Source organism: Scomber japonicus, chromosome 12 (genome assembly GCF_027409825.1).
Source record: "Scomber japonicus isolate fScoJap1 chromosome 12, fScoJap1.pri, whole genome shotgun sequence".
NCBI lineage: Eukaryota > Metazoa > Chordata > Actinopteri > Scombriformes > Scombridae > Scomber > Scomber japonicus.
In genome coordinates this window covers 4,275,035-4,563,392 of record NC_070589.1, presented here as the reverse complement: position 1 = coordinate 4,563,392, position 288,358 = coordinate 4,275,035, and the positions used below count along the sequence as shown (strand labels likewise).

At 38.4% G+C, this 288,358-nt stretch overlaps 1 protein-coding gene across 1 annotated transcript; it reads left to right on the top strand.

The window, feature by feature from the left end:
* The first annotated feature begins 67,008 nt into the window (after positions 1–67,008).
* LOC128369195 (cadherin-18-like) lies at positions 67,009–274,903 on the top strand. The gene is made up of 11 exons (XM_053330195.1): positions 67,009–67,941; positions 126,264–126,558; positions 139,077–139,196; positions 177,995–178,162; positions 184,117–184,304; positions 193,202–193,455; positions 199,707–199,843; positions 226,054–226,178; positions 246,140–246,254; positions 270,843–271,112; positions 274,248–274,903. Exons 1-11 carry the CDS (start codon positions 67,009–67,011, stop codon positions 274,901–274,903), a joined length of 3,261 nt encoding a protein of 1,086 aa, XP_053186170.1.
* The last annotated feature ends 13,455 nt before the right edge of the window (positions 274,904–288,358 follow it).

Here is a 288,358-nt window from a genome sequence, read left to right as displayed (position 1 = left end):
TCCTCCTAACTGAATACTTCTTTCTGTAGGCCAAGCCTATTTGTGCCTTCCAAAAGATTTAGATATGACGGATTATTAGGATTAAAGGGTAAGTTCACAATGTTTTTAAAGTGTGTCTTAAATCAACAGTCCATATGAATAGTAAAGAGTTTTTCCTCTCTGTAATCATTCCTCCTGTTCATACTGACTATTAAAATATTTCCTTCAAATGTGCTTTCAGTGGAAGTGATGGAGGACAAAATCCACAGTGTGTCCACACAGTCATTTAAAAGTAGATGATCAGCTTCTATTGAGCTTCATCAGTGTGAGTTAGTCATAACATGATCATAAAACTTGCATCTGGGCCTGTCTTTACTGGTTACTAGTTCATTTTAGAATTGTTTTGAGCACTTCAGAAATTACATTTCTGAAGTGCTCACCCGTTATGAACCAAATCACAATCACACCAAATCTGAGATCCTCTGGTTAAGACCTTCTTGATGTTCCCAGGTCAAGGTTGGAAACTAAGGGGAGTCTTTGCTGTTCAGGCCTTTGCCAGAGGAACTTTGGAGCATCATCTCAGTTTTAATATTCAATTTCCTACTTAAAATACATTTGAGCTTTTCCTGCCATTGAGTTATAGTCTGCAGTTGTTTATCCTTTTTATAACTTTGTACTTAGGACTGTGAAGGTGCTGTACAAGTAATGTTATCATTATTATTATATCAAGTGCATATCTGCCACATTTACATGAATTACATGCATCTTCTGATGGTCTGTATGAACAAGTAAGAATGATTCTGGCAATATTGGGATGACATCTCTCAACACATCATCATCTTTTGTGATCAAAGAACTAAATCTGGCAGATGTGTTCATCAGTATATTAGGAACAAAACTGGATATTGGGCCAGGCCATCACAAACTTGCACACTAATGACTGTGAAAGCTATTTTTCAAACTGGCCACCAGAGGTTTGTCAAATTTAGCTATCACATTGGACCTATATATGCAATAATGGACATAATCTAGATATTTGTAACCTAGAGAAGACAGAGAAGTTACCAAGACTTCGCCAACAAGAATATGCATTTTAAATGGTTTAATTGAGAATAATGAAAGAGTTGAGATGTTGAATGATGATGTGATGGAAAGGATTAAGGATGGAGGGATGAAGGGATGAGGCATGAGGTTCAAGGCACATGGGATGGAGGGTTGAGGGGATGGTGGTCAAGGGATGGGGATGGGGATATGAATGGATAAAGGGAGAGGGCATGATTGATGATGGATGTATGGTAGTCAACAGGAGGTAATGGCTGATGATAGGAAGGTAGGAAGGAATCTATCCATCTATCTATCTATCTATCTATCTATCTATCCATCTATCTATCTATCCATCCATCCATCCAACCATCCATCCAACCAAGCCATCCATCCAACCAACCCATCACCTCCAATTATGGAAATTCGTCACCTAATATTGATATCATCTGAACTGTGCCTCTTCTCCCAGAGTCATAATTAGTGCGGGTTGATGTCGTCTATCATTTTGCTGGCTGAATTTTCAACCTTTTTTTAAACATAATCTTGTCTTATTAATTAAAAGTTATTGTTTAACCTATTTGTAACGTTTGACTTTTCATTAACCGCAATGTGTGTTTGTTGTTCGGCTTTTCCTCATTAAATGTACATATTTATTGTTTATTTTAGAAGTTGGATTTTACATTTGTTTGCTGTGAATGTTCATTAATTGATGATGAACACTTTCATTCATCATTAATTGTAGTCATTTGATATTTGAAGAGTTTTAATCACTATTTGTGATGATCCATTGCTGTAATCTGACATCAAACAGCTTCCATAATGAAGACTCTCTTGATATATTTACCACAAATATGAAGAACATCTGCCACACAGCTTACATAAAGGATTCTCAGTATCACATGACTTGTGTTAAATGTAATATGTAACCCTTTTGGTGTGACCCAGTGATGGTAATATATGTAGGAGACCATCCTCCCATTAAAAGAGAAGGTCACAGGTCAAGGAGGACAGCTGGGTCAACAAAACATGTGACACAGATACAGCAGACACTGTCAATACCTTGTTTCCTGGTAACAGTCAATGTTGGTTTGTTACCTTCTGACCTTTTGTTCCAAGAGTTCCAAGAGTAAAGATAAGTGAAGCTGATCTTACTATTCTGCCTTAATGTGTTCATCTGTTTTTATTCATTTTTTTAACATCAGCATTGCCTCCAAAACTGTAGGCTATACATGTTTACTTTTATCCAATCCAAGTTCAAATCAAGGGTGCCAGTGCCTGCCCGCCAAGGGGTCCAAGTATGGTGCCAGGTTTCAGGAGTAAGTTAAATTGTGAGGGCCCTACTTTATGTAAAATGGTTAAAAAGGTTTTGCCATCCTTAACAGAATACAATTCTCTGAAAATACAATGAATACATATTGTGGTCATATTTCAACCATTCATATATTGAATATCAATCAGCAACTTCTGTGCAAAATAAGCTGTAAAGACCTAATATTGTTGAAATTGCACTCACTTTTCATAAGACATTTCAGGCTGTTATCTGTTTTGTAAATAGACGGTTTACTATAGTACAGTTATAATATATATACTATAAATATATATTATTTGTAGGTTATAATGCTATGATTTTACTTCTCTGGCCCACTTGAGATCTAATTGGACTGTATGTGGCCCCTGAAATAAAATGAGTTTCTCACCCCTGGTTTAAATGCTTGTACAGCACTTTATCAAATATGAAGTGTGTTAATATTTTAATCATGCTTATCAACCCTTTTCACAGAAGGGTGGAATTAATAATATTAACAATGGTAGCATTCTATTTTGGAGAGCCAATTCCACTTCTGGTTCTGTGCATGCTCACACATTGACATGGCATCTTGGGACACTTTATGCAGTGGAACCAGTGTTAACATAATTATTTTCTGTTTTGTCCAGTCAAACTGTCTATGGGGGCATATTGTACAAACTGGCCCTGATTATTTTACACTGTTGCTTTCTTTGCAAAGACTTTGATCAATCTTGCACTGGTGATCACCTCTCTGTGGGACAAGTTTCTGGTTATGATCCAGCTTCAGCTTAACTGGTGCTGTCAATAAGATGAGGTCACTTTAGACATCTGCCCTCCCTGTCTGCAGATCTGCTGATGGATGCTAGGTCAGTGCCCCAGTTCTTTCATGATTTTACCTCCTTAGGGTCGCTTCACCCAAATAACAAACCCAGAGACCTAAAACATTTTTGCTTGGCTGTAGCTACTGCTAACAGTAAGTAAAGGAAATATTTGTGAGCTGGATGAACTGAGACAGAAGAGGAAGAGGTTACATATTACAACCTTAGTTATCTATACTTGTCAATTGACTGTTCCTCATATCACTGACTGACTTAGAGTACTATTGCTATTTTTACGGCTTATACAAGGAAAAGTGTGTGGGCCCGTCCTGACTGGTTGAACCTTTACATGCAAATTTGAGTGTGGGCATGTTTATTGAGCTCATGAGGCTGCCCATTTTCATTCCCTGTTTTGTTTCACAATGTGTAGTCGCTATCGCTGTCTATCGTAAAGTAAAAAGTTGCAGTACTGAGCGTTTCACACTGCCTATATATAGTTCTCACAGTTGGGACCACGTGTCCACATATTCTAGGAGGTCGTATGGCCTGATATCACCACATACACCACATATATCTGATTTAAAAGAGTAGTTACATTCCTCTAGTTTACAGCTAGTTCAACTGGAGATTATTTAACCTCCAGCACCCCTGCGTCCTTATATGGGAGCGTTACATTTTGGGTTTGCTGTACCTTATACTTCATTCTGCTTAACTTTGACCTGTTGTGTCTCATTCGTACACACTTTTTTTGTGCCACCTAGTGGCAGCAAAAGCAAAATACAGTATGAAAATCAGTGCAAAAAGTCAATCATCAGCACAGGTACAAAACCTTACCAAATGTTATGGTTTATTTACACTAAAATAATGTTTGTAGTTTGATATTTGATACACAAATATGACTACTTTTAGCAATAGCAGAAAGTTACAACACTGCTAATCAGGAAGGAGTCCTTTGAGGACATTGGGACTCTAACTCCCTATATGAGGATATTATTATTTTTTTTAAATACCTCTTGTCCAAATGTGATGCTTAGTTTTTGTATTTATCAGGTCCTACTAATCCTAAATATCTAGGAGAAATTAAACATGCAAACAAAACAAAAGCTCTGGTCTCAGGAGGTTAATGTTGCTGAAGCTGTTTTTATGATGAAAACTTTCAGGAGCAGTGAGGCTAAAGTATCAGTGTGATTATATAGTTTAATAAGACTGCATTATTTTCACTCTTCACAAATAATCACTAAACAAAATGTTTTTCTTTCCTTTTTTAGTCCATAATTTGAGCCTGAATTGAAACACATTTTTTTCTCCCAACTAATGATAAGTCACATTTTTACTCTGAAGTTCTGAGTTCCCAGTTGGAAATGTCAACTGGAACATCAATTTCAGACTCATAAGGTCTGATGAACTTCACCAGCCCTGACCTCAAAATCCAAGATGGCTGCCCTGCGCATTAACAGTGTGAAAGTTGTAGTAATATCCTGTTTGTTAGTTGTTTTGTCTGAGTTGTGTCTCATTCAATCAGTCACACACACAGCACTGTCCAACTCCTATCATTGCTATGCAGTTTGTATGCACAAAATACAGCAAAATGTATTTATTAGCTGGTGTTGCTATCAGTAGCTAACGTGGCTAGAACTGGTTTTCTGTCTTTTTGAACTGGAACACTTGAAACTTGAGTGTGACATCATTCCCAGCTCCAAACGCAGCATATATAACAAGTATTATATAAGTTGGAGTAATTAGTAAGTGGCATAATAAAAAGCCCAGGAAAACTGAAGAGTGTGAAATCGTGTAACAAAGCTATAAGCTAAATATTAGCACATGCTATAACAGCCACAAACTTCTGTTATGATGTCACATTGTTACAAACACAACAAAACACAAATACTGACACTTTTTGAACTGAACCATTATCATGACTATTTCAACAGTAACATGAGCAGCTGATTACAGCACTGCCAGTGAGAGAGTTCTGCTGTGGACTTTAATTTAATTGAATTAGTGCTGCTGTGGAAAAAGCGGTCAATGTTGCTGCAGCATATACTCTCATAGAATAAAGTCCCACATATTATTTCAGCTCTTTCAATCCTTCTCTCTGCATGTTACATTATAAAAGTGGTCAGAGATTACAACACATCCCCATTTCCAGTATAGATAATATATAATATATAATGCATAATATATAGCTAAAAGTCAAAATGACAATGTTGGAGTGGCTCAAATGTATACAATGAATAGAGGCACTAGGAGAGCGCCACCTGTGACCGCAGGTGGAGGGTTACAGTGTGTAACTTCTATTACATGTCTGCTGGGTACCTCTCTTCACAGCAGCCGACCCCTTTATGCTATTTTCAAGGTAAACTGCATTTTTTTCATGCTTCCTAACAATAGTAAGAACCACTCATGCTTTTAGCACTCAGACCAACAATACATGACACTTCAAATTTCAGCAAAACTGCACTTGGTCCCCTCATCATACAGCGGCACCTGGAGCCATGTCCAGCACTTAGCCAAACAAGAGTGAAAGGGCTCCCAAACCGATACATTACTAGTATGATCTCTATTTCAATGCAGCAATATTATCATCACAAAATAAACTATATTCATGAGTTGTAGTGCCTTCATTACTTACATGTTGCATTATAACTGCATTTTGTACTAAACAAATAAAGATAAAAAACTACAATCTTTAGAGAATACCTGCAAATATAATTGTATTCATTCATCTACATTCACTTCTCTTGAGAGCAGTTGTAATTCTAAAATAAATGTTATTGATGCTGTTACGATGAGCAAAACACACTTTGTGGTAAAACTTCAAGAAACGTTGATGAGCAAAGCCGGAAAGGAGAAAAATTCCAGATTCACTATGAAATTAACAGATCAATAGATATTTTTTCATCGTATACATTTTACAACCTACAACAGGAAATTATAACACATATTTTTCCTCACATTATTGATCCTTACATACTGTTCATAGTCTACACCATCACAGTATGTCCTGGGTTAAGTTTGACCTGGTCTATGAATCCCCTCATAAAAAGTGTCTATACCAAATATTGAACCACAGATGTGTTTAGAAAGCATCAATAATCGATCTGACTGATCAATAAATGTGATTAAACCTTGATTCATGTTTCAGAGAGCAGAGAGAGTGTATTTTTTAGGAGAAAAAACATCTCCTATCACACAATATCATGTCCTATTTGACCTAAGACATGAAAATATAACATAGCAATAATGATGGAAATGTATTTAATGTAAAGGTAAAATGAGCAGAACTTTATGGAAGTGTGGGGTTTATTGTAGAACCATTAGAGCCATCAGTCTTCACTGCTACATCATAAAAAGAAATCCTCATAGTTTCATTTCTGTGCATTTTGGACCACTTCAGGAAAAGTCATCAAATTTCAGAGTAAAATACATTTGAGGTGTTTTTATAGCTGTCAAATGTCAAAATGGGTCAAACACTTAGTAAGTTTTAAATTTAAATTAATTTAAAATGTCAGAGTAGATTTGACTGGATTGATGTTTGGATATTATCTTGAACTCTGAGTGCACATAGCTGTATCATCCAATGAGTGTTGTCATAGATATACTGCTAGTCTGCCTCTGTTTGAATCCTCCATCACTGAAGACTAAAACAAATCAGAAATGTTGAAGTTATCAAGGTTTGAGACAAAGTCACCCTATTACCTAAAAGTTAATCTTTCAATCAGCATATGTGCTTGCTATGGTCCTTTTGGTTGACATGCTTAAACAATACACAGAGTCCATAATTCCTTAATGTTGTCATATATTCATTCAGACACCACTGTCACATTTTTTAAAATTTCCACAAACTAAATAAATGTTCTTAGCAGTTGAAGAGGAGCACACACATCGAATTAGAAGGACATAAAAATGAACTCAACTCAAAACAAGAAATAATGGGAGGTGACATAAGAACTTAAAGCAAGGAAATCATTTATTTTAACTAACCCAAAACCAACATACCAAAGAATATTATGAGGTGTGGTAGTCAGTAAGTAAGTAATCTTAGTGTGTATGCATGCTTGTCAAAATAATGAGGGGTCTGTTGTAAGGTGGAAACAGAAGCAAATACTAGTGAGGTGAGCTCTTGTAGTGCTGGGAACAACGACCCAACGCCTCCTGCTGGGAATCTGCAATACAAAAAAAAGAGAGAGACAACCAGCCCAACAGCCACAAGAGGCATGGCCGTCACAAAGGTACCAAATGTCAGTGGTCAAAAAAACGTGTGGCTACAAAACTAAAAGAGTGACTGTTACTTTCAGCTCCTCACATTTACTGTATATACCAGCTGATACTACCTGACCTGCAATTAGTTAGCACCACAATTGAGCCTGATGCTTCCTCTGACAATCAGCTGATTGTTAAAGTGTGTGACAGATGGGGAGTGTCTACCCTACACATCACTATATCATTTAACTCAAATACAATGACTAGGAATCCTCTGATTTATTTATTTATTTGTTAAACATAATTCATCAAATGATCAAATTATAATTTTGGCTCCAACATCCCGGCTCCTAATTATTATTATTATTCAATCAAATGTTGACATAATTAAGAAAGTCTGATAGATAGATTGTTTATTTTTTATTTCAATTATGTTTTTTTCTTATGAATTAAGCCACTTATTAAGAATCTAGTGGTAACACTTTTAATGTTGCACATTAGATCTGAATTAGATCTGAAGAAGATCTGAATTTCAAACCTTAGCTATAGTCCTGCCAAGTTCACAGTTTTGGCATGAAGGCTGAATTCAGACTAATTTAATACTGTATTATATTACTGACTCTTTTACCTTCTCCACTATCTTATTTTCAAGCTTACCAAAGTGTAACATTCACTTATAAGTGGTTAGATCATTTGCAGGATGTGTTTGTTTAGACCATGATATCTGTAGATGTAGTACTGACAGTGGAGTTAAATTAAAATTTTAATCATGCATTTCATTTGTTACTGTCAGTCTTATCACATATCTGTTATTTCATGCAGCCTCGCAATATCCTATCATTGTCATTGATGTGTTGTTATCATTTCATAAGCGTTTCACACAGCTCATAAATATGACCTGTTAACCAGCAGTCTTTACCCAACTGTTGCTACAGATAAAATCATTATCATACGATCATTACATCGTCTGACAAAATAAAGCAAAATCCACGTTAATAACAGCAGCTGTGCAGTGAGGTCATCTGTGCTGACATATAAAATAAGTGATCACACAGTAAGTCAGAAGCAACAAAAGATTGTCATATTCAAATATAGCCACACAGCATCTGTTACCATCTAAACAAGCCTCCAAATGAGTGTTAAATATGCTGTAAAACAAGACAAATGTGGACAAAACAGCTCTGAACCATACTGGAAATGTGTCTGCTGAAGAACAGACGCTCAGCTTCTGAAACGTTTCCAGAGGACATTAAATCAGCGACGGAGCCACGAGTGAGCTGTGGGCTCAGCCGGATTCTGGACATAAGGAGTAACTGGCACGTTCCCCAGAAGCGCACGGGTTACAGAATGATTACGAGGTCAGGGACTTCTACTGTATATGTCAATGTAAAATTAATTTACACTGACCCTGCTTTGTCCAGAGCATGTTGATGACTCCAGCCCTTCTTCCACGAGCCAACCCTTCATCCAAATCACTGTGTTATTACTCAGTACAATTCTACAGAGTCAAATGGATTCCCCTGAGCACACACTCTATGCAGGGATCTTGGCAGTCAGTCGGTCTGAGTGCATGCAGTGGCTATCTATGCTGTGCACACTGAATAACACAAAACATTTCAAATAATGCCAGGATGTGTCAGCAGACCATGACATCATTTTATATGTGTTGGCCTACACATCTTTTTTAAAGGCCTCATGTCTCAGGATTTATTAAGCACTCTGCAGTGTGAAAGTGTTAGAAAATACAACAAAGAGCAAGTTGTGAATGTTTTGCTTTGCACTGAGCTGTGACTTTAGCTGCCAGAAAATGTGAGAATATGCATTTAAGGGCCTGACCCATACTGGATTTTTGGGGCTGATAATGATATTACATACTGTTCAGGGTCATATTTGACCCATTTCTATGCATTTGAGAGCTGTAAAAAAACACTGTAAAACATTTCTTTAAGCCAGACTTTTCCTAATGCAACCCACAGTATACAAAACATTGCGCAGTTGATACACATTTGTATATGCAAATGTACAAATTTGAATTGAGTTGATGAAAAAAAAAAAAAATCAGCATTCAAACATGTTGTATTCATCAAATTCAATAAAATGCTCTACCATAAAACCATAACATAGTGATTGCCAATGTCTTTTTTCCATAAGATGAGTCAAATAGAAGGATGGATCAAACATGTATTAATGACTAATGGGGAATTTATGAATGTGAATTGGTGTAGAGACTAATTATGAGTCAGAATGAACAGTATGTAAAGGGTTAAATCTGATATTGATACATTGGCGGATAATACTATATACACAAAATATATATAAACAAGTGTGTTGCAATGATCCCTCAAATGTGGTTATCAAACAATTGTGACAAAGACTGTAATGGAGGTATGATATTTAACAATAATTTATTTTACAAAATGACATCAGTGCTCGGAGTCAGTGAACTTCATTGGGAATTTAATTATTATAATTAGCTATGAATACAAAAATAATGTATATTGGCACATATCAGACAACATATTCACTGATAATGATATATCTGTTATCGGCCGATAATATCAACAGACCGATGGGCTGTAGTGTATATTATATAGCCTTTCTCTTCTTAGCATTTTTTTTGTTTTGCACTTATGTTTTGTTTTTGACTTAGTCCATGTGGGTCCCATAAGAGTTAAATTTGGACTGCAATATGGGTCCCAAGTGGGTTTGTCCACAGTTTCCATGGTGACCCCACATGATCTTCAGATGTGGGGCCCATGTTACTGAAACCATGTGGGACCCACAAAATTTGACTAGTTCAAGCCCATGCCCACTCAGTACCCACATAGCCACATTTAACCCATGTGGGGTTGTCTGTACAATGACATACAGTGCATAGCACTTTAGCACCAATGACAGTGTTCTGTTAGACTTGAATGAAAGGTCTATGTGAGGCTTAGAAACAGATGTGAGCTCATAATGTTAATATGCTGATGTTGTACAGGTAACTGGATGAGCACAACAACGGTTTGTCATGATGATGCTGATAGATCAACAAAGTGAATTGATCCTGAGGGGAATATGAATATCAGTGTCATATTTCAACCAAAAATATCAACAGGTTTATAGCAATGAAGGAAAAGTCAACAAAGTCCATATAGTCTTTATTTTCTAAGAACCATGAAAATAAAAACTACACTTCATGGCAATTCATCCAATAGTTGTCACATTATTTCAGTCTAGATTAAAGTGGTGGACAGACTTACCAACCGACTGGCATTCAAACTGCAGTGACAGTCACAGTCTCCGGTGTGCAGATGTATACGCAGTGTGGTTATGTCAACCAGAAAAATAGATCTGTAGAGTTATCCACTTCCAGAAGGCTCATTTCTGTGTTTACTCTCACTTTGACTCAGAGAGAGAGATTGTGCTCACAATAGCTAAATTTAAAGTCTGTGTTAAGTGAATTCAGAAATTTTCTTTTAAACACATTAAATAGGTCATAAATGTATTTCTAAAAAATGTGTAAAAAGCATTTCAACCATTTAGATTTGAATTGTGGAGCTAGGCTTCACAAACTGTGTTTCAACATTTCTGTGTTCAGGATTTAGTGGGTGGGTCTGAAAATCACTGTTGCGTTAGCATAAACCTGCCCCTGCTGCTGTAGAGGTATAAATACATTCAGCACACACTACTACTACTACAGTCTACAGTTAGCCAGTTAACTGAGTTAGCCGCCGAGTTAGCTGCTGAGTTAGCCGCCGAGCTAGCAGCAGAGTTAGCAGCAGAAAACTCAACCTAGCGTTCATGTTTCTGGTAGAGGTGGTGACTTTGATTGACAGGTGACACTTGGTAGGGGGCGGGGTTTCAGCGGACAACTTTGAAGCCTAATTTCATATATTTGGCGAAATTTGGCAGGGTGGTTAACAACAAACTTTTCTGTGGTATGTCAAACTGAGAACACATATTTATTCTTACTTTACACAGACTTTAAGGGAAATACTGTGTAAGTATGTAATCTTCTTTTTTGTGAAGAAAAACAAATCTGTCATCACCTGGAAAACTAAAACAGCACAAGCTCTGAATCAGAGGAAATGAAATAAAATATTAAAAGGACTAAAACGGTGTGCTTTGGGTAACTTCTTAGTTGGAGCAGTCTTGTGTGTTTAATGCATTAAAATAAAGCGGTGTATATCCTGCAGTCATTTGTGAAGAACTGCTCTGGCAGGTTTTTATGCTTTTAAAAGCAGCCATGATAGTGGAAAATGCTAAATAGGTCAATGTAGTAGATATAATTTACCAGGCGACCTCTTAAATTTGCATTGTTATATAACAACCTTGGACACTCAGACAAGTGTGACAAACACACACATACACACACACACAGGCACACACAGGCACACACACTTATGCACAAGCACATACACTTATATTTCTAGCAGGTCCATTCAAAATAGCCATATAAATAACTGTTGAGATAAAGATAAATTACCCTGCATCCTTGAGTTGTGTGTGTGTGTGTGTGTGTGTGTGTGTGTATGTGTGTGTATGTGTAAGTGTAAGTGTGTCTGTGTGTGTGTGTGTGTGTGTGTGTGTATGTGTGTGTATGTGTATGTGTGTGTGTGTGTTACAGTTCTTGTATCCTTGTGAGAAGCAGGGTATTTTAGCCGCCTCAGAGCGAGGGTTTATTTCTAAAATAAACAACCTCATGCTCACTTTCTGTGAAGATCAAGTCTCAATTTTGGTGTCTCCTGATGGTTCAGTGTGGGGCCAGAATGAACAAAAATAATACAGATGATGGAGCTGACGGAGCCCTGATACTCTCCACTGAGCCACATTTGATTCATTCTTAATTCCTGGTGTACACTAGAGGATTTATTAATCTTAACTGACTTTAAAAATATGGGGAAACACAGACATAATGACAAATTTAATCTATTTTAATATTTTAATCATAAGAACACACACACACACACTAAATGATTAAGTCAAGATGCAGAACCACACACTTGGTGTTTCTTCTAAATTATTTGAGATCCAGTGACTTGGGATCTCATAGACATGATTTTGCACCCAAAAAAGCTGTAAATGAAGTAATGGCTGATAAGATGGAATCAGCATGGCAGATATATGTATGAGTGTGAGTCTACTGTGAAGACTCGCCAGCCAGATGTTGCATACAGTTGTTCTTTCCCACTCACTTCCAGCTCACACTTCAATACAGTATATATAAAACATGTTTGATATTCAGGGTTTGAAATCAGAGAGTCTGATCCAGTTGGTAACATAATGTCTGCACACCGCTCACACTACACCATCATTTGAAGAGACTTCTGTTCAGACCAGCCTTGAATCAGGAACGCCCTCGCAATTATCAGGAGAGGCCAATCATTCCCAAAATATGCCCAATTATCCTCCAGTGTAGGGTCAGCAGAAAAGACACTGAATTGATTTAAGAAAAGTCATCAGTTTTCTCATACTTAATTTTCTCTGAGGTAGGAAAGGAATTTATGATTGGTCCAGACCTGTCATATAAGACATGAGCAGAGAGTCTCTGCCTTTCTCCACCAGGGAAAAACATGTGTTTGACACAGAATGTGCTCATCTGAATGAAATGGAGTTTATATATTATACACAAATCAACTGAAATGAAACAGACTTAATGAATACCGGTACTCTGTTCTCCATATTATCATTCTATGATTTTAATGGTATATTTTGGAACCATCTATTGCATGAATTATAACTTGGACATGATAAAAATGTTTTAATGTGCTTTTATTTCTTAAAATTGCCTAAATAATACAAATATTAGATTTTTTAAATTTATTTTATTTTTAGGGAGGTAGTTGGTAAATTGTTGCTATATGGCAACAATGTGCAATTGTGGAAAGCACCAAAAAATCACATTTGTCTCTAAAACATTATTTTATTAAAAACAAGACTAAACAAATCCAACTTATACTTAGTGGCATCTATCATACAATACTTATATAGTTAAATGAATGAAATTGCAACTGTTATTTGGAATGTATGGTAATAATAACATTGTAACATTGTTATACACATGTAATAAGACACAGAGACATACTTTTCTTTATCCAAAAATATATTTTAATTTCATTGAATTATTCTTCAATTCATTCAATATATTAATTTAATGTAATTACCATCAACATGTTTTTTAAAATAAATTCACATTACATGCTCTATTGTGACCCAGTTATACAAGCAGGCAGGTCTGTCCTGTCTGGGATGAAGCAGAGGAACAGGAACATCATCTAGGTTCAGACAGAATGGTTCTCCTCATCAGTGCTCACTAGCTCATCCTCTCTCCTCTGGTATAAACCTTAACTCTGTCCTGACCTGCATGTTCTATGGATGAAGGCAGCATATGTAAACTGGCTAGAGAGTCTAAATAGAGACCTACCTTTACACAACAAATGATGCTGATGCTGCATCAAGTGTTTATGTTTTATAACAAATGTTTTGCAGTATGTCATAATCAGGTTTAGTTTGGCATGGGTTGGATATAGTACATTTTGAGCTACAGTATGTGAGCTGTTAGCAGTATCAGTTAGCTTTAAATCCCAGCATTACAGCACTGTTCTGTCTTCTTCTCTTACAGTCAGAGTGTCAATTACATGAATGTGAGTATGAAGGGCTGGAAGTAACAAAAATGAATGGATATGATGAAATATGATGAAAACAGAGCCAAGTTTCATCATTTCCCTTCTTCTTACTTTCATCATTCATCATTCACATTTATCATTTAAGAAAAGTGGCCTCAAAGATGGGAGTAACAAAACAATAATAATACTCTTTTTTTTTTTTAAATGTAAGTATTGAAAATGCTTATGAATGAATAATGGGAGTGATGGAATGTATATGAAGTGAATAATAGAGTGATGAATGTTGAATTGATTTGATAAACTGGATTGACATTTTATTTGAAACAGTGTTGCTCTGATAATCATCTGGGCCGTGTTACTGTCTACTGTCTGCTATTCATCATTCACTACAGCCAGCTGACATTTACCGTTTACAGCGAGCGATTGTTACTTCCGCCCAAAATGTCAACTTGTCTCAACTTGCAGGCTCGCTCTGCTGCTGAGCTTAGATAAATAAACTGGCTGATTTTCAGTATTCTGTAACAGTTGCATTTTTTTTCGTCTTTTCTGTGTTTTTGGGAAAGCAGAAAATGCACATTTGCATCTAATGACGTTAATGATGGTGGATCCCATTTACATCTCCCAAATGTATTCATTCACACACATAGAAAACTAGTTTATACAGTCAGAAGGTGCACATTTATCATTTTCACTGTTATAAGACATCCAAACATAGTTTAAATTTGAACCAAAATCTCCAGAAAATTCTCTTCCCAAACAGACACACTGTCAGAATATGCAAAATATAACGCGGTTATCTCAACTGGTTCAAATTTACAGGTTCTCTGCCCTGCATCGCTCTCCTCATCCTACTCTCCTCAAAGGCACCACTCACCACTGGGGCATCAGACTGAGTTGAATGACCTCTGCAGGTTGTCAAATGGGGAACCCCCCCCCCCCCCCCCCCCCCCCCCCCCAATGGTAGAATTAGCGTACCCCCAACATCCAGTACATGGGTATTAGGAGTTATTATTTGTATTAGTATTAGGAGCTAAGTGTCACACCGTGGTGAGGTTTGTCTTGTCCTGGGGTTTTGTCTCGTGACTTCCTGTTTTATTTTGAAAATTAACTCTCCTCTCGTTTCAGGTCACTTGCCCTTCCTCATGTGTCACTTGTCTTCCCTGATTCCTGATTGTGTCCACCTTCCCCATTACCCTCATGTGTTTTATAGTCTGCGTCTTCCCTTGTCTTGTGCCAGAGTGTCTCGTTCTGTCGTGCACCCCAGCCAGTCTCCACAGTCCATGATATTCCTCAGCCTTGTTATTTCTCACGTCAAGTAAGCCTGTATTCTTTGCCTCCTTACGAGTGATTTTTTTCTTTTGTGAACGGAGTTTGGTTCCTCCAGTGTTTTGTTTTCATAGTTGTGGCCTTTCTGTTTACCTCCTAGTGGAGTGATTTTCTGTTGTTTTAGGCCTTGTTTCCCTCCTCGTTAGGAGTGGTTTTGTTTTATCAGAAGATATTCTCCCTGTTTATTTTCTCCCTAGATTTCCTGTCTTGATAGAGTAAAGTTTTTCCTAGCCTGTTATTTTGTCACTCTGTCAAGGAGGCTGGAACCAATAAAAGTCCGCCTTATTCCTACCTCTGCATCTGAGTCCTCATTTACGTCCAGAGGCCTGTACTACGAAGCTGGATTAACCTATCCAGGATATCTCTCCCTTACCTGGGTTGACTTATCCAGACATTCGCAGTCTAGGATAAGCGGTACTACGAAGCTGGATATCAACTCGGTAAATCAACCCAGGGTTTTCCAATCTGGATCACTGCGCGCTCACATAAAGGGGAGGTGTTTGCAGCGTCTGACCAATCACAAACATGGAGAAACCCTGCAGAGCAGACTACTTTACCATGGAGGAGCAGACAATTATTCTTCATAAATATGAAGAATTCAAACATCATCCAGGCCAAAAGCTACGGAGCCCCAGATATGTCATGGGGGGAAAAATAATATGTTGTGGCCACGAAAAAGCAATTCATTCCCACAAAGTACTAATTTGTGGCCACGAAATATTAACTCGTTCCCACGAAATAGGTAATTTGTGGCCACGAAATATAGCTGTGCACAGCTGACAGGGATAGTATGGTAGAGTGTTATTTTAGGCTGGGAATGAAATACAAAGACATTTTGAAAAGCCTGGCATTGGAGGGATTCATTTTTAGCGAGAGGCATCTCCACAGACTATTAAGAGGCAGGTCGCTGCACCGGCATAGGTGCAACTTGGATTTGCTCATCCAGCTGTGCACAGCTATATTTCGTGGCCACAAATTACTATTTCGTGGGAACGAATTACTATTTCGTGGGAACGAGTTAATATTTCGTGGCCACAAATTAGTACTTTGTGGGAACGAATTGCTATTTCGTGGCCACAACTTATTATTTTCCCCCCCCATGACATATCTGGGGCTCTGTAAAAAGCAACCCTGTTGCTGCAGCAAAAGCCAGGAAGGAATGCTGGCAGAAAATTCCCGACTCTAATGTGTAAATTCATGAGATCATACAATATTAATTTATCAGACAATATAAACGGACAGCACTCTGATCACACAATGCCACTTTATTACGGCACAGACGTTTGGGGCAGAGCGCTTCCTCAGTGCCCTTCCTTTCATAGAGACATTAAGTTAGTTTAATATTCAACATTCAAAATACAAACCTATTATGCGCTTCAACCATTTGAGTGAATGATGTCAAACCAACTGTATAACATACAGACTAATATTCCTCATGTGCCTCAAGGCTTATTTTACAAATATATATTTTCGTCAATTTTTTACAATTACAATAAATAAATACAGTTATTATGCTCCCTGACACTTTGATCTCAGGATGTCAAACCTACAGAATAATATCCCCCACGTGCCTCAATGATTATTTTTTAAATATATATTTTGGTCAATTAAAAAATTGCATCTATACCTAAAAACTCATTCTCTCCTAAGCGCTCCTCTCACGATCCACGCACAGGATCTTTTAAGAATGGGCAGGTCATTTTCTAAGAGAGCTGATTGGTCAGGAGGTGGTGCTTTTGTACTCATTGATCTCTTATCCAGAACATAACCTGCTCCGGAGCAGGTTAGCCGTTCAGCAAAAGTTACCATGGTGATTTACCCCGGTAAGAAGTGATCCAGCTTCGTAGTACGGAAAACCCAGAGTTAACCCTGAAGTTACCTCGATAAGAGAAAATCCAGCTTCGTAGTACAGGCCTCTGGTCTGACACTAAGAACGAGATGATGAGCTCAAACAATAGAAAAATGATAATATGAAGTTTCTGTTTGTTTCTTGTATTTTATTGTGAAAGGTTAGAGTCTCCTCCTCCATAGATCTGATCCTTTCATCTTCAGTTACATTTAACATTATTATTACACCAATTTTTCCACCTCAGCCAAGCATATTTCCAGCTTTTTGACTTATTTAAAAAAAAAAAGAAAGATCAATAGAAGGAAACACACTCAATGTGATACATTATCCTCACAGCATAAAAACCATTTCCCTCTCAGGTAGATGACTCTAGAGCAGCAGGCACACACAGCTTCCACTGCGTAACCATCACCATTTGATGGAGTAGTATCACCCCTGACAGGAAATCACACTGGACTCTGCTGGATACTGCTCCAAGAAGCTGTCAACTTCACTTCTTATTATCAACTGTCAAAAAGAAAAACACAGTGGAACACTGAGCTGACACTCACATAAATGATATACTGTTTAACTACAGCATGCAGTATATAAATGCACTTATAAAATATATTTGGGTGAAACGCCAGCTGTTCTCAAGGACTTTCTGCTGACAGCCGCTCAATAATCACTTTAAAGAAATGTGAGCTCACAGTGTCAGTGTTCACTTCATCAGATCTCACCAACCTCTCTCTATTCAGGTTAACACATTCATCCATTTAGATCTACCACAGCAAGACCTTGATTTCACATTTGATCATATTTCTAGCAAACTTAACTGTAGATGCATAAACATAGAGCTAAACTGGCCTAAAGCAGCCAAACTAAGAAATAAATTAACCTTGATGAATTCATGAATTAATACATGATGTGGTTCATCATGAAACAGTCGTTTTCTTTGATTTCCATGGCCTAACAGTTGCATTTGGGTTCTGGCTCGTCTCAGGAGGAAACTTCCGCCCACATCTCAAATGCAATCTTGAAGACAAACTAAACACTCAGTGTCTTCATTGCTGCGGAAGTCTGTCTGTATTTTATAGGTTAGTTGTTGGTGAAAATTACTGATGCCAATCTCTTGTTTTTGTTGAGCTTTAAAAACTTCAGTGACAATCTGTCGCTTTAAGCATTTACCTAGTCTTTCAGGCGGGTCGCTGCTTTTTTTAACTTTGCACAGTGATTTATTTGAGCTCTTACATATATTGTTACAGTTACTGAGAAAAAAAAGTGTAGTTAAATGTTACTGATGAAAATGTTGATGATTACAAAGGAGGTTACATCTGAAGTTACACCTTTAAGATTTTACTCAGGAGGGTTTTTTCCTCATTTTTTAATATTCAACATGTTACTGAATACATATATTGCTGTTTTTATTTCTTTGAAAATAAATAAATCATGACGTGGGCTTATATTCCAAAAACTACATAAAGTAATGAATACATTTTCACATGAGAGATAAATGTTATAAGAAGCTTTATAAGAAATGATCATGTCAGTATCCATGAAAAACAGCTGAACTTAGATTTTGGTACTTCATTGGAACATTTACCCTAACAGCTGGAAACATTGGTTAGAACATTAGAAAAGTCATCAAATATAATAAGTTACATTAGTTTGATGAAGTCATTGAAATAATTACATTACTTATTACATTTTAAATAGAGTAATATGTAACCTTGTATTTGCAAAGTAACCTTTCCAAACCCTGATAATGGCAGGTTAAGGACAATTGGTATATTGTTATATGCCTTCCATAGCACAACAGTTAAATACAGAGCTGCATTGGTTTGTGGCAAATGTTAATATTGTAATGTGTGCACTTTCAAAGGAAAATAATATTGTGGCATTTAATTATATTATACATTATTCATATTATGTGTGTATTATTTTCCATGGCTTCTCTATTGTTGCCATTCTACCAACTCTGGGAGCCATAACAGTAACAAAAGGAAGTGTCAGTCTACCTACAGGAAGTCAATCAGTGACAGAAAGTACAAGGAAAAAATATGTGACATCTGTCACAGCTTACACTGTTTGATTGACAGGTGCTCTGTGGGAACATCAGCACAAATAAACACAGTGAGAAAAAAGGGAGGATGCTGATGGTTGGAATTGGAGGAAATTAAGGACAGTTAGATTGCCAGACAGAAGGGCAAAAATGCTATAAATAATCTGAAGCTATGGGTAACACATGGCAAAAAAACCCAACATTTAGCCCACACTTAGATTTTCAGTTATGTTCTTTGTTTCTTGGACTGCAGAGCAGCACTGTTGGATTGTCTCTGCTAAAAGGCTGAGAGCAAATTGCAATGACCATTAATATGACTGAATACGAAATCAATTGATAGTATAATAAAAATGATGGGACACATAATTAAATAAGTGGATTTTATGTTAACAAAACACTCCACAGTGCTGAGGGTCAGTGAAATTATTTGAGAGTACATGTAACTGCCAGTGGGTTCACAATGATGAAGAACCTTTTTCCAAGCTTGCCTTAACCCAAGCAAAGGTGGCAAATGTGCTTTCAATGGAAGTGATGGAGGACTAAATCCACAGTGTGTCCACACAGTCATTTAAAAGTAGATGATCAGCTTCTATTGAGCTTCATCAGTGTGAGTTATTCATATCAAGTGATATCTGACACATTTACAGTCTTTTTAGCATCAGATTCCCTCTTAGTGTTTCTTGTTGAGCTGAAGTATAGTAACATGAAGAAGGACTTTGGCACTAAAAAAATGATGTATCTACTTAATATGACTCATCTGGAGCTTCGTGTTATTCAAATAAACGTTTTATTACTACATTAAAGCAGTGGTATTCATTTACATATGTCAATTGGGTCAATATTATAGCCTGTAACCTCCTTCTTAGCTTTTGGTGATGACAACACAAATAAATAAACACAAATAAAAAAATTGCAATTTTTCCATATTTGAAAAAAAAGTCACATATCCAACACAGGCACATCAGCACAGAGACAGAATAATACATACATAGCACATGCACAGAATTATAACAATCATGAGACAATAACAGTAACCAGTGAATCACTCTCTAGCACTATGTCCATGTATGTCCACTCAATGACATGCTCAGATTGTTATTTTAAGTGTCTGACAATATTATGAATGAATGAATGAGTTATGAATTATTTAAGACTTCTCCTTGAGCGTGACTTGGTCAGACACAATAACAAAGAGACCAGATCAAGCGGAAGCTGAACGAACGGAAGAAAAACGTTTTATTTTTCTATATGGTCCTTTCCATAATGGAAAGAGCCCGCTTGTATATGCATGACTCACAGCTGTGGTTGACTCAGATTCTCTAGTGACAGTAGAATATGTTTCTCATGCTGGTTTTGCTTCCTGTCTGCTTAAACCCACGACTACAGTGTTATAATTATTTAAGCAACACAATAACATTGCTATTAAGAATGAATAGGTTTCTGGGCCAGATGTGGACTGTGGTGCACCAAAGACTGGCTATGAGGTAGGCACCAGTGTTGGAGAGGTGCTGACCATGATAAAAGTAAAGGTGTGAAGATGCAAACAATATATTTTAATAATCAATAATCAACTTTTCGACTTGACGGTCTTCTTCAGGCTATTGAGGGACATAACAGCTCAACAGATATATAGGAGATATATAGGAGATAGGGCATAGGTGTATTCTATCTATGGGGAGGGGTGTCCTCAATCACATGTACATACTATGGGAGGAGCATGTACCTGTGTTGCAGCACAGGAACATCACCTTCAGGACATAACCCACAAGAGGCAGCAGAACTATGTCACATGTGCAAAACCAGAACCAGGTCTAAACAGCTTTAAATACATTGAGTCTTCATCTGACTGTTGTCAGGAGTTTACTAAACAGAACAAAAAGACTGGACCCACAATGCAGATCTGAAACCGATGAAGGTTTATTCAGGCAACTAAAACAGAAGCAAAAATGCAGCAGGAGATGACAGGGCTGGGCGAGGCGAGGCTGAGGGCAGGCAAATGGCTGGAAGAGAGGAGAAACACAAAAACAGGTAAGTCAAAAGCAAGGTAAATCCAAAAACATCCAAAACGGGGTCAAGGTTTACAAAATACTAGATCAAAGAGCCGTGAGCGTTACCACTGTGGGTGAAACAACTAACTGGCGATGAGTGGAGGAAGAGACCGGCTTATAAATGCTGTAGAGCAGGAAACGAGGTTGATGAAACTCAGAGGAGTGGTGTGCAGAAGAGGGTGGCTGCAGAAGTTCCCAGAAGGCCCCGCCCAGCCCTGGAGGAAAGAAAACATGGACAGAAAAAAGGAGCAGCGGCGAACTGGATCCTGACAACTGTATCACCAACAACAGAGATATTAGCAAGGACTTGCATAACCTATCCAAATGTAGAACAAGAATGCACTCAAAATGATTGCGTCCATCAGCACGTTATTCCTAGAGGACTGAAATGGCAAACCATAACCCTTCATTAGGCAATAGCATGGTGCTATTATTACTTTGCTCCACCATCCCTTTCAAACACTGATATTTCGTCATAACCTGGCTCCTGGGCCATGACAGAATTGGCCAGGCAGGGTCCATCAGAGCACCTAACCCCCTCCCAAAGTTGCAGCCAAAAGAAGTAACCCACCCGTTGTGGAAGAAGAAGGCAGCTGGCACCAACAGGGAACCAGCAACATGCTCCCACAGCAGGAAACAACAGAACTGAACATATTGGACCTCCCAAGTAACGTCCTTACACCCAATCATTTCAGCTTGTGGAGTAAAAGACTCCTTGTTCCAACTAACCAATCCAAAGACTTGGATGTTAAAGTTGGTTTTGATTTTTTAGGAACGACCCTCTGAAGCTGCTCGTTACAAAGAAGGCCAAACATGATAGAGAGTCATGACTGGCAAAAATGCAACCAATTCATTAACAAGGAACCAACAATTTCTAACCAAAGCTGAGCAGGCCAGCCAAATTGAACAAAACAAAGGTAAGATACCCAAACTAGCCCACACAGGACTGTAGGATCTGGGCTCTTCCCTCTAATCTAAATTCACATAATAAACTAAACTTAACCAAAATAAAGCAACAAAAATAGGATAACTGGACGAACCAAACAAACAGAAAACTAACAAAGACAAAAACTCAATCAGCTGCCACCAAGGCTGGGAAATGGAAGAAAGAATGAGCCATGTTTCTCCCTCTTCATAGGCTCTATCACAATCAGTCTGAATCAAGGCCATCTGGGAAGAAACACATTATAAATGGAATGCCATGCTATACAAATCCTTAGTGGAGGAGGGACGGTGTGGTGTATGTAACACATTGAATCCTTCCCTGAGACAACTATTAATAAAGGCTTAGGTCAAGAGCAAATAAGTTCTAGGTCAACCTTTCAAGGAAAATCAAGTGTAGCCCTTCTATAGAAATGTTTTGTAGACTATGTTGAGAATATGCTGCACACTAAACATAACTATCAAACCTTTGACAATCTCCAAGCTGACTCTTCTCTCATAATTCACATACCAGATAAAGGTAGGGCTTTGGTTATTCTCAATAAAAATAACTATGTAGCTCATTCTTATATTAATTTACCAGGTGACCTCAACCTTCAGTTCAAAGTCATTATCCCAGGGGTTCTAAAAGGTTTTTTGAAATCAGGGGAAATGACCAAGATGGAGACTGACCTTTTAACGGTACAGCACTCTAGGATTCCTGTTTTTTTTTTCTCAAAAGTTCATAAAAACCTTTCCCACCACCTGGATGGATCCTATTATTGGGTACTGACTTTCTTACCCTCACCATTTCCACTTCTGTTGTTTATTTTATAAGACCTCTGGCCAAGTAGCATCCTTCTTTTGTTAAAAACACAAGGTTTCTACCTTGGAGTTCCTAGAACCCCTCCCTCTAGACTGCATATCAGTCACAATGATGTAGAAGCATTGTACACAAATGTTCCCCATTAAGGAGGCATTCAAGCTCTTGAATATGTTTTACGATCACGTCTATGGACTTGAGTCCTTCAAATCATTGCATTACTGCCCTTGCTTAGATGGTCCTTACACAAGAAATATGCATGTAATGAAAGATTTATTTCAAGAATGTGGCTGCAAAGAACATTAAGTGGACATAGCTGTTGAGAGAATAAATAAGATATATAGAGTTGACCTTGTCAAAGTCATCCAGAAAAGTAGGAAAGAAGTTCCTTTATTCATCACCAGGTATCCGGAAATGATTACACCTATTTGTATTAGACACTAGTACATTTTACAATCTGACCCTCACTTATGTAATGTTTTAAGGGGAGACACACTACCTCCTCCAGTAATCCAGCCACAGTGCATGCCTGCCCTTATCCCAGATGACAATTACAGATGTGGTGCTTGTGCGCAATGCAACAATACTTTTAAATGTACTGTATTTAAACACACCATTAAGGTCAGAAAGTCTCTGTTAGTCCCCTGGGGCGGCTGTGGCTCAGGAGGTAGAGCGGTCATCCACCAATTGGAAAATTGGCGATTCCATTCCAGTCCACATGTCGATGTGTCCTTGGGCAAGATACTTAACCCCAAATTGCTCCTGATGGCTGCACCAACAGTGTATGAATGTGTGTGTAGTTTCCTCCTGATGAGCAGGTTGGCACCCTGCATGGTAGCTCCTGCCATCAGTGTATGCATTTGTGTGTGAATAAGACATGTAGTGTAAAAGCGCTTTGAGTGTTCATAACTACTAGAAAAGCTCTATATAAGTACAGCCCATTTATCATTTACCATTTATTTATTGCACCACAAAATATTTTATTTATATTATCTCATGTCTATGTGGTAAGAACCATTTAAACAAAAGTAAGCATGCTCTTAATAATATAGTAGTAGTAGTAGTAGAAACTTTATTGTCACTACACAGTACAGCGAAATTACAACAACAATCACCCCATCAGTACATTTACAACATACAATACATACAATAAGACAGACAGATGATATAGTGGAACATTGCTACTCCATTTCTCCATTTCCAATTTCTGCCTTTTGGTACCTGTGCATAGAGAAAGACAAAGGGGGCGACTTTGATAGGTTGTTTACACTATGTAAATGTGATTGATGACACTCATCCCCTTGATAAAGTACACCTGTGTCTTATATCTCCTTTATAATGTCTGTTGAGCTGTGACTTCCCTCAATACCCTGAAGAAGTGAATGTTTGTAAATCATTAAAATATATTGTTTGCATCATGGTTACAATCAATCTCAATCAATCAATCAATCTATATTTATTTATATAGCACCAAATTACAACAAAAGTCAACTCAAGGTACTACACATAGAGCAGATCTAGACTGTACTCTTTCATTTAATTTAAAGAAACCCAACGTTCTCACATGAGCAGCACTTGGCAACAGCAGCAAGGGAAGCAGGGAAAAACTCCCCTACAAGTGTGTGACTACCTTCCTTCAAACCTTCAAATAACTGAAATGTCTCTTTTAGAGAATCCACATTATAGCCACAAAGAGAATCTGCCTTTGAGCCACCTTTGCTGTTTTACACTGAATCACACAAAGCCTCCATGAAGCCATCTCAGTGTGTGCTTTTACATGGCATGAAGTCACTCAAGATTCAGAGGCGTGAAGGCCCCCTGACCTTATGTCTGACCCTTTTATACAGAGCAGCAACGCGGATTAAAGGCACAGTATTGTCACCTTGAACAGGCTGACCTAATGTTTTTCTCATCCCTTCTTTATTTCTGTTTATTTTTTAATCTGTGATTTAAATGTCATAATCAATTTGAAACTTCCAAATGTTTACATGTACAAATTAGACAGGAAGTGGCATATTAATAGTACAATTCAGTACTTGTACAGTTTAGTTTTATTTTATTTTGTTATGTTCTAATATAATTTTCAAGTTAAGGCTTCTGATTATTTGCGTTTTACAGTACTGAGTGTTGTGCACCTCTCAGGCCACTATAATGCAGGACACTCTAACCAGATGTGTCAAGCGGTAGTAAATACATTCATGCCTCATTATCCACCCATGATATCAGGCTGTTTGCTACATTAAGCTAGTAATGTATTAAATCAATTTCAAACAGCCACAGCTTGAAAGTCCCACCCAACATGAAATTTAAAAAACGGTATGCTGTGAAATGTAGAGAGATTTATCTGGAGGTGAGGTGGGGCTTGAATGTAACTGACATTCATTTTATATGTAAAGGTTTGGCACTGCAGATTTAAGAGAAGAACATGTGTCATCCGTACACAGAGACATGGTATCTTTTATTTGCATTGTCATTAAATTACTTTAGACACTGACACATACGATACTACTAATATAATATAATAATACAAAACTACATACAATGTAGAGCATCCAGTATTTGAGACCAATGTTCAGATATACAGTGCAATCATATATAAACATATAATAGTTGGGTTCTAGAGCAACCAGGTAAGAGTTAAAGTAGTTCCCTGTCTAGGACAAGCTCAGTCCCTCTCCACCTCACACTTTTCAGCAACATGTGGACGGACACCTTCTGTTCTAAGGATTAATATCTGCCAAACAGCATATTTCCCTGCCTCAATTTGTGGAAGTAGCTGAAAACTAATGACACGTTGCAAAACAGTCAGTGATTGTTGATTGAAATGTTTGTAGTATGTTGATCACCTTGACCTATTGATAGCCATCAGACCTCCATTGTTCTTCTAGGAAAACAGGTGGTACTTAGAGAAAATGATGCTGGTACAACATCAGACACAAAACTACCTCATCGCACAACAAATCTTCCTAAATACACAACTGCATTCCCTGTCAACAGTGGTCCAGCTATTCCCCATTCCTGTTGTAAATGTTTCATCTGTTTGTACAGCCAAATGCAGCACATGACTGCAGCGTTTTTCCAAGTCGTCTACTCTCTGTCTCTTGGGTGTTGATTGCTCCCATAAAGCGACCATGCCGACACATGTCAAATTGTGAATATGGTATATGTTTTTATATCTATGGAGTGGACAGACTGTCTACAGGATAACAAGCTCACAAACAGTGTCTGGCTCTGGTACATGAATGAATAGAAGATTTGTTGAGGGCAGTGAGTCTGTATGAGAGCTGCTATCAGTATCAGCATCTGACTTGTATACAGGTTTTTAGTACTGAGCAGTCTCAGCTCAGCAGTGAGGTGAGACCGTCATACCCGAGGGAAAAACATGTCAGTCAGTCACCACTTGCACTGCTTAAGGCAGCTAAATGTTGTCACACAGTACTCACATTTAATAAAGTTTGAAGTTGTAATTCTTCCATTTTTTATCGCAGGCAGCCCATCTCGTAAGCAGAGCATGCAGGAGAAAGCCAGGGATTTTGTTACTTTAGAGTGTGAGTATATGGCTACTTCCTGAGGCAATACACAACAGTACAGACCCAACAGGTATTAAACCACCAACATACCCAAGCACTTTGGAATAGCTTGTTCATTTGAGGCCAGCACCAAGTATGAACAAAGAACGTAAAACATATTTATATATATTTATCAGTCATAAATAATTTTGTGCATTAATGTTTCAGAGAGCAGAGAGTTTTCTTTAGGTTGGACACTATATGTTTACAGAGAAAATACATTCACAATCAAAATACATATGTTATGATCTCATGCTATCTAAAACACTGATAAGTATTTAGATACATTGTATTGAAAGTGAAGGGTGTAATAACATTTTTGAATGGTAAGTTTCATTATAACCCATAGAATCGTCAATCAACAGTACCCATAAATCACATGCCCTCCTTTTCTGTACAGAATCAAAACTGCATTGAGTCTATTAGTCATAAACTAACACAGCAGACTGGCAGAAGTTCCATCTTAGTCCCATTGTGGCAACTGATCTAGACTAATGAGCTGCTGTGGCTGGTGTGTGGAGAAGGTGGCAACATCTTTGCATAAGAGAAGTCTCAAGGACCTTTCCTCCATTTTCTCTATATTGTCCTCTTCTTCTATCACTTTCTGTTCCACTCACCACCTTCTTTTTCATCTTGAATGAACAGATCCACCAAATCGTGTCCTTCCAGGCCACCAAATCAGTTGGTTGCCTTGGAATTGATGTTAGATGCAGATACCTACCTGTGTGGGACCCTGGCAAATATAGCTATATGATGGGAACATGGGCAGAACAAGGACATGTGACCAATTATTTTTTATTTTCATAGTTTTAGCCATCTTTCTTCAGTACTGGTATTACTCATTTTACAAAACAGTAACTTCATAGTCAGTCAGATTAGATTAAAGCAACCCTGCTCATGTGAATTCCTACCATTGACCGGACAGAAAAGATGAAAGTCTGATCCCCCATCCGTGGTAGAATTCCATCAGTCTGTCAATAGCAGGAGATATGCAAGAAGGGTAGAGTACGCTTTTCTATTATACTTTGGAGATGGCTCTTACATGGAAGCTTTCAAAATGTCATACTCTATGTTAATAAAACCGGTTAAAACAAGAAGAAAATCTTGCAGGATCCTTCTACATGAGTCTTGTTTTTGCTCGTTTGTACATTTACATGCACTCTCAGTTTTGTGTTTTATCATGGCTTTGACATACATGACATGACATTTACATGGAACATGCATTTGCATTTGTGTTACTCTCAACCTTTTTTCAAGTTTTATGGCGTTTTCACACCTGCCTTGTTCAATTCTGTTGAATCAAACCCTGGAGCATTTACCCCCTTGGTGTGGTTGGTTTGGGCAGGTCTTAACACTGCAATCACACTTGGGTGCAGACCAAAATAATTGGACTGAGACCTTATTGAAGAGGTTGTATCTGTCCAGTTGTATCTGTCTGGTATGGTTCGTTTTTGGTAATAACGGGAGCCAACCCAACTGCAGGAAGCATTGTGCATTCTTTGGATTAAACCAGCAATCTGTTCTCTAGACATTACCATGAAGTTCAAATGTGCCATTCTGCTTTGGAATATTTTTCACCTTGGGTGAGTGCCCGGGGTACCAACCAATTTGCTCTGCTGGAATGGTGGATACATCATTTATAAATCACTTGATTTAGCATTTATTTATCATTATTGTCTATCAGCACCATAGAGGTGTGAAGACACACACACACACACACAGAGAGAGAGAGAGAGAGAGAGAGAGAGAGAGAGAGAGAGAGAGAGAGAGAGAGAGAGAATAGTATAGTATATAAGAGTATAGTACACTTTATTGCTGATAAAATTTATGTTCAGAGACCATTTTACTAATCTTCCCGCCTGTGTGGAACAGGCACCTTCGTGTCGCTGAATGCTACGGTTCATACATTAGTTTTATCTTCTGTTTTATCAAGGAGAGAAGGGATATCACGTCCTTTATAGTGTTGTACCCTATCTGCTGTTTCTGAAAAACAAACTTTCCTACCAACCCCACGAGATTTCTGACCATTGAACAGAGTGACAGCTCCCATATGGCTTTTAAAAAAAATGCATTTTGGTTTATTTGAAATTTTGCCATGTGAAAGCAATCCAAACCAAAATGAATATGCAACTCATCCACTAATTTGGACCATAGCAAATAAAATATAGGTGTAGGAACAGCCTTAGTGGTGCATGTCTCCAGCATGGATGTATAAAGAGAAATGGATGCAGTATTGGAGGGGGGGGGGGGGGGTCTGATCAGTCCTATTCAAGTTGCTCAGTGGTGCAGAAAGCCAAAAAAGCTACTTCACACTGTTAATAAATTACCCTGATGTTGCTCACGGTTCCTGATTGTTAGGCCCATACATAAAAACGTGCTCCTCTTCTCGACTTTCCAAAAGTTATTGGACTGAAAGGATCAAATTCAGACAGTGAAATAAGCCAATCTGCAGGGTTTGTGACACTCAAAATCTATCCACCGTTTTACAGCTGGTCATTTGTCCATGATTGTCTGCCAACATGTTCTCATTCACAGCTCATCATACATGGCAGCTTTGTCAGTGGCCCCTCGCTTCATACTATGATGCTCTAGGTGCCCTCAGGCATCAGTATTGCAGGTGCAGAAATGTTATAATAAATATCAGTGATGTAGTCTCCCAGTTAAAGAAATGAAGCCTGGACTGATGGTTTATTGCCATTTGTTCTGTTTCCTTGCAGTTCATAGACCGACAGAAGAGCTCTTTGCCACTGTTGACCGGACCTTAACTCCTGTTATCGCCTGCTTTCATCCTTATCACTTACTCCTGTTTTTACTGTCGATCTCTGCTTATTGCATGCATACAGTGTCTATTCACTGATTCAAAAATAAACTTCTGTGTTCACAGATAGCTCATATACATCTCGAATCACTGTCTCTCTGTTGTGTAGTGATTTAAGTTGTTATTTATGTTATATATAAAAGTGACAAATGCAGGAATTCATAAGGGGATGTGAAATGTAAAGTGTAGATTGATAACATAATAATAATAATAATAATAATAATAATATAATCACACTTTTCAAAACTGCTACTACTAGCAAGAGCCAATTAAATAGCAGGAAAACAATCACATACAAAAAGAAACAAGTAAAATAATTCAGCAAAAGATAAAATATCTTAGATTTAAAAGAGTGGATTTTCTAATCTAAGTGTCCCAGGTAAACTATCCCAGAGGGGTTTGAGCCCTAACAATAAAAGCTCTGTCACCGTTGGTCTTCAGCCTTATCAGAGCATCTGAAGCTACGTGTTGGTTAGTAGTAATTAAAAGCTTAGCCATTTAGTTTGGTCCCATACCACTTAGTGTCTAAAAGGTCAAGATTGTATAATCTTAAAAAGGTTGTGAAGGGAAGCCAAAATGGAAGAGATATGATCATACTTTTGTGATTTGTGATTTTCTACATGCCTTGGCCAAACCAAGGCATGTAGATGGGCAATAATACAGTAGTGATAAAAGCATGAATCATTCTTTCAGGATCACTAAAAGAAATAAAATATCTAATTTGATAATGGGACCCAAATAAAGAGAAAATAAAATTGGTCTTACAATGGAGCCCTTTGGCATGCCATATATTGATGCTTGAAAATCTGCTGGAAAATCCATCAACAAACACAACAAATCATCTGTTAGAAAAGTATGAGGAGAACCACTGGAGGGCAGTTTGTGAGACACCAACCCATGTTCTCAACCTTATGGTCCACTATCTAAGATCAAGCAGAACCAGGACGGAGCATTCGCCTGTATCAGCCTTCATCAGCCTTCATCAAGACATCGTTGATGCATTGATCATTCTCTGAGCTGTGTTGCTGATGTAACTTGGATTGGAATTTCTCAAAACTCTTGCATTGCACAAAACTTCCAACAATTGATTGGAGAGAATTTTCTGAAGATATTTTGATATAAATTGCAGCTTAGAAATTGGTCTATAAATGCTATGGATGGTCAGAGGGATCAGAACCAGGTTTTTTGAGAATTGGTTGGACACTTGCAGTCTGAAAATAATCAAACACATTTTGAAGATAAAGAACTGTTTATAATTGAAAGCAGTCATGGGCCTACAGTACACAGAAGGTCTAATAAGAATTTGGTTGGTATTATATCCAGTGGGTTTGATGATGCTACATTATACCTTAGTAGTGTCAGTAAATTATTGGATAGTAATATCCTTAAAAAAAACAAAGTATCCCACTGAGGACAAGCTAAGTCAAACACAGAAGTGGCATGGTGAACCTTCAAACAAATGCCTTCAATCTTATCAATGAAAGAGTTAAAGAACCGTCCACAATCTGCATTTAAAGTAGGGACACCAGGAGAACCAGGGTTGCCTAATTGTGCTGGTTGGAGGTGATGAACTCTGGATAATATTTGCCCTTGCATCTTTAACCTCACTGTTGTAAGATTGTAGTAAAAAATTCATATGCTCATAGTGTACTCAGAGCTCAGAGCACTGCCTTTTCATGCCATGGATTCTTTCAGTAATCCAACATATACAGTTTATGAATTGGATTCAGGTGATGTTTAAGGGGGGCAACATTATCCAGAATAGACGTGCACATATCATTGAAGTAGTTTAATAAGTCATTAGTGTTCAAATGCAAATCTTGGGATTTACCAGACTCCACAAATAATGAGTAAAATCTTGAAGCACTCATGTCATTAAAGATGTGTAAGAAAAGTTTCCCAATCATGAGGATTTCTGTTCAACACAGTTGTTCAACACAGTTAAAGTGAAGACATAGATGTTAAGAGATAAAAATGTCCCTTTAAACCAAAGATGATGAATCCAGACCCAAAGTAAAAATGAAGTACAAAGTATGGCCACATTCATGTGTAGGGCCTGACTATGAGGGTGGAAGTAACAAAAAGTAATCCATAAAAATGGAGGCAATGAAAATACATGTGAATGACAACAAGTGATACATTATCAAATGATTTGATTAATTTGATTCATTTTGATATAATGAAAATAGAGCCATGTTTAATCATTTTCTCCATCTTACATTCATCATTTATCATTCACAACACAAAATTGACATTTATCATTTAAGAAAAGTAGCCTCAAGGGTGGAAGTAACAACAAATAATGTTAAAAATGGAAGTGAATAAAATGCTTATGAATTAGTAATAGTTATTAAATGTATGTGAATTGAAAAATAGAGTGATAAATTGTCAATTGATTTGATAAACTTCATTCTACTATTTATCATGTTTACAGCAAGCAATTCTTGTTACTTCCGGCCAAACGACAAATCAAAAACCACGCCCACTGATCGAGTTTTTGGCTCTCAACTCGTGAGTTTAGATATAGAAACGTATTTATTCTTTAGTAAACGATAATAATCCAATAAATTATTTGTCAAAATCACTGACTCTCTCTTCACTACCCCTAGCTGTCCTTTCTAAAAGCGCGCTTCAAAATGTCCGGTTTCAATACACAGCCTGACTCTGAGTGTCAGCAGGTAACTCTCCAGCCAATCAGAGACAGTGAGCTTGCATGCACGTTCACGGTCAGACAGAGGGAGAGGAGTTGACACGTCAGAGAGAGAAACGGTGAATATGTTACGGGCATTGTGGAGAAGAGGTGACCGAGAAACATCCAGAGAAAGGGTTAGAACGGGGGTCAGCAACCATGCGGCTCCGGAGCCTTCTTGTGGTGGCTCTTTGGCCTTGACAAAAAAAAAAAAAAACACCCATGAAAATTAAATTTTTTTATTTCTTAATTTAAATTTTTATTATATATCGGTGACAGATAGTTGCTGTACAGACGTGACTTTTATTTCTTCTTACAAATGAATGAATGCGCTCTTCGCAACTCTCACCGGAACCGGCTTCATAACATCCCGTCTTTATTGACATCCGACGTGAAACTGAAGGCGGAAACTTAGTTCCGGCCCGTTGACTGTCAACATGACACAGCATTTATGGTGCGCGAGAGCTGTTCAACGGCGCCACACACAGACTGAACAGCGCCACACACAGACTGAACACCGCCACACACAGACTACTAGCCCCCTCCTTTGCCTACAGACAGCTTATTGAGTGTGCGACCCTTGTGGGTGAGTTAACCATGAGTTTATCTAAAAAAAGAAAAATCTCAGAAGAAAATAGAGAATTTAATCCTGCTTGGACAGATTCATTTGCCTTCACTGCCAACAACGCTGGCTTACCTGTGTGCTTGATATGTGGTGAGAACTTATCAAACAACAAAAAAAGTAACATTGAAAGACATTTTCAAAGCAAGCACTCAGCATTTGGACAAAAGTATCAAACTGAAGATGAGCGAAAGAGAGCAATTTCAGAACTGCTACGGAAAGTTGAGCTGAGCAAACACACTTTCAAGAAGTGGATGACCGCTCCAAATTCAACCACAGCTGCTAGTTTTGTGGCAGCTCAGGAGATTGTAAGGAGGGGGAAACCGTTCACAGACGGAGAATACATGAAAGAGTCATTCATAAAAATATCAGAGCATCTATTCTCCGACTTCAAAAACAAAGAAGATATTGTTCAGAAAATTAGAGATATGCCTCTCTCTGCAAAGACCGTCAAGGACCGGACCATTAAAATGGCAACAAACATCACCAGTAAGCAAATTGATGACATAAATTCAGCTCAAGCATATTCAATTGCCTGTGATGAGTCAAGTGATGTCAACGATATTGAGCAGACAGCGCTGTTATGCAGATATGTGAACTCTGATGGGCCGCAGGAAGAACTGATTGAACTCATACCACTAAAGGGCCAAACACGGGGACAGGACATTTGTGAGGCTGTTGTGAATTGTCTCAAAGCCAAAGAAATAGACACCACTCACCTGGTGTCCGTGTCTACTGATGGGGCACCAAGTATGAGAGGAGCACAGAAGGGCTTTGTGAATTTACTTCAAAAGTCACTGGATCGAGAGCTGATGACGTTTCACTGCATCTTGCACCAAGAAGCACTGTGTGCTCAAACATTCCCCCCCGAGTGTGTGGAAGTGATGAACCTCGTTATTAAAATAGTGAACAAAATAACGGCAAACGGGTTAAACCACCGAGAGTTTCGTTCATTATTAGAGGAAGTCGACAGCGCATATTCAGACCTCCTGCTGCACAACAGAGTCCGGTGGCTGTCAAGGGGAGACGTGCTGAAACGCTTCGCTGCTTGTCTGGGACATGTTAAAACCTTCTTGGGCAACAAAGGCCTCAGCTATCCCGAACTGGGAGACCTCGATTGGCTGGGAAAATTTTACTTCATGGTGGATATGACAAGTCACTTAAACAGGCTGAATAAGAATCTCCAGGGAAAGGGAAGCACAGCCCTGCAGATGCTGGAGGATGTTTTGGCGTTTGAGCGCAAAATGACAGTGTTTGCCAGAGATGTAGAGAGAGGTACACTCTCTCACTTCCCCACCCTGAGAGAGTTCAAAGAAGAGAGCAATCACATAAATTATGATTATTTACATCGTGCAATTATTTCAATGCAAGCTGCATTTGGAGAAAGATTCAGCGAGTTCAGAAAGGAAAAAAACACGCTCTCTTTCCCTGTCACACCCCTGGACATCGACCCATCCCTACTGAACATGTCCGCATTCACTGGAGTAAGTCAGCCCGATCTTGAAATTGAACTGGCTGACATAGCGGATAAAGATTTATGGGTGTCCAAGTTCAAAAGCCTGAGAGTGGATCTTGAAGAAGTCGCCCGTCAGAAGGCCACTCTCGCTCAAGAACACAAATGGAGTGACATAGAAAACCTCCCCAAATCCGACAAGCTTGTTTTTGAAACATGGAGTGCCATTCCCGACACCTATATGAACATGAAAAAGTATGCCTTTGGAGTCCTGTCCATCTTTGGCTCAATATACTTATGCGAGCAAGTTTTCTCGAGCATGAACTTCATAAAGTCCAAATATCGCTCCCGCCTCACAAATGAGAGCCTACAGTCCTGTGTGAAGATCAAAGTCACATCTTACAGTCCTGACATACGGAAGATCTGCAGCGAGCTTCAGAAACAGAAGTCACATTAAACAGGTAAGAACAATAGCATTAAATAGGTTTTTGTTTTGTTTTTTCTGAAAAAAAAAATTCGGACCCGCAGCTGATGTATTTTTTTTTTTGTATGTTCAGGTGCTTGCCGGCTGAGAAAGAAAACTGAAGAGGATGAAAGCGCACTGAAATGGACTTGTCACAAACGTTCAAAAATGTTATGCTTACTTTGTTAAAGCTGCTAACCTGTTGCTAAATGTTGTATTTATATAGTTTTTATTTTACTCTCATTAAGAATATTATTAATATATTATTATATTATGTATGATATGCCTGTTTCCCATTTTCCCCTCTAGGTGTGTTTGTGTGTACACAACTATGTTTGTCTGTGCATTCTTGACATGTGCACACATACACACTCACTCACTGTGTGTGCCAGCATGATTTGTGCACATAAACCACACAAACTTAAAAGGTAAAAAGTGAAAGAGGCATGTAAATAAAGAAGTAACAGATGTTGAAGGAAAGTGATATTAAACTTGTGATTACAGACAATATGTCAAATAAAACAAAAAAACAGGGAGTATAGAAGAGGTTAAGAAAGAAACAGAAAGGAAAAGAAAGGGTGTAAATGAGGGAATAATCTGTAAATACAATCAGTGGGTAAAGAAGAGGAAGAGGGGAGCATGAGGTTATTATAGGAAGACAGTCCGGAGAAGCCAAAAACTGATCACACACTCTCTTGCAAGAGCATGGAATATTTCTTATGAAATAGTTGTTTTGATGTAATTTAACTTTAATATTATATTGTTATAGTACATAGATGTGTTTTGAAATTAAAGTTTATTAGATTGTTTTATTAGAAATTACTCTGTTTCTCTTAAATTCCACACAAAAAATTGAAAACAAACCTTGACAAATAAATGTCATACATTTTTCTTTTGTTAGTTTCCCATGCCATTAACCAAAAAGTGGCCCAATTTAGCTTATATCACCCTGTTGTTCTGTTGTTGTAAGAGATAAAATTTAAAAAAGATTAAAAGTTTTAAAGTTTATAAGCTGTGTTGTGTTTTGCGGCTCCAGACTATTTTTCTTTGGTGGGAGAGGGGGCAAAATGGCTCTTTTGATAACAAAGGTTGCAGACCCCTGGGTTAGAAGAACAAAAAATATTAAAGGACTTTGACCAGACAACGACCTGTGTAACCCCACATGCTGCTCTGCTGGACAGGTGAGTAACATCAGCGCTGCTTCACATAAACTGTAAGGTTACCTGCTGACATTCAGCTCACTGTCTAGTTAGTCAGGATATGTTGTTGTTGTGATGTTAGCTGTAAAGTAGCAGAGTTGTTACTACAGCTGTTTGACGCTCTGCATGTTACCTTTGCAGCTAACGTTAGCAGTGCGCTAACGTTACCTACAACGTAGCTGCTGTGTAGTTGCTCGCTGTGTATCTGGTATTTGTTCACTGCTTTCAAAGTGTTTACAGTCATGAAGACATATAAACACAGGTTTGCTATCACATAAAGATTATTTGGAGTGATACGCAGGCCAACATGCTATGTTATCATTAGCTTCAACTCTTGTCACTGTAGTTGTATAAAATCAACCTGAACAGCTAACTCCTGCTAGTTTTTACACTGTTGTACAACAGATTGATACACAGATAAATAGATTTACTTTACTGATCCCAAAATATGAAAATCTTGATCCCAGAGGCATCCCAGATACAGACATGATGTCAGCTCCAGAAACCTCCCAGCCTCTCATCCTGTAGCCCTGATCCTCAGACCTGGACCCTGCTCCTCAGACCTGGACCCTGCTCTGCCCAGCACTCCCCTGGATTGTTCTCCAGGTAATGCTGTACTGGTGTAATCTTATTTCACAGGATAGGGGTATTTATGTTGAAAATGTATGAAATAATAGAAGCAAGCAAAGCAACATACTTACTCAGCTGTGAGCCTGCAGCATCTGCTCACCTATAGTTCACCAGGCTCATTGAACTGGTTGAACTCTGACCTCTGCCTCTTCCTAATGGCACATAAATAAAATCAGACATATTCCCTGTAAGCTTGGTATAAATATGATATTTATTACAAGAGACATATATCACGTTATTTCCTTCTAAATAACACTCCGCTGTGTGAAGTTACTCCTCCTGTCTATCTGCTCTTTTCTCTTCTTACATCATAACTGATATTAATAATCTAAATAATGTCAGAGTAGGCTGCTGTATGAAGCTTTCTTCCCATATCTTTTAATATTGTCAATAAACCGTATAACTAACGTATCACTCATGTTAAAATAGAGGTTAGTACTGTGAAGCTAGTAGTGTTAGCAATGATGCTAACGTCATTTATACATAGGCTGAGCTACTCATATTTGGTGTCAACACCTTGTTAAATACTGCCAGGCTTTTTATCACATTAACTACTAAAACACATGCTACTGTACTATCAGAAAAATAAATGCTGCTTTCAAACTGAAGCGAACTTACCATCCCACAGCAAATGCTTCAGACTCTGCCGTGTTAGTCAGCTTGCGTAGTGGTTACGTCCGTTGCCATGACAATGCGCGTCCATGAACTTCCCTCCAAAAGGAGCAGGAAGGGAGAGTGGGTTTTTTTGGTTTTCACTCAAATATCAACAACCTTTCTACTCGTTTCTCCCACATCGCTAACTACATGTTTAAAATAAGTGTTTTTCAATAAACTCTTTTGCTAAGGAGCGTTACCACACTGGGTTTCCAGCCCTTGTCTCCCAGACTAAAGACGGCTGATCACTCAGTCAAAGTTCAACTCTGTTAGACAATGAGACCTGAATCTATTTATAAAATCAAGACTGGGAGACAGACAACTGTTCTTATGTGACATGGGTTTTTTTCTTCACAATTATTAAAAAAATATATTAAAAGAATAAACACATTTCTATATCTAAGCTCACAAGCAGACCAGGCCTGCAAGTTGAGAGCCAAAAACTTGATCAGCTAGTCAGTGGGTGTGGTTTTTGATTTGTCATTCAGGAGGAAATAACAAGAATTGCTTGCTGTAAACGATTGTTACTTCCATCCTTGAGACTACTTTTCTTAATTTTGTGTTGTGAATGATGAATGATGAACGTAAGACGGAGAAAATGATGAAACATGGCTCTGTTTTCATTATATCACGACTGTTTGAATGAAATCGACTTACAATTAATGAAATCATTTGATAATTTATCGCTCTATTTTTCAATTCACATGCATTTTCATCACCTCCATTTTTATCAATTCATTTTTGTTTCTTCCACCCCTCATACCTGACACATGAAGAGTGAAATTAAAGGACTGCATACAATTAAAACAATCTATAGCAAAGGCTGTCAGAAATATTATCAATGTGGATGTTAAAGTCACCAGCAATTAAAACTTTGTTATGACAGAGAATAACTGAGGAGAAAAAATGTGACAGTTCAGGCAAGAGGAGGGTATAGTTGGATTTAGGAGGATGATGGATAAGAAAGAGGACAGGGTCTATGCAGTGAGATTTTAGGACAAGGGCCTCAAAGCTAGAGAGATCAGAAGAGGCAGACCATATTTAAAATATATTTTAACACCTAGCTCCCCACCCTAACCCTGTTTTCATCCAGTTTATATGGCTATGGTACAATATGTGATGCGCACACACACACGCACACACACATACACAGATACACACACACACACACACACACACGCTCTCTCTTACACCCTGAGTGGCCTGAGATAAGATATCTTCCAGACTCCTGTCAACGCTGAAGTGCTTTATTGGATTAATTGAGGAAGACTATGTTAAGAAAGACCACATATTCTTGGATTCATTGTTAAATAATTAGCAACTTCACATTTTATAATCACAAGCTAAAAAAATGCATTTTGGCATTTGGCTTCAGGTTGCAGTGGACAAATGGAATGAAGCCCACTGATGGCAGACAGTTCAATGTGCCATATGCCCACCACACAATGCTCATCCGTAGTCATCAAAAACTGGCAAAAAAAGCACCTTTATTTCTCAAAGGAGAAACCTGTTGTGTTGTTGAGCTATCAAGAACCCTTTCATAGTTTTGTGTTGAGAAATGAAAACATGGTGAGGAAAATAGCATGTCATGTCATCTGGTCCGTCCACTGGGCCCATGCAGATCACTGACTGGAGACTATTGATACAAATGCAAAAATATTGTGATTAAATGTTGTATAGTAGCAGTTATAGTAAAATCTAAAAAAAACCCTAACAAATGAGAAAAAAAACAAAAAAGTAAAATTCCTGTAAATGTACATGAATCTACAGATTACATTTAAACTGGGTTGATACAACAAATACAGACAAATGAAGGAGACAAACCATAACCTGAAAATATTTTCTACTTATTGACTGACAGACACATTTTCACTATTCTAAGAAACAGAGTATCAAAGGACATTTAAGTAGCTTAAGCACATTTCTTTGTTGGTTTCCTAGGTCAGGGAAATTATAAACAAGTCTGAGACAATTAAAAAAAAAAGCTAAGAGTGTAATGGCATGATAATAGAACAAAGCAGACAATAGCTGCCTGGTTGAAAGAGTAGAAAATGCAACTCCTACTTTGTGAATTCTGTTAAGATGACAGTACACATCAATCAAACTGGACCTCTGGCCTTATCACCAGTAGATTTCTATCAAGCAGTCCTCTCTCTGCTGGAGGTCTCTGAACCTAAAGTCAGTACATTTCTGAACACTCTTAAAAACTCTAAATCAAAAGACATGTCTGGACTTCTCTCCCTCTCTCTAAATGGCATATTGTACAGATTCTTTACTGTTTATACCTCACTTAAAGAAGGGAAGTTTCCTAAGGACTAGAAGTCAGCCATCATTGTGTCAGTTTATAAATCGTGAACAAATTGCCTATCAGCACTTTACCCAACATCTCCAAGATTTCAATTAAATATATTGCTGACGATTCATAAGTAATCTTTACACACTGCACCTAATTCTATTCGGTTTTACGAACCAACATAATGTCTTTCTTAAACTAAAAAAGGGACAAAGGAGGTGTTTTTGGGACCAAACTTTTAGACTTAAAGAAGGTGTTAAATACTGTTAACCAGCCAGTACTATGTACAAACCAGCAGTGTGTATATAATTGTGTATATCAGGGTTGGTAGGGAAACATCATCTTTCCTGAGTCAATGAAATGGGTCTGCTCCAAGGATCCATCCTGGGACCTCTGCTGTTCATCTTATATATAAATGATTTACCATCAGCCTGCATAGAGTGTGAAGTTCAAATGTATGCAGATGATAACATCATTTATTTTTACACTAAAACCAAAAAACAAGCAGCTTCTAAAGTCAGTGCAATGATGATAAATGTAGACAAATGACTTGATTCAGAACAGTTTCTTAATGTTAAGACTTTTTTTTGTTTTTTACAAAGACACGCTCTGCATCTGGCTGGCATCCCAAAGTCTATGGGCCTGATTTACTAAAGATTTGCGTGTGCATCTGCAAAAAATATGCAAGTTTGACCCTGAGGCTTACGTCTTTCAAATGTACAAGATAATACTCACTGTCTATATAGTACGTTTGCCATAATGAATATGTAATATAAGGCTTTTTAACCCCAGTTTGTAGAATACAGGGAGGAGAAAATGCAAATATGTTATTTAGCACATGCATTGTGATTTACCAAACCTGAAGGTAATTTTGGTGACAGTAATTGGCTACAATTGGCAAATACTCTCCCATACAGTGTTTAATATTTTTTTGCTGTAACTCAATATATTTGCTAACCTCTTCCACTAGAACCTCTAATTCCATGTGATCACATTTCATTTTGTGCTTCTAGGCTTTCTGCTCATCCATTAAAACTGTAGTATGTAGTTGTGAGAAAAAAGTGCACTTAGCCAGAAAATTTGAGTAGTAGAGTACAACTTGTAGGTCCCTCCTTCCTCCTCTCTGCTGCCTGCAGACCTGCCTTCAAGTAGTCTCTCTAGTTAAATATACTAGAACAATGCTGCAGCATGTTTACCTGCCAAAAAACACACGCTCATAGATTAAAGCAGTGAGAAGAATCACAGTAAGTATGTGTCCCAAACACACTTGTGCCCTGGCAACCCCCCTCCCTCCCCCCAACTGATGAGGCACAGAGATAAAGTGAAGGATAGAAATGTATGTGACTACATATAAGGTAAAAGGTAAAAACGAAACCAAAAGAGAGAACTTGACATACAAAGGTTTGGGGATTGTTGACAGAAGATATGTACATCTTTTATATAGAATTTATATAATACATGCAATTATATGTCTCCCAAGGGAACATAACAGCAGTGCAGGAAATGCAGACTAAATCCACGTGAGGTGTATCAAATGGATCTACATGTGTGACTTGGTGTGGAGCTGTCCATGCTCTTCTGAAGTGTTGATTCCTCTTTCTGGTTTTATCTGTTGTTTTCCACTGCTGAGCTGCCGTTCATCGTTGACCTTAAAAGTCAGAATGTTGTCTGAAAGTAGATATACATAACCAGGAGACACATGTTGGTTATGGGCAAATGTCTTAAAGGGTTAATTGGAAAGTATGAGTACCTGTAGCTGCAGGTGTCTCCAATGATCTCATTTGCTGTTGTCGGTCCTCACAGCACTCAGCATAAAAGTGGATATGTAAATTGTGTTTTCTATGCAGTTGAGTACATTATAATGCATGATTGTAGTTGAGTCAGATAGTTGTTTGATCATGCAGTACCGGAGTCAATATATATTGATAATAGGATTTCTGAAAAATGTTTATATAGGCTATGACACACAGACTAAATTGTAATATAGTGGACACAATGCATGGAAAGGTTAGACTTTACATGCATAATAACATTGTGAAGTATGATCTAGTTGCTGATGAAAACAGTCATATGTTAAAAACAAAAATCTAAGTTATAATTTCTGAATCTTGGTAAGGATGGGTAATGATAGGGAGAAATGTGAATACTCATTACCTCAGAAAAATTGAATATTTTATGCAAGTACTGTCTGAAAAAACACATTTTCTCTTGTTTTAACCGGTGTTACACCAAAATCTGTGACCGTCAGAAATGGTGACCTGTGTTGCTGGCTCTCTGTTGAAGAAGTTGTTTATAAACCTGAATACCTATACCAGAAGTGTGTGTGTGTGTGTGTGTGTGAGAGAGAGAGTGTGAGACATGATCCCAGACCCTCATTCATTAATCAAAGTTTTTGTTAGGCAAGTTATTATTTACATGGTTGGAAGGCTGTATGGGTGAGCAGCCAGCAAACTATAGCTACTGTGTGGATTGGGTAACTAACAAACTGTAGCATTAGCATTAGCTACTGTGTGGATTGAGTAGCTAACAAACTGTAGCATTAGCATTAGCTACTGTGTGGATTGAGTAGCTAACAAACTGTAGCATTAGCATTAGCTACTGTGTGGATTGTGTTTTGTTGTTTCTTATCTGACTTCTCTGGAATTTCGCCACCTTGTGTTAATGCCATGCGGCGTTTGGTGGCATCGCAAGTATTTTCAACAGTGATTTGGTCTTGTTAGGCAGGTTGAAAATGTCCGTGACCGTGGATAAATGTCTCCTCTCGTTGTCTCTTTTCATCCAGTCGTTCACGCCTCTACGCATTACGTCACAGGCTGAAACAAGAGTCCCAGGTTGTTGTGGCACCCTAACCCAAATAAAAAGTATAACTGCAGACTATCTGTTCAACATTGAAATAGAAATTGAAGTTGACATGAAATGAAATGCCAAAAAAGTGCCATCCCTGAACCTTGGAGGGGATGGAGGGAGTTGGAGAAAGGTGAATGCACAGACGGAAAAACAAACATCCTGCTGTCCAATTATATTAGATGGATTGGATGTGTATTATCCTCAACTCCACTTTGTCTTTCAAACAAGTAAAGAAAGTAATGAAAATAACTAAATACAACTTGGCTTATTTTAGATAAATGATAAACTGTACAAAAAACAAAGCAACTGTTACAACTACTGCAGCTAAACTATAAATGAATGTAGCAACTGCCCCCACTTAACATACTGCATGACAAGCTGGACTCAAGCAAAAGGTACAACACTATACAATTTCATTGTACTTCTGCAATGACAATAAAGATTGTGTTGTACTGAAGCCCATTCTCTCTGTACAAGCACGCTCTCAAACACAATACTTACTTCATTTCATTATCGTTCAGCCCTAAAAATGAGTAAGACTTGATTCATTCAAGCATTCATGCACATTCATTTCTTTTTGTTTAGTTTTTCATGAGATATAGATACAATCTTATAATCATAACCACTTTCTTATTATAACAAGTATTTATTCTCATTTTAATGTGAAAATGATTTTTGTCTAAATGAGAATAGACATCTTGTTATAATGAGAACAAGGATTTCATTTTAATGATGAAATGCTTTCATTATGAAGAAAAAAACCAACCTTTTAATGTAATGTAATGAAATAACTTTCTATCTTGAGAAATTAAGCAATTTTAATTTTTTGGCATGGTGTAGAAATGAGTGTGTGGAGCCGATCAACATATCACCTTTTTTTGTTTGTGTGCGTAGCCAGTAGTGTGCAATGGGTGTGTGCAAAGTGAGACCACAATTGGCTACTGCACAGAGGCAAAACCATGCAAACAGACCATACTGTATATATATATATGTGTGTATATATATATATATATATATATATATATATATATATGTGTGTGTGTGTGTGTACAGATATATGGAGAGAGATCAAACTAATGAGATGAATGGAAATGAGAGACAGAGGAAGTGTGAGAGGGATTAAGAAAGCAAACAGAAAGAGAAGGAGGAGAGAGAGTGAAAGAGAGAGAGGTGGGGACAGACTAAACAGAGGCAGAATGAAGGCGGTCTTTTATTCTCCTCAGTGCCACAGATAGAGAGAGAGAGAGAGAGAGAGAGAGCCAGGGGGAGAGAGCAAAGAGAGAGAGAGAGATAGACTTGCTTGTCCACAGTGGCGGGCAGATGTAGAGCAAGCGAGCGTGATCGGGAGAGAGGGAAACAGACAGAGAGCATGAGCAGGGGGAGTCCGAACACATCCTCTCATCCATCTGCGCAAGGTAAAGACTATCACTCCATTTATTTAAACCTCTCTTTTTCCTGTTTCCCCTTTTCTTTCTCCCTCTCATCTTTAAAAATGTTTTTTTTTTATTTCACTCCTGCTCCACTGCTGAGGAATAGCCATTTAGCTTCTGCAGCTGTTTCTGCTGTGTGTGAGAGAGTGTGTGAGTGTGTGTGTGTGTGTGATAGAAAAAGTGTCTGCAATTGGTACAGTATGTCATCTACTTTTGTGTGTTTGTGTGTGTGTGAAAGACGGAAATAATATGTCAGTTGTGTGCGTGTGTATTATTATTATTATTATTATTATTATAGAGTATGTGTGTGTGTATAGATGGATACAAATTATGTCAAGTGCAGCTTCACACTCCCTATGTGAAGCTTTTGGTCTGAGCTGGGGAGAATATTCTTTATATGACTGCACATATGGTTGGCATAGAACACACACACGTACACACACCCACACCCACACACCCGCACACACACACATACACACACACGCACACACTCCTATATCCCTATCAGAAAGTGTATTGGTAATGTTTGACTCCAGGCAGAGCAGAGCTTAATGGAAATCATTTGCACAGTGGACTGTGATCAATTCTCTGCAGCCTTGCATGCAGACCAGGTGGCTGGATGAATGCAGATTTTTTTTAGAATATCAAACCTGAACTCCACATTTTCATAAGCTTAAAGGAATCTGATCTTTTTTTAAAGCTTTTTGTTTGCTTGTTTTTTGACAGAGATGTGACTTGTGTGTCCTCGGTTTGGCTTCTCAGGTGTAAATGCAGCTCATTTACAGCAACTAGAAAGTTTGATAGAGCTGAGCAGCAATATTCTGGTTAATGTGACGATCTCCATTTCATTTCAGTTTTCCCTCCATCTTTGGCTCATGTCTGATATGTTTTTTAGATTTGCAGTTGGGGAAAGTTTGAGTTTCTCTAGGTGGCACTGTTCTCTTTGTTTGCTCAGCCATTAAAGTTCTTGTTGGTCCTGGTAACTACTGGTAACTAACAATTATGTGTCTGTGTATTCCATCCATCCAATGTCTATACCTACTTATTATGAATTCTCAAACAGTGTTCAAGACCTTCTTTTATCTCAATGGTGCAAATAATAAGGCCTTTATTTGAGACAGGCACACATTAGACAGGCATTTATGCTTGCATTCCCCTGTGTCTATACTACATATATACCTTATTAATATTGTCACAAGCCTTTATGTTTTCTAATCTCCCTTTTTTTTCTTTGCTGTACATGTAAAGCAAACACCTCCTCCTGCTGTGTAGATGAATTCATTATGAATTATGAATTCATTACTTCTCGGTGATCAGCTTTATTTTGTATTTATTCATATAAATGTATTTATTTTATGATTTAAAAAACCCTTACTCACATGTACTATATACCCTACAGCACATATACTCAGGTACACATGAATTTAAGCCTTACACACTGTTTGGGTCAAATTTGACCCGTTTGGACAAGTGACACGCCAAATGTCTTTTACTCTGAAATTTGATGACTTTTCTTAAAGCGGCCCAAAAAACACAAAAAATAAAATATTTTTAAATGTTAAATGATGTCTTTTTGTTAAATGAATAGTTAATAGTTTTAATGAGGATTTCTTTTTATGTTCCAGATTCTATAAAGTTCTTGTCATTTTCACTCTCAGTAAATTACATTTCCATCATTATTGCTATGTTATATTTTCATGTCTTAGGTCAAATAGGACATGATATTTTGTGATAGTAGATGTTTTTTCTCCTAAAAATACACTCTCTGCTCTCTGAAACATGAATCAAGGTTTAATCACATGTATTGATCAGTCAGATCCACTATTGATGCTTTCTAAACACATCTGTGGGTCAACATTTTAGACATGTTGTATGATGTGATTCTTAGCCCAGGGTAAAGTCTACATCCACTGAATTGTTTTCTTCATTTCAGTCGGGTATTGTTCTCTTCTCTGTCTGTGCACAATGATGTATGTGAACAGTTTGTATTCACATCCATCTGCTGAAAGTGGGAAGTTTTTCTGTGCTCATTGAAAATCAGATTGTAAGGGGCGGGGCCTACAAGCATGGTTTATGACATCACAACTAGTTTCATGGTCCCGCATTCAACTTACCAAGTGTGAATCTTGAAACCTTCATAGGAAAAACTGAGAATGAACTTAACAGTGAAGCAGGAGACATCTGGTGTCTAGCAGGAAAACTTTGAAAATGAACAATATTCACATATTCATAGATTCTTGAATTTGTAATGAGGGAGAAGGAGTAGATGACATTTGGTAATTATACTTTTTTTGTGGGGGAGAAAAACACATATCAGACACACATTCTTGTTCCAAGCAAAAGGCCTTAATACATGTCTGGAGACCATCATTAAAGTGAACAAATGCTTGTACAGAAAAGGTAGGCGGCTAAAAGTGAAAAGCTTTAAAGAACAACCAACTGGATTTAATTAGTGAGCTCTTGTAGTAGGTTACAGGTGGCCTTAAGGCTTATTGGTTTATTGGTTTAGTTGCACATTTGTAAAATAAAATTCAGTTTAATAATAAAATAAAAATAAAACAACATGCGGGTCAGGTACAAACCCACTCTGGTATTCTCTTAAACTCTCACCTATAAGAGATAAAACACAATAACAATACAAAGTAAAATATCAAAAATAAACATAAATATAATGTACCTAAATGATATTACATACAAACATTGTGAAACATAATAAAGCAAAACAGCAAGTTAAATACAAAAACAAGATAAATAAATACATTCACAAAACATTAAAAAAATGTGGATGATGTTTTAGAATCTTTAGTCATCAGAGCAGTGTTGGTTTTATTTTGTATCTGGACAAAGACAGAGAATCGTTAAGTAAGTGCTCATTTATATTCTATAATTGGGCTCCATGGTATCTTATTGAATACTGTCCTCAAGCTGTATGGTACATTGCTTGGTAGAGATTATTGATTTGTCTACTTGAAGTACCTGTACCACCAAGTCTACTTGGTGTACCTGATACTTACAAATATAACATTTACTGAAACTTTTGGGTAAATCTGTACTCATGTGTTTTCAACTAAAAAATAAAAGTACTTTTGTACTGGAAAAATATGAATATCAAAAGGAGATAGTACATTTACACTCAAAAAACACTTCAAAAAAGGTTTGTAATATAATGCACTTAAATATGTTGTGGTTATTTTACAGTTGTTCCTGTAATTATTGTATGGGACAGTGGGTGTCATGTGACCTGCAATTCCAACTTTGGCCACTGCTGCAAAAATGCCTCACATGCTAGTACTGTTCCTGGAGACATGGAGAAGCTAGCTACATCCAGTTCAGCTGTTTGTCATCCAATCATTACTTCAAACTGAAACATTGCCAGTGTTTAGTTGCATTGAATGACATACTTGCAACATTATCATTTCCAATAATAATCCATTAAGACTCAGAAAAAACTAAAGGTCAAGTGATACTGAAATGCAGTGTGGAGATGACAGCAAAACAAATAATCATATTTATGATCTGCTGTGTTTTTCTTTTTTATTTAATGTAGAAATGTGAAAAGGTTCAAGCTCAATAAATGTAGGTTCTCTACTATATGGGTGTAGAGCAATGGAAGTCAGATAAAGCTGCTTTTGAATTTAATTAATACATTTTGTTTAAAAGTGAGCGGTTATGTTCTGGCATTTCCTACAGCTTTGGGGGACATTAGGCAGAGACCACCTTTGGGGGCCCTCAGCGGCTCTGCTGTTGACTCAAAGTGAAGTGGACAGGGTTCTGCAGGACATGCCCTGTCCTGTGGCTAACAACATAAAATAAATGTGTGGTGGTATCATGCCATTAAAGCTTATCCTTGGTTAGATCAGCTAGTTTAAGTCTGCAGCTACACTCACATGGTATAGTCTTGTCACTGTAACAATATCAACTTATCATGGTGGTCTACTTGTTATCATCACTCCCCACTCCCTGTCTAATGTCTAAAGTCTAGATGCCAAATATTAACTCTATATATTCTAGGGCTGAAACGATTACTTGAATAATTCGAAATGATCGAGTTTTTCTTGTATCGAAGTTTCGTTTAATTCCTTTCACTAGCATTATACTGTATGACATGCTTTGCTTGTGTTTTACATAAATGGTTATTACTAATGCACGACGCATCAAACAATATTCCATGTTAGTTAACTGATGGAATAGTACCTGGTACCTGCTACTTTTTTTTGGTATCTGCTCTGGCGAGGTTCCAAGCGAGCTGAGCCGATACTAAAATGTGACGCCAAAAGACGCTCATGTTGAAGAGGTACTATGAAGTAATGGAACATGATGTGCCTGGTACCAATATCGAGTACAGTCGAGTCAAGCAGAGTCGAGTAGTGCTAGAACTGTATAATGGAAAAGCCACATAAGTCTATGTCTAAATTACATCAACTAAATTCTAAAATGCCACTTTTGAGCAAAAACAAACATTCCTGCATGGAGCACCCTGGTGGTTGAGTGGTTAGAGCGCATGCCACATAATTGCAGTGTCCCTGGTCCGAATCCGGCCAGGGACCTGTGCTGCAGGTCTTTCCCCGCTCTCTCTCTCTCTCTCTCTCTCTCTCTCTCTCTCTCTCTCTCTCTCTCTCTCTCTCTCTCTCTCTCTCTCTCTCTCCTCTCTCTGTTTCCTTTTTGCCTCTCTGCTAGTTACTCTATAAATAAAAAGGCAAAAATGCCCAATAAAAAACCCAACAAACAAACATGCATCCATTGCAGGAGTTTCAGCTTGATTTTATAAATACCTCCATCCACGTTCAAATGCCAAAATGGGTCATTCTCCTCCTAATAGGGATGTGTGTGGGACAGATGAGCAAGTCAGCCACAGAAAATCAGCAAAGAAGAAACGGTATACTAGTATTTCGGTATTTCAGCAGCTTGCTGACATTTAGTTTATCGTGAGCAGATTCCAACAGTTTGAGTAGAGAAAGGTGGTAGATATCTACATTTAAGTCTAAACTGTTAAGCTGTTAAAGTAGACAAAGACAACAACACTCGCATGAAGCTGACTGACACAGTGTTGTTGTTGTGTTCATGGATGTACTATAAGAGCTGGATACCTGACCAAAAAAGGGCGCCCATTCATTTTCCCTGCTCTCCCCATTGGTAACTTCCCATTCGGCCCATAGACTTTACATTATAATGACATCACATGGTGTTCTATGAAGAAATTGTTTTTTTGGGCCACAGGGGGATTTTTTGCTGCAATACCACAAGTGACCACTGTGAAAAATTGGCTGCAAGGTTGAGCTGACCTGTCGTTTCAGGCTCTTCTCATACATCTATGGTTGTGTTTCTCCTTCCTCCTCCATTGAAACACTGCCACCATCTGTTCTGTCACCAATATGACAGTGTTTCTAAGCTCTGTTTTCACTGTACACACTACAACTGCTCTTTAAGATTTTCACACTCTGGAGGCACTTTTGAAAAAGGTCAGTTTTTGAGGTAGAAAAATGCTGCTTTAGTCTGGAGATGCGTAAAATGTTGATGTTAGTATGCTGATATGCTCATACTGACAATAAATGCTAATTTATAGCATCTTTACAATGTTCACCATCTGAGTTTACTGTGTCACCATGCCAACATTTGCTAATGACTGATAGGAATACCATAAGCTCAGCAGGTATTTGGTCATACAGCACCTGAGGATGGTACTAGATGAGAAGTTGGGGAATCACCAATGTTATTAGAATACATTTAGCAAATATAGATAGGTATAGATGTATGTGGCAAATTTGTGTCGATTTATCGATTTTTTTTAAGAAATGTGGATGTAGTTTACTGGACTAGTGAACACTTTCACCTCCTACATCACCGTGAAAAGTCAGAGGCTAAACATTAGGACTCATTCTCTGAGGATTATGAAAATTTGTTAGAGCATTTAATGTCTAACTGTCCAACTGACCAACATTGCCCTCCCTAAAGCCAGGCCCCTAGTGTGACTTAAAGACAATAGCAATTACTTGGGACATGCACTGTTTATTAGGTTTATTAAGCTGGACTCCAGAGGTTTACAGTATGAAATAATTAGACCGTAAACTGTAACAACACTCTGTGCTGAGATTCTATCAAGGTGTTGAGAAGACTAATAATCCACTGCTGCTTTTTTCAGGAGTAAAACAGAATGCATGAAACTCAATACCAAACATTTCTAAGAACAGACTTAGACCTCATGGATGGACTTGTCTGTTTACATCAGCTGACTTACACATGTAAATATGACAGTGTCATCCAGCTCACACTGCATGCCCAGTGGACACAATAGCACTGACTAAACTTTATGTGTCAGCTCTGACACATAAAGTCACACAAGGTTTCTTTGTTTAATGTATGTTGTATTTATATGGATGTACTAACTGACTGATTGTTAAAAGATGGCCAGAGCATTTTTTAAAACCTATTTCTGTATTTCATTTCGTGTAATATAAAATATCTTTCTCTTTCAAATAAAACACACGTTCTGTTAAAAACTTTCACCTTTCACAAGTTCACATGTACTAAAAAGAAATCATTACTGTTAAATGTAGAATTGATATGTTCCCCTATTTAACTCATAGTGCAACAGCAAATGACTACTAACTAAATGACTCATTATGAATACATGAGCATGGCACGCTTATAATGTTCAGCAGTTTATACATCAAACTTTAACACCAATGATACCAAGAAAAACAGTATTTAATGTAAATAGATGTAATAATTACCCTTACAAAAATCTATCTAATATTTAATTTACTTGTTAAGCAGCATGTGCCTGTAGTTATACACATTTTAAAACTCCACAAACATTTAAAAACAGGGGGAAAAATAAGCAAAACCAGAGTCCACTCACAGTCTATGGGAGAAACACCACACTGCCTCCTACTGGCAACACTGAAATGCTCAAGCTGTATTTATACATAACCTTGTATTTCTACCAAGAGGCAATAACTGGCCATAATGGCTCATATTAGAATATTCTTCTCACATAAATACAATTCCCAAAATGAAGAAAATTGCATAAATGTGTGTCACACTTGCACTTTACCATATTTGTATGGTACAGCTGAAATTGCATGAGGCTCAACAACATAATGTGCTGTTGAAATCAAACGATTTAAACCCAACATCCTTTATGCTGTACAACTGCTTCATTGACTTACTGGAACATAAATTAATTTTGGCTTACAAGCCAGTCACATTGGGTTGTATTCATCAATAATTCATCAGGAATAGCAAGGTCTGCATTTCCACAAATTATCATTAATTTTACCTTTTTGGTGAAGTAGTAGCCACTGTGGCCATTTAAAAACTTAAAATGTAATGGAACAGTGGTAAAAATAATTACCAAGTCAATGGAAATGACCTAACCACTGGCCATGACAGAAAACCCCCTTGGGATTGATTTACTAAAGGTCTGCGTGTGTAAAAACGCGTGCAAACTTGACATCACCCACAAAAACATGTGTAAGCTGATCTACTAACACAGCACAGTAAGGCTTGCTTCTTTCAACTATGCAAGATAATACTGTGCTCACAGTTCATTTAGTACGTTTGCCATAATAAATATGTAATATGAGGCGTTTTAACCCCAGTGTGTAAAATACAGGGAGGAGAAAATGCAAATAAATTAGCACATGCATTGTGATTTACCAAACCTGAAGGTAATTTTGGTGCTGGTAACTGTGTCTATAAATAATACCTTTTGAAGGGAAGGTATTAAGGTCCTTCTTTGTGAAATTTGCATGTTCTGGCATCCTGTCCAGGGTTGCCTCTCATCCAGTGTCAGCTGAGATTGGCTCCAGCCCCTCTGTGACCCACTATAGCAGGTGTGTCAAACGAACGGCCCATGGGCCAGAACCAGCCCACGAGCCAGAACCGGCCCACCAAGGGGTCAAACTGGCCCACTGGGTAACTTTACAAAGTAGGAAAATTTCAGGAACTTAATTCCAGTTTTTCAATAAGATACACCATTATTTTCATTTATTTTCACTCACCATTCACAGTCAAGGCTTCTTATCTTCCTGTAGACATCCAGCTTGAGATAACTGACTTGCAGTGTGATTCAGATTTGAAGGACACATTTTACCTCAGTGAGTTTGGACACATTTGTCAGTAAAGATAAAATATGTACTTTATATATTATATATTATTTGTAGTTTATTATGCAGTGGTCTGGCCCACTTCAGATCAAATAGGCCTGTATGTGGCCCTTGAACTAAGATGAGTTTGATCCCCCTGCTCTAAAGGATCAATGATATAGAAAATGAATGTATGTGTAAGTAGTATAAGCAGGAGTGATGCTGCTGTTCTGCCTCTTCTCTACACTTTCAGCATGGCTGCAACAAATGTAATCAATATCTTAAATTAGGTGTGGCAGATTGCAAGCGCTGTGTTAAATAATAGTTTATTCTGTTTATATTTCAGAATTTTCAACACTATAGCGCACCTAACTTTAAGAAGATTGAATGTAGCATTATAATCACACACAGCTGTGGAATCATGTCACACATCACTGACTCAACTGGGAACCAAATCATCTGTGCACAAAATAAAGAGCAGTTAAAGGTGCGCCCTGTATCTCGCTGGCTTTTATTTGATTACATTTTTTGATGAATCCACTTTATTATCTGTGATTGTTTTGTCAACACTGACGGTAAAAGTGAATATTAAGGACAGAACAAGATGGAGGGTGAGTGGGATGAGCTGGATTTAGAATAATGATGTCTCAACGTATCAGAAAATTGAATATGTGTGTGTGTGTGTGTGTGTGTGTTGTGTGAATAAGCATAGACGCAATTCTTATTATACGATGTCGTTGGCTACATGTAAAAGTATCCTATGGGATTTCTGACCACTAGTGGTGAGGTACACTGTTTGGATGACCGGGCATGGTCCTTTTATTTACACAATGATGCACATGCTCACCACAAATATGACTTGATATGATACATATTTATGTGCACTGCATGATGCAAACAATAGGTTTCACAGCAGTGAAAAAGGCTTTGCAAAAACTTAAGGATGCAGGTATTTAGTCCTTAAAGCCACTCTATGTAACATTTAACATGTCTTTGCAGTGATGAAGATGAACTGACTGAAAGGAACATACAGAATACACCAGTCATAATAATCTTATCTCATTTTTCACATGCTGGCTTCAAGAACAAACTCACACAATGCATTTTAGTGAAAAATACTGAATAATAATAATGATAAACAAATAAATGAATGAATAAATAATTAAACAGCTACTATGGCAACTGTTGAGTGATGACAAGTATGAACCCTGGAGTAAACAGCACACACCCAATACCTCCATCTTCCATCATTTGTGTTTATTCGCCCCAAACAACCAGCAAGTAACAGCTGGCACCGACTAGCCCCCAACCAGCACAGTGATGTTACTGAAGCTCAGCCTGAATTAACCAAAAAAAACTTAAAAGTCTGATTTCATACTTTGTCAGGTCTGACACCAAAGCGACAAGGAAATAACTTTAAAAAGCTTGTTTTCTGAATGGAGTTCAGATTGATTGGAGCTATGCTGACATTGTAGCTGCTACATTCATGCTCAAAATAACAATATAAAGGCATAAAGGCAACAACGTTTCACACAGTTCTCTACATACTGTGTAACTTTAACATTATATATTAACTCACTGGCATTAAAGAAGTGTATTATTGATGATAGCAGCTGATGTAACTTTGTATTATTCTCATTTTTTTCACTCTTAGTTTAGTTATCTTAGCTTAGCTTAGTTTAGCTTAGTTTAGCTTAGCTTAGGTTAGCTGGGTCCTAGCCAGCGATTGCAGAGAAAAACCTGGCAAATATCAGAACGTTTAGTGGGTGGAGAAGTTAGAAGCATAGGTAGAAGCATGGATGGGGAGGCAGTATAATTACAATAGACACCCAAGTGATGTAAGAAGGGGCATCAAATCTGAATTCATGTGTTAAATGTGTGGTCTTATCTTACAGTCTGTGTTGTACTAGACACATCAGAGACCCAAGTACATATGAGTTTTTCATAATATGGTCCCTTTTAAGAATTTACTTAAAAAAATGCATTTTAAAGTTATGTGTGGGTCAAAACAATGACTAATTAAATATGATGTAGCCTTCTTGAATTATTTTGGTCTGGGGTTGTTTTTCATAGTCTGGCCAAGGACCCTTAGTTCCAATGAAAGGGAACCTCATTACTACAGCATATTATAGTTTATACAATAGTGTTCTGCCAACATGACAATGTCTCCAGCTCCACAAAGAAATGATCATCGCAGTTTGATGTGACATCATTCCCATTCAACTCCTTGCGATAAATCAGAACAAGTGACAAATTATTGCATGTTAATGTGGTGTAATGTCCAGGTTTCTGGTCATGTAGTTTAAATCACCATCCACAAATCACACAATATGGTATAAAACTGTAATTATAATGTATGTCTATATGAAAGGGGCCATATTTACTGAAGACAGATGGACAACATATTACATTAACATACAGGGTGACAAATAAATCTGAACTTAATGTCCACTTACAAGCTTTTTCCAGTCTCACAGTCTTCATCAGCAAATTAAGTAAGTCTGGTGATGCAGCAGTGAATGTATGTAGTGGTATTATGTGTAAAGGTGTAGCTCAGAGGAAGTGACTTGACAACTGAACTCCATTGGCTGATGAAGACCATGAGATGTTTTGTTTTGGTCAAGCTGCTACTATTCCAAGTCTTTCACATTCAAAGAGTAAACTTACAAAGTATATACATCACTCACATTCCAACATCCATCTTTCCACTCAAATAACTTTTAAACCATTTTTTTGGTAACCTTTCCCAGCATGCATTGGGTGATGTACATAGTATACTCGGGTCATCTTAACAGCCAATGTTGAGATGTTGAAATTGCTCACTTAGTGTGAAAGTGTGTGCTTGTTCTAACAGCAGAGGTAGTGCATTAGTGGCCCCTGTAGGTTTAAGTCTCTGAAGTGTAGACTGCAGCAGCTTTTTTTACTTAAATGAGTGAGATTATGACTGAAAGCTCACCAAACTGAGTAAGCAAACCCACCGGCACCGTGTGTCCTTAAACTGTAATGACTACTCGTGATGTGCCCTCGAGCAAGGCATCAGAGCACGTGCAGCCCGTCTCTGCACGCACTCACCCTGAGTGTTGGCTGTGATGAATGTTTTCGTATACTCATCTTGTAGCGACGAGCACACATTTGATCCTGTTGAGTAAATTAGTGCTGGTTGGGTGTTTACAGCTTTCCAGTGGTTGTTTTGGTGCAGCGGGTAGCATTGGAATTTTAAATGTGCCGCATGACCTATATGTCCTATTAAACCCACCATCTGTTATTTTTCTCTGCTTAGAAAATTATCTAATGAAATAAAAGTGCCAGAGAAAGATTGAGGAGGGGGGAGTATTGGGATCTGAAGGCTCTACTGGGCAGCACAACAAAATTAGGGAGCATTCAAACTATTTCTCTACAATTTTACCATTCAGCACCAGCACTACACAAAATCCATGGTTTGGTATGTTCTTCAGTTTTGCAGTTACAGCAGTGACGTGCGGTGAGGTTCATGTCTGGTGAGGCACTGACTTCATCACAATCAGATTTACAAACATATGAACCCTACAGAGTTATTCACCATTTGATTGGCAGCAGTTAACAGGTTATGTTTAAAATCTCATATCAGCTTTCTTTACACATACAAACTGTAGCACACACAAAAACACATTTAATATAAAAAACGTTATTATGGTCTAACCTTTACTTATAAATGACTTGCTGACTTGCTCACTGTAGTTGTAGCTAACTGTCACTTATTCTGCAGCTAATGAGTCGTAATAAGAATCACTGGGATCAGGAGCGCCCCCTGCCATGAGGCCGGAGAACTGCGTGCCTCACTTAGTGACTTTTTGCAGCCGTGCTGCTCAGCACACGAAACACGCTACAAACACTGTACATTATATCATCAGCTAAACTATGGAAATTTAGTTCATATAGTAAAAGTGTTTGAACATGTTAATAGCGACATACAGAGAGACAGCTGTACAGCTGTGCTGTCTCACTGCATAGCATGCCAGCGCCGTAAGCCGAGTCATTGCGCAATCCATGGTGAGGCTTGTCTCGCTGCTGCCTCACTGCGTGTCTCTTTTCAGTGTTTGATCAGTACATGTGAAAATTCAGCGATTTTGAATTAAAAATAATCCGAAACTGGTAAAGTTAGATAGAAAATAACGTTATAGTGCAAATCACTGGACAAATATAACCATTTATTAATTTTTTCGTTTTTAAGTCTTTTTCCATGATAACAGGTGAGGCCTCCCCTGACTGCACGTCACTGAGTTACAGTGTGGTACATTATCAGTACAACAAAATAATTACAGTTTAGTAGCTGTAGTGGAAACTATTACTGACACAGTTTAGTAGCTGTAGTGGAAACTATTACTGACACAGTTTAGTAGCTGTAGTGGTAACTATTACTGACACAGTTTAGTAGCTGCAGTGGAAACTATTACTGACACAGTTTAGTAGCTGTAGTGGAAACTATTACTGACACAGTTTAGTAGCTACAGTGGAAACTATTACTGATACAGTTTAGTAGCTGCAGTGGAAACTATTACTGACACAGTTTAGTAGCTACAGTGGAAACTATTACTGACACAGTTTAGTAGCTGTAGTGGTAACTATTACTGACACAGTTTAGTAGCTACAGTGGAAACTATTACTGACACAGTTTAGTAGCTACAGTGGAAACTATTACTGACATACTGTACTTTAGTTGTGTTGCAGTTTAAAAGGAAAACAACCGTTCTGTTTCTTAAAGGGAGTCAGGACACCTGCTGACAGCTGTATTATTTTGATGTATGGTCACACAGAACTGGTTCTTACGACATGCTGTCTGACCACACTGGAAATCAAAAGTGTTTATAGTCATTCTGAATGGCTTCACTCAAAGTGTGTGTGGGAGTGAGAGTGACACAGAGAGGGGAGGGGGAGACTTGATATAATTTAAACACAGGGATAGCGGTGTATATTTTAGGACAGCCTCTCCTGAAGGCAGTCATAGTGCTAAACACAGGTCTGATTTTCTAGCATACATCTACTGTATGAGCATGCTACAGTTAAGTAGTGCACTGGGTAGAATATTAAACTATTTGACAGTTATGATTGTTTGGGTCACAAAGCATATCAGTCACTTACCGAACTGTGCTGAACACTTCAGCATATACCCTTAAACCCCTAAGCAGCACCGAATTGTAAAATGAACAATACAGTGCCACCCTTTATATAAACTGTGTAACTAACAGCACAGAGTCAGTTTGCTGACATTATTACTCCTCACTACCTGTGTTCTTGTCTTAGTACACTTTTAGGCACTTTATAGAGTAAAACAGGTTTGTTGTGTTCTGTCTGTCCATTCCACTCACTCAGGTTACCTACTTATGATGTCCTTAAAGCTGACAAAATGGAAAATGTTTCATGATCATTTAACCCCCATCTCAGTTCAAAGGTGGTCCTTGGTGTTAGATTTTTTTCTATTACTGGCCTTTGGCATAGAATACCATCATCATAATGTACAAAAGATATGTGAAAATGTGATAGAAAAGTTACCCTGCACTACATGTCTCATTAACTTGCCCTGATAAGCAGCTTTAACCATAGCCTCTAGCAGGGAGCAGGGATCTTGTAGAATACAGACTGCATTTCCTCCAGAAGATGGTCGAGGTATCTCCAAAATGAGACAACCAATTTCCACCACCACATAGTTCAAAGACACTAGCTAATTGTCATAGAAAGCTATATAGATGAAAGTCTCTTTCTAATGTAGCCCTACTGTTGGAATGAGATACAATCTTTCCAGCAAATGAACATTTGCTACATTTTCGCTGTCAAAATGTGTCACTTAAAATGATATAAATGTCTCGGTTCTGCTTGGCTATCTTTTTCTTTTTTCTGAGGCCTGTTTTCAGTGACTCACCCTGATCCACACTGTTTCATGTGAGAAAAGATGAGCAAAGCCCTTATATTTCAATAAGGTTGAAAAGCAATGAAGTGGCAGGAGTGCTAGTAGAAGAACATTTTGTATTTTGTAGTCTTACTTCTAAAGAGAGAAATTCAGCCCAAGAACACTGGAAAACTTTGAAAGTGGAATTCAAATTAAATACTCCCCTACACTTTTCTTGTCTAGTAAACAGCTTGAATTATCTTTTGTTCCCCCTTTTGGTTCATTATTCACTCTGACACCATGTCCATGTTTTCTGTTCCTGTTTAAGTAACTGTCGTATCAGCCCTGTTGCAGGTTGCTATGAGCAGTTTGTCATGATGATCAAAGAAGCCTGTCTATTGAAGAGTTATTGTAGAGTTGGTACAAGTTGACTCTCACCAAACTGCATAGGTTTGATCTCATACATCCTACACTTGTCAGCCTTTTTGTCTGGAATGCAGTCTCACACAAGAAGATGACTTTTCTTCACCCTCTCTACAAACTCCTCCATTGGCTTGGTTGAGTTTCAAGAGTATTCACCTAGGCAACCACCTTTCTTGACTTCTTGAGCAACACACTGTTGGGTTGGAGGCTTCATTAAGGGTTTTATTATCACCAGGTCCATCAGATGAAGAGTCATTATGACAATGATGATAGATCATGGTTTATTTTAAACATCATGAGCTTTTTCAGCTTTAGAATTCTAGTTTTCATTCCTGTGGTTTGAAATTAGGGATTGGTATTGGCTGATTTAAACAAAGCTGGTATTGATACTGATACTGATTGATACTGACTGCTTATCAATATGTGTAACTAGGAAACATGTGTTCAATGTGCCTATTCATTTATACAAATTGCAAAGTGATCATGGACCGCTGTTAATTGTTGTTGATTGGAAAGGAGCGAGAATTAAATGTGGATTTAGGGTTATTGATTTCTTTACTGTGTGTGAGATCTAGAATGGTGACTGGCAATCAATCTTATATGTTCCTACAGAAAAAAACACATGTGACTCAATACTGCACACAGGTAAATTAGATGCTGTGAAATGGATAACATGTTAGATGTAAGGAAGAGTCTGAAAATGACTAAGAGTTGTAAAATGTTGGCAGTAGGAAGAGCATGGGATCATCATAGCTGGTCACACTAAAGCTAGTTCTTAGTGTTTAAACTGTAGCTGAGAGTGTAACTTTTTTTTGTGGAGTTGGTACCTTGATTTAAGGGTTGACTGGTTTCATTAATTTTGACATTAGTTAGGTTAGTGTTTTGTCTCTTTGTGTTTAGGTTGCTTAGCTTTAGTTCTCTGTCGTTTGTTATTCTGCTGTTAGTCCACCCTGTAGCTAAGGGTTTTAAATGAAACCCCTAAAAAAACAGCTAGTGGTTCTTGTAAGCTAGAAAGAGGGGAGCCTCTTTAATTCATGCTGTGCCAGGGTTCCACTAGGCCTGCGTCGTCACAGAGTCACTCAGCAACTCCAGTTGGGGTAAAACACTGCAAAGTCATGGCTTGTTATTCTGTTAGTTTGCCAGCTTCTCCTCCATTGGGACCTTTCCACGATAACCAAAGTCCAGAGAATTTAAACACAACACGTTACAGGACTACAGAACGTCAGAATTAGTAGTTGCTTCCATGTTTTGGTGTACCTCTTACCTCTAACCATGGTGTTGCCAGAGCTTTCATAAATGTACCCCCCACCCTGTCACGTTATACAATATGAAATAACAGCTGATGCCAGAATCACAATACACCACAATTGCTGCAGCATGAGGGATTGTCAATCAGCCACAGAAAAAAAGGACAACTTACAGACTAAAAGCTGCACCTTTAAAAATACACTTCTAGACAGTAGAGACACCCAGGGGAAGCTGAAAACCTACCAGGGCTGTGAAAATAGTGGCAGTTTAATGTTTGAACACTAAGTGAAGGTTTGAAATTGCAGTGCTATTAAGCACCAGCAGCTGATTCTAGTATTTAAAGTTCATGAGAAGAAAGCTTAGAACTTTAGACATGTGTTTAAACATGAAACATGCTTGCCAGTCAGCATACTGGATCATTCAATTCTACCAAACATATAAACCACTGAAATCAATATTCCTCACTATAACAATCCCAAAATCAGTCAAAACAATGCTGCTTGGGATGTAGAGAGGTAACCCATCTGATGCTCTTCAGTTTGGGGATCCTGCTAGTTCAATGTTGACACAAGAAGGTAAAACATTTAAAAAGCCTTTAATACTTAATGGCTGCAAAATGTTGGCAAATAAGGTAGGTAGCATGACAGACACACCTGTCTACATTAATCATGTGACTACTACTTGTCCATAATGATCATGTGACTACTTCCCAGCATATTTATGAAACATATTTGTGTCTTCATCTTTTGAGGGTAATTACAAATGTTTAGATATCTAAGTTGCTATCAGACAGTAAGCAGTAGCTGTCATAGCTGCTGCCTGGCAACATCAATGTTCAGTGTCTTTCCTCATTAACTCAGGCCATGATCAGATAGTCTTTCTGGGGCCAACACAGAAAATAGCACAAATAGTACAATTTACAAACCACAATTATATAATGCATCCTCTTCTTGATTCTTGATTAAATCAGGAGCATTAAAAATGAAAATACATCATTAAATGAATCCAAAAAAAAAAGAATAAATCAAAAGGAAGAAAGAAGATCCGATCAGATTAGTAAGCAAGGTTATTCATCCCCTGCCAATGCTTATAATTAATTGTACTTACTACTTTTTAATAGTTTTCTTAAAAGTGGCTCTGGTGTTTACTTATCATAATCATAATATGATTAGGTGAATGATTCCATCCTTTAATGGCTCTAAGAATTAAAGTAGATTTGAGATCATTTGTCCTGGGTCTAGGTGGTAAGATGGACCCTGAACTGGCCTCATTACTGGCACACACTGATCATAAAATCTAGTCCTACCAGCCTGTTAGTCTGCTGCTATCCACCTACTGCAATCTCATCACATTACTAAATAGAGCAGATTGTCACCTAAAATTGACAGAATGGTGAGTAATACACAGTACGTTTTGCTAACTAGTATCCTAAATGTTTATTCTTATTGTTATTATTGTTACAGACCTGCCTGTTTGGTGAAGAGGTGTATCAAAACCTCCTGAATCATTTCCATCACTGTACATACTGTAAGTGCCATGGTCACATGGTCTAATTAGTTTACTGTCAAAACCTGAAAAAATGAATAATTACTATGGAGATTTTCCTTCAGCCTTATGCTGATATGCAAAATATTACCATCCACTGGCACTAATATTACTACCATCAATAACTAACTATGCACTTCATTATATGTACCTTTACTGTGAGTCATTTATCCTCACCACAAGGTAAAAGAATGAAATAGATAGATAGATAGATAGATAGATAGATAGATAGATAGATAGATAGATAGATAGATGTACCAACATACAAACAGAATATTGCAAATGGAAGTCAGAAACCTCGTCAGTATTCAAGTCATAGCCTCAGACTCCCTTCAGAGGTCTGCTGTGTTCCCTATGTTCCCCTCCAATTAGCATCATAATTAGCAACATTGGATGCTAATCCATGGCTAATTGGTTTTGATAGATCTCCAGAAACCAAAAGAAATTGTAGTGCAGCCTCTGCCCTTGGACTGCAGCCGAAGGGCAGTGAGTTGTACTTTTCGATGTGGCTGTTTAAACAGGAACCCATCCCTTCAAACACAGTACAGTACACGGCAAAAGGTCACAGCTGATTAAATGGTTTCAAATGGTCTGTCTGAATGATTTCAACCATTTGTGAATTTGTTTTCAGGCGTTTCATCATTGCATTAAAGAACATCACAGTTTGTTAAAAAGGTTTAAAAGGTCACTGAAATGTACAACTGTACAAATACATTTTCAGTCATTTCATGCTGATGTGAACATGACATAACTACATATGTACCTGTGAGAAACCTTTGTTATCTCACTTTGTAACGCTCAGCATGAAGACACACACACTCACACAGATTGCCCTTACATGCCCTGCAGCTCCATTTTTGGGATGAGACATTTCCAGGCGCTTTGGCTGTGATAATTGCTTCCGGTCCAGAAGGCTGTAGAAAAGACAGATCCAGTGGAAGGTGAAACAATGGCTATTTCTGAGAGTTGGGATAGAGAAAGAGTTTTCTGAATCTCCTGTGCCTGGAAACTTCTGTGCCTGAAAGTTTAAATTTTTCAGGGAAATATATTGTCAATCAAGCACAGACCCTATCTGTGTTTGATTGACAGCTGCTGGCAGACTGAGCTCCATCCAGCAGCAGAACAAGAAAACATACTTGTGCTGTGGCAACATACCGTGAAATGGAGAGAGTACTGCAGAGTAAGAATCACACCAGCATCTAACCAGATTAAAAAGGCATTCACAGGTACATTTACATGCTGCAACTGAGCAGCTAATTGGCTACTAACTATCTACTAAGTGATGTTAGGGGTGCGCTTCACATTCAACAAGCAAACTGCAGGACAAGACATGTGTTCATGTTTGTAAGTTAGATAAGAAGAAGACATTTGCAGGAAAGTGAATGCAGGTTTTAGTTTAGGGTTTATGACTCTTGTGTTGCGTAGCAGACTCAGTGTGACTTATATGTTGCTGTATTGGACAAAAATGTTCTTGAATTTCAATTACATTTTAATTTAAAAGAGAGGGAAGCCTGAACTGTAACTTTATGTTCACATTCATCATTTATGTACATCACCTACTAACAACACCTAATTGTTCAACTATTTGTGCCATCCCTAGTGTTCACACATTTACTCTACAAAGAAACATAAGCCTAACAGACATTGTGTTTTCTGGAACTGCTACACAATAAAAGGCACCACACATTTTCCCATTTGAATGCTTTTCATGTGAAACATTTGCAGTAGCTTAATGTAACTCTTATATGATAGTAGTAAAATGAACTGTAAGCAATGTGGTTGATATGAAGAGATACAATTACAAACAGTAATACTGAATAACTTCTATGAATCCCTGCTGTGTATCCCTCCTGTTGTCCTCAGGTCAATTTTGACCCAGGAAGAAAACAGACATCTACTCAAAAAAGAGGTATAGTTTCATTTAAATGAGGCCTATTGACCGTAATTTCCCAAAATAATCTGTATAAAACCTGTGGTAATAAATTGGAATGAAGTTGGTTTAAAAGGATTAACATAAAATTAGGTGATAATCTATACCTTATGCTTTATAAACAGTCAAACTACTATGGCTATGACTATAGCTGAACATTTCCAACCAATTATAATTTAAAAATAGTGATTCCATGACATTTTTAAGGATTATATCTTGTATAAAGTGTGATTATGGTTCAGCTTGGTCATAGGATGGGCTATATTATGGTTATGGTTGATTAATGGGAGATCTGTGATTACACGTAAGGTCTCCTGCATGACAGTGAGACATGCTACACGCCCATCCACACCTCAACTCTTAATTATCCAACATGTATGCAATCCTATATAGAAACTTTTAAGGTGCCTTTACAGAGCTCTATGTGTGCTCATAGCACTAGGGTTACTCATTTTTCATATAACCCATTTTTGTGTTAAATTAATAATAATCCATGGACACTAAGTATACATGGCTTATTCTCTTATTACTCCTCATTAGACCCTCGAAGCGTCACATGGAACCTCATGTACAGATAAGGCAGTTTGGCCCCTGAACTGTCAAATTCATTCACGTAATTGCAGTAATATAGCAGTTCACAAGGGGAGCATGTATAATGAGATCAGACAGAATGGCAGCCATTAAAGGTAAAATAACATGTTAAAGGCTGTATTATAGCAGTAAAACACACATTTTAAGATTTCTAATTTATTTATATAATTACATTTAGAGTCAATGAACATGTTTATTGTATATGGTGTTTTACTATCACTGATAATGCTTAGAAAATTCACAATTAGTATTGAAGGATGTGTGATTTCTACAAGGACATTGGTGTTCTAAGCCTTGGGGTATGATTATTGAATGAATGGCATAATGGTCAAAATATTAAGCAGATATAATGTGAAATCCACAGACCAATAGCCATTTCACTATGTAAGTGTACATGTAATTTTGTGTATTAATATGGAAGAGAACAAGTAAACAACTTGTCATTTCAAGAATAATTCCCTCAAGTACAAGGAGACACTCTTAATCTCATATATTACACTTCCACATTAACTTGGTGCCTGGCCTAAATTAGCCTCTCAGTATTAACTTAATGTATGCTCACTCATTTCTTCCTCTTAATCAATCACTCTGTTCCCACAAAGCAGAGACAGAGAGAGAGAAAAAAAAAGAAGAATCATTTCAGCAGACTCTCTCAAAATGGTTCTACCATAGATGAAACATTTATCACTTGCCATATTGTTTCTGCTTTGGTCTGCTGTAGATGAGGGTGTTGCAGCTGGCAGGTGGAGTGATCTAGACTAAAGGTAATACAAAGAAATGTTGTAGATTTCATGTGCACTACATCCAGTCAACAAGGGCTGAAAAGACAAAAACAAGTCAAACAAAAGGCTTACTGGCTAGAATGTTAGCAGCAGTTTACAGTTGTCAAACCAACAGATCCTTTGACAGGAGAATTTTTCAAGCCTTTGTTACTAGATGTTGTTGTCATGTTGTCTTTTTCCATTTGAAGTATGCAAATGTACCGGGTGTGCCTGGTCTACAGCAGTCTTCTATCTGACTGGAGGCACATCCATTACCTTCTGTATGATCTGTGTTGCATTCTGTCCATTAGTCCTGTCTCTACACAAGTCAATAAATACACTGTATCTTCCACACACATGGGTCACCAACCCCCTCTAGCACAGCGCAGACCGATATGTAGATTTACACCTTGCATATCATACATGACTAATATTGCTCCTAATTCTAACACCAATGAGTTTTTAACATGGTAAATACAACCGATACATACATGCATAAAAAAAATGATCATTCCTGATAGTTTTAAAGGTGCCATTGTCCACCCTTCGCTTGAAAAATCCAATTTAGAACCTCTGTCATTAAGGAACTACAAACCAATAGTGTTTTTAACTACTTTCAGTCTGACTTCAGAGCACTTCACAGTACAGAGACAGCTCCTGTTAAGGTAACTAATGACCTACTTTTAGCTGCAGACAGAGGTGGATTTTTAGTCCTTTTAGATTTAAGTGCTGCTTTTGACACTATCGACCAGAGTATCCTCCTAAATCGCCTAGAGACTTTGGTTGGCATCAAGGGTCCAAATCTCAGTCTGTTACGAACATACCACCTCCATAGAACTTTTTCTGTTGCTCTGGTTGAGTCCAACTTATTTAGAATTATGCGGGCTGTATATTTTTTATGCTGATGACACACTGATATACTTACCATTAAAACCCTCAGATCCCAGCCTAGTCAAACATACATCTTAAGTCTGAGGTCATTCTCTTCGGTTAACTCAACGCAGAATTCAAAAACAGACAGATAGGGCCCTTGACTGTCTTGACTGTCTGTGTTTGTGTTTTATTATTCTCCCTAGTGTCAAACAAGTGTAATACATCTTAAAGTGTTGCCTCTTGCGTAGATAAAACTTTATTAGTCTATATATTGCATGCCTGGAGAGAAGCATACAGCGATGCGATATGACATTGTTGATCTTGATTTGAGTGATGATTTTGAAACTGAATTCATCATAACTAATTTAAGCACTAATTTTAGCACTATCTGCTTTTTTGGCTATTTCTTCCAGCTGGTAAAGTGAGTAGGTCTTGTAATGATGTTGTGTTGTCAAGATTGAGATGGATGAGGATACCAGCAGCCAGTTTTTCAGTGAATTTATTGACAAGCCACAGCTGTATCAGTATAAAATCATAATTTAGGCCAGATTAAACCTGTTATGCCAACAACACAGAAAGTCTGATGTGGCATCTATAGTGTATGGCACTCCAACATTTCAAGCTGTATCCATCAACATTTTAATTATTAACCCTTGAATTTACATCCTGGCAGTATGGTCAATTGACCAGGTCTAAGAATCTCCTCATTAAAAGTGTTTATACCAAATGTTGAACCACAGATGTGTTTAGAAAGTATCAATAGTCGATCTGACTGATCAATAAATGTGATTAAACCTTGATTCATGTTTCAGAGAGCAGAGAGAGTGTATTTTTTAGGAGAAAAAACATCTACTATCACACAATATCATGTCCTATTTGACCTAAGACATGAAAATATAACATAGCAATAATGATGGAAATGTATTTTATTCAAGCTTACCTTTATGGAAGTGTGGGGTTTATTGTATAACCATTAGAGCCAAATTCAATAGTATATTAAACAAAGTACACTAATGCATTGTTATTACAATTTCAGTGAATTCATGATCACAATATGTGTAAATTGCACTTACAGGCACATATCCTGTTCTTTTTGTTTGAGGAGATCAATATTAGTTATAAAAATGACATACACGTGGAACAAAGACATAACATACATGGAATACACACTCCAAGTCTGTCATTTTAAATAGTGATTATAGAGATCTGTCATTACAAACTGGCAATTAGCTTTGTGTTCAAAGTTAGTGGGCTTAAGATAAATTGACAAAATTGCCTTTAATCAGAGCTTTGGTTTTGTTCTGCTTTGAAACACTTCTCCAATCTGAAAGAAATCATTTTGAGGAGATTGTTTATTCAAATAAACATTCTTGAAATTAGCCTTATATACATAATTACTCTGTCAGAAAGGTTTCGTAAGAGAATGCCACTATAAATTAGTCTTCTATATTGTGGGTTTGTTCTTATCAGAGTTTATTTTTACTTTAACAAGTAAAAAAATACTTATTTAGGATTTCATCTTCTCTGTTACAGGAAGAGCGGCCCCTCGGATGAGTCTCCAAGCAAACAATCGACTATTCGCTGTCAAGAAGACAAAGGAATTCAGCTTTTGACCATTGTGGATATAATGTTTACTGTGTTGAAGCACAAGTTTGCAATGAACTTCACTGGAAGTGTCTGAACTTGTTATATCTACTTGGATGTTCATGTTAGATAAAGTGGTGTTTTCTGAAATGACTTTTGAATTACTCATCATAATTCAAATGTTTCTCACCTGTGGGAACAATGTTCGGAGAAAGAAAACTACCACATATTGAGGAACATCTCACATCTACACAGAGTTAAACGGATTATGGAGTTCTTTTTGATTTTTCTGAGGGAATTATACGAAATGGTTCTTTGGACTGCACTGTGTGGACCCTCCTCGCAACCCTGCACTGTGGAAAGGACTGCACACCTGTGTGTTTGACTGTATTTGTGGGTGTGTACGAGTGTTTGTGTATGCCCACAGTGGTATGACACAGTGGAGGTGAGAGGGGAAGACATTTCCAGACCATTCTTTCTTTACAATGAGAGTTCCAGCCGGTGTGGCTGCAGTTTCCCGTCTTTGTCCTCTGGTGGTCTTCCTATGTGTTGTCTCCCAGAGTTGTTATGGGACCCGGCCCGATCTGAGCCCTCACGCCAACCCTAACCCCAGCCTGTACCCCAACCCAAGGCTCAAGTCACTGCCTGAACCAACCCTGCTTCCAAGCTCCAGTCCTGACATGCCTATGTCTCAGCTCAAGCCCAGCCAGCTCTTGAGCTCTGGTCAGAACCCCTGGAGCAAGCCTCAGTTAAAGCCTAGGCTTGACACCATGTCCCATCTTACTGACAACCACAGGTCCAACACAAACGTCCCATCAGCAATCTCCCAGGCCACATCAAGCTCAAACACCGGTCTCAGCCTACAGCCTTTAACCAAACAAGGCTCTAATCCAAGGCAAGGGTTGGCATTTAAATCAAATTCTAATCAGCTGGCGAGAAGTAACAATCCTAAGCAATCTTCAAAAATCAACCCCAAAACCAATCCAAAACCAAGGTTTGGATCATTGTCACGACCAAAGACCAAGGCACTCCCCAACTCCAAGACAGCAAATGGGCCAAAAACAGATTCCGAGGCTGTTTCCCTGTCCAACACTAGATTGTCTCCAATATTCAGTTCTGACTTATGGTCCAACTCATCTGGCTCTGTAAACATCTACTCCAGTGGCAGCCCTGCTTCCCTATCCAATCCTAAATCTTATCCCAGACCCCAACCTTCTTCACAAACAAATCTAAATGCCAGATCTGATTCGAAGATCTCTGACTCAAACTCCAAAACACCCATCAGAGCACAGAGGAACCAAACCAAGTTGCTGGACACAGACAAGGATTTCCACCAGCGGCCCAAAAGAGGCTGGATCTGGAACCAATTCTTTGTTCTTGAAGAACACATTGGACCTGAACCTCAGTATGTCGGAAAGGTAAGAGACTTATTTATTGTTTTTTCATACAGCCACACTTTCCCTATCCCCCTTTTTTGTTATTTCTGATCATATGTTGAGCAGAGAGCATGCACTTATTGGTGTTGGTTTAATGTCATTTTATGGAGTAATGACTTGATCAGTGACATTTCTTAAGCTTATTTGTGCCTGTAGTTTACTGTATACAGCTCATGGTATATGCCCAAGTTTTCTTTAATGGAAAAAGCTGAAAGTGAGACATCTTGAAATGTAATTACACAGTGTGCATTTGCCATATTGTGTTGCCAGTAGATAGGAAAGTAAGTGTAATAGACAAGCCGACCCAGAGGACAATCAGCTCTCACAATAAGGTTACAGATATTGAAAGTCTGTTTATACACAAAACGTAGAGGCTCTAAAATAATCTTAATTCGATCTCATCCAAATTTTGATGTATTGTTAAAAAAAAAAAAAATCCAAGGCAGTGTATTGATTACAACATAAAACTGTTTCGCTCTGGTTTTGTTCATTTCTCTTTCAGACATCTTCACTTGTTTTTTTTAATCTAATATTTTCTAACATAGGCTTGCTTTCAAAATCACTACTTTGTTGTGTATAAAATGTATCTGACCTGCAGAATCAATATATTCTATGAAACCGGCTGACAGGGAAGATCAATCTTTTCTGTTGGTTCTCTGTACACACATATGACTGTCCTGGTGTGATCAATGAAGTTGATTTTAGAGCAGTCGTAGTTGTGACTGCAGCCACTTCTGGAAATCCAGTAAGAATGATGGTAAAAAGTGAATGAACAAATCTTTTGTGCAAATCTTTTTGAGTTTGGCTGGGTCAGTGCTGCCTCCACGAAGAAACCATATGCTCCCTGCTCATTCCCTGTACATGTTTAACTGTCACTTGCATGCCCAAAAGTATCAAAGACAGATGGCTTTGTGGTTTGCTGAATCTGTTCATGTGTGAGAGACCGACCGTAGATTCAGTGCTTGTTAGCCCCTGCTGCCAGTACAGTCTGCTAAGCTCACTGCTGCAGTTTGGTTAATAGTTAAATCACTTGTAGGGGTTTGGCATATTGAATTAACTAATATTACTACTTTTATCACCTGTGGCTGAATTCTCATTTTAGATGTTTGTTTATTTACTGTTTTAGAAACACATATGTAACATCAACATCATGAGTTATTGTCCTCATGCAGCCTACAAGCTAATATTTTTGAGATCTTTAGTTGCAATTGGCACCCAGCCAGCATGTCCACTAGGGCCCCATAAGGGTTACATTTGGGCTGAAATATGGGTCCCACATGGGTTTGTCTGCAGTTTTCATGGTGGCCCCACCTGTGTTTGCCCATATGGGCTTCAAGTGGGTTCTGACTGGGTTTCAGGTGGGGCCCAACTTGGTGAGTTACACATGTGGGCCCCATGTTTCTGAAACCCCTACAATTTTCGCTGTTTATGCCCATGCCCGCTTAGCCCACTTCCATCCCTTATGGGGCTCATACAGTCAGCTCACATGGGCTTCACATATGGGGCCCATGTTACTGAAACAATGTGGGACCTGCAAAATGTGCCCAGTTCAAGCCCATGCCCACTCAGTACCCATGTAGCCCACATTTAAGCCATGTAGTGCCCACATTGACATGCTGGCTGGGCACCCACACATCTTTTTTGTGTGGCCTGAGAGTTTCAACAATCACAAAGGAGTGGAATATGTGATATATTTAAACCAGACACAGATTAACTTTTAGTAAGTTGCTCCTGAACAATCAGCTATCTGGCTCTTGAATGAACGGGTGGATTTCTGGCAGGTCAGAAATGTTGGTCAGCTGTCTACAGTTTGAGGAGATCCACAGTCTGGTAGCTGCTGACAAAATATCAGTTCTAAACTGTAATGAGCTTTGTTCTAATATTAATATTATTATTATATTTGACATATTGCAGTTAAAGCTGTACTGTAGTCTGATGGGGACAGCTGTCATATAAAACTGAACATCAGAACAGACACATCACATCATTTGCATATTCCACACATCTGTTGCTCCAAATGTTTCTTTTTTCTTCTTACTTTCTGTTCATGCTGGAACTGCATGCAATTATGTTTTCTCTTTTCTTTTTTTAAAAAATTAGAATAATTAAATTTGTTTGAACAAACTTAATTGAAATGGTCTGTACAAACCGATGTAAATGTCGCAGATTCTATTTGCGCAAAGAGGCCAATTAAAATGTGAAGTCTGAACAAACCTTTGAAATCTTATGAAAACACAATGTCTGCCCATCTAAGTGTAACGAGACAACACTTGAACTTCTAAGCACTATTCAGTAAGTCAGTTACCAGTTGAACATTAATTCTCTCTTTTCTATAAGTGATATTAACCCTTACATACTGTTCATATTCTACATCCTTGCACTATGGGATTGATTTACTAAAGGTCTGCGTGTGTAAAAACGTGTGCAAACTTGACATCACCTGCAAAAACATGTGTAAGCTGATCTACTAACACAGCACAGTAAGGCTTGCTTCTTTCAACTATGCAAGATAATACTGTACTCACAGTTCATTTAGTACGTTTCCTATGATGAATATGCAATGTGTGATTAAACCTTGATTCATGTTTCAGAGAGCAGAGAGAGTGTATTTTTTAGGAGAAAAAACATCTACTATCACACAATATCATGTCCTATTTGACCTAAGACATGAAAATATAACATAGCAATAATGATGGAAATGTATTTAATGTAAAGTGAAAATGAGCAGAACTTTATGGAAGTGTGGGGTTTATTGTATAACCATTAGAGCCATCAGTCTTCACTGCTACATCATAAAAAGAATTATTAAAACTATGAACTATTCATTTAACCAAATTAATAGCCACATTTAACCCGCACAAAAATTAGTAGCACCTATACAAAAGTCTAACATTTCCTTTAGAGCATTATGGGCCACTTTAGAAAAAGTCATCACATGTCAGAAGAAAAGTTTGGGGTGTTTGTACAACTGTCAGTGTCTAAACGGGTCAAATTTGACCAGCACAGTACATGAGGGTTAATTGTGTTTCAATAATGACACCAATGTCAGAATCAAGTTTGCAGCCATTGTCATTGGAAGTATAAAAATCATGAAATATCACACAAACTGGTTATAACCCTTAGGTACTTTTATTTATGTTTTTACGTTATCAATTCTATCAAGCAGTTTATTTCAGCCTATTTCTTGTAAAGGTCACTACACCTTTTCTCCTTAAGTATGCAAATAAGTGCAGAGCTGCAGATTGTGCTGGAAAATGTGGGAAGAAAACAGTTAACGAACAAGCTCACAGGCACAATCAAGACAGATATGCCTAAGCCTATTACTCAGTACAACCGACTCAGGGAGGTCTCTCTCTGTGTGGATATGAGCGAGGGATTCAGCCCTCCTTTCTGCAGTATGGTAATGTGAGCACTGTGAATATGAATATGAAAGCCATTGAGCATGTGTGGTGCTCAGATAGAACGGCTTATCCCAGCAAATGTCAGTCTTTTCACAGCAAATATGGAGTTTTGTAAAAGTCCATGACGCCGAATGTCTTGAATGTGCCAACGTGCTGTTTTTTCACTCGCTTACTATTTGTATGTTCAGTTCTAAATATAATAGCTATATGCTCTTGAGTAGCACAGGATGTTAAAAAGGGTTTATAATCCATTTAGTGTAAAAAGCTACATATAACCCATCTTTGATCACACATTTAAAAGCAGAAATATGGGCATTTGTCTTCATATGCGTGGATTTGTATTCTAAGAAAGAGTGCTGCATGCTTTTCACTTTCACTCTGCACTGTGAATGGTTGGCAGTGCAAACTTCAAACACAGAAGATTCCTCTCAATGTTGATGTGGCCCATCTTTGGTGATAAGGTGACAGCTGATTTCAGATTTCAGTTTTAAGGACTTATAATCAATCTGATACAGCTTGCCTGCTGTCCACCCACAGCTGTTCAGTGGGCAGCAGAAATGAACACACTAGAAATGAATGTGTACATATATGTACAGCATTGAAAGATGGATGTTTACTGTATGCTATGTGATACCTCTACTGGGACTGTTCTTCCTATCTAACAGGATACTTCAGTGATTATAAAATATCACTAACAGCTTCAACTATGAAGGAATAGATATGTTTTTGCTAGAAGGTAGCAAAAACATCATTTTAGCATCTGGTTTAATGTTATTTAAGCCTTGCATACTGTTCACGGTCAAATTTGACCCGTTTTGACATTTGACAGCTGTAAAAAAAATAAAATAAATCTTTGCACCATAGTAGCCTACTGGTTAAACCTTTATGTGACGTCTAGACCTTTGTTGTATGTCATTCCCTATTTCACTCTCAACTTGTCTCAACTATTGCTGGACTAAAAACGTTAATGTTTACACTTTTGGTTATGTAATTATTGTGGATTGCAGCTAAATTAGATTAAACATTTACATTTTAATGATTAAATGTGATTTTGCATATTTGTGTTAAGTGAAGATACATATGAAAATTATTTTTTAAATCCACATTATTACCCTAATATAGCCTAACTGTAATGAGCATTGGTTCTGCTGTGCACATACCTTGAAAAAACAATGTTTCATAGTCATTTCTGTATTTTTCATCTTCAGTTGTTCAAACTTACATTACTGCAAAGGGAAGCAAAGTTACTGCTTCATTACTTTTCTACATAGCCTATTGGGTTTTAAAAAGGTCAGATAGAAATGAAAACAATGTAAAACATTGGTCATTTCATAATTATCATTAATCATTCATATCTTTGTACATACTGCAGTAGGGCCTGTGTAACTATGAACAATGCTAATATCACTATCAACTAAATGCATAGCTTAACTAAATACTGCCATGTTAATGTAGATTATATTTTCAGTATGTCTCAGAAACATAGTTCCATTGTTCTAGCTCATGAGATGCATAACATGACATAGACACAGAAGAACAGACCAGACCTGATAAATCTTTTCATATTTTAGTTTAATATTCCCTCTACTTTAAGCTCCACAATAACTTTAAAAATCTTTAATAATCTTTAATTAAATATTGAAGTCATTGCACATAGTGAGCACCAGTACAATGAAATAAGATTTAGACTCCAACTGGAGTATGCAAGTCAGCACTAAACCAACATGGAGTATGTATAGTGTGACTGAACTGTAGTTATTAATCAGTCAATCAATCAATCAATCAAACTTTATTTATACAGTGCCATATCACAACAGAAGTTATCTCAAGGCACTTTACACATAGATAAAAGTATGACATGTTTTTTTATGTACACAGTAAAAACAAGACAATGTGTTCAATTAATTACTTCTAATACAGAATTCAGATCAGGGTATTGATGAGAAAGAATCATGCAGTAAACCAAACAATGATTTAAGAGGCTAAACATCTCAGCAGACATGAAGGGAACTGCAAAGTTAGGGGCAGAAATGTTGGGGATGTTCACCTCCACATTCAGTGTTCAACCTGCAGACTGGAACTTTTACATATAAATGAATGTTCAAGCCTTTGACATACAAGGTCACTCAATGCTGATTGTGCTTTATATATGTATATGTATTGAGGTTTGATGGCAGCTGTAGTCTGTCAGCAACATCATAAAGATGTATGGAAAAGATATGTTTCATAACTCAGAGGTACCCAGTTTTAAAAAAAAGTATAGTTATACAAGTTTTGACCATTGCAGTCTTGTATTTTTGGAGCCAGAAGTGACCATATTTGGATGAGACAGTGGAGCTGACCTTAACACTCACTGCCTTCTGTTAGCTTGGTTAGCATGTTGCATTTAATAGTTAACTGGGATTATACTAATGGTATTTGTTGATAGTGAAAAACTGACCCTTTATATCCTTCAAGGGTCTGTTAGATCAACCAAACACTGAAAGAGTTACCTAACCAATGTTGTCACCATGGTAATGACTTCCCTCTGTTACTCAAAGCAGCCACACCCCTAACTATGCCTCAGTCAAAAGGTGAGTTACATAAAAATCCAGCACCCGTCCTGTCGTCATAAACTAAGACATTAATGATGATAAATTAGACATTTTAACAGAGGGGGAGTCTATGGGGATTGACTTGCTTTTGGAGTCATACATTCGCTGCAGTTTTTAACACTTGTGTGCAGGCTTCATTTTATTTTTTTCAGCCCTTGAGGTTGCCGCTGGGTAAATAATAATGGTTTGATAGGGAGAGGATAAAACTAAAGTCACTAAGGTCACAAAACCTGTGTGTACTGACAGTCAGCTCTTTACTACCAGCTGGTTGTATGTGTGTGTGTGTAGCGTTTTTATTCAACACCTGTTTTATAACATACAGTGTGTGACAAGGCTGCTCAATTAATCGAAATTTGATCACGATTACGATTTAGGGGCCAAACGATCTCAAAACTAATAAAATCTAGGGGAAATGATTTTTAATAATAATGAGATAGCGCTCAACAACAAAGGTTTTATTTTGAAAAGCTTAGACAGGAAGCCGTCACAGCTCCGTTAGTTTGACAGAAGCTGAAACACACTGAAATGTTTTAACTGTAAATAAAGTGCAGAGTTTCCAGCCTGCGTCAGACGATGCTGAGTTTACTGACTAATTATTAAAAACCAGGATGTGATGTGTGAACTATCGTCATGGTAACTCACTCAGCACTAATATAACATGTTCTGCTGTGTGTTGCGTTAAGTGGCAGATAAAAGGCTGCTGCTTGGAGAGAAAATTAATTAAGCTGAATGGACAAGAAATGTCCAATAAATGCAGCATGTTTCTAAAGTTTAAAAAAATCATTTTAATAATCATGATTTCAATTTTGACCCAAATAATCGTGATTATGATTTTTTCCATAATCGAGCAGCCCTAGTGTGTGAGATGTATAGTACGACTTACACTTATATTCTACTCAAGAAATCCATCTTTGTGTTTTAATCCATACAGCACATACAAGTCATGTATTGACTCACATCTCACATGCTCTATGCAAGTAGAAGCACTACTCAAATAATAGTCTTCTTTTCATTTGATGGGCTGAACTACAGTGATTGTGTGCTCTGTGAGAATGCAGGTGACCTACTCTCATATGCCTCAGTGTAGACACACAGATGGAGCTCTGCTGCTACTGCTACTGCTGCTGCTAACACATTGCTTTCACTCTGCAGACATTGTGTCAGACCTCACATGAACGAACTGATGCAATAGTCCAATAACAGGAATCCAAATAGACTTATCTGGGATAAAGTCAACACCAATTACATATACATATATGCAGCAGATGTATTTCCAGCTGGAGCCTCTGACTCTTCCATCACAAGTAATGCATCATTTTCTTAAAACAGACCTCTGAAACATGTCATGTGTGTAAAATGATGTTTATATGCAATTCACATAGAATGAGGAAAGTTCTGGAGTATCAAGCAGATGAAACAGTGTCAGATGTGTGTTTGAGTTTAAAGAGAGCCTCTAGCGACTGCATTTTAATTCAGCACCTGTTCCTAACATACAGCGAGCAACAAACTGCAACAAACAAAAGATACATTGATGTTGCATTCAGAGGAACTTGAACACACACAGCTCTCTAAAACGGAGTAGGTGGCCTAGTTACAGCCTCTATGTGTTTCATAGTCTTTTCCTACCATGTGAGTGCATAGTAACCACAGTGCACTTTCAGCTCCTGCTTCCTGAGAAGAGAGAGGTGTTTACTTGCTTATTGGAGGTTAAAGGTTTGAAGGCTTCAAAGGCTTCAAAATTTGTTGACTTTTCCTAAAGTGGCCAAAAATGCATAACAATGAAAATATTTTAAAATATTATACTTTTGTATAGATGCTACAAGTTATTGTCCGTTGATTCTGTTCTGAGCCAGATTATCTCTGATGTGTTTTAGTGAAATGAATAGTTAATAGTTTTAATAATTCTTTTTATGATGTAGCAGTGAAGACTGATGGCTCTAATGGTTCTACAATAAACCCCACACTTCCATAAAGTTCTGCTCATTTTACCTTTACATTAAATACATTTCCATCATTATTGCTATGTTATATTTTCATGTCTTAGGTCAAATAGGACATGATATTGTGTGATAGTAGATGTTTTTTCTCCTAAAAAATACACTCTCTCTGCTCTCTGAAACATGAATCAAGGTTTAATCACATTTATTGATCAGTCAGATCGATTATTGATGCTTTCTTAACACATCTGTGCTTCAACATTTGGTATAGACACTTTTTATGAGGAGATTCTTAGACCGGTTCAAAACTGTTTATGTATTTAAGCTGTATTTGTCAGGGACAGTACACATAAATCAACATTTTAGTTCACACTGCAAATATAAATGTGTCAGAGTTATCCAAGAGGCAGGTTTTCTTCTGTAGTCCCCGTGCAGGTCAACAACTAAGCCAAGCACAATAAAAGAAAAGAAAAGAGAAAGAGAGAAGAAAAATCTTATGAAAGCAGCAGCTAGCCTTAGGCTAGCCTCCGTGACTTCACACAACACTCCACAAGTCCTGACCTCAGCTGCACGATTCACACACCCTCCAACTCTGAACCGAAGTAGCATCAGCTGACTCATGAATGTAGGTGTACTCATGGCTAATGTTAGTGTGACAGCTAAGAAAAAAAAACACGTGAATGAGACAATTTGAGATGACCATGAGTCACATTTCAGATGAACATAGACACCACACTGATATCAACACAAGGCTGTGGAGTCAATTTGACAAATTTAGCCAAACTGTGTAATTGAAACTTTTTTTTTCTTGTACAACATGAGCAGAATTTTGTTTCTTATAAAACGGGGAATACCTTTTTTGGAGCCTCACAACTCCTGAAATGATTCATTTTATTATCAAACTGTGATTTATTTAGTCCAATAACATTTGGAAAGTCTAGAAGAGCTGCACGGTTAAATGATTTAGTCCCCATTTAAGAGAATGTGGCGTCTCTGCTGAGCTTCCTCTATGGGCCCAAAAATACAGAAGCATGAGCAACGTCCAGCTCATCTCTATACAGCTGCATGATATTTTCTTTTTGGCTTCATGCACCACTGAGTAAGTTTCACAGAGATGAATGGAGCACCACCTTTGAACTTTATAATCCAGTTCTCCTTAATACATCCATGTAGCAACCCTCCATTAATCCTGGTAAGACAGAGGCAGCAACCCCCCATGTGTAAAACTACTGGAGCATTACTGCCATTAATGATTATTGTAATTACTGAATTTGACATTACTGCGTGTTACTGCACACATCTTAACCTTTGACTGTATTGTGGTGAGACTATATAGCGTATTTGAACTATGCACTGAGATACAGTAATTGTAATGTATGATACTTTTGTAAAACAAGGTTTAAACATGAAATGAAGCCCAGTCTTCACTGAGACATTTGGACATCTCTTGACCTAAAAAGACTGTCTGTCTCTTTGAGGCTTGTACAGCCATGCATGCTGGGACTGTAATGATACTGTCCTATCCAGTCTTATAGTTAATACAGTACTTTGCAAACTGTCTGCATGTGATGAGGAGTGATATCAAAGAGAAGGAAAAAAATGTACAGTTAAAATGGGACATACTGTACATAGAACTGTATATAGAGAAACATCTGAATCCAGCTGTTCTGTCTAAACTGGGATATATTCCAAAATCTACATGAACTAATGAATACATTTTACAATGAGCGATAAATGTTGCTTTATAAGAAATGATCTCTCTTATAAATCATGTCAGTATCCATGAAAAACAGCTGGAAACATTGGTTAGAACATTAGAAAAGTCATCAAATGTAATAAGTTACATTACTTTGAATAAGTAACTGAAATAGTTACATTACTTATTACATTTTAAATAGAGTAACTAGTAATCTGTAACATATTACATTTCCAAAGTAACCTTCATAATCCTGACTGTAATGAATACAATGTCAGTGCTAACATATACAGCATCATTCACACCCAATGATAAATTAGGCTGCAACTCATGATAATGTACATTGTAAATGGACTGTATTATATATTTTATAGCACTTTTCTAATCTTTTGATGCACTTTTAAACTACAAGTCACATTCACACATAAACACACTATTAGCAAAACCATCAGAAGCAAACTGGGGTTCAGTATCTTGATCCACAGCTGCTGCATTATTCTAACCTTTTTAAACATGTCAATCTTTCTACACTATGTTGTAGTACTGCCAGGGTAATATTGTGAATTTACTGAAGGACCTTCAAACCTTTACTTTCTACTTTACATAAAGCACACACTACTTTCCTGCATTGAATGTTTGAACTGGATATAAATCATATAGTGCAGAATTGTCCAATATGCTTATGAAAGTTTAATATAAGATAGTGCAATATCCTGTGCCTGTTTTACTGTCAGAGACAATGTCAGGGTGTGACTTCACTGCTCATTCATATCATCTGTTCTGTCTTTGTCTCAAGTCCTCGCTTTAATATCTGCTGTTAAAAACAAAAAGATGATCCATGTTGTAAAAATGAAAATCATTAAATCACAGACAGACAGGAGGACAGATAGATGTCAGTAATCAGTCCACTGGCTGCTGTTGCTGCTACTTAGATTCCTACCACAGGTGTGTCAGACATGACAGTTCAACAAGGACTGAAAGAAACCAGGCTTTTGTGAACCTGAGGGTGTGAAGGTCCTGCACCTCAGTACACGAAGAAGATAATCCATCCCTCACAGGCACACATTTAGACCGTGTCTAGACAGGAGATCAGGCCAGGAGCAGCTCCAGCTAACACTCCTGAACCCTGTGTGTGTGTGTGTGTGTGTGTGTGTGTGTGTGTGTGTGCATATATTATGCTGAGCAGCCAGTGGTGGACCTGTCCAGTGGCCAGTTGGGATGCACGAATGCAACCAAGCTGATCTAATCTGCTCCGACACTGACATTGCGTGACATTGACACTGCGCTCTTTATGAGGGTGAGGACTTAGGCTGGGACTGAGACCCTAGGGAGTTTCACTGTGTGTGTTTGTGTGTGTGTGTGTGTGTGTGTGTGTGTGTGTGTGTGTGTGTGTGTGTGTGAGAGGGAGTTATGTTATGTGGCTGGCTCTCTGAAGGTAGAAACAGATGTGCTTAAGGTGCAAAGAAGCACACATAAAGACAAGAGCGGGGCATACACACACACACACACACACACACACACACACACACACACACACACACACACACACACACACACACATACACACACTAGGAGCTCCCCAGGGCCCACTGACTCATTGTTTTGTAGGGTGCTGTGACAGCTGAGCTACGCTTTTTTCTCACTCAGATGACGCCTCGCTTTCTATTGATTGCTCTGAGCATAACAACAGGGACGCCGGAGTGCAGACCAGGCACCCACTTTGAAAACACACACGCACACACACACACACACACAGAGCCGTGCAGAAACTCATATAGTGCGTATCGACGTTGAGTGATGGAGAGAGCTATTCTGCTCGGAGGAAGGCGCTACAAAAGCACAGGTGAGGCGAGGTGAATAAAGAATAGTATAGAGGAGGAGAGTGGAGCTCTGATGCAGGAACGGGGAAAGTGAGATCAAAAATAAAGGTTAGGAGAAGAAAGGGAGAGGAGGACATAGGATGAAAATGACATGCATCCACAGTATAGTTTCAGATCTCAATCCACACTGAAACCCAGAGCTATAGAAGAACAGCTAGAACTGTACTTCACTATCAACATCTGGCAGGCTAGTTACACCTCTGTGCTGCCCCCTCCTGTGTTCCATCCTCCCTTATACACCTGTTTGTATTTACACTTTGTAGTCAGAGCGCTGCAGCAGCTCATGAATATCAGAGAACAGGCCACAATGTTTCAAATCTGTCTGAATACAATAGTAAAGTGTCCATATGAACGTGGGACAGATGTTTTCTTCACTGTCAGGTCTGGATTGAGCTTCAGGACAGGCGGGTCAATTAATGCTGGAACTACTTGATTCATCTGCTGATTGGCCAGTGTCAAAACCAACCAGTGTTGGGATCATTACGCAAAAAAATTACTAAAAATAATTGATTATTCCCTGTGGAAAGTAATTACACTACTAGTTACATTACTTTTGGGTTGCTCCTTAGCAACGCTGGTGATGTGTAAAATAATATATGAACAGATAAACTAATATGAGTCTTGACCATCATAACACCATGTTGTACAAATAATAACTGCCTCAAAATATTCTATAGACAATGTGTTTCTCCTCAGAGTCACAACAACACTCTCCATGTTTCCATCCTGATATAACACCAGTACACATAGCTCACCAAAGTCTTCCTGTCTAATGATGCTAATCACCAATCCCTTCACTGTGATATATTATTATATATGATATATCATATAGTCTGTTCACTATTATAAATTATATTATATTATATTCTATCATATAGTCTGTTCACTATGATATATTCTATCATATAGTCTCTTCGCTATTATATGTTATATTATATTATATTCTATCATATAGTCTGTTCACTATGATATATTATATTATATTATATTATATTATATCATATAGTCTGTTCACTATGATATATTATATTATATAGTCTGTTCATTGTTATGTTAATTATATAATCTGTTCACTATTATGTTATATTATATAGTCTGTTCACTATTATATATTATATTATATAGTCTGTTCACTATTATGTTATATTATATAGTCTGTTCACTATTATGTTATATTATATAGTCTGTTCACTATTATGTTATATTATATAGTCTGTTCACTATTATGTTATATTATATAGTCTGTTTACTATTATATATTATATTATATAGTCTGTTCACTATTATGTTATATTATATAGTCTGTTCACTATTATGTTATATTATATAGTCTGTTCACTATTATCGGTACTTCACAGTACAAAGGAGCAACACAAGCTTTGTCTCTTGGTTGGTGTGTACATACACTCAGCTAGAGCATCAGTGTGGGTCAGTGAGTGTTTCACTACTAGCTTTGTGTTAGCATGAGAGGTCAGACAGTAACATCTTTGTTTAGTAACTGTAATGTGATTACTGACTGTAGACACTGTAACATGTTATATTACTGTGTTACAGATCAATGTAATGTGATTACTGACTGTAGACACTGTAACATGTTATATTACTGTGTTACAGATCAATGTAATGTGATTACTGACTGTAGACACTGTAACATGTTATATTACTGTGTTACAGATCAATGTAATGTGATTACTGACTGTAGACACTGTAACATGTTACATTACTGTTATTAACAGTGTTGCTAATGGTAACTTTAACTAACAAACCAGAATAGAGTTCACCTAGTCATAGTTATTCATATCAAGTGATATCTGACACATTTACAGTCTGTTTACCATCAAATTCCCTCTTAGTGTTTCCTGTTGAGCAGTGGTGGAAGTATAGTAACAAAAAGACTTTGCTACTAAAAACACTGTAACGTTGAAACATAGAAGATGAAGATTTGACTCATTTGGACGCTGAAGCTTCATATGTCTCTATGTTCCTTTATCAAAGGCCCTCTGACTTTTCTCCTCATTCTTTGAGACTGCACTGAAAGGAAGAAGGCTTATTTGAGTTGTGTCTTTAAAAGATAGTGGCATTATAATTCTTTTAGTTGCCTTTGTTAGTAAGCCCCATCTCTGTGTCTTCTTGCTGTTTTTCCTCTCAGTCTGTCTCTGTATGTGTGATGTGAGCATGTCTGTTCTTCATCTCTGTCTCTCTCTCTTCCCTGCTGCCAGTGTTCCCCTCAGACTAACAGCTCCTTGTCCGTTCTCACTTTAGTCACCTGTTCAATATTCTCTCATTAGTTCAGTTTGATTTTAGACCTGGACTGTGGATTTAGTCCTCCATCACTTCCATTATAAGTGTATTATGAAGAGATCTTCTAATGGTCAGTATGAACAGGAGGAATCATTACAGCAAGGAAAACATGTTTAATGTTCATTTGGGCTCCTGACTGTTGTGACAGGTGTGTTGATGATGTAGACACATATCTAAAGGAAGAACGGACACCTGCATAGACTCTTTAATATATACTCAACATCTTTGACTGAAATGTTGCATATATTAAGTAGGGTTGTAAGAAAATATCGATACACTGAAATATCACAATATTTCATTTTGGGATAATGTATCGATACTCAAAAGCACATTATCGATTTTTTATTAACAATTTACATGCAAATATTCACAGCGCTGGTTCCTTTTTGTGTTGCATTTAAACCTCCCACTGTTAGATGGCAGCAGTCTATTCGGCCATTGACTCTTCCGCTCCAAAAGAAGTCAAGCTCAAGCTCCAGCATGGCGGAAGATGAAGGGATGTTACAGACGCATTTTGGATTTTCAACTAAGGAAGGCGGTAAAGACTTTGAGAGTCATGCGGTCTGTAAACTCTGCAATGCCAGAGTCAAATACTCTGCTAATGAGACACGACGAGGAGTGGATGTAGGACAACGGACTATGGAAGAGGTACACAGTACACTTCTTAAAACTTCCAGCGACCTCAACTCGTGCTACTAAAATAACGCAGTCAGTACTTTGTTTCATTTGTAAAGACATGCGCCCTCTGAGTGTTGTGGAGAATAAGGGGGTTCCTAATATGATTACTGCCACTTTTATTTTTGACATAGAGAGTTACAAGTTAATTTGTTTGAGACAGTTTTCCTAAAATTAAAATGTTTAAAAAAAAATCATAATATATCGTTGCTTGTAGTATCGCAATATATCGTATCGTTGCCCCTGTATCGCAATACGTATCGTATCGCCAGATTCTCACCAATACACACCCCTAGTATTAAGATGTGTCCATACTTGAAATGTAACAGTAAAAGTGATTCACTTCTACTTATACACTTTAAGAATAAATATTATTTAGCACACTTCTTTTGACTCAGAGCTGCAGAGATGTGCTCACTGGATGACTGCTGTATACAAACTCTTCTCTATCTGTTTAAGGATGATTCATTAATGTCATTAATGTTACTGAAGCAACATCAGAATATTCAGAACAGAAGATGTAGATTGATATATTTGTATTTGCATTGATCTGGCATTGATTTTTTTTTAATCACCTCCCAATCATCTTCCAGTGCACTCCATCTACTAACAGCACAATGTCTCACAGGTATAATTAAGCTTCAGACAATTTCCACTTGTTTCATCCCTATTTATATATTCATACATCATAACTATATTAGATTGTTGTTCATTTCACACAAATAAATGTACAATGTACAATACATGCAGAAGTTCCTGAGATGATATACACGTGTGCAATGTTCCTGAGTTCAACATAGTAAAGAGAGCATCAGTCAGTTATAAATAAAACATATTTGCATTATTGTGAAGGAGATATTTGGACTTTTTGTGGGAAAATCACAGCACACACAAGTGATTATACAAAGCAGAGTGTTTGTGTAGATTTAAAACGTGTCTGGAGGGAATCTTTAGTCATGAAGAAATGATTGCTCCTGATCAACAGAATGAACGATTCTTTGGTTTCTCACAAGTCTGGAGTCTTTGATCCAACACAGCAGTCAATACCAGTGTTAACATTGTTGTAATTGTTACATTTGGCTTGAAAAGCCTTCTCACTCATATTTGCTTCACTGCTACCTGAAGCAACGCAACCTCCCCTTTTATATATTTATTTATTATATATATATATATATTTATATATATATATATATATATATATATATAAGTGCTGTTTTTGCTTATTACAGACAGTAGACTGTGAGAGGCCAAATAAAAAGGGATGAAAGGTGAGAAATAGTCGGGGGGAGAAGAGAAGCGGAGACAAGGAAGGCAGAGGAGTGTTGGCAGATGATGAGAGGCCAGGTGATAAGGCAGAAGGGATAAAAGGAAAGGAGGGAAGATGAAAGGCGACGCGAGGAGAGGAGAGGAGAGCGAAGGTGGAGTGAGGTAGAAATGGGGGAGAAAGGAAGATAAAAGGAGAGAGAGAGGGTAAAGTGAGGCAATAGGTGGAAGGAGAGGAGGAAAAGATGAAAATGAAAAAAAAAACTTGCAGTAAAGTCTTGTCTAAAGATTCCTTCAGGGCAGTAAGTGTGAGACAGTTTGCGTCTGAATCCTGACACTCTGCGATGTGCTTCACACCTCTCTGAAGTACAGCCTCATCGCTCTTCCCTCCTCCGCTTTCATTCTCCGTCTCCTGCTCTTCCCTCTTTTAGCGTAGCTTCCTCTCCCCCCGCCTCTGTTCCTGGCAGCGCACCAGCAGGCCCAACGACGAGCAAAAAACACATAAAGAGAAATTTACCGGGTTGCTTTGAACCCATCTCGTCTTGTTATTCTCTTTATAAACCTCCGTGTTCCCCAATCTTTTTTTTTTTTTTTTTTGGGGGGGGGGGGGGGGGGGGGGGGTCTTCAGAGTGACACCAGCTGCTTGGATTACTTCACTGCTTCACTGACAATGATCCCCTCCCTCTCTCTTTTTCCTTTATTCACTGACTTTGCCTTGATTTCATTATTGCCTCTGCACCATCTGACGTCAGGTCAACATTTTTTTGGGGTACCTTTGAGGAACAATAAGAGGCAATAAGATAGAGGCTAGAGTCCCTCTGTGTGATTGTCTTACTAAATCCTCCTCCACAGACAGAAGATGCTGCAGGCAGGCGGCTGTAGATTCAAACAGGCTGATAAATGTTGACCTTTAGATTGAAAAGCCCCAGGATGTTAGCTGGATTCATACATAATAATAACAACTCCTCTCTGTCTCATATGGTGATGAAATTGTCGGAAAAAAAGAGTGTGAGTTTCACTTAAGTTACTGTTAAATGATTAGATTAGAATACAGACACATATGAAGCGAGAAGTCACAGGTACAATATGAAAATAACAATACACTAAATAGCAAAAGGCTTAAAGGGCACATTCACAGTTTTTCAAGTCTGTCGTAACCCTTACATGTTCATGTTTTACACCCTTGCAGTATGTTCTGGGTCACTTTTGACCCGGTCTAAGAATCTCCTCATAAAAAGTGTCTATATCAAATTTTGAACCACAGATGTTTAGAAAGCATCAATAGTCGATCTGACTGATCAATAAATGTGATTAAACCTTGATTCATGTTTCAGAGAGCAGAGAGAGTGTATTTTTTAGCTTTTACAATATCAAACAGCTCCTCTCACACAATATCATGTCCTATTTGACCTAAGACATGAAAATATAACATAGCAATAATGATGGAAATGTATTTAATGTAAAGGTAAAATGAGCAGAACTTTATGGAAGTGTGGGGTTTATTGTAGAACCATTAGAGCCATCAGTCTTCACTGCTACATCATAAAAAGAATTATTAAAACTATTAACTATTCATTTCACTAAAACACATGGCAATAGATACAGAGATCATTTGACCCAGAACAGAATAAATGGACACAAATGTGTAGCACCTATACAAAAATATAAGATTTAAAAATATTTTCATTTTTGTGCATTTTGGGCCACTTTTGGAAATGTCATCAAATTTCAGAGTAAAAGACATTTGGAGTTTTTACAGCTGTCAAATGTCCAATCCAGTCAAATTTGACCCAAACAGTATTTACTGTAAGGGGTAAAACCAAACTCAGGAGCTCAAATGAACATTGAAACCTGTTTTTTTCCTCCTTTCTGTAATGATTCCTCCTGTTCATACTGACCATTAGAAGATCTCTTCATAATGCAAACAGATGACATTAAACACATAATGATGATTCATCTGTATTTAAATGATGAGGTGATTTTTTTCTCCCCCAATTGACAGTGTGGATTCCATCACTGCAGCTCAGAATAACATTAAACAACTGTGTGATGATAACTGGAAATAAATCCAAAGATTGTCTTTTATTAGAAAACATAATGCATGGACTGTTAATTGGCTCCCATCATTATAAATGCACCATTTGACTCAGACAGACCTGATCAGTCATTAACTACGTTTCCTTTGCTGCAGGAACAGAAACAATCTGGCATCACTATTAAGTTTATATATGTGACATATTCAAAATAGTTTCATCACTATCTAACTAAAACCTCACTCTGTACTTGAGTCATATATAATGTACCTACATGTGTTTGAAGCCTTAGTCTATTTTTAACATGTGGAAATAACATATTGGTCATTTACATTTTGCTTTGTTAAATGTGACTAACACAGGTGCTTGGTATCACTGTGTCATCTCATCATATTAAGTATTTAATTAATGTCTCCAATGATGTCGTTCACAATGAACAACCCTGCCTCTTTCACATGACCGCACATGTAGCTGGACAGGCAAGCCTAACCCTAGATGACTGAGCTAGTTGATATGCAGCTTTACAGAGCTGCATATCTGAACCACCAATGTTATGTTATTAGTGAAGCCAGATGATACACACAGAGAAAAGAGCAACTCTGTATGAAGCCATTTGTGCTTTATTCTTCACTGCTGCAGCTTTATCCATGCAATTCTTCTGATGCCTATTTATTTACTTTATTTTATCTTTTTTTAGATTTTAGTTGTGACCTCTGACTCCACCCTGAGGCTGTCATATACAGCTCAGTGGTATTTTCTTAGCATTTTGTTGGGGCGATGGGGACAGGTGGAGCTTGTCTAAAGTGTTGAATGACAGAAAAAGTTTGAGAACCACTGCCTTAGATTATGCAAACTGAATTTCATACTAATCCATGCAGCTCATTATGAGATGTATGAAACTTTTGGGATGTATGACGACCCTGAGCTCAGCAAAGCTCGCACCGAGCATTTAAACACATTATTTTCTGATTACTTCATGCTGGTTAGATTCTAAATTGTGCTTTCTTCCAAATAACGAACATTTACATCATATTATAAATACAGGCCTATACACAGTTTTATTTTTCTGGGTTGTGTGAAGTTGATCAAATCATACCTGAGGTCAACCATGTCCCAGGAGCATTGGCATCATTAGTATCAATCATGAAATAGAGGAGCAGATTTCATATGATGACATCATATATGATTTTGCATGAAGCAAGGCCAGAAGAGTCAGGTTTTAGTTGGCTGTTGTATCATTTAAACAGTGTGTTTGCTGTTCTAAGTGCAATAGTGTAATAATTAATTAATTCTCTTCACTGTGTTTTCCCATTTGTGTGAGAAGGATTTGTGCTATTAAGAATATTTATTCTCTATTTTATTTGTATTATATTACTATTGTTGCTTTCTGCTCTTCTTACATTGCTGATTGTATATACGTTTGGCATTTATATGTATATAGTGTATATTTACGGATATGCTTGTGGTTCTCTATGCAACCCTGCAGAGCTTCATCCTGCCTGCTGTGGCCTCTCTGCTCTGTGTGTATGCAGCTAAGCCCCGCCCTCGGCCAAGCAGCCACACAGACCTGCTGCTCTTTATACGTCCATGACACAGAGACAGAGAGCACAGCGGAGCAGAGGAGAGAGACAAACACAGCCATGTCACCTGAGCACAACAAATAAAAAAATACAGAGTTCAATTGTGTCATACATTAAGATTGACATGTATGTATGAGGGAGTACATACATTGTTTTTCCTGCGTGCTATACCTTTAAATAACTCTATAAAGAAAGACTCAGGTCTGCTTGCGATGTCAGTGATGACTGTCCGACCTTTTCATATAAGTCACAGTGGTGAGTGTGATAGCTGTCTGCCGTAATGAATCACATGGCTCAGTAGTAGATAGCATCCTGGAGGTTTAAGGAATGGTGCTGTAGCTTATAATGTGTTCTCTGCTTCCAAAAGAGAAACAAGCTCTGCTCCGGTACAAGAATCCAATCTGAAGTTGTAGTTTTTGAGCGATATGTTCAGTTGATAGGTGAGGGGAACATCAACAGTGTGTGCTCCTGTGAAATGGAGTCTTTTTTTGAGTTTAGAACATTTTAAATTGGAGGTTATCCTGGAGAAGATGTGAGTTTAGAACATTTTAAATTGGAGGTTATCCTGGAGAAGATGTGAGGTACTTGGACTTGGCTGGTCAGAGCTTAATTTTTTTAAAGTTTGGCTGTTTGTTGCTCTATCCATACCCTGTCTGGATTTCATTGTTTTGGTCATTACCCAAAGCTCGTGACCACAGGTGTAATTGCTTGTCATATAAATCTGTATAAATGTGACAGGTGGCTATACAACCACCGACCAATCTATGACCACCAACGATGGTCAGCACTGATAACCATTAGTAAAAACAAAGTCTTATCCCTTTTCTTACATGAAAATATGTGATTTTGTAAAATTGGTCAGATATTTGCTAAATGCAGGTGTAATATGTTCACAAGCAGCAAAAGACAACCAACATACAATGATGAGACATGGCCCCACCTACCACAGACAGGAAGTAAAAAAAAAAAATCAACTTACTGTCAAATATAATATTGATAAAGTGTTGGAATGTCTCATCACTGTTGAACAATTCTGCATTTCAAAGGTAAGTTATTTTGAGGAAGGGGGGCATATCATGCACATTTCCAAGTCTTTAATCTGGGTCTCTAGTAGAATATCTTTGCATAATTTACAGTTAAAAACACTCCTTATTTATCTTATGCTGGCCTTTTTGCAGCTCAGTTCAGCCCCTGTCTGCCTGTTTAAGCTGCAACAGCTCCATAGCTCTCAACAAACAATGAAACACACTATACTAGTAGGACTTCACTTCTTTTTCTTATCTTTTACTTGAAATGTTTCAAATGCATCCATACATGTTTGAGCTGAAATCTGAGAGTGCACAATGCTAACAGCATGTGGAAAAACCAGGCGGGGAGTTCTGGTCCTCTGAAATTAAGCCAACGCGGAAGTAATTTAGAATTCACCAACTTCTCACTTGATTTCTAACCTCAGTAAACGTTTTCAAAATGTGTTTATGGTCTCAATCGCTAGTTTAAAGTTGAAGTATGTAACTCTGACACCAAGTGTTTAGAAATGGTACTGTGGCCCACGTTCAAAACACTGGAGAGCACTGTTACTCCTCGCCCCCTCCCTGCCAGAGTCTACTTTACGCGGGTTGCCAGTTGTTGGACGTGATCCTGCACGCGCGCGAGACGAGTGCAACATACACAATGCGAAGTGACCCACAATCAGACATCCCAACCTGTTTCAAAGGCATCTCCTATACATACCCTTTTTTTGTTTCTCAAATTGTCATGATGTATTTGAGAGTCATAACGAGGTTTTTTTGGTTTTGTAACATCAGACATTATCTGCAGTGTTCTTAGCTGCAGCTCAGTGGCAACTGGCAACCTGGCTACTGAAACACTACTGACTTTGTGATTGGTAGATAGGTGGTGAGTGGCACATCAGGCCAAAACACAGAATGACAACATAAACATTACTTGAGGGCTGCAACTGAGCTTTTCAAATGTGAATATTCTGGCTGGACTACTACTGTCAGTGATATCAGTGTTTGAAATGAACATGATTCCTTAATGTCTCCTTACATTTTAGGGCCATTTTATGATTATTTGGAATATATTTGTTACATACAGCTACTTTAAAGCCTTCTTCAATGCAGTATGATGTTCATTTGGGACATTTTGGCCTCCCTGATTTTATATGTGACGATAAAGCAGGGTATGCATTAGGGCGTGGCTACGTCCTGATTGACAGGTTGATTGCACAATGTCCTCGAGATCCAGCCTTCGCAACCATAGCAACCTCCCCTGCTCTGCCCATGGCTCCGCCTCATGCCCATATAAGTAGAATCCGTGGTTTTTATTTTTCCCAGCATGCACCTGAAATTTTCAAGATGGCGCTGCCTAAATTAGAAACTATTGGCTTCCAAGCAGCAGTCCACTAACCAATGGGTGACGTCACGGATGTTACGTCCATTTCTTCTATACACTCTATGAGAAGAACCTTAGCAAACCACCTTAGCAACCAAGGCTACAGAATGGACAACCAATTATGAGCGTGCATGATGAGTCGACGTCAGCTGATTAGTAAGGTAGAAAAAAAACCTGTTGCAAACTGAGAGTTCGGAGCAGGTTGGAACTTTGATTTTAGATAATTTCTACATCAGTGAACCTCCAGTTTTGGAAGTTGGACCATGTTTGCCGTAGATATCTGACATCATAATGCCAAAATGCCAAAAAGCATAATATGTTGCCTTTTAGGTTGTGCACCTAAAGATTCAATTACACATCAAATTGTCGCTCATGACCCTTCAAAAAAGGCTATATAGAGTTACATTTACACATTTTAATATTGTGAATGATGCTCCCATTTCAACCAGCCACATATAATTGAAAACAACCATTGAACAGTGTTTTTGTTTGTTTGTTTTATAGGAATTTCCTCTTGCTTGTGTCTTGAGCTTAAAATTGGTTTGGTAATACAGACATATGAAGCTAAAGTCATGGAATTGCCTCCAAATAGCTTTTTCTTTCACCTCAGGGCATCAACCCCATCATCAAACCGCATGTGATGTCAACCCTTTAATTAGTGATAGAGCAGGTTAATGCTGAGGCTTCTCTCTCTCTCTCTGCCTCGCCCTGCAGTGGAAGATTAGCACTTTGCCCTCTTTGTCATGATAGTATGGGAGCCTCCAGTCAACCCTGCAGCCTCTCTGCTGCAGTGAGTGGTGCCTTCTTAACATGGTTAGACTCTATAATCTGGTCTAGGGGTTTGACACATGTACACATCAGAACTGGTGAAGAAAAACATGTGTAAGCTCATCCATATTTTATGAGAGTCCTGGTTAAGATTTCAGCCTTTCTTTAATGTTAAACACACATATATACATACACTAATCCATCCTCTCACTGCCTAAGTGGGAGCGATCTTGTCACTGCTGTAGAATTGACCTTTCCATCAAGCAGTGTGCTGTAATTTAGGGTTAGTGCAGCCAAAAGAAGTTTGTTCTAATCAAGAGCTGCAGTTCAGAGGAAGCCACATTGTACAAGCACTATTACCAGACATTTTATTGGAGAAACTGTACACAGTAGATGTAGTAGTAGTAGTTTATTTACTCCAATGTGGAATGTTTGAGCGTTCGGACACCCAAATAAAATGGTGGGGGGTAAATGTAGGGCATTATATAGTAAATAGGGAGTGATTTTGGACACAGCCACAGTATAAAAAAATGTTGACATTCAAAGTCTTAATCCCTATGGGTGAAATCTGACCTGTTTTGACATTTGACAGCTGTAAAAACACCCCAAATGTATTTTACTCTGTGGCCCAATATCATATCATATATATCATATATCATATATATACAGTCAAGCCCGAAATTATTCATACCCCCGGCAAATTCTGACTTAAAGTTACTTTTATTCAACCACCAAGTTGTTTTTTGACCGGAAGTGACACAGGCGTCTCCAAGAAGATAAAAAGACGATGTACAAAAGGCATCATTGTGGTAAAAAAAATATTTCAGTCAGCTTTAATTTACAATTGAACAAAAAGTGGCATGTCCAAAAGGGGTATGAATAATTTCGGGCTTGACTGTATATACACATTTTTGTCCATTGATGCCCACAAACAACCAACCACTCCAAGTGTGGGAGAAAACCCAGCCAAGTCACGGTCAATTAACCCTTACATACTGTTCAGGTCAAATTTGACCCATTTAGACACTGCCATCTGTAAAAACACCCCAAAAATGATGTTTGTTTACCCTGAAATTTGATGATATGATATTGTGTGATAGTAGCAGTTTTTCTCCGAAAAAGAGTGATGTAAAAGCTAAAAAATACACTCTCTCTGCTCTCTGAAACATGAATCAAGGTTTAATCACATTTATTGATCAGTCAGATCCACTATTGATACACATCTGTGCTTCAACATTTGGTATAGACACTTTTTATGAGGAGATTCTTAGAACAGTATGAACAGTATGTAAGGGTTAAATAAATATATCAGCTGATCCGATGGACTGCACTATCACACCAGCTATGTGAAAGCTGGCGAGAGCCATTTGACATTGTGGCACATACTGGACTGATATTGAAATATAATATAAATAAATGAGGTCTGTACTGGATGACTGTGCTGTAAAATGTAACAAAATAATGAAAAAAATGCTGTGTGGCAGGAAAAAAACTGTTACCATTAGTGAGTTCTATGACATTTTACAACTTCCACCTACTCTAAGGGCATGTGTGGAACTATTTGGAGTTGTGTTGTAACTTATCTCTGAGGTGAAACTGCTTTCTGATCTGTGCAGCTCTTTTGAAATTCACCGCTGGCTCTAATGTCTCTCTAGCACTTTGATATCTTGACAACACCATAGCACAGATTCACTGTGAATAGCTTTACACTATATTCAGTGAGTGATAATGATGGTGGGGGGGTTTCTGATATTCTTATACATTAAACCTCTAATGTCAAAGTGAAACAGATCTCTACAAAGTGATCTAAAATACAATAAGATATGAAATACATTATGTATGAGCCATGAGCAGTAGTACAAGTCCTTCAAAATTGTACTTCAGTACAGCATTTAAGAAAATGTAATTTGTTACATTCTAACATTACATATGTAATAACAAACTATGGTTAGGGTCCATTTATGTGCTGAAGTTACATGTATTACACACCCAAACCACCACCCTGACCCTTCACACCCTTCCCTTCTGCCTTGCTACATAAAGGGTGCACCTTACTTCCTGCAATGACACTGAATGTTGACACAAGGTTTAAATTATGCATTGCAGATTTGTCTAATGTGAGAGAGGTGATAAATCTCCTAAATACCACACAGCCAGCTCAGAATACTGTATTACACTAGACTAAGCTACTGTACTGTACTGTTTGACCCCGTCTAAAAATTCTATATCAAATGTTGAAGCACAGATGTGTTTAGAAAGCATCAATAGTCAATCTGACTGATCAATAAATGTGATTAAACCTTGATTCATGTTTCAGAGAGCAGAGAGAGTGTATTTTTTAGCTTTTACAATATCAAACAGCTCCTATCACACAATATCATGCCTATACCTATTTGACCTAAGACATGAAAATATAACATAGCAATAATGATGGAAATGTATTTAATGTAAAGGTAAAATGAGCAGAACTTTATGGAAGTGTGGGGTTTATTGTAGAACCATTAGAGCCATCAGTCTTCACTGCTACATCATAAAAAGAAATCCTCATAACATAACCTGACCCGAACATTATATAAGGGTTAAAACGATCAGGCTTCATAAAGAAAGGTGTTTGGAAAAAAAGTTAGGAGCAATGTTGGTTAGTTTTTAAGTTTCTGCTGTCGTTGTTTAAAAGTAAGAGTGCACTACATTCATCTGTAAGAAACACCAAAGAAGGCAGCAGTTTAAAATGAATATTTCTGCATCAACTACTATCTATCTATAATTTTACATGGTATCCTGAAAAATGCTTCATTCTTCATTGAGTCATTCATTAAGAAACAAACCAAGGCCGTGGCAAACCTCTTCTTTAGCACTAATGGCGGTTGAGGACTTGGCAGACTGAACTAGCGCTAACACACTAGTAAACACTGCTGTGACAGTTTGCACTCTAGAAAGAAGAAGACCCCACTGGGATACTTATGTTGCTCTTTTTTCTGCTAGGTCTAATTAACACAAAGAAAGTGTGAGCCAGAAAGTGATCTAGCATGTATGTCAAAGCTTTGTTTCCTCCTACCTAGTAGCTGTCAAAACCCACTTTATGAACTCATATAACTGTGCCATGAAATGATTGGGAGGTATCACCAAGATCTTTGTATCATTAATTACTCATTCAGACAGACAGACAATATTATTATACATTATCTGTCTGTCTGTTCTTCACCTCACTATCACTGCAGTGTGATCTGAAGGGTAATTAAATGCGTACTTTGTAAATTAGAAACAGAAATTTGCTGTCACTCTCTCAGTTGTGGTAGTTCCATGTAGCATGACGTGTGGTAGGCTTAATTTGTTGTTAAAGACAGTGTAAAGTGAATTCAGACATTTTCTTCTAATGGAAAAAGCATTTCAACCATTTAGATTTGAATTGTGGAGCTAGGCTTCACAAACTGTGTTTCAAGATTTCTGTGTTCAGGATTTAGTGGGCGGGTCTGAAAATCACCGCTGCATTAGCATAAACCCGCCCCTGCTGCTGTAGAGGTATAAATACATTCAGCACACACTACTACTACTACAGTCTACAGTTAGCCGATTAGCTAGCCGTCGAGCTAGCCGCCGAGTTCACCGCCAAGCTACCCGCCGAACTCGCTGCCAAGCTAGCAGCTGAGTTAGCAGCAGAAAGCTCTCAGACGTAGCGTCCATGTTTCTGGTAGAGGTGGTGACTTTGATTGACAGGTGACACTGTAGGGGCGAAGGGTTCAGCGTTTGGGAGCAGAGAAAGAGGCTGAGTTTTACACAACTTTGAAGCCTAATTTCATATATTTGGTGATTTTTTTAATCATTCAAATTTGGCATGGTGGTTAACAACACACTTTTCTGTGGTATGTCAAACTCAGAACACATATATATTCTTACTTTACACAGACTTTAACTAACCACAAAAACAGTGTATTATGATAAGTAGTGTGTATCATTTAATACACAGAAGTAGATGCTGTATGTGCGTTTGCATCATTTTATCTGGATATTCCTGTCGCTTAAGTACTTACTGTCCTCCTCTTAGATAAACAAGCATATCATTGACTAGTAAGTGGGAGGAAGGGACTGACCCTCCCCAGAGACCGGATTGAAGTAGAAAGAGAGGAGAGACAGGGCAGACTTCATTATGATTCACAATGTAAATGTGCTGCTATAAAGTGTATTCATCGATGTAAAGAACAATGGAAAATATATTCATTATGTCGTTTTTAGGAAAAGCTATATGCTGGAAGCTTTAGAAATGGCAGGGCTACTGAAAAGTGACTGGAGATTGATTTAGAAACTACTATACTGTATGAATCTAGAAACTGCTAACTCAAAGTGTATAAAACAACTACCTCCTTTAGTGTTGTGATGATTTACCACAATGGGAACATTTTCAGCTTCACTGTCTAGTAGAGTATGGCTGAATGTGAGGGCCATGATTCAGCACTGACTGAAATCTAAATGTCAGTGAAGTGTTGGAGAATTAATGCAGCAAAAAATTGCAAGCAGAGGTGTACAATCTAACCTTATTTTCAAAATGAAGGGTTAGTTTGTGCCTGGAAGGAAGACAGGGGTCCTCCCAGTGGGGGGCATCTTCTGGGACACCCCTCTTAGACTGTGTAAGCCACAAGTACATCACAGAACCCCATAGCTGAGTAGTATCCATGGTGACTGCAGTTTCCTTCCCTTTGCAAAGCGTGTCCCACAGTTTTCCTGTTTATTTATACCCTCGATCTTAGCACTGAGAGCCCTCCACAGCTACGAGTGGGACTCCATGGAGAGTGACCCTCATGCACAGTGAAGTGCTATGGAGAGGGATCGATTTGGGAAATGGCCTTTGCTTGAAGCATTTGTTTACAGCTCATTCCACATATCCCGCAAAGATTTTGAGTAAAAATGTGCACAGAGGAAGCCAGAGGAAGCCCAGCAGCTCAGGAAGGTGTCATAAAGCAGACTGAGAAAAGGTGAAATGATTTAAAAAAAAAGACCTAACAGGAGTAAATCTGACAAACTGAGCCCGGATGAAGCTGTTCCACAACTCAGAGCTATAGGCATCAGTATAATTAAAACTTGGTTTAAGAACTGCTCATTCATAACATTGAAGGGTTGGAGGACACTATGCTGTGAGGACTACAAATGAAATTCAGCTCATTTTCATTGTATTGGTATAGAGGTAGAATTTATTTTGTGTGTTTTATTTATCTTGATATAATTGAGCAGACAGCATCATCACAATCTTGTCATTATAAATCACAGGCCCATGTTGAATGCACAAATTATAACCACATAACTTATCTAAGAGAAAGAGAGAGAAAAATAGTGAAGAAATAAATGAAAATAAATAAATGAATGAAATACATAATATGTACATATGTATACATACACACATTCATGCACATTTACACACATGCACATTTACATACATACATAGACATGCAAATATATGCATACTGTATATGTATTCATAAATTCATCATCGACTCTTCATACATTACAATTTCTAGTAACATCTGTCCATTTTTTTAATGTAATACCTTGAATACATTTAGCTAAATGATCTGGTAGGTATAATATGAGGTAAGGTAAGGTTTGATAAATAATTATTGTACTTCTTGATCATTTAAATTAGGCAGTAACTGAAGCATATGATACATTTAACCTGCACTATAGTGTGACTCAAGCATTTGTTTGCAGTATCAAACTGAGGCAAACAACATGTGTCTGTCTCATGTCTGTTGCTTAGCTTAATTAGCTTAGCTTCATATAAAAGATTGGACATGGGGAGAAATGGAAACGTATGTCTCCAAAGCTTAAAAATACACCTATCAGCATCTCTAAAGTTCACTGACTAAGAATAGTCATCTTCATAAATAGTCAGCTACCTTCATTAGCTCCATCCATGAACAGAACAGCCACAAAGAAATGGCGTCATATTGTTGTAAATGGACTTAGCATCTCATAAATCTACATATTTCTTCGTCTACCAGCAAAAAAAAAAGTTAACTACAGCTTCTGTGTAGACTAAAAGTAACATTAGCCGTTGTGCTTCTCTGTTTGTATTTTTTATAAGCTTCTATGCACTGAACCCTGCCAGCCACCATAGAAAACAGATTTTAAAAAGCCTTGTTTCAAATAGATGTCATTTCATAGATTAAGTACACATGTACCTGTATGGTTATGTTATTTTAACCCGCCTACATCTCTGATGAGTTTCCTATCATCCATCCATCCATCCATCCATCCATCCATCTATCCATCTATCCATCCCTGCTTCCATTCAATGATTTATATCTTCATTCATTATCAACGCTCTATCTTTATGTCGGGCAAACAAACCGGGCTCGCCGTCTTTCACTTCCTTTCATTGGTTTAATAATGGTTATGTGTGTGTGTGTGTGTGTGTGTGTGTGTGTGTGTTACCCTGTGGCAAGCATCAGTCAGGAGCTATCCTTGGCCATTAGGCTGTCAAAGAATCAAAAGAGCCACATCCAGGGCTGAATGCATCACATCTCTCTCCCTCTTTTCTCTCTCTCTCTCTCTCTCTCCCTCTCTCTCTCTCTCTCTCTCTCTCTCTCTCTCTCTCTCTCTCTCTCTCTCTCTCTCTCTCTCTCTCTCTCTCTCTCTCCCCGCAGTACTCTGACTCACTTTAAGAGTGGCAGTATGGATTTGTGATGCCATTTATTAATATGTCTCCCTGTTGGTGTATTTTCTGTTGACTGTTAATGCTCACATTTAGTTGCAAAGATGACTGACATTTAAGAATATTTTTTGAAAAGGAAATAATTTGACCACTAGCGATGTCCTGCTGATGTTAAACACGGATGAATCATCCTCTGCACACACACATGCATAAGATTCTCAACTCATTTTATGTTAAAAACTACCATTCTGAATCTGCATCTGGACCTGCATCCATACACAAAGGCACTGTAATATTGAAGCTCTGTATATGTAATAAATGTTAAGGATAGCTGTAGGTGAAAAGAGATGACACGAAACGTAAGAAGTAAAAGTGAAGCCTGCACAGATGAGCAGTAACTAACCTGTATAATAGTAAATCAAACTGGAATATTACTGCAATAACTAAGGTATCATATCATATCCTGAATTGATGAATACAATCAGAATAAGAAATAGCACCTAAAGGTCATGACATTTTAGATTAAAGAATTGTGGATGTTGACCTTCCAGAATGGATAAAGGTGGTCAAATTAATAGATTACCTCAATAGTCTATCATCTTGGGATTTTGAATGAAATGCAGTATTAGACATGTTGGACAGATTGTAACAGAATCATGTTAATTTTATTTATTTTTTAACACTGGATGTGAATCATGTGGCTACCCTTCATACAGTTTATCTCATACTTGTCGTGTTATTCCATAACATCTTAACAGACGAGACTTTTTATCTTCTTTTATTGAACAGCTCTCAAACACTCACATCTTATCTTCAGTCCGAAGTCAAGCTAACCTCCCAGTAACATCCTGTTCCTAACCAAGACAGACCTTCAAAATAAGAGCATACATCTTAAATTCCACCACAATACTGTTTAGATTAAATAAATGTGTTGGTATTGGAAAGGAATACATGGTTTATTGTTTTCTATGTGAAATGCACAGATCCCCTTCTGTGCAGCCATATGTCCACTTGGGAAATGGAATGAGCATGGACAACAAAAGCATATAACCCAGCACCATATAATGTCTGCAATCTGGACCATTTGAATGACCTAAAATATACATGAATGCTTTACATGCAGTTCCATCTGTTTTCCAATGTATGGATGCCTCAACAGCAAATTGTTGCTTTTCAAGGATGACCACTGTACCTGTGTTTCTGGTACTATGGGTCTGTACCTCCTAACCACTACTACAACTGTGTTTCATCTTCTGTTCAGTAGCCTATATACTGAAGATCTTGTACCTTCTCCTCTCTTTATGAAGTCTCACAGTCTGGTTTCTTACTTATTCAGGGAGTTCCTCACCATTGAATTAGATGCAACTTGGGTCAAAACTGAGACAGTTGTGGTGCTCACTGGTTATTTTACAACTGTATTCGGGCAATTAGTTTCCTTGCATTATATTTTAAAGCCTGTATTTTCAATTAAGTTTTTAATCATAAATAAGATCAAATACCCTAGAGTCCACCGTAAAAATATTACAATTATTATTGTAAGATGCTGCAATGTTGAATAATTCAACATATTAATGATATTGCACAGGGGTGTACTCAGTTTTAATGTATGTTGTTTGGAGCATTACATACCCCATTAACCCCTGTAATATGCTATGTAGTGCAGCAAACATTTGTAAGACCTGTGACTTTCCCAGAATGCAAAAATGCCGTATGATGTTGCCACTTTCCCTCATCATTTCTAGTTACATATTCAAACTTCATTCTCAAATGTATTTTCATAAGGCTGATTCTCCTTACCTTCCTTTACAAAGAAAAAAAAGAAAAAGGAAAAGATATGGAACGTTTTATAACGTTTGACATGATAGTCAAAAAGTTGTAAATGATTCCAAAAGGAATTTCTAATGAGAAGTTCTACTTGATTTTGGAAACAATCCTTTAGCATTGTATTGTTGTGGTAGTCCTTCAAATCTTTAATTCTTATACTGAAATTGTGGGTTTGAAGGAATCTTGATGTATTTTATTGGAACCAGTAGAGAAAAAACTGATTTCCAAAAGGATTGTACAAATCCCATAACGAAACAAAACCTCATCCTATAGAATTCTTATAGGATCTTTGGAAATGTATGGGAGTGATATAGGATCCTATTGGAAAATGTAAAAATCGTGTTGGACCGTGGAAATCCCAAAAGAAACTAAATATTTTAGATTTATTTTTGGCATTTTTGCCTTTATTTGACAGTAGCTGGCATAGAGGTCGACAGGGGAATGAGCAACAGGGACGCTGCCATGTGGCATGTGTGTCAACCACTCAGATACCAAGGTGCTCCAGAAACAAAACTTTTTCCTATAGAATTCCTATAGGATTCTTAGAAATGTTTAGGAATCCAATAGGATTCTATTAGAAAATATGAAAATCCTATAGGACGTTCTTGCTGTGTTTCTCTTACTTTCATTTATTTCATTTCTATTTATAGAAAGCTTTCATGTTGCCAATTAATGTTTGGTAAGTTCTTCATTTGGATAAAGGCTTCCTCTATTATTTCTTGACATCTCCTGTCTCATCTGTTATGTTTTACAAATGCAAACATAAAATCATTACATTAATCTTTTTGATATGAGGACAAATAAAGAAGGAGGTGCAGAACTGGACGTACAGAACACATTTGACTTTATAAAGAATTAGGATGAGCTTGCACTCATTTACAGAACAGTGGTTTGTTGGACAGCTGGGTTGTTGGGCTGGCACACTGCCACCACACATGGCCCTGAACATATTGCATGCTTAACATTTTGAACTGTACTTCAGCCCAGCCATCAGTAGCAATGCATACACATACACCTGTCTCATCAAATCACACCAATCGCAGCTCTGTTATTTGGAAGAACTGCTGTCCTCACATGAATTCATTCATATATTTATGTGCATTAGTGTGTTTATGTACACTATATAGTATATCCATCACTTATTTCCTTTTATTCCTTCATTTCTTTACTCAACTCATCCTTCTTTAGGTAGCAAGAAGATGATAGATTGCACAAAAAAATATAGAAGAGAAAAAAGATTAACTGTCATAAAAGATTGCCTGGCAGAAAGCCAAAGTTATCAGATGTGGACACAGTGCTTGCAGAACAACAATGCATCTCTGATTGGAAGGTGATGGAGAAAAAAAAGCCAATGAAAACCTACAGAGAGCAGTCGTTGATGGATGAGACCACCGTGACAGGCACTAGTACACTTTAGTAACTTATTGCAGGTTATTGGTTAGGTTGGTCTGCTGTCCATCATTATTACTGATGATAATGAAGTCTTAAAAAGGATCAAAGTCTTCAACTTTTACATGAAAGTGTGTAATTCTGGTCTTATTTTTATAGTTTATTAGATATTAGAAAGAATGATATTGTAATCACCTAGTTGGTTTGGGAGGTCTGTGAACATGGTACGAAAATCAACATGATGGTCTGACAGGTTATAAAAAAACGAGTTAGACTTGTTTGAAAGAGCAAAGAGAGGAAATATGAAATCATTCATGGAGCGAATGATTTAATTTTAGGGATTGTGTGCAATGGCTCAGCAAAAGCTGGTTTGACCCAGAAGTACATACAGTAACTCAGACCAGGCAAGTAAAATAGAAAGGTTTGCTCAAAGTCAGCAACAATCCAGACAAGCAGGAGAGATCAAGCAAACTTGCCCAAAAGGGGATCAGGTTGGAGAGCAGGAGTTCAAAGGCAGGCAGGGGGTCTGTAGCGTATGTTTTTCAAACCCTGTTGATCAGGATGTTGGCAAGCTGTTCTGTGAGGTTTGGAGGACCAGCGATGAGCACTAAAGTCCAGGAATCAGCAGGAGCTCTGCCTTTTTGTCAGTTTCAGTATATATATATGTATAGCACAATTGCTATGAACACAAAAAGAATACACTAACACAGAGAGGGATCTTCCAGCACACAGATAAAAGAAGTGAACAATAGCTTTAAATATTGCATGGTCATACCACCTAGTATCTAGAGCTAAATTAAACAGACAATTAAAACTATTAAAATGATGATACATGAACTTGGCCACTGATGATTAAAAATGAACAACAGCTCTACAATATTCCAAGCCTGGTAGGAAAACCAAATATAAAACATAACCCTCCCACAGTCCCACATCCATATTGCCAACACCTGGTGGAGAAAGAGGCATTCATGTGCACATGTTCATGAGAGCACCGTCCTCCAGTAGGAAGAACCTTGACTAAAACAATAAAACAAACACTTAGATAAAAACATGCTAAATAAAGCAAATGTATTGAAATAACTAAAGGGAGTTTCCATGAACACCTTTTACATTTAAACTGAGCTGAATGAATAAAAATTGGTGAGGGAGTGAGTGAAAATCCCTCATAGGATCATAACAAGCAGACTGCATGCAGGCAGAGAAAGAGGCTGGAACTCCAAGGAATAAGCACAATAGACAATCTGGCAGGGAATGCATGGAAATGGGCCTGTTTATACAGTATTCTGTTGGAAGTAGGAACATGTGTGCAGGTGAATGTGGAGGTCAAGTGATGGAGAATGGGTGGAACACAGGGGTTACGCTTCGCTCACATCACGTCCAACTTACAAACATTGACTCCATGTGTCACTTTCACTTCTACTGTATCCAGTCCCATTGACAAATCCAGGCTTGTGGTCTTGTACTGGTACGATGTCCAGGCGTCGATGGCAGACTACAAACTGTAGCATTGTTCTCATACAATCTATACAGTTTGTGATTGCTCTGATCAGTATCTATAAATAACATAATTAATATACCTATGTGACTGTACCTTTACAGCAAAGCAGGTGAGAGTGGCAGATTCTCAAATGTTAAGTTTACCTTGGTCGGCTATTGGGACATCTTCCGAAAATACAATCTCAAATACATCTTGACTTTGTACTGTGTTGAACACTGTAGAGAACGTGAGCACGAAATGAAGAGGTTGTGATATGTGTCATAACAAGAAAAAAACAACATGCTCAGCGGTGTCTGCCTTACAGTACATGGAACTACTCTGTGGAGACTGAAATGGGGATCCTACCCAAAGTCTTCATGGTCATGTCACCCAATCTAATAGTGTGGCTTGTTTTTACTAGTTTTTGGACAACAATAGAGGTCTATGGCTTTTGATACACATACAATACACATGAGTATGATGAGTTTATTGTTAATTTGGCTCTGCATTGGAGATTTGTTGACAATAAGAAAACATAGAAAATCAGCATCCTTATCTTTGAATGTTAGGAGACCTTTGTAATCATGGTTATAATACCAACCACATTTAAAGGTCTGGTGACGTCACAGTGGTTCATGGTTTAAAAAAGACAATTTTGGAAACAGGAAGTGAACAGTACAAATGTTTTTTGTTGAATCGACCATCCATTGACCCAACCTCCTTCGTACATGGACTCTGCTCTACAATAATGTCACCTGACTTCCCTTCATAATTACTGAAGCTGCCAAAATCTTTCACATATATATATGGTTGTTGTCATTTGTGTTATTGACTGATCCTATCATTTTTCTTGGGAGGACAGTGACAAATGTCCTTCAAATTCTCAAAAAGTATGAAATAGTTATGGTAATATCAGACTCAGACTCAGGTCAGTACATGTGACATTCTAGTCACACACCAACATCCAAATGGCTTTTTCTGTGAGCATTTCCAGCATTTAAATGGAGCCCAGCCTGCTGAATAGCAGTAATATGTATTCAAAATGAATTTCATTTCAGTGGTAAATTTGTATGGGTCACTCACATCACTTTTCCACAACCTTTTAAGATAAGTCGCATATTGAAAGACAACTTAGAGCTCTAGCTTACATGCCTTTTTTCTCTCTGTAAAATTACTAAGTGACACACTTTGCATCCACAGCCATTAGTCTGTCTCATCTTTCAAGTCTGAATTACGACTCACTGGCAGCTCTCATCACTGTCAAACACTGAAACGCCAAACCGCCTAACTAACTCAGCAGAGTGGCTGATCACAGAGCATGACAAATTGTTGCAGTTCTCATTAAAACCATATAAACCCACAGTAACAGAGTGGATTGTCTTACTTATTTTTGTATTTATTTTTTTATTTTTGGCAAAAGTGTCCACCTCGTTAGTAATCTCCAGGGCTCTGAGCAGATCTGATTTAATGTCTGTGGCACAATTGAGGAGCTGGAGTCATTTTGAGTCATTCTGTTATTAGCTTGGTCTTAATATGTCACAGCTTGGAAGATGAGTGCTGTCCCTCACAGCTTGAAACTGGCCACAGTCAACTTTTAGACTTAATGGATTTAAAGAAACACTGGGGTATTGGATAAGACTGAAATTGGGCCATATTCAAAAGCCAAACTATCTGTCTTGTTGGTTCATGAGACCATAGTGCATGTAGAAAGCTCATGGAGTCAATAAGTGAAAGGGTTCATCCTTTCACCCATCACAAAAGTAGCCTGAAACTATTCATTGTGCAAAATGGTAGCAGTCAAGGTATTATATATATATATATGTGTGTGTGTGTGTATATACATGTATATTATCATACATTTATAGTCATTTTAATCAGTGCTGTCAAGGTAAATCTCATTTGAACAACTTAACATGTAAAAGTTTAATCTGAAAGGTAACTATAGCTGTTTAATGAATGTAGTGGAGTGAAGAGTACAATGTTTCAGAAATGTAGTGGAGTAGAAGTATTAAAGGACAGGTTCACAATTTTTTCAAATGTGTCTTAAAAACAACAGTCAGGTGTTCATATGGACAGTGAAAAATGTTTTCCTCTCTGTAATCATTCCTCTTGTTCATGCTGACTGTTAAAAGATCTTCTTCAAAGTAATTTTGTGCAAAACAGCAGCTTATATGAGTCTTCAGCAGTCTGAGTCAGTCAAATCAAATGGATATCTGACACATTTACAGCTGTTGAGCTGTGGTGGAAGTATAGTTGCAAGTAAGACTGTAACGTTGAAGACTTGATTTGACTCATTTGGACGCTGAAGCTTCATATTAGTTTATGCATAGAGGAGGAATAATTACTTCATTGATCCCTGTTGGGAAACTGATCCTAGTCATTTGACCCATCCTATACACAAATAAAGGAGCAATTGGCTTTCACAGTGCAGTGCATGAGGGCCAAACCCTGTTCTTTAGCCAGTGCCTTGGTCAACATCCATGTCTTTCATGGTGGTAGGAAACCCATGTAAACAAGGGGAAAACATGCAAACCTCACACAGAAAACATGGTGAGGCAGCAGCACTAACCACTGAGCCACCATGCTGCCACACATAGGACTGTAGATTTAGTCCTCCATCACTTCCTTCTTCATTATAAGTACATTATGAAGAGATCTTTTAATGGTCAGTATGAACAGGAGGAATGATTATAGCAAGAAAAAAACACTTTCAGAATTCATTTTTGCTTGAAAATTTGTGAACCCATCCTTTAAATATCACTGAATAGAAGTGCATATGTATTGTGCAGTGAGCCCAGTATTTGCAGTTGGATCTGTATTTGTTTAGGCAGCAAAATTATTTCCAGTTGTATTCAAATCAAAGTGGAAATAAAGTGTTTTTATTACACTTCTAATTTCAGAATATTAAAGTGTTAAAGTTAGTGTTCCTCATCAACATTTTATGGTAATTATGAACACATAAATGCAGTATTGCTTTATGGTTTTAATAATCTCAACAATAAACACATATCATCATAAAAATCATTGAAAATAAACTAACATTCAATCAACGCACACTCAAACCAATAAACTCTAAGCTAATAAATGCCTATGTGAACATTGTATATATATGAATTGCATAGACTAACATTTAATGGTACTGTTTACACACACACACACACACATGCACATGCACAGACAAATACACACACACACGCACAGACAAACACACACACACACACACACACACACACACATACACACGTGCATATAACGTTACTGTTTTGAAAAGAGGACAGCTTCAAGGATTCACTCATTACTGATAGTTATATCTTAAAAACAGGTGCAAGCTTCTCCCACATCACCATGAGCTATAATTAACAAAATAGCAGAACAAAACATATTTTGCTCTGCACTACTGTTTTCACAACAGAGACCAGGAAAACATGTCACACTGAGTTTGTGAGTTTGTGTTAGCTCCACACAGCCACTCAGTCCCAGGAAATGCATACACACTTTGTAGTTAACCAAAATATGTGCAATTTTGCTGAAAGATTTACCACAGCGTTCCTTGTATTCTGAAAATATCCCATATTGTTGCATGAGGAAAATCAGCTATGAGACATTTCATTTATATTTCTTCCCAAAAAGTGCAAAACAAATCAATATTTGTAAAACCTGTTATTTGTGTTTGGCCAAATTCAGATTCAAATCACTTCTTTTCAGCTTTTATTTAGAAATGTGGGAAGTAACTGATCCTCAGCTTCTCCCTGGGATTCATTACAGTTTGCTACTGAATCTCATGTTTTAAAAAACCCAGCATGAATCAATCAATCTTTATTCATATATAGCACCACATCACAACAGAAGTCATGTCAAGGTACATTACATATAGAGCGTTTAGGTCTAGGCCATACGTTTTATATTTAACCTTCCTGTCGTTCTGCTCGCTCAACTTGACCCCGTCTGTCCTCCCTCCCTCCCTCCTTCTCTCTTTCTTTCATTTCTCTCTCTTCCGTCCTTCCTTCATTTCCTTCCTCCCTCCCTCCTTCTCTCTATTTTTCCTTTCTCTCTCTTCCCTCCTTCCTTCCTTTCCTTCCTCCCTCTCTCCTTCTTTCTTTCTTTCCTCCCCCTACCTTCCTCCCTTCCATCCTCCGTTTCTCTTTTCCTCCCTCCTTCCTTCTTTCCTTCCTCTCTTCCTTCTTTCCCTCCCTCCTTTACTTCCTTCTTCCTTCCTTCCTTTCCTTTCTCCCTTCCTCTTTTCCTTTCTCCCCCCCTTCCCTCCTTCCTTCTTTCCTCTGTCCTTCCTTTCCTTCCTTCCTCCCTTCCTTCTTTCCTTTCCTCCCTTCATTCCTCCCTCATTTTCTTCCTTCCTTCTTCCTTCCTTCCTCCCTTCCTTCCTCTCTCCTCTCCTTCCTTCTTTCTCCCTTCGTTACTTGACTCTAGGACAACAGGAAGGTTAAACATAACTTTGAAGAAACATATTCACCACTACAAACACTGCAACAAAGTTTGTGAAGGAGTACAAGTTAAGCAGATGAAAGGTGATGAGAGGTGTGTGTGTGTGTGTGTGTGTGTGTGTGTGTGTGTGTGTGTGTGTGTGTGTGTGTGTGTGTGTACGACCACATCAACAGGCTCATGTTATGGCTGACTGAGCCTCAGTCCTGCAGGATGATGGCTGCCAAGTCATTTATATACAAAACAATGTAGCACAAAGAACATCCATTATTATCTGATGTGTCACCGTGGAAACACAAATCTTTCCATCTTTTTTTAATACCTTTGGCACACTTAATACATAGCCTGCAGACACAGAGGACAGTGTGTCTGTCATTAGAAATTTCTGTTCATTAAATTGGGCACATGCATGCTAATTTTTGGATCTATTGTCCTCTGTAGCAATCTGCCATTGGTTTCCATTCATTCATGCGTTTATGAACAGAAATAATTATAGAACTCATGAAACTTGCTTGAGTTTTGTAATCTGTGTGAGTCAATGTTCATTTGTCAATGTTATGTTAATGTTGCACAGTAATGAATGAATGAATGGAAGCTAATGGCTGTTTAGAATGGTAAATTGCATACATATTTACAAAACACAGCAGCTATTATGTAAAATGGTAATCTGTGGTGTAAAGTACCTATGTTTACAGTACAGTAACATTTATAGTAGATATGCTTAATCAAGCAAAATCACCTTGCTGTTCCCTTGAGCAAGGTCTTTTAAAAATGATAGAGGTTCAGCAATTTACTTTTGCACTACCTTAAAGTCAGGAGACTTTAAAATTGATTTGATGAGTCAGTTGTAGCCAGAGGAGGGTAGAGTAGCCAAAAACTGTACTCAAGTGTGTGACTTTGTTGAGTACACATACCTTACATTACTGTTTGCTTTCATGCTGTTGTAAAAGTGATTAATAATCCAAGATTGGTTTGATCATTTGAATCTAAGATGCCTCATCACTGTGTGTCTTGTGGAATGTGTGTTGTTATAATTAAAGGGTCTATTGCTCTTCCCTTAAAGTCTGTGTAAAGTAAGAATAAATATGTGTTCTGAGTTTGACATACCACAGAAAAGTGTGTTGTTAACCACCCTGCCAAATTTGAATGATTAAAAAAATCACCAAATATATGAAATTAAGCTTCAAAGTTGTGTAAAAATCAGCCTCTTTCTCTGCTCCCAAACGCTGTGGGAGTGCCCACCGAGTTCGCTGAACCCCCGCCCCCTACTAAGTGTCACCTGTCAATCAAAGTCACCACCTCTACCAGAAACATGGACGCTAGGTCTGAGAGCTTTCTGCTGCTAACTTAGCGGCTAACTCAGCTAACTGGTTAACTGTAGACTATATTGGTAGTAGTGTTAGATGTAGTAACAATAACTGGCCACTAGGCAGGTTAACCACTGAGAAGAGCGGACTCTCTGTCTTATATAGTAGGGCTACCCGAGTGACCTAACCAATACATCATGGAGTAGCCCTTTTTGCAGGCTCAGAAAATCAGGAAAAATTAGCGAGTGAGAAACAGTTTAAGGCTTTATCTCCACTATTCAGTACTGCATAGTCATCAGCCTTTTCACATGTTTTCTGTAACCATTTTCCTACATGTATAATACGTTGTATTAATATCAATGAATTGATTTTAACTTGGCTGGTGTCCAAATAAGGTAGAATGTGTAGGGTAACCATTGTTAGGTGCCAAGAAATGATTTATGACAGGATGCTCTTGTTTTGGGGCTGAATGAGATGTGCATACACATATATGTTCTGCTCTGTGGTCATCCTCTATTGGGTCAAATATTATAGACTTATATGTTTGACCAATCACAGAAGAATTTGTGTTTGTTCTCTTAGAAACTATAAGAGTTTGGGCATACTCTTTGCTCATTGAGATGAGCTGATGTCATTCTGTATGTATGACGTCAGCTAATTTTTCAATAATAATTGTTTCATCTTCAAGCCAGCAGTGCTTGTGTGTTAATTCATATTTGTGGTGAGTGTTCAGACAATTTTCACAACACTATATGGTGTGGATATGACATTATTTCAACCACAGGTGAGGTACATGTTTAGTGGAGTTATTACAGTTGATTTATAATAATAAAAAAGTAACACAGTAAATGTAGCTAATTACCACATTTAGTTGCAGCACACCGGCTGTGTCTCAGCAGGTAGAGCGGTAGTCCAACAATCAGAAGATTGGCGGTTCGATTCCCGGCTCCTCCAGTCCATATGTCGATGTGTCCTTAACCTCAAATTGCTCCCGTTGCTGTGCCAATGGTGTATGAATGGCTAGTTTCCCTCTGATAAGCAGATTGGCACCCTGCGTGGCCATCAGTGTATGAATGTGTATGAATGGGTGAATGCGATGTAGTGTAAAAGCACTTTGAGTGTTCATAATGACTAGAAAAGCTCTATAGAAGTACAGTCCATTTACCATTTACAGCATACAGCAGCTGGAATGTTTCTATCCTGTTCACAAATGTTATAAAATCAACTGATTTTGTGGAAAATGTTCATGTAAAATAGGACAGTGGAACATCCTGACACACTGATGCACATCAATCAACATATCAAGTCAGTGAGAACAAAGGGTGCAGGTGTTTTGATAGCATCCTTTATTACAGATGTGTGCTGCCTTTTAGTCGTAGTAGTAATGTGTTTATTTGGACCATGTACAATGTTAAACTATTATATAATAAATGTTATCATTTGATGTACTGTACGAGAGTTATAGCTCATTCTCATCTGCAGTCCATTCAGCAAGTCAATATTAAAACATAAAAGCGCAATAGCAACAGTATAACGCAAAAAACACACAGGACACATAGAAAATACAAAACTTATATTTAGTTTTAAATAACATCAGATATCATCAGATAGATCATTCCACTGATGTCCAAATGTAGTGTGATGAAATGATACCGTCTCTAATAGAGTATATCATGGAGGATCTAATAGACCTTACTGAGTGAATGTGCCAATTTCAAATGGACAAACCATTTGAGCTTTTATAAAGCATGCACAAACATTTTCAAAGCTGATTTCTCCAGTATCCAACAGTGATATAAATGCATTGTTTTTTGTCCAATTTTTAGAGTGAGGTCAACATTTTAGCTCTTTTTCTATGTGTATTGAGATTTTTCGGATGTGTTTTTAGTCTGAGGCCCTTCAATCCCTGGATACTACATTCCCCTTAATGCAACTCTCATCTCATCCTTTTGCAAAGTACACTTTTTATTGAACTCAGTGCTGCATACTACTAGTCACTTACAACACATACTATTATAAATGAGATGACATCATCAGGATTATTTTTCTCAGACATAAAGCTCATGCAAGAACCACAGAAGGACAAACAACACTGTGATTGATCTGATGTGTAAATGAGATGTATTTCCCCTTTAAAAGCAGGTTGGTGAGGAATACAAGAACAAAGAAAACAGCTGATTGAAACAGCAGCATCACTGTAGAGCCTGTAAAGTAAATCATTGATTACCACTGATAACCTTGCACTTGAATATTCATGTGCATAATTTTATCCATTTGTCAAGGGAGAAAAACTTGACTTTGATTAAAATGAATATAAGCCTCATGTGTGCACAGTGTGTGAGAGTGCATACTATATTTGCATGTGTATTGTAAACTCAGCATTGGCTTTATGCCATTATTCTGAGTGAGAGACAGAGTGCAAGATATCAGAAGATGCTCTCTCCTGCCTATATACTGTGTGTGTGTGTGTGTGTGTGTGTGTGTGTGTGTGTAGATGTGTGTATGTACTGTATGTGTTCTCAGGCGTTATTCTGTGTGTGCTCATGTGCTGGAGAGATCAGTTAACTAATCGTGCCCTGTTTAGGGAATACACTGGCTGCCAAGAATTAAGGAGAGCTGCAGTGAGTGTATGTGTTTGTGTGTGTCTGTCTGTTTGTGTGTGCTTGATGTCTTGCCAGCCATGTGTGTGTGTGTGTGTGTGTGCATACAGGCGCCATGTGTTCTCAGGCGTGACTCTGTGTGCACTCAGGTTTCTTGGTGAGCGTGGTGCTGAAACCAAACATGGCACCGTCAGTCTGACACTCTCTGTCTGACAAGCTGGTGAAGACTGATATCTGTTTGATGTATGATTCATTTAGCTCCTCATACACACAGAAATACATATTCACAGCTGGGACCTCTCTCTCTCTCTCTCTCTCTCTCTCTCTCTCTCTCTCTCTCTCTCTCTCTCTCTCTCTCTCTCTCTCTCAAATACTCAGCACGTGTGAGCATGGAGTGAGTCCACAGTGCTTGTTCCCTGTATGCGTATTGAAGTCTTGTATGTGTTTGGTGGTGAGGTTGGCAGTCAGAGTATTGTGTTGGTTGTGTCAGTGGTCATCTGTATCTGTAGAAGCTCACACGCTGGCATGTGGTTAAAGTAATCCAGCGTGACGGCACTTGAGTGGAGGAGGGGTTGTAAGGTTTGAAAGTGTGAAATCTGCTTCTCGCATGAACAGCGTTAGTGTGATTTTTCTGGATGATGAGGCCAAAGTTGAGAAGGTTGTTTGAAGTGCTGTTGGATGCTTCAGTTAGTTTGTTGTTGTTTTTTTTATTTTGGTGACTTCTGAAACGATAAAAATGTTTCGGTAATGGGAACATTTGGTTTGGTCCTGCCCTGAGACCAAGGGGATAAAGTAAAAAAAGAAGGTTATATGTCTTACTTTTTTATTGTTTGTTTTGATGTATATCCTTTGCTTATATTTTTTTATGTAGATTGAAATAGTAGAGAGCAATATTTTTTTGAATATTTTTTTCACATGTTCTCAAGCAGTAATTTTGATATTTTGAGTGTGTTCTGGGTCATATTTCACCCAGTTTAAGAATCTCCTTATAATAAGTGTCTATACATGAATGTTGAAGCACAGATGTGTTTAGAAAGCATCAATAGTTGATCTGACTGATCAATAAATGTGATTAAACCTTGATTCATGTTTCAGAGAGCAGAGAGTGTATTTTTTAGCTTTTACAATATCAAACATCTACTATCACACAATATCATGTCCTATTTTTTATGGAAGTGTGGGGTTTATTGTAGAACCATTAGAGCCATCAGTCTTCACTGCTACATCATAAAAAGAATTATTAAAACTATTAACTATTCATTTCACTAAAACACATGGCAATAGATACAGAGATCATTTGACCCAGAACAGCCTTAATGGCTTCATTCAGTTGAGCCTCATGTTTGTGCATTTTGGGCCACTTTAGGAAAAGTCATCAAATTTCAGGGTAAACAAACAGGTCAAATTTGACCTGAGCAGTATGTAAGGGTTAATTGACTATGACTTGACTGGGTTTTCTCCCTCACTTGCAGTGGTTGGTTGTTATTATACAGTGGGGAGATTATATGGTGTTGTAAGGTAATTCTGGGTAAAGTATTAAAAACAGGATAGTTGATGCAAAGAGGCGCTAGGCACACAGGAAAGCGAAGCCCTAAATTAAAGGTAAGGCATCCATTTAGGGTGAGGAGCTGGAAACACAGGAAACTAAAATCAGTCTCTGTGGCCTGAGGTGTGATAGCGATAATGATCTGGCGTTCACAAGTAGGGGAATGACATAAAAAGAAGAAGCACCTGTAAATTGTGTACTGACATGTGAGACTTTGACTCTGAATATGGATGCATGTTAATTATTCTTTGCAAATAAAAACTTTCAATTCCACCACTCAAACTCTTCAGCCTCATTTTTGGCAGAGAGAGAGAAAAAAAGACAGCTGCAGTCAAGAGTGCTGAAAGTGTAGTTAATGGTGTGCTAGTGGCTGAAAAACATCCACCAAATAAATCTAGCAAAAGAAAAAAAAAATCTTGACAAAGAACAGAGCGGTGCTGAGACGGAGGATTTGTCACATGATCAGGAAAATGAGTGGACACCATTAAAAGAAGATGAGACAAATTTTTATCTCTTTGAGAAAATAAAGTGGACACTAAATGGGAAAAGCCAGTTAAAAGTGGCAAGTTTCCCCTGATTTGAGAGTTTTTATGAGGTCTGTGGCAGGCCTGAGGAAGGGAGAGGGTGAACCAGATTCATTGCCTCTAGAAATTTGTGACAAGTATGAGCTCAACTAACTGAGGATGATGATTAAGTCAGAAATGCTTCTCCACATACCAGTATGTGTGGGTTTTTTTAGTGGCTAGTAATTTCTTTTTCATGAGTGATTTAAAAATAGGACCTTTACATTTTAATGGAGCAAGAAGTTATGTGTAAAGAGCTTCAAACTGATTGCAATAAAATCTTTTTTTTTTGTACAAGAAACTTACAGCAACGCAGAAAATGAAAGTGACTGCAAGAAGGAATGGCCTAGAGAAGTCATTTTGAGTCATAAATTGTGTAACACTGGCATAGTTGGTCCCTGGTCATGCTTTAAAAGTGATGTGAAAATGATTTTTGTAAATGTCTGTGCTTCACTTTTGAGCAATGACAGCATGTTTTGTGTGATGTTATCATAATTGTGCTGAAGGTATTTTCTCAAGAGTCTAACTGACACTTATGAGTTAAAAGTTTGGAGACGTTTGACAGAAATGACAGAAAGTACAACTGGTGTCACTCCAAAGACAATTTGTTATCATTGGTCAAACTTGATCAATTTTATTGTCTGACCAGCATCACTGCTCATTTTAAAACATTAAGTGATCTTTCAAAATGGTAAGTTAGACATCACATTTGGCATTTTACTATTGTGTTTTAGTCTAGTGGATTCTACAGGAAATCAAAGGCATATTGAAGCATATATCTAGACATACTGCCTTACCCAACCTGTTGGGCATTACAGTACTTGGAGTACTGGCCCACTTAAGATTAATGAATACAGTTTTTCTTCAGTTTGGGGTGAAAGAATGGTAAGAGAAAGATCACTACTCTTCATGTTCTGAAAATAGATCCACACTAATGGAAACTGTTGAGATTCAGAGACATACTGTACCACCTTCCTCAACGAAGAGCTCTTTAAAAGGGAATATCTGGAGGATTTAGAGTTGGCTGGATATTTTTTGCTGGACTACCTCATGTGTATGCTGACACCAATACAGTGTTGGATGCAGAAGTGTCTTTGAAAGAAATGCATACTGTTCTAATGAGCCTGGGAATTGGAAAAAGAACCTGGCACTGATGGTCTGCTTGTTGAGTTGTATAAATCTTTTTGATCAGTGGTTGGTGAGACTTATCAGAGGTGTTTTGTGACAGTTTGTATAAAGGATGAGCTGTAGGATGGTGGTTATCACCCTGCTACTGAAAAAAGGGAAATATACAAGATCTGAAGAACTGGAGATCTGTATCTCTTCTGTGTGAGGACTACAAAGTCGTCTCTCAAGTTGTTGCCTCTAGATTTAGAGAGGTGATGGGTGAGGTCATCCATGTTAACCAGACTTACTGTATGCCCCGCAGGAAAATAAGTCAGTCTGATTTGGTATGATCTCTGACTCATTGGGTATAGATAGTAGTCTACATAGACCAGGAAAAGGCTTTTTCGATCCAGACACTGTACCATGATATTGCAAGTATACTAAAATGAATGTTGGTTTGGCTACACCTTTTAATGTACAGAGGTGGTTATGTCAGGGATGCTCTCTTGCTAGGATGTTGTATTCTATCACCATTAAGTTTCTTCTTCACAAATTCAGGAGGGAACTCTCAGGTTTGTTTTCCAGGTTGTGATTCAGCTGTTAAAATGTCAGCATATGCAGATGATGTGATGGTAATTATCAATAAAAGAGGGATTTATATTTTGGAGGGGAATATCATTATTTTTAATAAACTTTAAGGTCAACTGGAAAAGGTGAAGCTATGGTTAGGAAAAGGTGCTGGATAATTTAGTTCTACCACTAGAATAGAACCCTCAGTTTTTCACACTTAGACCTTAACTCCACCATATGGACCGTACTTGAATCAGCATTGGTCAGTGTGACTCATCATGTCACTAGGTCAACAAACCCAGAGACACCGCCAGTGAGGACTTTTCAGGTTTATTTTTAGAGCCATCAGCCACAATACAAAGCCTGCAAGCTGATTTCACAAGAAACAGGAGCCACAAAGCAGAGTTAGCACTGAGCTGCTATTTCTGTAAGGAGAACAAAATTAGTGCCGTGGTTCCTCCGCCCTGTATGACTGAAACACAGCGTTTGCACAGACCTGCACCTATCAGCTTCTGGGCCACACGTCTTACCAGCCTGGTCACCTGCCAAAAAACCTCCTCATGGACTTACATAAGGGGAGGCTTACATTGACTGGTAATGAACTGGGCATAGAATAAGGTAGCATAGCATAAAGCATAGCACGGCTAAGCAGAGGATTTCTTAATTTTGTCAATGCATTGTGTATTGTACTGATTTGATCATGGAGATCTATAGTTGTAAAGTCACTCAGGTTAGATCTGCAGACAAACTAACCATCTCTTTCTAAACTGGCATCTTGTTGTAATGATTGATTCTAAGTATTATAAAGAAATGAAGGACATAGATCAGTTCAGCATGATCTGACCTTATGGTGACATGTTTAAAAAAAAATGAAAAAAAAAAAATTCTGTGAAGTTGATGTGATGTGATGTTATGAGTTATGAGTATTTTATTTATTTTTTTGTATTTTGAAGATACATGGTAGTCTGTCTACATCGCTGTGAAATACGGCAAGAGTGCGTCAGATAGTATAAAGAATGTTGTTCAGATGACAGGAGCTACACACACTCATGCATGTCTGTGATAAGACCATAAAAACAGGATTTTGGTAGTGAGCTGGTATTTTTACCTGGTCATGTATCTTATTGTCAGTGGCATGAACACCAATTTGCAGTTCATGAAGCAAAGGAAGGATTTCTGCTGATTTGCATTCACCTTTTTCTGTCTTTTGTGTGTCTGTGTGTGTGCAACCTTACAAACATTTGTAAATCACAATTGTAACTACAACAAGAATACTGAAAGCACCATCAAGAAATGACTTAACATTTTCATAATCATAATAATTATTATTAGTTCTATCTGTTGTATGCTGTACATTTGAATAATCAGAAATGTATGCAGTGGTCATGTTCAAACTGACTTTAAAATGACACTCAGACCCACAAGTAAATACTTCAAATTCCATCTGGCCCTTTAATAATAAATTCCTGCACTGTATCTAGCCACTGCTCCTGTCACTGAGAGTTCTTTCATGGGTCTTTTTAAAAAGATTCAATACATTCCTGAATATTCTAAGATGAATTAGAACCCTACTGGCTTGAATGCAGGGCAATATATTTTCCTGGAAATGTATGAAAAAAATGGATGTCATCATATATTCAGGGACCAGACAATTTCATGTTCAAAACATCAGATATTCTTTTTGAATGGAGAGAATAGCAGTCTGGCCCTGTTTGCTGCTTAAAATACTTCTACACATTTCAGTCCTCTGCATCCACTGTTATTGTCACTTGACTGACTTCATATTGTCAAGCTGATGGTCCTTTAACCTGTCACAGTTGAGGGATTATGGGAAATGGTGTTTGTTAAAGGCATCCAAAAGTAGATATATTACTGGTTCAACTTACACTTTTGACATTTGACCAAACTCAAGCATGTCCAAGCAGTTTAAAGACAGAACCTTTGCTTCCAGGCCAGGAGGAAACTAAAAGAACTAAACAACATTAAAGATATGGATACAGAAGAAAGAAGATTGAGATTGTATTTTTGCAAGATGTCCTAATAGCCGAATATAAGTCTGACATACCACAGAAAAGTGTGTTGTTAACCACCCTTACAAATTTAAATGATTAAAAAAATCGCCAGATATATGGAATTAGGCTTCAAAGTTGTGTAAAAATCTGCCTCTTTCTCCCTCCCCCCTACCAAGTGTCACCTGTCAATCAAAGTCACCACCTCTACCAGAAACATGGACGCTACGTCTGAGAGCTTTCTGCTACTAACTCAGCTGCTAGCTTGGTGGCTAGCTCGGCGGCCAACTCGGCTGCTAGCTCAGCAGCTCATTCAGCTAACTGGCTAACTGTAGACTGTAGTAGTAGTAGTGTGTGCTGAATGTATTTATACCTCTACAGCAGCAGGGGCGAGTTTATGATTTTCAGACCCGCCCACTAAATCCTGAACACAGAAACACAATACAGCCTAGCTCTACAATTCAAATCTAAATGATTGAAATGCTTTTTACACCTTTTTTAGAAATACATTTATGACCTATTTAATGTGTTTGGAAGAAAATATCTGAATTCACTTTACACGGTCTTTAAAGGATAATTACCGTTTTTTACAACCTGGACCTTATTTCTAGCATAAAATATGATCATTTACTCGCCCAGACAACTTTGTTGTCATTTGGAGTTGTTCGGACAAAATTAGCTCCAGTGTTGCGCTGCGTATATCCGTATATTCAACAATCATCATCATGCCTGAATCCCTGCATTTCTGCTTACTGTGGCTCTGACTGCTTTAGGCTTAAATTCCACATACAGGGAAGAAGTGGAATGTCACCTTACCTGAACTCACTTTACTTAGCTTTTAAACATATGAGACCTCAATTCATCATGTCTTGGCTTGTGACTCACAGGCTTTTCTTAAAGGTGATACCAACAGTTTTAAAGATAAATTTAAGACTAATCCCACACATAAAGAAAACCTCTGAAACCAGCAGGTTAAACTTATTATATGTGAAATCATGCATTTATATTTAAAATGTCTGCAGACCCTGAGTGCTGTGTGTGTGTGTGTGTGCGTGCGTGCGTGCGTGCGCGCGCGTGTGTGTGTGTGTGTGTGTGTGGCCTTTATAGAAATGCACTCTTTAAGGTGGATGACGATGTTGGGTCAGAAAAATAGAGTGATGGTATACAGATAAACTATACTTATATAAACTATATAAACTGGCTTATCTTTCTTCACCCTATTTCTTGTACTGCGCAATACATTTTTAATTGGGAAAAAAAGCTGCTCATTTCACTTAAACATCCTTTTTTCTTAATGTGAAAATAGCAATAGTGGACTGATGGCTACCTGAGCAGTGAATGAAGACACATTCCCGGCTGCATGTGCATGTTAGTACGCGGCTGTGTCACAAACTTTCTTAAATTACAGCTTAACTTGTGGCAAGAAATAAGCGATGCAGTAACAGAATCTTGATCCATATTTAATCAGCACTGCTTAGTTTGACAGTTTGATCTGAGTTTTATGAGCTGTTGGCTTACTTATTTTTCTTTTTCCAACTTTATTGAGTAAACAACACACATTTATTTTGGTCTGAGATGTGAGTGCTATAGTATGACACCTAGTGGCCGAATGTCGTACTACAGTTTTAAGCATATAAGTTTTTTTAAGTGTAACCTTTGAACCATTAAATAAAGACTTCACAGATATAAAAAATAGTCAGTTATACAATATAGAAAGACAAAGGACACAAAACTGAACAATGCACATGGATTTCTAAACCATTCCTTCAGATTCCCAATCTGTGTGCATCAGTCTGGGTTTGGTGGAACACATGCGGACCGCAGGACTAAAGTGCAATGCTTAGGCTATTATTTAAAACGTAGTTTTTACAAACTTAAAAACATTTATTTTTTGTAACACATCCACAATAATATGCCAGCAATTCAAATAGACTTTTTTTTTGCATCTGATGGGGTAGAGTAATTTTAGGGTTGGGGTTGGTGCTGGTTTTATGCACAGCTGGTGTGGGTTAGGGTTTACAAAATAGGACCTTTGCAGGACTCTATCCAGGAGTCCTTGAGGAGAACTTATTTTATATAATTCCATCCATATGTAACACAATGACAAAATATATGACTACGGGTTTCATACACTTCATGTAATGAAACGTCTAAAAGCAAATATCTTATCAGATACGGGACCCTTGAACAAAATCTTACCTATAATAAGGGTCCAAGGTCTAAATTGTTTCAATTTGTGGGTCCCTGAAAATGAAAAAGTTTGAGAACCACTGATGTAAAGAATACCAATATGTCACAATTTATAAGGTAAACTCATCATAATGCATCATGTTAGTTACTTGTTCAGATCAATTTTAAAGTAATCGATCAGAAAGGGCAAAAAGTTTCAGACATAGGATGATCTGAGGGGCTTCATTAAGGACCAATATGAGGTAAATATGGGGATTTTAAATGTAAATAAAGTCCTAGAATATAAATATAGAGCTGTGTAGACTTGTACATATGCGATATGTCCCATTCATTACTAGTCCACCCCTAATTTAGGCAGATTCACACAGATAGAAGCTTAATTCTTTAAAGTGAAGCTATGGCAAAATCAGAAGAAAAGCCACATAAAGTGGACCTCCACATAGAAAGACTGTATTATCCATAATGTTTTTTTGTCAGCAGAATCACATACTGATGTTACATAAACTGGATAAAGTATATCAAATCAGAGTGAAACCACCTTATCGTGTCTTAGCTCTTATGGTTAGTGATGGAGCTTAGTGGAGCATGTCCTGTAAATCCCACCAGAAGGGAATTAACCTGTTTAAATTAATAACCGTTACTTCCTGCCCGCCCACGCTCTTTTTGATTCATATTTCACACCCTCACAAGCCTTTGTTCTTAGCTGGAGAGACATGCACAGGGGGAAATACTTTAGCCTCAAAATGTCAGTCGCTGCTGCTGCTGCTGCTGCTGCTGCTGCTTAGAAACACTGTTGTTTCCATGCTTCTGTATTTTTATCCTCCACCCTTCTTGTCTTTGTCTGCTCCTGTCTCCCCTTTTTTTTGTTTTAAATGTTTTATTTTATGCCAGGGAGATGGATTTTCTTTGTCTTTACACCAGAGTGTTGTGTTGCAGCTCTGGCGGTGTATTTCTGTTCTTTTTTACTCTCTGCAGCTTGTTGCTTCGTGTTGCTTGTTTCTTTTTCTGTTTCATTTCATGCTGCTGACTGTGTCAAGATTTGCCTCCTTTTTGACTCTTTGTTCTCTCCAACAATATTTTGGAAAGCAGACAATGAGGAGGCATGAAGTTTTTTTAGCATATTCACCTGCTCCCTCCTGATGGCCTGAATAATATTCTGTAACTTACTGTATGAAAAACAAACAGCAGAGTCTTTTTCCTCCAGGCATTTGATGATCTTTTCATTTTTGAAACACTGACTGATTTTGGGGAGAGCTGGAATCATGAAGGTTGGGAAGGTGACTTGAGGAAATCCCTGCAGTAAGAATCTGGGTGGAAAAGAATAAACAAGTCATTTTGCTGCCTCTGCTAAATCAAAAAGAATAGCAATAGCATATTTAATAAATCACTTTTATCCAGGATTATTGAAGGTTTGTTGAAGGACTATTGGTGTTCAAGGCTCAGTGTCAAGCCTATTACTGTTTATTTAGTCCATATATGAATTTAAACTTTTGGATATTAAATTTGTTCTTAATCTATCATTTGAATTTAAGTAAGACAATTGAGATTGAAAGATTGTCAAAATAGATAAATACTGAAACTGTACTACTTAAGAATGATATGTCCACGCATCATTTCACACTTAGAAAGAAAGACAAAACCTACTACTTACTAAGAACAAACTAACCAACTGTTTATTACACTAAAAGCTCTAACCTTGGTAGATCTTTGGATAATTTTAAATGGTACAAACTATGTTCTGTGTATTATAGTTTTTCTGGGTGACTGAAACTTTATGTTGTTGCCTGTCTTTGTAATCTCAATCAATTGGTTCAGGTGGTTTCCCTGGTAAATTATTATTATCTGAAAGAAAAAAGCATTTCAGCTACAGTGTTGAATTTATGTGACAGGTAATAATTGAATTGACAGATATAGAAATGTACTATAATTCAGTATAATTAGTATACTATAGCATTAGTATAATATGTGTGTGTGTTTGTCTTACATGTTCCTTAAGACAGGTATGTGTCACTAGCTGGAGCTACAGTCTACATCTTTTCTGTCTGCAAAATATTCTCTGTGATGTTATACCTTTACATTGTATTATTTGTGCAACATTTTACAGACCAAAATCTTTAATTATGACAGTATCTCTCTAATGTCCACAGTGAAATGTGCATGTTTGCATTGTTTTTTTGCAGACAACACATGCATGGAAATATAGAACAGAAATGCAGAGCTGTATAGAATATCTGGCAGTACAGTATAACCATGTTATAGCAGTAATGTCTATGTAGTTATAGCAGTAATGTCTATGTAAAGACTATAAGGTAGAGAGAATGTTTTGTTGTACAAAAAGAACATTTCTATCACAAAGTTTTGTTCAGCATTGAGAATCAGATCTCAGATTGAAGGTTTGGCAGAGGAACAAAGATGACCGACCAAGCTGTTCAATAACTTAATGAATCAGCTGTAAGGAAAGTCAGCAGCCTCAAGCTCCTTGGTGTTCACATCACAAGAACCTCATCTGGGATGAGCACACACACACACACACACACACACACACACACACACACACACACACACACACACAGCCATGTGGTGAAAAAGGCACAGCAACAACTTTTTTACCTCAGGTGGCTGAAAAAGTTTGGCGTGGAGCTCAAGATCCTATAGATCTACTCCAGAGTTACAACTGAAAGCATCACTAGAATGGGAAGTACATTACCCTCAACTGCAAAGCACCATAGTGTAGAGAGTGATCGCCAGAGAATCAGTGCATGTGAACTTCCTATCCCTTCATTTAGGACATTTACAATGGATGATGTGTTAGCAAGGCCTGCAGTATTATTGTAGAGCACAGTCGACCCAACCAGACTGATTCAGCTGCTGTCGTCTGGCAACTAGCACCACAGCCTCAAGGCCCAGACCAGCAGGCTCCCAGACACTTTTTTGGCCACCGGGCTTATGAATTATGGACACTACCAGCCTGTTGCCTGTCTGTGACACACACACACACACAGACACACACGCACACACACAGAAATCTCTATTGTATTGTATTTTTAGTACTAATTCTCAAGTAGTATTTTTAATGAAGGCACTCAGCTCTCTTATACTTACTACGTATAATGGAATGCAACGTAAATGGTAATGTAATAAAGGATCCCTCAATCTTGAATCTTGAACTTTGTGAATGCCACTGCGGTCAGAGTGAACGAGGCTGTGTTGTAGAAACATTGTGTATCTAACAGTGACAGCTAACCTTTTCATTATGGATTTAATAAGAGGATTATAGGAAGGTGTCCTCATTATGATGGGAAATCATTACGAGATCATCTAGTTATAATGAGGTACTCCTTCTGAGATAGAAATGCGAGTGTTTTTTTCTCGAACAGTGGCAGGTCTGAACAGTCATTAGAATCATGCAGATGATTTCACTTCGTGTGTATAGATCTAATGCTTCACCACATCATCTCCTGCTGCAAATGGGATCATGTCTCATCAAATTGAATGGTTAATTAGCTTTATTGACACACATTTACCTTCTAGATTAATGTCCCAGTCAGTGTGTTTACATACACACTGGTGCCTTGGTTAACACATTCTGGTTTTAGAAGGCTGTCAGTGTTGTGCTTCCTTAAACCATGACTATGATTTTTCTCTAAATGGCTTCTAAAACCATTACAAAAACAAAAAAAATCATGTTCACTGACAGACAATGTTAAATTAAGTTACACAGCAACTGGTAATAAAAACAAAAATATTGTATGACGACATGAATGTCAACAGAAGTGTGCTGTACATCCTGAAACTAAGTAAATAATGCTACCATGTCTTCTAGAAAGTATGTGTATATTGAGATTTTGGTGCATAATTATCACATTTGTGACTTTTCCTTCAGTAAAAGTAACCCAGTCAATCTTTTTACAGCCATACTACTTCAATGCGTGTGTTAAAATGTAAATACAGCAGCAGATTCACCATCAAAGGTTTATTGATTATTTACTGGTTGATACAGAACAATTGCAATCAGCAAAACAATCACAGGGTATTCTGGCATCGTGTCGGATTTCTGGTATTATATTTCTTTTAAAGACCGTCTTGATATTGTCACCATCACTTTCGAATTTATGAGTTCGTCTGCCAATGATATATCTCAAACTAGCATTATTAGCCAATCAGAAGTAGAACGGGGCGGGTCTTGGAAAAATGTGTTTCAACCACTGAGTCCTATGCTACGTCACGTTGAAGGAGAGTAGGATGGAAAGCAAGTTCATGAATCCTGGGGAAGATGCCCTCCTAGTTGATAAAGGATTAAAAAATAAATGGCTATGGGCAGCGTGGATAGAGGAAGTCTGAAAAGACGTTAAGCCTTTTGGAGCAGGTGCTTGCTTCTGCACTTTATGCTCCAGAAAGCTAGTATATGCAACTAGCGGGAAAAAGTGCTACCACGACATGAATCAGACTCCGCTCACAGTGCAGCTGTTCGCTCTCTCACACACACACACACAACGCGGTTACCGGGAGCAACAACTACAGCTGATGTACCAGTACATTAAAGGTTGAATATGTAGAATATTTATTAAAAGCTATATTTTTTTTAAATAATACAGCCACGGGGCGTTTTGAGGGGTACAGAATGAAAGTATTGCTTTTCCATAAAAAAAAAAAAATTTGTCTGAATTAATATTTATAAAATGTTTTGACAGGTTCGACAATGACGTTCTGACAGTTCTGTGTACATTGTACCAGCCAATTAGCGGCCGGAATTGCGGGTTGCCAGGGTTGTCTGTCGGCGCAGCTACTGTAGGCTGGCACTGGGTGAAATGGAGTTGTAAACAAGCAGAGCCGTGTTGGACTTACTAAAACCAGCGTTTTTTGCTCTCAAGTACAACTTTTCATCACAAAACTTCGAAGGTAAGACAGAATATCTGTTAGTCGCTGTAAATAAGTGGTTGTTTACCTTTGTATGCTGCTGGTTCACTGAGTTTTTAGCGCAATAATAGTGGTACTGTTGAACTCGCCAGGGTCTTAGCTTTCATATGAGATGCTATTTGTTTGTGTACCATGAAGTATCAAAACGGTAGCAATGGAAATGTGGAGAGTGGGTTGACTTTCTGACGCTATTCGGATTTTGATATTTGATCATTAATATGCTTGGTGTTTGAGTTGTGTTTGGTGTGTGTAAAAATGACGTGCTTGTAGCGGAGTTTCTCCTGTTTAATTTGATGTGCAGTATGACTGTATTGCTACATAATTAGGGGATCATCCCTATGTTCCCCGGGTCCTATGTTCCCCGCTTTGCATGTGACCGGGGAACATAGGGATGATCCCATCTAGAGTTAGCCAGTTAGCTGAGTTAGCCACCGAGTTAGCAGATGAGTTAGCCGCCGAGCTAACAACCGAGTTAGCCGCGATCGGGGAACATAGGACCCGGGGAACATAGGTACGCTCCCCAGGTTTAACTGCTACTCCCACTGGCGTTACAATGTAATGTACCTCGGTGGTTTCAAGTCAGTTACAGCGAGGGTATGTTCGCTTCCTGTTTTCAAAATAAACAAATTAGGGTCACATTGTGGATCTAAAGGGCTACTTTCTCGCCTAAAAAGGTTAGACATGTGGATAAAGTGGTATATTTACAGAGTTAGAGCTAAAATAAAATCCGCTTCAGCCTGCTGATTTCAGCTTGAGTAGGAACGAAATGCATTATGGGTTATCGTGTAGTTTACTGACTGGTCTGCTCACGCCGATCAGGCTACAGAAACAAGCATCATTTTGAGTTGGGAGCTAGCTAGCTAATCAATTACACACCACTCAAAGAAAGACTTCCAGTTGAAGACTGGCTAACGTTAAATACTGTTGTAAAATTAATTGTTCGAAATTAGTCGTTACCCTGTATGATTCATCACTTGACATGACGCTGGCTAATTGACTGACACACTTGGCACCGGACCTGGCAACCCGACTGCTGGAATTACTTTTTGTTTGTTGCGACTACGATCTCAAGACATTAGATAGCGTTGTTCTGCTCATTCTATATATTCTACCTTTAATAACTGACCGTGTGTGCGACTTGAAAATAGGCATGTGCACGTGCAGCGAATGCATTGTTGCAAGTTTTGGAAGCCTGCCAACAACAACACAGCTCCCGGAGTGTCTCTCTCTCTCTCTCTCTCTCTCTCTATCTCTGACTGAAAGCGGGACAGAGTAGCCATCACAACAGGGTGTGTGTGTGAGCGCTGCTCCTCATCTGGAGGGAGAAAAAGCAATATTGGCTCAAAAAAGCTCGACAATCTTCAATCAGAGTGATCACATTTCTGTGTTTTGTTTATTAGGCAATATCGTGTTTGACATTAATGAAGCTCAGAATACCTAACATTCCTGATATCCATGTAAAACATTTTATAACTGATTAAGACTGCTATAACCCCATGAATGAAGAACAAAGGCTCAAACAATTGATGGTTTTGCACAACACATTTTATAGGAGGTGTAATTTCTAACTGGATTGTTTTAACTTCCAGATGTGTTCTATTCATGTAGTGCACATACAGTCAGGAAGTGGTCAAGATGATTCCTTTTTTTTTTTTGGTCACTAGATTTTTGGTAAAGTTTGAAGAAAGACTGTGTTTTGGTTAAAAATGATAAGTAGTGACAATGACCACCTCTTCTAGTGAGTGATGGTTGTTTCAGGTTGACATAGATACCTTTCTTCTCTCCTCTTTCAAACCATTTATCTTCTCTTTCTAATGCTGACGTAATTCCACAAAACACTTGTTTGGGTAGACAGGCTTTTGTCGCATTAGCCGTTTACACCTTGCATTAACATTCATCGTCCACGTGTGATTGCGGGATAAGATCACAAATGAACGGTGCTAAATACAAGTTTAAAAAACCTCAGAGACACATTGTGTTCCGGTCATTCAAACCACCTGCTGAGATGGTTTGGGACAAATCTGACTACATATATGTTGTAGCGTAAACACTAATGTGTCCTGATGCGTCCGTGAACCAGCACATACATGGAAATACATCATCAATGCAAGATGTGGTGGTTGTTTTTTTGGTAAACGGTTGAAAGAAAGGAGAGGAGCACTGATGTAAATGGTTGTAGTAATCTGAACAGCTGGAATAGTTCATACATGTATGTTAGTTCTTGAAACATTTTAATAGCTCTTAGCTCTTCAGATCAGACAAAACATCTGGTGCTTGTCTGACTGATGTAATAACTGTGAGCAGGGCGATTTAACCTCCTTGTGGAAGTGATGTAGGCAGCAACGAAATCTGGACACAAGTACTGTAGTCACCAAGTGTAAACAGCAATGTGTCTCTGCTGTCCATTTGTGAACGGAGCACCTGAGATGTACATTAATACTAGGGCCATTGTTCTGCACATGTATTTGTTGAAAATCCTTGTGAGTTTTGATATTTTCAGATAGAAAGTATGACTATGTTGTCATGGTGTTCTCACTAGTACTAGATGATCCAAACAGAGGAACCGTGGCAATGAACAGACAAGAAAAAGTCAGGATTCGAGCACTATGAGAAATATTAAACAGCAGCAGTAGTAATATCAGTAGCAGCAGAACATATTGAGTCAGAAAGGCTATGTTTGTTAATATAATGAGAGTTACTGTCAAGGATCATTTGAGGTATAATTCACCATTTATGTTATTAACCTGGTAGTGTCTCATTTCATGAAGTTCTGCTCTGCATATTTGATAGACTTAGATACCGTACAACAGCACTGAAAGACTATTTATCAGGTAGTTTCTCTCTCTCTCCCTCTCTCTCTACCTGCAGTCTCTCTCTCCTCATTCTTAATTTGCTCTGTGACACATCCAGCTTAGGATAGACTGCATGTTGCCGAACGTGTTCTGTCAGACTCTTCCTTTTCCATTTACTGTGACAGTCGCTTGTTTCAGATACTGAACATTTTGTACAACCTGTCACACTCCAGTCCTCCAATCGTCCTGCGTCTCGCTCCCTGATTGGATGGCTGTGTCTCTCATTGCGTGGTCCTCACCATTAGCTGACCACTCATCCTGACATTTGGCTATTACTCTGTATTACATACTTGTCAGGCACTTAAACGCTCCCTCCCCTCATTCATTTCCTCCTTCTTACGTCTCCAGCTCCACTCCAAATCTGACAAGGGCGACGGCTCCGTGCGCTATATCCTGTCTGGAGAGGGGGCCGGCTCTATCTTCGTCATTGACGAGACAACTGGTGACATCCAAGCGTCCAAGAGCCTGGACCGTGAGAGGAAGGCCCAGTATGTTCTACACGCAAGGGCCATCGACCGGTGGACAAACCGCTCTCTAGAGGCAGAGTCAGAGTTCATCATCAAGGTTCAGGATGTCAATGACAACGCTCCAACCTTCCCAGATGGACCATTCTCAGCCTCTGTGCCTGAGATGTCTGATGTTGGTAAGCATATAGAGCTTTTTTTTAAATGAATGGTTTAATTTAGCAGTTGAACAAGTATCTGTGTTATAAATACAATATAAAATAGAATGCAAAGTAATTATTCATACATGAACAGATATTGCAGAACTACGTTTTTTCAGAACTCTTCACCTCCAGACATCTCCCCTTTCCCCAACCTGTATTCATCACATTCAGTCACTTTCTTCTACATCACAAGTAATCCAGGTGGTTATCTTATGTACTGTATGAACAAAGAGTGCTAGCAGCCAAACCTTTAATGATTCTGATGTGCCAGAACAAAGCAAACATACCTCTAGCTTTTTCTTTTGCACTTTTTTTTGGTGTAGATATATCTATAGAAAATATACAAATTACTGACTATAGACATGATTTAGCTCTCTGAAACATTAATCAAGATTTAATCACACATTTATTGATCAGTCAGATCGACTATTGATGCTTTCTAAACTGATGTGTGGTTCAAAATGTGATATAGACGGATCAAAATTGACCCAGAACATACTGTGAGGGTGTAGAATATGAATATTTAAGGGTTAAATAGTTCAGCATATCAAAGTAACCAACTGGTGGTGCTGTTTCTCCAATCGAGTGCACTAAACTACAAAAAGATGATGTAACAGTGAAAGCTAAAGTGATGGAAAACATGATACACATTCTAGTGATGGAGAGCATGGTGAACAGTAGAAACACAGAAAACAACTAATATTACAACTTATTGCTTTTAGAGTGTTTTTATAGCACAAAACACGAGAGATAAATGGGATTTTTGCATCCAGAATCACAGAAAAGCCTGAAATAGCACCACTCACCAATGTTTACTGTCAATAGCCTTCCCTTTTTTAATTTTTTAATTTTTCATCATAGACACCACAGACTAAACACATTTTCATCTGGGCCATACAAACTCATGTAGATTCCCACCAACCATCAAAATGCTCTCCACATTCCAAAAATGCTGAAGAGTAAACACATAGATACAGAAGTGACAAAAATGAGAATTCAAAGTGAGGACAACTCTATCACAGGTGTCAAATGATGTGTTATACTATTTAAAAGGTGTCACATCTTCCTCGGTTAATATCTGACACTAGAACGAGGGTTAACCAATCAGGTCAGTTCATAACAATGTGGTAATTACAGTTTTTGCCCGTTGCTTTAACACATTTTGCAAAACTTCGCTCATTGTGCCAAAACTCTACACACAAGTAAACATGACACAACACTGGGAAATATACCATTCACATCTGTGTCAAATTGAAACTCTACTATCAAAACTTAAACTCTGCTATCAAAACCTAACAATCCTTTGTCAAAATTGAACACACTAGTCTACTTATATAAAACACTGCAGTCTTTGATTTTCACTGTTTATTCAGAAGGCACATTTTCAGGAGGCACATTTTCAAACAACCAAAAAAGCAAATAGGCCTACTCAATATTGTACATTGCAGCACTGTACATTACCCTAACCCTAACCACCGGGGAAAATAACCCCTTGCATGTCGAAACCACCGTCACCTGAATGTCGCCGCAGGCCTGTTCCATTGCCTGCAGAAGAGGCATGCGGGCATGTGGTTGGCGGTCATATACACGCCATCTCCAAGTCGAAAACAATTCCTCTATAGGGTTTTAAAATGGTGGGTAAGGGGGCAAGTATACCACTTCGAATTGATTGTAGTTGGTGAACCAGGCTTGGACCAGAGCAGCCCGATGGAAACTGATATTATCCCATACCACCACAAACCTGGGCTGATCTGGTCTGTTCTGTACAACTATATTATGGAGAGCATGTAGAAATGTGAGTATATGTTGGCTATTGTATGGACTTAGTTTTGCATGATGATGCAGAAGCCCTCGAAGGCTTATGGCAGAACACAACGTGATATTTCCCCCACGCTGCCCCGGGACGTGCACAATTGCCCTTTGGCCAATTACATTACGACCCCGTCGTCTCGTTTTGCTCAGGTTGAATCCAGCTTCATCAATGAAAATGAATTCATGAGGCTGTGCAGCTCCATCCATGGCCAAGATTCTCTGTAACAAAAAAAAAAAAACATTACTACAGTGCTACACATACAGAACCCCCACCCCATCACACATGTATCTGTGTAGCTCTCCGAATGGATCCATGTGGTACTGATATGGTACATATTCAGCTGCTACTGGATTTCACCAATACTGTATTGTAAATGTAAAGGACAGTTACACTTACCTGTACATATTCACGTCGAAGTCCTTTGACCCTGACACTGTTCCTCTCAAATGGGACCCTGTTGAGCTGCTTCATGGTGATGTTGTGTTTTCCCAAGATGCATCTGATGGTGGTGATGCTCACATGGTTTATGTTGTTGAACACTTGCCTGTCTGCAAGTATTTTCTGTCGTAGCTGGTGGAGACGGATGGCATTGTCTGCCCTCACTAGGTCCACAATGGCAAGTTCGTGCTGTTGTGTGAACAGGCGTTGGCGTCCTCCCCCAGAAGGTCTTCTAGTCGTTCTAGAGAAATACAACCACAAATTCATCGGTTTGCTTCTTTTTCTTACAGTACTTTACTGTATATACTGTATCATCCACTGTACTGAAACATCTCAATATAAGTAATCATGGTATGTTTCACAAAAACTACCACTTTGGCTACAAAAGGAGCATTAGCACCTGCAATACCCTGTACACGTGATATGGTAATGTGATATACTGTAGTACAGTACTGTAAATACATATGAGTAGAGTAGAAGGTAGAGAAGTGAAGACATACCTGTTTTCCAGTCGGAATGTTCTTATTACAGATGCCACTGTGAAGCGGCTTAGATGTGGGTGGACTCTGCCCAGCGTCCCTCATAGTCAGGCCATGGTTGATGACATGGTCCACCAAAGTTGCTCTTATATCATCAGAAATAGGGGTCAGTGCATGGCCTCTTCGACCTTGACCTTGACCTTGACCCTGTCGTCGTCGTCGTCCTCCTCCTCCTCCTCCTCCTCCTCCTCCTCCTCTTCTTCTAAACTGAGGGCTTTTTGTAGCTGGCTGATTGGTGTTCAGTTTTGCAAGTAAGTGCCTTCAGGTGTGTATTTGAGTGGTTGCAATAACCCGATGTGTTTTGTATTTTGGATACATGTGTTTTCCAAATGGCACCCTGAGATTTCATTTTTGAACGAAGTGTCTTATGTATGAAATAGAGTGTAGTAGCAGGACCAAGTGTGTTGCATAAAGGAGTAAGTGTGCTGCAGAATTGCAACTAGAGTGCAAAGCAGCGCTTTTGTTTAAGGTATGGGTACATGTTTTTGAGGTATGGTAACAAAAGCTTCAAGTTGTGTTACTTAAGTCTAAGCATGGGTCTATAGTGTTCAAGCAATGGGCAAAAACTGTAATGCTCCAGCAAAGATGATATAGTGTAAGCTAGGCAGGTGAGATGTGAGAACTGTTTAATCAACAAAAGGCTGTAAAGTCACATGAATAACAAAACACAACATAAGTTTGAACCCTTTAACAGTTCAGTTTTAGAGAGCTCTACATCATTTATGTAAAAACCTGATGATCAGATACATGTAGTACACAGATAAACCACCAGGGGGCATTTTATTTGAGGTAAGGTGGATGTTAACAATGTAATCAATCAGTGAGCCACAATTTTGATGCCTGGATATTTTTGCTGATTTTGAAAAAGTAAAGCTAAGAAATTATTGAAATAGTTAATGATATTTCAATAGGAATAGTTACTGGATTGATGCAATGTTAAATTAGTAAATATTTAGTAGATTATTTTGTGGTATCAAATTAGATACAGCAGGTATAGAAGCTCATTTATCTGTCAGTCTGTTCATTTTATTACATTTCATGTTGTGGCTGATATGAGCTCTATACAGGAACTAAAAGGGCTTAAAAATTGACTTCAATATGTTTTTATTTGTTTAATAAAACATATATATAACATATATTGACTTTTCTGCCAATATCTGATATTCCGATATTGTCCAACCGATATCATATATGCAGGCTTTTTACACCAAAACAACATAACATATCTCCTATTGTGGAATTAACACATTATGCTTAATTGTATTGTGATGCTCCACTGGATGCATACATAAATGCAACATGGCTTTCCAAATGTAAACACTGTCTGTGCAAAATAAGAGAACAATTTCAACTTAAGTTATGGAAAAAAGCACTGCCATATTGATTATGCTGCTTTGCAGTCATTGCAAATTGCAAATTTACTATAAACACTTGGAAATAGTTCCAAACCACTGACATAAGCCCCATTTCTGGAGGCGGGACCTTTACAGGAAGTCCTCTCACTCAGTCCTTTCAGCTGTTGTGTCTCTCTCCTGCAGTGGAAACAGGGCTCATTTCCACTATACAGTTCTAAGATATCAGAAGGCCGATATTATCGGACATCCCTAATTAAATATGATACAAGACAAAACTTTTCTGGCAATTATTTGATGGTTCAGACTTTACAGGGATAAGGAAATGTTATTTTATGGGAAAACATTTGACAATATGATAATAAAAATGAGTTCAGTATCCTATGATTAAAAAAACATGCACTCAGTTGGTCCATTGGTATTTTTAAATGATTTTCATAGCAGCTTAGCTTTGGTTTCTGAACTGTAAAATCAGACTGGTGAAACTAATCACCTTAATTAACAATTTCTAAGTTAACGTGCTAGAGCTCCAGGCCACTAGAGGAAGTAATGTTGAGTATTTGTAGCATTATAATAGCCCCCCCCCTTCTCTGATACTGTCTTTCTGTCATCGTTTCTCTGTATTCTCTCATTCTCTATTGATCATTATCTCTCCCACTGTCTGGCTCTCTGTCTCTCTCACTCTCTTTCATCTCTCATTAGCTCTATCTCTCTCTATTTGCCCTCCATCCCTCCCACTCTGCTCCTCTGTGCTTGTAACCCCCCCATCCCTCACTCATTTCCTAGCCTCTCACCCCCTCTTATCCACTGCTCTCCTCTCTCTCTCTCTCTCTGTCTGTCTCGCTCTGTTCTCCTCTTACCATTTACCTTTTCACGTCCCTTTTGATTTTATCTCTGACCCTCAGTAGTGAAGGTGTAAATGGATTTGCAAGTTAAAGTCACCGCAGCACAGTGTAGAACTACAGGAGCTTTGTAAACAGGCAGATCATTTCTGTGGTGGAGCAGCTGGCACACTGTTGTTTATCAGATGATGATCGCTATTTAATTAACAGAGCCAGCTATTTCTTAGTCTAGACTGAAATTACATTTTAAGCTCTGCCTCAGTTTACATGTAGGACAAGTGATTAACTGCAAATAGGAATAGCAGCTTCACCCTTGCTTGTCCCTGTAAAGTTATACATAGAATAAACTAAAACTGTGTCTGTGCATCCATATCAGAGGAACTAAATGTCATGGGAGGAATTTATTTGATACTGTTCCAAATCAAGTTATGTATACAGTATGTGTTGCAAACTGCAATGATTTTACAGCTCCAGAAAGTTTGGGTACTCTTGAAAACAGAATGGACTGGGTCCCACATGGTTTCAGTAACATGGGCCCCACATGTGAAGCCCACGTGAGCTGACTGTATGAGATCCATTAGGGATGTAAGTTGGCTATGTGGGCATGAGCATGAACAGGGCAAACTGTATGGGCCCTGTATTGTTTCAGAAACATGGGCCCGACATGTGAAGCCCATGTGGGCTGGCTAAATAGGCCCCATTTAAGGTCCATTCTGATTCCACTTAGACCTCATATTGGCAAACACAGGTGGGCCACCTTGGAAACTGCAGACAAACCCATTGGGACCCATATCTGCAGCCTAAATTTAACTCTTATGGGGCCCACATGGATATGCTGGCTGGGGAGTCACTAATTCACCAATTTGCACATGTGCAACTTAAACTTGATTTATACTTCTGTGTCACGTCAACGGTGTAGCTACGTGTAGCCCTCTGTGTTAATGCGGACCCCTACGTCGTAGCCTGACGTGCATCTCCAAAAAATCCTAACTATGCATCACAGCAACATGGATCGCAAGGGCTGTGATTGGTCCACTCAAAACGTCAGCTCCTCCGGCAGTTGCTTTTTCCAGTCTTTCTTCCTGCAACACCGCCATTATTATTAATAATGAACAAAAGGTATGTGTTTTCTGTTATTAGAGCATATAGCGCAATGCTACATGCTACTGTGACCGGAAGATAAACAAGGATACGGATATGAGTCCTCTGAAACCACCCCCCCCCCCACACACACACACACACACAGTCACACCCCCTAGCGCCATGGCGGTGAATTGCAGAGCAACGCATTCCCTTGACACAGAACTTCGAGAGGTCAACGACGAAGCATAAATCAGCCTTTAACATTGAAAATCTAAGTAAAGAAAATTCAAAGTCAAAACTGACTACTAGATATATCATTAACTTTTTAAGCAACTATATCCTCAATATGCATCTAAATCTACCTTGAATATTTAAAAAAATTGTTTAACTAAAGTATCATGAATAGAGAACTGAGCCATGTCAGTGCTCACTGACTGAGAAATAATGACAACTCTTTCAAGGAAAGGAGTTAAAATCTTTGTTGGTGCCAAGAACGTAGCAATACTAGTATCCACAAAAGCACAAGTTCTGGATTCTAAATCTAAAAAGTATAAACACATTATCAGCCTGTGAATGTCTGTGAAGTATCACATGTATAGCCAATAATATATTTCATTATTGGAATATAGTTACTGAAACTAAAATTCATGAGTCAGTGGCATTTAGCTGTTGTAGCTAGTTGGGGTTGAACTCATTTCACCCATGTAGTGTTAGGTAGTTTGAATCATAACAATGTTTCTTTGTTTTCTATGGAAAATCGTTGTCAGCAAAGTACCAGCTAATGTCAAAGAAATTATGTTGAAATGAAAAAAAGTGAATATTTTCCACTTAAATGTTGAGAAAGAGAAAACGGAAAAACTCAAGTAGGGTAAAGTACATACAAAATGTCCTTAAATACTGTACTTGAACAAATATGCATGTGCTCTTAACCACTCGACCACCTGCAGGCCATATAATGTATGAATTGGTGCAATTTCCCTTTAAGTGTGTTTGAGTCTGCAGTGATAGGTGCTGCTCTCCCTGTGGGTGAGATCTAAGCAAAATGAGGGAATGAAGAAACTTGGTAGATTTGTGCAGCAGTGTGTCCAGATTTCTTTTTTTTCCAATTTCTTGTCAACTTCAGCAGTGAAAAAGTGCTGAATCACAACTTGTAGAATGTTTGGGAGCAGCAGAGGTAGGACGAGAGGACACTTTTTCCCCCCCAGCAGACATTCAGCAGGAAAAAGCAAAGGTGGAACTGATAATATTAACAATCACTCACTTCCATTCAAGTGTTGAGAGAAGTCATACTGTTGAGCCATCATGCACTCTACCAAGGTCAGGAAGTTACAAAACTAAATCTGATCCAGTCATCATTAATCACACCTGCTGTGCTTTTTCTGCTGTGAATCATAGAAGCACCTGCCAGCCCTCTGCTGCTAACACACTCTGACACACAGCAATACATTATAGTATCCATGAGAAAGTGTCAATGCCATTCATTCAATTAATGTTAGCATTTCTCTATAAATACATTTACACAAGTCCTGCATACACAGCATCAAACCTTTTTAAGATACATGTACTTGAGTATTTTCATGCTGCTTCATAATGCTGCTACATTTCAGAAATATTGCATTTATCTGACTTAGTTAGTTAGTTATTATTAACCTCTAGATTCAGTTTAACATAAAAAATACACATTCATAATAATGCAAATCCAATTATAACATGAAAATGTTGTTTCTTCTTCTTCTTCTTCTTCATCTTCTTCTTCTTAAAATTACTATTATTATCAAACTAAATCTGGTGCTGTATGCTTTTCAGAGGACTTGAGAACACAAGGTTTGTGAAGCAAATATAATACATATTAGTAACATTTACAATTTAACAAAAAATTTGTCCAAAATACAAAAACACGCTAAAGAAAACTTAAAAACTAGAAAGTGAACTATACATAACTGACCTCACAAATGACACATTAGGTAGGGTTTCCATAGCTACGGGCTAGCCTACACAGATATACAAAGGGGCGAGGGGCAGAAACAAACAATTAACTCTACATCATAACCAAACCAGAATAACAACAAAGATTTAATGTTTCAATAATCTATTTACAACTAAACTGTCAACTGTACAACTAAAATTGTCAGACCATGAAAAACAAACTTAAAGTCTCAAAATAATAAACCATGAAAACTGGTGTATAAGCTGCATCTCTAAAATGCAATATTTTTACATTGAAAAGTGGGATACATCTACATCTTATACAATCCGGTGTGTGATCATAGGTACTGTATGTAAAAGGCCGTCCACACTAAGAACAATAACTATAACTACTGTATGAAGATAATGATGTGAGCGTCCACACCTATGAACCATAACGTTCTACAAACAGCTGTGTCAAGCATGTGCTGTATAGACTATTGACCCATTACTGCTGTATGTTGGACAAAATATGATTGTGTGTTGATCAGAAGTATCTCAGACACTAGTTGCTGTGATGTTTCATATTTACAGACCAAACTGACTCGACCCACAGCAGCACATGTTGAAGCACAATGAGTAAAAGCGCACAGATGAGCAGCTTTTATTGAGCTGTGGCAGATACACAGTATGAGTGCAGATCTGAAGAATAAATTAACTAACTTTGTTGTTTTTCCTGTGGATGGAGCAGAGGATGAAGCTTTGTTTGACTCTGGGGCTGACACAGAGTCTGAGGACAGTGAGCTTGATGAGACTTAAAACAATTAACCACACACACTGTTTCAGGTTTAATATTCAATATTCAAATTAAATTGAAAGAGTTTTGGAATATAGACAGATTTTTATGGTAACTGGATCCCAAAAGAAGGGCTGGATCAATGATAAAAATCCGATTAAACACAATTAAATGCAAACAAAAGATGTTGATGACAGTTCACTAATGTGTGCATTCATCTTTAACTGTCAGTAATGAAGTGCGTGCTGTATGAAAACAAAAGGCCATGTGCACTGTCATTACTTGAACTGTTTGTATGTACGTATGTTAACAGTGGTGGTGCTGACATGAGGTGTGGTCACCACAATAAAAGTAGTGTATTTACACATAAAGCTGTACTCTGAAACTAAGTCTCTGCATTTAACCCATATTAACCCTGTAAAGTCTGAACCATCAAATCATTGCTAGACAATTCTAATTCTATGATACTGGTGTTTATTGGACCTTTCTGATAAATCACTTTGCATATATGAATTTTGTTTTGAAAATTTGTATCATATTTAATACATCTAGAATTTTTGGAATTTATTTTTCATAGCATGTTTTATTAAACAAACAAAACATATTGACTTCAACATTTTTAAGCCCTTTTAGTTCCTGCATAGAGCTCATATCAGCCACAACATGAAATGTAATAAAATGAACAGACTGACAGATAGCTGAGCTTCTATACCTGCTGTATCTAATTTGATACACACATTTTCAACCACAAAATAAACTACTAAATATTTACTAATTTAACATTGCATCAATATAGTAACTATTCTTATTGAAATATCATTAACTATTTCAATAATTTCTTAGCTTTACTTTTTCAAAATCAGCAAAAATATCCAGGCATCAAAATTGTGGCTCACTGATGATTCGCTGGCTGATTACATTGTTAACATCCACCTTACCTCAAATAAAATGCCCCCTGGTGGTTTATCTGTGTACTACATGTATCTGATCATCAGGTTTTTACATAAATGATGTAGAGCTCTCTAAAACTGAACTGTTAAAGGGTTCAAACTTATGTTGTGTTTTGTTATTCATGTGACTTTACAGCCTGTTGTTGATTAAACAGTTCTCACATCTCACCTGCCTAGCTTACACTATATCATCTTTGCTGGAGCATTAATTAACACATTGTTATGAACTGACCTGATTGGTTAACCCTCGTTCTAGTGTCAGATATTAACCGAGGAAGATGTGACACCTTTTAAATAGTATAACACATCATTTGACACTCATGATAGTGAACGGCTCACTGTTCAACGTCACATAAAAGGTCCCCTGGTGGTTTATCTGTGTACTACATGTATCTGATATACAGTACCAGTTCACTCTCTCATTCTTCTCTCAAGTGAATGGGAAGATGAGTCCAAACTTTTGACTGGTACTGTTTATCAGGTTTCTACACTGATGATGTAGAGCTCTCTAAAACTCATATATGAAATATGATTGACTCAGTGTTACAGGGTTAATTATTAGGAGCAGTGGGCAGCTAATGCTATACACTGAGTCAGTATATAGCATCATGTATGTACTAAACAACGACTTCAGTGAGCACTATCCATACAGTAAAATGTGTTTAATGTATCTCAGTTAAGGATTCACTTAGGATTTTATTCCACTAGTTCACCAAAAAATTGTAAAAACAAACAACAGGAAAATGTTGGTAATTTAAAAAAAAAAAAATCAACATATTAGCCGGTGAAGGATTTGAAACACTGGAGAAAGCTTCATTTAATGTGAACTTTAATGCTGCGAGGTGAAATGCAGCGCAGGTCTAACATGATGAATGAGATGGATAAAAGCTTTGGCTTCTCTTGTCTGCTACATGGTCAGGCTAATGGGCTGTGGCTCTTTACAAGAGCACCGCTGACAGCACACACTGTGTTTTACTGCGGCTCACACTGCACATTGGAGAGGAAGCTCAGTGTCGCATTTACATAGAAACAAGATATTTTCATATTGTTAAAGAAAATAGATTGTGGCACGGTTTTCATTCCAGATTCTAATCAGAGTGTAGTGCATCAGCAGTGACAGTAACATTATGTTTAGTGTTGCTTGTGATCTAATGTGTTTGTGAGGACTGGCTTCTGATTAGATGCGGAGCCTGAGGTAGAAATGCAATCGATTTTAAAGGATAAGGCTGCTGATTTTCTCCATTTTTCTTACTGTCAACAAATGTTGCGCACAGTCAAACCAGCAATGACTGATCCTACTTGCTGAAGTATTGTGTGTGTGTGTGTGTGTGTGTGTGTGTGTGTGTGTGTGTGTGTGTGTGTGTGTGTGTGTGTGTGTGTGTGTGTACAGTGTGACATGTCAGTCAATCCATTTTTAATTATACAGCATCAAATGATAACAGAATCTCAGATTTGGGGTTAGCGAGGTAATTTAAGGTTTAACTCTAGGTTTTTCTGTGGTAACTGATGCTGAATGACCTGCTAACACCCTGACCACAGATCAATGAGATCACTGGAAAAAACAGTCATTATTCCTATGGCATTCAGACATGGACAAACATCCTGAGTAAAGTCCTCATCATTTATCAATAAATGTTTGATTTTATGAAAAAAGACATCACAGTCCAGGAGAATTGTATAGAATATGATGAATACAACATGTTTGAATGTTGTATTCAACAGCAAGCTCTTGGCAACAGCAGTAAGGAAAATAACTCCCTGGAGTAGAAGGGGGCTCTAGGTGGGCGGTCTGCCTTGTGTGTAGAGGAAAAGAGGGAGAGAGACACACAGAGAAGCATAATAACAACATATAATAGTAATGGAAGGTGTGGGAGTCAAGCAAGACCAGCATATATATCTAGTATATATATCTAGAGGATCCATGACCCTGACCAAGGACTAATAGCATGTGTGGAAATGTGTTTTTATTTTATTATAACTGTTATTATAACTACTAGTTCTAAGGTCTGTCTGTCATTCTTTTTTTAATTTTATCTTTGCATTTTTTCCTTTATTTGGAATTACATGTTTAAAACATTACATACAAACATTTTAATGATGTAATGTTTATTTAATTTGTTTATTTCATAAATGATATTGCTTATGGCAAGGGGGTCAAAGTCATCTTCATTCAAGGGCCACATACAGTACAGCCCAATTTGATCTGATGTGGGCAGGATCATTACAATAAAGGAAGGAAGGAAGGAGAAGAGAAGACAGGAAAGAAAGGAAAGATGGAAGGAAGGAAGGAAAGAAAGAAAGAAAGAAAGAAAGACAGAAAGAAAGGAAAGATGGAAGGAAGGAAGGAAAGAAAGAAAGACATAAAGAAAGACAGAAAGAAAGGAAAGATGAAAGAAAGAAATAAAGAAAGACAGGAAAGAAAGGAAAGATGGAAGGAAGGAAGGAAAGAAAGAAATAAAGAAAAGAAGGAGTGAAAGACAGATGGAAGGAAGAGAAGAAAGGAAGGAAAAATGAAAAATGAAAAAAGAAAGAAAGAAAAAAGAAAGGACAGATGGAAGGAAGTAAGGGTGGATGGAAAGAAGAATGGAAAGCGGGCCGGATTGGACTCCTTGGCGGGCCCGCGGGCAGCATGTTTGGCACCCCTAGATTAAGCCATATCTGTGTGCTACACGCTACACTCACTTCATTATGATGATCAGTGCTTTTGGCTTCTCATCACCTTATTCACCAAAAGTACCATTTTCTGCCCCCCCCCCCCTCCCCCCCCTCTGTGCAGGAACATCAGTTTTCAAGGTAACAGCCTCGGATGCAGACGACCCAACGTATGGGAACAGCGCCAAGATAGTGTACAGCGTGCTGGAAGGACAACCCTACTTCTCTGTTGACCCAAAGACAGGTAAACCATCTACAACCCTACTTCTCTGTTGACCCAAAGACAGGTAAACCATCTACAACCCTACTTCTCTGTTGACCCAAAGACAGGTAAACCATTTACAACCCTACTTCTCTGTTGACCCAAAGACAGGTAAACCATTTACAACCCTACTTCTCTATTGACCCAAAGACAGGTAAAAGATATACAACCCTACTTCTCTATTGACCCAAAGACAGGTAAACCATCTACAACCCTACTTCTCTATTGACCCAAAGACAGGTAAAACATCTACAACCCTACTTCTCTGTTGACCCAAAGACAGGTAAACCATCTACAACCCTACTTCTCTGTTGACCCAAAGACAGGTAAACCATTTACAACCCTACTTCTCTGTTGACCCAAAGACAGGTAAACCATCTACAACCCTACTTCTCTATTGACCCAAAGACAGGTAAACCATCTATGCTCACTGTAAATGTTTAAATGCTGCTCTGGGAGAAGTTCAACCACAGAGCTGTAAACTAGCTAATGATGACAAAAGTCGAGAGAAGCTGCAACGCTCTCTTTTTTTTCTTTTCTTTTTACTTTGTTGTCTGAGTCCATTAAGTGTTTAGGAAAACAGTGTAATAAAGGAAGTGTAATGATGCAGGTGGTGAGCGCCTATGAAATGCTTTTATCACTGCCGCCAAATCTTTAATGGGATGAGTGTCACAGGTGGAGAAAGCCTTCAAACAGCCTCCGTCTGCTCCATTATTATTATTATTTGTTTTTTGAGAGGGTATGTGTGTGTGTGTGTGTGTGTGTGTGTGTGTGTGTGAGTGAGTGTGTGTGAGTGTGTGTGTGTGTGTGTGTGTCTCTGTGTGTGTGTGTGTGTGTGTGTGTGTGTACTGGAGGTTGTTTACTGTGTAGAACTCAGGGATTTTCAGGAGCCCCTGCTGGTTCTTGTCTTCTAGTGATATATTTAGCACACATATGTTTCATAGGCTGAAAAAAAGTTCTATATTCTACATTTTAAAACTAAAATATCAAGTAGAATATTCACTACCAGTATCAATGTCAGTTTTATCCACAAAGGTGCAGTTAACCCTTACAGTACATGCTGTTCAGGTCACATTTGATCCGTTCTGACATTTGACAGTTGTAAAAACACCCCAAATGTTGTATTTTTGTATAGGTGCTACACATGTTTGTCCATTGAGGCTGTTCTGGGTCAAATGATCTCTGTATCTATTGCCATGTGTTTTAGTGAAATGAATAGTTAATAGTTTTAATAATTCTTTTTATGATGTAGCAGTGAAGACTGATGGCTCTAATGGTTCTACAATAAACCCCACACTTCCATAAAGTTCTGCTCATTTTACCTTTACATTAAATACATTTCCATCATTATTGCTATGTTATATTTTCATGTCTTAGGTCAAATAGGACATGATATTGTGTGATAGTAGCTGTTTTTTCTCCTAGAAAATACACTCTCTCTGCTCTCTGAAACATGAATCAAGGTTTAATCACATTTATTGATCAGTCTGATCAACTATCAACTATGGTTTCTAAACACATCTGTGGTTCAAAATGTGGTATAGACACTTTTTATGAGGGGATTCTTAGACCTGGTCAATTTTGACCCGGGACATACTGCAGGGGTGTAGAACATGAAAAGTATGTAAGGGTTAAGACAAGCAATAATTACTTGCATAACAGTATGGTCAAATAAAAATATCCATGCAAGTTTCAATAAGGATTTAATATCATGGCTAATGCCTCACTTAGATGAGATTATCACCTCATACATAATATTCCTGCAGAAGGAATCATATTATTAAACAGCCTTTTGTTCTTTAATGCAAAAGCCAGCGGGTAATTTACCTGATATCATTCTATAGTTGGTGTTTTTGCATAAAACAAATCAGATATGTATGCCTTGAGCCATGCTTTCCAGCACAGACTTGAAAAATGTAAATACCTCCCCCAGATACCTGATGTGCAGTGGGATGCTGTCTGGTGCTGCAGCATCTGTCTGAGTCACTGCTGCATCTGTCTCATCCCCCACTCTGATGTCCCCAAATTGTTTAGTTTCCACTCCAGCAATACTGTATGATGCAGTGTATGTGTGGACTCAGCAGTAAACACACATGCCTGACCTTGCTTAATTATCTAACCAGCACATCCTCCCATTTCTCCATGGACTTTATCTTGGTCAGGGTAACTGTTACCCCACTACAACCTTTTCCCCTGTAATTTACTCCACATCTCCCACCAGTCTCCCAGGCCAGCCAGGCAATGTTTCACAACTGTTTTATTATTTACTGGCTCGTTTATTATGGTTTGTAATATTTGCTACTGTTTGCTTTCCACAGATAGATAGATAAGAGCCTTCCCTCCCGCTATGACCGATTGCCTGGAATGTACATTATATTGAAAGGAGAACTCCACCAATTCTCCACATCAGAGTGTGTGTTCCAGATGTTGGACAGTACTACTATATATATGTAGAGAGTAGTAGCCTATACAGCTGTTTGTGTTTCTCCAGATGGAGCTGTGTGAAGATGTAAAAGATAATCAGAGTCTGCATAAATGAGTCCCAGCAGTGAGATGTGAAAACCATTGGAAGAGAACCTAACCTTATTTGGCAGCACTTTGACCTCACACAGCCATCCACAGCTGTACTTTTTCCAAGGATAAATGAACAGCATGTGTCCAATTACTGTTGTCTGCATGGCTCTCTCACGAGAACTCGGACATTTCGTACACCAGTCACAGACGTGCTAGTAAATCCACTCCAACACAATCTAAGTTGTTTCTAAGTCTCTCTGTTTTTGAAGCATCGGACGGCTATAAAGTAACACAAAGTTGAAGGTTTCTTCCATTATGATCAATACAAGCTATGAAAAATCTAATATGGTGAAGGATTTGTAACTGTGCTGCTTTGAAGAAAAAAACGTGCTCTGTTGCTGGAGGTGAGTTTGTTTTGATTTGATCAGTAACTGAAATATCACATTTCCTATGTTATACTTCTGATTCAGCGCTGATCTAACACCTGTAACTGATGCTTTGTTTCACAGTTCTCATGTGCACCTCAGAAAAAAAGACAGGATTTGCACATCACATGAACTGTTGTGACTTTTGTTACCTTTCACTTCTACTCATCTCAAATGTAATGACAGTGTGACAGTCACAGGACACACAGTGTTCTTAGTGAACACATTAGTGGATGCAACATCTTTCACTTCAAAAAATCAAATTCATCTCCATCAGTAATACTCCCTTATCCCTATCATACTGTTCATGTTCTACACCCCTGCAGTATGTTCTGGGTCAGTATTGACCCGGTCTAAGAATCTCCTCATAAAAAGTGTCTATAGCAAATGTTGAATCACAGATGTTTCAGAGAGCAGAGAGAGTGTATTTTTTAGGAGAAAAAACATCTACTATCACACAATATCATGTCCTATTTGACCTAAGACATGAAAATATAACATAGCAATAATGATGTAAATGTATTTAATGTAAAGGTAAAATGAGCAGAACTTTATGGAAGTGTGGGGTTTATTGTAGAACCATTAGAGCCGTCAGTCTTCACTGCTACATCATAAAAAGAATTATTAAAACTATTAACTATTCATTTCACTAAAACACATGGCAATAGAACAGCCTCAATAGACAAACATTAGTAGCACCTATACAAACATTTTACATTTAAAATATTTGATTTTTTTTGCATTTTGGGCCACTTTAGGAAAAGTCATCACATTTCAGGGTAAAATCACTTCGGGGTGTTTTTACAACTGTTAAATATCAAAACGGGTCCAATTTGTCCTGAACAGTGTTTAAGGGTTAAATATTTGTAGTCAAAACAGTGAAGTCAGTGCATTGTAAATCAAATGACAGAGGTGAGAGAATGCTCTGTCCCTGTATCTTGCCCTTTTTTCTCCCTCCACCTCTCTTCCTCATTCTCTCCGTCTCTACCAAACAAAAGCTTTTCTCAGACATGATATTGTGTCCATTAAAAAAACAAGGGAGAAGTCCTTGTAGAATGTGTACACAGAGAATATCAGTGTCTCCTGTGAGAGTGTTTATCAGAGCGTATTACACTCACTGTGAACAGAGTTAACTGGAGACAGTAATGAAGTTTCAGTACTCAAAGTACAGCATCTGTTGGCCCTGTGTGTGTGTGTGTGTGTGTGTGTGTGTGTGTGTGTGTGTGTGTGTGTGTGTGTGTGTGTGTGTGTATGTGTGTGTGTGTGTGTGTGTGTGTGTGTCCTCACACAAAGTCGTCTTCATGAGACATTTTTTGAGTTTGTGATCATTTCATTTATAAGTATGCAGCGTTTATTGTGCATCCAGTTGGATATAATCATCTATGTCTGCCTATTGCTTTTGGCAAAATAGAATATGATGAATAATATTCATAGTTCACTGTCAAAATAGATACCTTGTATGCTTTGTTTTAGTTGTCACATTCTACATTTCCATAGACGTCTCTAACAAGAAGTCAGCATCTTATTCTTTTGACTCAAACAATGTCAGAAAATGGGAATAAAAACAGAAAAGTATACATATATAAATCTAATGTATTAAGAGTATTTCGAACCATCTTTTCTGTGTTTAAATCTAGCCTGTAAAATCAAAACCAAAACCTGAGTATCAGACAGTCTAGCCCCTGTAGGCTTGAAAGGTGGCTCTGAAAAGTTTCCTTCACAGTTGTAGTCAGGTTATATTGATGTCACTTTTCACTGTTTCCAAAGTTGGCCCACTGTCATGGTTTGGGGGGGTAGGTGGGTGTCAAAGCATTCAGAAACTTCTCAAACCAGTCCTGCAAAAATAATCCACTTCTCTGCTGTCAGTGTACACTTGTTATTTGTCTACACTGCTTTTTTCCTTTATGTGTTTATTTGTACACATGAGATTGCCCACTTCTGTTCAGTTCTTCAATCTGTTCCTGGCCAAGGTGTCAAAGTATAAGTATGTGCAGGTTTAGCAACTGTATTTATTTGATGAAATGCAGGCTTAGGACCTTTTCATAGTTATTATTTTAATTTTCAAAATGTTATGTCACACAACCGCAAATCTTAAAGTCTGTGTAAAGTAAGAATAAATATGTGTTCTGTGTTTGACATACCACAGAAAAGTGTGTTGTTAACCACCCTGCCAAATTTGAATGATTAAAAAAATCACCAAATATATGAAATTAGCTTCAAAATTGTGTAAAAATCAGCCTCTTTCTCTGCTACCAAATGCTGTGGGAGTTGACCTATTTAATGTGTTTAGAAGAAAATGTCTGAATTCACTTTACACAATCTTTAAGTTTTGTAATTAGATGATGGTAATCCATTTTTACAATTAAGACGTTAGAGGAAGACTGGAGAGGTGTATAACAGAGTTGGGAGTAACGTGTTACTAAGTTATGCGTTACAGTCCTTTGATGTAATGAATAACGTAACACATTAGGTCCACAGTCGTAAGTAGCACAAATTTGCACCCTTACTACTTTTTTGGCAGGCAGGCACCTGGATACGTGCTACTGTTATATCACTGCACATATGTACGGCAGCTCAGAAGGGACAGCATTCACTTCATGGAAATATTCACATTATTTTGAATTTATGAGAGGAAAAAAGAGCAAGAACATTACAGTAACATGTACGTTGTGTGTGTTGGCCTGTAGTAGTGATGTAGATGTGTTTAAAAAGCCTGGGTGTAGTTTATAACTTGAATGTGTATGTAACTAGTTACTATTTAATAGCAGTGACTTTGTAATGTACTTAGTTGTAAATGGCACCAAACAATCAGTATTGTTTAAGGGAATCTGCAGATTTACTCAGAGTGCAATGGCCTCTGCTGTCTGGGAGAGTGTGAGACTGTACTGCCTACATCAGAGGTTGCAGACAGTGTGCTCACAACCTCATATGTCACACAAATTGGTGTGAAAACATGCTTGGCCCCTTTACAATTGGCAACTAGAAGACAATCAAAGAAATAAACAGAACAAAAGGGTCAAAACTCCCAGATGGTGGACAAACAGCACACAGGTGGTCACAAAGACATACACCAGAAGGCACAACAGGACAAAGGCAGGAAGGTTAAGTAAAGGCTAAGGATGCTGAGAGGCATAGATGATTTGGCAGACTCAATACTGGCTCCACCTGTGCCTGTAGAACATTAAAACAAGTGTGTGTCACTAGAAACCCCTGCTGAGTGTCCTTTCTGACCAGAGTAGGAGATTTTGGGTTGGGAATACTCAACTCCGAATTTGTCAGAGGAAGACTGGCATCCGTGAGACAGGAACCAGTGAGATTCTGGTATTGCTAGAATCAGGAAGTACTTCCACCATTTAAGTAGTCCCTAAAGTGCCCTATGGGGCGGCTATGCCTCAGGGGTATCGGAAGATTGGCATTTTGATTCCCGCCGGTTCGATTCCCAGCTCATCCAGTCCACATGTCCATTTGGGGTTAAATATCTTTTTGGGCAAGACACTTCACCCCAAACTGCTCCTGATGGCTGCACCAACAGTGTATGGATGTATATGAATGGTTAGTTTCCTCCTGATGAGCAGGTTGGTACTGTGTTGTAGCTCCTGTCATCAGTGTATGTGTGTGAATGAATGAATGTGACATGTAGTGTAAAAGCCCTTTAAATAGTAAAAAAGACTAGAAAAGTGCTATTTATCTACAGTCCATTTACCATTTACACTGAATCTTCCTGTCAATGGATCCTATATTTTACCCTACATCATTTCCTTCCTTACTTGAATGGTAAATGCCTCAATATTTCAAACCTGACATCCTGACTTTGCCATTTAGGGTTTGTGTTAAAAAGTTGTAACCTTGTAAAAGACATGATAAAGCTCCCGTCAGTCACAGATTATAATGACTATATTCACAGACTGAGAAGTACCAACCATGACCAGTGAACTGAGCTTCATGTGTACAGTATATGCCCATTTAACATTTGAAAAACACATTTTTCGTTCCACAAATAAAAAGTTTAATAAGCAACAAATTCATTGTTACTCAAATCAATACACTCAGTGGTTTTTCCCGCTACAGCTTTACTTGTTCTGATGGCTGATGTTTGGTTATGTTAGCAAACTTAAACTACATATTACTGTGTAACTAACATAGGTTAGTCTGTTAAATGACATTTTACAATTCTGTACTTGCTCTACACTTAAGACCATTGTCCTGTAATTGTCATTTATAAATACAGTGCCATCTTCAGCCGTTTCATATGCTCACTTACACTGGCCTGTAAGATGATGGTGTATCCTACAGAACATCTTGGTGTCAGTGTTGTTTCTTTGGGCAGTAAAGGATTAAACTTTTACGAAGTGTATAATCAAGGTGACATTCCACTCAAGTGCTTTAGGAACAAACATTCAACTGCTGTGGCTCTGAAAAGTTTCTAGGCTTGCTTCAAAGACGATGGTGGCTATAGTCAGCTTGGATCTGCAGTTTCCAACGGTGAACCACTTAACTGGCAAAAACACTTCTAAAACATTTAAAGGAACATATCATACCACTTCCACTTAGCTAATGCAGGCAAAGTCAAGCTAGATATTATTGCTATGTAACTCAGGTTCCATTCCATTTGTTGACTTCACAACTCTTACTTGTGCCATTGTGAATGTACATCTTAGCTTTATCTCTTAATTCATTCCTTAATTAGCATTTGTGGCCATGGTGGCTGTTGTTAAGCAAGGCGTACTTTGAAGTTACTAGAATTAGAAAAATCATTGACCACAATCCAGTACTGTAGTGACACTGTACAAAGAAGTTGTATTTCTTCCACAGTATAAATGTTGTGTATTGGTGGCAACTTTTATCAGCCAGAAAGCATGAATAATTCAGCAGTCTAAAAATATCACAGACACTCTAAAATACGAACATTGCTTTGTTATTTAGTATTAAAGCATCAGACCTTTGGTTAAAAACAGTGAGATGTGACTTTTTTAAAGACTCTCCTGCTTACAGATGTGAAGTCCTGACATTCTTAATATCTGAAATTGTTGTTCTCTTTTGATTATTGATTGGTGTTGGTGGTGGATGTGAATGACTGAGGTGGGCTTATCGTAAGCAATGATCATCACTGCTGGTTAGTGGTTCACTTGCTACAGTGGTTGAATTTCTATATAACATTTAAAAACAGCCTGTTGGAGATGGCAGAATAAATGCTTTAATGATTACCACAAGGCACCAGGTCATTTTTATTAAAGAACAGTTGTTAGTGATTAAATAGCCTACAGGTTTAAATTGACCGGATAACATTTTATTAAATGGAGATCAGATCTAACAGGATGTAAATATTTCTGTCACTTCCTATACATTCCTGGAAGGTTGCTGCTTCTGCCTGGTCCCGTCTATTTTCCAGACGGAGCACAGTTCTTGTGAAACAAGCCTGTTCTTACAGCTAGCACAAACACCAAACACGGTAACTCTATAACACCAGTGTAGTTGTCTGCATGAAAGTTTATGAAAATGAATGAAAAGCATACACCACAATATTGTCTAAGGGTACATACCCATTCCCTTAATAATAACCACATTTCCCTCACTTGTGCTTCTTCCCTCCCACTGAAGATACAAACTCTAATAATAACCCAGTTTCTGATTAGAATGTCTTAAAAAATGTATGGATTATTTATAAACCCAAAGGTTTTAGAGGAAGTAGAAATGATGTAAATATATCTCACACATCATACGTTTTATAACTAGGTTCAGGAACAAAGAGCATGCCTCGAATACATCCTATTTCTGTTCAAAAAGTATCTAGGCATACCATATGCATTCCTTTCCCTTAAGTTTCAGTTTTCCTGTGACAGACTCTCAGTGCAAACACTTACCTTAACCAGCACTTTCCCCATTTATCATCCTCTGTCCTACAGATTCACTTAAGCAGTAGCATCTACCTGACCATTCCCTGTATCATCAACACACACAAGCGGAAGATAAACAAAACAACACATTTACAACTATTTGTCTATTTTTCAAATCATTGTTTCTTGTCAAATATGGGTCATAGTACTACCATTTTCCATTCATGCACATTATTTAGTTTGCACCTGTATTTAGAGGGATTAGCACATCATGTGACTGTCAAGTGACCATGGCCTTTTGTGTACTGTATATAAGATGGCGATGTTCTAGTGGATTTTTAGTCTGAAAAATGCTGTTTCCTCATGCTGTTTCTTGTGATGCTTCTTCAAATGCACGATGAGGTTGGTCATATTAAACTTCCGCTGATCTGTGCCAACATGGGAAACTTGTAATGGCATTACAAGTTTTACACTCAGCTGCAAAGTCTTTTTCTGACTTTAACGAAAAATTCTGCCACACATCACTCCTACTTCTTGCTACTTCTTCTTCTTTTTCTTCTTTGTGCTTCTTGCTACTTAGTTAGCAGCAGAACAGCTAGCTCACGCTGTTGTTGTGATCATGTGGGCTCTGCATGCTGGATCTGGGTGCCGCTGGATTGAAGAACTGCACCGGATTACTGGAATGGACTGCTTGTAAAGTGGAGTGCTAATATCGGAGATTTTAGATCCAGTCCGATAAAATATCGATATCGGATCGGGACAACCCTACTCTCGGCAGCCCCTCCACTGTCTATCAACACAAAACCAGCCAATCACTGTCAGCCCTTTTGCCAAAAGCATGGATAAGACCATCTTCTCACCAAGCTAGGAGGATGGTCTGACTTCAATAACTTAGGATGCAACACTTCAAGCTGTGGATTCCTACACACCTGCTTCTACAGTGGAGCCCATACCACATTTACTTGTTCCTTATAATCAAAGTAGGCACAGCTTTGTGTATCTCAATACTGCAATTAGAATCAATGCTCTAGCAGCTGCCTTAAAGAATCACAAAGACTGCCAGTTCATTAACTTCCTCATCCAAGGTTTAACAGATGGCTTCCACCCAGGTTTTGTAGGTTATGTCTGATTCCTCCTACACACACTATAATTTGCATTTAGCCATTGCTGAGTCCTACACATTCCAATTCAGCAGAAGTAGCATTCATGATCGCCCTCGCAATCACACAATTGCCTGAGCTCCTGTCATCCCCTTTAAACACAGCTACAGGTAGAAATGGAGAGCGAGACAGAAAAGAAATCATGTCTATGAAGCACCTAAAGTTCTAAAATACAAATGCAGAACAGCCCAAACATTAAAATACATCACCCCTAATGTGCTGACAATGGTAGACTGAAATTGGGCAATTTCTTGGTTAGTGTTGGAAAAGTGCACATGTTTTGTCACTGTCTCATCTACATATTTAACTGCTGAATGAAGGTATCCACGCAATGCCAACTGTGCTTAAGGTAGGTAGGATTTTTTGGAGCGGTGTGAATGTTCCTCTGCCATCAAGCTGGGCTAAGCAGGCGGAAACAAAAGATAAACATAATCCATTGGAAACATGTATGATGCTTCTGCCTACACAGTCTGCATATATCAACTATGTTAATTTCATAGTCCCCCCCCCCCCCCCCCCCCCCCCCCCCCCCAGTTTCTTTGCCACCCCTGTCTATCAGAAGTCCTGAGCCTATGTTTGATTGAAAGTCAGGCAAGGTTTTGTTAAAAACCTAAAAGGATAGATTGGAATTGATTCAGAGATAATTGAGTAACACATCGGTTTGCATTGAGCTTTGCAGATGTGAAGAGTGTGCCGATGCTAGAGTCAATCAGGAGACAATAACCTCACATCTTTAAACACGTTTATTTGCTCATGTCATCTTTGCCTTTATTGGACAGTGGGTAAGACAGGGTGGAGGGATGAGTATGAGATGCAACAAAGGTCCCTCACTTGATTGGACCAGAGACATTGCAGCTATGTTGCATTTACAGTAAAGGGATACCAGGGCACTTTGGAAATAGAGTTTTACTTGGCATTGAAGGCTCCACTCTCCCTGGATTAGCCAGCAGCATGCTGAGCTAAATAGGGAGTACAATGCAAAAACCCAAAATGAAAATGAAACCCAACGCCAAGCCTAAATAAGCATCAGTCAGACTGTGGATAAATCTATGTGTAGCAGCATGCATCCTGAAGAGGCCATTCTACTGTTATAGCAAGCAGCAAACATGCTGCTTGACCTCAGCTGAACAGACTGGGAGACTGCTTCTGAGAGAGACACAAGCATGCAGCCTGGGAGAGGTCATACTACATATATTAGCAATGAACACCAGCCAACCACTTCAAATGCAGCATTTATGATCACAAAAAGATGACAGAGTCCTTCAGGCTTTGCTCTCATAGCCTGTTGAGCTGCAATTATTCCATTTACTCCCAGGCAATGTAATGTTCCTATGTGCCTATAGACCAGCAAGCCCTGGCTTTTAGAGTGGAAGCAGGAACCCAGGCAGCTGCAGAGGTAGTACCAGTGCGGAAGTACTGGGAGGTTTCAGTTCAGAGGGAGATGGAGGTGTGCAGTAAACCAAGACCTTGACATAGCTTTCCTTTGTCAGTCAGGAACAGGGGTTTGTCTTGCTTCGGTTACCAGGTTATAGAGGACAAAAGTAGTTAGTTTGAGAGATAATGGATTAACTTTTTACTCCTCCTGTCTGGAGGATAGGACCTGGATGGTGTACATGTGAGTCTGAGCTAGCTGTATATTCACCATACCTGAAGACACATAAGAACCAAAACACCAGTTTGTGCATCAGAGGTAATGAGAATGGAAAGTTCTCATCATTGCTTCCTGGATGCCCTTTTTAGGTTGTTGAAGAGGAGGTGAATGGAAGGATTTCCAAGCATACCTGCTACAGTTCTTTGATGGAACAGGGTTGGTTTTTTTAAAACAGTGAACAATAAAAGCACAAATCATAGCCCAACATCAGCAAACCATAGATTCATTGTAGAACCCCCCCAAAACCCAATGGAAGGAGCCACATCTGTAAAGTTTTTAAGAGTGACATTTCTACATGGTGATATGGAAGAGATGTGCCATCCAATTATCGCACAGCAATGACCAAAATTGTAGATCAGATTTACATCCTTTATCTAAACGCAACATGATCATGAAGTTTATCTACAGTCTTAGACCGATCCAGAAATCTAGATATGAGTGATCTGCCCCTGGAATCATTGTCATGATAAAGGCCTAATGAAGACATCAAGTGGTGTTTAATAATAGACACTGTGTCTAATGCACCTGTATCTGTATCGCCGGATCAGTTTTTTGAGGGCAAAGATGCTAGCATGAAGTTGCTGTCAAATTTTTGTTGTCTCTGCAGAGAGAGGCACACCCAGTTGCTCAAAAGTGCTCTTTAGCACTATCGCAGCGAAATGCTTCTAAAAAGGTATTGAATGACGATGGCCAAAGTTGTCATTACAGTTCTAACCTCCATCAAACTCCTAAACAATGTTGCTTAAGGCCAAAGATTGTGCAATAATTTTATAGTTATTGTATTATGGTGATCTTTTAGCATGTGTTTTTCCCATTGGTGTATGTATGTCTTGTGTACAATGTTATGGGATATGTGCAGTACTGTTATGTAACTGTTGTTGGGAGGGGAAGGCTGGTGATGTTTTGTCTGTTGTCATTGTGGCTGTCAAGGCATTTATGGTGCAGTTGCTGAGTCCAAGACAAATTTCCCTAAGCTGGACAATAAAGTATATTGTATTGTATTGTACAGCTGCTTTACCTAACCATGCACTTTTACTGGCTGGCTTAATGAACTGAATTGGTTTATCAACAGTAGCAAAGCACAGAGAAAACGGTGTGAGGCATGAAGCTGTTAATACTTGGAGCAATATCATAATGAGGCCAACAAGTCTATTATCCAGTCTATTAGACACTGTTAACCAGAATATTTACCAGTTGCAATGCTGACAGGATTTATGCAAAATATGAAAATGGAGGACTATCATAGGCCCAATCACTGTGTGTGAAAAAGATCCACACACCACACGCTACATACATTGCTGTTTTTGCAGAGAAAGATACAATGTCTGTAAAAAGTATTCACCCCTTTGGATGTTTTCCCCTTTTATTGCTTTTATAAATTGAATAATGGTCAGTATAATTTGGCTTTTGAAAACAATAATTTACAAAAAACAACTCTTTAATGTCAAAGTGAAAACAGATTTTTTACCAAGTAATGTAAATTAATTAAAAATATATAAAACCATTTCTGTGTAGCTTTCGCTGTTTGCTTCAGGTCATTGTCTTACTGGGTAATAAATCTTCTCTCATGCCACAGTTCTCTTGCAGACTGAATCAGATTGTCCTCCAGGATTTCTCTATATTTTGCTCTATTCATTTTACCTTTTACCTTTACAAGCCTTCCGGGGCCTGCTGTCGTGAAGCTTCCCCACAGCATGATGCTGCCACCACCATGATTCAAGGTGGGGAAGGTGTGTTTGTGGTGATGTGTAGTGTTTGGTGTCTGCCAAACATAGAATCCAGTCTGATGCCAAAACTAAATTTTGGTCTCATCAGACCAAAGAACCTTCTTCCAGTTTACCTTGCAGTCTCACACATGCCTTTATACATACAACTCTAGTCAAGATGTCTGACTGTATGACTTTTCTTCAACAGTGGGATGTAGTAAGATCAGTGTAGGTGTAGTTAGATCAGTGTAGATGTAGTTAGATCAGTGTAGATTTAGTAAGGTCAGTGTAGGTGTAGTTAGATCAGTGTAGATGTAGTTAGATCAGTGTAGATGTAGTAAGATCAGTGTAGGTGTAGTTAGATCAGTGTAGGTGTAGTTAGATCAGTGTAGATGTAGTAAGATCAGTGTAGGTGTAGTAAGATCAGTGTAGGTGTAGTTAGATCAGTGTAGATGTAGTAAGATCAGTGTAGATGTAGAAAGATCAGTGTAGGTGTAGTAAGATCAGTGTAGGTGTAGTAAGATCAGTGTAGATGTAGAACGATCAGTGTAGGTGTAATAAGATCAGTGTAGGTGTAGTAAGATCAGTGTAGGTGTAGTTAGATCAGTGTAGGTGTAGTTAGATCAGTGTAGTTAGATCAGTGTAGGTGTAGTTAGATCAGTGTAGATGTAGTTAGATCAGTGTAGTTAGATCAGTGTAGTTAGATCAGTGTAGATGTAGTTAGATCAGTGTAGCTGTAGTTAGATCAGTGTAGATGTAGTAAGGTCAGTGTAGGTGTAGTTAGATCAGTGTAGATGTAGTTAGATCAGTGTAGTTAGATCAGTGTAGGTGTAGTAAGATCAGTGTAGGTATAGTTAGATCAGTGTAGTTAGATCAGTGTAGGTGTAGTAAGATCAGTGTAGGTGTAGTTAGATCAGTGTAGGTGTAGTTAGATCAGTGTAGTTAGATCAGTGTAGGTGTAGTAAGATCAGTGTAGGTGTAGTTAGATCAGTGTAGGTGTAGTTAGATCAGTGTAGGTGTAGTTAGATCAGTGTAGTTAGATCAGTGTAGGTGTAGTTAGATCAGTGTAGATGTAGTTAGATCAGTGTAGCTGTAGTTAGATCAGTGTAGGTGTAGTTAGATCAGTGTAGATGTAGTAAGATCAGTGTAGGTGTAGTTAGATCAGTGTAGGTGTAGTTAGATCAGTGTAGGTGTAGTAAGATCAGTGTAGGTGTAGTCAGATCAGTGTAGATGTAGTAAGATCAGTGTAGGTGTAGTTAGATCAGTGTAGACGTAGTAAGATCAGTGTAGACGTAGTAAGATCAGTGTAGGTGTAGTAAGATCAGTGTAGGTGTAGTTAGATCAGTGTAGATGTAGTAAGATCAGTGTAGATGTAGAAAGATCAGTGTAGGTGTAGTAAGATCAGTGTAGGTGTAGTAAGATCAGTGTAGATGTAGAACGATCAGTGTAGGTGTAGTAAGATCAGTGTAGGTGTAGTAAGATCAGTGTAGGTGTAGTTAGATCAGTGTAGGTGTAGTTAGATCAGTGTAGTTAGATCAGTGTAGGTGTAGTTAGATCAGTGTAGGTGTAGTTAGATCAGTGTAGTTAGATCAGTGTAGGTGTAGTTAGATCAGTGTAGGTGTAGTTAGATCAGTGTAGTTAGATCAGTGTAGGTGTAGTTAGATCAGTGTAGGTGTAGTTAGATCAGTGTAGATGTAGTTAGATCAGTGTAGGTGTAGTTAGATCAGTGTAGGTGTAGTTAGATCAGTGTAGTTAGATCAGTGTAGTAAGATCAGTGTAGATGTAGTTAGATCAGTGTAGATGTAGTTAGATCAGTGTAGGTGTAGTTAGATCAGTGTAGATGTAGTTAGATCAGTGTAGATGTAGTTAGATCAGTGTAGGTGTAGTAAGATCAGTGTAGATGTAGTTAGATCAGTGTAGATGTAGTTAGATCAGTGTAGATGTAGTTAGATCAGTGTAGGTGTAGTTAGATCAGTGTAGATGTAGTTAGATCAGTGTAGATGTAGTTAGATCAGTGTAGGTGTAGTAAGATCAGTGTAGATGTAGTTAGATCAGTGTAGATGTAGTTAGATCAGTGTAGGTGTAGTAAGATCAGTGTAGATGTAGTTAGATCAGTGTAGATGTAGTTAGATCAGTGTAGGTGTAGTTAGATCAGTGTAGGTGTAGTTAGATCAGTGTAGGTGTAGTTAGATCAGTGTAGGTGTAGTTAGATCAGTGTAGATGTAGTTAGATCAGTGTAGATGTAGTTAGATCAGTGTAGGTGTAGTTAGATCAGTGTAGGTGTAGTTAGATCAACACCATGCTTCATTTCATTTCTTTGTGAAATCATGAAGGAACAATAAGCAACACTAACAATATCCATGCCTAAGTTGTTCTAGAGACTAGAAACATGTTCTGAATTCATCCCAGCAGCTGTGCTGGAAATGTCTCATCTATATTTCATTGAGCAGGAATGAGTAAATTCAGCAGCAGACAACACAATGCACCCAGAAATACAAGGTTCATTGGTGTGTTTAACAGTGTTCAACTATTTTAGGGAAGATATTTCCCCTGGTGGGAGGTTGGATAATAAAAAGCTCAGACTGAATGGGCACAGGACCAGCTGTCCTCCCCTTCTCTCACCACAAACATGCCTCTTCTACCTTGTTTTCTAATACACCATCTCTTCAGTCTCCTCCTGCTCTTCCCTCCCATTATTCTCTTTGCTCCCTTGTCTCCTTGCCAGCAGAGGATTTCCTCCCACCTGAAGGGATTTTGTGATTTGCTTTCTCTCTAGTTGTGCTATTTAGGGAGAAAAAAAGTGTGATTTACAGAGAGAGAATCCATTAGGAGTCAGACACGGTTAATGTCCTCATCTAGGTGGTCTACAGAGACTCCCACAAGGCACGGTCAGCAACGAGAGCATCCGACAATCCAGATAACCTCCCTCACTTACACAGGTACACTTGTGAGGCAGGGTTTTATCCACTGGGCTTTCAGTTTATTCTCATGTGATCTCCACTTACACTAATCTACTTACAGTTTATTCAAATTAACCCTACATGACTTCAAACAACAGATTTCATTTGATGTACTGTAACTGTTGTCTTTGAGCTGTCTGAAGTGAAAATTGCCTTTTTCTTCCTTCTTCCTTTAAAGCCACTTTGTGTGTGTGTGTGTGTGTGTGTGTGTGTGTGTGTGTGTGGATGTGTGTGTACTCTTGCAGCCTAATGCTAACAGGCTGTTTAACATGGTACAGAGTGCTCAGACTGGCAGCAGGTGGTTGAATTAATGAAATGTCAACCCATTACTGTAATGTTAAAGACAGCTGAAATGGTAAATGTAATCTTGTAGAGATTACTATCTATTGTGTACAAGACATATACAGGTGAGATCAAACATCCGTAAGGTATTATTATACAGTAGTCAATTGTTAAGATGGCCTTGTGCCTGTGGTATCATTTTTAAGACCCCTAATAATGTCATCAGGGTTGTCTCAGTCTGGGGTAGGAGACTTAAAATATATGTTTTTACCAGGAAGGTATTTTATTTTATTCAAAAAATGAATAATGACAACACACCAAAAATGTTGGTAATCTGGTATATACCAATAAATTAATCAAACTTTATTACTTTTCATACATTGTGCTTTACATGGCCAAAAAACAAACAAACACAAAAAAACTGAAAATCATATCATAACTCTCAAGAATCTGCACCAGAGATAAGATAAACACGTACAAATTAAGAACAAAATAAAAGATTAATACAACTATTTGTATTTAGTCACTTTAAAATAAAATAAAAATACCAGAAATGTGAGGAGTATTAAAAGGAAAGGAAAAGAAAAGAAAAGATAAGAGGAAAACAATCAGGAAATCAAATAGAATAAAAAGAATAGTCCAATCATAAAACGGGATAATACTTTAAATAAAAGACAGATAAATAGATAAAATAAAAGTCAATTGAAAGCCAGATTAAAAAGCTAGGTCTTATGCTTGCTTTTAAAAATGTTCATATTTAAAAATGATCTTTCCCACATTACATTATCATAAACAGATGGGTTCAAATGTTCATGTCAGTTCATATGATTCACAGGAACTTTTCAAAATAAAAGTGTGCATGTGTGTTTCTAGTTTTTCAATGATATTTCTACATCATCTCTTTAAGCTCATCTTATTGTAACTTTAATGCTGTGTGGTTAGACAGTTAGGATGAAGCATATCACAGTGGATTCAGTTTGCTCTATTAACAAGCACATGGACGCTGTCTGCAGTTACCTGACCCAAGTCACATTAGCTTATATGCTCCTCATCCTCATCACAGTTCTTCTTGTGATATATTTATATATGCAGTGATATATTTCTAATTCAACACACAGCTTAAATGTATGATGTGCATATGGAATCCAAGCAAGCCTTGTGTCTAATGCATATGCAATATCTTACAAATGGAAACTGTCCAAGCCAACTCTGCTGTATTTGTTTTTTGGGTTTTTTTTTAAGGTGGAATGCAGTCCTGCCCTGACATTTTGACACTAGCTAAATGAACTGGCCCACCTGCCTGTGCAGAGAGCAGCTGTGCACATGCTGCTTGAATCAGGTTGTGGATTGGTTGTTGCAGTTGCACTGACAGATGAGTAGAAACTGTTTGTAGTGTGTGGAATGTGTATGTAGATTGTGTTTCATGGACAGTGTTGTGACATGGGTGATGTCAGACAAACATTGGAAACTTCTGGAACTGTGTAGGATTATTATTCATGAAGCCTCAGGGCCATGCGACTTACAGGAGAAACCTGGGGAAAATGGGAGTGTTGGCAGGTCTGTGTGGGTCATGGGATGGTTTGTAGCTTTTGACCCGTTTTGCCATTTGACAGTTGTAAAAACACCCTAAATGTCTTTTACTCTGAAATTTGATGACTTTTCCAAAAGTGGCTCAAAATACACAAACATGAAAGTATTTGAAAATATTATACTTTTGTATAAGTACTACAAAGTTTTGTCCATTGAGGCTGTTCTGGGTCAAATGATCTCTGTATCTATTGCCATGTGTTTTAGTGAAATGAATAGTTCATAGTTTTAATAATTCTTATTATGATGTAGCAGTGAAGACTGATGGCTCTAATGGTTCTACAATAAACCCCACACTTCCATAAAGTTCTGCTCATTTTACCTTTACATTAAATACATTTCCATCATTATTGCTATGTTATATTTTCATGTCTTAGGTCAAATAGGACATGATATTGTGTGATAGGAGATGTTTTTTCTCCTAAAAAATACACTCTCTCTGCTCTCTGAAACATGAATCAAGGTTTGATCACATTTATTGATCAGTCAGATCGATTATTGATGCTTTCTAAACACATCTGTGGTTCAAAATTTGATATAGACACTTTTTATGAGGAGATTCTTAGACTGGGTCAAAACTGACCCAGAACACACTGCGAAGGTGTAGAATATGAACAGTGTGTAAACAGTATTGAAATGGGCAGCTTTAGGTAGCAGGAAGAAGTGGAGTTAGGTGACTTTCAACTTGCTAAACATTGCTAGTCATTCTTATCTTCATTCCATACATGTACATATAGATGGACGAAGTGGGATGTGATGTCACTCATCGGTTTGTATTGAAGCAGGTGTGAAGTCCAGAGTTGGAGCTTATGGTTGCTCCATCTTTTCCATTTGGATCCAGGACCTTTCAAATAAGGAGTGCAGGGTGTTACCTTCATACTCTGTAAAGTCTAAACTCAAAGCTACGATAAGTCTTTAATCTTATAAATGTAGCAATGATTTCCTAAGTGACCAACAGCACACTTATTAAAGTGTCTGAATTTAGAGATTGAAACCATAATGACTCATTGAGAAAACTGATGACTTCCTAGAGAGAAGTTGAGGCTTTATTATTGGGAGTCAGTTGGAGCATCTAGTGGCCTTCGGTAACACTTTAAGGTTAATCTACATTGGCTTCAGCCTCATGGTAGTCATGGTACTTGCTATTGGTTCATACTGACCATCAAGAGATCATTTTTTCTTTCTGCATCAGTCCTCTGGTTGGCCCAGAGTGTTGAAATCCCCTGAATACTTTGAGCAGACATGAGGATGTGATATGAGTGGACAGAGGGAATCTGTGGTGCTTTAGTTATTAGACATGGGATCCTCTTCTCTATCACAGTAACGTTTAGGAGAAGCACAGGTGGACTTCGATATTAAAATCTTGCCCTCGGCAGCTTGAAAAATCCACCGCAGGACTCCCACCTGCGTTTCATCTCGATCAATATCATTAACATGGCAGTTCCTCCTCTATGCTACACACACACACACACACAGACAGGAAATGAATTGTAGACTTGGGCCACGCACTCAGTGGCAGCCAGTGAGTCTCAGAGGCTAGCAGCTGAATGCTAAGGGCTTGTTTAACATGGTGCGGAGCGTCTCACTTGGCTGACAGATGAACTTAGTGGTGCAGGCAGGTGGGAGCTGAATACAACATGTTTGCTGGAATTTACCTGACATCAATTGGAGAGGAGAGGAAGGGAAATAAGAAGAGAGAGGAAAAAGTGAAGTACAAAAATAAGGTCAGGAACTTGTGATAGGAGAATAGGAATGGAATAGAAAGGAGGAGACAGTGAACAGGAGAGGGGAGACTTATTGTGTCATGTTTTAGAGACTGTGTGATAAAAACAACCTCATATTTTACTTTATATGACAAAGAAAGATCATTTCTGTGTTATTAATACATTTTTAAGGTGCAACCCATTTTCTCTCTCTCTCTCTCTCTCTCTCTCTCTCTCTCTCTCTCTCTCTCTCTCTCTCTCTCTCTATCTATCTATTTATCTATCTATTTATCTATCTATCTATCGACAAAGAGAGAGTTAAAAAAATCAATTTAGAATGGCAAAATGTGTAAAAGCTATGTTTAATATATATATATGTATATATATATATATATATATATATATATATATATATATATATATATATATATATATATATATATATATATACATATAATAAATAATAATAATGCATTTTATTTTTCAATCACATCAAACAATATAAATCAGGTAACATTTAGTGCAAAGATAAAGAATAAATATGAATGTGACATCCTGTTTTTCTAACCACTCCAAATATTTCTTTTTTCTCTTACTTTTTAAAAATGTTGTTTTGGTTCGCTTGTTCTTTTCTTTTCTTTGTGGTTTTCCCTCATTAGCTTATTTAATCGGAGGATAAAAAAGAGGTGTATAGCCTCAGTGCCTCTCTGTCTGTATAAAACAAAAAAATAGCCATCATAAGCTGCACCAAACAGCCATTATTCCTTGTTCTTATCTGTGGCGTGCTGATATTATACAATCATTTCCTTTCTGTGCAGCTCTCTGGTGGCCTTGCAGAGGAGGCGCCGGCTCTGTGCCTTCATGCTTGTATGAGCACATGAATTATCAGGAGAGAAAACCATGGCTAACCTTGGACTCTCTGAAGTGGAGAGAATCACAGGATGAAAGCCAAACATTCAGACTGACAAAACGGATGTGCAAATGTGTGTGTGTGTGTGTGTGTGTGTGTGTGTGTGTTTATGTAGGGGGTTCCTTTCAATCTAAAATCCCTCTCTTTCTTCTCTTTTCCTGTCTCACTCTTGCCTTCCTCCTCCTTTGCTGGAAAAAAAGCACAATAAATAGGTGTGTAGTCCCTCTCAGTAGATACAGTGTGGTGTTGTGCTAAAAGTAACAGAGGTGGACAGTGTCAAAGTAGAAAGCAGTGAGCGCTGACGTGCCTCTACTGTAACTGAATGTGTCTATTATGTGCAGCTTTATCCTTCTACATCACTACATTTAAAGGAAAGTGTGAAATATGGCTGTTGATAGTTATGACAAAGACAGAATCAACTTAAATTCATTCTAATTCCTTCTGCTTTTACATGTGTTCACATCAGATCCGGTCATTTTAAGTTATGGTTTTAGGAACAACAAAAAAACTCCCATGAAATCTGATAAGGTTTTGTACCTGGTCTACTTCTTGTCTGGGTATCAGCCGTTGAATAACTTGGCCAGACTGATGACTGACAAACCTTTACACTGGTTTTTACACTGTATAAAGTTCAAAGTTAAGCAGAGTGAACAAAATAAATACAGCACCTTTCCTGTCTTTTCTGCTTATATTCTAATAAACAGACTGATAAATAATCATATAGCATTGCTAAAACAACAAATCTAATGGTGACCTAAGACTTTTGCACAGTACTGTATGTCATTTATTATGATGGAGATGACGATGACAATTTCAGCAATGTATTTATTTAGTTAGTTATTTACTTCATTTATTTGTTGTTGTTGTTCTCTTATTAGGTTTGTCTGGTGTTTTTGTTGTTCTGTCCACATCACACACTTGTTCGTTTTTTTACTTTCTTGGTTCGCACTTTTTCTTCACTTGCTTTGTATCCAGCTTTTTCTGCACAAACAAATAAATAAATCTTAAAGTCACTGAGTAGCTACATAGTATTATAAAATGAAAAGATCCAAGTAACGTACCAAAACATTGCACTTAACTACTTCAATAAATGTAATTAAATACATTCCACCACATCAGTTTCATCATATAATACTGTACTCTATAGGTCAATAAAGACAGGTTTTTCTGTGGGGGGGGGGTTAGGGTTAGGGTTAGGGTTAGCCAATGTGAATTGATCATCACTGCTTCACTCATTACTGTAATTTCAACTGCTACACAACTCACATGAAGCAACCTGAACAAATATGTGTTCAAAATGAATCTCAAAACCCAAAGTTATTTAACGGCACTTAAAAATAATCAACACTGCCAAACTCATTTAATATTTACTGTAACAAGCCGCAAGCATCACTTCTACATTTAATGTAAATGAATGTGACAGTTATTCAATATTGCACATTAACAAAGACTAATGTGAAGATGTAATTAGTTTTAATCGACTTTTTTTGGGAGATAAAGATTTATGTTTCTCACTTTAAGCCACCGTCAAAAGAAAGTGTGTAATTAAAGTTCACAATGTTATTTCATTCATATTATAGTAATTATCATTATGTGTATGTATCAATATGGCAGTGTTAAGTCTTTTGATTGAAGTAATGAGAGCTACCACACAGGGTGCCAACCTGTTCATCAGGAGGAACCTAATCATTCAACCATAGCCACAGCTGCCCAGTACTAGCTTTCTGACAGTGACTATGATTATCAACATCAAGAGAATGTGCTAGTGTCATATTTCTGAAGAACCTGACAAAATGATCAGATCTGCTTCCACTGCAGGAACTTGGCAGGAACTTGGAATCATTGGCACTGCTTCATAGCCCCCCCCCCCGAAGGACAATCTCCCAGAACTCTCACGTGGGCAAAACTAGTCCCTGCCTTGGGGTTTGTACATGCTGCCCTGAAAAATTCCTGGGTGGGGCTTGAGGTTGACTCAGTGCTGATTGAGTATACTCAAAGCACGATGTGATGTCAACAGAAAGCGTGGCATCAAAATAATCACCATTTTTAAACCCCAGCAGAAGAAGTGATTCGCCTCGGTGACGTCACGGTCAAAACTGTCACACAATGATTACACACCGATGGAAACTGTTGCAGAATGATTAGGTCACCTCCAGAGTCTGGTGGGTCCTATCAAGGTCCTGCTCTGTAATGCAGACACAACAGCTGAGAGGACAGAGTGAGAGGATGTTCCTGTGAAGTTCCCAACTCCTAAATCTTACCTGGAACTTCCTTAATGGAAACAGGACCCTGGGCACTTGGCCATGGTTTTGCCCCCCAGTGGCCAGAATCAATTATAGCAGTTTTATTTTGTTGTGGTGAGTCAGTGTTAGATAACTTACAATAAAGTCCAAGCAATTAAAATAGTTATTTGGGCATATGAGCAACTTTTTATTTCTATTGCTTTAATATTAAAGTTGCCTTGAAGTTGCTAAAGGTAAAATTATATTACTTAATAAAATGAAAGATTGTACAAGATGTACATGATGTGCACTTATTATTATAACAAAACCCTTCATTCCATATGACTATGTGATAGAAGCTTCATCTTTACAACCGTGAACTATGGTCCTCCCTCTGTGTGGCAAATGATGCCGTGGGCTCAGGTGCATAATATACAGTATAGTATGGAGGATCAAAGTGTGCAGTGAATGCAATGGACCATCCGTGTCTCCCTCTGGCCTCTCATTCCTCTAGTTAAGACCCTGCAGGGAGACTATGATGAATGTATTAGAATTAAATTTAATGTACATGATCCATTGCTACCATGAGGTGATGGAAAATAATTTGCACATGTTACCTGCAGCAGACCTAAGGGAAATCTGGACTGGTTACAAAGGCAAGGAAGCACTGTGGAGCTAATATGTAAACAGTTTATGTGTGGATCGATAGAGTTGGCGTCTTGCTCTGGCTAGAGATTGTTCATTTTTGTGGACAACTGAATGAAATTCACATTATCTCTAAGCTCTCTCATTAAAGTGCATCTTTAATTAATACCAAAACTGAGGATACATAATATAAAACATTCTCCCCAAAGGAAAATAAGTGCACACCATTTAAAATAAACCAATACAAATGTTACATATATTCCACATAATAAGAAAAAAAAGGTAAAATACTAATATGTACTAAAACCAGCTTAATATACATAATAATAATACATCATAATACACACACACACACACACACACACACACACACACACACACACACAGAGTGCCTAATAATACATGTTAACAGGGGAATACTCTTGCCAATATGAAGAACACTTTCCTTATGTTACATAATTCTAATAATGAAACTGTATTTATAATGATACATTTTATTCATATAGCACTACAAAGTGCTTTACAAAAGACAAATAAAACCAAACTAGGCAGATAAAAATAAGGCGAATGAGCAATGAGGTAGAGACAAAGGCACAGAAGTAACACAATAAGATGCACAATAATAGTAATAATGAAACAATAAAAGTAAAGTAAAAATAACAAAGAATAAGCTAAAAAGATAGGTGTAAATGTCAGTTAGTTACATTTACAAAACTGTAAATCTGAAGGTCAGCTTGACAACACTCATCAGGATCATTAGCAACAAAATAAAGCTAGCTGCACTTCCACATCTCAACATGATGTTAAAACATAACAAAACAATGAATACTGCATTCATGTGAAAATCCAAATATTCAGCTCTTCATTGTTTCTCTTCTGTGTTTTACACACAATGAGTTTATAATAAAACTAAAAACTAAACATCATTATCTTTAAAAAGTATTAAGAGAGAGCGATAGTTAGCTAGGCTTTTTTCTTAGCTACGCTAAAATATGTGATTGTTAGCTTAGCTGGTAGCAAAAAATCCCAGTTGGGGATCCTTGTCAAATTCTCTTTGGGGTTGGTTGTCACATGTTGGCATATATACATATATAGTGTGATATATATCTAGTTCCTTCTTTCTTTTAAGATAGCAGAATGACCAGGAACTTTGTCAGGAAGACAAACAAGAGCCAGACTCCTCCAGATGTGAAGCTCAGAGCAGTCAGAGAGGTGACTATGCATAATATTGTTATATAAGGACAAACAATGCACTTATATAAATTATTTTTCCTGTTTATGTTCTTTTGATGCATGACATGTGTTAGGTTGTTGTATTTCATTGAAACTAAACATTCTTAATTTGTTTAACCGTATACAGTAGATTAACCCTTGTCACAAGTAGGGCTGGCCGATTAATTGAATTTTAATCGCGATATCGATTTTGGTCTCCCGCGATTATAAAAACGTAATAATCGACATAAAACGATTATTGTTCCGCCCGGCGCGGCGCACCTGTGACATAAATCCAGCGCCCCCCTCTTTCCCAGCAAGTTCTGTGTCCCGCCCCTTATGTTAGACCCGCTGGAGGAACGGTGTGTTTCTGCGCAGATCTGGGAGATTTAAAATGACAGAAAGGCCTTTGGTTGACAAGAAGAAAGGTAGGACTGGGACCTCTTCAGTGCTCTTAAGTTTCATGAAAAGTTTGGCGTGAGATCACACAGCTATCAGGACGCTGCGCTCTCACACGCGCTGCATTGATCGTCACACACACAAGCGCCCGCAGTCACTCTCTAGCGCGCGCTCTTGCTGGTTCGCTCCAGACTCCGGGAGATTGTGTCTCATTTGCGGGCGTCAGGGAGCAGCTATCAATATGCAGAGAGTTGGGATGTATGGATTACATAATATATTAATTTCTGTGCGGTGGGATCTATCACTTCTCAGCGTGAGAAATGACAGGTGTGGCGTGAGAGCGTGTGAACTGCTTGACACAGTGCAGGGCAGCCAGGGGATTTTTATTTTGGTAGGTTTTGGCTATTTATTTTAATTTATTGTTTTTACATATTGCTATTATTATTTCCATTTATCATTATATATATTTTTCTTGATTTTAATTTTATTTCTGGTTGTGCTGTTCAAATATATTTCAAGTTGAGTTCTGGTGGTTCAATAAATGCTTATGTTTAGATCTATGAATAATCGTGTTTTATAATCGCGATTTCAATATCGATCAAAATAATCGTGATTATGATTTTTGCCATAATCGTCCAGCCCTAGTCACAAGTGTACAAGACATATTTAACGGCCCATATCTTTTGAACATAATCAGCTAAAGGAGAGTAAGTGTTGGGTCTCTTTAAAGTTAAAACCTGAAGAGTTCAGTTTAGAACCTGCTCTATGTGTAAAGTGCCTTGAGATAACTTTGTTATTTGGCGCTATACAAATAAAGATTGAGATTGATTGATAAGTGCACTCTATTCAGACCTGACACTTCAGACTTCCATTCCACATTCAAAGGGAATCTAGGCTGACCATATATTCAGTACTGTAGCACCAATTATTTCAGCCCACCTACTGAGGGCACCTTTTACCACCAGTGAAACTACCTCAACTGATGAAAAAATGTTTTCTCCCAAAATTGATTGATTGACACACATATAGACATCAGTGTTAAATCCAGACATGTAATGCATTGCCTAATGTTTTTATATTGAGTTAGATCTTTACATAACATGATAAAATGTCTATTTAAGAGCTGAAAACAAGTATTATGTAATTATTATTTTAATTGGTGTGAAAACTGGGACAGTAGTGACTGACAACCGGGACATTGTAGTGATATTTGTCGGGACACGCAGCTTGAAACTGGGACAATCCTCTGGTCAGCATAGAGAGAACCAAAGTTAACATCTTACTCAGGCCAGTGCTTGTTCATTTCTGAGCTGCACATTAGTAGAGCTTGTAGCTACGCTCTCCCTGGTGGATCCACAGCAGGATACAACACATTACTCATGTCAAAGTGTATTATCTTCATGTAAAAAATGTTAGAATGGTTCAATTATTAACAGAAAATGGTGTATGTTTAAATAAAAATAAACATATAGTATTTCCAGCCTACTACAATATATATTATTCATCACAGGGCAGATCTTATATGTGAGAATCCCTCAGCTTGAATTGATTCAAATGATATCAATAGCCTGGTTCAACCACAGCTTTGCAAAAAGGATTCAGAATATAACCATTTGTAAAAAAAATTGTGACAAAAATTAGGATAAAAATGGAGTGGAATTAGATGGACATAGGTGTGTGTGTGTGTGTGTGTGTGTGTGTGTGTGTGTGTGATCTTGTAAATTGACTCACAGAAATAAAACCTTTATCTTGTAATGTCTTACTTTGTTAAACATGTAGCGCTCCTAGCAACTGCTAGCACTGCTTCTATGACAGATACATCACTAGAGATTGGTTAGAGGAAAAAATAGCAACATATTCCAAGCAAAGTATTGTTAAAAATAAACACAACTGTAAATGAATGCTAACTGTGCTTTTACACTGCTAGATGTATAAATAGGAAACTGTTAACACCAAGTGAATCATATTTGATACATGAACAGAGACGTCCGCATCATCAGTGTGATCATTTGTTGTTTTTCTTTTGAACTTTGCTCAAACAAAAAAAATGAATGAATAAATAATACAGCAGTATATATATATATATATATATATATATATATATATATATATATATATATATAAAATGTCAATGTTGACAGTGTGGGCAATACCATTGAAAAAAATAATGAATAAATAAGTAAAAAAAAGGTACATACTGTACACAATAAATATATAAAAAAGATCATGTTTTTATTTCTTGAAAATCATGACACCCGCTAATTGGATATAATATTCTTTAAAAAATGTGCATTTTTGATGTGTTTCTGGTTAAAAAACTGCTATGAAAATAAATTGCAAAATGTCTGGATGTGTGATACAAAACAAAATTCATATGTTAAGTATTATTAAATTACATTGTTTAATAATTCACCAGAAGCTCTGATAAACACTCCAGTTTCACATAATTAAAATGTTCCGGCGGTGATTTGATGGTTCAGACTTTAACAGGGTTAAAATATAATCTTCATATAGTATAAAGGTCAGTTTTCTGTATACATGCAAATAAATACATAAAGCGGCTTTACACATTTCTACAGTTATATTAGCATGAGTAGCAGCGGTTGCCTCTTTAACCCGTCAAAAAAAGAAAAAAAAAGAAAGAAAGATTAAAGTAAATTTGAATGAAAACTGAATGATGCCAAATACAACCGCATGTCTATCCACTGGGAGCCAGAATGCAGAAACATGCCTTGAACTCTAATATGTATGCTTGGCTTCCATCTGCTCGCTTTCTGATCTCTGCCTGTCTCTCTGAGCTGAAGAAGAGAAAAAATATTCTCCTCTTTATCTGCCCTCTCTTTCTTTCTCTCCTGTGTCTCTGTGTGTGAGGGATTACAGTGAAAAATGACACAAGGGCACACAGAAGAAAGCTGCATTTATAATGTCAAGTCCCCCTTTAACCGTCAAAATATATATCAAATGTTTTTTCTGGCCTTCAATCCTGGTTTTATTTGGACTCATTTCAGCATGAGGTGGATTGTTGCATGCACACACAGCTTGAAGTCTTTTGGTATTCTGCAGGTGGAAGCCAGTTTTGGGTCATTCTGTCAAAAGGACTGAAATTGGGATAATACTGCAGACTGTCCCATTATGTCTTTTACAATCAAATAGAATATTGGCACAAAAACATCAGTTTTGGCCTTCAAATCCAGTAAAAAACCAACCCAACAGTCTGAAATCATGTCTGTTTTTTATCCTTGGCTTTGGACGGTTCATTTCTGCCTCAATCACTGTGACACAGAAGCAGAATTCCTCCACTTCCTTTACTTCCTCTAGCTTTTCCCCTCATCTCTCTTACGCCAGTCCCCTCCACTCATTTTCAAACTCTCTCCACTTCCCTTTTGTCCTCTATCTCTCTCCCCCCCATCTCTCTCTCTCCCTCTTTGCCAGTCTATATGAGTCTCTTGCCCGGCCACTCTCTCTGTGATACAGGTGCATAATGTGTGCTGCATGTCCTGTCCAGCTTGCACCGTGTCTCTCTGCTCAGTCTAAAGGGGCTGATAAGGCCAGATGGCTCTCTGCTTTGTAAGCCTGTGAAGCGAGTAATGCAGTGGAGCAGAGCCTCCAGGCTAAACACTGTCTGCATCTCATGTGGGAGAGGTGTGTGTGTGTGTGTGTGTGTGTGTGTGTATGCGTGCGTGTGTGTGTGTGTGTGTGTACTGGTAATTCTGTCCTTGTTAGAACCAGTTTAGGTTCAGACCTTCTGAGTGTGGACATTTTGCAAATTGAGGTCATTTTGACCAGTCTTCAATCCTTCAGGCTGCTACTTTTGGCGAAGATTTAAAAAGACTTATTTCGGTTCATTCCACACACAGCCACGGAACACACCACACATAAACCATATATATAAAAAATATGCATACATCTGTCTATTTGTGTGACTTGTCATATTTCGAGTAATTGCCATCAGTGGACGAGTGGAGTGTAAGTGTGTGGAGCATTTTCTAAACACACTCTGACACACTTGAATAATGAAATCATCCACTCGCTCAGGCAACTGCACGGCTCGCAGTGTCTCATGCTCAGCTGGTGTTTTTATTTAATTTAAATATACCTAAAGAGGAACTCACTGTTACAGTTGCTAACTGACAGGAAAATGGAACAGATACAGATAAAGATCTAAATAAAGCAGTACAGTTCATAAGGGGAAGAAAACCTTTCACAGATGCTGTCATTTTTACAATATAAGTAGATACATTGAATATGTGTTAGAAAGAAAAGAAAGAAAACCTTGTCAATTACACAGTTTGAGTTATGTGCTGATGTGTCCTTCTACAGGCTTCTGTACCTTTTTCTGTCCCTGCACTGGCAGCAATACATTATATTCCCTAGCAAGGTTTTGAGGAACCTTCAGAGTATCAGTGTTGTAGGTGTTGCTAACGTGACCAATTGTGTGGAAACTAAGTAGAACATTACATTAAATGTCCATATATACTTAGTATTAACTCCCATGCTGTTCTCTACAGGTGTGTACTAACACTTGGTCTTGTTTGAAGTCAGAGGTGGCCTGTTAACACTTTTACAGATGTCTCTTTTATATTGGTGGTCAGTGGGGAAAATGCTTTTTTTTGCCTCTGGTATGATTTTGTGGTAGTATCATGGTTGGCAACTGGGTCAAATTGGTAGCAGTATGCTGTGCAATGTTCCTTAAAACAACCACTGCTTCAAGTCAAGTATTGTTACTGTAGCTTGTTAACCACTCAGAAACGTTAAGTGGTAATTTGTGTTTTAACCCTTACATACCGTTCATATTCTACACCTTCACAGTGTGTTCTGGGACAGTTTTGACCCAGTCTATGAATCTCCTCTTAAAAAGTGTCTATACCAAATTTTGAACCACAGATTCGTTCAGAAAGTATCAATAGTGGATCTGACTGATCAATACATGTGTGATTAAACCTTGATTCATGTTTCAGAGAGCAGAGAGAGTGTATTTTTTAGGAGAAAAAACATCTACTATCACACAATATCATGTCCTATTTCATCAACAAGAAAATCATGTGAACATCTGTGGTTAAAACATCTGTATTAATCTGTTAATGAATGTGGCTGATTCTTACAGTGACTGTTATCCACAGCTGTTTATACTGTAGGACTGATGTGTTGATAAGTCTATAAAAAGCGCAGTGCCATTACTGTTTATTTAATCAGCTGATGCCACCAGGTTGCTACAGTATAACCACACACACCTCTGCACTCACTGGACTGGTTGGTTATATCTCCATATTCTTCCTTTTTATGAATTAAATGTGAGGTTAGCAGCTTATCAGCCAACTTTCTTTTCAGCAAAAGTAACTTGTGTTTTATTCTTGAAACACATTGCTTGGCAGATGCACTGTTAACATAGCAATCCACCATGTGCCTGGTGCATTGAGCATTTTTCTACCGTTAAAATAACAAAAGTGGATTTGGACACGCCCCAATGGCACTTTGGAACTATACTGCTGTTCTTTGTGTGAGGATGGCTGGTATTTGTTCAGTATTATAGAAACAGCTTCTTGGAGGTAAGGTTGCATTTTTTTGTGGAGAGATTATTGATAGTGAATTAAGCAATTAATCAAATATGGCAAAATAGCAATAGCAAAATCTCAACAATAGTTATCTCACGGCACTTTTCACATAGAGCAGGTCTAGACTACCTTCTAACCCAACATTCCCCTCTTTGAAGACAAAGTTAATACATCTGAAGTCAAACGTTCCTTTTTAATGAAGCGATCTCCACTGCAATCCCTCAGTCTGTTTCCTTATTCATTTACATATTTGTTGGAAACATATTGCAATCATATCATTAAATATCCAGTCACAACATGTTTCATTATTGTTTCCAACAAAATACTTGTAGTCTTGCTACAGCATTATGAATACAGAATTGTTCAACTTTTTAAGATTAGGGCAAGAATATATTCTTAGTCTGATTAATTTCTAACTAAAACCAGGATCTTTAACTAAACCTGTTGTCTAAACCTTAACACACAGGACTCAGGATGTGGTCTTTGGTCTCTGATGCCAAACTGCCATCCTCCATCCACTCTGCAGACATACAAGATACAAGAGTTCCACTTCTGACTTCATGTATAGCACTTAACTCAAGCAGCAATTACAGTTGCTAGGCAACATAATTAGACACATTTCTAACATACAAATACAATTTCTAAGAGACAGGGTGGCTTGTCAGGTTTTAGTAACTGAAAGACTGTAAACACCTACTTTAGATAATAGTAGTTGCATGAAAATAGTCTCTTTTTCATATGTAAAGACAGGACAGACCTTCCACTCTACATTACAAAGAGTGTAAACACAATTACTGTGTGGGGGAATATGATTAGGTACAATAATGATAATGATAATAATGTGTGACACATCCATCTGGCATTGTAGAGTCCATGGATGATAATCTACCTTCAACTGTAAATCAGTTCTTATGCAGAGGCATTCATGGCAGGACCAGCACACACTTTACCTCACAAATATCATTCCACCTTTACTATGACACACATCAGCAAACCAGTTTATAGATGCATTACTGACAAGAGCTGAACTGATCTGGTGCAGCAGACCACTATGCATTGTCAGACACACCTAACTCTGATTCAGAGTTACCAACTTTAGTCAAATATCTGGAGTGAGATCTCACCATATAATGTTTTGAAACTTGCCTTTTATAAATGTAATCACTTCCAGAGATGTGGGTGATAGGGAAGTGATGAACACTGTGGAAACTATATCTGGCAGTCAAGAAAGTGAAGTCAGGGAGAATATCTGGATAGTTTCAAGGATATATGGCATAACCAAATCCATTCTGTCAGAAAGCAATATGGGGAGGCTGAGTACGGTCTGTATCCTGAATGCTTTTATCACTGCAAGTTAGGAAGGAGCCTTTGCAATGTGGATTCCATCTTACAAAGAAGTGTCAATAGATAACATTCCAATATGTTACATATTTGGTCTTAAATGCATGGGTGTTATTCAGTCATTTCTATCAATTATGAAAAGCTATGGATAGATGGCCATTCTTACAAATATCTAGAACGTTTTGTCTTGCTGCCTTCTTCAGGGTCATCATGAACACATTACAAACAGCTATCAAAACCTAAACTGGGTTGGGTATATGGTCATGTGACTTCAGGCCAATCATTATTCCAGATGGGCAGGAAGGCAAGGGAAGTATCCAATAAGAGGTATGGGTGACACCAAATTTGGTCCATGAGCGAGAAAAATATGTACCCAACCCATCTTGGTAGATACGCTATTGGCTGATAGACATCTGGATTCACATAATTGTTTATTTTTGAATTGTTTTCTGCTTCTTAACTACCTTATTTAAATTCTGACCCTAATGAAGGCTGCAAGCTGAAACGTGTTGGTTTAACAATAAAGTCGTTCTGTGTACTACAAGTGTTGTTGGAGCTTTGACCTATCTTGGACTTTTCCCTTTCTCCATGCACCTTGTAAGTTTGGGGGTGACTATGTATCAGGAGGTGGAGCAGGTCGTCCACCAATTGGAAGACTGGCGGCTCAATTCCCACCTCCTCCTGTCCACATGTCGATGTGTTTTTGGGCAAGATATTTAACCCCTAATTGCTTCTGATGGCTACCCCAACGGTATATGAATGTGTGTGAATGTTAGTTTCCTCCTGATGAGCAGGTTGATACCCTGTGTGGTAGCTCCTGTCATCAGTGTATGAATATGTGTGAATGGTTAGTTTCCTCCTGATGAGCAGGTTGGTTTTTTTTGTAGTGTAAAACAGCTTTGACTAGTCAAAAAGACTAAAGTAAGTATAAGTAAATAAGTAAGCTATTGTGCTGCCCACAGCTTGTGGAGATGGTAGCCACCTAGTGGTGTTTTTGAGTATTGTTTTTTAGATTAAGTTTGGTCTTTTGAGCTTGCCATAGTTAGTTAAGTTTGCTAGGCAGCAGATGAGAGAGACAGATGAGAGAGCATGCTGAATCTCCATTTCTTTTAGCAAAGCCTTGGAAAATGTATGCTTGTAAGTAGATTCTTTTGGTTTTCTGTTATTTTGGTTTCTGTTTCATAAAATATTTGTTATTATATTTGAATTATGTGACAGTAACAGCTACATTTTTTCTGTATGTTCAGTTTTACAGCTTGCTCATGTGTAAATACACAGCCTCAACTATACATCGGCTTGGGTTTTCACTGAGAAGATTGTTCACTATCTGGCAAACTAGCATCCAGTTACATCTAGGATCAAAACTGCAATAAACCAGAAAGATCCTTAGCTTGCCTTGCAATGGAAGAAAGAACAGCAACAGTGGCCACAAGAATCTGTTGAATGTCTACAAGGGCATTAGTAACAAATGATAGGTTGGCTTTGAAGCTCACCAGCTGCACATCAGGCTCAGTGGATCAGGCCACGGTCCACAGGGCAACACCTGAGGCTTCACAAACAGGTGCCTGTATGTGGGACAAGCTGGTTCCACACTGTGCATACGTGGAAATAATACATGAGAATGAGGTTCTTTGTGTTCTCAAGACACATTTTTAGTATTTCTTAACCTATTACACTCATCCACCCAACACCTAAGGGAATAAACTGATCACCTGCTTCTCTGATTTGCATAGTGGGTTGAAATGACTATGAAATGAATAATAAGGTTTGTGTTCAACATTTTTCTTAGTTAGTCCATCTCTCCATACCTTCAGCTTTCTATACCTTGTCTATTTCTCTCAGTTTTAAGCCCATTGGGTCCCATTCAAGACCTAAATCTTAAAGAGTCACAAATCCAATATTTAAAAAAAAAAAGATTCAGTCATTTTCTAAAACAGCTGATTACTGTAGTTCTTAGCAAGCAGGAGGAGATGGTGCACTGGTTGGGGATTATTTTCAGCAGAAGATTAATCTGTAATTTAAACTCTAGTGAGTATTTCTGACAGCAGGGGCGGTGTGTGAGGGATTGAGTCACTGTCTCTGTGTGTGTGTGTGTGTGTGTGTGTGTGTGTGTGTGTGTGTGTGTGTGTGTGTGTGTGTGTGTGTTTTCATGGTAATGAAGGAACGTGTCACCCGGTGCTATCATGTGGCTCACTGGCTTTGCACATGAGATTGGCTGACAGCAGGAAAAATATTAGCAGAGTCATCAGCAGTTTCATCCTTTAACTACCATCTCAATCATTATTTTCTCATCAACCTTGTTAAAATGACATTAGAGCTTTCAATCTTAATGTGTCTTAATCATGCAGGTTCTTCACTCAAGCTGTTTCTAGCTAATGAACATCTATGTGGTAAACTAATGGAATTATATAGTATTAGAAGGTATTTATGCCATATGAATAAGCATAGATGTTTTAAAATGATGATACTAAAAAATAGATGTATTATTGTAAGTAATGTGTGTATTACCCATCTGTTAGGAATGCTTCTGTGTTTGTTTCACATGGAAATATAAAAGTGGACATGTATATCAACAGAAAAACATGTTGAGCCCTACAGCATATCATTTTTTAATGTAATTCAGATCTGATCATGTCAATCAGATGGAAAAAAAATTGTTAGAACCAGACACAACTATGAATAATATATATATATATATATATATATATATATATATATATATATATATATATATATAGAGAGAGAGAGAGAGAGAGAGAGAGAGAGAGAGAGAGAGAGAGAGAGAGAGAGAGAGAGAGAGAGAGAGAGAGAGAGAGAGAGAGAGAGAGAGAGAGAGAGAGAGAGAGAGAGAGAGAGAGAGAGAGAGAGAGAGAGAGAGAGAGAGAGAGAGAGAGAGAGAGAGAGAGAGAGGGTCTCAAATATGTGGGCATCAAATCAATTAGATGTTCAGTTTGAAATAGAAATACTAGGTTTCAGCAGGATGATGGTAAACATCCGATCTACACCATGATTATTTTATCTTAGTGTGAAAGGGTAGCGAGCAGTGGGATGAGTGTATGTGTAGACAATGAATGATATATATATATATATGTGTGTATGTGTGTAGAAGAGTGTTTTACCATCAAATAAAGAATATAAGCTATAAACATGAGCTACCATTCCCTGTGGCCAAATCATATTATCATATTTTTTTTTTATAATACAGCCAATCACTTTCACCTCTGCAGATGTAATACAAGTCGTTTCTCTTCATGCCTCAGCTAGATTGCTGACTGTGGAGCTTGGACTCAATTCATTTTTCCTTTGAGATTTCCCTGAAATGCACCAGCAGTCGATGCAGGATTATTTCTTCAGGATAATGCGCCATTGTCTTTTGGGTTTGTCACCAAGTCTCTTTTCAATATGCTGGGAGTTTGCTGCTAATATTTCGTTTTGTGTGTCATAATAACGATGACATTTTGAAGCATTTTACCCAAGGAATGATCCTTGGGTACCATCCCTGTATAAATGTATCAGTGCATACATTGATTCATTACAATAATATACTGATATGTTCAGGCAGAGAAAGTCATTTTAAACTGCTTTATGCTGATGACAGTGTTTGATTTTTATTTCAATGTTTTAGCTTTAAATAGGAAATATGTCAACTACACTATCAAATCAGTATTTTGTTCATATTGCGGCTTATGTAAAAACGTCCAATTAATCAGCACAAAAAATAAGTCTAAAGGTGAGGTTTGATATTGATGCAGCAGCAGATTATAATATTTAGCAGAACTGCATAAGAATAAAAGCAATATCAACATATTTCTTTCTTTTATGTAAATTTGAACATGACTATATCACCACTGCAGTTACATATTAAGTATATAAGTATATATAAGTTTTGATATAAACTCCACACACTGTTTATATGTTCACATTTGACTTCATGAACACCTATTTATAGTTAAAAGGTGCAATATTAGTGACATGTAAGAGGAAGTATGGCAGGAAAATTTGCATTGATAACAGCTTTAAGTGCCATTTCCTGCAATATAGAGCCTTTGATCATTAACCAGTCAGCCCACACTATCTCCCTATTTATATCTGTGTAGAAATCTATATGCATTGCCTCGTATAATGTGACTTTCCCCAACCTGACCTCAGTATTAATTTGAGATATTGATATCACTCATCCAGACACTCTTTCCTAATATTTGTCTGTGTACTGTGTGTGTGTATGTGTGTGTGTGTGTGTGTGTGTGTGTGTGTGTCCTATCCAGAGACTGAGCAGAGATTTGCCTGCTAGTAATGTGTCACAGGTGCTGCTGTACTACAATCACAGAGCTGATCAAATTAGGCAGAATATTCATAACACACTCTGTGCCGCCCAACACTGTCTGCCAGCACTAACTGGACATCAGTCATTGTCACAATGTGAGCGCTTGTTACAACCAGTTAACCGCTATGAGACTAATGACACCTAATCCATCCAGGGTTTTTTTTAAGCACAGTAGGAAACCTTTCTGGTAAACATTATTAGCATTTACATTGAAAGCATGTTAATATACTGATGTTTAACTTGAAGCTGCTGTGCATCAGTCTTGTTGTCAGCCTTTGATATCCAGTTGTCCATCATGTTCATCAAACAGATTTGGATGCTTTTGGTGTCAATTAACCTCCCAGAAAAATCACAGCAGGTGGTACCTCTTTTCTTTTTTTTTCTATTTCCTTTTTTTTCATGTTTAGAGGTTTCTGTCCCTGAGATGTCTGCCTCTGTTACTATCAGTGTTGAGTGTAACAGTGTCTACAGTCAGTAATCACATTACAGCTACTAAACAAACAAATATGGAGTTACTTGCATTACATTAGTTCTTTAATTATTATGTAGAAATTGGGCGGATGGACAAAATAATCAAAGTATAGTACGATAGTGAACTGACTATATAGATAGAGATAAAGCCAACGGATGACAGGAAGACTTTGGTGAGCTATGTGTACTGGTGTTATATATATATATAATATAATATAATATAAAATATGATAGTGAACAGACTATATGATATATCATATATATATATCATATATAATAATATATAACAGTGAAGGGATTGGTGATTAGCATCATTAGACAGGAAGACTTTGGTGAGCTATGTGTACTGGTGTTATATCAGGATGGAAACATGGAGAGTGTTGTTGTGACTCTGAGGAGAAACACATTGTCTATAGAATATTTTGAGGCAGTTATTATTTGTACAACATGGTGTTATGATGGTCAAGACTCATATTAGTTTATCTGTTCATATATTATTTTTACACATCACAGGCGTTGCTAAGGAGCAACCCAAAAGTAATGTAACTAGTAGTGTAATTACTTTCCACAGGGAATAATCAATTATTTTTAGTAATTTTTTTTGAGTAATGATCCCAACACTGGTTATTATCCTAGATGCTGAATTATATTGATCTAGATACATTAAGTGATATACAATAAGATCATTCAGCAGACACAACATAGATTAAGTTGGTAGTTACTGATGAACTCACTTTGCTGTGTGCTTGCGTTACCTTGAACCAATGAGGTAAGATTAGTAAAATACAAGGTGATTCAATATGACTGTATGGAACTATTAAGTGATTGAGGGACAGCACCAAAAAAGTGAATGGACACAGTTAATCTCACATTTTAAACAGTGGTGTCCACAGTTTGGTCGTCCAAAAGTTGGATTTCTTCTATAGGTGCTCACCATTACTCTTGGATGCCAAAGCTCCTGAGCACCCATGTACTGTACCCATCTGCTTATGATGCTGATATAAAGGAGGTGCAAGGAATTAGTAATGCACACATACAGTGATACTCTGTGGATTTTCACAGTAAGCAGCGGACAGTGTTGCTGTTAACTGATGTAACTGAGGAATAATGTGTTTTTTTATCATTTGTTGAACTGACCCCTTAGACATCGTTCAATCATGTGTAAAGGTCAGTTTAATCATTAGTCTGAACCAGTTATAATGATGCATTAAAGTGCACACGGCCAAAGCCAGATGAAGCAGTTGCCGGCTGAACAAACTGCTCTGTGCACAGTGTACTCATCAGCCGTTAATAAGTCCTTGATGCTGGTGAAAGCAGTTCCCATAGAATCAGAAAGCGGTACACCACTGCGCACAAGCCAGCTCCATTATTTCCTGCTTTTTCTGCTTCTTATATAAGACTAGTTTTTCACATTTAGTCTTAGCTGTGGTCCTGGATGACTCTGTCACCTCATTCACACATAGATTCATATACTTTTCAGTCATAGAAGAAGAAGTGAATATGATTTTGGACATTTCTATGTGTGTGTGTTTGTGATAGTTGTCCTGATCTAATCTACCTATTTACTGATTGCTCATGAACAGTAAATGCTTTGTTATCCTCCTCTATGTAACCCATATGCATCAGTACCTAAGGCCCAAAACCCAAACCCAAAACTTCACACACATCTGCTACCCAGGTGGGGATGGGTGCTGGACCAAAAAAACTATAAAAGAGAAAAGTCCGCACACCATAGGAGCTCCCATGCAGGTATAATTTAATAAAGCATGACATTTCAGCCTATTTCTGACCTAAGGTGATTGCCTATGTCAGCCTATACCACGGACCAACACTGAGCTTCAACAACACTGACATTCCCTCCTCTCCTCCTCTTGCGCCTCAGGTGTGATCCGTACAGCGTTGTCCAGCATGGACCGTGAGACAAGGGACCACTACGCTGTGGTGATCCAAGCCAAAGACATGGCAGGATCAGTGGGAGGACTGTCTGGATCCACGACTGTCAACATCACTCTCACCGATGTCAATGACAACCCTCCGAAGTTTCCACAGAGTAAGTGATCCCACTCACACAGAACACACTTGTTTCTGTCAAGAAGTGTCATCTCATCATCATTTATCTCTTCACTTCAATCCAGCAGGTTTTGTTTGGCTTTGAATATTTGTTGCTTTGGTTTACTTGACTGATAAATGCTTGTAGATGTCACATGTTACACAGATAATGCTATAATGTAAGAATGAGGGAAAGTGTTCCACTGTGAAGGAGGAAAAATTCAAATTTGTATCTATTGTAAGCAAAAGTGGGCCAAATGTGGAGCTATCTGTTAAAAAAAGCAAAAAAAATAGTAACAGCTGACTGATTTCCCAAGGATATATCCACTTGCTAGTGAGTGTATCTTATGTGTTTTTAAAGCTGTTCTAATTAATATTTTTTCTGGACAATGATACAATGATGATGTATGATGTGAAAAGATTTGCTCTGTGGAGATGAACCCAAGGAGAATTGCCACTTGAGCACTTAGCACCTTTCTGTTATTTGTGTTTTCTGGTGTGTAACTGTTCAGTCTCACTGCACTCATCATCCTGCTTTCAAGCAGCAGCAGCGGCAGGCAGCTGTTTGTAGTGAAGCTCTGATAAACTCACTGTACACTACCAACTCACAGCACACAGACACATTTAGACACTAGCTGGTGAACACAGTGGAGCATTTAACAGCTAAAGAGGCTACTACTTTAAAAAGGAGCCACAAAGACAATTGATACCGGAATTAGACTCATTAGGGAGTCTGGAAGATAACTTCAAATGAATACTAATATCCAGCACCAGAGTGAGAATAAACACCAGCACAGAACTCGTGACTCACATTGTTATACCTGGAGGTACATCAACACTCAAAGGACCTGAGTCACACTTGATTTCTTAAATGTAATATGATCATTTGTAGACCAGTTTAGAAAATGCCTAGCCCTGAACAGTGTTTTATAAATATAATAATATATTGTGTACTGTTGTGTACTGTTAATATGATTCTATGGTGGTTTATAAGTGTAGCAGATGAAATACTGTATAAGAAACACCTTTTCATATACTACAACTATCATAACTGCTTTTATTGGATGATATATTGTCTCAGAAATAATTGCGCTTAACATAAAAAATCAGGACTTCAGGATAATGTAATGATCATATAGGTTCATATTAAAAAGATCATCCTATTATTCTGTTCAGTATAAATGTATTTTTTTTTTAAAACAAAGAATGAGAGAAGTGGAAAAGCTCCCATCATTCACTGAAAGCATGCATGTCCAAACTATTCCATAAAGAGCTGTGTACCTGCAGGTCTTTGTTCCAACCAATCAAGAGCACACACAGTTTTTAATTCTGGAACCAGCAGCATCCAAAATAGCTCCTCACACTTTGCAGCTCTATGATCCTGCAGTTCCTTTGCAATGACTTGAATTTCCTGCAATAATAATAGGCCATTTAAAACTCTTGTGCTTGTGCTTATGAGATTCACGTGGACTAATGCAGTTATTGCATATTGACAAATGACAGCAGAATCCTTGTGTATACTGTTACAGCCTCAAAACTAAACAAAAGGCTCAACCATGATAAGTGACATATAAAACACTGAACCCAAATTCAAGTTCTGGCCTGGCCAAAAAGAACAAAAGATAAGAGGGCCAAATTGGCCAGCCTAGTAGCGTCCCATAGGACCCAGGACTTCCCCTCTAAACTAGAGAAAAAAAGGCAAAACATAAACTAAAGATATAAAGCCACGAAAACTGGACTTCCAGGCCCCCATCCTCAAAATGAACAAAATGAAACTAAAGGAAATCCCAGGTGATCAGACAGCAACTTGTGCCTTTTCTGCAACACATTTGTGTCCTCTGGAAATTTAGCCTTCATCTTCCAGTGACTAATCAATCAATCAATCAATCAATCAATCAAACTTCATTTATATAGCAGCTTTCATACAGTGTAGTTCAAAGTGCTTTAGAATTAGTTGCTTGACAAGTTGATAATACTAATAATATAAAGACAGAACAAGTGACAACACATGCACTGATGGACAGGCAGATCGGTGCAGCATCAGCAGTGATGCAGGCGTTGCACCGGACCGTCCTGGTGAAGAAGGAGCTGAGCCTGAAGGCGTAGCTCTCGATTTACCAGTCGGTCTACGTTCCAACCCTCACCTATGATCACGAGCTTGGGTAGTGACCCAAAGAATAAGATCACAGATACAAGCGGGTGAAATGAGTTTCCTCCGCAGAGTGTCTGGGCTCAGCCTTAGAGATAAGAGTTAGGAGCTTGGACACCAGGAGGAGGCTAGGAGTAGAGCCGCTGCTCCTCCACAAAAGGGAGTCAGCTAAGGTGGTTAGGGAATCTGGTCAGGATGCCTTCTGGACGCCTCCCTCTGGAGGTGTTCCAGGCACGTCCAACTGGGAGGAGACCCCGGGGTAGACCCAGAAAACACTGGAGGGATTATATATCCCTTCTGGCCTGGGAATGCCATGGAATCCCCCAGGAGGAGCTGACGAATGTTGCTGGGGAGAAGGAAGTCTGGGTCACATTGCTTAGCCTGATGCCACCGTGACCCGGCCCTGATAGAAGCAGCAGAAACTGGATGGATGGACGTGACAACATAAAATATATAAAATAAAATACATTTAAAAAAGGAATGACAAAGAATGAATTAAAAGACAAAATAAAGACCAATGCACACAAGAGAAAGTAAAAATGTTAAAAATTGAATTAAAATAAGTACAAATAAATAATTAAATAGATATAAAATACATTTAAAAAAAGAATAGAATAAGAGAGAAAAGAGAAAGGGTTTATTAAAAGTTAGAGTAAGAACAAGGTTAAAATACATTAAAATGATAAAAGAAAAGTAAAATAAAAGATGAAGTTTAATAAAAGCTGGACTAAAACTAGATTAAGAAAGAGATTGAAAAACAAAAGAAACACACAGAAAACTGATAAGAGGATAAAACTATAGAATGATGATATTAAAATAGTATTAAAAAATAAAACAGTAAACAAATTCAAACATCAGAAACAAACACAAAAAATAAAAAGACTAAAAACTATTACCTTATGAATCAAACAGGTAGCTTTTGAGTTTCTTTTTGCCTTCTGTGCTTTGTGTTGGTGTAGAAATGATATCAACACCTGATGTTAATTGAACCTATCAAATGGATCCACTCCTCATGTTATCCTAAATGTGTAAAAGTGAGACAGTCATTACTGTCACTGTTTATACTGAAGTCTCACTTCACTGCTGTGACCAAACCTCTAATATGAGGAGTGTTTGTAACAGTTGTGACTGTGCTGTGACTCTCTGGCTCTGCTGATAAAAAGTAAGTGTGTCTACACTATAGATTAATAACCTCAACACACAATAGCATACACACACACACGCACACACACACACACACACACATGCGCAGACACATCATGTTTTACAATTACAGCTTGAGGCCAGCATGAATATAGGATTATGCAAATGAGACTAGTAAACGTGTCAAGAAATGTTATATCACAAACTCAACCTACTTGTTTTATATGCACGCATTTGTGTCTAATTCAAGGGCATGAAAACACACATACACACACACACACAGAAACACACACACACAGAAACACACACAAAGGATTTTTATATGTGCAAAATCATTCAGCCCTTCGACACCAACCACAAGTTTGGACACATTCACAGAGAAAATATGCATAATTGCTGCTGTATCTGTTGAGAGGACAAACAAGTGGGTAAAGTGTATTGTACATCATCATGGTTACACAATATTATGCAGCTGCAAGTGGAAAAACAAGACAAAAGTTAGACAAAAAGGCCATTCTTCATATAAAGTACTGAGCAAAAGTTTTAGGCTCTAAAAGTAAAGTGAGGATTCTTTCAACAAATAATGTCGTGAATAGTTTTAAATCATCACTTAACTTCATACAAAGCTCAGTAACAGCAGCAGTTCTCCTCAGTACACCTGCACACAGTGTTTCAGGTACTCTGCAGGTCGCTTGTTCCTGCATCTTGGAGAAGTTTCCACACTTCTTCTTCCTCTGTGGATTTCAGCAGCTCCTTCTGTCTCTTCATGTTAATCCCAGACTGACTCCATCATGTTGAGATCAGGACTCTGTGGGGGCCAAACCATCTGCTGCAGGAATCCTTGTTCTTGTTGATGGAGACACTTCTTTATGTCTGTGGTTGGTGAATACATTTGGGGCCGATCAGATGTCTCCCTGATGGTATTGCATAATGGATTAGAAACACAGTGCCTAAAACTCCTTGCAGAGTACTGCCTATGGGCTGATTTTGTTATAATATATATGTATATATATATATATATATATATATATATATATATATATATATAGTGTTTCTGGGTCCAACTTCCTGTAACATTTGTGCATACCTAAAAGAAAAGGGAAAGGTAAATGAAGACTATTGGTGCGTTTGAGTGTCTACTGCTGTAGAGGTATAAATACATTCAGTACACACTACTACTACTACTACAGTCTACAGTTAGCCAGTTAGCTAAGTTAGCCGCCGAGCTATCAGCTGAGTTAGCAGCAGAAAGCTCTCAGACCTAGAATGTTTTTAATATTCATTTTAAAATATGCTCAAATTGTCCAAATTCATCAATAGGTGTTTTACATCATGAGAGTCGGAGTTTGGAGATAGGGTCCAGTTCTCATGGGGGGCAGAATGCAGAGGGGGGAGGGAGGGGAAGAAGTGAAGCTGTCCTTCAGTTTTGAGGTGTGGGCTCTGTAATCTCCTCTCAGATGGTAAAAGACTGAAGAAGCTGTGGTGTGTTGTAGATGAAGGGAGGGGAGTGAGGCAGTAATGATCCTCCCTGCTGCAGACTTCTCTTGTTGGAGGAGGTGCAGTGTGATGCATCTAACTCATACAACTTCCAAATATTCATGTATGTTTACACATTTTATTGCAGGTTTCAGCCTCAGGCATGTGGCTGAGGACTTTTTTTCTTCCATAATCCCTGATGAAATCACACACAGAGGGTGATGATATGATAAGATCTTATTTGCATTTTACACTGTGCAAGTGTAAAGATGGTAATTTAGTCAAATAGCAAATAGTGAAAATGAACACAGGTTCATTTGAATTTTGTAGATATGTGTTTGCTTATTTGTTGATAAATGCACATATTCCATTACTAATCTATTTAAATAATCTGAAAATACAATGTTGGGTTACATTTTTTGCTTGTTTTCTGTGCAATATTAAGGGAAATTGTGCAATAATGACAGCAGCATGTGGCATGTTTGTGTATTACGTGTTTCACCTTCCTTTTAGTAAATGGTAAATGGACTTATATAGTGCTTTTCTAGCCATTATGACCACTCAAAGCTCTTTTACATTACATGTCATTCATTCACACACATTCATACACTGATGACAGGAGCTACCACACAGAGTACCATCCTGCTCATCAGGAGGAAACTAACCATTCATACACATTCATACACTGTTGGCACAGCAACAGGAGCAATATGGGGTTATGTGCCCAGCGACACATCGAGCCGGGAATCGAACCACCAATCTTCTGATTGATGGACGACCAGCTATACCTCCTGAGCCACAGTCGCCTTAGTCTTAGTACTAAATATACTTAAAAAAAAAAAAAAAGTTACATTATCTTTCATAAGCTTTTTGTGGCTTATGGCACTAATAAGGATTTCTTTCAATTTCGTTGTACATATACAATGACAATAAAGACTGTTCTATTCTATTCTACATATAACATTGTTTACCATGGTCTATGGTTGGAACACCTGCTCTGTAGCATCAGTCTGCTCACCAGAGAGCTCCACCAGCCTTTTCATTTGTTCACTTGTTCATTAACTGGCTCTGAATCACAGAAAACAACTGTAGGAAAAAGTAACAGCAGATTTCAAACTGAATATAAAAAAGTACCAAGTATTATCAGCATTAGTAAAAGTGATGTGTCTGTCTTGTTGCTGCTGCAGAGAGCTACCAGCTGTATGTACCAGAGCTGGCTCCAGTGGGGAAGGCAGTGGGTCGGATCAGAGCCAAAGATGAAGATGAAGGGCAGAATGCTGAGATGACCTACAGCATCACCAACACTGAGGCAGCTGCCATCTTCACCATCACCACGGATACCGACCACAGGGAAGGAATTATTTCCCTCAAGCAGGTACAAAGTAACACAACACACAACCCAACACACATCAAACCCCAAATACTATTAGACTAGGGATTTGCATTTCTCCAATATAAGACGATCAGATACTGTACACATCTAGATACATGAGGTACGATCCGATTCAGGAGTGATACGTTTTAAAATGGGATGATTCAATTAGATTTGGTAGGATGCCATTCTATTTGATAGGATATGATACAATCTGATACAGTTCTTTGTTTAAAGTAGACATTCATTTTACATTATAAATAAACATAAGTAAATCCTATAAATGTGGTATTGCTTACCTTCAAATAGATATATATTATAGTTTTATAAAAGACCAGGGAACAAGTATTTTAGTTATTTTTGTTACCTTTGACTAAGAGTTCAGAACCATGTCATTGTGTTTATTTCTGTAACACGTTGCACGCTGAGAACTTTGCAAAGCCCCTCTGACAATGAAAACAAACTTAATATTCAGACTTGATTATTGCCACAAATTAGAGCCAAAGAAACAAAGGAGGTAAAAGAAATAAATTATTTAGAGAGAGAATGAGGTACTGAGGTAAAAATAAGTGTCAATAAGTGCTGAGTCAACACAAGACAGTTAAGGCAACATCTGTATCCAGCCTGATATTTCCAGTAAAACAGCTTTGCTCCTTTCTCACCATGGAATGATGTGCTGTAAATTGGAGCAGGATGGCAACTAGAGATGATTTCTATAGATAGGTTTGTCTTTCATTATTATACAAAGACACTGGAACTTTGTTCTCTATTATTATGTAATAAAACAACAAAGATTGCAGATTGTTCAGATGCTTCAGATCTGTGAATCACATTTCTAAGCACAAATGCCAAATATTGGATGGTTCCCACCTCTCAAATGTGAGAATTTGCCGCTTTTCTTGGTCTTACATGGTAGTAAATAAGACATTTTTGGACATTGGACGTTATAGATCTGAACTCTTATTCCACCACTGAAACTTGATGTATGCTTGAGTCATCTAAATGTAGGGTTCAGTGTTAGAGAGTCATTTTCCCATACATATATATGAGTTCCATACAGCTCATACTTAATTCAATGTTCCTGACAGATTATCTACCATTTACTGCCTATGAATATTTCAGATGCACATTGGTCTAGTATATCAATTGTTGGTATGTGACTCAATGAGCATTTCCATAACAGAAAAATGATATAAAAATGATAAAAGAAAGCAACAACACAGTAAACAAACAAAGCAAATAAAGATACTGAAGTCTAATAAGTAACTTTTACCACTGCTTACTAGGGGTGTGACGAGATCTTGTGTCAATATACGGTAATTAGAATTATAGAACTAAAGTGACTCATTGCAAGATTTCAATTCAATTTCTATTTAGTGAATTTCAAATAAAAGAACAGTCATTTATTTCCTCATTGAAGTTTTCTTAAAAATATAGTTAAAGTCTCGTCTCGATCTCATGAACCCAATATCGTGTATCGTCTCGTGAGTGTATCATCACACCCCTACTGCTTACAGACAAAACAAAACACAGACGAGCAAAATAAACATGATTTCACTAAAAAACGTTGCTTAACTAAAACAACTTACACAAAATAGACTGGATCAATGTATCTGGTGCATACAGCTTCAGGTCCATTGACTGTAAAAAAAAAAAAAAAAAAATGCACAACCCAGTGAGATAACTGGCATTCATCAGTTCAGATCAGCTGTAAAAAAAAACATAGCTGAATTGAAACTATGTACTCATACACTGTGCTATCCTCATCCTGGAGCCTTCACATCTGAAGGCCTAAGAGAAGGCCACTGCAGAGGGTCAGAGGTGATGACAAATAAATAGGTATCTGTCGTTTCTCCCAGCCAGCATGTGGGCCCCATAATGGTTAAATGTGGGCTGCAACATGTGTCCCACATGGGTTTGTCTGTAGCTTCCATAGTGGCCCCACCTGTTTTTGACCATAAGGGCTTCAAGTGCGTTCTGATTGGGCTTCAGATTTGAGGCTCATGTTTTCAAAATAATGTGGCCCCATACAGTTTGCCCTGTTTATGCCCATGACTGCTTAGCCATACAGTCTGGCTGGCTCAGCTGTAGCTCCAGCTACGTCCTACTGTCTTTGACTCTTTTACCAGGAAGACATATAATCACAGATATAAAATATATTAATACATTAACAAACATCAGCAGCTGAATGGACCAGTACTGCACTGATTTCAAACAAAGAAATGCAGAACTAAAGAAATTTGGATTTACTGAACTTGCAGCCCATTATCGAAACACAGGAGACAGACAAAATGAGGGGAAGAGTGTAAGTATGGAGGACAAAAAACTAAATAACACATTTCAGTGTAAATAGTCAATAACTACAATCTCAGTGTGCACGTATTAAAGGAAAAACAAATGAACTCTTTTGTCTTGTGTCAGTATCAGTCTAGAAGGAGTCCAGATCAGTTTCTGACATCTCAGACAACAAGGTGCAGAATGCCCACACAACTCACACTTCAAATATCACATCATCAATATTACATCATCCACAGCCGTGTCTACTGTGTATCTGACAAAGCTTGGCCTGGTTTTGTTCTTCTGAATGTGTTGGACTACATCAGAGACAACAATACTACAGTGGTTTCCTCAGTCAAACATAAAAGGAGCCAGAGCAGTACGGACATTTGTTGTTGTTTGTTATTACCAATTTAATACTACCAATGTCATCATGTGGAGGGATATCAATAATGTTATGTTATAAATATAAAATACAAATATTTAGAGATCAAACAACATTGTATCTTACTGTTCATCTTGTTCCTCAGCAGACAGTTAAATAAATGTCAGGCCAGCAGATGGATATCAGCTTAAACAAAGTAAAGTCATATTCACCACTAACATAAAAAGACATCCAAACTTTTGCTTGGTATTGTATCTCCAAATTGTACTCAAGTTAAAGATTTGAGTACATTTACTTAGTTACTCTTCAATACTGCAGTAAGGTAGAGCAGATCTATTAATATCATTAAGGTGATTGTTCCAGGATTGCATTTAGGTGGTGGGATGGCTGAAGAAATTGTAGTACTAATATGTTTTGTATATCATCATATAGCATCCTATATATTTATAAGACAAACTGCACTCCAAAACGTTGTGTATGTTAAATTTGCATCACTAATCTGTTGGGGAAGTCAATACGCTACACAGCAGGAGCTACTGAATAGATGATCTGACATTCTATTCAAAAGTCAATACAATTGCGCAACTCTGAGCTTTTCATATGAGACACTCAAGCACCAGTTTTATCTGGTTGAAAGAGTCCCAAAATGTTTTCTCTGTCTTTTCAAAAATACTGAAGTGAATTGTACAGAAATTGGATTTGGATCCAATCTAACATGCATGGCTGGTACACCTAGCTTCAGCCTAGCCAAAATCCTTTGACAGTCAAGTGTGTCTGATTTGCCTCTGTAGCCTTTGAACCATGACAACAGGGAAGCTCATGCTCAGCAGGAGTGAGCATTACTGCTTTTCAGAGCCACAAGTTAAAAGAGGAAGGCTGTTGTGCAAGGGGCATCTATAATTGTTTTCCTTTGTTTTCACAGTTTAAAGTTTGCTTTTATCAGCACTATGAAATACCATGGATTCTGGGGATGTCTTGTTTTATGAACTATTATCAATGGGTTTTCTGTCAATATTTTTTGTAGGGACCATTAAGCACAATAAGAGCACTATGAGAAATGTCAATGCTGCAATAATCACATTTATTTATATAGCACCTTTCATACAGACTAGTGTAGTTCAAAGTGCTTAACAGTTATTTGAAATAATATTTGTAATATATATTTGTACGCCAATGCAATATTTAAGAAAATCAAAATATTCCTTTACATGTCCAGAAGATAAATTGAGTAGGTCTCTTGATGAAATGAATGGAATATTGAATGGATAGATACCATTTGGTTAGTCTCTAGGATCTATAATAGAAGATAGATATAATAGAAGCATTTTTTCCATGGTATGAAACATTATATGGGTGTGGTGGCATAACTCTAGAGATAGAAATGTCTGTCTGTCAGTCCACTACTTTTATTCAGCCTGAAATACCTCAACAACTATTGGATGGATTACAATGAAATTCAAATTTTGTACAGACATTCATGTTCCCAAAAGGATAAAATCAAATGGCTTTGGTGACTCCCTGTCTAGCATCACCAGGTTTACACAGTTGGTTTTTAGCTAAATGTGTCAACAGCGGTCCTGGATGGAGAAAGAATTACTTTGTTGGTGGAGTCTGAAAACTGTCCACACTGTATACAGCTGATCTGTATCACAAACACATGCTCTCTGAAAGCATGGAAAGGACAAACAGATGCCATCTCTCAAGGAAGTCTAAGGTCTGGCGCTACCAGTTCACCCTAAACTAGCAATTGACGTGGCCCCTAAAAATGCTAGATCATCACACCCACAGTAATGACTCCAAAGCCAGTAATTAAATCCATACATGTCTAAGTCTAGCTCAGCTTCTCAAGGCCTATTTGGAAGGAATACACTTCAGCTGACACTGAAGTCAATCAACCTGGGCTACAGATGGAAGATGAGGCTTGCGTTCGAGCTGAGAGACTTGTCAGATCACCAAGGCCCTGTTACAAACTGGACATAAGTGGAGGTCTGAGTAAGTAGTTGACCAAGGCATCAGCAGGCTTAGGCAAAATGAAATCATCAGCTGGACGCAGTAAGGGAGGGCTTGCCTGGGGTGGGAAACAGCTCCTGAAGATGTGGTCCAAAGCCATGGGAAAGGAGAGGAAAGAGCTGGTGATCTTGAGTGATCAGAATGGAGGAGGAGCAATATAAGATCAGAGTCCTCAGTCAGCGGTAGCAAAAAGGTTGGACAACCAGGAAGGGAGTAGTACCCAAGATCTTAAGTTGGACTGATATGTTGAAGATACCTCAAGTTAGGTTGAGTTCCCCCATTAGGGCCACTTATGACATCCTTCTAATCCTGAACAACCTGTGTCTGTGGTATGTGGAAGTTAAGAGTGGACCTTGATCGGCTGCTTAAGTTCCTTGCAGAGATCAGTGTGACCATACATCTTCCCATGGTCCACCACAGCCGGGACAGTGATCATAGCACACATCACTGTCCCATGGAGGGGAAGGAGCAGCTGAGTACAGAGAAGCACGTCTAACATGTGGAAGTCAGTTGTAGAGGGATCTATATAACATCTGGGATTAACGGATTGAAACATCAATGAAGGGTGCCTCCTGGCTGATGACCTTAGAGCTTCCCCACTGTCAGAGTGCTTCTGACATGCATCACAAAGGTCCCAACTAGAATCTCCAGTTGAGAATGTTGCAGTTATGTAGACTACCACCACCAGCCTACAACAACTGAGAAGGATAAACACAAAACGGGAGTTACAACAGAAACGGTTTAACCAAAATGTACAACAAGATATACAAAGTAAGGGAGTGGGCAGGTTACAACATAAAACTAATCCCAACTGCCCACACAAAACAAAAGCAATATAAAGAAAACAAAAACAAATAAATATCTGAATTACACAGAAAAATATCAATATTAATCAACGTCAGCCATTGAAATTAAATGGGCAATTAAAGTGGCTGCACCAAATAGATTAACAAAATACAAAATACAAATTATCCAAAAATAAAGGGAGTAACTCTACACAGTCATACTATTTAAAATGAGGGAATTAAACCCAGGTTAAAGGTGGTGTCTGCAGTGAGACAGACCAACCACGACACAAGCCACGAAGCAGCAACCAATCAGCACACATCAGCAGCAGAGTGGGGAATGGCAGTAAATAAATCAGATGAGACAAAGCAGAGAAAGTAAGAGACAAAGTAGCAGCGGTCCAATCAGCTGGTGGTGACATCACATGATACACCACCGGTGAACTTGGCTGATGAGCGAAACCTGCATCTACCTGTGAGAACGCTAGCATTAGCCACTGAATAGCATTCAGTATAACGCAGAGAGAGAGAGAGAGGACACTTGCCACCGCTAAACAAGAGCATGCGCACTCTGTCGCTGCTCTGCAGTGAAACACAAACGCATTAAGCATGGAGACCACACAACAGGTGAAGTGAAGCAGCAGCATGGTACTGCCTGTGAGGGTAAACACCTCTGACGAGTAGTAGGAAAGGATGCAGTTTCTAACAGACCCTTAAGGCTGATTTATACTTTTGCGTCGGAACCCCTACGCCATGCACCTCCAAAAAATCCTAAATACGCGTCAAGGCAACGCGGACCACAAGGGCTATGATTGGTCCAGTCAAAGCGTCAGTTCCTCCGGCAGTTGCTTTATTTATTAATAATGAACATAGGTATGTGTTTTCTGTTATTAGAGCACATAGCGCAATGCTACATGCTACTGTGACTGGAAGATAAACAAGGATACAGATAGAGACTACTCTGAAACAACACACACACACAGACACACACACACACACACACAGTCACACCCCCTAGCAACATGTTCCCTCGACGCAGAACTTCGAAAGGACAACGACGGCGTAGCAACGGCGTCGCTCCGATGCAGAAGTGTAAATCAGCCATTAGACTATGCTGCTACAGTAAGTTAATAACAGTATATGTACATGCACTTTATTATAGTATCAAATGATACCTTCAGTGGTGTTCACTTCAACAGAATCTACTCTGCTTTGCCAAAGATAATCAAGTCATTCTGCTCTGTAGACCAAAAATGAAATATACCTGTGATGTTAGCTTGTACTCCATGCTCTAGATGTGCAGAGCAACACGCTCCACTCTCCATCACCCGTCTCCACTGCCTCTGCTGATACCATGCTGAGCTAGCCATTACACAGCAGTTCAGATATTTACATGAATAATGAATAATTAACTACAGTATGAATTCTGGAAGGCAGCCAGATGTACAGTATAATCTAGGCATGAGCTTGTCTGATACTCATCTGATATAGACAGTCAGGATAATGATAGAGGGACACTGGAGCAATTATCTACCACTCTCCTCTACCACCAACAGCTGTGTCAGTGGTGTCAAAGTATCTCTTTAAGAATCCTTAAGTTTCTGTGCAACTTCTCCACTTGAAAGAGAAACTCATCTTCTCAGAGCTGGACTGGATTCCACTCAATGAAACAAACAGCTTTGCTTCTCCTTTTTCTCTCTTTTATTTGTAGGTGTATTTAGTTGGCAGATGAATGCCATTAGTTGGATTTAGTCTCATTAGCTTCATTAGTCATTTCATTTGTTGTTTCATGAGGTAAAAAAAAAACTTTAAACACAGAAAAAGAAAATATAAATACTGTATATTGTATTGAAAATAAATAAACATGAAATACATGTAAACAGGAAAATATACACATTTGCAAATATTTAAAGTGTCCTATTTCCCTTAAATGGAGCATTAAGTGCAAATAAAGTAACACACTGTGCAGGTGAGGTAAAGTAATTAATTATTTTGATGGTTACTGCATTTTACTATTAACTTTTATTTTAACATTAACATTTTTACTATATTTTCATTCAATTTAATATTTATACTATACAATGTTTAAATGATGTAGCTTTTAAATTATGCAATGTTTTTAAACCAACCACCAGTCCAGCTGGCAGTAATACTTGGCTGCAGACTCTTTAAAGGTTTGCTGTGTTAGCGGCTGCTGTTAGTTGATGCTGTGGCTTTGCACAGATTTTGAATGGCTCCTTCCGGTTGGGATTTTTGATTTCTACTTTTCTTCAGTTTGACCTGACAGTGGTCAGAGATAAACTCATAATGGCAGAGCAGTGCAGCCTTTGAAGGCATTTTTTGATGATGAACGTGATTGCGGTATGTTTAGCAGCTCATTAATACTAGAGCAGCCAGAGTATACCTAAAACAGCCAGCAGGTACAATGTACCATGCACCTGCCGACACCTTTTGTAATGCTAAAATAATGTACTCTGTCATTGTATTAAGGCATTGCCTTCACAAAGGAATGTCTAAAGTCACAAATAGCACACTTGTGTTTTGTGCCTGTTTTATAATCTCTGTATGTGTAACAGCACTAGTCTATTTGCAAAAGAGAAAATTACAAGGAGAAATTTGCAAAAATACAGCAGCCACAAGTGTGGTCATTTACATTATTTATCTGCATGGTCATCAGTGTGAATCAATCTAATATGACACTGAAAATGGTTATTAGGAGTAAATATGTGCATATGTGGGTGGTGTGATGTTATTATGAAGAATTAATTCCATAATGACATCAATTATTAATTTTGGCATTTCAACAATGTGTGAGTACATCACCGAAAAGCTTGGGGTAACCAAGTTTTTTTTTTTCTCAAGAATTCACTCATGAAAACAGAGTAAGAAAATCTGCAGTTTAGGCAAAACATCCTAAAAACAATTAGTAACATGGCAAAACAAAAAAGAGTGAATAATAAGCTCTACACACATTGAACATGTGTGAGTTGGCTAAATCATCTTCATGTGAACATGTGATCATGTGTGTTTCTCCTTGAGCAGACATTCAGGACATTGACTGTACATTTTACACACACAGCTTTCCTGCACTTCAGGCTCTTGGTTTTTTGCAGGTCCATTCCTCTCTGTTCTTTGTATAATTTAATGATGACTTGACATATTTGTAAGATCACTCACACTAACGGTGCAGAAATTCATGCATTTCAAATAGGGGTAAGTTTTACCCGGTGGCACTTAGAGGTATAAATGCTCATGTTTATAATCTGCATTTATCTTCAATAGGGGGAGCTACATAACATTATTTTAGGAAAAGTTAAAGACTAGGGAACATGAACATTTTATAAAAATATTCTAATATACAATTGAAAAACTATTCCTGTCAATAATTACCATATTCTAAATTCTAAGCCTTAGGATATTTGTGTTTTCTGTCTCCTCTTCAGCCTCTGAACTACGAGAAGAAAAAAGTTCACACACTAAATATTGAAGGCGCCAACACTCACCCAGACTCCCGCTTCTCTCACCTGGGGCCATTTAAGGATTCCACATCGCTGCGGGTCATTGTGGGTGATGTGGATGAACCGCCGGTCTTCTCCATGGACTACTACATCATGGATATCTATGAAAACTCCCCCGCTGGCACCCAGGTCGGCACGGTAACTGCTGTGGATCCTGATAGCACCAACAGCGCTGTCAGGTAAAAAAAAAAAAAAGTTGTCAGCTGATGTGTATGTAGGTGTTTTTCTGGAATCGGGGTAAAGTGTTCCTTTAACTCTCCTGTTGTCCCCGAGTCAAGGAAGGAAAGGAGGAAGAAGAAAGGAAAGGAAGGAAGGGAGGCAAGGAAAGAAGAAAGGAAAGGAAGGAAGGATGGAGGAAAGAAGGGAGGGAGGGAGGAAGGAAAGGAGGTAGGAAGGAAGGAGGGAGGAAGGAAGAGAGACAAGGAAAGGAAGGAAGGATGGAGGAAAGAAGGAAAGAAGTTGGGACGGAGGGAGGGAGGGAGGAAGGAAGGAAGGAAGAAAGAAAGAAAGGGGCATGGAGGAAGGAAAGAAGGAAGGAAGGAAAGAAAGAGATAAGGAGGGAGGGAGCAAGGACAGATGGAAGTAAGGAAGGAAGGAAGGAACAGTCAAAACAGGGTCAATTTGACCCGGGAGGACGACACAAAGGTTAGGAAAATGGGCTTTGCAATTGCGTCACAATGTCTGACTCCAGTATGTACAGCACTGAGGAATTCTCTTTGGGAAACCCTCACAACTCTGGGAATTCTACATTTCCCTCTCTTATCTGTTTATGTGTCCCTTGGCAAATGGGTAGCAGCATGAGTACAGTGATGCTTTCCTTAATGGCCCCCTCCCCACAGGCCACGCAGGTATTATGATCATTACCGTGACTCTGTCTGATTCAGTGGTGAGAAATTGCTTCGGCAAAATTCCTCTTGTGTTTTAATGTCCTCATATGTGCAGTCATGTCTAGACACAAAGCCTCATGTGGTGGCGAGTGGGAGTTGTCTTTGCCAGGAGCCGCAGGGAAAAACACTGTTTTGTCCTGAGGCCATCATTCTGGAAGCCTGCTGCTCTAGCTTGAGTTACTGCTAGTACCCCTATGCATGCAAGACAACAGTATCCCCAAAGGCTGTGGTACTGTTAGATAGTAGGGAGAAGTAAACATGCTATTTAGGATGAAATGCATGTGAAAGCTCTTTAGCTATTTACCAGAAAACTGAAGAAAATGTGATTCAACTGTAATCCAGAATATTTTGTATTGACTAGAATCAGTGGAGAATAAAAACTGTCAAACTGTCTCTGCCCACACCTGTACTTTTGCAGCTGGCATTTTATGTAACGTTTTGAAACCAACAATCTAACAAGCATGCCCACTTTACATAGTGATTGGCCAGGTGTGCTGAGGTAAAATGCAAGGTTAGAACTTCTCTCAACCTTATATTATCCATTTTATTTCTGTCCATTTCCATGTAAATCAATTACAAACTGCATAAATGCCTTCAAGGAAAATGTGTACAGTCATGGATGAATTACTAACCAGGCAGATTGAGTAACTGGCCTGGGGCACCACACCCAGAGGGGGGCATATCAACTTGTTCTGTTAATTTGATTAATTGGAGGAAATGTGTAGGAGGAGGAAGGAATTGAAGGAATTATAATTATTATTCCAGCATAAAGTTACTGGTTTCACTGGATTTCATTTGGAGGTGAAGTGAGATGTAGGTAGTGCCCAAACAGCAACTTCCTGCCCTGTGCCCCCCTAACAGAGCATACTGTGGTAGTAGAAATATAGAAATACTTTAGCCTTTAGTCATGGTCGGACATTACTTGTTTGTTTCAAGCACACTGTGGCTTTTTTATTTCAACGTTGCCTCCAAAATTAGACACAAACTAAAGTTATGACAAATACAAAATTGTAATCATCACCAGGATTGTGAGGAGTGTGTTGCTTGTATACACTGTGTTCACTTTACTTGCTGTTTGTTTGTAATGACGGCTCCACTGTGACAAGCAAAAAGTGGCAGAATAGTATCATCCAATATATATATTTTTCTTGTCAAGCCTTCATAGTAAGCCACTGTAAATGCATGTGTCAAAGCTTCCTCTGAATGATCTTCTCAAAGACAAAAGTCTCCTGGATAACTTAACTGTACTTTTGTTTGGCATGGCAGATGGCTCTAAATAGTACAACACCCCTCAAACCAGCCACAGGCACAAATCAGAGGCTCTGCAAACTCAGAAAGCTTTTGTAGTTGCAGCGTGCAAAACACTGCACCACTGATGCTAAACTCATTCAAAATGGACCCAGAATCTTTTTAAACATGTTATCTTAGTTTACACTTGTTAGCGGTACATGCAGCAGAATTTTAAGTTTGATGATTGGATGTTTCTTACAAGTTATAGTTAAAGCGATGGCTTGGCATAATTTCGACCTAGCGTCATATGCACCATTACGTCTATCTAAACACCGCCTCAGCCTCTTTTTTCATTTGGTCGCACAATAATGGAGTTAGAGCCATCAGCCGCATGTCTTAGTACAGACGCTAATGGAACCAACAGTGTATCTCGTTTCTTTAGTTTAGTATTTTCCACTGCTGCCCTCACACATGAGGATCTTTAGGTGTAAAATAAAGATGTTTTAAGGTGTGACGCTGTGGTTAATGTCTAGTTGATTTGATTACAACTATGTAAAGATCATGGTTTGGGTTCAAATCATCACTGGAGACAAGTTTTCAAATTCCTTAAAGATATGCAACCTTTGCTGTCATGGCAACAGTGAACATCACCATTAATTGACATGAGCAAGATTAAGTCCATTAGAGTTTCTAAATGTCGGTTCCCATTATTTTTCCATTAATAGCCCAGCCCTAGCACATTGTCGAAATCTTTTGGTTCCATTAGCACCTGTACTAAGCTATTCAGCTGATAGCTCTAACTCCACTAATTTGCGACCAAATTTTAAAAAAGGGCTGAGTTGGTGTTTAGATAGACGTCATGGTGCATATGACGCTAGGTCGAAATTACGCCAAACCATCGCTTTAACTACTCATATTTTTATCAACACAAGCTTGTACCTTTCTTACACAGCAGTTATTTTCCAATGGTAGTCTTTACAATTTTTTAAAATTGAAATTTCAAACAAGAGTTTGATGCCCATGGCACCTCTCATTGTCTATATAGAATGAATCAATGTGACCTTTATTTCCTGAAACATGGACATTTAGAATAGCTCATTTGCAACTCTGTGCTCATATCCAGGGAGTGTACACTTTTGATGGCAATTTACTGAAGAGCACTCTCACTACTTTTAGCTGTGTGATTTAGAGGAGAATGGATGTGTTTGGGAAAGCTCACTGAGGGTTGTGATGCAGCCAACATGGAAACAATCCCAAAAAGCCCTTTCAGTTCTGGCCTTACACTGGTGCATCTGCCCTTCTGGAGCAGATCACTAACAAGGGCCAAAGAGGCATACAACGGCTTTCTGTACTCAGTCCAGCAAACACAATCCCCAACAGAGCTGTGAGTGACAGCACTGCTGGGTTCTTACAGGGACAAATATCTAATTAACTTTCTCTCTAACTAATCGTGTTTTAAAGGAGTGAACTACCTCTAAACTACAGCAGTAATTGTGACATTTGAAATGTTCCATTATGTTCCTGCTTTATTCATTTAGCACTACAGGGTGACTAAGGTACAATCATTACTGTATTGTCTTGGAAGTCTAATGGTTGAGCAGATTCTGCTCAGAAACTGAATAAGATTCTTTTACTCTGTCATTTTCAGGATAAAAGATAAAAACAGAAGGTGATTGCTTCTTGAATTGGGACACTAGACATTTTCAAAAGTATATCAAATCTTAACAGAACACAACAAAAGTGGAAGTTTGTGCATTCATTGAGAACAAACTGTGCTGGTTTTGACTCCTAATAATGACACAGTGAAACCAAACTGCTTGTATGGTGCCGAACAATTTCACTTTTGGATTTGATCATAAGACCTTTACAGACTATTTGGTTCCAAGAACTCATTCCATTGTTGGACAGCTGTGAATGTTTGGAGATATCATATTGAATACTGAATCTGAAGTCTTTGTCCTTGTGTTCATTGTCAACCAGGACTGAAATGCTGGTTAAAAAAAATCTGGTCATGCAAGGAAAATACAAGTTATTACTGGCCAACATATAAACATTCAAATCATTAAACAGAGAGTGGCAGACTGAATGTAACAATGGTTCTACAGCTGAAGTGCATTAAATAGACCAGAGGTGTCAAACTTAATTTAATCCCAGGCCACATCTGCATTATGGTTGCAAAAAATGGACAAAACAAACAAAATGTTCTCCCATATTTCTCAATGTCAACCTCTTTTTTATCAACCAGAGCTCCTACATTCCTCAAGATTCTGCTAAATGTGGTGACTAGTGGCAACTGATTGATGACAGCTGATAGTGATGTTCCAGGTCAGGTTATGGTACATACATACCAACAGATGTTGCACAAATGATATTCTTTGCAAGCTGTAGTGGCCACATCAAATGAGGAGGGGGCTAAATGCAGCCCACAAGCTTTGAGTTAGGCACAGGTGATGTAGACAGTGAGGGGGAGACAGAGGGAACACTGGAGCAATTTGACATCTGATGGAGCTGTGAGGGGAGTGGCAGAGTGTGTGTGTGTGTGTGTGTGTGTGTGTGTGTGTGACAGGCACATGTTGAAGCTGAACCAGGGGTTAATGCCACATTCACATCATGTCATATTGGAGTCATCATAATAATGAAATTGTATCTTGTAACTAGTGTTGGCTCCAGCTTCTAAGTCATAATAACTCAAGCAAACAATGATGCTAAAGTCTGTGTGTAGAGATGATTAAAGTGACATTTAACAATCTGTTGACATACTCAGTAACCATATAACTGTCTGGTAGACATGAAGGTTTACACGTTGTAAACTGGGGAATCTTTCTCATCCTTCCCATCCATCTTGTATGTTGCTCTTTTAAAAATGTGTTTGTCTTCTTGTTCCTTCAGTTGGATGTGGTCCTCCTCACAGTGCGGAATGATGTATGCACAGTTTGTTTCTGCGCTCAACGTAAAGCTCAGTTTAACATGTGTATATGGGTCAGTGAGGTGTTTGGTGTCCATGTGGTTTAGGTTAGATTTAAAGGGTTAACATGTGAAAATAAACGTATGAATAACTTGCACACATTCTTTTTTTGTGGACCCAGCATCAAATTTCTGCTTTTAATCCATTTTGAGAGAATATATTAGAGGATTATGGTAAAACTTTCTAAGTGGTGTAACCATAAAAACAAATAATTCAACTTGCTTAAAAACACTAAATTCTCAGTAAAACACCATATCAACTAGTTTGGCATGATCTTACATTATAACTTTTTATATTAAATAAAGCTAATGGAATATAATTGTTCTAAATATTACATTTAATCTGGAGAATCATGGAGATCAGGAAACATTCACATTTAAAATGAAGTCATTATTAGTATAAGTCCACTTATGTACACTGTAGGTGATAAAATATTGAATATTTATCATTCTTTTGTGGTTACACCATTTGACATTCATTTTAACAAACCTGATGCTGCTTTTAAATCTAGTCTTTAACATATGTTTGAATTGAACTTCTTGCCAACACTTATTTATCACTGACCCATGTACAAGCATGATTTGTGACATCACAACTAGTTTGGATGACCAATGACCAGCAGCATAAAAGGTTAGGAGAATACACACATGGATAATACACATTCATGAGGCAGAACTGTGTGTTCTCGTATGACAAATGATCTCATAACCACATCTTCATTTTTTAAAGATTCCCTTCAGGCATGTATTAAGACTGCCTAACTCTGCCTCTCTAAGTTGTTTTCCCGAAAAAAAAAAGAAAAGTACAATCCTTCTCCCTAAATTCAAAATGTATGAATATGTAAATATCATTTCAAGCTGCCTATTGGATGACAATTGGCTCCAAACTATTTATGATGGCACAAATCATGCTTGTAGTCACACAGAAACTTTCCACTTCCAGCACATGAATGTGAGAACAAACACTGTGCTCTCATCATTCTTCACAGTGAAGGTCAGACATACCTGTATGAACAAGAATGAAAAACACATTCTTGAGTGGAGGACAGCTTTACTTAACCTCTAGGTTAGGATCCAACACTTTCAAAGAAAAAAAGTAAATGCTCATAATACCAAACACTGTGTTTCTTGGTTTTCTTCTCACAGTAGTTGATGTATAGCTCGTACATTCCACTCCAGAAAACATATGTCCTCATGTGACTACGAATATATCAGCCTGTAGACTTCTCTACTCTATTGTACTCTCTGTGAATGTATAAGCATGATCAAGTGGTAGCTTCTCTTAGTAGTCTAATCGGTCTCAGTGCTTGAGCTGTACATTTTAAAGCTTCTATCATTCTATATCTCAGGTACTTCATAGAAAATGAAGAGGGGAGACCTTTGCATTTCACCATCGGGGTGAACAGCGGCATCATCAGGACCACTCAGGTTCTGGACCGGGAGGAGACAGCGTGGCATAACATCACTGTGATGGCTGCAGAGGTTGGTAAGTTCACAACAACAGCAGACATGATGAAAACTGTCTGCATACCAATCCATCAGAGTAACATCCATAAATCAATTCATCCATCCATCATTCACTGTATGTGTCCTTAAAGTCCGTGTAAAGTAAGAATAAATATGTGTTCTGAGTTTGACATACCACAGAAAAGTGTGTTGTTAACCACCCTGCCAAATTTGAATGATTAAAAAAATCGCCAAATATATGAAATTAAGCTTCAAAGTTGTGTAAAACTCAGTCTCTTTCTCTGCTCCCAAACACTGTGGGAGTGCCCTCTGAGTTCGCTGAAACCCCGCCCCTTACCAAGTGTCACCTGTCAATCAAAGTCATCACCTCTACCATAAACATGGACGCTATGTCTGAGAGCTTTCAGCTGCTAACTCAGCTTCCAGTTCGGCGGCTAACTCGGCGGCTAACTTGGCTGGTAGCTCGGCGGTTAACTCAGCGGCTAGCTAAAAAAAACAAAATCTCAGCGGCTAGCTCGGCGGCTAACTCAGCTAACTGGCTAACTGTAGACTGTAGTAGTAGTGTGTGCTGAATGTATTTATACCTCTACAGCAGCAGGGGCGGGTTTATGCTAAAAAATATAATTAAAAAATATTAAAATTTGAGAGGCTAAAAAAGAAACAAAACAAGGTCTATAAGTAAAGAATAAGACAAATGAACATGAAACATGAACATCAATACGTCACACACAATGCGTCTACGTAACATGCACCGGCATCTACACTGCACCCAGAGCCCTATAGACCTCTGGTTGCAACTGTTGTGGCTATAAATCGGTGGATAAATTGATTTGAGCATCATGTAACCCCTCTAAACAACTCGTGTCACTGCCAGGGCTTCATTCATCTGTCACATCATGATATTTGGACAGTCTAGAAGAGCCACACAATTGCATTACTTTATCCTAGTTTAAGTTAGCAGGCGGCTAACCGGAAGTTAGCTTCCCAACTCGCAGATGTGCTGGACAGTCGGCAGATTCTCAAGATTTAAAATCTCCTCGTGAACTACACATAGATTTATCTGCTGGTGATAGGCTTAATCAACATTGTGTGAACTCATTAGACAAGGGCTTAAATGTAACAGACGTTCATTTATATGTAAAAGTCCAGCACTGCAGTTTGTGGAGCAGGCAACACAGAATGTCATGTGCCCCCCCTAGTGGTTGTGGCCCTAAACAACCGCATAGACCGTTTATGCCACGGGCCGGTCCTGCACTTACTCATTTTAACATCTGGCTAATGTTCTTATGGAGGTTTAATATACGTACTGTAAGTTGTTTTGGACAGAGAAAGCAGCATTTCATGTATATTTGATCCTTTTTCTTAATTGTAGTTGAGTATATGTATGCTGTTCTATGTGTTATTTTTATTCATAGCTATTTATAATTATTAAACTCCCAGTGGTGGTTTTATTGTTTCAGAGCACTGATGTCATGTTGTACAATAAAGTTTATTGTTAGACTGTAAAACATAATTCCTGGATAACACATCTTTGTCCCAAGTGTTTGATAACCAGATTTGAGGGAACAGTACAAAAAAATATGTGTAACATTATCAGCCAATATATCAATATCAGCATTTTTTTTTGCTCTCCTAATAATCAGTATCGGCATCAGCTCAAATCCAGTATCACTCAGGCCCTGTTAGAGACTACTAACTGATATCAGCAAGATAAATAGCACCACACATGTACTGGTATTCCTGCATTGGCTAAGTTAAGTATATCACTGAGATTAAGGTTCTATAATTAGTTTTAAAGCTTTACACAGTTCATCTCTGGGCTTTTCTGCCCCCTCTCCATCCTCAGACCAGCTGCTCCTGACTGTCCCTGGATGCAGGTTAAGGGCTAAAGGCGGTGGTGCGTTCGCAGTAGCCATCCCAAAGCTTTGGAACAGTTTAGCATTTTTAATTAAGTGTTCCTCCTCTGTGGAGACTTTTATGGCTAAACTTAAGACCCACATGTTTAGTCTGGGGGGGGGGTCACGAACATTTTGTACGCTTTTAAGTTAAATGCATTCTGGTTCACTCTGACAGCAACAGTAAGAGGTTACATCTACACATTTTTGTGTGTGCTTTAGTAATTTAACTGCTGGTTAAACTACTGGTATGACTGATGACACACCCATAAAGCACAAGAAATACATTTTAATATAATAATTAGTTAATTTAATGTTCCAATCAAAAAAGACTAATGTGATTATCTAAGTTCAACTAGTTAATAACTTATGAACATATAAAATACTGTTTCAGTAAATATCTTTTTCTACATTGTGCTTCTCCAATTAACTAAACTGTCTGCTGATTAATGAAAGACTTGACTTCCAGATGTCTTAGAAGTGGACCAGGATCAGAATTGATTTATTGTACAGATGGAAATAAAGAAGACCTCTCATTAAGACTTTGCTTTTTCTAAACTGAAGCAACTAAAGCAGAATAAAGCTGCTGCTGTGTTGAGTGGAGGTGTCTGGAGAAGTTTATTTGTGCTGATGAACGAAGCCGCTGTCTCCTCTGTCCCAGCAGGGTGGAGCTTACTCATTCGTGAGACGGTGGGAAGTTATCACAACTTCATTCAGTAATTCAACAATATAATCCACACAAAAGAAGATAACGTCTCGTTCTATATCTCGGTTGAAATCTCTAGTGCTTTTCTGCCGTTACCATGTTATGTTATTTTATTTCTTTCAGCACTTTGGTCAACTTGTTGAAGTGTGCTTGGTAGTGCAGTGGTTAGCACTGTCAACTCACAACAAGAGGCTTCTAGGTTGGAACCCATTGGTCAGCTGACTGTGTGGAGTTTGAATGTTCTCCTCATACCTGCGTAGGTTCTGTCTGGCCTCCACATGCAGGTTAGGTTGACTGGTCACTCTAAAGTGCCTGTAGATGTGTGAATGGTTGTCTGTTAGCCCTGGTGATAGATAGATAGGTCCAGGTGTAACATTAACTACTTTGCTAATTCTTGGATAAGACCATCAAAGCACTCTTAGACAGCAGGCAAAGTTCTTGATATAACACTGACTCATTGAGCAGCACTGCATCTTTTTCCCAATGATTAACTGTTTAATAGCTGCTTATATTCCCCAAATTAAGGAATTGAAAGAAAGGATTGTTTTGTTATTTGGTACCAATACTCTGATAAACTGATACCAAGCTCTAATGATGACATGATTTGTTAACTTGCTGTTCTGCAGAGTTGAACATTTACTGATCATTTTGAAGAAAGCACAGTCATTCAGAGCATCAAAAGATGCACTTACAAAATGTTTAAAAGAAAAATAATCCATGCTTACGCAATATCTGTTTTTATTCAACGATCTCAGCCAATGCAGATGAATCACTTCATAGATTACACTTCCAACTGTGTTTGAACATCGCTTGGCCTCCGAAAAATTGGATTCCCTTTTAAAGACTTATTCAGTGATGTGACAGGACCTCTGAGTAACATCACAGATTGTGTCTGTACTGAATACGTCTGAGGAAGAGTCCATCACTTCTTTCTTCTCGACCCCCCCCCTCTCTTCTTTCTCTCTAGCCAATGCTTATCTTGCCAATTACCCTTTCTCCTACCCTTTACTGCACAATAGTGTGAGTAATGGACTGAGCGGGGGCATTCATAAATGCCAGGCGGCTCAGTCACCCTGATGGTGGGTCTCTGGGGATTAATCTAAGCAGCAAGCCTCCTGTGCAGTGAGGGATACGTACCCTATAATCTAAGAATTAAAGATGTTACTCTAGAGTGTTTCTCCTCATGTGAAACAGTCGGGAATTAATTATAATACTTAATCCTAATGGGAGTAGAGGTTTAGTCAGTAGTAAATTAAAAGCCATCACCTATTCTTTTGTTTTTTTTCTTTTTCTCATATAATATGATGTCAGAGATAGTGAACTTGGGGAAAACACCTAGTGGTGCTGGCTCACATCAACACTCATTCATCAGATCCAATCTTTTAGTTGATATTGTTTCGATAGATCAATGTCTTGACACATCTTGTCTTCCTGTAATCATGTGACTGATATGCTATCATGTCTTACCAGTATTCCTGTCAGAGTTACAACGACCCCTTAAACTATTAAACATCCCATCACCCAGTTGTCCTCTATAAAAAACAAAGGGCAGAGTGGATTAATTGTGTAATAAATTCACTGAAAACATGCAAGCCGGTGTCTGCATGCTCAGATAAACATGAAGTGTTTCAGTGTGGACGTTATCGAGCAGATTGTGTGTTTGTGCTGTCCAAGAAGTCTGTGTGCACACAGATGACGCCACGTTACATGATTGTGTGTACATCCCAATTCCCATAGTTCATTGTTTCTCAATCCTCACTTGACCCAGAAATTGTTGCAGTCCATCATAAAGGATTAACTATATATTCTATATAGATATAATCTGTTTACTGTAGGTCTGGTGGACAAAATAAACAAATATATAAATATTTATGTGTTTCTTTATTCTTATGAAAGATTTTTCTCTTTGTGATCTGCCATTTTTTTCCTTTTAATCTGCATCATAAATAATATTACAATCAGGAAGAGGAGGAGAATGATTTTAATTTATTTATCATTAATTTAATCTCATTTGTGTCATTTCTGTTTAGTCACATGGGAGGCTTGTCCAGTTGAAACTAGCATGTGGGCCCCATAAGGGTTAAATTTGGGCTGCAAATATGGGTCCCAAGTGGGTTTGTTCACAGTTTCCATGGTGACCCCACCTGTGTTTGCCCATATGGGCTTCACGTGAGTTCTGTCTGGGTTTCAGGTGGGGCCCAACTGAGTGAGTTACACATATAGGGCCCATACAATGTGCTCTGTTTATGGCTCTGCCCATTTAGCCCACTTACATCCCTTATGGGTCTCTGTGGGGTCCACATGGACATGCTGGCTGGGAGGTCATTCCTATTTAATCACATGGGAGGCTGTGTCCAGTTGAAACTATGGTTTGATGTGAGATACATGTTGGCTAATAAATAATTTCATGCAAAAAACAAAACAAACAACAACAAAAAACATAGCCTGGAGTATTGAATAATTAATTTACAATTTGAATGCTCATAAATGCTGATGCAAATAATTAATAAGGTAAATACTTTAAGTGTCACAGCAGTGACTGTCTCACTGGTTGGACTGATCTGTATAAAAACATAACACAGCTTTTTATTCATGTGCAGTTTAGTTACACAGAGTTAACACTGCTGTGCTGCAGGGATAACTGTGCTCTTCTTTGTTTGGACATACACAACTAGAGCTGGGTATCAGTACTTCATACCTTTTAAAGTATCGACCAAAATAAATCAATACCAAGTAGTATCAAAACATCTCCCATCAAACGATACCTGCAATCAGTAGAAACTATGACTATTTGTATGCAAGCGTTCTTTGATTTAATGTGACATGTGATTGGTCCACTGATACAGCAGCTACAACCAGTCTGTGGTGGTGAAGTCGTGGTGAATTTGAGTTAGCGCACTTAACAGTTCAGCAGCCAAGATGCCACCTAAACGCTCTGTAGTGTGTCTACACTACACACCTGTTAGACCAGATAAAAGACAGAGACCTAAAGGTGGAATGAGTATCTAATGAAGTAATCAGCTGGTATCAGTAATACTTTAAGGGTTCTTGGACTGGTGCTGGTGTTGTCATTTTTTAAACTATACCCAGCCCTATAAGCAAGCAAGCTGAAGTTATTTATAGAGCTCCTTTAACAAGACACCAGTCACAAAATGCTTCAAAGTCAAAGGAATAAAATCAAATAGAATCAAATCAAATACATAAACTACATAAAAACAAAGACAAAATATAAAATACACAAGGGACAGACATTGCAATGTAAAATACTAAAAGCCTGTCTGAACAGATGTTTTTTAGCTGCCCACAATAAGAATAAGCTCAAGGACATTGAGCTTATTCCAAAGTTTCAGGGCTGCTGACAGGAAAGCACATTCTGTATCCATGTGTCTGAGGTCACAGTGTCTTCCACTGAGACAGATGTTTAAGGGCAACAACATGGGTATAAAGCCTACACATAAATGATTATGTAGAATGTAAGGAATCATTACAAAATGTATATAATATATAAAACTAATTGGTGAATATTAGATGCATATAATTGAGCTTACTCTGTGATCCCTGAATTGAAACACCTGCTCTTCATTATTTGTGTCAGATGATTTCTGGTTTTAGCCTGAAGCGGTCCAGATGTGCAGATATGCTGATGTATAGAATTTAAAATCAAAAGACTCCTTTTGAGTTATAAATGTACTTTCCCTCTGTTAAAAGTAGAATTTGGACAGATACAGTTAAAAACTGATGCTTCTCTCTGTTTAGTCTGACATGCAGCATCACTGACAGTAAATTAATGAACTGATGAAAATCTATGTACGGGCATATTTGTTGTGATGCAAGTAGTTTTCATTACTAGATAACCTTTAGGTTATAAAACGACAGACCTGCTTATCAAAAGTACGTCTAACATGAAAATACATCTAAGTAGAATATATGTCTCTTTGAGGTATCATTTATGTTCAACCTTTTACTTTCCATATGTAGATAAGGTGGGTTTATGAGGTTTATGAGACACAAGTTATACAACTACATAAAGACATTTCATCAATGTCATACATTCAAACACATATCTAGGTCAGCAGTGCACCGTCCCCACCATACACAGTGTTGGCGATGCACTGCTTACCCCTCCTGAGACGCCGGATGGTGGTCCAGAACCTCTTCGAAGCCGTCTGGAAGTCGTTCTCCATCTCCTCACCGAACTCCTCCCATGTCCGGGTTTTTGCCTCAGCGACCGCCTTAGCTGCACTTTGCTTGGTCTGCCGGTACCTGTCTGCTGCCTCCGGAGTCCCACAGGCCCTATAGGACTCCTTCTTCAGCTTGACGGCATCCCTCACCACCGGTGTCCACCAGCGGGTTCGGGTATTGCCGCCACGACAGGCATCGACCACCTTACGGCCACAGCACCGGTCGGCCACCTTGACAACGCAGGCACGGAACATAGCCCACTCGGACTCGATGTCCCCCGCCTCCCCTGGTACATGATCAAGGCTCTCCCGGAGGTAGGAGTTGAAACTCTCTCTGATAGGAGACAGACATTCCCAGCAGACACTCACAATGCGTTTGGGTCTGCCAGGTCTGACCAGCATCCTCCCCCACCATCGGAGCCAACTCACCTCCAGGTGGTGATCAGTTGACAGCTCCGCCCCTCTCTTCGCCCAAGTGTCCAAGACATGCGGCCGCAAGTCCGACGACAGGACTACAAAGTCCATCATCGAACTGCTGCCTAGGTTGTCCTGGTGCCAAGTGCACATATGGACACCCTTATGCTTGAACATGGTGTTTGTATATTTCCATCATCATTATTTGTATATATTGTAAGTTTATCCCACTTTAGCTTTTAATGTATCATCTCTCATTGCAATATTCTGTAGAAGCTATTCAACTGTAAGTCAGTGATATTAAAAAATATTAATACACAATGGTACACCGTAGTGAAATAAGGAAATAACTATAAATAGTGAATAGACTGTACTTATATAGCACTTTTCTAGTCTTTAGACCACTCAAAGCTCTTCTACACTACATGTCACATTCACGTATTCACAAACATTCATACACTGATGACAGGAGCTACCACACAGTGTACCAACCTGCTCATCAGGAGGAAACTAACCCATTCACACACATTCATACACCATCGGTGCAGCCATCTGGAGCAATTTAAATTTAGTTTAAAGTCCGTGCCAGTTATCTGAGTTAGCTGCCGAGCTAGCTGGCGAGTTAACCGCCGAGCTAGCCGCCGGACTTGCAGCTGAGTTAGCAGCAGAAAGCTCTGAGACATACCGTCCATGTTTCTGGTAGAGGTGGTGACTTTGATTGACAGGCAGTGTTGGGGAGTAACGAATTACATGTAACAACGTTACATAATTTAATTGCTAATATTATTGCTTTTGGAAATTTCTGTGATTACAATTTTAGTTACATTTGAAAAATCGCTGCAAAAGCTCGGATTTATCAAATAGTTTTTCTGCTGCAAATAAAACACAATCTCCTGGAATCTGGAGTGAGTGAGCAGAGTGCACACTAGAGAGTGTCTGCGCGTGTGTGTATTTGTGTGACTATAAATGCAGCGTGCGTGAGAGCAAAGCGTCCTTATACCGACACCGATCGCACCCCTCCCCCAGACCGACACCAAGTGTAACAACACAACTTTGAAGCCTAATTTCATATATTTGGCGATTTTTTCAATCATTCAAATTTGGCAGGGTGGTTAACAACACACTTTTCTGTGGTATGTCAAACTCAGAACACATATTTATTCTTACTTTAAACAGACTTTAAAGCTGAGCAGTGTAGACAGAATGCTCTTGATATTCACAAACGGGAGTACATATACAGCTGTGAAACTACAGGCCCAGCTGTAGTATTAAAAGGAGATGTGTGTGTGTGTGTGTGTGTGTGTGTGAGAGAGAGAGACTGCCCTCGCATTATTAAAGTCAGCACACAGTTACATATCTGCTTTACAGCGATTTTCTAGCAGGGAGGTCAGGAGCAAAGGTCTTCATTCTGTCTGCAGTCAAGACTCGATGAAAAAAAAAACTTCAGCTCTCTGGAGAATTAAGCAAAGAGAGAAGAGAGAGATTTTTTCAGATGCGGTATATGACCTTAACCCCTGCCTATTACCTCAGGTGTGATCAGAAAGTGTCTCTCCTGCAGGGGCGAGCTGCTCCCCAGATACACTCTATAAGCTTTCTCTAATGGGATGAGCTGAGAGGAGCCCAGCAAAGCAAAGCAGAGAGGATTTGGAGGAAAGATGACAGGCAGGGATGAGATGAGAGAGATGAGGACAGGATAGAGTATGAAACAAGAAGTTAGGTCTGCAGTTTGGACTTCAAACTCCAAAAAACTCTTAATTTCTGAAAAAAAAATTAAACATGGCAGATTTTGATGCCAGTTGGACAACCGTGCTCATCAGACTGGAGCTTGTTCACTCCACCCGTCTCCTTTTTAACAACTTCAACACCTGTGCCTCAACTCTCAGGAGGGAGGAGGATGAAATTAAATTGCTGGCTGCATAATTCAATCAGGCTAAAGTAAAGAGTTTCCAAACGTCCTTAACATTTGATATTAAAATCAATCATTGTGTCGGTGGAACGGTGGACAAATGCATTCCTCCACCGTGTGTCATTAACATCTTATCAGTGGTGTGTGAGATATTGTATGTGACAGATGAATGAACAAACAAATAGAAGGCCACACACACACCACCCTTAATAAGTATGAGAAATGAAAGAGAACAATGAAGGATGATGTCATGCTGCTGCGTTTTGATACTTTTATTATTTTTTATATCCTGGCATCTCATGATCAAATGTTCGGAAGCAGTGTAACCATAGCAACCATAGCAACAGATGCTGCAGGAGTAATGTGTTCTTTATCAGGTTAAACTCAGGCTATTTGATCCAAGACAATAAGAAGTGAGATTTCACCCAGGGATGAAATTTGATTTGTAGAATGTCAAATTTTCACATGAAAAGTTAAGGTGGAATTTAAAGGACAGGTTCATATTTTTTTTGACTGTGCCTTAAATCAGCAGCCAGGTGTCCATATGAACAGTAAAGAGGTTTCCCTTTCTGTAATCATTCCTCCTGTTCATACTGACTATTAAAAGATCTCCTTCAAATGTGCTTTCAATGGAAGTGATGGAGGACTAAATCCACAGTGTGTCCACACAGTCATTTAAAAGTAGATGATCAGCTTCTATTGAGCTTCATCAGTGTGAGTTAGTCATATCAAGTGATACCTGACACATTTATAGTCTTTTTACCATCAAATTCCCTCTTAGTGTTTCCTGTTGAGCTGTGGTGGAAGTATAGTAACAAAAAGACTTTGCTACTAAAAACACTGTAATTTTGATATTAGCTTCACATCAACTTTTAAATCCATGTTTACACAGAATGAGGACTGTGGATTTAGTCCTCCATCACTTCCATTGTAAGTACATTATGAAGAGATCTTCTAATGGTCAGTATGAACAGGAGGAATCATTACAGCAAGAAAAACATGTTTCAATGTAAATTTGGGCTCCTGACTGTTGTTTTCAGAATCTGTCCTTTAAGTGTAGTATGTGTGATGAAATAGATCTGAATTAATAGTCTCTTTCAAACTTGTAGTTGGGTTTATTTAATATGGATAAAGGAAGAAAATTGACACATTGTTGTTTTAGTTCTGTTGGGGTTCTTGGACATACTCATTTATTACAAATGAACCAATAACTCACATATAATAATAATTACAATAATATTAAATAAGCTATTGTGAGAACTATTAGTTCTGACTGTAACTCAACCTCATATGAATAATGAGCAACAGGTAGGAACATGCTGAGAAAAAGCCTGGTCTCCTACTGTAATGTTATGGAGATGAACTGTGTAGTTTGTAGGTTTCACCACCTCTAATGAGGAGCTGCTTTCAGACCACAAACCAACAGCATCACAGTCTGCTTGGAAGTGGATGACACTCTCTTTCAGCTGGTCTCCCTCCAGTTGTTTTTCTCTTTCATTTCATCTTTCACACCAGCCCAGAAAAACCAAAGTAAACACCCACCAGAGTTTGAACTGCACCCAATGGGAGAGGCGTCAAACTAGGCTGCTTTATGCAAACATGGTTTTCAGACATTTCCAGTCTGTTCTGCATATGGATGTGTATGGTTTTTAATTAACAAAGCAATAGAATGTTTATATTACACATATATTATGCAAATAGTATGTATACATGGTTTTCAAGTGTTTTATTTCAACATCTGCTTGCAAACTTATGCATTCAATCATGTTTAAAGACCGTGTAAAGTGAATTCAGACATTTTCTTCTAAACACATTAAATAGGTCATAAATGTATTTCTAAAAAAGGTGTAAAAAGCATTTCAACCATTTAGATTTGAATTGTGGCGCTAGGCTTCACAAACTGTGTTTCAACATTTCTGTGTTCAGGATTTAGTGGGCGGGTCTGAAAATCACCCCTGCTGCTGTAGAGGTAAACATACATTCAGCACACACTACTATTACTACAGTCTACAGTTAGCCAGTTAGCCGCCGAGCTAGCAGCCGAGGTAGCCGCCGAGGTAGCCGCTGAGCTAGCCGCCGAGCTAGCAGCTCAGTTAGCAGCAGAAAGCTCTCAGAAGTAGCGTCCATGTTTCTGGTAGAGGTGGTGACTTAGATTGACAGGTGACACTTGGTAGGGGGCGGGGTTTCAGTGAACTCGGCGGCCACGCCCACAGCGTTTGGTAGCAGAGAAAGAGGCTGAGTTTTACACAACTTTGAAGCCTAATTTCATATATTTGGTGATCTTTTTTAATCATTCAAATTTGGCAGGGGGGTTAACAACACACTTTTCTGTGGTATGTCAAACTCAGAACACATATTTATTCTTACTTTACACAGACTTTAAAGTAAAGTCAAAGAACCTAGTAAAGATGAGGGGAAGATGCTGCTCTTAGTTAAATACAGAAAAAGTCCAAAGTAGTTTTAAGCAAAAACAAGACATTTTTGATCAATAATTAACCAAACTACCATCTTTCCCTAGCCTTAAAAGTATACTATACTAGATTTTCCTAAAACAAAAAACAATGTTATGGTATTAGATATCTTTTAGATATCAACCAAAAGAAATTGATACCAAGTAGTATCTGAACATCTCCCGTCAAACGATACCTGCAATCCATCCTTTTTGTGTAAGTGTGTGTGCTGATGCTGTGACCCACATGCTGATTTAGTGCACTTTGTATTTAATCAGATTTAATAAAAGACTTTCAAAATGATTTTTTATAAAAATCAAATCATGACGCTGTGGAGGAGTGGTGGCATTTTATGTAATATAATGTTTCTATTCACATGATGGGAATCTAATGAAGTACTCAGCTGGTATCAGTATGACTTTAAGGCTACTTGGATTGGTGCTGGTATTGTAATTCTTTAAACAATACCCAGCTCTAGTGTAGATTCATAAAAAAGAATCCCTATCAATCATCACTTATGATATCATTGTTATGACCCACTAGAATGGGTGCTTTTATATTTATCTGCAGGAATCTTTGCTTACAAACACCAACCAACAAATTGTGCATAGTACATCTTTAACCTTTAAGCATTGTAGTGGGACGACTTGACAACACGTGGGATGCAGGATGTGAGTCAGTGTTTACTAAGTGGAGATTTCTATTAAAACTGGATACAAAGCAAACTTCAGCATGATGATATCTGGCCTGTTTAGACTGAGGAAAAGAGGAAATATGGAGTGTAGTCTACATTTCTGGCTCTCAAATGACAGCACATTATGTCAGTAACTGAATGTTGCTAATTCTAAAACACACATTTCTTCAGGTGTGCAGCTTTGAATAAAAAGAAATGTCATGTCTTCACTAAGTATTGGCGGTCAAGTTTATTTTATCTTTTGCCTACTAAAACTGTTAAGTTTGAAAGTGATGTTTCAGCTTGTGATGCTACATATCTTTTCCTATTTACATTGTTAGTTACTTCTTATGTTTTTTTTCTTAACAGCTGATTTATACATTCCGAAAAATGCCTAAGTTTTAATGAAACAAACCTGATTTAGTGAATGACTAGTCTGAAACTAGTTACTTTCTAAGAATTTAAGCAACACTAGGATTAGCTGGTGCAACCCAATCCAGGTCTCTGCTGTCAGGCTTATGTCTCATACAGATGCACGGGGGCGAGGCGATATCCTAAAATATCCTGATATTTTTGACCAAATACCTCGATATCAATATCACAACAATATTGTAGGGATGACTGTTGGTGCTTTCACAAAATATTTACACAATGTGATTTTTGAACAATAATAATCAGTAATGTAGATATCATGACTAAGTGGGTAAAAGGCTAATAATAGAAAAGCTAGAACAATCTGGTAAGTTCTGAAAATAACCTTAATAACCAGGAAAAGACAACTCTTATGCCATAGCATGATATTACAATATGCCAAACTAGTTAAACGTAGGGAGACAGAATAATGATAAAGTGGGTAAAAGACAAATAATAGAAGAGCTAGAACATCAGGAAAAAAACACCTATGCTGTATCACGATATTACGATCTAAGGCGATATATAGTCTTATATCACGATAGCGATATCATATCAATATACTGCCCAGCCCTATATGTCAGGCACCATTTTTTAACGAAACACATCAAGATTAAGACTTCAATGTAAACCCATTTATTCTAATATTAGATGCCCAGACAGGGGCCCCAGACTTTGGGCCCAACCAGCAGGCACTGGCCTCGCCAAAAATGCACAGTTGCTGTAACTACAACTAACCCCATTCAAAGTTTTAATTGACTCTACCTGTGCGTGCTTGCAACTATTTTGTAGTCCAATAATAACTGTTTAATATTTACTGACATAGAGCTATGAACATATAACACTGTGTGCAGACATGCAGGAAACATTCTGAATAGAGTGGAATTCAATATTGGATGCAAGCTGATAACCTCTCTTACACTGTGTTTAACATTTTAAATGTAATGCCAAAACCAAGAAAAATGAAGCCTTTTTTAATGAGTACAGTACAGTGTAAATAAAATATTATTTTAATGTCTATTAATGATGAATGATGACAGGTTTAAAAAATGAACTTATGTTTTAATCATTGTTTAGGGCCCCTGTGAGCATCAGTTCCAGTAAAAAATATGAAAGTCTTCTGTCTTGATAATTAAACTATGATAGACTTATGTTATGGTCTTCAGTTCTAATTATTTCTCCTTTAATTCTGAGAAATAAAGTTGTTGGTTCTTTTTGGGGTTTTTTCCCCATCAGTTTTGGATAGAGGAAGGCTCTACAATCACCGTTGCTATGGAGATAAATATAGTCTGCTTTGTGTTACCCATTACAAAACCATAATTACAGAATTTATTTAAAACTGATTAAGATTTTGTGTGTGTTCATCACCCACACCCACCCACCCACCCACCCACACACACACACACACACACACACACACACACATTGGAGTGCTTTGTTGGCTGATGTGGCTCAGTATTAATTGGGTTAGACTGTGTTTTAAGAAAGATGATTTCATATTAAATGTCCTCAGCTACATTCTTGGAAATATATAATTAAATGAGCAATCTCACATTTTACAATCATAGGCTATAAAACACGGTTTCATAACAGAGATAGCAGTGTTTGGATTATAGTTGCAGTCAACCAGTGTAATTTGAAATGGAATGAACCCCACTGATGGTAGACAACTCAAAACAGCAGTCAAACATGCCAAGTTTACCCACAACACACTGCTCTACCCTAACCCTAACCTGCATTGACCGTAAAAACTGGTGTCTTATACAATGGTGTGTCCTATACCAGTAAAATGCAGCGAGGCTGGATCTGCATATGATTACAGGTATTAGGGGTGCAGGTAACCTACGGTACGGTCCGTACCTCAGTTTTTGGGTCATGGTTTCGGTTTCGGTTTCGGTACATGTTTTGTGCAAAGAGAACAACTTTTTTTCTCCCAAATTGATCTCTTTATTTTGCTTGTCAGCTAAAACTGCATTTCACAGTAAACAATTACAGTATCACTGGTGTACTGAATAATATAACACTTTCCTTTCAAGTTAACAGTTACCCAACACAACACTTTCAAATGGTAAACTGCCTCTTATTCCTTGACTACTTGTATACGCTATACAGTAGAAAATATGTATAAAACATTACACTGGGTTGGGTTGGGGGGGGGGGGGGGGGGGGGGGCGATCGAGGTGATCGGTGTCGGTCCGGTGGGGGGATGGGTCTAATAAGCTGCAACACACAGCTATAAGGACATTGTTCTCTCATACGCGCTGCATTGATAGTCTCTCTCACACACACACACACACACACACACACACACACACACACACGTACAGTCACTCACTAGTGCGCACTCTTGCTTGCTCGATCCAGATTTCGGGAGATTGTGTCTCATTTGTGGGCGTCAGGGAGCCGCTATCAATATACGGGAGACTCCTGCATGTATTCAACGGCGAAACCTAAATGAACCCACACCGGAGATTTGAATGAAGCCGGTGCTTCTTCAAACTTTTCTCTGTCAACTCCTTCGCTAGTGCTGGCCATGCCTCTTTGTTTTCTTTTTTCCACTTCTGTGTGTGAGCTGCACCTTGAACCTGCTCCAGTTACTGTGTGAGAGGGGTTGAGTGGGTGGAGGCACAACAGTGATTGGACATTAACTCGTGGGGAGGGCTTTTCACCTGCCTGGACGGACAGACAGAAACACACACACACACACACACACACACAGTGGCCTCTAAAGCATCAATGCAAAATGAATTGCGAAACCGAAAACCCGCGGTCCATAAGGTCGTATTGTTCCGTGCAGAGCGGACTGAATGATTCAATATTTTACCGAGTACCGTTGCATCCCTAATAGGTATGTTAAGGGCCATCCACACTGAGAACGATAACTATAACTGTAAAGATAATAATGTGAGCGTCCACACTTATGAACTATAACGTCATAAACAGCATGTACTCTAGCTGTGTCAGCAACTAATGAAAATAGACTATTGATGAGCTGTTACTACTGTATGTTAAAAATAATAATAATAATAATAATAATGAGGCAAAGGGTAATATCAATGTATGCTATTCCCCCAATTAGAAGTGCATGCTATTTGTACCCTGTGGAACTGAATGTCGGAGGGGAGCATCTGGCGGAAGACTCCAGTATCCCACCAGGACAGCAGGATAAATATATACGTTGCTGTTCTCTTCTGTATATCATATAATCATTTCTGTCCACTTCTCAGCGTGAAAAAATGTCAGGTGTGGTGTGTGAGCGTGAGAGCAGCATGAAATGCATGTGTGCATGTTTGATGGAAGATTAATTTCCATCATATAACAAACTGAAGGTTGTAAATTCAGATATGTTCGTGTTGTATGCATTTATTTAAAGTTATGAAAATGCAGCAGAGTTTTTCCGTTGAAAACATTATTAATATATAACTGCTGCTGTAAAGACTCGAACCCTTGTCTCCTGCACTAATGACAGACACGCTGCTCATTACACCACCACAACAGTCCTAAGAATAGTCCTAAAAATAAAACCAGATTCAATGTGTTGATCAGAAGTGTTTCGGGACAGTAGCAGATGTTAAAGTGCAATGTGTGAAAGTGCACAGATGAGCAGCTTTTATTAAACTGTGGCAGAGAACTGTCATTATATTGTGAACAATACAACAAAATTAAAAGTGCTGCTCTGTTAGGTGCCACAATAGCGGATTCACATCGCGCTCAATCACAGATCAAACATAAATAAATTAATAACAATAAAATAAAATCAATCAATAAAAACAAGAATATTGCACGTGAAGAGTCAATTGAGTTATTGTATTGCAAGGAAGGAGTAATGCTTTACTTGTGTTACTTGAGTCCGTTCAGGGTGCGTATTGCTGTAGGAAAAAACCTGTGATTGAATGTGGTAGTCCGGGTTTTGAGTGATCTGTAGCGCCTCCCAGAGGGCAGAGGGTGGTACAGATGGTGACCAGGATGCGTACAGTTTGTAATGATGGCTGAGTCTCTACTGAGATAGCGGCTACTGGCAATGTCATCAGGGGAGGGGAGAGAACAGCCGATGATTTTTTGGGCAGTTTTTATTACCCTCTGCAGAGCCTCCTTGTCCATCGTATGAGTGCAGATACACACTGTATCAAATATTTAAAGTAACTGTCTTCTTTTAAAAGGTTTAATTGAAACTCAGCCTAACTGAACCTGGTCTGAGTTAATATACAGGTCCAGTTCAGTTAATCAAATCATTACCAGACCATTAACCATTAAGCAGATCCACTGTTTCAGGTGTAATATGTGTGTTTTAATCGTGTTTCAAATAAAAATCAAAAAGTTTTGGAGTATAAACACATGTGTTTATAAATGAATAACTACTGCTACATTTAAATAAACCAGTCTTTAATAGAAAAGCATTTTTCCCAGCATGACATCCCCCAAAATAGACTGTGACTTATACACCAGAGTGACTTATACACCAGTTTTTACATTACTGTACGTTAAATATTATACCATAGCCATATGAACGAGATGAAGATGGAGTTATTAAACTGGACTGTACGTCAAATACCTGCACTTGTCACTTTGATATATTTCATCAAATTGTGTGTTGCATTCATCCTCCACTGTTAATCCATTTGTTCACTTTCAGAGTCAGTGTTTGGTTTGTCCATTCTGGGCTACTGTAACATGGCAGTGCAACATGATGGTGGTCTCTGTGGAAGAAGACCCCCATATAGATATAAAGGGCTTATTCTTAGATCATAAAAAACACAACAATTCTTAGTTTCAGGTGCTTAAACACAAATTAAGTTAAATTAAATATTATAGTTAATTTCTGCCAGGTCTGCTTCACTTTCAATATTTCATTTCATGTTTCATATCCCATTTCAAAACTATTACTCTTCTATTCTGGAAACACATTTTCAATTTCATTTTAACTTTACTGTTTATTTCATTATTATCATTATTATTATTATTATTATTATTATTATCATCATCATTATTATTATTATTATCATTATTGTTGTCAATTTTTATTCTTCTATTGCATTTTTAGGAGCAAAGCCAGGACCCATTCATTTTATGCTTGCACTGGCTAATATAACAGATTCTGATTGAATGTCATGCAGACATAAAATCCCAGAACCATGAATCATAAAAATACAAAAAATCTCCAGGGTTGAGTGAATATCATTCTATCAGAAGCCTATCAGATATGTTTATATGCCTTTGCAGTCTGATTTCTTCCTGTGATGATAATTAAAATGATCATAATATCTTACACGCTGATACTGATGTCTCTAATTTGATAAAAAGCCTCTGGCATCTTCTTGACAAGTGGCAAAGGGGGATAACCAAGTTCATTATAATCATTGTAATAAAAGTAAAGTTTGTGCACAAATCAGTAATACTGCTTGCTTTTGTTTATTTGCACACAATTATCAGTTAACACATAGAGATAGATCAGTCTGCATTCAGTAATTACATTTTTCTCAACGGGTAATGCAAAGCAACTGTCTTCATCTCCATAAACCACAACATGGTGGAAGGAAACAGTCGCAGGCGTAGGTTGTCCAATGGGACTGATGCTAAAAGTATAAAGGACTGTGGGTGGGTTGATGTTAACGGAACAGCTTAGCGTGTTTCATATACATTCCTCTATCATATGTGACAAAGGTTCATATATGACAACAAAGGAATGAGAATGGGTTGAGATATACTGTACATGTAATTGCAAGCCTCTTCATGTATGAGTAAAAAGACATATGGGAAGTCAAATGTACATGTGCACATAACATACAGTCTAACAGCTGGGACCCACAGCCTGCAAGAGAAGTCTGTTTGTGTTGTGGAACCTCTTCTTTTCTATATATATTTTTTTTGTGTGATGTGCAAAGCTCTCTATTGTGTAGGACTGGAAGTTATTATCCCTTAGTTGCACAAGGCCAACTGAGTGATAGCATCCTCTGTGTTGTCAAGTGGGCATCCTCCTTCCTCGATGTTTGGCTGATAGGCCCACGCCTCCTCTGCAGGGTTCAGCAGTGAATCCTGGCATCCTGGGCTCACCCCCTATAGATGCCATTAACTCATCTTGGGTCCTGGATGGAATCATTTCTCTTTAGCCACAACCACTGGTTCCCCATCTCAGCAGCTTTTGAGAGTTATTTAACTGCCAGCTGGTGGTCCTTCCCTCACACTCTCATCTGCCAGAATAGCTTGGATGTTGATGTGGCAATGAACCTTCTACAGCTTCTACTTCAACCAGCAGAACCTTTGCTGTCCAGCCTAGCTCTGCGTACCTCAGCTTCTTGCACTTGTAGGCCTCCTCCACTGCATCCTCCCTATGAGCTCAATGATGTAGATAAGCTTAAGTGAGGCCGACATACTATTGTCGGCCTCACTTGAGTGGTCTGGTCTGAGGTTGGTTGCCACAATCTCAGCTGTGAAGCAGAGCCTCTGGTCCAAGTCTGCCACCAGCTTCCAGCAAACATAGACAGTGGAAATGATCTGTTGATATAGTCTTATTATTCATCATCATCATTACACCTTCCACTGTACTTTCAATGTCTATATCTGTGGAATATGTCACAGACATGAAAATATAAAGTGTCACTACTGTGTTTCAGCCTGGGGAACCTCAGCACAGAGAGTCAGTGACACATGAAGCTTTTCTGTGATATTAGTTCAAACCAGACTGCACCATGCCCGTTAGAAAGAAAGCCATTTACAACTCACATATTTTTTTTTTAATTTTCAGAACTGAGCACACGCTGCTTCACCTTAATCTGTCTAAACTAATTATAATTTAAATTTATGATGAAACATTCTGATATTACTAGTAGCCATTATCAAAGTCAAACAGGCAGAGCTGGCAGTAGCAGCACTGCAGCAGCCACCACAAGCATGTGAGGTACAGCAAAACAAAAACAAAAAGTCACAGCAGCATAAACCAACTGCAGAGAATTTGTACTTGGTACACTGGAATGAAATGGATTGCTGTTAAAGAACTAAATGTTATGTAAAGGAGGCTTTTCAATTAAAGTCTTTTGTTCTTTTTCAAGGATAATCTGTATAATAGCAGAACTTAGTGAACCTTGAGAGCTTTAAATTGGGCCTGTTCAAAGAAGCAGCTGAACTGAGTTAGCCATTTCTATTTTCAATTTGAAATGGCAAAGCCTTGCTTAGTGAGCACAGAAGTGACCCTGGTGAACATACAGTACTCACACTGGTGCAGGTGATCAATGTCAGTACTCAAGGAGGCGATATAGGCTAACTTAAAGTTCAGTCAATCAGAATGTTTGAGTGTGTTTAGGAACATATACTGTTGTACTTACTGTGCAGTAGAGAGAGAAAAGAAAATAGAAGATCTAATGTGTGGCCTTTGAATCTCTCATGTAGGAAGGACAGGAAGATTCTGTCTCAATGAAGCAGTGACGAAATGTAATAATAATGATAATAATAATAACAATACGTTTTATTTATATAGCACCTTTCACAGACCCAAGGACACTTTACTTTCAAAAAAGAAAGAAAAAAAAGACTAAGCAGAGGAGGGGGAAGAGAAATGTTCATGGAAAAGAAACGTTTTTTAAGTCAGTCGGCCACACAGAGATTGGGGGAGAGAACCCTAGAGATTGGGGGCCATGGTGCTGAAGGACTGGTCTCACAGGGTGGACAGTTTGGTGCGTGGGACGGTGAGGAGGTTGCAGTTGGAGGACCTGAGAGACTCAGAAGGAGAGTAAGGAGTGAGGAGTTCACTAAGATAGAGGGGAGCAGGTTATGGAGGTCTTTGAAGGTGAGACAGGGCTGGTAACCAGTGTAGCTGGGAGAGGATGAGGTCAGGATTCTGCCTGCTAAGTTCTGAATGTACTGAAGTTTTTTGAATGGATTTTGCTAGGAGAGCAATGAAGAGGGAATTGCAATAATCAATATGGGATGTAATGAAGGCCTGAACCAGAGGTTGAGCATCAGAGTTTGAAAGGAATAGGTGGAGGCGTGCGATAATATGGAGGTGAGAGAAAGATGTCTTGATGAGGGACTTAATATGTGCAGCAAGGGTGAGAGCTGGGTCAACCAGTATGCCAAGATCCCTAACTACACGTGCGTGAGTGAGTGATACACACTGTCAATGCTGTGTGGAGAGTTTTGGAACTCTTTTGGCCCTTTTCTACTACACAGTTCCTGCACTACTCACCTCGACTCGACTCGATTCGACTCGGTACGGTTCCAGGAAGGACCTTTTCCATTACAAAAAAGTACCTACTCAACGTGGGCGGGGTCGTCTGCTGTGACTTGGTTTTATACGCGACACAAACACATAAACAATGGAGGACATGGAGGCAGTGGTGTACTTGCTGCTGTATGAGGCTTTCTGTCACACACAAAGCAACAAAATGGAGCCGTATGGCTGTAACGCTGTTGCTGGTATTTAAAAATGCCGGGTTTGATTCTCGTGTGGGACGGCTCATGAGTCTTCCAGTGAAGACTCTCTGACCAATCAGTGGCCGGCAGTCTGTTGATGTCACATTTAGTATTGGCTCGGCTCGCTTGGAACCTCAGCAGAGCAGGTACTAAAAAAGTAGCAGGTACCAGGTACTATCCCTAATGGAAACGCAAAAAAAACGAGTCTAGTCGAGTCGTGCTGGAACTGTGTAGTGGAAAAGCACCATTTGAAATGTAGCATGAGCTCCTCAAACTGGTCAACATGCAGTCATCCAAATGATAGAAGCATTTGTGTACTTGCATGAAACAGGTTAAGGGTCTTGATGTCATTGTTGCAGTGTTTCAAGAATAGCATGTTTTTGTTATCATTGAGCATTCTAGACTCTAAATACGTACAATATCACTACCCCCCTTCAATCTGAACAGGGTTAACCCTAACCCTAACCCAACCCCTAACCCCTAACCTTAACCCATCTGTACAGTAGATACTCATTTTGCCCACAATTCACTATTACAAACAAACGTAACATTAACCATACCCCACAATGTTATCATCCTTCTTTTTTATTGCACATTTTTGTACTAGCCACAGACTGGGCTTTCTGCCAGGCTCCCCTGTGCCTCAGGCCCAGTTGAAGCAACACTCCTCACACCGCCGACGCTCCACTAATGCAAAGATTGTTTGCCCACAATTGAGAATCATTGGTCCGCTATTGGATAAAGCATTGAGAGAAAAAAACACTTTACTGGTGTTCTACAGAGACTGGAGACATTTATTCAGCCATCTGGGTTTAGAACTAAATAATCCTCACAGCCACATCATTCTTCATATTGACATTTCATGTTCAGCATTATGGCTCCAGGATTCATGGTGTATTCTTTAATTTGCTCAAGGTTCCGCGTCTTTCACCTTCTTCTATTTCAGTGGACCTTAATCGGCTTTCTTTTTTCTTTTTTTCTCAATTTATTGCAGCAGCAGTGATTGGTTTGGACCACAGTGGTATAGAAAAGATGATCATTGGTGTCATTCCAGCAACCCTGCATGTGATATCAGCCATCATCAATTAGTTTCCATCTTGTGGTCAAATGTCAACCATCAAGCTAAAGCATCACAGTATAGAAACAGAGTTCATCATTCTTAATATCATTTCTATGATAATTTTAGTGCATATGAAGTGGTGGAGTTTGAAGGCTATGCACCTCTATGACATAAAAGTCTTTTACGCAGGACATAAAAGCAGAGTCCTCAGCCGGTGATATTTTAGTAATGTTCCTGATGTCTATTTTGACCCTGTGATGACTCATTTTTGCAGATGAGGCCTCTGAGGACAGAAGGGAGTCGGCTTTTTCTTCAAGAGCAGGGAAAGAACTAGACAGATCATCTTTTAGTCAAATCATTTATTCAATCATTTCATATTTCACTTAATTTTCATAATTACATACACTCTAATCATTGCATAAGACTGATAATGAAACATTCATGAGGCTTGAATATATATTTGTAACTTCTCACTGCCAACAGACTAGTCAAATGCTCTTCACTGAAATGTGAGAAATACAGGACAAATATGAAAACATGATCTGTTAGTAAGCTTATCATTGCTGTCCAAAATCATTTGCCTCGATTGACAAGTAACATCAGCACAAATATATCAATATTAATATTATGAGCAGTACGCTGTATATTGCCAGTCTAACTAGTGACTTTTACTGTTCTATTACTACAAACAAATAAAGTCGCCTTTAGACTGTGAGTACATTAGCTGCATGTCACTGATTAGCTTGTTTGTAGACAGGAGTCATAGCAGTAGTCACACTGAGAATTTATCTTCATTTTCTGGCCAAAGCTCCACATCATCTACTGCTAGATATTTCTCTCACCTAGAAACACTGTTTAATTGATCAGTTCAGACAGCCCAAAGCAAAGAGGCTGTAGGCAAAAAGCAAATAGTGATATTTGACATTGATGTTTCAAGAGTTTTGTTTAGGTGCTACACATTTTTGTCAATTGAGGCTGTTCTGGGTCAAATTTGACCCATGTCAATAGTCAGTAGTTTTAATAAGATAGTAGTTATGAGGATTTCTTTTTATGATGTAGCAGTGAAGACTGATGGCTTTAATGGTTCTACAATAAACCCCACACTTCCATAAAGTTCTGATCATTTTACCTTTACATTAAATACATTTCCATCGTTATTGCTATGTTATATTTTCATGTCTTAGGTAGAAGGGTTAGGGTTAGGGTTACACACATGATATTGTATGTATAGTATTTGGTATAGACACTTTTTATGAGTGAGTTTTATGATTGTTATACCAGGTCAAAATTGACCCAGAACATACTGTGAAGATGTAGAATATGAACAGAATGTGAGGATAAAGGGATTTTCTGACATTTCTGCAAAGTCGAATGTAAATTACTCATACTGTAGATTAGTGGCATTTAGTTTAGAATGCTTCCCTTGTATTAGGATGCTGTTAAGAGTTCATCTTAGGTTTAATGTCTGAGCTTATTCTCAGATGACAAGAGCTTTGAAAGCATTGAAGGGGAATTATGCCTACATTGAAGTTATTGGATCACCATGACCCGGTTGTTTTAGGGGTTATAATTGCTCCCTGTTAATACTTATTAATCAGGATTGTGTTTCTCGAAGAGAAGAGCCTTTTCCGCCAAAACTATGTGTATAACCTTTTTTGCTGTAAATGGTCAGTAAACGGTCACTAATGCGATGCTCCATTTCAGCATTGTGTTAGCTCAGACAGAGCACTGACTTTGTGCTTTTATTTCCTGATTCACTTTAGCATTCCACAACTCCAGCTCTCTTGAGGTATGTCAAGGAAATATTTGTCAAGGACGTGTGAAAGCTGGATTAAAAATAATGCTAATTCCATTTTTTTTGGTAATAATTCCCTCTGATCCTTAGAGGAAGGCTGAGCCGTATTATGATATAATATTCTTTATTATGGTTGTGACCCCAGCACAAGTGGGCACACCTTCAGCTGTGACTGGCTCAGGCACAAGACTGTATCATTACAGCTAATGTTTAGATAATTCCAAGAGCTGTGTGGACCATTGTTACAGCTCAGCCTTCCAGAAGCAGTATGAGTATTAATGTAGAGCACTACCCTAAACTGACAGTGTAACTCTCTCAAGGACTGGCCCAACACAGTGTGCTGCCCACTGTTTGGCCAGCGACACGGCCAATGATCATTCAACCCAGGCCAGCTTTTATTTGCACGTATGATTAGGAACAGTGGGCTTCCTTGGTCATGTTTTTCAGGGTTCGGAACTACACATCACCAATAAATAATTTCCAACAGTTTCATTCATAGATCACTTCAGTACACACATTTCCTTTTTTGATTGGGCACCACCTTCCTGCTTAATGAATTTCACCCCTGGCATATTACATCTTGCTCTAATATGGTGTCTATGTAGTCCCAGAGCTTGTTATCCACAGTGGAATGGTGCCAAGAAGAACAATCGTCCAACCATCTCCTTAACCCTTACATACTGTTCAGGTCCAATTTGACTCATTTATACATTTTAGAGCTGTAAAAACACCTTATACACATTTCTGCTAGGTTGACTTTTACTTATGTCACCCTGAATATACAAAAATGGAAATAAAATGCAATATGATATTGTGTGATAGTAGCTGTTTTTTCTCCTAAAAGATGCACTCTCTCTGCTCTCTGAAACATGAATCAAGGTTTAATCACATTTATTGATCAGTCAGATCGATTATTGATGCTTTCTAAACACATCTGTGATTAAAAATGTGGTATAGACCCTTTTAATGAGGAGATGCTTAGACCGGGTCTAAGTCGACCCAGAACATACTGCAAGGGTGTAGAATATGAACAGTATGTAAGGGTTAATCAGGAAAAAGCAATATAGAGTGACACCACTACTATAACTGATTAACAAACATGTGGTATTCAGACTAGATAGCCTCATGTATTTAATGAACTGATATATTATGGTGAACTGAAAGCAGTGTTGCCAATTTACCTGTTTTCTCGCTAGACTTTAAGGATCTCTTCAGGGACTTTTTTTTTTTTTCGGAAGACCTTTGCTCATCTCTCTGGGACAGACGTGCCAAATATTCCTCTCTCAGTGATCACAGCTTTCAGAGCTTGCTGTGTTCAGTGAGTGGGAGTTTCAGCTGCTTTTTGAGCTGGCTATAGTTACTTTTCATTGAAAATGGTTGGCAAGACTGAAAGTGTTTTTAGCTCCACTGTCAGCAATGTCAGCTCAGACCAGACTGAAAACCTGGACAACTCTTGATCATGGATGACTATGATCTTTGCACAGATTGATGGTTCCCAGAGGAAGAATCTTTCTGACTTTGGTGATCCTCTGACTTTTCAGCGCTAACAACTTTTTTGGTTTTCAACTACTGTTGGATGATTTGACATCTAGACATTCATGTTTCACATACCTGCTCGACTAATGAAATCACCATCAGCCTAAGCTGTATGCCCACTTTGTTTTGTGCCAGTGTATTATTATTAGTTTGGTTTAAACACCAAAGAGTCAAATTGCTGTAAGCTGAAATGAGATAAAATCATTAAACTTGTACCAATAACTGGAAATCATGCACGTGCTTCCCAAGAAATATGAGCCCACTTAGCTAGACTGTGGCAATGTAATTAAGGCCACAAAAAAAAAAAATCGGGAAGGCCATACCTCTCACACCATAAGTCCAACTGAAATTTCACACACAAATCCAGCTTAATATGTTCTATATCATCTATTCTATTAACATTTAAAGTGAAATAGTTAATATGGTTAAACTGTTAAGACGGCTGTACACGCTCTGTCCTGGCATGACAGAGGCAAGACTGACATCCCTAAAAAGACTAAATGAATGTACTGTTCTGTTGGAGTATTGAAGCAGCTCATGTGAGACATTAATAGTGACTGTAGGTTGTTGATCCACGTAGTTACTTCCACTTTCCAAAAGGCCTAAACAACAGTGGTTTTTGATATTACTAGAAGTGACAGGCCTAATGAATTATGACTATTGCAATTTGTAAGTTCACTGAACAACAAACTGCTTAAAAATGAACCTGAAAATACAATTAGTGAAATACAGAAAGCCTGACTGCAGACCCAACTACAACCTGTGTTTTTACCTTCAACCTTGTTTTTAATTGCAGATAACCCTCGTATGGTGAGTCACATTCCAGTCACCATCCAGGTCCTGGACGTCAATGACAACATTCCATCTATCTCTGGGGGAAACAATGCCGTCATAGTGTGTGAGAGCACTAAAAATGGACAGGTGAGTTGTCAATGCTCAAGCCAAGGACTATTGATATTCTTAACAAAGAAAAAGTGCTACTGCAACTGGATGATGAATACCTGGCCACAAAATTACATACTTGACTTTAAACTGTGATATTTCTTTTTGTGAACTGATGCATTGATATTCAAAGTGATAGAACATCCTGAATATTTAAAAATACAATTTCTCACAACATTAGGACCTCACATCATACGATAAAGTTTAATATAAGGTGAATATGGAGAGCTGCCTTAACCTCTATAACTCCTTGATGCTTAATTTCATTTGATTTTTAGTAAAAGGATAACTACAGGAATAGCGGGTTAAAAATAATAACTGATTGCCTTTTTGAAAACTTAAAGACCATATAAAGTGAATTTTCTTCTAAACACATTAAATAGGTAATAAATGTATTTCTAAAAATGTGTAAAAAGCATTTCAACCCCTGCTGCTGTAGAGGTATAAATTCATTAGGCGCACACTACTACTACTACAGTCTACAGTTAGCTGAGTTAGCAGCTGAGTTAGCAGCAGAAAGTTATCAGATGTAGCGTCCATGTTTCTGGTAGAGGTGGTGACTTTGATTGACAGGTGACACTTGGTAGGGGGCGGGGTTTCAGCTAACTTTGAAGCTTAATTTCATATATTTGGCGATTTTTTTAATCATTCAAATTTGGCAGGGTGGTTAACAATACACTTTTCTGTGGTATGTCAAACTCAGAACACATATTTATTCTTACTTTACACAGACTTTAACTAAACAACTGACTATTTAAATTGTGGACCTAACGCGTCAAAAAAGTAATCCAACTATTCCCCCAACCCTAAACACCCCCAACACTGCCAAATATAAGTTTAAGTTGCCTGAGTATTCCTATTAAAGGAACACTCATGGTTTAAATTAGTGATTAATTAAAGTAACTGTAATAGATACACTTTTTTTAACTGACTATTTACAACTGTATGAATGCCATCATCATCACATGACTGAAGTTCCATTGTTAGGTCACATGACTACAACTAAGTAACCTCTACGCTCCTTGCTGATAAAAAACTAAAAGACATAAGTGAGCCACATTGTTGCAATGGGTGACTCGTTCTTCTATCACCATGAACACACACACTATAGTTTAATTTGACTCAATCCCACACACAGTCATTTCACTGCCAGAAACACTCATCTTCCAATGAATATAGTCCCCAACAAAAATGCTCTATTTTCTCCTGTTTGAGTAACGTTTTATAAAAACAGTGAGCAGCTGTTTTAGGAAATCACTGAGGCTTTCTTAAAAGAGCTGAGCTGTTAAAAAAGATCTTCAGAAAGAACCAATGGGCTTGGGGATTAGAGCCACAAGTAGGCTAGGTAAGCCAGAAAGTATCAAGAGGCAGACTAACACTTGTATTTGAAGTGTACTAAAAACAGGATATTGACACACCATCCACATCACATTTTTTTAAAAGATTTGGATTTAAGTTATAATTGCACTACGCTTCCAACTATAAATCCAGTATGCTCATCCTGCTACTGAACTCACTAGCCAAAGCATGCACAAATGAAACTTACAATGCAAACATGACTCCAGATTGTGCTCGCAAACACAAATACTGTACATACACCACTGATCACAGGCATGAAAACACATTCATCTTCTCTCATACACACACACACGCTGACACACACATACATTCACGTTGATCGGTAGCCTTTTCGTTGTGTGTCTGACACCATCAGCGGGGGATTTATCAGCTGAGCTGCAGACTTTGCAGCTTCTTGAACCCATAAATTATTCAGACTGCAGAGCTCGCTGATGCTTCCGCTGCTGGGCCAGATAGCGGCAGAGACAATCATATTAAACCCAAAACACGGGGCCTGCCTCACTGCCTCGCCTATCTCCTTCTACTCCTCCCCCCTACACCAACACACCACCAGCCTCTCTGCTCCACAGCGGGGCCAATTCCGAAATCGACAGTGATAAAAGCACTGTTTTTTTCCTCTTTTCTTTTTTTTAATTTTTATTAAATAACAGCACAAAGGCACAGATCTGCATCACAGCACTGTCTGCCCTCATGTGTACATTCACACACACACACAGATCACACATCACACACACTCTCTGTGTTATTATATGTATCTTTCTTCTCATCTGTTCCCCACTTTCTCTGGTTTTTATGCAAATTTAAGCTCAAGTGTGTGTTTGTGTGCATATGTAATCATTTAGCTTGGCTTCAGGCAACAGACAACACATGTCAGCACAGTCAGTGTAGACAGAGGACTTTTTTATCTCGCTGGAATTGCTATAAATCGACACCAGTACATTTTCATGTATGGCACGTGAATCTGGCATGACAAAAAAAAAAAAAATTCTGCCACACTGGGTGACACGGTTGTCTTATATTTGCATAATTGATTGCAAATGATGAGACTGACTGTTTAGGTTTCAGGGCATGTGATACATTTAATACTCGTGTCTTATTTGCTGTGTTAAGAGCATGGGGACCTGTGGCAGATACAAGTCTATGGTCTTAGAATACACTGGAACACTTGACTTTTTTACATGTGTGCTGAGAAACAAGTCAATGATGATTGCTATAGTTTCCATCATTGCTAACAAATATCAGATTTTGAATGACAGGTAATCTAGAAAGAACATTGAGTAAATGTATAGGACTTTTACGCTGCTACTTTGATATAAAAGCAATCTGGAACTTATCCCTCTCTCTTCTCCTAATATCATATGGAAAAAGACGACACAAGGAGCTGTATGCAGATTTTGGGATTTACGTCAAGAAGCTTCAGTTGTAAAGTTGAGTCCGAATAATCAGGGACAGTTATCCGTATTCACACTTGTGTTGCGCAGGTGCTTATGTTGATTTTGGGATGAAACCTTCAGATTATTGAAATCTCCTGCAGCCAGTCCACAACTGCCTGAGGCTGACAGGTTTTACTTGAGTTAAGCTTTCTGGGAAAAAACTATTTAGATGTGTTTAACATCTATTATCTTGTTGCAACAAGTAGTGGCCTTTAGTATAAAACATGATGACTGATAGAAAAACAGATTGAGCCAAGAATCAAACTGCCAATCTTTTGATTAGTAGACGACTGCTCTACCTCCTCGACTAATATGTAATGTGCTCTGCTGCAGTACAAAGAACTATCAGAGTAAGCTGCACAACATAGTAAATGATCATGATCATTTGTTGTCAACTGGAGAATTGGACCTACCAATATTATGGAATGTGTTGCCACCAAGCAGCAACTACTACATACTGAGGCTGAAGTCAATGCACAAGTATCTTAAAACTAGAACCACCAAACTCTAGTGTTAAAAGATAAATCCAGATTGAAAACATGAGCATTTATACTTACAACTGTCACCAGGCAACAACATTTGTTGGAGTGTGTGATTTGACCACCGTGTCAAGTCGTAAGAGAGAATAGCAGAGAACAGAACAGAGGTTTCATTCACAAACAGTCCAAATGCACACATCTGTGTGTAAACTCTGCATTTGAAAGTTTTAAGCACAATTCTGGGATTCCTCAATATGTTCTTACCTGAATATGTTCTTACTGTGCAAACAAATGTAGAACTGTAAGAAGTAGTAAGTAGTTTTTACAAAAATCATAAACATCTGTTTTCCAAAATAGAAATAAACTATATTTTTGTGTTATGTTATTAATAATAACAGCTTTGTTGTGTAAGATACATTGCAACCTTTTTTAATTCCATGGATAAAACAGCCTTACTTTAATTTCAAACTGGAGTGCATGGAGAGTGCCTCACCCCTGATCCCTAAACTGACCCCAAAACTTGGGGTCACTGACTAATAATTGTCATATTCGACTTAATTAAAGGTACTTTATTTGTCACATGTACAGTTGTAAAGTGAGATTCAGTCTCTGCATTTAACCCATTGTAAGTACTAGTAGCAGTGGACAGGGGACCAACTCCAATGCTGACCAACAAGTGACATGACACCTCATTACATCAATCTATACACATTGAGCCTCGATCACCGTACGAAATCTCACCTCTGAATCCTTGCGAAATAGTCCCGGAAGCTTGTGGTTACCTCAGGAGTACTTGCAAGGGCTAGTGAAATACATAGTGAATTGATTGATTTGTAAGCCTGAAAAGTTGTCCAGGAGGAAATGGAAGGTGAAGTAAGATCCATGCAATTGCAAATGTCCTTGTGAGTGCATTACAAGTGCACTAAAAGAAAAGTGTCCTTTTTTTCTAAAGAATATGACATAAAATGGTCCATGTTGAAGCTGGTCTACCAGGACCATTTTACTGCAGATTCCCAACAAAAAGGTCCAAACTAATTTTGCACAGGAATAACTAGAAGTCATCATCACAATTAATCCCACTGATCTCAGTATGCTTCTAACAAACGTATTGAAAAGCAAAAATATATATACCCGTTCTAAATTACGTGAAATGAGGTAAAACCTGCCCTCATAGAAAAAAATTGATCCGATGAATTGTAAAAATGGAGATAACTGCATTCTTTCAGATGGTCTCTCCTCAAGGGCATTCATAGTGTTGCTCACAGTTGTTCACACAAAAAGTGATTAAAGTATTAATGGAAACAGTGGAAAAAATAGTGCTTTAGAGAGTTCATGTCTTGTTTCAAGTCTCCTTCAATAGCCACCAAAAGGGGGTCTGATTGTGTTATGGTTTTTTAATGTTGCGAAAATGGACTGCTCCTAGAAACAGCGAGGGCATCTGTAATGAATGAAAAGACATAAGTGGGACAGTAACAATTGACAGGTTAAAGCACAATTCAACCCCCCTCTATAACAAAAAATGACCGACATGAGCACAATGTCAGAATGAATAAGTGAGAAGTGAAACTAAATGAATTAAGTCCAATTATCAGGCACTGTGAAAGCAGCAGTGGTGGACTGCAGTATCAGCTCTAACTTTGAGACCCCCCCCCCCAAAAAAAAAAAGAAGTACATGGACTGTACTAATATATCACTTTTTTAGTCTTTCTGACCACTGCAAGCACTTTTACACTACATGTCATATTCACCCATTCACACACATTCACTAATAGCAGGGGCTACCACATGGAGTGGTGGCGCATGCCTAGATATAATATGACAAATTTCTCAATTGAAGGCGGTGGGTTAGATGGATGGTGTAACAGTGAATTTTGCAACAGGAGACCGCTGTTCATTTTGTCATATTTCCAACAGCTATTTGGAACAGTGTAATAACAAAATAATTAACTATGACTCCCTAACCTTAACCCCATGGCTATTATTGTACCAATGACCATGAGGGTCACCTAACTTTAAGGAAGTAGTGACTTTAGCCCACTCCACATGCTTCTCTATACCTATACAAAGTGATCATTTTAACCCAAACCATCATCATTTCCTCAACTTAACCATGTGGTTTTTGTACCTAAACTCATCAAACATTAGCATTTCTTAATTGTAATCTGTAATGCTTTTTGAAAGCACAGATAAACAATGTGGTCCTGCTGAGTATTGCTGGTAGGGGTGCCAGAATGGAAAACCCTCCTCCTTGGTTTCGGAGGGGTAGTCTGGAGGTACATGAAGCTGATAATCTATCTGATAAGGAAGTTCACACTCATGAAACATGGCAAAAGGCTGGGTAGTGTTGGTTTAAAATATGTCTAATCAGTTTGACCTATTTCATGAAACTGTCCAAATGAAAATGTGGGAACATTTATGCTGAAGGCTACTACAAAAGAGATGTAAAGTGGTAGCAGCCACTAACTCCAAACATCCTTTCCCCTCTGAATGTCTCCATCAACATACCATTTTCAACATAGAAATAAGGGAGTCTCCTACTTATATGTCCTAAGGTGATCATTGGATGTGACCAGGGATCTTGTTCTGTGTGACCTCACCAAACCCAATTCCTAATAACTATGAAATGCCAAATTATTGAAACTTCAGATAATTAAATAATACTGTAGGTTTACACAATGGCCATGATTATTGACATATTTAAATACCATAATACTCATGAGGTTCAGCAACCATAACTGTGGAGTAGGGCTAGTTATCGTTTAAAAAACTTACAATACCACTACCAATCCAAGTGATACCGATACCGACTGAGTACCGATACCAACTTAGAACCGATGCCAACTGAGTACCGATACCAACTTAGAACCGATACCAACTTAGTACTGATACCAACTTAGAACCGATACCAACTGAGTGCCGATACCAACTTAGTACCGATACCAACTGAGTGCCCATACCAACTTAGAACCGATACCAACTGAGTACCGATACCAACTGAGTGCTGATACCAACTGAGTGCTGATACCAACTGAGTACCTATACCAACTTAGTACCGATACCAACTGAGTACCTATACCAACTTAGTACCGATACCAACTGAGTACCGATACCAACTGAGTACCGATACCAACTGAGTACCGATACCAACTGAGTAGCAATACCAACTTAGTACCGATACCAACTGAGTACTGATACCAACTGAGTGCCGATACCAACTGAGTACCGATACCAACTGAGTACCGATACCAACTTAGTGCCGATACCAACTGAGTACCGATACCAACTTAGTACATTTACTGAGTAAATTTGGAATGGGTACTTTGATACCCATAGCTGCCATTGCAGTGGACCAATCATGTCTCATTAAATCAAAGAACATTTGTGTTAATTGGCTGTGAGTAAGTCCATACAATTGCAGGTATCATTTGACAGGAGATGATTCGATACTGCTTGGTATTGATTTATTTCGATACCCAGCCCAACTGTAGAGAAGAAGCCAGTCAGTGACAGAAATCAGACCTGGAAACAAAATGTCATTGTTGCTATATTTATCAAAAGTTCACCCACAATCTGAAAGTGAGCTGAATCAAGTTGCTGAAGGTTTAAAAGAGCTTCTATGGAGTGACAGTATTAGTTATTTGTTGTAGGACCTAACATCACCTATGTTTATCCTGACCTCTAGGTAGATCAATTATTACTTTTGTTTGTCAGGAACAAAGGCAGAGGATAAATGACATTAGCATTACAAAACTACAGAAGGACAAAGTTGTGTTTTCTCTTAACCATGACCCAACCAAACACTTTTGTCTGGCATAGCATACCTTCTCTGTCAGTAAGTTCACTCATCGAGGAAAAATAGCAGAAACCAAAAGTGAGAAGTTTATTCTGCAGTCATTTAACAGAATGGCATGCTAAGTTACCAGCCTGCACAACCTAATCAAATAGTTGCATGAAGTAACATCCACATTCTATCACAGGCAGAGCAGATGGTCACACTGAGCTTGTTAGCATCCTACAACATAACACAAGACTTGTTACAATAACCCAGATTAGCTTTCCTGCTATAGTCTCCTTCATATCTTATATACAAGCATGGGTGCATGTCTTGTTCAGTATCTTCAACAAGCCACCAGACAAACATTCACAAGGCAAAAGTACACTGCTAATGTTTGTTGTAAGCATGCTAATGTCACTTTGGTGCTGTTAGATACTAATATGATTCTTACTCTTCAATATCACTGCTAAAAACACAGTCTGTCTGTGATTTGTTGTTGCAGCAGTTTGTTTACTTTGTCTTATAATACATTTGATAATGTTTTATTGTGATGATTCACCAAGGAAGGTTTAATGTAAAACCATGCCTTGGATGTCCTCCAGCTGTAAATCACTTCACCTCATAATAAACCAGACCTCTGGAATACTGTATGCCTAAATAAATCCTCCCACCTTTCTACTCTATACACATTATCTTAAATGATTCAGCTTTATTTATACATTATATGATACCGTTTTTGGCACTATATCTAGCTACCTATCTATCTATTTACCTAGATGGATGGATGGATGGATATGGATGGATGGATGGATGGATGGATGGATGGATGGATGGATGGATGAATGGATAGATAGATAGATAGATAGATAGATAGATAGATAGATAGATAGATAGATAGATAGATAGATAGATAGATAGATAGATAGATAGATAGATAGATAGATACTGTAGATAGATAGATAACATATTCCCCTATACCATTGCATTTGTAGGTATTTTAGAAGTTCCCTAGTGATTGGGCTCAGGTGTGGCCCCAAACTCAGGGCCATGTTGAGAAAAAGTTGCTTTGATGTTCATGAAATTCATGAAAATGCTTTGTAATGACTTGTAGCATTTTTTAGGTGCTGTGGGGTATTGGAAAACTTTTCACATGCATCAGAAGTGCAGTGACTCGGTATGTGGTCTTGGTGTTAGGTGTGGCAGAATGGCTTGATGCAACCTCCAGGATAGTTCAAAGTCATCGCCTAAATCCAAGAGGAAGTTTTTTAATTTACTTTGCAATTATTTTTTTTGCATTGACAGGTGTTGTTTACTTGAAAACAACACTATGTTGCTGTGCATATGACAGTAAAAGCTTTTAGATCTTCAATAATGTGGAAATCTGCTGTTGAGGAAGGTGAAGCTGTTGAGGAAGGTGAAGCTGTTGAGGAAGGGGAAGCTGATGTGAAACTGTGCTGGCCCTACGCTGGTAAACCCAACACATTTTCCATAGATGTTGCCTCGAATTGGATTCAATTGTTCCATTCTGCTCACATATTTTCACTTGGTTTATGGCCCGAATGATGACTGCAGTTATGAAGAAATGCCAGTTCTGCCAATGGTCCATTTTGCACAGCTGTCCCAGAAGAAACACAAACTCTCCTTTTTTTCCTGCCAACCCCAAGAGATTTCTGACGAATGAATGCAGTGACAGCTCCCACATGGCTTTTTGTGATATATTTTGATTAGCTTGAAATTTAGCTGTGTGAAACCAAACTGAACCAAAAGGAAAATGCAACAGAAGCGTCAACTCCTCCACTGATTCAGACCAAAGCAAGTGTTTTTGTCCTTTTTAATGATAAAATGCAAAGTTGTGATAGAACAACACACATTACTTAAGTCTTAATTATCTGTTCAGACAATATTTGCTTGGTTTTGGAGGATTTGTATTTCAGTGTTTATTACTTTTATGTCAGAATGGATCATTATTTCATACCTATTTATGTCAGTTCATTGTTAAATAATGAAGTATTTTTGACTGCTGTATAAACAGTCTCAGGAGCATGCTCACATGGATGAAAATGAACATGATGTGTGATACATATTCTTTTCTCATTTTCTTTATTTTGTCTGTGTTATTTTTCAGTAGCTTCAAGTAGCATTGTAGCTCCATCAGCATCTGTGTCTAGTGGCTAGATTGTACATTGTCACATAAATACAGTAGAATTCATTTATTAGTATTTACACTCAACTTGTGGGATTCAATTAAATAAAATAAATTTAAAAAATAAGATATATACATTTTATTTTCTTATATCAAATAAATAAAATGCTTAGTTTTAGCTTGTATCTGCCTCCTCTCTGTCTCTCCTCTTTTCTCTGTGTATCTCACTGACGAGTCTCTCCACGTGACCGAATGCATGGATTTGATTGGCTGATTAGCGTCACATGAGAAGATTCACTATGCCCAGTGGTCTGTGAGTTTCTGAGGGCCACTTCACTTTAACCGTAATAACTGGAGAAGCTGCGCCCGTTAAAATAAAGCACACACAATGTAACAATCCTCAGTATTTGATCAGTTACAGGTCTGGATAGGGTAGTGTCTGGGTCGTCTATTAGTGACCTCTGCTCCAGCACAACTCAACAAAAAGAGGATTACTAACTATTGTAAACAACATTCACTTTTCAAATAGTGTTCCACAAGTTCCAAAAACAACAACAACAAAAAAAACACTAATCTAAGTTGCTACTTCAAATCATTTATTTGCCAAATTGCAGAAAAGAAATTGAAATTATATAAGTGTGGCTGTTTACCTGGCAGTGAAAGTCAGGCTAATAAGTGTTACAGTACTTGTTATCGTGGAGCGGTGGTGTTAGAAATGAGCTCTGTTGCTTTGTTCTGATGGATTTTTAACAAGCATCTTGGGTCTGGCTCCACACTTAACTGAGTCTGATAACAGGACGGAATACATTGCTGCAGATGAGCTAAAAACATCTGGCATTTTAATGTGTGGTTCTGTCTATTGGCTTTAATGCAAATGAAACTATTGCAGCTGTATTCTGGAGGGAGCTTCAAACCATCCATTCACACATTTGTAAATTAAAACTATTCAAAATAAAAGTTGATTTAATTTGTTTTTTGCATTTCAAATAGAATCATTATACTGTGGACTTTCCATGCAATACAAAATGAAACATTGTTATTCTAGTTTATTCCCTGCACCACAAACTGAAGGAAAATCATTTGGTATTCATACTCAGCAGTGTAAATGATGTATCAACAAGAGCTACCACTTACTTAACAAATATGTATGTACTATATGTACAGATATGGATTTATTTATTTCAATTTAATATCATGTTGTAAGTCACAATTAGGGTTAGAGTTAAAGAACCTGTGTGTAGGATTTAGTGGCATCTAGCAGTCAGGTGGCAGACTGCAACCAACTGAATACCTTCACCTTCCATATGTGTAAGATAACCTATGTTGGCTCTAGAGCCAGTGTTTGGTTTGTCTGTTCTGGGCTACTGTAGAAACATGGCAGGTTGCATTAAAGATATGAAGTTCTTTCTAAGATAACACAAATACAACAATTCTTATTTTCAAGTGATTAAACACTAATTAAAACATACTAATGAATATTATATTCCATTTGTCCCATGTCAGTTCCACTAGATGCCACCAAATTCTACACATTGCACCGTCAAGTCGAGCACTAATTATGTCAATTGAAAGCTAAAAATAATCTTTGTGTTCACATGCTGTCCATGTGAGAGTATGATCCATGCACACTAATTATTTTCCCCCTTCATGACACCAGCTTGTCTCTGTAAATTCATATTTTTGCCATGAGTGTAAGCTTAACATGACAGCAGTGCTTATATATGTGTGAGGGAGTTTCATTATTTCAGTTGGCCTCTCTGTGTGTGTTAGAGAAGTAATTCACTGTGCCTTGACTTGTGCTATATGCAACACCAGTTATCAGACCTCAAACCCATGAAAGAGTAGAACTGCAATACCAAGACAAACACAAACAAATGCATGGCCAGTAAATGAGTTTGCTGACACATAGAGTGCACTGCATACTGTATACTATACATATGTAACAAGAACAGCTATGGCCTGCTGTACCACAACCTTATCCAGCTATCTGCTCTCTATCTATCTACCACTTAACTTTGGACTTAACTCCAGATTTCTGGTATCACTCTAGAGCAGGTTCACTTCAGAGAATCAGATAAAAACCACTAACCAATCAGATCACTGGAAAACAGATTCACCATTCCTACAGGACCCTGACATGGAGAAAAAAAAACCTGAGTTTACAATTAAAAATCAGTGTAAAGTAAGAATAAGTGTGTTTTCTGAGTTTGACATACCACAGAAAAGTGTGTTGTTAACCACCCTGCCAAATTTAAATGATTAAAAAAATCGCTAAATATATGAAATTAGGCTTCAAAGTTGTGTAAAAATCAGCCTCTTTCTCTGCTAGCAAACGCTGTGGGCGTTCCCGCCGAGTCCCCTGAAACCCTGCCCCCTACCAAGTGTCACCACCTCTACCAGAAACATGAACGCTAAGTCTAAGAGCTTTCTGCTGCTAACTCAGCTGTTAGCTCGGCGGCTAACTCGGTGGCCATAGATGTATATACTGACTAGATGCCACGTTGCCAGGCAAGCACTATTGAGTGGAATACGTCAACGCGACCGCCATATTGGAATGGTGCATAGATAAAACATATGTTTCTCAACAGATACGTCTGGATGTATTTTAACATTTCAAGACAGGTTTAATTAATGTAAGGGCGTCATAATCCCATGTTATTCACATGATATCGAAATTATAATTTTTAGATAAATTATTTTTGTGTATATAAAAAATATAATTTCGATTATCTTGTTAATAAATAAGTTATTACATTCATGCTTTAGTACGTTTTTAAATTTAAAAACATAAGAGATCATGACAACATATATTAAGAAGTCTGGCAACCGCCCCCCCCCCCCCCCCCCCCCAAAAAAAAAAAAAAAAATTGTGTAATTTTATTTATTACATTACAATTCAGCACCAGCAGGAAAACTGCATAAGAAACACAGAAACACACGTAATTAGACATGAAAATAAATACTTGAACTCCATTTAATTTTTTTAACAAATTACATTACACTATAATAACATAAATCAACTGATTTACAAACCAAAACAGTTACTGCAGATGAAGTGGTAGTGTATGTGGTGATGCTCTAGTGTTCACTGTGGAGGGTGAAATAAAACTATGTCATCAAAATCCATGAAGCTTTTGAATAGCTGACCACTGTTGTGACCAGTATACATGGAATGGTTAATAACCCTGTAGATCAGGGGTTCTCAACCTTTTGCAAGCTGGGCCCCCCCAAAGCTGGTTCATTGCAGTTGGGGCCCCCCCTCCTCCCGGTGTCACCCTCCCTCGCGGCCCCAACCCCACTACACCACCTTGCATAGATAGATAGATAGATAGATATATAAAATAATAGATTTGTTATTTTTAGGCCCACACTATTATTATTAGCCTATTATTATTATTATTATTATTATAATTATTATTATTATTATTATAATCATCAGGTAGGCCTATCATCATTACTAGGCTATTGTTATAACTGGCAGTAGCACCAGACTTCTAATGTGAGCTTGCAGGCATTATTATTATTATTATTATTATTATTATTATTATTATTATTATGAGTAGTGATATCCCTATTATCATTACTAGGCTAGCTATATAATTATAGTTACATGCTTTGCTGTTATTATTATCATTATTATTATTAGTAGTAGTAGTAGTAGTATTACTATTATTATTATTATTATTATTATTATTATTATCATAGGCCTATTATCATTACTAGGCTATTATTATAACCGGGAGGTAGGCGATGTTAATGTGAGACCTGAGCCTGCTTTGCCTTGCAAGGATTCTCAATTCTTGGTGCAATGTCTGATAAACATAGCCTCAAATCATCCTCAATTTGTGCACGATTCCGGTATTTCGTTTTGAGTGCAGTCATTTTCGAGAAGCCTGCCTCACACAAATATGTCGACGCGAAAGGGAGGAGAATCTTCAATGCGACGTCACAGAGTTGAGGGTATTCCTGCATCAATGCTGCCCAGAATGACGAAAGAGGGCAGGAGGTGAAACGTTCCTTCAGCCTACTGTCACTCTTCAGCTCAATAAGCTGTTCCTGCATGTCAATTGACAGCTCGTTTGCTGTGCACACAAATGGATCTCGAACCCACGCGAAAGAGCGATAATCCTCTTTGAAATACGTCGCAAATTGTTGTCTCATTGCAGACAGGTGCTCAGACGCTGACTGAAATAAAGAGGTGAAAACGTGTGACGTGCCTGCATCAGTGATAAAGTCTGCAAGGCTTCCATTACACAATGTGTAGTAGTCCAACCACTTGCATTTTCGACATGGGGATTTTCGCGATTTGTTTTTAATGTTTTATTTTTTATTTTTATGATTTTTCCCTCCATCCTGTTGCCTACTCGCGCCCGCTCGCGCCCCCCCCGGAGAGTGTTCGCGCCCCCCCACCGGTTGAGAAACACTGCTGTAGATAACTTCTTCTGGCCGAAAATTACAGCTGCAGAGCACCGTGCAGTCTTTTGGCTCAAATCCCTCTCTCTGGAGCGCTATTGTCCACGCTTGACGTCTTTTGCATGTGGGAATCTACAAACAAAACAAGTCCATCGAAAACTGTTAGATGTCTTCAACGTTAGATTTCTTTAACAGGCAGAACTAACTAGCACTAGGCTTATGCCATTCGCGTCGTGGGACAACTAGTCTTACAGATAAAAAGTCGTAATTATGAGATAAAAAGTCATAATTATGAAATAAAAAGTCGTACTTATGAGATAAGTCATAATTATGAGATAACAAGTCATAATTATGAGATAAGAAGTAATAATTACGAGATAAAAAGTCGTAATTATGAGATAACAAGTCATAATTATGAGATAAAAAGTCGCAATTATGAGATAACAAGTCATAATTATGAGATAACAAGTCATAATTATGAGATAACAAGTCATAATTATTAGATAAAAAGTCATAATTATGCACACTTTTTATCTCTCATTATCTCTAATTTCGACTTACTTGGAGGATATTTTTAGGCCTATTATCAAAGCTAAGTTTTATGGCGGAATAGGCTTCCATAATAAACAGATTCTCACCTGTGAAATGTTATTCCTTGTTGTCTGGTGGTTAGGTTTCTTTGGTTGGAACAACCGTAGGCAGCACAAAAGTCTGGCATGTTTGATTACAGTCTGCGGTTGAACTGTGTGAAATCAGAGTGTAATACCCCGTCCCAAGATGGCGGCACTGTTGTGAACGTTGAGAAGCGGAAGACGGCATCTAGTCAGTATATATATATATATCTATGACTCGGTGGCTAGCTCAGCAGCTAACTCAGCTAACTGACTAACTCTAGACTGTAGTAGTAGTAGTAGTGTGAGCTGAATGTATTTATACCTCTACAGCAGCAGGGGCGGGTTTATGCTAACGCAACAGTGATTTTCAGACCCTCCCACTAAATCCTGAACACAGAAATCTAGAAACACAGTTTGTGAAGCCTAGCTCCACAATTCAAATCTAAATGGTTGAAATGTTTTTTACACCTTTTTTAAAAATAAATTTATGACCTATTTAATGTGTTTAGAAGAAAATGTTTGAATTCATTTTACAAAAAAAAATGTTTATAGGTCAGTAGAATCATTTTATTTCCACTATCATTTTAAGACAGTGCTTCTAAGAAATGCATGACTATTTTCACTACATTTTAAATGTGCAAAGTTTCTTTCATCTCTGGAGTGACTGCTGACAGTGTCAATTATTTTACACCCTGATGCTATCACTGCAGCTCAGAATAACAATAGACTGTGTGATAATAACTGGAAATGAAAACTAAAGTCTCTGTTGTCTCTTTATTCTAAAAAATAATAAACACACTGCTAATCCCCCATTATTATATCAGATAGACCGCATCAGGCATTTTATGTGCTTCACATATTTAGAGTTTATTCAACTAAAAAAAGCAAAACACTCTATACTAAAGACATAATCATTTCCAAGACATAACCTTGCTTTTAATATTTGGAAATGATTTCTAGTGTTTGCCTTCCTTTCCTATTTTGATTGTATTGTTTCCATTTCACTGTGTTGAATATGACTCTTTGTCTCCACAATCAGGTGTCTGTTATCACTGTTTCATTTCATATCAACAACACAAAAACACTGTGGAGGAATTTTGGGTGGAGGAGGGAGCTGCAGTAATAAACTGCATTGGTTTGAGGGTATCAGTAGAGTAATAAATAAGTGTATTGTTTATAAAGTTATGGTCACTTTATTCAATATTCATTGGAAAAACAATGTTTTCACTTAACCCTTACCTACTGTTCATATTCTGACTCATAATTAGTCTCTACACCAATTCACATTGATAAAGTCCCCATTAGTCATTAATACATGTTTGATTCATCCTTCTATTTGACTCATCATATGGAAAAACATTCATAAAAAGACATTCATAATCACTATTTTATGGTCCACGAGAACATTTTACAGAATATGATGAGTACAACATGTTTGAATGCTGAGTTGTATTTATTTTATTTAAGAGGCACGGGTCAAATTTGTACATTTGGAAAACTAAAAAAGTATGCATTTCCTTTTTTGTAAACTGTGGGTCACATTATGAAATGTGTATATTAATGTGTGTTTTTACAGCTCTCAAATGTAAAAACTAAAAAAAGTGGGTCAAATTTGACCCTGAGCAGTATGTAAGGGTTAACCTTATTACATTGAAAAAACGAAGATTTCACAGTTTAGTATGTCAAAATGTATGATTTATTATGCATTATTTTTCCTGATTTAGCAGTGTGTGACACTTTTGTCTGAATAGTTTCAAAATGTATGAAGTACACATTACACTCTACATAATACAATAATGTGTGTGAAGACTAACTGCAGCCTGGTTGATAAAAGTTGACTTTAGCGTTATAATTAGTATATAAACATTTAATAAATGCTTTATCACACACTACAATGTAGTTGTAAGCAGACATAATGAGTATTTATTAATGTGCAGCATTTGTCAACAATGATAACATTATATTACAAATGTGTTTCATTATATATATCTATTTACACAGTAGTATACACTTATAGGTTCCCACAAACAAATACCTTAATTAACTCTGATATCTGTTAACAGCTACATTATAGTGTGTTATCATTACATCTTTATACTGGTTATTGATGCTACCATACCGTACCGTACCGTCCTCTTCCGCTTATCCAGGGTCGAGTCGCGGGGGCAGCAGCCTAAGCAGGGAAGCCCAGACTTCCCTCTCCCCAGCCCTCGTCCAGTCCAGCTCCTCTCGGGGGATCCCGAGGCTTTCCCAGGCTAGCCGAGAGACATAGTCTCTCCAGCGTGTCCTGGGTCTTCCTCTGGGTCTCCTATCGGTGGGACGTGCCCTGAACACCTCACCAGGGAGGCGTCCGTGAGGCATCCTAATTAGATGCCCGAGCCACCTCATCTGGCTCCTCTCGACGCGGAGGAGCAGCAGGTCTACTCCGAGAGCTTCTCACCCTATCTCTAATGGAGAGCCCAGCCACCCTACGGAGGAAGCTCATTTCGGCCGCATCGGCCGCTTGTCACTACCCAAAGCTCATGACCATAGGTGAGAGTAGGAACGAAGATCGACTGGTAAATCGAGAGCTGAGCCGACTCTGCACAGACAGAACTGTGCAGAGTCCGCATTACTGCAGACGCCGCACCGGTCCGCCTGTCGATCTCCCGCTCCATCCTTCCCTCACGTGTGAACAAGACCCGAGGTACTTGAACTCCTCCACTTGGGGCAGGATCTCATCCCCGATACGGAGAGTGCACTCCACCCTTTTCCGGTTGAGGACCATGGCCTCGGATTTGGAGGTGCTGATTCTCATCCCGGCCGCTTCACACTCGGCTGCGAACCGATCCAGTGAGAGTTGGAAGTCACGGTCTGATGAAGCCAACAGGACCACATCATCCGCAAAAAGCAGTGACCCAATCCTGAGGTCACCAAACCGGACCCCCTCAACGCCCTGGCTCCGCCTAGAAATCCTGTCCATAAAAATTATGAACAGGATCGGTGACAAAGGGCAGCCCTGGCGGAGTCCAACCCTCACTGGAAACAAGTCCGACTTATTACCGGCAATGCGGACCAAGCTCTAACACCGGTCATACAGGGAACGGACTGCCCTTATCAGGGGTCCAGTACCCCGTATTCCCGGAGAACCCCCCACAGGACTCCCCGAGGGACACGGTCGAATGCCTTCTCCAAGTCCACAAAACACATGTGGACTGGTTGGGCAAACTCCCATGCACCCTCAAGGATCCTGCAGAGGGTATAGAGCTGGTCCACAGTTCCACGGCCTGGACGAAAACCACACTGCTCCTCCTGAATCCGAGGTTCGACTATCCGACGGATCCTCCTCTCCATCACCCCGAATAGACCTTACCAGGGAGGCTGAGGAGTGTGATTCCCCTGTAGTTGGAACACACCCTCTGGTCCCCCTTCTTAAAAAGAGGGACCACCACCCCAGTCTGCCAATCCAGAGGCACAGCCCCCGATGTCCATGCGATGCTGCAGAGTCGTGTCAACCATGACAGCCCCACAACATCCAGGGACTTGAGGAACTCGGGGCGGATCTCATCCACCCCCGGGGCCCTCCCACCGAGGAGCTTTTTAACCACCTCGGCGACCTCCACCCCAGAGGTAGGAGAGCCCACACCCGAGTCCCCAGACCCTGCTTCCTTACCGGAAGGCATGTCGGTGAGATTGAGGAGGTCTTCGAAGTATTCCTTCCACCGATCCACAACGTCCCAAGTCGAGGTCAGCAGCGCACCGTCCCCACCGTACACAGTGTTTACAGCTCACTGCTTCCCCCTCCTGAGACACCGGATGGTGGTCCAGAATCTCTTCTAAGCTGTCCGGAAGTCTTTTTCCATGGCCTCACCGAACTCCTCCCATGTCCGGGTTTTTGCCTCAGCGACCACCTTAGGTGCGCTCCGCTTGGTCTGCCGCTACCTGTCTGCTGCCTCCGGAGTCCCACAAGCCAAAAAAGGCCCTATAGGAGTCCTTCTTCAGCTTGACGGCATCCCTCAACGCCAGTGTCCACCAGCGGGTTCGGGTATTGCCGCCACGACAGGCACCGACCAGGCTACCCTCTCATCTACCGGGGTAAACTCCAACATACAGGCACCAAACCGGGGGGCAATAAGTATTGCCACCGCTGCCCAAGCGCCTCTCACCAGTGGCAACTCCAGAGTGGACGAGAGTCCAACCCCTCTCGAGGAGACTGGTTCCAGAGCCCTTGCTGTGCGTTGAGGTGAGGCCGACTATATCTAGCCGGAACTTCTCAACCTCGCGCACCAGCTCAGGCTCCTTCCCCACCAGAGAGGTGACGTTCCACGTCCCTCGAGCTAGCTTCTGCAGCGGAGGGTCGGACCGCCAAGGTCCCCGCCTTCGGCTGCCGCCCAGCTCACATTGCACCCGACCCCTTTGGCCCCTCCCACTGGTGGTGGGTCTGTGGGAGCGGGGTCCCATGTCCCTTTTTGGGGCTGTGCCCGGCCGGGCCCCATGGGCGAAGGCCTAGCCACCAGGCGCTCGCCCCCAAGCCCCACCCCCAGGCCTGGCTCTAGGGGGGGGCCCCGGTGACCCGTGTCCGGGCAAGGGACACAATCGTAATCATCATTAGGGTCTTTTGAGCTACCTTTTGCCTGGCCCCTCCCCCCGGACCTGTTTGCCATGGGAGACCCTACCAGGGGCATAAAAGCCCCCAACAACTGAGCTCCTGGGGTCATTGGGACACGCAAACCCCTCCACCAGGATAAGGTAGTAGCTCAGGGAGGAGGTTATGGATGCTACATAAGTATGAATTCTGGTTGATTTTTCAAACTTCTGGTAAATGGGTTGCAAACAGAAAATGAACAACTTAATGTTCACAACAATTGCAAACATCTGTCTGAACTATCCTGTATGTGTGCATACGTTTTGCTGCGACCCAGAGAAGGTTTTTATAAATGATGCATCTGTCAAACGCTGCAGCTAAAATATAAGTAGCAAATATAGAACCAACTTTAAAGTCCAATTAGCAAAAGAAAACTTGAGATTCCAAGAAAATGCATTACTGCTAGTTTGCCTTGAAGTTTTTGTCACTGCGTGTCAATATGCAGAACACTACATATTCTCTCAACTCTAGTTAACTGATTAATGACCTTTTAATTACATAATAAAAGGCAATACCGAGGGAAATAATATGTGGCCATTCAGAACAGAGCATTTAAACTCATATATAAGGATAATAAAACTAAAGAGAAAAGAAACAAAGGTAATCATGAGGGTGATTAACTGATAATGTTTCTTGGAGTTGATGGCAACATGATCACCTATTTAGTTCTAAGTATTTGATTTTGTATTTTCTTTTGTTTAATTGTCTCATTACTTTAGGAGACCATGAGTAAAAGCTTTTTTTAGAAACCTAGATTCAATGCTAAGTAAGGTTGTGGTTTATGATAATAATGAATATGCTTGTGGTGTGTAAACAGGACATCACGGTCAATTAACTGGATATTGTGTGTAATGGATTGTAAGGAATAGTAGGAGATCAGACTGGGTCACTGAATTGATGTTATCCAACAGAGTGCACGCTGAAGAATTCAAACAACTTCAAATCACTGCTTTATTTTCAGCTTCTTAGAATCGTTCTATCTTCAGTTCCCAACGCATCTCCATTCTGAGCCATTACTTTCTCTCTTACCTTCATATATTATCTTCTCTATTGCCTTTGTTCTTTAATTCCTTCATGTCTCTTCTGTCTGTCTCCATCAGGTGATTCAGACCATCCGAGCCGCCGATCTGGACAACTTTGCAAATGGAAAGTTTTCCTTCTATGTGCCTCCTGAGCATCAGATGAATCCAAATTTTACTGTGAAGGACAATGGAGGTAAGACTCTGAGTAGTAAAAGTTGTAAAATATGTGCAGATATTATGGTTCTATGCATATTTGACTGCAATGAAGATACTGTAGACCAGTAAACAGTTTGGGAAGAAGTTACATTTTTCAAACACTGGCAGATTGGAATATGATGGAGCATTCATAAGTCACACCAGATAGTGTAGTGCCCAGCAATGCATACCCTAACCCTACTCTAAATTTTATTTTCCACAAAAACTCATTATGTCAGTGCTGCTACAGTTATCAGAAATTGACTCCCACACTATAATCTGTGTATAGCTGTACTTCCTATGATATATCATCACAAAGTGCATTTTCCTTTTACACCCATCACTCAGCTTTCTCTGTCATGTAATGTGATCCTATTGTAAAAAGAAAGAAAATCACTTTGACTTTTGGCTGCCGCAAATACTGAATTTCCCTGCTGGTATCACTGTTGCATCACATGTGAACAACTTAACTGAGCCAGTTGACAACCAGCCTCATGACACCGCTTACTCAAGATCACTAAAGTGAGGTTCAGTGAAACCATGTAACCCAAAGAGACCCAGACTACATTCAGACAGATAAAAACACAGCTTTCTTATCCATTTGCTTCTTCCAGCACAACAGAGGTGCTGAAGGAAAAAGCAAGTGCAAACTTACTGCTAGATGACTCTGTAAATGTAAGCACTGTAATTGACTGTTTTCCTCACCATCATGGCATTGTCACGAGTGTTGCAGGGCTGTTTACCTTCTTAACCCTTACATAGTGGTCGGGTAAAGTTTGACCCATTTTGATATTTGACAGTTGTAAAAACACCCACAATGTCTTTTACTCTGAATTTTGATGACTTTTCCTAAGGTGGTCCAAAATGCACAAAACCGCTGCTGTTCTCCACAGCAACACATCAATATTCATGATGCTTTTGCATTGACCGTTTATGCTTGGGGTATAAGTGGGATTTGCGGTTCATCCACATGAGCATATTATTAACCCTAACACACTGATCAGGTGACCTATTTTGACATTTGACAGCTGTAAAAACACCCAAAATGTATTTTACTCTGAAATTTGATGCTTTTTCCTAAAGTGGCCCAAAATACACAAAAATGAAAATATTTAAAAATGTTATATTTTGTATAGGTGCTATATATATTTAGTGAAATGAATAGTTCATAGTTTTAATAATTCTTTTTATGATGTAGCAGTGAAGACTGATGGCTCTAATGGTTCTACAATAAACCCCACACTTCCACATAAAGTTCTGCTCATTTTACCTTTACATTAAATACATTTCCATCATTATTGCTATGTTATATTTTCATGTCTTAGGTCAAATAGGACATGATATTGTGTGATAGTAGATGTTTGATGGTGTAAAAGCTAAAAAATACACTCTCTCTGCTCTCTGAAACATGAATCAAGGTTTAATCACATTTATTGATCAGTCAGATCCACTATTGATACTTTCTAAACACATCTGTGGTTCAATATTTGGTATAGACACTTTTTATGAGGGGATATACAGTACTGTGAGGGTAGAATATGAACATTATGTAAGGATTAATGCCCATTAAAGGTCCATTTATGCTCAACATATGTACGAAAATGTTAACGTCCTGTTCATACTATGTTACCGTCACTGCTCACATACTTCCATGCGTCCTTTACGTTGGCATGGATGTTAACCAATGTATGTTTAAATTTTCTAACCAACTCTCTCAACTTTTCCTCAAAAAGTTCCGCCATTGTTATTTCTTCTTCATGTCTCACTAGAGCTATGTATTGAGTAGTGACAGCAACACTGCCCCCCATGGTTTCTGGTGGTACTGCTCCATTTGGTCCATATGCGTGAGCTTTATGGAAACGTGCAGATACAGCTCCGTCTGTATCCAGATCCCTATTTAACGTTGAGCATAAATGGGCTTTAAGTTGAACTTTCTGCAAAACAATGCACCTACTTTTGCTCACAGCACAAGTTTAAAACTTCACTTTGTGAAATCCAGTGTGAAGCGTTAGCTTCTAAAGGCCTCTGTGTACTTCTGTATGACTCACATTGGATGTTGCTAGTCACCTGGTAGCTGAGTAGCATATGAATGAACATCAGCTCAATGAAACATCTGATGCTAATCTATGAATGTGCATGACTGCTAGAACACCCTGCTCCCTCTGGCAATAGAGTTTAGTTGGTATAAAACTGTGTCAGGAAATTCTGTAGTTTTGTGAAACGTCATTCATAATATGACCAATTTAAATGGATTAAAGCCTCATAATATATCAAGTCTGGTATCCAGCAGTTCCACTCCAATTAAATGCTGCTGTACCTGCATCATCACATTCTGCTGGTATCAGTATCACAGCTTGAGAGTCTTGATTCTTTGCTATTTGGTGGAACACGTATCAGCACCCTCTACCCCCACCCCTCCTCACTGCCTCCAGCTTCCCCTCCCCAACTGAGATACCGCTTTAATGTCCAAGAGGAAAAAAAAGCTGTGGTGCTGTTGTTGCCTAGGTTACCCAGCTGCTGGAGTTTTCTGTTTATTTTCCCCCGTCTCATTTAGCTTTTTGATTTGTATCTCTCTTGAATAAATGGGGAGGGGGCAAGTCGTCCTTTAGTTTTCAGGTATGTGTCAGCTTGTGTGATGTTCTCTGAGCTTTGGTCTCCTGTCTTTTATATGTGGCCTCACCCATTTCCTCTCTGTTCCCTGCAATATACCATGTCCCCCCCTCCTCCTCTGCCTCTGGGCCCCTTTATCTTGGTCTCACTTTCTCTCTGTCAAATTCTATTCTCTTCTCCATCTTCCACTGTCTCCTCCATCTCTGCTGGTGTAATTGCACTGCTTTCTGTGGTTGACCTGAGACAGATACAGGACTGAGGAGAGTTGACAGCAATCTCAGTAATGAGACACAGTGACAGGTTTCGGACAGGGAGGTTGGACAGTGGTCTGTGAGCCAAACGCTTCAGGCAGTTTGTGTTGTTGTTGATGTTGTTGTTGTTGTTGTTTACTTCCATAAAACACAGAGTCTGGCTGCCTCACCGCATTGCAGGTATTTTTTTTTATCTTTTGGCTCCTGAGCAAACATCATAAGCCTTATGACTTGATGTTATAGCTGAATAAACATCTTTAACATTCACATTACCATAATGTAAGGTACTGTATTCAGCTAGTTGGAAAAAAAACTCCCTTGAGATAGTTTCAGATTTTTATGTTTTGACTTATGGGATTTGTAAATCATTATGGGAATTATTTTCCCACAAGCACAACGGCTGCTCTAGTCCAAACAGTCTTTATGCAATTTTCCCGAGGCACAAGTCTGCTTTTGTTTTTCTGCATCGGTGCCTGTTTGGTCATTTCTGGGCACCAAAGGAGAGCACTTGTACCCCTGTGATGACAGAATGGGTCAGGATCAATGGTAATTAAAGCTGGAGTGCAGGATTTTACGTCATAGGCTCCACTGTGTACTCAGGAGCATGTCTATGTTCCAACTCGTTATGTGCATTAGGGAATGGCCATACCTGTGCTCTGAGAATGTAGCTCTGAGGAAACATACAGTAGGACCTCATTTGGTGGAAAATCACTTGAGGGAACATAAGGCTGAGGGAACATACTGTAGGCTGAGGGAACATAAGGCTGAGGGAACATAGGAATGAGCCTGTATACTCTGATGCTACTGTTGTGACTGTAAAACATTTGATAAACTTTAGTTGAGCCTCACACAACTCTGCTAAATGACTTGTTTTAGTATAAGAATGTAATCCATTCAGTCCAAAAGTCTATTTTGTATCTATTCAAGTTAGCAGAGAGCTAACCAGAAGTTACTGACTGACTGACTGACTGCAGGGAACACACAATAGAGTTATCTTGTCAACACATCTACTGTATGTATCTTGTAGTTCATCTTCAATGAAGGCAGCAGTAGCAAACATATGTTGATTTAATGAATAAATAGTTTCCTTTGTGAGAACAATGTAAAGTATAGTGTAGAACTGGGCAATATATTGAAATTATATCGATATTGTGATATGAGACAAGATATCGTCTTAGATTTTGGATGTCGTAATATCGCGATATGTCACCAGAGTTGTCTTTTCCTGGTTTTAAATGCTGCATTACAGTAAAATATATGATTTTCTAAACTTACGAGACTGTTCTAGCTGTTCTGTTATTTACTTTTTACCCACTTGTCATTATATCCACATTATTGATGATTATTTATCTAAGATTTCATAGTGTAAATGTTTTGTGAAAGCATCAATAATCATCTCGATATCGAGGTATTTAGTCTAAAATGTTGTGATTGTTTGATTTTGTCCATATCACCCAGCCCTAGTATACTGTGAACTTTCTACACTGTCACTCAGCGACTATTGTTAGCAGAGCAGAGCAGCAAACGCTGATCAACACACACTGCAGCATTAAATAACCTACTAAGAACTCAGTGCTCAGTCTGTTTGCTGCGCCTGCTCTGTGTGTTGGACAACAGTAGCTCTTCCTGGAGTTAACAGTGCAGCAGAGAGGCTGCTCTCCACTGCTCAATACATGACATTAATGATAACACAGCGGAGCAGATTCAGTCATTTAGAGTCATTTAGTAACTCTGTCTTGCTTTATTTTCACCCTTTCTTACATGTACAACGTGTACAACATGTACAACTTACATGTACTTCTGTTCAAGGTGGAGCTTTTAATTCTTATATATTGCTGCATGAAGATCAATGCATTGTAATGTGTTTGTTATATTTTGTGACTTACTAACTTAACTAGTAACATTTTATCAGTCGAGTAAATGTAGTGGTACAATGTTTTCCTCTGAGGTAAAAGTGGAAGTATACAGTTGTGTGTTTCTAAGTGCTTTTGGACCTTTTTGTAAGTTATTTTGGACTACAATGAGTTGAAATAGTAACATAATTCAATATGTTTCATGATCCATGATGTATTTGGATTCGCTTTGGAAAGTTTTAATTTTCTCATTTCACGGACACCATCAGCCAACCAGGCTTAGTTTCAGAAAGCCCAGTATATAAAATGAAGCTGTTTGTTTTTGTGTTTTGCTTTCAGTGGAAAGAGAGATTACAATACTGCGGACATCTACATGTTTGGAGGAAGGCCTGCAGTGCTTGGGTTACGGTTAGGGTTGAAAAGAGCAACCTGTTCTCACTCAAGCATATGCTACTATTCACACAAGCCTAGAGATATTTTGTATCTTTATGATTCTTGAGTAATATTTAAAAAAAATCTTGAAATTTAAAAATATATGTAAATAATTAAATGGTAATATTTTGAAATGGGACATAACACGTTAAAAAGGAAATATGGACTGTGCTATGGACAAAGAAATTAAGTTTATGAAATATATGAAAGTAACGAGTGAAAAAAAATGACGTGCATAAATAATTAAATTATAACAGTGGCGGTTAAAGTAAGTGCAGGTATGTGAAATGTAAAATCCAGTTTGACAGCCTCATCTTCATGGCAATTGTACAAGATCTGATGGACACACACACACTCATAAATGTTAGACTATACTGTAAGAAAGATGAATTTGTATAAAATATCCTCAGCCATATATCATTGGAAATGTAAAATTAAATGAGAAACTTTTTACAATAACAGGCTACAAAAAAACTGTTCTTAACAGAGATGATGGCATTTGGATTCAGGTTGAGGTGGACAGCAGCAGATGTACTGAAACCCACTGACATCAGACAACCCATAACAAAACTCTGGAGTAAATTCACAGTGCTCTTGCTTAACATACCAGAATCACAAAAAGAATTGAAGGAGCAATAATTAAACTGATGGCCTTCACATTAACCTGTCATATTGCTGAGTTATCGAGGACATTTTCATGTTACTGTATTGAGAAGTATTAAATATATCATCAAAAGACAACCCTAATACGATGAGGATAATAGCCTACATTCAAGCAGCAGGTCATCTGGTCTGCCCACCAGACCAGATGACTGTACTAGTAAAATTAAAATAAAGAAGTAAAACCAGGATAAAGTCTTGTGATTAAATGTTGAGTAAGTTAGGGGTTACACCTGAAAATCAATGACAAAATAATAAAAGCAATACAGTTTCTGTGCTCCCAAATGACAAAACATACCTCCAAATGAAATATTAGTTTGAAAGGCTGAACACACATTTATAGATTACATTTGTGATTATTGGGTTATTTGTTTGTTTTGTTTTTCAGTGTACAGTGACTACAGTTGAACCCAGCTCAGTGGTTCATCTTTACACTGAAACATTATCTGCTCTTTCCATATCCTGCAGACCTACCTCACTGAGTTGTGCATGTAAAATGCTGAAATTGCAGCTCTGCAGAAAGAAAGAAAAATACATTAACCTAAATTTACCTAAAATAAGTTCTAAAGTAAGAGCCAGTTTAACATCTACCTCTAAATGTGCATGTTCACCTAGATGCAGCTCAGAGAAGCATGTTCCAGATGTAAGTCACTAAAAAAGTGAGCACAGCGTATGCAGCCCAACAGCTGTCTGCTGACAGGTAAAGAGCTGGCTGTGCTGGTAAAATCCAAATGTTAGGGGACTGAAATATACTCAATAAATGTCTGTATTTATCAACAGCATGCATTTCATTTAATACTGACTTATTACCTCCATAATTATAGTAAAATTAGTATTATTATTAAATCTGCGATGTCAGCAAACAGCTATTGTCTATGTGAGGATATAGCTGAGTAATAGCGACCTGAGCAGTGAATGAAGTCACACTCCCTCTATGTGTGGAGGACATGGAGACAGAGCTCCTCTCTGTCTCCATGTCCTCCACATCCATTTCCAATATGGTGGTCACGTCACAAACTTTCTCCAACTACAGCTTAACAGTACACTACAATATGTTTCTGAAAGCAATAGTGGTGATAAATAGGCAATGCAGTAACAGAATCTTGATCCATATTTGATCAGTACTGCCACGTTTGACAGTTTGATCTGAGTTTTAATGAGCTGTCAGTTCAGGGACTGCTTTCTTTCTTATTCCTTCTTTTTTGTTTTATTTGTTTCTCTTTTTTCCCCCAACATATTGATTAAACCAGCAGTTTTCAAAGTGTGTGGCACGTCTCCCCTGGGGGGCGCCGGAGAACTTCAGAAAAAATAAAGGTAAACATCTCGTTAGCTAACTGACAATGCGCGCTGGTAAAATGGATCAATTTTGTATACCTACAGTGAGAGAGTGTGGAGCAGACAAAACCCTAACCTGTTCATTTAATGTTCCTGATGATGCTCTTCTGCCACAATGTGTTATTTGTATGATGCTAGCTAATGAAGCATTATATGACTCTTAGCTAAGGCAAGTAAACCCTACAACATTAGTGAAACATTACTCCTCCCTGCTGCTAATGATGTGCTTGGTAATGATGGGAGAATCTGCTTCTGCTAAGCTAAATGTAATCTCAGTGTCTAACAATTACCATCCAGCATCGCTTCTCACCTACACGAGTCTACCGCCAACACTGACCTGTGGTTTCTACCGGGAGCATCGATACAGCTGTGCCACAGTTTAGCTCCGTCCTCTGCCTGATGTCCTACCCCACCGGGAGCGTTACAGCAGTAGAGCAGAGCATTCTATGGGAGAGCAATCGGCCTTTTAAATTAAGTTGTACTGTTAATATGGTAATTAAGGCAGCCCACTTAAATCCAAGCAAGTGCCTTTAGGCTACCGTAATTACTGTAATAGCAGCAAAACTAAGCGTTCTGATTTTGTTAACTTGCTAAGATTTAGTTGATTTGGTAATTTTCTGTGATGTTTGTGCTCCTATTGTAGGTCAGTAAGCTACGTAGATAAATGGTGTCTTTGTTTTATTCGTGTTTATTGTTGAAATACGATTGGGAGTCTGCATGTGTTGTTTTATTTTGAAAGTTGACTGGATGTTTTATGCCAATTCTGTGTCTGACCTACTGTCTGGTGCGATCTGCTCTGTGAAGCTAGACATGACTTTGAAACGGCTTCTGTCAAAAATAGACTTGCTGCAGAGTCATAGCGCTGTGGAGTGGGGAGCTGCTGCTGGGACACTGCTGAAATGTGCCGTGGCGCTCTTAGTGGGGTCACTCTCATTAATTAGAGTGGCAGCGACCAGCACCGGAGGCTGTGGCGCGGCCGTACAGCATCACTAACATCCCCAGTGGAATCAAGCCTTAATGGTGTAGTTCGCTATATTAAAGAGTTCAATGTCCAGGAGGAGTTTTTGTTTTGTCATCCTCTGCCAGCTCGCACTACAGCAGACGGCATCTTCAAGGCTTTGAATGATTTATTTCTGGTCATATTGATTTGGGCCGCTGTTGTGGAATGTGTACTGATGGCGCAAGGACAACAACAAGTTTCTCCAGCAGTCTGCTTAAACAGATGCAAGCCCCCCTGCCGCTGTATCATCCATCACCAGGCCTTGGTGACCAAGAAGATCCCCAAGGAGCCGTGTGCAGTTGTGGATGAGGAAGTAAATCTAAATGAATCATGTGCCATGAATGTCCATCTCTTCTTTATCCTCTGCATTGAGATGGGTACTCACTTCCAACAGCTGTTATTGCACACTGAAGTCCGGTCGTGTGATTTGTGCAAGGAAGTCCTCCTCTTCCTGTCCCAAATCAACTCCCCGCTGGTACAGCACATGGAGGACATGAACTGAGTTGCAATGTTGGCAAATCTTGCTAAAATCTTTAACTACAAGCATACTGAAATACTGAAACATACTGAACACCTCTCTGCAGGGCAAAGATTGTCATGTCCTCTTGATACACAATCGAGTCTCTGGATTCAGGGAAAAGATGGACCTGTGGTGTTCTCGGGTCTTAGTGGAAATGTTCCCAACCATGGAAGATGTTGTGGTGAGGGCAGGTCATCATGGTGCACATGAAGGGGTTGCATGAGCAGTTTGGAGTGTTTTGGAGAGGAGACCTTGGCAAACCAGTGGGTGAAAAATCCATTCTCTTTCCCTGCGATGGATTGACCATGCAAGAGGAAGAGGCTCTCATTGAGCTGAACTCTAATATGGACTTGAAACAAATGATAAGTGTCACTTTCACACGTTTGGCTGTGGAGATTGAAATCCCCCACCTCTTGAAAAGGGCTATAAAAGTGCTCATCCCTTTCACCTGCATGTACTGGTCAAAGCTGAAGGTAAAGGCTAATTTGTTCCTTTCTACAGCACATCCCCGCCTCAATCACCTATGTGCATCAAGACAGACTCATTGTTCCGACTAGTAGGGTTGAGCAGAATAAGTAGGGAAAATTGGCAGTTTATTGTTCAGTTTATTGCCATCAACACATATGTAAAGAATTTACGTACAATGTTGAGAAGGATATAGAAAGCAGCGCTGTATGTGATAAAAGCGTCTGACTGACTTTGATGTGTTAAAAATGGATTTGACTTGAGTACAATTGCACATATAGGCGTTTTGTTGAGTTGAGGTCATTTTAGTATAGGGCTATTTTTGAGTCTGTTTTCAATTTAATTATCGGACTCTGGAGAATTAATTTGTAAAATAATTTGTGGCCCATAATTTCAGCATAAATGTGGTAGAACGTTGGTCTGAGTGTAATGTAATATGAATATTTTAAAGTCTTTCAGTCATGTCATTTTACAACGGTGTAGAAGTAAAGGTAAACAGACCTTTATGACCCAAAAGCATTTTTTCCATTAATATCACTGACTAGTAGAAAACCAAATCAGTGCAGTTAAAGCAGGGGTATTTTAAGGGGCTTTTAGCTTAGCCAACATGTCCACTGGATGCAGTAAATGTAAGCATCAGGTCTGTAATTATAATTGATTGCAGTTGGTAAGGATAATTATGGATGAATCCCATTTAGTTTTTCCAAATGAATGGGCATAGTGTATGATTGTTTGTTATGATGATTGTATGACTTCCTTGGATACTCATTGTGCTTTTCAAAATGTCTGTTGTGAAATAAGTCAATTACGGTCAGTCATACCGTAGATAGCTAACAAATATTAAACAGTGAGCTCCAGTGTCCCCACTTGTCCATACACTGATTGTATGCAGTAGTGTTCCTGCAGAGCCTCTCACACTGTCTTCTGTTACTGCTGCTGTTCTCCACAGCAACAACATGTACATCAATATTCATGATGCTTTTGCATTGACCATTTATGCTTGTGGGATAAGAGGTTCATCCACATGCACATATTTTTAACCCTAACACACTGTTTGGGTCAAATTTGACCCATTTTGACAGCTGTAAAAACCCCAAATGTATTTTACTCTGAAATTCATGACATGAATTTGTATATATGTATATATACATATATACAAATATATATATATATACATGTATATAATTTTTTATTTATTTTTTTGTCCATTGAGGCTGTTCTGGGTCAAATGATCTCTGTATCTATTAACATGTGTTTTAGTGAAATGAATAGTTAATAGTTGTAATAATTCTTTTTATGATGTAGCAGTGAAGACTGATGGCTCTAATGGTTCTACAATAAACCCCACACTTCCATAAAGTTCTGCTCATTTTACCTTTACATTAAATACATTTCCATCATTATTGCTATGTTATATTTCCATGTCTTAGGTCAAATAGGACATGATATTGTGTGATAGGAGATGTTTTTTCTCCTAAAAAATAGACACTCTCCAATCGACTATCTGTGGTGGTATAGACACTTTTTATGAGGATATTCTTGGACCAGGTCAACATACTGCGAAGATGTAGAATATGAACAGTATGTAAGGGTTAAGTCGATTGTGATATATTTTGTGCACACATATAGTCTTAATATGAATCCTATGCACTGTTTTATAAATGAATCCCCAGAGCTGCTAGTCAAACAGCAGCAGTAGTGCACTTGACTCAGCTGACTACTGCACAGCGGTATCGCAGGTCTGTTTACATCTGTGACTGTAACCACAGTTATTTTAAAGAGTTATCACATCCTGTGATTCAGTCATCTATCACACACACAAGCTGACCTTCTAAATCTGCTCATGTTGAAATTATGTTATTACCACAGTCACATTTATGTTCTGTACACACACACACACACACACACACACACACACACACACAGTTAGCTTTATTGCAAAAATATCTTCCAATATCCTGATATTATTTTCAGGCCATGTGGCCTGCCGTCCTTATCTTATCTACTTGTTGTATGACACCAGCTCATCTCTCCATCACATAGAAGTATATTCTTGTCATTAGGTTTTATGCTTTTTTGCCCACAGTTCTCCTGTTTTTAATGCATAGACTGAATTATCTAATCTAATGTAATAGCTTCTGTGAATTACACAATACTGAGAACTTTCTGCTGTAAGGCCACATTCAGACCAAACCCAGCATCACTACAGTACAGCATCACTACAGTACAGGGGTCGGTAGTGGTAGGGGCATGCTATTTGAGGTACTGGTGAGACAATGAAATACAATCCAGGAGGTTGAGTTGCAGTTACAGATGAATGCATTTAAGGACATGTCAGAAGCCCAAACACTGCAAAGCGCTTTGTGAAACTCACAAAAATGTTTCATTGGAACGAAAGTGAAGTAAACAGTCAAATATGACTCCACCAGGAATGAACGCTTGCATGGATGATATTTATGACACTTTCACTCCCAAATTTCCCCCTCACAACCTATTCTCTTCCTACTTTCTTTTCTTTCCTCTTGTATTCATTCTGTGTTTTCACTGACTTTCCTCTTCCTCCATCATCCCTCATGTCTGCAACTCCCCGTCCTCTCTGCCAGCCTAACAGAAACATCTTGTGTCTCACTTTTAATCCCTCTCCTCCTCCTTCTCTCAGCAGTTGTTTCCTGCCATTACACTTGTGCCTGGTGTATCACCTCATTCCATTTCTCTCTACCCCTCCTCCTCCCCAGTCAGTGGAGAATCAATAGTGCTGTTGACAGCCGACCTCTCCACAACTCCCAAGCAATTATTTGTTGTTGACTAATTTAGTTTAAGTCCTTTAACCTCTTCCCTCCCTCCTCTCCAACATCCCAGAGCTCTTGGTGCAGTGCACTCAAAAAATTGCTGGCTATACGGATTCTACAAAACAGCAGCTTCCTATCTCTACATTTTGATCACATGTCGAAGAATATTTATCAATAATAAAGGTGCACTTTGTACAATATGGCAGTTAATGTTAGCCCAAGAGATTATGTGAAACTTAGTATTAGTGGTTATAATCAGTTTAGGTTATCTAATCTATTATAACCCTGTTCATATTCTACACCCTTGACTCGGTCTAAGAATCTCCTCATTAAAAGTGTCTTGTTTAGAAAGCATCAATAGTTGATCTGACTGATCAATAAATGTGATTAAACCTTGATTCATGTTTCAGAGAGCAGAGAGAGTGTATTTTTTAGCTTTTACAATATCAAACAGCTCCTATCACACAATATCATGTCCTATTTGACCTAAGACATGAAAATATAACATAGCAATAATGATGGAAATGTATTTAATGTAAAGGTAAAATGAGCAGAACTTTATGGAAGTGTGGGGTTTATTGTAGAACCTTAAGAGCCGTCAGTCTTCACTGCTACATCATAAAAAAAATTATTAAAACTATTAACTATTCATTTCACTAAAACACATGGCAATAGATACAGAGATCATTTGACCCAGAACAGCCTCAATGGACAAAAATGTGTAGCACCTATATATATATATAATATTTTCATTTTTGTGTATTTTGAGCCACTTTAGGAAAAAGCATCACATTTTACATTACATTTAGGGTGTTTTTACAGCTGTCAAATGTCAAAACGGGTCAAATTTGACCCAAACAGTGTGTGGGGTTAATAATATGTTCATGTGGATGAACCTCTTATCCTACAAGCATAAACGGTCAATGCAAAAGCATCATGAATATTGATGTACATGTTATTGCTGTGGAGAACAGCAGCAGTAACAGAAGACAGTGTGAGAGGCTCTGCAGCAGCTGTTAATGCAGTCTGTACAACAAACCAAACAATTCCTGTTATTAAACAGAGTGGTGGGACATGCAGGTATGAAGAAGAACACTGCTGCATACTATCAGTGTATGGACTAGTGGGGACACTGGAGCTCACTGCTTAATATGTGTTAGCTATCTACAGTCAGTCACACATTATTTCAGAACAGAAATATAAAAAATATTTTCATTTTTGTGCATTTTGGACAATCTAGGAAAAGTCATCAAATATCAGGTTAAAACAACAACATTTGGGGTGTTTTTACTGCTGTCACATGTCAAAACGGGTCAAAATTTATTTAGGCAAGGCTATTTGAACCCCTGGTGCAATTAGGGGTATATGCTATTTGTACCCTGGTATATATAGCCAAGTGTTTTATTTGCACCCATCTTGGTGCAAGTATCAATGGATGCTATTTGCACCCCAGTACAATTAGGAGTGCATGCTATTTGTACCCTGCGGGACTGAATGTCGGAGGGGACGGTGATAATCTGGCGGAATACTCCAGTATCCCACCGGGACAGCGGGATAAATATACGTTGCTGTTCTCTGCTGTATATCATATAATCATTTCTGTCCAGTGAGATCTATCACTTCTCGGCGTGAAAAAATGTCAGAGAGAGCAGCATGAAATGCATGTGTCTCACGGCCAATGCCTGAGACTTGAGAGGCTGACATGTATTTGGTGTCCATGGCAACCATAGATGTTTGATGGAAGATTCATTTCCATCATAAAACAAACTGAAGGTTGTAAATTCAGATATGTTCGTGTTGTATGCATTTATTTAAAGTTATGAAAATGCAGCAGAGTTTTTCCGTTGAAAACATTATTAATATATAACTGCTGCTGTAAAGACTCGAACCCTTGTCTCCTGCACTAATGACAGACACGCTGCCCATTACACCACCACAACAGTCCTACGTAGTGATGTGACCCAATATATTTGCTAATATGGAAGATAGATATTGGCAACAACTAATTTCTAACTGACAAACTGACGCTTGTATGCATTCACTGAGGAAAGATTATGAAAATATAATATAACTTTCCCACCAGAAAATGTCTTTAGAACAAACATTAGAGATGAAACCTTTCTAAATTCGCCCTTTTCTGCTGGTGTGGAAGATGAATATCCGCCATGTTTTCTTGTTATTATAGGTCTAGGATGTAAATAGCTCAGCTGTGTGGCCGAGGCTGTTTGTACCAGGGGTGCAAATAGACACTCCGATTTATTTATCTCATCTCAAGTGACCACTTCCTCTTTCCAGCTAATCATGCTTGTTATGGTGATGGACATGATTCAAGTTCATCACAACAGATTTTTTTTAATTTTCTTTTTTAAACAATGTTTTTAGATTTGTTGGTGGTGTTGAAAAATTGTTTGTCTCAATAAGTATATATTTTCTGAAATTACACATTCATTTGCGCACAATAATTTTCCTCAAAAGCCAATGATTTTAAGACTCTGGTACCCTTCCTTCAACATATCCCATCTTGCAAAGCTGTGCTGAGAAGTGCAGTGTTGAGCATGAAATGGTTTGGTTGTGCAGTTCTTGAGAAAGTTTCAAGCATTAATACTAGTAAGGCCGAAAAGTAAAGAGGGAACATGAGACTGCCCAAAGCAACACACAGTGGCCGATACAGATATCACATGATGGATATGACAATCACACAATCTTATTTAAGGACAATTTCACCTCAATGAAACAAATCTAACTAAAATAGAAGTAGTCTCTTGTCTGTCTTGTCAGTATGTATGTCCGTCCTTTGATTTTCTCAACAACCATTCATCCGATCGATTTCGGGGGGGCGGGGGGGGGGGGGGGGGGGGATGGAATGCTTTGAACCCAAGTAAGTGCAGTGTCTGTCTGCAGTGTGCAATTGTTCAGATGAGCAGTTCTTGAGAGTACTAGATACTAGAGGCCAAGTAATTGGCCAATTCCGAACAGACAAGTTATAAAACGGGCACCACGCTAGTCCTTGCAGTGGTGGTATTGTATATGTGCTGTAGCAGCCAATGCTGTCCTCTCTTATTCTTTACTTTTATACAGTACAATACAATACATTTCATTCCTCTTCTGCCTGTGCTTCAAATAACCTGTCTTTACTCTTTCATCATAATCTTTAAAGGCTTACAGAGAGCTTCTCCTGCCTGAACTTCTGTTCTAGAGTTGAAAACCTCTTCTATTGCATGTTTCTGAATGTAAATGATGACGTAATCTCAGATGAACTAATAGACTGATATGTACTAAAAGTAACATCAGTACACATGAAGTTAATCAACAGAAGTCATTGCCTGGTCATACCCTCATGCTGGAGACTTGGTGACACAGTGAATAAAGCTCACCAAAATGGAACACCACTGTATCTGAAAGCAAATAAAACATACAGACACTCCTCACCACTGATAGTAGTGATTCTCTTAAAGTGAATGTATGTTCTTTTATGTATCTGGTAACAAGGTATTAGCTCTGTCAGCAGAATATTCTTTGCTGCTCTGAATCTCTTCTCTGAGAGTTCTTTCAGGTATTCGAGTATTGGCTGTCAAATCTATCCATTTGCTATAAATTGTCAATCCCTTGAAGTAGATATTTCTGACTGAATAGGATGCTTTCTTGACATTAGTGTATCATTTCTTAATCTCTTGATCATTTCAAAGTTTAAAATCTCTCAGAAGTTGAGAACCTTAAGCAAAAAGTCAAAGTCACTAACAAATCATCACAAGCTGTTTGAAACCTCTTAGATGTTGCAAATAATGGGAAGTCAACAAAGATGAGTGTACTGCAGGTAGGCCTTGATAGATTCCTCTCAGGAGCAGCTAATGTTACTAACAAAATGACTTTTCCTCTCAGCTACTCACAGGTAACACTTCAGAAAGCCTAATTTTATATCAGTGCTACAAGTAAGAATTCCATGGATGTCCACGGTGGGTGAATCAAAGTCAAGGTCAATCAAATCACAAATCCTCCTGTCACTCAGCTGTGGCAATACTTACTCTAAAATTCATATAACTGTTTCGACCTCAGGCATGTTTGCATAGTTCAGCAGAATCCCAAGTTTCCCCAAAAAGGTTTTCATTTCCTTTCCATTTCATCTGAGGCTTCAAAGCTGATGTGTTCTTTAATGGTTCAAAGCTTCTCCTGTTTACCTCCACCACAGTTTTCCTTTGCTGCAGTCTGGGAAGCAGGAAATCAGTACATCTGTAGCTGCTTAGGGAATCTTTAGTTGTAATTCACCATAGAATTCAACTACCTAGATGAGGACTGCATTCATTTACTCAAATATTGTATTTGACTGAGGATAGCATACTTTAAAAATACTAAATCAATAGGATCCAACCCATTTACAACCATGCATCGACATGTCAGAGTCTAGTGTTTTTACATCACCCTCTAGAAGTGAATATCTCCATTGTACATCGTTGACTAGATAGTGCACATGATGGTGCATACCAGTGCCTAACATATCATTTGCTATTTCATGTCAAATATAGCAAAAAGCTCTACTTCTGTAAGGACTTTACTAATGTTGGATGGTAAGGTTTGTCAGTTCATAGTGTGAACTGGGTCTTTCTAAATAAAAACAGTACATAGATCCCTGTAAAGTCTCCCTGGACAAATAAAGGTTACGAAATATTGAGCTAAAGACTGCACTATCACTACCAATCTAGTACTTCCCCTATCTGCCCCTGTCAGCCTTAACAATTTCTTGCTGATATATGTGTTTTCCTTGTAAAATGGGCACTTAAAGTACTTTTTGCTGAGCTTTGTTTGGTGTTCCTGGCTCTTTTCCTGTGTCTCTGTGGCCTTCCCTGCCTAGTTTAAAGTCCTTTTGAGATGAGACATTAGTGATAGCAACAGTACTGAGTCATCTTCCTTTGAATATGTTAGTGAAAGGAAAAAGCATGCACTGTCTTTACTTACATGATTAAATTACATGTCTACTCAACTAATGGACCCATCAAAAAGACTATTCAGGTACGCAAAAGATTTCTTGATGACCTTTAAAAATGTTAACATGCTTCTTTACAACGTAATGCTAAAAATGCACCTGAGGTTGACGAAGTTTGCTTTCACAACAGAGCTGTTTCGTCCACTTTCCTCGGATAGTCCGGTTCGTCCTCATTTACTCATACCTCTGGGGTCTGAGGGTACCCCAGTCAGCACAAATATTGTTAAAAAGAACAATGTGCAGATGTTTACAAGACAGTGCATTACACTTACTGTGACCCTACAGCCGGTGCAATCGTGTGCTGTTTATGCAACAATGAAAGAAGAGACAGCATTTTAAGATAATGGTGGGACTAGTCAATGATTCAGTCGTGTTTACACAGACTGTAAATCATAGCCAGCAGAGGAAAGATTGGCGGTAACAGCAACAAATATCCTCATATTACACCCCATAAAAATGGATCAATTTGCTCAGCTATCTGCAAACATTCTTGCCATCTTTTGCCATTTTAGTGCCCCTTTAGGGACTAAATCTGACTTTGTAATTCCACCATAAAGCAATTTTCACCAGTACATAAATAAAGTACACTTCAACACATGCGTCAAACACATGGCTCTGGAGTTGTGGGAAAAGATCTTGATTGATGTGATTCTATGTCCACAGGGAAACTGACCTCAATTTGATTTGATCCTCCTCTAGATGCATTTGTATTTCTGAATACCACCACCATCTATCAGATGAATAAAAGCTTGTGCAGTACCATTAGTTGTTAATGCCTCTGAGCAAGGCAAGCAAGCAAACAATTCCCTGTGCCTGATTTAACTTGGTGCCTCAGAAGTTGGTGTTTGTAGGCTTCCCTGATCTGTCTGCCATTGATGTTGTGATTGTGCCAACTCCACTCTAATGGCAGTAAAGAAGAGCTCCAAGTGGTCCTGGCTTGGGGGTCAGAAGATCCCTGCATGGTGCATTGGCCCCCTCAACATGCTCATGGTAGATGTTGAGTGCACTTCCACCATTAGCAATGAAGCTATACATGAAGGTCTTCCTTATTGTTTGAAGTGATGTGGCACCATCTTGTTGTACTGCTGAACCTTCCACCCATGGGGCATGGTTTCCACCTGATCCAAGATGGTCTCAGCAAGGTCTTTAGTTATCAGCTTGATCAGGGCTTTGAAACCTTTTTCGAGGGGATTCTGACAGTTGAGCACATTAAAAGTGGCATCTACAGTTCAGACAAACAACAAAGTTGCACTACATCCTCTGAACTCCACCAACTTCTAGCCATGCTCACAGAACTTTGCCACACTACTGCTGAAGTCAGGTGGACTTTAATTTTTTTATTTCTTGTAAATTTCTCCAAAAATTAGCCTACTTTAGGCTGTTGTCAAGTTGTAGGCCTTCTCTCTCTTAAAGTTCATTGAGGGCTTCAAAGAACCTTCACCTAATCTTCCTTCTATTGTTTCTTCTGTCTTGAATTTCAGTGAGGATACAAAGGTATTACGAAGAAACATGCATCTAGGATTACATGTACTTTATGTGTGGAGATCTCTAGACACAAGAAGTAGGGCTTTATGTTGCTGATATAGCCAAATTGCTTGTAAGGATAAAACATGTAATTGAGACAACGTTAACACCAACCTAATGACGCTTGCTACCGTTCTACTTTGACACTGATTTATCTGATCCACCCATACCTGTGATGAGAGTATGTGATGGGAAATTTCCATTACTCATCGACAGCCACAATCACGAAGACTAAGACCTGGTATGTTGTCAGTTTCACCAGTGCCTACATCCACATAGCCATGGAATTGGTCCCCTGCAAATTCAGTCATCTTGTGAATGTAAATTTTCCACCATCATTAGAGCACAGACCATTTATTTTCCCTTCTCTCTGTTTGCCTCTCCATGACTTTTTAGTACCGAAAGACACCACAGTAAACGTAGAATCAGCTGAGATGCTGCTGTACCAAGTGTAGATGGTGTGGCCATTTGGCAGAGCTTTATGAAAATGTTCACGTACATACTCATATGTCTTTAGGGAGTAGTAATAAGTAAGTGCAATGCGGTGCTTCAGCTCCTCAGAGTACTTGGCTGACCTTTCCCTTGCTGTAGCTTCCGCAAAATGACCTGATATTAATAACTCCTTCTTCAATGCTTTGGTGACATCCTTTAAGCTTCAGACTTTTATCTTTAAATGACTGGACGTTTGCCATTGCCTTCTCTGCATTTCCCTGTATTTTTCTAAGATCTACTCCGTGGTCTGATTTTTCCATTTCAAAGACCTTGGAGACTCTGGGTTGTAGCAGTGATCTTCTTGAATACAGATATAATTTGCATATGTCACTTTTGATTCTACATAGCTATGATCCTCATTGTAAATATCTACTGCTACAGCAGTGTCAGCCTGACAGATGTCATTGCTAAGTGGGATTTTCCTTTGACATTTTCAGTCAAGATGGCATTGCTGTAGTCAGCAGCAGGTGTCACACAAAGGTGACATTTGTCATCTGGTGAATCCTCTTTACTGTCCCCTGACACATAGTAAAATAAAACTGAGGAGCCAGTCACCTCTGTGTCATTACTTAACAAAATCTTGCATCCTACCCCTGACAGAGAGGACCTCCCCAGATGCCTTGGAAATGAGAAAATGGTTGGGACTGCTATGCTCTTAAGGGGACGATTTCCCTTAAGAAAACAAAGGTGGAAATTCAGAAAGAAGGGCAGACAGAAAGAAAGACTGAATTTAAAATTAAATTATGTTTTTGCAGTATGATACTGTAGATGTCATTAAAACCTGCCATTTTCTATGGGTGTAAATATAGCATGCAGATTTTAACTAAAATTACTATGACATCTACTTACATGGGGTCGACAGTAATAACAATGAAAAAAACTGTCCATTATCAAAATTGTTACCTTTGAGTCCTTCATGAAGGCATGCACCTCGAAATAAGCACTTCAAAGACAAGATGATGGTGCAGGTTTCCAGTCCTTCCTTCTCATGTTCACCCCCCACTGGTTCAGTCTCTCTGCATCATGGTCAAAGGAAAACTGTGCATTAAATATGTAGTTATTAGGCTACCGTAACAATTGACAATGCAATATTAATGCTTCATGTTATTTTCTATCACAGGATGGTGGCTATGCATAGTAAATGTAATTTTGTGAACCATAACTCATAAACAATAATTCAGACTGCTTTGTAACTTTGGAATTAAAAACAATTAATTAATGTTGCCTTGAAGCAGACGATCAAGGTTAAGGAAAGTTAGTTTTAACATTACATCTCCTCTCAACATTCCCACGTAACTTACAATTCCTGAACAGGCGTTCACATGTACCTCTGGGACTACTTCACTCAGAGCAGCCGTCAATCACAGCTGTCAATCATGATGTGACACCCCCTTTTTATAGCATCAAATAACTCATTAAAACCAGATTTCACACTTCAATATACATCAGTGTGATCAGGACTACAGAAAATGACAGGAACCATCTTTGGTTAAATTTATTTGACATGGACTTTTTTTTTCTTTTTTTTTTAGTTTTGCTCATGTCCCATCCCCTAATGGGATATATGGCCCGTACTGCAGCCAGCCGCCAGGGGGTGATTGAGATGTTTTGGCTTCTATTTTCTGGAGCTAATGTGATGTTATGGGTCTCAGCAATGTAGTCTTTGTAAACCAATTAGAACTGCAAGCTTCCTTACTCAGTCTTGTAGCAGAAAAACAAAATGGCTACAACTGAAAAAGGCCGGTCTCCCCTGTGCTTCAACCTACAGTAGATCTAGGCACAACTCAAAGCAACTGGTCAGCAGAACTGAGAGTTCTTGATGGTACATGAGCCAGTAAAAGATCAGAGAGGTAGGTCAGAAAAATGAAAATTGAACAGCTAAGGCAAGGTCTTATCATCAGGACAGTGGTTGGAATTGCAAGTCATGGTAACGCTGTCTGGTCCAGAAAGTCAGAAACTGTACAAAGAAATGATGGTTAATTTCCTTCCAAAATGACATGCATGGCAGTGTCTGATCTGAAGCCTTCATAGTGAAGATAGCCAAAGATGGTGAAGATAATTAAAAGAAACTAAAGTTGAGTGTTTGGGGGTTGACACCAAAAGAAGTCTCCCTGTCAAGTCACAGGGTTTGTTGACTCATACAGTGTTACCAACATTATAAATGATGTCACTTCTGACAGACAAGACAAGAAGTTGAAAGTTTGAAAGTTTGAAGTTCAATCGTGTCCACATTTTTAGAACTGCAATTCAAAACACAGTGAAAGTAGATAAAGATGATACATACAGGCAAGATTGGAAACATAGATGACAAAAACATTGTTTTTTTCAAGTGAATGAACCACAGCCTTGAGAACAGAAACATTTGAAAGTACTTGACATAGAGGCTGTTTTTTGTTTTTTAAACATGCAGCCTATACATCAGTAGAGAGAGTGCACAGGAGTCCAGGATGTCTTGCGTTGAAACGGTTTATTTAGTTGATCAAGGAGAAGTGAATGGAATAATCAGTACACATTCTGTTCTAATGCTCCCTTCAATTGTGAAGTTTCTGTCCTCCAGGGTTAGACTTAAACCACACAGATAATGGAAAATTCCCTAACAGAGGCAGACAGGAAACAAGAAGAGAAAGAGGAATGACCTGCAGCAGAAACAGATTATTTTGAAGTTTTGACTGAAGGATGTAATGGTCCCTACTGCATTGAATTGAATTGAATTGAAACAAAATAGAACTTGAGACAAAATTGAGAAGAAATAAAGACAATAAAAAAGACAATTAATGATCGAGTGACATGAATAATGTTGATATAGATAGAAAGAATAAATTAAAGAAAGAGATGTGGCAGGAAAGAGAAAGAAAGGGATGAGCCAGTGTGCTGTATTTCAGTTATTTAGCCTTATTTACTACCTTCCCTGGCAGGTGAGAATATTTTCTCTCTTTCTCTCTCTCTCTCTCTTTCTCTCTCTCTCTCTCTCTCTCTCTCTCTCTCTCTCTCTCTCTCTCTCTCTCTCTCTCTCTCTCTCTCTCTCTCTCTCTCTCTCTCTCTCTCCCTCTCTCTGACTCTGCATGTCAACAGGAAACACACTATGTAAATGAAGATATCCTCCTGTTCAGAGTCCCATGGGCATTGTTGGATTGCATTAAAAAAATTCCCCACACATAAGTACACACACATATAGAGAGACATGCATATACACATATACACATGCCACTGTCTGCTGCCTGACAAGCTTTATCATGGCTTGGTGCTCCCCAGGGCAGTTTGGATGCACACTGTTTTGTAAAGATACTCTCTTCATCCATATTCAACAGCTGTATCTGTCAGTTAAGCTACTGTTTTTTTTTTTTCTGGCACGCTCTTTCTGTCCTCTCTCTATTTATTTGCAAACTATCATTGTCAAGATTACCAGAATCCTTCATACTATCATTGTAGAACAGCTTCCAGGGAGGACACCAGGGTTTGGTGGGTTTATAATGATATGGAGAATACAGTTACACACATATTACACATGCTGGATTTTCTTTTTTTCTTTTTGTTTTCATTTAAGCAATATAAATAAATTCAAAATCAGAGGTTTGTATTCTTCACCAGAATTACGTACCTGGCATCAGATCACATGTAAGATGATCAAATGTCAGGCAATATAATAAAATGTTTCATTTTAGAATGTTTAAGTCTGTGTAAAGCAATAGTGTATGAGTTTGTTGATCCAAAAATCCAATTGAATGATTAAAAAAAATCAAGTATATTTAATTAGGTGTCAAAATAATTTAAAAATAAGCAGTATTCTCTGCTCTGTAATGTGTGTTAACGCTTATACCAAACTCTAAATACAACATTTTAAATAGTTAATGTTTGTAGATGTAAGGCAGGTAACACAGATGATATTTGAAGCAAATAAAATATTATCTACTATTTATCTCTTACTATTTATTATTGCTCATGTTGTTAAGGCTTTCTTTTTTCAGAGGTTTTATTTGAATGTTTTTATGTACAGTAGCTTATTTATTATATCACTTTTAAATATAGTTTTATTGTAATTATTTTCTTCTTTCTCTTGGGCCTTAACATGTCTGTGTTTACTTGGGAAGACATGTAATATTCAACTATGTGCAATATGCAATTTACCTACCTGATTGGATACTGACACCATGTCTATTATGTTACTGTGGTTACTTGGTCCTGTCACTGTCTGTCACGTATGTTGTTTATGTGCAGCAAATTTTCATCCGGACAAGAAACTAATATTATATTATCTTATCTTATTTTAATAAAATAGCAGCTACTTTTTAATCCTGCACATATTTTTGTTCATAATGTGGACTTGTTTCAGTAAAAATGGAGCTTACATGACTAGTTAACAAGCAATCAATGTTTAAACCGTCATGTTTTTCAGTGGAGTTTGGTGCACTTCATTTTACTCACTTCTCTTGGCAACATGATTGAGGCTGCGACCCTCAGAGCACTTGTCTCTGACATTGTGTTTTTTGATGAAGTGCTGCCCGGCAAATACTTTCCTTCTGACTGGTTTAACTCACTGGTGCTGGTGCTGAAGCCATGGGTGATAGTGGGTGTCAGCGGGTGTCAGCTGCTGCCAGTGCCATGACTCTAACAGTCAGTGCTGAGGCTGAAGTTGCTCCACCAGTAACTTCAGCATCGACAGACTCCTCAGCTTCCTTGAGTCCTAGCGTTGAAAGGAACAGCTGATTATCTCAAGTGAATCTCAGCTGTCTCCAATAAAAGTTTGTAAAACTATCAAATGTAAAAATAGTAACAATGAATATGTGCACCCTTAGTGTTTTTATTATTGTGGGGCCATGCTAGTAACCCCTCTACTTCATCAAACCATCATTTCAGGTTCCATTCCAAAAAATCCTGAACACAGAAATGGTGAAAAACACTCCACAAATTAGTTCTGCAGCAATTAATTTTTTTAACTTGTGCAATGTGTTAAAAAATAAATCTCCCAGATTGTAAATACTTAGAACATTTAACAGTTCTAAGTTCAGTTGGTGGCTAGTCAAATTTTTGGGGGGAAGTAGGACTGACCTCAATATTTCTAGAATCCGAGCTACAGCTATGTTAAACACTGGATTTAATATTGAGTATGTAATATTGTATTCTAAAGGCAGAAACAGAATTTCAGTTTTCAATTTTATTTCAGGAGTTTGGATTATTCACATCAAAACTAATTAGGTTAGAGTTTATTTGGATTACTTTGATTTCCATGCAATGAAAGGTTACATCAATCCTGCTGGTTGTTCCTTAAACCTGTGTTGACTGCTGTCAGGTGGTTCTCTTTTACTTATTGAGTGACAAATTAAAATGCTGTGGTAAAAAGGAACAATCAACTTGAAAAGATTCATTGTGACTGTGGGGCATTTTAAAACTATTTATTAGCTCCAACTGCAACACGGTGGAGAAAATGTAGCTATGATGCAGTCACAATCATCCAGTTATACACACGTGATATTATCGCTCTGTTTTTTATATATGAACATAATGGAAAGTGAGCATAATGTTGTTTTATCTGTTTTAATGGCAGCTTAGACTGAGCTCACTCATTCAAATTCAACAGCATTTTTTTTACTATGTCTGCTTACAGTATTTCTTTCTTTTTTTCTGTCTTTCATCCCTCTTCCATTGTTCTCATATCATTCTGTCGTTCTTTCCTCCTCAGACAACACTGCCAGCATCGTATCTCGTCGGCGTGATGGCTTTAGCCAGGACAGAGACCAGGAGTTCTTCAGCCTGGTGCTGGTGGTGGCTGATGGTGGGGAGCCTCCTCTCAGCAGCACCACCACACTTTCCTTAAGGGTGTGTGTCTGCCAGAGGAACACCAGGGGGCGCAACAGCAACAACGTGTGTCAGGCGCAGGCTTTCCTGTCTTCAGCTGGCCTCAGCACCGGAGCGTTTGTGGCCATACTGCTGTGTATTGTCATATTATTAGGTAAGTTTGTATATTTGTTCCGTCATTGTCTAACTTACTAAGTGTGCTGTATGTTTTCAATTCCTCACTGCTGTGTCATAATTTCACTCCCTTGACAAAAATACAATGATTATTACCTGGTCCTCTTTTAAACATGCAAATTCTTCTCAATCATATAAGCGTTCTTTCATTCTAAACAACTTTTGTATACTATACTTTAACTATACATGATTTGAATCATTTTTTAAAAGTTGACCAAAACTTTATATTTTCTTTAAGAAATGTTGCATTTGCTGGTCACAATTACATAGTTTTTTTTTATTTTTATGGCTTTCTTTTGAAAATGTGTTATACGTTAAAAAAAACGTTATAGCATCTAATTATTCTCAGATGATCTCAATGATGCAGTCAGCGTATTACTTTCAGGTGATTCTGCTCATAAATGGACATCAGTGTATTTTATGGTACTTCCAGCCAAATGAAGGACTAACCCATTTTATACATAGCTGATTAAAATCATTGGTGATATGCTCATTTGTAGTAGCTTATTCACATGATTACAAGTACTTTTTGAATATGAGTCATTGCTTGCATTTAAATGTATTTAAACTATGACATGGTAACCCAATAACTAATGGTGCACAAATTGTACCCAATATAATACAATATAATATCACGATTAGTGGAACTAGATAAACAGAGATTGCAGTTGATCAACTGAGGAGGAGATGGCATTCCAATGAAGTTACCTATCAAGCCAGTTGGAGGATAAGGTGTAGATATAAGCATGTTATTTTCTTAGTAAATTATTTAAAGGTATGTTAGGTTTTCTAATATAATGAAAAGCTATTTGTAACACTAGTGGAGCTAGATAAGCAGAGGTGACAGCTAGACTACTGAGCAGATTGTGGCATTAAGATGATACTGCCTATCAAGCCAGTGGGACAAGACATAGTTTAGCTAGTTTAGTAGGAGATACATGGTTGATGTTTTGCTTAGGTGAGAATAGGATCTAAAAGCAGCTTAAAGGTAATGTAGGTCGGAGCTGAAGAATAGTGTCATCTGTCATGAGGCCTAGTAGATTTAAGATCAGTAAATCAACCACCAAATTAAGCTTTCCTTGAAAAGCTTGTAATCAAACATCACTTGGGTATGTTTTACGGTCCTCAAGGCTGTAAAAAATGCAAAAGACCTTCATTTACATTAAATGCGTAGTGGGAATTGGTCTTGTATTACATCGCTTACATCCTCAGGTTACTGAACAATTCACGTCTCAACTGCTTACATTACTAACAACCTGACCTCTTCACCTTCTTGTGCTGTTGGTACTCGACTTGAAGTGGTGTTTTAGTTCATAGTTTGCTATGAGCTGACCTCTTGAGTATGTCTGTTGACCCTTTGTCTGGTGTTAAAAATGAACAGAGACAAACATGACACTTTTATGAATGTAATTACACAATTTTGCATTAGTTTGACGCAATCAGTAGTGTTGTCTTCTGAAAACCAGAAATCTGTAGCAGTGAAGACTGATGGCTCTAATGGTTACTTCCATAAAGTTCTGCTCATTTTACCTTTACATGAAATACATTTCCATCATTATTGCTATGTTATATTTTCATGTCTTAGGTCAAATAGGACATGATATTGTGTGATAGTAGATGTTTTTTCTCCTAAAAAATACACTCTCTCTGCTCTCTGAAACATGAATCAAGGTTTAATCACATTTATTGATCAGTCAGATCGATTATTGATGCTTTCTGAACACATCTGTGGTTCAACATTTGGTATAGACACTTTTTATGAGGAGATTTTAGACCGGGTCAAAATTGACATAGAATGTGTCAGTATGTAAGGGTTAAAACAGCACAACAGGTAATTCTCCTTCTACTGGGCATAGATGGAGGGCAGGCAAGCAAGCCAGCCACAGAAATTCTATTTCCACAGTGGCTTCCTGACATTTAGCTTACTGCAAGCAAATTATAACAGTTTCAGCAGAGAAACGTGTTAGATGGCTACTTTTAACTCTCAACAAGCTGTCAAAGTAGACAATAAAAAAGCAACGCTCACCACGACTTTTTTCCTTTTGTTTTTCCTTTACAAGTACTACATTATCTTCAGTTGCAAAACATGAAAGCTGATTAATTTGCTCCCACACAGACTGATGTAGTCTGCAGTTAGCTGACAGGGGGCGCCATAAGGGGGTGAAAAGATCTAAGATCAATTCTAAGGGCCCATGACTGACAAAGGGCCCTAAAATATTAAATAATTAGTTATTTGTTTTATTAACTTATTGCCCAGACACCCCCCTCTATTCACTTGAAATGTTTTGGTCATGTCCCCAAATCAGATGCGACACTTGCTCGTGGTGAATTGCAAGTGAGGAGTGTAGTATAATGTCTCTACAGTCAATAAATATTATATAGTCCCAGCCAGCATGTGGGTCCCACATGGGTTAAGTGCAGGCTATGTGGGTACTGAGTGGGCAGCGGCTTGAACTGGGCAAATTTTATGGTTTCAGTACGTGGGCTGACTGTATCAGCTCCATAAGGGATGTATGTGGGCTAAGCAGGCATGGGCATAACTAGGGCAAATTGCATGGGCCCCATATTGTTGCAGAAACATGGGCCCAACATGTGAAGCCTATGTGGGCTGGCTAAATGGGCCCCATTTTAGGTCCATTCTGATCCCACCCCTGTCTGTGACTCTTGTGTTTAGTTGCAGGATGCTATCAGGCTCAGTGTGACCATCTGTTCTTCCTATGATAGAATGCTGACGTAACTGCTTTATGTATTTGCCTGTATGAAAACAAGGCCTCAATCTATGTAGACAGAGTACAGTGCATTTTTTTAGCATATTAATGTTTAACTAGGGGGAACCGTCATGAACATAAAACACTGAAAATGAATTATTAATCTCTCTCTTTTGGTTCCACATAACATGACCTAAGTATATGTCTTGTTAAGTATTATAAAATCTATTTATAATCCTCTTGATAGTTTCTTTGACAGAAGGCATCTAATGTTCTTTCTCTAGAATCCAATTTACCGTCATCATTTTGTTGATTGTTTTTCTGTTTTTCTTGGTATTTACATTTCTATCCCCTTTATTCTTCTTACCATTCCTCCATTACCTCTCTTCTGCTTTTTTTCCCTCCAGCTATAGTGATGCTGTTCACCCAGCTACGAAATAAGAAGGCCAGCAAAGAGCCCTTGATTCTCTCTGAAGAGGACGTCAGAGAAAATGTGGTGACCTATGATGACGAAGGAGGCGGGGAGGAGGACACAGAGGCCTTCGATATCACAGCACTTCGAAACCCTAAAGCCTCTGAGTCTCGCAGGAAGTTCCACTCCTATCTCGGCCGTGGACCGGGCCTGTACAGAGACGAGGACGAGGTCGAGGACGATGATGAGAGGATTGTGGTAGTGAGGAGGAGGAAAGCACAGGAGATGGAGTATGGAAACTACAGCCCGGTGTCAGAACCCGCCTGGTTTGTCATTAACTGTGTTCCTCGAGAGATCAGCCAGTCAGCACCTTCGCTTCTGCTGGATGGACATGACATCATTCAACAGATCATTCAGCGGAAGGTGGCTGAGGCGGACTTAGACACAAGGGGCCCGCCGTACGACTCACTTCAAACATATGCTTATGAAGGACGCGGGTCCTTGGCAGGGTCAGTCAGCTCTTTGGGCCTGACTGCTGCAGTGCCAGACCTAAACTATGTTGATCTGGAGGACTGGGAACCAGAGAGGCAAACTCTGGAACAAATTAGTGGAGAACAGCTGGCTACAGACCAGGATAACTCTGACTCCTAAAAAATACCATCAGAAGTTTTGTTTGCTTTATTTTGGTTTGTTTTTCATCACTTATGAACAGATTCGCCGAAGCAAGTCGCTTTTATTTGCACCATTTAAAACTGGGTGCAAGGATGCAAAATCACTGCCACAAAAAGTTGGCAATTAAGAACTGTGATATGTGAAATCAGAGGATAAGAAAAGCCATTTACGTGTAACAGGAGAGGAGAAAACACAGGCTGGAAGGAGACTCTGGCGGGAAATGTTGTAGCTTGAGTGCTTTTCTGAAATGAGGGACAAAATGCAAACTGACAGACGACCTGAATTTAAAAAAAATAACTGGTCAGTTTGCATATGCTTTTTTCCCTCCGCTCTGCTTGTTAGATGTGTTAATGGAAAAAGTACAGCTAGTCCCCACCAAATGGATTCTGGTCTTGATCCTCACTATTGGTGAAACTCTTGTCGTTTAAAACCCTGGCAAAACTACTTGGGAGATGAATACCAAATTAGCATGGACCAGACTTCAAGGTTCATACCATTCATTGGCATTAATCATGAGAACATTAAGTTTTACTGATTAGCTATTAATACACACAAAGTTGAACTTAGGGTGACTGTCATCTAAGTGGTATCTAGAAAGATAGACTTCGAGAAAGATGATGGTACCAATGGAAGGAGCACAAGTTGCAGATGTTCTAAAGGCCAAAGACAGTTATAAGCTGTTCCCCTAAAACTGATATCAATTATTATTATTTCCAAGGTGTAAGGTAAAGGAATTCTAAACATGTCTGCATACACAGTGATGGCAGGATCCTGAAGCATCAGTTTCCCAGGTATAGTTAACTGTAGGTTCCAGTTTCAAGAGAATGTCCTTAACAAACTGACAAGAATACAAGGTGATCTCTTTTAGCCCCTTTCCACTGCAGGAACGTATCAACCTGTAAACCTAACTACTCAACAGTGGCAGCTGTACTTGCAATTTAAGCAAAGTTTTAATAACTGGATTGCTCTTTCTGCAGCTGTTCATAACAGTTTTGAACCAACTGGAGATTCAGGGTCGCAATGATCAGTCTGTCCACTTCTCACTATATTTGAGATGGGTGAAACACCTACAGCATGTCTTATCTGCTATGCTGATGATGCTCTATTATACAATTCAGTCTTTGACCTCAGTTAGAACCTGCTTATCTGTCAGTAATATTTGCATGAACAACCGTTAAACGCTATATGAAGACAAGATGGATATTTGGTTACTAGACACAAACACCAAAATGACATATAGTTTCAAATCTGAATGAGTTTAGAGAGTATTTTGAATTCTGATTCAACATTACATTACATTGTTCTTCCACATGCAAAACATTACCCTTCAAGCTCGTCCTCAACTGGAATAATGTCTAAAAGCTGATTCACTCTCTCACGTCATTGTAATACAGTAGATTACTCACAACACACAGGAAACATTCAGAACTCTGCCAACGAGAGGAAGAAGTAGCAATGGTATTGTTACTGATTTGTTTTGTTTTTTTCACACATACATGAACACAAGATAGTCAAGTCAATGCTCAATCAATCAATCTTTATCAATGAATCTTTTAATTTATGTAGGGCCAAATCACAACAAAAGTTATCTCAAGGCACTTTACACATAGAGCAAGTGTAGACTAACCCTAACCCTTCTCTTTAAATTAAATAGACCCAACATTTCCACATGAGCAACACTTGGTGACAGAAGCAAGGAAAAACTCTAAGTAGGCAGCTGTCTGCCTCGGCCGGTTAAGGATGGGAGGGAGAAGATGAGATGAAAGAGAGATGTTGCAAGAGACATAGCAGGAGGACAGAATGCACATGTGCACAGGGGAGACTCACGTCACATCTTTCACATACACAGAAAACGAGACGAGAAAAGTCATTATAAACAGAGGAGATACAATATTATTATTATATTGAAACATTTTCACATTCTTTCCTGTTTTCAACTCCCTCTGAAAGGCCTATTCAAATATTTGCTGGACATTTTAAATTTGTATTATAATGATGCCCTGTCTCATATAATTGCAGTAGTAAAATGATTGTTCATGTTGTGTTGTAGTTGATGAGTCAGGGTTTCCAGCTTGCATTCAATATCACCTCCTGAGCATTGCCCAAATTTAATTCCAGGAACTTGTCCCCAAAGGAGAACAGAGGGAACAAAACCAGAACCCATGGCAAGGGCTACACATTACATTATGTTGCATTAAGTCTTAAGTCCCTGCAGTGGAAAAAGGCTATGTGTCGACATCTGCATCTGGGAAACAGCTGGCAGGTATCCATTTTGACCATTGACAAGGCTACAGTGGCAAGTAGGGACATGGACAGCTTGTCTGAAGTGATACAAGTGGCACATACACTTAGTACCACTGACAAGTGACAAGTTAATAATCAAGATTGTTCAAGTTGCTTACCAATTGCAAGACCAGACCAGGCTTTTTTCTTCTAACTGGCCCCCACCTAACCCACCTCCCCTTTTCTGTCTCTCACTCTCCTGGTAACCTTGCTGACTTCTGTGAATATATGGACATTTGTATTTGAGTATACATTTCTTTTTTCCAGGCTGAAAATCAGTTAAAGGACAGTATCTTTTCAGATCTTTTCAGATTGGAATTGAGTGACTGCGTTGACTGAAGAATAATCAAGACGACGGATGACATTAAGCCTATTTTCCCTGGTGTATATTTTTATTGATGAATAAAAAGAAGACTGATTTCAGAAAAAAACAGTGTGTATCCATATGTGCAATCCTTGAAAAGTGCAAAAGTTTTGACTTATTTTCTATTAATAGGTCTAATGTAGCAGATGGCCCATTCAAGATTCTCATTATGTGTTCTGTTAAGTATGTCTTTTCTCAACACCATCTGACCTTACACTGTCTCATACAAAAAAAAACAAACAATCACTTCTTGCTTTTTCTTTTTTTTTCCAGAGCTCTAGGTGAATTAATAGGGAAATAAATACCTCACACAAAGAGCCTGAAAAGTTTTTAATTGGGGCCACAGCAGTATTGTACATGTAATAATTGGCTTCAAACGCCTTAGAGTGTAGCTTTTACAGCCATCAAGGGATTTGTAAATCTGCCCAGGAAACAGTTTGCCTGTTGGTGTACCTACATAGCTCATCCGCAGAGGCCCAATAAAGAGACATAAATAAATCACTATTAAAGTCTTTTGTAAAGCCTTTCCAATGGTTAATACAGTCTATATTACAGGGGTGGTTATTTTAAATTAGTGGAGCTATTTAAAATGGAGATATTCTGCTTTTTACATAATATTTGTGGTGCATGTACAGCATGAAAAATGAGTATGTAAATCAAGTTCTTCATTCATGTGCCTTCATTTTATTTCATATTTAGAGAATTCTTAGGTTGTCTATTCTTAGGTGTTTCCTGGTTAATACTTTCTCATATAAAGGCGAAGAGGATTGAGTGGAGGAATATTTTCAATACACACAAGAACATTTTTTATTTTTTTATTTTTATTTTTTGAAGCTTTGCCACCTTACAACAAATTATAAACCCTGTCCCTGCTCGTGCCGCTTATTTATTCAAGAGGTAATTAGGGAGGGTTGATGTACTTACTGTCTTTGAAAACAACAGTGACCTCAACACAGAGTTATTGTGGCTGGTGTAATAGCAGCGCTGAAAAGATGAATTATTCATGACAAATGTAATTGGGGTTGTGAGTGAAGACAGCATTTAAAGGGCTTTACGTGGTAAACTGCAAATACCAGCTCTTTAACCAGCGCGCTGACTGATTTCAGAGCCACTGTTCCTCTGGCAGACACACACACTAAATAAAGCTGCTAATGATTCTCATCAACAGTTTTATCTTAGAGGCACAAAGACTTTTGAGTTTTATTACCCCAACTTCCCAAACTTACAAATGACTAGTGTGTGTGTGTGTGTGTGTGTTTGTGAATATGCATGTGTATTTAACAGTGTGACATGTTATTCTACTCTGCTGTTTTCTGGGACCTGCATCACATCGCCAGTTCCACCTAGTCTGGCACTCATCATGCTGTTCCACTGAGCCTAACATTAATGATCCTGGGTAATTGGTATCATGAAAGCTGGTAATCAACTAGGGTTTTCCAGTACTGCTATCAGCATGAAAATCACTTACCACCACACATTTAACTGACTTTACTGTGATTTTATGAGGAGCTTTTTTTGTTCGTTCAGCAAAACTGTTCGGCAATTTGCTGAGTGAACCTGAAGAAGCTCCAGGCAAAACACGCTGTTTAGGTGTTTCCTAAAGAGATGTCTACATCAATTTCCCCAGTTCAGTAAGTTCCCATACATATGAAATATATAACTGTTCCAGAGATAGTCTCAGTACAATAGAGAACAGTTATTGCATTTAACCCTTACATTCTGTTTGGTTCAAATTTGACCTGTTTTGACATTTGACAGCCGTAAAAACACTCCTACAAATGTTTGTCCATTGAGGCTGTTCTGGGTGAAGACTGATATTTCTAATAGTATGGGTTAAATGGCAGGAAAATATGAGTTTATAAAAAAATACCAAAAGAATAATAATACAATACCATAAATGTATGATGGTTTATAGGAAGAACAGATAAAAGGAAACACTATCATTAAAAGGTTGTGATTAGCAACCGTACCATAAGAAACCTTTCTTCTTGAATGATGTAAGCTTTTAGTACATTGTCATAAATGTCAAATATTTTACAATCTGATGTAACATATGTGACTTAAAAGTACCATTTCAAATATTTTTGCTATATTGGTAATATATTATTTATAACGCTTAAGGTTTTTTCAGTTGGTGTCCATAACATTTGTGGAAAAACTCAAGTCAAAATGTGTTAATGAGACACACCAGGACGGACTACTCCTTTAGTTCAAAGGCTGTGATCATTTAGATCAGGGAGATGACCTTAGGATGGATTGCTTTTTGGTGCTTTTTTCTCCACCTCGGAACCCTTGTCAGGGTTTATCTTAAAAAAGCACCTGTTGGATGAAAGCAACTTCAAATAAAAGGCAGCAACATCTTCTTGTCATTCTATTAATCTGTTGATAAAACATATCATATCCCACACCTAATTTCTGCCTAGGTTCCTGGTAAGGTCAATAAGTTTCAACAGACTCACTCTAACTTCCTCTGCAAAGAAACACTTTCATTTACTGCAAGATTCAACCAATTGCTACAGTAACTTGATAACATTAATTAAAGTGAAGTACATTATGATTCATGTGTTTTCACTACAGAGATCTGTTACTGCAATTTACATATTTATGATATATTATTCAGTTCATTTTGCTAAGGCTTGTTATAATAACGTTAAGGTTGATATATTCTGCATTTGGCATAGGTGTAGAAATAAAAATGAAGAGAAAGACAGCAGATATAGCATCCTTCTGTAATAAGAGCAGTTACAGCAATACATGGGTGGGCCCTGGGGAGCCAGGCCTGCCCATCCAGGAAAATGGTCCTAGAAATCAGCAGACACACAGACGGTGTGAAACGGCCCATGAGACTTAGGGGGAAAAAATAATACAAATCAGAGTGAGAATAAAAACAAAAAAACTCTTGTGGTATCTGGATTTAAAACATATTTAGTTTTACTCTTTTTTTAAATCTCTGACATGTCTTTCTGTTTCTAAGAAGCCCAGCCAGCATGTCCATTCGGGCCTCAAAAGGGATAAGGGCTGCAATATGGGTCCCAAGTGGGTTTCCATGGTGGCTCGACCTGTGTTTGCCCATATGGGCTTCAAGTTGGTCCTGACTGGGTTTCAGGTGGGGCCAAACTGGGTGACTTACACATGTGGGGCCCATACAATGTGCCCTGTTTATTCCCCTGCCCATTACATCCCTTGTGGGGCTCATACAGTCAGCCCATGTGGGCTTCACATGTGGGACCTGCAAAATTTGCACAGTTCAAGCCCATGCTCACTCAGTACCCATGTGGGCTGCTTTTAACCCATGTGGGACCCACATGGACATGCTGGCTGGGAGGTTGTTTAAGAAGGTCTGAGCGTAAATAGTTAGTGGTATGCTCAGATGTCTAGTTTGAGGCAGTTATTCAGACTTTTGAACCATCACTAGCAACTGTTTGACTTTCAACTGAATGTGTCGCTGTTGTCATGGTGGCGACAGCTGTTGAAAATACAAACTGATGTAGTTGTCCCTCCAAAAGTCTTACATTTTTTATGTTCCACAGTATACATTCATCTGGTCCTTTTTGTATTACATTCTATAAATTAAATGGTGTCACCAACAAAAAACACTCACATTTAGTTTAGATTTACTACTTTTTTTCTGAAATGAATCTTATTAAATAGCTTGAGAGGAAGTGCTGAATCTCCTTGAATCACAGTGACGGTCACAAATTAAACCAGATAGTAAGCTGGTCAAATCTGGTGAATACTGGCTGTCAGTCCACTTCACACAGCCACAAACTCAACTTTTACTTTCTCTACTTAATAACAAACAGATGAATTGGTGTAAAATAGGTCACTTTCTAATTGAGAATAATGGTATAAAATCAGCTGCACTGATTGCCACATTATAAGAAACATTAAAAGGTGAATGCTTCTTGCTGAGGGCAGTTTAACTTAGCTAAATGGTTCATATAAATAAACAACATTAGTATGTATTGATTTGAAGTGAAATGGATAAGGCTTTTAAGAGCCAGCTGCCATCACTATGAGCAACCAAGATGCATTTAGCCATCCTCTGTAAGCCCCCTGTTAAGAGTCACCAGTTAAACTTAAACACCTGTTAGCGATCAAAACATTAAATTAAAACATTAATTACAACTAAATCTTGTTTAATTTAGGATTGATGACATTCTAAAGTGACATTATTAGAGCCCTGAACTTTCCTGCAAATAAAACATTTTAAAAGTAGGAATAGACTTTGGTTGTTTCATCTTTGTGTGCATATGAGACAGATGGCCTACAATGAGCCAGCTACTACCTTTTGGTTTCTCTATCTCTATCATATATTATATGTGCTTTACATAAAATTAACAAAAAAATACACTGCACTCATGGGTGACAGTTGGTGCATTATTGTGTACAATTCAAGCATGGTTGAGCAGGTTGAACGGGGAGACAGTTGAGTCAAGATGGTGCTCGTGAGGGGTGGGGGTTCTTTCTTTTCTTTGAATATGACTAACAAGAGAAAGCAAGCTGAGGCACAAGAGGACAGACAAGGTGAGATGGAGAATGAAAAGACAAACAAATCAGAGAGGAACACCCAGTGAGCACTGACAAGTGGACCTCCAACTCTCTCACACATACACTTGGTTATTCCAGTGTTACCTTATTTGATATTGTGTGTTCTACTGCTATTTTAAAAAGATAATGTAGAACACCCATTGTCAAAGCTTTTGGAAACAGTTTCAGCACATTCAAGTTTGATAGATTTTTTTTAGGTGCTTCGCAAAGTTCCCAACAAGCACAATAGACAAACTGAGAGCAGGAAAGAGAAGCCTCCAATGAATTCAGTTTTGCCCACTCTGATACAGTAGCAATATTTACATGCAGCTTAATAATTCATGAATAGCACTCACTGTAATGATATCATATATCGGAGTGGAGAAAGATGAATGGCCACAAATATAATACTTTTCTAATCAGATCCAGGGCCTGGATCATCTGTTAAATGTAGTCTAGAGAAAACAGTTCAGCTAAATGGCTGATCTTGATTGTTATTCATCTCTTCTGTGTAGCATCATTAAAATTGCTTATTTTTCTTTCGTCTTTAACAGATATTTCTAATTCAATCATTCAATCTTTATTTGTATAGTGCCAAATCACAACAAAAGTCATCTCATGGCACTTTACACATAGAGCAGGTCTAAACTGTACTCATCAGGTTTCATTTTAAAGAGACCGAAAATTCCCACATGAGCAAGTGTTACAGGCCTCAGCATGAGTTACCTGTAGGCAGAAGATATGTCCTGTGTTGTACAGGAAAGATACAGACAAGACAAGAGCCATCAGTTGTGTTACTTCAGCAGGTTATCCTCTGTCTTAAATAACAGGCTTTTATATTTCTTCTCACAATATTAAACATCATATCCACCAATATCACAACACCACATATTAACTGACATATTACTGTTAACATAACATCCATCTATCATTACCAGTAACAGCTAAACTACAAATCACTGTAGACAACGTCAGTCTTTCAACCATACAAAAATATAATACCATATTTAACATTTTTACCTTTTAAAACACAGTACAATGAGTTAACTGATCCAAATCAAATTAATGAAATGAAATAGAAATGTCCAGGAGCTCCATACAACCAAATAAAAGCATCAACAGTACGGCCGCCATTTTGTTTCATTATTTCTCACGGTAAAGAAAACTCTGGAAAAAAAAGCTGCTGCGTCCCTTAAAGTTCCCAACACCCCATTTGCTATGTCAAACAACATCAAAAAGGTTTTATAAGTCCTTCGGGATACATTATGATAAATGTACAGGAAAAGTACAGACAAGAGCCATCAGTTGTGTTAATTCAGCAGGCTGTCCTCTGTTTTAGGGATGGAAGCCTAGCGCAGCTTACTACAACGAGCGCTCATTTTTGGTGATACTCCCCCTTGTGGTTGAGTTGGGGAAATGCACCTACTAAAACTCATCCGGAAAACACATTTAAATCGGGCCTTTTTCACAGAAAATGACACAATAATTCAAACAACTTCACAATTGTGACCATACATTTGTAGGTGTCACACAAGCACTTGTCGACAGTGGCAAGAAAAAACTCCCTTTTAAAAGGAAGAAACCTCAGAACTAGACTCAAAGTGGGAGAACATCTGCCTCGACCAGTTGGGGTAGAGAGGAGAGAGAGGAAGGAGAGGAGTGGTCCAACAACACCTGAAACTCTGTAAGGTGATATGCTTCACCATAAACTCATGGCTAGAATTCTCAGAACCAGGACACGAATGCAGGCACTTTGGCATCCCAAACACAGAGTTAGTGTTTACTTCAGCCTTGGGATATAAGAAGTAGAAAAAGACAACGTTCAGAGATGCAGGGTTTGCTGTACATGCAAAGGAAGAGGCACACACAAATGCAATGCTGGCTTGGAAGGAATATGAAAGAGAAGAAGAGGCTAATGCATCTTTAATAAGTACCTTAACTAATGAACACAGTAAGCAGATACAGGAAAAATGTAGCTATAAAAAGTGTAGCTGAAGTCTTTCTGTGAACTGCAACCCAAAATATATCACAAAGGGGTTTTAGGGAGACAAGAGATACAGACAACAGGGGTAAACATCTGGGTTTAGATTGGATGCAGTGGAAAAGAAAGTATCTTGCAGTTTGAAGCTGCAGGAGTAGAATGTATGTTGTTTAAAAAGGTGTTTGACCATTAAAAATGTGTTATATCACACCAGTGCAGTCCTTGTGTTCTGTTTTTACTAGTATTATACCATTTTTGATGGGTTTCGGAAGACAAAACATTATTATTCATCTGCTGAGGGACTGTCTATGGTCTTGGGAAAGGTGTGTTACATAGGTGTGCCTACCTAAACGCTGAAATAATTGTTCCCATCCTGATCAAAATTGCAGTGGTGTGTGTGCAAGTGCATACATGTGCCAATGCCAATTAAATGTTTCAGTTTCAGTAATAGGTGGTGGTCGGTGGTATCACATGCAGCATTAAGATCTAACAAGACAAGTAAAGAGAGAACTGGTTTGTCCAATGCAATTAGGAAGTCATGTGCAACTTTCACCTGTGATGTGCCTGTGCTATAGTGCTACTCTGAATTCTAATTGAAAACCCTCAGATAAGCTACTGTTGTGTAGAAAGTCACTCGACTGATTGGCAACTGCTTTCTCAAAGGATCTCAGAGAGAAAGGGGAGGTTAGATACAGGTCTATAATTGGCTAAAACACCTGGATCAAGAGTAGACTTTTTAAGAAGAGATCTAATTACAGATACTTTAAAGGATTGTTACTAAAGACAGATTGATCACATCTAGTAAAGAAGTGCTAACTAAGGGTAAAACTTCATTAAGCAGCCTAGTTGGGATTGGGTCTAAGAGACAGGTTGATGGTTTGGATGAATAAATCATTGAAGTTAGTTTAGGAAGGTCAATATGGGGGAATATATATATATATATATATATATATATATATATATATATATATATATCAGGATTTACAGCTGTTTCTAAAGTTCCAGCGTTAAATTAAAATGCATATTAAAGAAGCTCACAGAGAGCTATAGGAAAACGTCGAGAGAACAATAGAGATCGATAGAGTTAGTGCTGAAAAGGAACCTTGGAACCCAGGGCTGTTTTTATCTTCCTCATTTAATGATGAGTAATACACAGGGCCTACTAGATGTTTTAAAACTTTCTTGCTGGACTGAGCAAGATTCTTCCAGTTTGGTGGAACACCATATCCTTTTAAGTTTTTGCAATGTTCAAGACCAGTGGTGATTAAAATTACTGCCACTGAAGTACACAATCTTATGTTGAGTAATACTATCAAGTGGGTTTTAATTTCCATCTTATGTACACTTACATGTTTTATGTTCATTTTATGTCTTTTTGTGTGAGGCAATTTCTTTTGTTGTGAAGTACTTTTAGCTGCATTCTTTTCTGGCCTGAGCACAAAATGCCAGGTTCACAGCAGTCTCAGTGTTTTTGGTGGTTTGTGCCTGTAGCCAGTTGTTGTGTTTGAGATGTTGCCTTTTATGTTTTCGGGTTTTTTACGGACACAGTTTTGCTTCTTGGCCATTTGTGCTCATAGCCAGTTGTACTGTGTGTTTCCTTTTGTGTTTTGGGTGACTTTGTGATTTGTTTTGTTGGATTTGTGCTTGTTGCTATAATTTGAGTCAGGGGTTTGCTGTTTGAGGCTGTGTGCAACAACGTTTTGTTCTGTGGCTGGATTTTTGGGGGGTTTCGACCTCACTATGACCTATTAGTGACTAACCTACAGGCCAAGCAATGGAAACAGTGTATGGCCCTGTTTTGTTCTGGGAATATTAACCTCAGCTTGCGTTATGATGAAACGTAAGTTTTCCATTCACAGGTTAAGAAGAAATCTTCAACAACTCTGTCAAACAACCACTTCTCACAACTTGACTTTATACTTGTGTAAAGGCTTGAACATCGTAGTAAAAGCCTTAATGCTGTTTAAAACCCACTTATGGATATTTAAAACATTTATTTCATGCATTAAAAGAAGATTTAACTTGTTTTTTTTACCAGAAATTGTGTCTTAAACAATCAGAAATAACCGTTGCAGCTGATAAAAATTGCCTCACTGGCCTTCAGCGCCACCTTAAGGAATCTGGCTTTGATCAGTAGCCTATGTCCTTTCAACTCCCACATAAAACACATTTCAAGGGCTGCCTTTTTTTTTTTTTACCTCAGCAACATTGCAAAACTCAGGCACATCTTGTTTCAAAAAGATGCAGAAAAACTAGTAGGCTAATACGTTTGTTACCTTTAGGCTGGATTATTGCAATTCCTTATCATCAGGATACCCTAGCGCAGTGGTTCCCAAACTTTGCCTGCTGGGCTCCCCTTTGGGGGCGCCCCCTCCATTGCAGTTTATTTCACCCCCCCCCCCCCCCCCCACTTTGGGAACCACTGCCCTAGCGAGTGTTTAAATACCCTCCAGCTGGTCCAGAATGCAGCTGCTCGTTCTGGCAAACAATCTTGAAAAGAGATCATATTTTCCCCCATTTTGAAAACACCACATATTTGTCATTGGTGAGCTTAAATTTGAACAGGGAAGCAAAATTGTGCATATAAATACACAGGGGCACTGACTACCCACACATTAGATACAGCATCAACACAAGCTCTGATGCTGTGTTTGTGTCTAAGTTGTAGTCTGGGTGGAGAAAAAACGAGGAGAAAATTTGTTGAAATTTGAGTGAAAACCAAAACAGCGCTGTTCCTGCCGGAGGAAGAGCTCAGAGGTCAACTAGTTCAATGAGCCTGAAACCAGGAGAGCTACAGGTGAGCAGATGCTGCAGGCTCACAGACTTACAGCTGAGTCAGTATGTTGCTCTGCTTGCTTGCTTGTATTATTTCATCAATTCCCTCCATAAATTGCGAAATAAGGCCAGATTACATCAGTGTAACAGCATTACCTCTGAACTGACACTGGCTCTACATATAATGTAAAAACTGCATCTGATCATAATAAAATCTGACTTATGAACACTAATGAAATGTTAACAACTTTCTCATTTCAGGAGATAATTCAGGAGCTGAACCAGCAGCAGCGCTGATGTCACTCACCTGTCCAGCAGATCAGCGTCCGCCTTCACTCTCCGCTCCTCCGCCAGGTCTCCATCTGTCCCTCCACCGTTAGAAAACCACACTGATGTGTCTGCGGGTCCTTGTCTGGTCAAAGTCATTCTTTTATACTAAATGTTCTTCTAACTTTCTCCTCTCTGGATGTTTCTTTGTCACCTCTCCTTCTCTACTATGTTTTTACCAGACATTTCTCGCTCCGACTGCGTACACTACGTAACCTCCCCTCCCCTAACTAATGACATAGTTAATACTGTTAAAAGTCCAGTTATGAACAGAAAGACATGGATCAATGATTTGTGGTGTTTTGTTTTTGTTAAAATATAATTTTAATTATATCATGTGTATTGTTCACATACAGTGCCTGTTAGCAGAAGAACACTGGCATTAGTTCTCCTACTTGAAGGACTGCAGAGGAGGGGTAGAGGGAGAAGGAGCCGATTTTGGGTTCATCCCCTCAACCAGCAAAGAAGACAACAAGGCGATTTTTATCATCTGGTGGCTGAACTGAGGCCGGACAGCCAACGCCACCATCAGTATTTCAGGATGAATGCAGAGCAGATGGACGAACTTCTGTCCCTCATTGGCCCTGAAGTGTCCAGGCAAAGCACCAACTACAGAGCTGCCATAGAACCTAAGCAGAGACTGGCTGTAGCACTGAGGTAAATCACAGACAAAAGAAATCACAGACCACAAGCTAAAGATACATTTTTTAATAGTTGTTCAATAAACACTCAAATAACATTTTAAAATATAAACGTAATAAATATATAAATTAACTGTGAGACGCTTGACCCAGAGTGGGGGGAGGTAAGGGTGGGTGATGTGGGGGTTGTTTCCACACTTGTTCTTGCCAGACAGTGGCCTGTTGAGCCTGGCCTCTTTCAAGGTTGTGCAATGTCGACAGGATTTCCACTTTTGCCTGTTGCCACCTGTCCTTATCCAATCGGTGCAACATTGGCACAAGGCTCAATGCAAAGTGATATGCTACTCTTCTGGTTTCCCGGGGAGCTTGCGCTGGAACAGCCGGTGTTGATGTTGTGTCCCTGGGGCTACGGGACCTAGAGGTAGAGGGTCTCCCCTTGGAGGTAGATGGTGCTGAGGTTGATGGAGTCGGAGATGTGGAGGGTTGTTGCAATATAATGCTGGGGGTGCTGGACCGATCCTCAGACTCAGATA

Coding starts and splice junctions, on each gene's coding strand:
- LOC128369195 (XM_053330195.1), top strand. CDS start 67,009: ATGAGAGTTCCAGCCGGTGTGGCTGCAGTTTCCCGTCTTTGTCCTCTG. Junction 67,942..126,263: donor AACCTCAGTATGTCGGAAAG/GTAAGAGACTTA, acceptor TTACGTCTCCAG/CTCCACTCCAAATCTGACAA. Junction 226,179..246,139: donor AGAGCACTAAAAATGGACAG/GTGAGTTGTCAA, acceptor TGTCTCCATCAG/GTGATTCAGACCATCCGAGC.